At 44.5% G+C, this 288,358-nt stretch overlaps 1 protein-coding gene and 1 long non-coding RNA gene across 5 annotated transcripts; both read left to right on the forward strand.

Moving 5' to 3' along the window:
- Nucleotides 1-31,699: 31,699 nt before the first annotated feature.
- On the forward strand, nucleotides 31,700-44,675 carry LOC123329404. Its single transcript, XR_006544793.2, has 2 exons — nucleotides 31,700-32,216; nucleotides 44,246-44,675. It is a non-coding gene; the product is annotated as an uncharacterized LOC123329404 (long non-coding RNA).
- Nucleotides 44,676-58,167: 13,492 nt separating this feature from the next.
- KHDRBS3 (KH RNA binding domain containing, signal transduction associated 3) lies at nucleotides 58,168-212,963 on the forward strand. Of its 4 annotated transcripts, none has more exons than XR_006545099.2 (11): nucleotides 58,168-58,717; nucleotides 112,742-112,860; nucleotides 131,254-131,370; nucleotides 137,326-137,472; nucleotides 149,439-149,578; nucleotides 161,580-161,775; nucleotides 181,652-181,734; nucleotides 202,095-202,153; nucleotides 203,945-204,094; nucleotides 205,493-205,736; nucleotides 212,708-212,963. XR_006545099.2 is itself a non-coding variant. In XM_044928864.2 (9 exons), the coding sequence occupies exons 1-9, from the start codon at nucleotides 58,630-58,632 to the stop codon at nucleotides 204,034-204,036; spliced, it is 1,041 nt and encodes a 346-aa protein (XP_044784799.1). In that variant the 5' UTR covers nucleotides 58,169-58,629; the 3' UTR covers nucleotides 204,037-204,564. The 4 variants fall into 4 exon arrangements, 2 of the variants coding, with proteins under 2 accessions (XP_044784799.1, XP_044784800.1); XR_006545100.2 differs by having other exon boundaries at nucleotides 205,493-205,548; XM_044928864.2 differs by lacking the exons at nucleotides 205,493-205,736; nucleotides 212,708-212,963 and having other exon boundaries at nucleotides 58,169-58,717; nucleotides 203,945-204,564.
- The last annotated feature ends 75,395 nt before the right edge of the window (nucleotides 212,964-288,358 follow it).

The following is a 288,358-nucleotide window of genomic DNA, read 5'->3' on the forward strand; positions in this document are numbered from 1 at the left end:
TAAACAGGGTGACAATATACAGCCTTGATGAACCTCCTTTTCCTATTTGGAACCAGTCTGTTGTTCCATGTCCAGTTCTAACTGTTGCTTCCTGACCTGCATACAAATTTCTCAAGAGGCAGGTCAGGTGTTCTGGTATTCCCATCTCTTTCAGAATTTTCCACAGTTTATTGTGATCCACACAGTCAAAGGCTTTGGCATAGTCAATAAAGCAGAAATAGATGTTTTTCTCGAACTCTCTTGCTTTTTCCATGATCCAGCAGATGTTGGCAATTTGATGTCTGTTTCCTCTGCCTTTTCTAAAACCAGCTTGAACATCAGGAAGTTCACGGTTCACATATTGCTGAAGCCTGGCTTGGAGAATTTTGAGCATTAGTTTACTAGCGTGTGAGATGAGTGCAATTGTGCGGTAGTTTGAGCATTCTTTGGCATTGCCTTTCTTTGGGATTGGAATGAAAACTGACCTTTTCTAGTCCTGTGGCCGCTGCTGAGTTTTCCAAATCTGCTGGCATATTGAGATTTGGCATATTTCAAATCTGCTGGTCACGTTCTGCTGACAGAATGTGGTCCACTGGAGAAGGGAATGACAAACCACTTCAGTATTCTTGCCTTGAGAACCCCATGAACAGTATGAAAAGGCAAAATGATAGGATACTGAAAGAGAAACTCCCCAGGTCAGTAGGTGCCCAATATGCTACTGGAGATCAGTGGAGAAATAACTCCAGAAAGAATGAAGGGATGGAGCCAAAGCAAAAACAATACCCAGCTGTGGATGTGACTGGTGATAGAAGCAAGGTCTGATGCTGTAAAGAGCAACATTGCATAGGAACCTGGAATGTCAGGTCCATGAATCAAGGCAAATTGGAAGTGGTCAAACAAAAGATGGCAAGAGTGAATGTCGACATCCTAGGAATCAGTGAACTGAAATGGACTGGAATGGGTGAATTTAACTCAGATGACCATTATATCTACTACTGTGGGCAGGAATCCCTCAGAAGAAATGGAATGGCCATCACGGTCAACAAAAGAGTCCAAAATGCAGTACTTGGATGCAATCTCAAAAACGACAGAATGATCTCTGTTCGTTTCCAAGGCAAACCATTCAATATCACAGTAATCCAAGTCTATGCCCCAACCAGTAACGCTGAAGAAGCTGAAGTTGAACAGTTCTATGAAGACCTACAAGACCTTTTAGAACTAACACCCAAAAAAGATGTCCTTTTCATTATAGGGGACTGGAGATGGTAAGAGGGGACACTAAATCACATTTTTGAGGACTCCATCCTAATTTCCTCCCAAAGACCTCCCTCCAAATCCCATCACACTGGGGATAGCACTTCAACATAGGAATTTTAGGGGGAACACAAACATTCAGTCCATTTTACCATTATAGTGGGTGCGAAGTGGAATCTCATTTCCCTAATGGCTGATGATGTTAAGTGTCTTTTCCAAGTTTATTTGCATTTTCATATCTTCTCGAAGAATGATTTAAATCCTTTGCCCATTTTAAATCCCCTATTGTTGAGTTGTCAGAGTTCTTTATGGTTCTGGATATGAGTCCCTCATCAGATATATGATGTGTGTTTTCTTCCTTTCTATGGGTTGTCTTTTTAACCTTCTTGACACTGTCCTTTGCACACAAGTTTTTAATTTTCATGAAGTCTAGTATATCCATTGCTTTAATTTTCTCATTGTCCTTTTGATGTTATCTTAAGAAACCAGGATCACAAAGATTTACACCTGTGTTTTCTTCTAAAAGCTTTATAGCTTTAGCTTTTGCATTTTGACTGATGATTTATTTTGTCTATGATCCATTTTGACTAGTTTGACTGGTTTGAACTTTGACCAGTCAAACAGTCAATCCTAAAGGAAATTAGTCCTGAACATTCATCGAAAGGACTGATGCTGAAGCTGAAACTCCAATACTTTGGCCGCCTGATGTGAAGAACTAATTCATTGGAAAAGACCCCGATGCTGGAAAAGATTGAAGACAGGAGGAAAAGGGGGTGACAGAGGATGAGATGGTTGGATGGCATCACCAACTCAATGGACATGAGTTTGAGCAAGCTCTGGGAGTTGGTGATGGATAGGGAGGCCTGGCATGCTGCAGTCCATAGGGTTACAAAGAGTTGTACATGACTGAGTAATGGAACTGAACTGATGACCATTTTTAGGTAATTTTTATGTCTGGTGTGAGGTAGGGGTCCAAATTCATTCTTTTGTATAAGATAAGAAGTTGTCTCATCACCATTTCTTTTTAGAAGATGTTTTTATCCCATTTAATTGTCTTGGCATTCTTTGCAACAATCAACTAACCATAAATGGATGAGCTTATTTCTGTACTCTCAATTCTGCTCTCTTGATCTGTATGTGGTAATACCACATAGTCTTAATTACTGTAGACTTCTAGTGAGTTTTGAAATTAGGAAGAGTGAGTCCTTCAACTTTCTTCATTTTCAGAATTGTTTGTCTATTATTAGGACTTTGTATTTCCTTGGGAATTTTAGGATCAGCTCATTAACTTCTACTCTACACTATCTTGCTGAGATTTGAAACAATTCTGAGTGTCTTTGAACAAGGATAATTATTCAGGTCAGGACCTGGAGGAAGTATATGACAGGGGATGACTAGAACCTTCAACTTGTTTCAAGACCATCTCTTTCCCTGGCAAAACTACAGAAAGCATGGAGAATCCTAAGTAGGTGACCTGCAGGTAGTTAGGCTACACCAATTATTATTCCCACCCCCCTTTCAAAGCTCTACCCTTTAACAGTCTCCCTTACAGCTAAAAGTGGTGGTGAGAAATGGTGCTGGCCAATAGGATTTTAAGAGAAGAGTGCTGGGGATCTCTGAAGACGTTTTTGTGTTTCTAAAGAAAGAGACATGACCATTTGGAATTGCTTCTGCTCCCTTTTTGTTTCCTTAAGTATGATGTGATGCCTGAAGCTGTGTCAGCCACTTTGCAACCATTGAGTGACAAGCATGAAAATGAAAAGATTGATGATAAAAGAGCCTATATCTCTGATGATTTCTTTGAGCAGCAAACTCTAGAATTCATTTAACTGTGAATTCCAGAGGAAGGATAAGAGGTGGTGTCATAGGTGTTTTCCCCAGTATTCTGCAGTTGCTGGTGCAACAGGAGGATTCAGTGAGTCCTGTAAGTGACACTTTCCACCTCCTACAGCTCTGGTACTTGATTAAAACTCCCTGACTTTCCTGGACATTGAGAGGTAAAGACCTGCCCAAAGTAACTGGGAGTTAGTGGCAGGCCTGGAAACAAAGCCTTTCTCATTAGTCATGACTGTCTTTCCTAAGCTGTATTCTTCTCTGGGTTCTGGCAAGCAGCATCATTCTTAATGTACAGCTACATCCTCCCAAGGTCCCAGAATACTTCACTTCCTTCCAGGAGATGGCAAGACAGTTATGGGGAAGGGAGGAGATAATAAATTCACAGAGCATCCACGTTCAAAGACATCCTCAAGTCCTCCCAACTTGGGCATGTGAGCTGATGAAGCCAACTTTGCAGAGCTCTTTGGCAGCTGCTAAGAAAGCATGTGCATAAGCGATTCCCGGGCAGCAGCTCCTGGGGGGACCCTCCAAAGAAACACTCCTGCGTCGCATGAAAGACACGCACATAGAAGTTCATGGCCACAGGTTTTATATAAGCAAACGCATTGCAAACTCCCCAAATGACCTGCCAAAGGGTCTGTATCGAGGCTGTGTGGTCTTGCAGGGCAGTAGAAGAGCACACAGAAGATAAACCAAATGCACTGATACTCAAATAGGAGCGCAGGCATGGCTCAAAGTGTACTGCAGAGAGAATAAAGCAGGTTACAGAATGACCACAAAGGCTAAGGTGGTGTTCTTTAGCCCGCCCTGGCTGCCGTTAAAAAACGCCATCGGCTGGGTGGCTGAAGCAGCAGAAATGGGTTTTCTGACAGCTCTGGAAGCTGGAGTTCTGAGATCAAGGAGGCAGCACAGTCGGATTCTGGTGCACACTCACCTTCTGGCTTGTAGATGGCCTCCTTCTCGGTGTATCCTCGTGTGCCCTTTCCTGGGCACTAACCCCGTCAGACCAGGGCCCTGCCTCAGGACCTAGTCACCTCCCAAAGGCCCCATCTCCAAACACACCGAGGGTTAGGGCATCAGCATATGAATGTGAGGGAGTTACAAAAAAGCTGGGGCCTTATAAGTGGTGCTAGTGGTAAAGAACCCATCTGCCAATGCAGGAGACACAAGAGACACAGGTTCGATCCCTGGGTTGGGAAGATCCCCTGGAGGAGGGCACAGCAACCCACTCCAGTATTCTTTCCTGGAGAATCCCATGGACAGAGGAGACTGGTGGGCTACAGCCCACAGGGTCACAAAGAGTCAGACACGACTGAAGCGACTTAGCATGCATGTACAAATAATCAGTTCCTAACAACTGCCGAATCCTGGGCCCCTACCTGGCAGGAGGACTCAGACTTGCCGGTCTATAGCCGCCTCGCCCAGCAACCATAGATGAAGCCTTCTCACTCCCAGCTGCGTGCTCTCCCCGACACCATGCAGTCTTCAGAAACCGTCCCCATCCCTTGCCGCCACAACTGATATAAGAACGTGCAGTATTAATGACTTCCCTCCACGGGGCTGCTTGCCCCTCTTCCCTATCCCACTCTGCTTGTCCAGGATATAACTGGGAAGATGTCTTTTCACCCCGACGTCTCTCTCTCTCGTCCCCGGGAAGGAGTCTTTCTTGGTCTCTTAGGTGTGCCTATGAGTCCCTGCACTTTCTCCCAAGAGCTGTTTGCATGTGTATCCATTTAGTCTGCAGATGTTTACTGAGCACCTACTATGTGCCAGATACTATAGCAGTCCTGGAGAATTCAGAAATCAGCTCTAACAGTGTTAAGGGTTTAGAGGGGGATAGATATAAAACCCTTACTGTGTAACAAACAGTGTTCCAAGTTCTTTACTGTAGTGTAATCTTTTAACCCTCACATTATCATCCCCATTTTATAGGTTAAAAGAGAAAAACAGGCAGAGAGGTTTAGATCAACCTCTCAAGGTCATGCAGGTAGCAAATGGCAGAGCCAAGATTCAGTCTTGGGGAGTCTGGCTCCAGAGTTCAGCCATGACAACACATGCATCCTCAGATGCAGACAGACAGACAAGGCACTGTGATGAGCTATGAGACCAAAGCTCAGGAGACTTTGGGAACCCAGAGAAGGAAGCATTCACGGAAGGCCCCCTGGATGACAGAGGATGAGATGGTTGGATGGCATCACTGACTCAATGGACATGAGTTTGAGTAAACTCCAGGAGTTGATGATGGACAGGGAAGTCTGGTGTGCTGCAGTCCATGGGGTCACAAAGAGTCAGACATGACTCAAAGACTGAACTGCCTGGAGGAAGAGACATTTGAACTGAGTCGTGAGGATGACTAGATTTTTTACAAAATTGGACACATGTACTCCAAACAAAGACAGACCCAGGGTGTGGGAGAGTAAGTACATTCAGGTTTGATGAGGCAGGACAAGAAGGATTGAGAGAACATGCAATTGATCCACTTCAAAATCCTTGACAGTTAAAGAAAAATAAGGCAGCATAATATATTTTAGTGGCTGTGGCCATGTTTTGGATCCAAGAAATGCTTGGGCTTAAATCTCGGCCCCAAAGCTTCTTGGCTATATGAACATGGGTCTTCTGATGTCTCATGGCCCCATCTGTAAAATGGGCATAATGATGTTCCTGCCTCACAGAGCTGGGGTGGGAATTATATGAGTTCATAATGAGTTACTGTACGTGAGGTTCTTAGAACAGTGTTTGCATGTGGTGAGTGCTCTTTATCATCATCATCATTTGTTCACTCATTTATTTGGCGTATTTGTTGTGTCCAAGGCCACACAAGGGAGGACACAGTTGTGGAAGGCAAGTCATGAGGCTCACGTTTAGAACAGCCGTCACTAGAAAGAGAACCCAAGGCTAGTGAGGGGAGGGACGTGCTTCCAGCCTGTCACTTGCAAGAACGCGAAACGTCCCCACATGTCCCTTTTTGATGACAGCGAGCAAGGCCACTGCTGAAAGACAAGGACTTCTATTAACCAGGAGCGCAAAGGCACAGGGCATATTAACATTTGACTTTGCAGGAGGAGAGACCAGGGCGCTGAGAGGATCTCAGAGGCAGATCCAACCTCAGAAGACCCTAGGGGGGATCATGGTCAGCAGAGAACTGCTCCACAGTTCTGTCACCCGCTGAAGGGGTAACCCTGGAGTCCCCGGGAGAGACCCTGACACGGGTCGTCTCAGCATTATCCTCTTCGCTATTTTGGACAATCGAGTCCTAACTTACATTCTAGGATATTTTACTGTCAATGGGCACTTACATCTAATAGTTTGTCTGAACCTCACCATATCCATGTGAGTGAGCAGATGCTGGTCTTATTTTTTCTTATTCCAATTTATTTGTAAACTGAGTACCAGTTATGTGACCTGCTTAGTGATGAGCTGGAATCATGATCAAGACTCTCCAACCTTCAGACTAAAAATCTTTTTAGTATAAATACATTGTTTCATCTCTCCAGTTGTTTCCAAAGTACAGACAAAAATCAGGCTGGATGCTGTTCAGCTTAAAGAGAATTCACGGTCCACACCGCTGCTGCTAGCTGGCCGTTTTGCAGCTGCTGCAGCCTGAGCCCCCTGTACTCAGGAAGCTGTGTGGACAGAGGAGCTTGGGTGGAACCCATGGGCTCCCAGGCTTTGGAATTTGATGTGTTAATAAAGTTCCAAGTGAAAGTGAAGTCGCTCAGTCATGTCCGACTCTTCACGACCCCATGGACCACAGCCTACCAGACTCCTCCATCCATGGGATTTTCCAGGCAAGAGTACTGGAGTGGGGTGCCATTGCCTTCTCCGTTAACAGCGGCTAGGCATATTATATTTACTTGGAGCTGGTATACTTGGTGACAGCCTTAGTGCCCTCGGACATGGCATGCTTGGCCAGCTCCCCAGGTAGCAGCAAGCGCACCGCGGTCTGGATCTCCCTGGATGTGATAGTCGAGCGCTTGTTGTAAAGAATATTTTAAAGATGAACTTAGGGTAGCTAATTTTGTGTTTTTCAAAATGAGGACATATATCAAGTATAATTTAGAAAAATATAAATGTATACAACTTAGTAATATTACAGTCTATGACTTCATATTCCATTCTATTAATACATATAACTTAACTATAGTTAATAATGGGAGCTTGCTTGGTGGCTCAATGGTAAAGAATCTGCTTCAAAGCAGGAGTCACAGGAGACGCGGGTTCAATCCCTGGGCCTAGATGATCCCCTGGAGGAGGGCATGGCAACCCACTCCAGTATTCTTGCCTGGAGAATTCCATGGACAGAGGAACCTGGCAGACTGCAGCCCATGGGGTTGACAAAGTCGAACATGACTGAAGCAACTTAGCATGCTCCTATAGTTAATAATATTCTATTGTATATTTGAAAGTTGCTGAGAGTAATCTTAAAAGTTCTCATCACAAGAAAAAAATATATAGTTTTGTGGTGATGGATGTTACCTAGGCTTATTATAGTGATCATTTTGCAGTGTGTACAAATATCAAATCATCCTTTCGTAAGCCTGAAACTAACATCATTTATATGTCAGTTATATCCCAGTAAAGAAATGTAAATATTTCAAACAAACAAAAACAGAAAGTTCTCCTTACCCTTTCCCTCCCCCAAAGACACAGATTCAAACGTATCACTGCATGGTTTTATAGTTCTTTTCTAAGTCCTTAAACACACATAAATCTGTATATGTAGATACAGGAGGTAATAGTAGAAGCATGGTTCTGAAAATTGCTGTTTTCACTTAAAATATTTCTTAGCAATAGTTCCATATAGTGCCTGACTCTTTCTAAATGGATAAACAGATTTTCCTGGACATGCCATGAATTTTTTTAACCACTTCCCTTCTCATGGGCTTTTAGGTCATCTGCCCTTTTCAATGTTAAAAATATATGTCCAGTTAATATTCTAGAATCAACATATTTGTGCCCAGAAATGAATCCTTATTTACAATTTTTTTCAGAGAAGTAGAACTCTTGGGCCAAATTAAATTTTGATCAGATCAGATCAGTCGCTCAGTCGTGTCCGACTCTTTGCGACCCCATGAATCACAGCACGCCAGGCCTCCCTGATCATCACCAACTCCCGGAGTTCACTGAGACTCACATCCATCCAGTCAGTGATGCCATCCAGCCATCTCATCCTCTGTTGTCCCCTTCTCCTCCTGCCCCCAATCCCTCCCAGCATCAGAGTCTTTTCCAATGAGTCAACTCTTCGCATGAGGTGGCCAAAGTACTGGAGTTTCAGCTTTAGCATCAGTCCTTCCAAAGAAATCCCAGGGCTGATCTCCTTCAGAATGGACTGGTTGGATCTCCTTGCAGTCCAAGGGACTCTCAAGAGTCTTCTCCAACACCACACTTCAAAAGCATCAATTCTTCGGTGCTCAGCCTTCTTCACAGTCCAACTCTCACATCCATACACGACCACAGGAAAAACCATAGCCTTGACTAGTCGAAACTTTGTTGGCAAAGTAATGTCTCTGGTTTTGAATATGCTATCTAGGTTGGTCATAACTTTCCTTCCAAGGAGTAAGCGTTTTTTAATTTCATGGCTGCAGTCACCATCTGTAGTGATTTTGGAGCCCAGAAAAATAAAGTCTGACACTGTTTCCACTGTTTCTCCATCTATTTCCCATGAAGTGATGAGACTGGATGCCATGATCTTTGTTTTCTGAATGTTGAGCTTTAAGCCAACTTTTTCACTCTCCTCTTTCACTTTCATCAAGAGGCTTTTTAGTCCCTCTTCACTTTCTGCCATAAGGGTGGTGTCATCTGCATATCTGAGGTTATTGATCTTTCTCCCAGCAATCTTGATTCCAGCTTGTGCTTCTTCCAGTCCAGCGTTTCTCATGATGTACTCTGCATAGAAGTTAAATAAACAGGGTGACAATATACGGCCTTGACGAACCTCCTTTTCCTATTTGGAACCAGTCTGTTGTTCCATGTCCAGTTCTAACTGTTGCTTCCTGACCTGCATACAAATTTCTCAAGAGGCAGATCAGGTGTTCTGGTATTCCCATCTCTTTCAGAATTTTCCACAGTTTATTGTGATCCACACAGTCAAAGGCTTTGGCATAGTCAATAAAGCAGAAATAAACATTTTTCTGGAACTCTCTTGCTTTTTCCATGATCCAGCAGATGTTGGCAATTTGATCTCTGTTTCCTCTGCCTTTTCTAAAACCAGCTTGAACATCAGGAAGTTCACGGTTCACATATTGCTGAAGCCTGGCTTGGAGAATTTTGAGCATTACTTTACTAGCATGTGAGATGAGTGCAATTGTGCAGTAGTTTGAGCATTCTTTGGCATTGCCTTTCTTTGGGATTTGTTTTTAAAATGTCTACCAGTTCATCTTCCATCAACAATGTATGAAAGTGCCCATTTCTACACATCATCCCAGCCCAGGATTTTCAATCTTTAATCTTTGCCAAACCAAGAGATTTACAAAAAAAAAAAAGTTAAGTTTGTTTCATTTGACTGTCTTTAGCAGTTGGAGATGGAGAAGGCAATGGCACCCCACTCCAGTACTCTTGCCTGGAGAATCCCATGGATGGAGGAGACTGGTGGGCTGCAGTCCAGGGGTCACTAAGAATCAGACACAACTGAGCGACTTCACTTTCACTTTTCACTTTCATGCATTGGAGAAGGAAATGGCACCCCACTGCAGTACTCTTGCCTGGAGAATCCCAGGGATGGGGGAGCCTGGTGGGCTATCATCTATGGGGTCACACAGAGTCGGACATGACTGAAGCGACTTAGCAGAGCAGCAACAGCAGTTGGAGAAGTTGAGAACTTTTTCATGTGTTTCTTCTGTGACTTGCCTGTTTTTCTAATGTACTTCTTGGTTTTTTAATGATTAAAAATATTCTTTATATGTTCTAGATGTTGGCAAAAACATTTATAATCATTTATTTCAGTGATATGACTGTCTTCAATTTTATTTTCCATGTAATTTCTCAAACCTCAACTAACTTTTTTCCCTTATTAAGTAACTTTTAGATTTAGAACAGTTTTAAATTAACAGAAAAATTGTGATGATAATACAGAGAATTTCCATATACCCCGCACTTGGTTTTCCCTTTTACTTATATGTCACATTAATGTAGGACGTGTTACAATGAAACCAATATTCTTACATTGTCATTAGCTAAAGTTAATGATATTTTATATAAAGGTGTTTTATTCCTAGTTCCCTAGTTTTTACCTAATGACCTTTTCCCTCCAGGATCCCAAGCAGGACCCCACATTACACTTAGTCATCGTGTGTTCTTGGGCTTCTTGATTGATACTTCCTTGGGTGTTCCTGATTGTTGATGAGTCCTGGTCAGATATTTTGTAGAGTGTCCTTTAACTGAAATTTCTCTGAGAGTTTCCTCATGATTAGATTAGGGTGATGGGCTTTTGAGAGGAAAACCACAGAGGAAAAACGCCATTTTCGTCACATTGCACCAAGGGTATATGCCATCAACACGACTTAGCACCTTTGGTGTTACCGTGGTCACCTGGCGAAGAGTGTTTGTCGCTTTCTCCACTGTTGTTACTTTTTTCTTCCCTTTTCCTTACTGTGCTTTTAAGAGGAAAGTCCCTAAGCACAGCCCACACAAAAGGGCTGTGATCAACCCTCTGGAGGGCAGAGTGTCTACATACATTATTTGGACTTCTTCTGTACTGAAGAATTGTGTGTTCTCCCCCACTTATTTGTTTATTCAACCATTTATTTATATCAGGATGGACCCAGGAATTTTCACTTTATACTTTAGGTTATAATCCAATAAGATTTTGCTTCAAGTGTTCCAGCTTTTGCTATTGAGAGTTGGGAATTCTTTCACCGGGCTCCTACATTCCTTTAATAGATTCCCCTCCATCATTTTATATTTTTTAGCTTCCAAACTATCACAAGGCACATCTTGTGTATTTCATGACCCGGTCATCTATGTATTTCTCTAAGGAATCCTGGTTCCTTTTACTGGAGAATGATATTAGCAACCATGATCTGGCTGGTAGGTGTGATTGTTACCGGAAATGGTATTCCCAGTTTTTTGTACTTTAACCATTTAATGGATGTGTGCATGCGTGCTACGTCTCTTCAGTCATGTCCGACTCTGTGAGACCCTATGGACTACAGCCTGCCGGGTTCCTCTGTCCATGGGATTTTCCAGCAAAAGTATTGGAGTGGGTTGCCATGGCCTCCTCCAGGGCACCACCTGGTACCGGGGTCCAGCCCTGGTTGGATCCAGGGATTCCCTCAGGAGGATGGTGTTGGCGATTAGAATAACAAAGGCTGAGAGATTTTAGAGGCTCATTAATAACTGGTTTACTCGGGAAATCAATAAAGTTCATGACACCGAATTTGCTCTGACTACGGAGGCCGCAGGTGCCCTCTGGAATAGCAGAAGATGCCCCACCTTGGGTGCCTTCTCGAGTGGGTCTTAGAAGCCCAGGCAAATAAGTAGTTGGACCCCCACGCTCCAATTAAATGTCCTGAAGGAAGATCAGAAGAGAAAAGGAGGAAAAGGAAACAAGAAAGAACGACACGGGGAGACCAAGTCTTGAGCAAGGCCCGTAGCTTTATTTTCAAAGGGAGCTTATATACCCTAAGTTGCACATAGAGGATAATAGGGGGTGTGAAATCATGCAAAGTCAGCAGTCTTTGATTCTTATTGAGACCAGGCTTTCTTTTCTGCAAACTTATCGTATACAAATGGTTTAGGTGATTTACATCATCTTCCGGCCAGAAAGCCTGTTGACATTTTATGACTCTGATAAAGGTTTGTCAACCATAAGACTTATTTTCTCTAAGAGTAATTATTTTAAAGTTTGATGCCATCCTCCGAAGGTGTTAGATAAAGTTGCATTCCTAAAGGGCAGAGGTGCAGGGGGTTTACAACAAGGAAAGAATTTATTACCTTAAGGGTCTAAAGTTGTTAGCACCAAGGCCACTACTTATTTTTTCTATGTACCAACTATATTAATTAATACACTTTTAAGGATACAATACAGGGGATGTGGAAACTTGCCAGGAAGCATTGGCTCAACAATGAAATCTACTAGTTCTAATCTGACAATTTCTAACTCCCCAAGAGGCTCTATACTATTTGAATATCTTAAGCTTCCAGTGCCTCTCGCAGTTGGGAGACTGTAAACAATTGTATGCGTAGCTGTAGGAGTCCAGGTAAACCTGTGAGGCAAGTTAGAGAGCCATCTGAGGGGTTTGGATTGAAACACTCCTATTATGCCCAGGAGGCTTATTAACTAGAGCTTTAAGTTGATTTCCTTCAGAGAAAAGGTGGTTGGGGATAGTACCCTGTGACTGTCGGAGGAGTTGGTGAAAGTCATGAAGCAGTAAAACAGACAGACTCTGGTTTTGAGGTAGACGCTCAGGCAGGCCCAGAGGGGCACCCCTCGAGTTCTGGCTTGCCTTGCCCACCAGAACTCTCCCACATGACCTTGTCATGGGTGGGGACTCCCATGCTGGTTCCCAGCAACCTGGGAAACCCAATGGATGTGTAGTAGTCTTTTACTGTTGGTTGGATTTGTGATTCCCTAATAACAAATGATGTCTACCTTTCCATGTTTATTTGCCTTCTGTATATCTTTGGTGAGATATGTTCAGCTTTCTGGTCCATGTTTTAAAATTGTGGTAAAATATATATATAACATGAAATTTACCATTTTAGCCATCATAAGTGTACTTTCATTTTTATTTGTAAACATCATCAAGATCTCCAAAATACTTTTCATCTTCCAAAATGAAAACTCCATACCCATTTAACAATAATTTCCCATACTTTCCATTGAATTGTAGAATAACTTGTAAAGGATGGATTTCTTAATAATACTGGGTTTATCAACCTGAGAACATGGACTCTCTCCATTTATTTAGATCTTTAATTGCATCAGAGTTTTGTGGTTTCCCGTTATTTTGCCGACAAAGGTCCGTCTAGTCAAAGCTTTTGCTTTTCAAGTAATCATGTATGGATGTGAGAGTTAGAGTATAAATAAAGAAAGCTGAGTGCCGAAGAATTGATGTTTTTGTGGTGTTGGAAAAGACTCTTGAGAGTCCCTTGGATTGCAAGGAGGTCAAACCAGTCCATTCTAAAGGAAATCAGTCCTGAATATTCATTGGAAGGACTGATGCTGAAGCTGAAGCTTCAATACTTTGACCATCTGATGCAAAGAACTGATTCGTTGGAAAAGACCCTGGTGCTGGGAAAGATTGAAGGCGAGAGAAGAAGGGGATGACAGAGGATGAGATGATTGGATGGCATCACCGACTCAATGGACATGAGTTTGGGCAAGCTCCAGGAGTTGGTGATGGATAGGAAAGCCTGGGGTTCTGCAGTCCATGGGGTCACATAGAGTCAGACACCACTGAGCTACTGAACAGAACTGAACTGTTGGGGCTTCCCAGCTGGCACTAGTGGTAAAGAACATGTCTGCCAATGCAGGAGATGAAAGAGATGCCGGTTTGAACCCTGGCTCAGAGTGATCCCCTGGAGGAGGAAATTGCAATCCACGCCAGTATTCATGCCTGGAGCATCTCATGGACAGAGGATAATAGTAATTTTCAATTTTCAGTTCCAATTGTTCAATGTTGGTATAAAGGAAAACAATTCACTTTTTATGTTAATCTTGCTATAATCACTTATTATCTCCAGAAATGTTTTGGCTATTCTTTAAAATTTTTGACAGAAGAAACATGTCATCTGTGAACAAAGACAATTTTATTTCTTTCTTCCCAATCTGTATACCTTTTATTTCCTTTTTGTAGTTTCTCTCTGTGTGTGTCTTATTGCACTTCTAAAATGATGCTGAAGAGCGGGTGTCTTTGCCTTGTTCTTAATTTTAGAGGGAAAGCACCTTGGTTCACTCCATTAAGTTTGGTATTAGCTGTTTGTGTGTTATAAATGTTCTTTATCAAGATGGGGAAGTTCTCCTTTCTTTATAGTTTGCTGAGAGTTTTTGTCATGAATGGATATTGTCAAAAGCCCTTCCTATATAAATAGATTTGATCATATGGATTTTCTTGCCTGTTGACAAGGTGATTTGCATCGACTGGTTTTGAAATATAAAATCAGTCTTCTATACCTGGAACAAATTCCACTTGGAATTTGAACATATAATTCTATTTATACATTCTTGAATTTGATTTTGTTGCAAGATTTTTACATCAATATTCATTAGAGATGTTGATCTGTAAACTTGTTTTGTTGTAATTGCTTGAACTGGGTATTAGGGTACTGTTGGCCTCCTCAGAGAATGAGTTAGAAAGTGTTCTCCCTGATTCTATTTTCTGGGAGAAATCAAATAGTATTGGTTTTATTTCTTTGTTAAATATTTGTAGAATTCACCAGTAAAACCATCTAGCCTTGGTGCCATCTTTCTTGGAAGGTTATTAATTATTGGTTAAAACTCTCTAATAGATATGTATATTCAGATGAACTATTTCTCTTTGTATGAGTTTTAGTAGTTTACATCTTTTTAAACAAATTGACCTATTTCATCAATCATCAAAGAAAATTATTTATAATATACCTTTTTATCCTTAATGTACATGAGATCAGTAGTGAGGATATCATTTCTGATACTGTAATTTGTGCCTTTTCTGTCTCTTTTTTCTTGACTAAACAGGGTAGAGGTTTATCAGTTTTTAAAATCTTTTCAAAAAAAAAATAATAAAATCTTTTCAAATAACTGGCTTTTTTCTACTTTTCTTCTGCTTTCAAGTTCGTCAGTTTCCTTTCCTAATTTTATTACTTCTTTTTATTGCTTTAGGCTTATATGGCTCTTTTTCTCTAATTTTATTGATTTTAGACCTTTCTTTTCTAATATATGCATATTGCTATAAATTCATCTTACAGTACTGCTTTTAATATAGCAAATGATTTTTGATTAGTTTTATTTTTAATTTAATTTAGCTCAAAATATTTTTTTAACTGTAAACAATATGATTGTACTTTATTTTAAAATTTTTTAAAGGGCTGTTTTTAAATTTTTTATTTTTGATTAGGAGATCAACCCTGGGATTTCTTTGGAAGGAATGATGCTAAAGCTGAAACTCCAGTACTTTGGCCACCTCATGCGAAGAGTTGACTCATTGGAAAAGACTCCTATGCTGGGAGGGATTGGGGGCAGGAGGAGAAGGGGATGACAGAGGATGAGATGGCTGGATGGCATCACTGACTCAATGGACGTGAGTCTGGGTGAACTCCGGGAGTTCGTGATGGACAGCGAGGCCTGGCATGCTGCGATTCATGGGGTCGCAAAGAGTTGGACATGACTGAGCGACTGAACTGAACTGAACTGATAGCCAATTAACAATGTTATGGTAGTTTCAGGTGAACAGTGAAGGGCCTCAACCATACATATACAGGTATTATAAAAAAATACAAAAAATTTATAATACAAAAGTGTATTATAAAAAAGTATTTTAAAGTTTGTATTATAGGTTGGTAAAGAATCTGCCTGCAGTTCAGGAGAACTGGGTTCAATCCCTGGATCAGGAAATTCCCCTGGAGAAGGAAATGACAACCTACTCCAGAATTCTTGCCTGGAAAATTCCATGGACAGAGGGGCCTTGTGGGCTACAGTCCATGGGGTCGAAAAGAGTTGGACACAACTTAGCAACTAAACTACCACAACAGAATATGAGAGTGGTATCCAATCAAAGGCCAGATAAGAGGTAAGAAGTCAGACCCTGAACACCCCCGTGTGTCATGCTAAAGATTTCAGAGTGTAACTTGGAAGTACTGGAGTAGAAAGCATTCCGCTTATTAGTTTTAAATCTAAACACTGGACTCAATCAGAATGCTTTATGGAGCCATCTAATCAATATGGCTTACAAGAGCCAATCTTCACAATACCTTCTTGTAAGGGAAATATGGAATGCTAGCTAGTCTTTCTTGTAGTACTGAAGCCTAAACAAGGGAATTAAGAGGAGTCTATTCTTTTTGTTTCATATTACACTAGGTTGCCCAGCTGTGCACTAAGAGTACCCCAGAACTTCTTTATATAACATGCATCATAATATTAAACAAATAAATACAATTGCAATTTAATGACTGCCTTTCCCCTCTGAAGGATTGAATGAGTGTGCAATGGGTTTCATGACCTTTCATCCTTAGCATTTCCAATGATTGGGCAAATTCTAACTGCCTATATTAAATCCCTTCCTGCTCAGAACACCTGGGGCAATTTTTCTTTTCCTGAAACAGGAAACCCTGACTCTTTCCATATTTGGTACAGGAATGGATCCAAGAAATAGAACATTTGATGTGGGCTGGATCTGAAGGTACTAAATCTCTCATCTCCAGTGGAAAATTGAATGTTGGAAGTGCATGGCAAATGTTGGCTGTTGGACAAGGCAATGCAAGATGTGCTCGGGGGACTTAGCTGGTTTCTGAGCAAGAATGAAGGGCAACAGAGAGAGTCCAGAAATGTGGAACTTTGAGGATCACTAGAGCTGACTGATTCTAGACTCCAGATGGTAGAAAATAGGAATTAAAAAGACTTTTGTCTAAATAATCAAACAAAGCTTGCAGCAAAGACCAGATTAAAAACGTGGTCTTCCCACTTAACCCTGACAGCTTCATGTACCACAAAGTTGAGAGAAAAGGGTATAGGGATGGGGAAGCTAAGAGATAAAGTAGGTTTGAAAATACACCCAAGAGAGATGCTTGAGTATCATTAGTGGCTCACTGAACCACCTGGAAGCAAAAAGGTCAGACATCTAATAAGGTTTAGGGAGGATTGTATTACCAAGGAAACCATCATTTCAGACTAAAAAAAATCCTCGATGATTTAAACTTAAGACAACTCTTTGCCCACCAACCTACCATAAGCAAAGATCAGGCTCCAGAAACTTACATTCCTCAAGCAGAGCTGCTCCCCAACACACATCATTGTTGTTCAGTTGCTAAGTCGTATCCTACTCTGCGACTCCATGGACTGCAGCACACCAGGCCTCTCTGTCCTTCACTATCTTCTGGAGTTTGCTCAAACTTGTGTCCATTGAGTCAGTGATGCTATCCAATCACCTTATTCTCTGGCTCCTGCTTCTCCTCCTGCCCTCAATATTTCCCAGCATCAAGGTCTTTTCCAATGAGTCAGATCTTTGCATCAGGTGGCCAAAGTAAATACTGGAGCTTCAGCTTTAGCATCAGTGCTTCCAATGAATATTCAGGGTTGATTTCTTTTAGGACTGACTGGTTTTGTCTCCTTGCTGTCCAAGGGACTCTCAAGAGTCTTCTCCAGCCCCATAATTTGAAAGCATTAATTCTTCAGTGTTCAGCCTTCTTTGTAGTCCAACTCTCACATCCATACATGACTACTGGAAAAACCATAGCTTTGACTAGATGGACCTTTGTCAGCAAAGTGATGTCTCTGCTACCATGTGCCTTCTTTCCCCTCCTTTTGTGACTGGGAGACTTTAATGTGGAATTTCTGTTCCTGCTCCACCATCGTACATCAGGAGAAAGAGATAATTTGTAATTGTAGTTTGTAAGTCCCAAGATTCCTAATATGCCTTGTGGTCCTCAAAAGACCTTCTCTCTTTCCTACCTGCAGGTTATAGGTTAATACCAGGGTGATCTTAAGAATCGAGTGCTAAAAATGGCGGTTCGTCCATTAGCCTGAGTCCCTGAATGACCCTGTGGAGCAAAGCCCTCTGTTGACTCACTTCATGGTGATGTCATAGAGACACACCTCTTTAATGTGTTGGGTTGCTCAGAGTATGGAGTTGTTTGTTATAGCATCTGGAGTTAACTACCCTGACTAATACATTGTGTGACTATTTCAAGCTAAAACTCAAAGGAGCAAAAAAATAAAAAGGCCCAGAGCCTAGGTCTCTTGATCCCTAGTCCAGTAAGTTTCCTACTTCTGGAATATGTCTTGTACTGCCTCTAAAATGACAAGTCTCTCCCCCGAGACCCCACCTTTATTCACTAGAATAATGACATGGTCCCATTGTTTTTCCACTGGCTGATCTGGTTGAGGTTAGCAAGCATGATGGAGGCGTCGTCTGCTGACCCAATTTCTCTCCCTCGACTGTGTTGAGGGATTTTATGAAGGTCTGTAACTACACAATCACCCTCCTCCTTTATGAGCTCAGACAACATTTCCCCCCGTTTATTACATTTACTATCCTTGCTTGCCAAGGCACTTTTATGACTGTGGGAACGATTGCCTCACTCTTGAGAAACTCAGGAATATCCCTCAGTGCTTCATATAACTTGTCACAATATTTTTAACAGCAATTCTTCTTGTGTTTTTTCTGTGAGAGCCTCTCCCCTGCATCTCCCCTGATGACACTGTGAGGGGCTAGAGTGCTCTGACAGCGGAATCATCCTTCTTTGCAACAACAGCAGCTATCTCCCGAGGCTCTGCCCAAAGCCGGCTTCTCTATTCTCTTAAATCCACTACCCACGGTCTCTTGGTGAATGTAAAGGCTTGAGGTTAGAGTTTGAAGGTTTAGGGTTTTCTTTGCATGGGTAGAGAAAAGAAACAGACCATCCTGAAATCCAAGCTCAGAGAAGCAAAGGCCAATTTACAGCCTTATACAATACAAAGATTACCAGCGATGAAGACACTAAAAATTTGTTTACAAAGCAATTTCATAGGTAATCCATTTTTACCTGGTACAGATTTTGGGCAAGGGAAGCATTACAATTCAGTCCATGGTCTTTGAGATTCAGGTGTTTTTGGCCACCCTGGGAAGATTCTACCACCCTCATCATCACCCTATTTTTTGTGGATGTATTTCTCTATCTATTGTTCTCCCGTAATATCCTAAGCTTGTATCTCTTGCAATATGTATCTGTTTGGAGAAGAAAACAGCCATTCATCTCTGAATCCTGGACTTTTCAGCGGGTGCCCGGCACACAGCAAGCAAGCAATGTTCATTAATCCAGCACTGATTGAACACCTACTATATGCCAGCAGCTGTCCTAGGCTCTGGTGATACAAGGGTAATGGATACACACAGAGCACCTGATCTCAGGTATAATTCAGTCAGGGAGATAGGAAAGATGGTAAGAAAAAAAGAGGAGAATGCTTGAGAGTGACTGCTGCCCAGGAGACAGTAAGACGGTATGGTCAAAAGGTGATGGGGCTAGGATGAAAACTCCTTGGTCCAGGGGCCTCTTGAAAGGAAGACATGTGAACTGAAACATGAGTAAAGAGATGGAGGGGCCAGGAAAGATCTGGATAAAGAAAAATCCAGGCAGAGGGACAGCCAAGTTTTTGAAGCGTTGTTGTTGTAGTTCAACTGCTCAGTCCTGTCCAACTCTTTGCGACCCTATGGACTGCAGCACGCCAGGTTTCCCTGTCCTTCACCATCTCTGAGTTTTCTCAAGTTCACGTCTATTGAGTCGGTGAGGCTATCCAGCCATCTCATCCTGTCGCCCTCTTCTCCTCCTGCTCTCAGTCTTTCCCAGCATCAGGCTCTTTTCCAATGAGTTGGCTCTTCACATCAGGTGGCCAAAGTATTAGAGCTTCAGCTTCAGCATCAGTCCTTCCAGTGAATATTCAGGGTTGATTTGATGCATTCAGGGAACAAGAAGGACAATGGAATTGCCAGGTGGGAAAGAGTGGAGGGCAGAGCAGCAGTAGGTGAAGTTAGACGGGCAGCCAGGAGGGGCCAGGGTGGAGACTGGGCGGGTTCACTCTGAGACCAACGAGAATTCCTGTAGGGTTCAAGCAGAGAGCATCATGATTTACTCTATTTGGGGGGATAGATCCCTCCAGACTGCTGGGTGGAGGACAGGTGGCAGTCTGAGTGGTGATAGGAAGGAATTTTCTGCTCCCAGCAGGGGCCAAGGGTTTGGACCGCGGCATAGGGGTAGGGCTGGTTGTGCTTTTGAAGGTAGCACTGAAAGGAGCAGTTTACCCGCTGAGGTGGAGATGATCCAACCCCTAAATGCCTGTGACATTGTTAAAGCATCTGTTATGTCCCAGGTGCTTTCCATTTGTTATCTCAGCCCTGCATTCATAAAGCGTGTATGGACCGTCCCATAGGCTAGGCACTAGGAAGAGAAAGCATCTTGTTTTCAATACTTGGGAAGCTCGATGACAGAAACATAAAGCCAGAGTCTCAGACTGGGGACAGAATACAAGTCTAACTCCCATGTCTGGGCGACTTCTATTACACTCAACCATGCTCCCTCCCCAGAGAAGGCAATGGCACCCCACTCCAGTACTCTTGCCTGGAAAACCCCATGGATGGAGGAGCCTGGTAGGCTGCAGTCCATGGGGTCGCTAAGAGTCGGACACGACTGAGAGACTTCACTTTCACTTTTCACTTTCATGCATTGGAGAAGGAAATGGCAACCCACTCCAGTGTTCTTGCCTGGAAAATCCCATGGACGTGCATTGGAGAAGGAAATGGCAACCCACTCCAGTGTTCTTGCCTGGAGAATCCCAGGGACGGGGGAGCCAGGTGGGCTTCTGTCTATGGGGTCGCACAGAGTCAGACACGACTGAAGTGACTTAGCAGCAACAGCAGCAGCAGCATGCTCCCTTCCATGGTTTTCAGGGAGGCAAGAATTCCCAGGGCTTTCTCTCTCCTTCAAAGTAAGAACTACGAATAATAATCATATATGATATTTCTTGAACACTTACTGTGTCCTGGGCTCTGTAATGGACATCGTCTCATTTAACTCCTGACAAACCTGTGAGATAGAGGATAGGACCGAGTCTCAGAGAGCTAATTAGCGTAAATAATAAGAATGGTACAGAATGTTTGCAAGGATTACTAAGTTTAAAGCCAGGCTTTAAGACCCAGTTCTTTCGGGCTCTTCACCACCATGCTTTTCTGTCTCCGGCAGTGCACAAGAAACTTCTGTTTTGTTCTTTACAGTTCATGGATCTTCCTCTGAAGTCACACCGACTTCTGTAGGATTCAGACCGTGGGCCAGTGTGGGCTTATAACCAAATGGCCAGAGACACAAGAAGGTCCCATGCACACGTGATGTCTGCTGAGACCCCCTCCTGTTCAGCCGCTGTGTTTTCTGGAAGGAGAGCAGCAATACAGAATTCACCCTTGTGGGTCAACTCCCAATAAGCACCTCAAAGCCCCTGAAAATATATCCCAGACAGATCTTTTCAGACTGACATAGGAGAACCACCCCCAGAACATTATTGAAAACATTGCCAATAAAAGTGATGAACCACTTTTGCAAGTGACCCAAGACTAAAACTTTTTTTTTCCTTCTTTGCCTCACACGACATCCCCTTCATCTGTCTTATATTGTAATCAGATACAACCTTGATAGAATGAAAGCAGAGGTCACACTGAACAAACTGGCACTTTACGTGCTCTGAAAAAGGCTCCTTTGTAACAGGGAAATTATAGCATTTCTATAGAGGGATTTTTCTTAAAAGGACAGGCTGCTTTGTTCAAATGGTGCTGATTTCAGCGCTCTGAGGAGAGAGCCTTTCAGACTGTCGGCCTCCTGAAATGTGTGGGGTTCCTTTTGTTTGTAGAAACCTGCATATATTACAGGGAATATATTAAAATAGAAATTATAAACCATTTCTAGGCAATGTTTTGATGGCCCAGAGACATCAGGCAAAATGCAAAATGGTCCCCAGTTGACGTTTGGCTTATATATATAGTATCAGATGTCATAGGAGCAGATACAGAATATGGTTCATGGATCTCTGTGGGGCCTGAGTTATATGCTTTGTCCACACACATGTTGCTTCTCTTGGGAGGGGAGCTGATATTTGCAAGCAGTGGTATTTCAGATCATAGTATTCAACTTGCATTTAAAAGGGAAAACAGCAACAAGACAAAACTCTTGAGTCTAGGCGATGTACAAGAATAAAGGAAATATAACTTGGACCCATGTTGCCCTGAAACAGCAGGAACCTGGCCAAACTTGGAAAATAATATTGCAAAGCAGAGTGTGAAAGTCTGAAATGTGTTTGAGCTAAGAAACAAGGGTTTGTGTCAATTGAAATGCCAGGCATGTCATGTCTCAACATGTAACGTTATCAAAAATTAAGCAAAGTGTTTCATTTTCCCGGTGTCGATTTTAACACTTAACAATATTTTTGGCATTGTAATTACTGTTTTCATTCCATTAGGCCTTCTGTGAGCAGGAATGTTTTGTCTACAACTCTAATAATCATTTATACTTTGTAAGAGCAGATGTATCGCTTCATTAAATCTGATTGTTTATAACTAATCATAAAAGTTTTACCAAACCCACTAAACCCCATATTTAGGTTTTAAGTGTTTGTTTCTCACCCCCTTAATTATATCATGAATGAAATCAGTATTGTCATTTTTCATGAAAGAGCTGTATTTGTGGTGGGATGCAATGAGACCTAAATCTTCTCTCCCAGGTAATAAAAAAGGGAATTTCAGTGTGATATTCTTTAATTTCATGCACAATGAATGCTTTTTAATCTAAGTCTGGGCAGGAAAAAGCTGCCTTCCCCACTGGCATCATAAGGCCATTGTAATACTTCCCAAGAAATAGGGTGTGTTTAGTCGCTCAGTCATGTCTGACTCTTTGCAACCCCATGGACTGTAGCCCACCAGGCTCCTCTGTCCATGGGATTCTCCAGGCAAGAATACTGGGATGAGCTGCCATGCCCTCTTCCAGGGGGTCTTCCCAAACCAGGGGTTGAACCCAAGTCTCCCACATTGCAGGTGGATTCTTTGCCAGCTGAGCTACCAGGGAAGCCCAGAACATACTATGTTGCTGCTGCTGCTGCTAAGTCGCTTCAGTTGTGTCCGACTCTGTGCGGCCCCATAGACAGCAGCCCATCAGGCTGCGCCATCCCTGGGATTCTCCAGGCAAGAACACTGGAGTGGGTTGCCATTTCCTTCTCCAATCAATGCATGAAAGTGAAAAGTGAAAGTGAAGTTGCTCACTCGTGTCTGACTCTTCGAGACTACATGGACTGCAGCCTACCAGGCTCCTCCGTCCATGGGATTTTCCAGGCAAGAGTACTGGAATGGGCTGCCATTGCCTTCTCCAGAACATACTATGATAAACCCCCAAAACGAATGCGAAGACAGAAGTTCACAGTGGTCAAGTAACTTCTCCAAAGTTTCATAGCTCCTTGGCAAAGGAGTGGAATTTAGATAGCTATTTAACCAGGGATTCCCTGGTGGCTCAGAGGTTAAAGTGTCTGCCTGCAATGCAGGAGACCTGGGTTTGTTCCCTGGGTCGGGAAGATCCCCTGGAGAAGGAAATGGCAACCCATTCCAGTATTCTTGCCTGGAGAATCCCATGGAGGGAGGATACTGGTAGGCTACAGTCCCTGGGGTTGCAAAGAGTCGGACACGACTGAGCTACTTCACTTTCACTTAACCAGGAGTGGTTCAATCTGGATTTTGTGCAGGAATTCCCTGGAGGGCTTGTTAAGGCAGATTACCAGCCCCACCCTCTGAATTTCTGATTCAGTAGGTTTGGAGTGGTGCCTGGAGGGTCTGCATTTCTAAAAAGCTCCATTGTGATGCTGATATCATGTACCTTCCTTAATTTTCTGTTGTTGTTGTCAGTTGTACAGTCCCTTCCAACTCTTTGCAACCCCATGGACTGCAGAACGCCAGGCCTCCCTATCCATCACCAACTCCTGGAGCTTGCTCAAACTCATGTCCATCAAGTGAGTGATGCCATCCAACCATCTCATCCTCTGTCATCCGCTTCTCCTCCTGCCTTCAGTCTTTCCCAGCATCAGGGTCTTTTCTAATGAGTCAGCTCCTCACATCAGGTGGCCAAAGTGTTTCAGGAAGGGGGACCCTTTCCAAGGCCTAAATGGGGCTCTTTTCTTATACTTGGAAATGTCTGAGGAAACACACGTGCTGACAAAGCAGGAGATTTTATTGGGGAATAGGGTAGAATTTTATTAATAGGAAAGCTATGAACAGACGTCTTGTGTGGCCTACACTATAAATAAGGAAGAAAGAATCAGTCTTAGAGGTAGCAGGATGAACTTGATTTTAGATACAGTAGGAGAGACCTGGCCAAAAGAAAGAAGATCCTGCAAAACATCCATTTCACAACCCAGTCTGGACTCGCAAGACCTGTAAACTTTCATTATGTGAAGCCACTGAGATTCCAGTTTATACGTTACTGTCACAAAGCCTAGCATGCTCTTCTGTTGTTGGTAAATAAAAAATTCTAGCTCCAGTAGGTAAAGAGTCTGCTTGCCAATGCAGGAGACACAGGTTGGATCCCTGGGTTGGAAAGATTACCTGGAGAAGGAGATGGCAACCCATTCCAGTATTCTTGCCTGGGAAATCCCATGGACAGAGGAGGCTGGCAGGCTACGGCCCGTGAGGATTGTGAAAGAGTCAGACACGACTTCATAGTTGATTTAAAGTGTTGTGTTAGTTTCAGGTGTACACAAAGTGATACAGTATTATGTGTGTGTGTGTGTGTGTATATATATATATATATATATATATATATATATATATATATAATGATATTTATATATCATTGCTGCTGCTTAGTTGCTCAGTCATGTCTGACTCTTTGCAACCCACTGGACTGTAGCCTGCCAGCCTCTTCTGTCCATGGGATGTTTTCAAGCAAGAATACTGGAATGGGTTGCTGTTTCCTTCTCCAGGGGATCTTCCCAAGCCAGGGATCGAATCCATGTCTCCTATATTACAGGCAGATTCTCTTACCTGCTGAGTCATGGGGAAGCCCTTGTATATCATTGCATATATTCTTTTTCAGATTCTTTTCCATTAAAGGTTATTAGAAGATACTGAATATAGTTACCTGTGCTATACAGCAAGTCCTTGTTGATCTATTTTGTATATAGTAGTGCGTGTCCATTAATCCAAAACTCCTGATTTATCCCTCCCCACTCCTTGCCCCTTTGGTCTAAGTCTGTGAGTCTATTTCTGGTTTGTAAATAAGTTCATTTGTATCACACTTCTTAGATTCCACATATAAGTGATATCATATGATGTTTATCTTGCTCTGTCTGACTCACTTCATTTAATATGATAATCTCTAGGTCCATCCATGTTGCTTCAAGTGGTATGATTTCATTCTTTTGATGGCTGAGTAATATTCCAGTGTATATATGTACCATACCTTCTTTGTCCATGCATCTGTTGATGGACATTTAGGTTGCTTCCATGTCCTGGTTATTGTAAACAGTGCTGCAATGATCACTGAGGTGCATGTATCTTTTCGAATTAGAGTTTTCTCTGGATATATGCCCAGGTGTGGGACTGTTGGATCATATGGTAGCTCTATTTTTAGTCTTTTTTGAGGAACCTCCATATTGTCTTCCAAAGTGGCCTCACTGATTTACCTTCCCATCAACAAGGTAGGAAGGTTCCTTTTTCTCCACACTCTCTCCACTATTTATTATTGGTAGAATTTTTGATGTTGGCCATTCTGACCAGTGTGAGGTGATACACCATTTAAAGTGTAGCTTTGATCTGAGCCTAGCCCATTCTAACTACCGGATGCTCACTTCTCAGGCTGTCATGAGGACCAAATGATGCTGCCCAGGGTGCTGAGGGCAGTGGCTAGCTTCCTGCCTGTGATCAGTAGACAGTGCACCTCCCTCCCCCAAGCTGCACCCACACCTGAGGGGGTCATCGGCACAGGTGTGAGGAGGCTCACCTCTCACTCCAGGGGCATGTTCTTCCCGCTCACCTCTCTGAATGTCATGACAGCCTGGAAATGGTATAGCGCCTACCTGGGCATATGCAAATACCGCTGCCAGATTTATAGAGAGATGAGAGATGATAATAGAGCTCTCGAGCTAACAAAGGCAGTGCTGGAGTAAAAGGTTGGAGAGCATTTTGATGCAAATGTATGAAGAGGTGTTTTTTTTTCTCCCTGTCAAGTCTTCCTTGGCTGAGATAATAAACAACTCCAGCAGCCTAGTTCTGTCCTGGGCTATTAATCAGATGTGGCATCCAGTGGACAGACAGCCATCCAGGCCCTCCCAGGCCACTGGCTCTGACCCAGGGAGCACCTTGGGGGGAAATGAATTCTTCCTTGTCCCATTTGTTTCCTTCTGGGGTGCCAAGCTGAAGTCCCTTTTGTGCCCCAAACTAGCTGTGTGATCTGGGAGCAGTGTGCTCTGCTCGCGAAGACTTCCTTTCCTCCTCCAATGCACTGAGTGAAGTGGAACAGGGCTGAGTTCTGCACACTTCATGTAGCGACAGCAGAACCGTATGCAGAAACCCAACCTAAAGAGTGCAGAAGTAGAAGCGTTTAGGTTGAAATAGGAACAAGGGCCGAGAAAGACTCCATGGCAACCAGTCCAGCAGCCCCTTTGCTGGGCGGAAGCAGGTTTGAAACCTTCAGGCACAGACCCTCCTGCAGGTCCCTCTGAACTCTGATATCCTGCCTCTTCCCTGTTTCTTTAATGTGAGACTCCCCCCATGGCGGGGCCCTGAGCTGCCTACATTCATGGTTCTGGCTTCCCAACAGCCAGTTTCGTCTCTGGCTTTTCTCAAATCCAAAGATAGGACTCTTTCCTTTGAAGGGACTGGAAAGATATTCTTTAACAACTCAGAATGAGCCTCCGTTCCTAAGGACCCACCTCTCTCCCTCTTCTGCTTTGGAGAAACAAAGATTATAACACGAGCATTGTCCTGTGGTTTTACAGTACTTGTAGTTTACATGTGCGTGCTCAGTCCCTTCAGATGTGTCTGACTCTCTGTGACCCCATGGACCACGGTCCGCCAGGCTCCTCTGTCCATGGGATTCTCCAGGCAAGAATACTGGCGTGGGGGCCATTGCCTTCTCCAGTGATAAAGTATGAAGTGAGTGAAGTGAAGCTGCTCAGTCGTGTCTGACTCTTTGCGACCCCATGGACTGCAGCCCACCAGGCTCCCCTGTCCATGGGATTTTCCAGGCAAGAGTACTGGAGTGGGTTGCCATTGCCTTCTCCATGTAGTTTACACGAGTCACTGTAAAGCCATTATTCAGTCTAAGAATATGGAAAAGGAGGAGAGAAGGTCAGACCACCCTTCTTCCCGTAGAAGAGGGTCCGCAGATACAGCTCAGAGGATGCCCTGGGGGCTCCCTGAAAGGTGGGGATGGAGGCCAGGTCCCGTCACACTAGCCTTTCTCTCCAAAGCTCCCTTGACTGCATCTCTACTTCCTTCCTTCCTGTGGCCAAACATCTAACTTTCCTCTTTCTGAACGTTGCTTTCGGCTGCAAGTCTCCCTGAGCTCCACTTCCATCTTCGCTCTGGTCTCGATGAGGTTATTCCCCACGTCCACAGAAAGCAGCCCAAATCTGGTGCCCTGGCCCCTGGGAGAGTAGGAGACGCCCTCCCCAGATTCATTCTGGGCATCATGTGTGTTGGGTTCTGCTCCCTCTTTACAGGCACAGCCTAAGTCCCAGCGCCCACCCTACCCCCTAGCCCCGCATCTATCCCTCTCGGAGCCCTTCCAGCTCCTGAGGGTCCTTGTAGGAATGCAATATCATCTTCACAACCATGACTTTCATTTCAGCGCAGTTTTTCTCATTTTCCGCCCTGAAATAAGCCTTTGAGAGTATCAGACGCCCTCCTCCAGTTTCATCTGTGACGCCTGCAGGTGGCGCTCTCACCGGGTGGGAGGGAAGGTGAGAAGGTAATGTGCAAGTGCCCTTTAGCCTCAGAGATACGAAATTTATTTATTCTTCTTCTCTTGAAAGGAAAATGGAAACTATGAAACAATAAATTGGCAGGTGAGTACACCAGCCAATTTCACCAGCTGGGTAAAAACAACAGCAGGACTACCAATATGAGCAGTACAGCTTGAACAACACGGGTTTAAGCTATGTGGGTCCACTTTTATACCGAGTTTTATAAAGTCCTTATTGAATTTGTTACAATATTGCTTCTGTTTTAATGCTAATGCTATGGTTTTTTGGCTGCGAGGCATGGGGGATCTTAGCTCCCCACCAGGGAGCAAACCGGCACACCCTACGTTGGAAGGTGAAGTCGTAAGCACTGAATCGCCAGGGAAGTCCTACATGGATTTTTTTTTTCCCCAGTGGTACACTCTCAAGTACTAAAGTGTCCATGGGTGGCTGAATCTGTAGATATGGAGCTGTTGGGCCCAGCAGGCTGATCGTAAGTTACAGGCAAAGTTTAGACTGTTCAGAGAGCTGGCATCCTTAATTCCCACATCATTTGAGAGCCAGCTGTGTATTCTGTGCCAAGAGAATCGTCACTGTTACTTATCTGATCCGCACACCCTGTGAAGCAGGCACCCTCACTGTTCCTGCCTTCTTTCTCCAAAGTAAGGTAGTGGGATCCTGCGTGACAGAAACATGGGTTCCAATTCAGCACTGCCGCTTCTTGGCTTTTCGAACTTGGAAAAATCACTTCGTTCTTCTGAGCCCCAGTCTTCTCTGGGCAGAGGGGATGATCGGGCTTCAAGTCTCAGAGGATAGTTGCAAAGATTAAAGGAGATTTTCATGGTAATGCTTAGCACAATACAGGACATAGTCAATACATGTTGGTACTTCGTTCACAAATTTACTCAATCCTTGACCATTACAGAAAATAAGAAACCTTAGTGACAAGGGTAAAATCCTAAGTTAAATGGAAAGCCCAGCATTTTCTCAGGCCATAATGGATCCCGATTCATTCTTCATTCATTCACTCAACACATGCTTTCGGAGCACCAGCTGTGGGTCAGGGGCTGTGCTAGAAATACAGTGATGAACAAGACGGGCAAGTCCCTTCTTTTACAGAGCTTATATTCTAGAGAGGGGAACTGGTGATAAACAAGTAAACAAACCATGTCAAATGTCTTGAAGTAGATGCAATAGGGGCAATTTTATGTACCTCCATAGACCAATACTGTACACATAAGTGCATGTTTATACATTCACACACGTGCACATACATGACACCCAATACGTATGCACACAGATGACACACAGGCAGGCACCAGTGACATGCAAACTCACAAACCCTCACACACGCTCCTTCACATGTCTGCTTTTTTAATGCTTCCTTTTATACTGTCTCTATGCTACTTAGCCAGGGGAATCCACTGCTTTAGGGAGGGTTAGGACATGGAAAGCAGGAACACTGAGAAGGAGTCCATATGGAACTTTTGATTTCCAAAACAGTCACCCCAAACATAAAGAGACTGGAGGTGTCAGGAAAGGCAAGTTCCCAGCTGAGAAGAGGAGGAAGTGGAATACTCTTCAGAGCAGGAGAAAGCAAAGAGACCTGGAGGGTTCCCACCCAGGCTGCAGATGCTGGCTTTGCCTCTGGGAAACATCTTCCCCATGCAGACTTGTGAGACTTGCAAGAAGATGGTGTGATGCGGAAAAGCTGCACACAGGTGACAGCAGGTGAAACAGTGTCAGGTAGAGCCTCCTGTCCACCTTCTCCCCACGTTCATGGTGAAGGGGAACCGCTAGAACACCAGGAGCAGAGGAAGGTTTGTGAATGGATGGCCCTGAGATGCTTCCCAAACCCATCCTTAGGCAATCTGGAAGTTCTGCTGGGTGAGGGGCTGGTCATGGAGGTCCTGAGTGGATGGTGGACCCACAGAAGATTCCATGGAGAGCGGGTGAAATGGGACGGGTATTTCAATAGCTGAACCACCTGACGCCCCTAAGAACCAGGCAGGATTAGCCATGCCTCAGAGGACGCAAGGACCCACACCGCAGACACAGGACTAGGCCAAACTGGCCACACCACAGTGGAAACATCAGGAACGAAATACACAGAGTCACCGTCTCCCAGTGCTGAGGAAGGTAAACAGCCTCCCCGAGTACCTCGACAGTATCTGGGAAAACGGATGGAGAGAAGAGAGCAACAAAAGAAGGGAAGGATCGTTCTGAGAGAGGTGGACAATTTCGGTCTTAGGGCAGATGGAGCATCTTCCCCAAAGAGACTGTGCTTACCCGGAATAAGCTGTTTTTAGATCAGAAGAGTGTGAGTTTACGTTCCTCCCATCACCCACTACCATTGTTGTCTCCAACAGCCGAATAAGGAGGACTCTAGGGAAGAAGGAGGTTGCCTACAGGGAAAAAATTAAGCTGTTGCTTTTGCATTTCTCATTGGTAGTAATATGTAAATCTCAACTCCATTACATAAACAACAGCAAGAGCGAGAGGATTATGGAAAAGGCAGATTGACGTTCTTAGCTAGTATGGCCAGGGCAGGTCTTACTGAGAAGGTGACCTTTAAGCGATGACCTAAAGGGCAAGAAGAAGCCAGATGCACAAAGAACCTAGATAGAAAGGATTCCTGGCAAAGAGAACAACAAGCAAAATGGCCCCAGGGTGGGAAAAGGCTTGGCATGAGCCAAGAAGATAGAAGGAGGGGACTGACACGGGACTGGAGATGTGAACAAGGAGTACATCATTAAACCTCATTAACTACAGGGGAAAATGTTGAAGGACTTTCAGTAGGGCAATGGTAGGATCCAATTTATGTATTTTTAAAAGATCCCTCTGGTGATGTGTGATTATTATTGTAGAGGAACTTTGAGGAGAGGGCCTTCTGGGAAGCTCTGGACAGAGCTTATGCAAGAGATGATAGTGGCTTTGACTAGGGCAGCAGGAGAGAGGACAGACATGGAGTCCCAGATATCATGGAGGGAAAACTCAGCCAGATTTACTTATGGCTGGTGGATTGGGTGTGAGCTCAGGGAGAGGGAAGACGAGGAACGACTCCTAGGTTTTCGGCTTGAACGGTTGGGTAGAAGCTGTCATCATTTATTGAGATTGCGAACACTGGATGTGGAGACATTAAAAGTATCACAGTAGATTGTTACATGGACAGAGGAGCCTGGCAGACTACGATCATACATACTATATTACAGACCCCGTAGACTGTAGCCCCCCAGCATCCTCTGTCCTGGAATTCTCCAGGCAAGAATACTGGAGTGGGTTGCCATTCCCTTCTCCAAGCGCTCTTCCTGACCCAGGGATTGAACCTGTGTCTCCTGCATTGCAAGCGGATTCTTTACCACTGAGCCACCTGGGAAGCCCGTAAGATTGAAGAAACAGTATAAACTGAGGCCCCAGGTGAGGATGAAGGCTCTCACATCCCAGGGTGATCTTGATGACCTTGATACCCTGAAAAGAACAATGTCTCAAAATAAAATGTCAAGTCTAGATAAAATGTAACATATCAGGTGTCAAGTGATATCCTCAGCCCCTCCTCCAGTCTTACAGGAACCATCAGGATGTCCCGGTTGAATTTTTTTTTTTTTTTTACTCAATTTACCTTTAAAGAAATGCAACTTTTTTTTCTTTTTCACTCCTGGGTCATGTTCATATCCCTTCCTATCCACCGGAACTTTTTTTTTTAACTGCAATGGACAAATCTGAAAAGCTCTCCCTTCCCACTGGAGGCTTTGTTTAAGAATAAGGAGTGAGGGCCCTGCTGAGACCTCCTTCTGTCTCTGTCTTCTTTCCTCTCGCGCAAGCAGCACAGAAAGAGAGAAAGGAAAGTTACACATTAGGAAAGACCTCAAATGCCGAACAGTGAACAGACACACCGAAATCTAAACCAGGGTCAGTGACGTTCTTTCCAAGTTGGGTCCTCGATGGAGGCGAAGTCGGAGGGCGCTGCTTTATGGAAATTTGCTGTGGTCCCTGGGGAGCTGTGGATGTGCTACTGGGTACCACCCCTCCCCGTCAGCCCCTACCTCCTCCCCACAAAAGATTCTTAAAGTAATATAATAAGGCCATAATGGTTTATTTTCCAGTAGTAAGTGAAAACACCTTAAATTCATTAGAGTATTTGTAGGGAAGGGCTTCACAAGTGGTGCTAGTGATAAAGAACCCACCTGTCTATGCAGGAGACAGAAGAGAAGCAGGTTCAATCCCTGTGTTGGGAAGATTCTCTGGAGGAGGAAATGGCAGCCCACTCCAGTATTTTTGCTTGGAGAATTCCATGGACAGAGGAGACTGGCGGCCTACAGTCCACGGGGTCGCAAAGAGTCGGACATGAGTGAAGCAACTTAGCACATTTAGGGCAAAGGGAGATTAGTCTTGGTGGTGGCGGGGCAGGAAGGGTGGCCGGTACACTAATTGCATTTCTTGATTATATTCTCCAGGCCCTAAACGCTGGCAGCTCCCTGCAGAAACATCACAGAGGTCTCAAAAGCGGCTTTGAGGCTTTTCAGAGGCTCCTTGACGATCCTTTGGAGCCCAGGTACCACGGTCACTGAGTTTTGTCCCGGCACCACAGGAACCGGGCCACTGGGAGCCTTTCTTCTACAGAAGGGGAAGGTGGGGCTGGCGGGCGGCAGGGGCCAGGCAGGGGCAGCAGGCGGCCGGGCAGCCACGGGAGCCTCTGGTCGGCGCTGGGCGAGCTGGGTCTGAAGCGCAGAGAGGGCTGCTTGCAAATGAGCTCAGCCCCGCGTGGTGCCTTCACCCGGCAGCCGCTGGCTGCCAGGGACGTTTTGAAGTCAGACAAATATATCTCCCACCGGCCTGGAACGGAGGAGGAAGAGGTGCAGAGACGGAGATGACGAGCACAGAGCCGAAAGCTGCTCCTGCTGGGTTTGGCAAAAGGGAGGGTGGGCAGGGGGAGGGAAGAGCCCACCCCAGGCTTCACAGATGCCGGCAGGGAGCATGACCTGCCTGCTCTCTACGAGGGACCTTGGAGTTAGCTGGTGGGAGGATACTGCTGCCAGGGCCAAAGCCAGAGAGGGCGTCACAGACCCGTCCTCTGCTGCTGAACCAGAGGCGGCCACCTTGCTGAGGCTCTGGAGGAACGCACCCTCCTCCTGCAGCCCTGCCACCATGCTGTCCCCGGCCCCAACCCCTCCCTCTTCCTCAGGTACTGACTATCATGTGGCACCATGACCAGCTTTGAAGGCTGAGCTGCTGGGGAAGAAATGTGGTTTGCCTTATAATTACGAGGAAAGCATCTCATCCAGGTTCAGGAGATGGGGGTCTAGTCTAGTTCCCTGTACTTTAGGCAAGTTTCTCCCCATCTCTGAACCTCAGTCACCCAGCTGTCAAGTGAGGGGATGGACCGGGTGACCCTCAGGTTCTCTTGCCCCTTTCATCTTGCCCTGGCGACGCGATCAGAAATCGGACGTTGGGCTGATGTGTGTGACTCCGTGTGGCTCCTCCCATGCCTCGAGTTGGAGCTGAGTAGTGGTGTTAGTCCCTCAGTCGTGTCTGACTCTCACCCCCTGGACTATAGCCCATCACGCTTCTCTGTCCAAGGGATTCTCCAGGCAAGAATACTAGAGTGGGTAGACATTCCCTTTTCCAGGGGATCTTCCCGACCCAGGGATCTAACCTGGATCTCCTGCATGGCAGGCAGATTCTTCACCGTCTGAGGTGTTGAAGTCAGTTGAAATGCTTAGAGGGGCTCAGCGCTCATGGGAGAGGAGACAGGAAGTAGTCCCCTAGGCACCGAAGGCTCTGGAGACAGAGCTGGATCTGTATTTCCTGTGGCTGTTCAAACAAAGGACCACAAATATATTGGCTGAAAGCAATAACAATGTATTATCTTAGAGTTCTGGAGGGTTGGAAGTTGAGAATGGGTCTCATTGGGCTAAAATCAAGGTGTTGGCAGGGCCGTGCTCCTTCTAGAGGCTCTGAGGGAGAACCTATCTGCCGTTTCCTTGCCCTTCCAGCTTCTAGCTACCGCATTTGTTGGCTTGGAGCAGGTTCTGCCACTTTGGAATCCAGCAGGTAACACTTCCTAGTCTGTCCCTGACCCTGAGGATCCCTCTTGAGCCTCCCTCTTCCACTTGAAAGAACCCTTGAGATAGCATTGGGCCGACCAACATAATCCAGGATAATGTCCTTATTTTAAGGTGTGCTGATTAGCAATCTGAGTTCTGTTTACCATCTTAATGGTAAACACACCTATATTCCCACCTAGGACGTGGACATCTTTGAGAAGCCATCATTTTCCTTCCATGAAATCCACACTCCAGCTCTTAAAAAAAAAAAAAAAAAAAAGCTGTCCAGGCCTGTGGCCTCATCTCTGGCCACTGACCTCATAAGTAGGACGAGGCCTCCCATAACTCCTCCTTTGTCCCTCATGGAGCCCTGCACAATTTATTATAACTACTTGTTCAATAGCTTCCTTCTTAGAGTATGACTTCCATGAGCTGGAAACAGCAGCTGCTTTGTTCAGTCTTTTACTGTAAGCATATAGTGTATTAGTCAGCATTTTATGTGTCAACAAACACCCTCTAAACCTTATATGCAGAGTACATCATGAGGAATGCTGGGCTGGAAGAAGCACAAGCTGGAATCAAGATTGCCGGGAGAAATATCAATAACCTCAGATATGCAGATGATACCACCCTTATGGCAGAAAGTGAAGAGGAGCTAAAAAGCCTCTTGATGAAAGTGAAAGAGGAGAGTGAAAAAGTTGGCTTAAAGCTCAACATTCAGAAAACGAAGAGCATGGCATCTGGTCCCATCACTTCATGGGAAATTTATGGGGAAACAGTGGAAACAGTATCAGACTTTATTTTTTGGGCTCCAAAATCACTGCAGATGGTGACTGCAGCCATGAAATTAAAAGACTCCTTGGAAGAAAAGTTACGACCAACCTAGAAAGCATATTCAAAAGTAGAGACATTACTTTGCCAACAAAGGTTCGTCTAGTCAAGGCTATGGTTTTTCCTGTGGTCATGTATGGATGTGAGAGTTGGACTGTGAAGAAGGCTGAGCGCCGAAGAATTGATGCTTTTGAACTGTGGTGTTGGAGAAGACTCTTGAGAGTCCCTTGGACTGCAAGGAGATCCAACCAGTCCATTCTAAAGGCAATCAGTCCTGGGTGTTCTTTGGAAGGAGTGATGCTGAAGCTGAAACTCCAATACTTTGGCCACCTCATGCGAAGAGTTGACTCATTGGAAAAGACTCTGATGCTGGGAGGGATTGGGGGCAGGAGGAGAAGGGGACGACAGAGGATGAAATGGCTGGATGGCATCACTGACTGGATAGATGTGAGTCTCAGTGAACTCCGGGAGTTGGTGATGGACAGGGAGGCCTGGCATGCTGCAATTCATGGGGTCGCAGAGTCGGACATGACTGAGCAACTGAACTGAACTGAACTGAAACCTCAGTGAGTTGCAATATTTTATTCAATGCTGCAGATTGAATTCAGATCTGTCCCATGTGTTTTCACATTCAAAAACCCAGAGAACAGAAAAAAAAAAAAAAAGGCAGATAATTGACAGCAGTAACACATTTAACTCCACTTAGGACCTGACAAAAATATTACCTGCCAAATAGATGAATAGTTGAGCCTCATCCATAAAAGAGGGAAGAATTGGGAATGACTGAGACAATGCTGTAAATGACCATTTCTTTTCAATTTTTTAACAAGTTTTCCAGGAGGTCTTATCATGTCTTTCTTCAGGTAAAACAACGTCTTGCTAGAATAAGAATTAAATCTGGTTCTCTCCGGCCCTGATGTCTGTGCTAGTCATCTGGTCTATTTTTCCTTGAAGAGTTACTTGGAGGATAAGGCATGGTAAAATGTCTTAAAGGAATGAAGTGTGGTTGACATGAATATGTACTGTGGAAACAATAAGAAGCTGATTTATTAAGCCTTGCGAGTCCTGTTTTATAAACATAAGCCATGCTCATAGAAAGAGCTCACATCCAGGTTTCTCATCCGTTCAGATCCTCTGCGTCTCTCTAGGCCAAGGCTTGACACATAACTGGTGGAAATTGCATTTGCTTTTCACCGTCTACTAGGATATAGGAGACAATGATTCAGTAATCCGGTTGTCTGGTGCCAATTTCATTTGAAATAATTGCTAATAAAATCGAAAAGAAAACTTCAGCAAATCTGAAAACAGATTATGGCAGAACTCAGTGGCACAACGGGCTGATATTAAATATTGTTTCAGTGCTTGTGATCAGACTTCATATTGCATGGAGATGAACACTGGGTCTCGGGGTTTGGATTAAAGCCAGGCAGAGTCAACCGTTCTGACATTCATGGCACTTAAATCCTGACTTGGGAGTTGATGCCTAAAGCATCTTACCTGTCTGCACCTTAAGTTCACAATGATTAAAGATTTGCATTCAAGAAGAACAGCACCCGAAAGTAGAGTAATTCTACTGAATATTCCACGTACAGCCTCACGTTGTCACTCATAAATGGCACATTAGGAAGTAAATATCAGTTCCTTCATATAGCAGAGGAAGGATTTGATTCTTGTTCAAGTGCACACTTGGGGCTTCCCTGGTAGCTCAGCTGATTAAGAATCTGCCTGCAAGGCAGGAGACCCCAGTTCGATTCCTGGGTTGGGAAGATCCACTGGAGAAGGGATAGGCTACCCACTCCAGTAGTCTTGGGCTTCTTTGGTGGCTCAGCTGGTAAAGAATCCACCTGCAGTGCGGGAGACCTGGATTTGATCCATGGGTTGGGAAGATCCCCTGGGGAAGGGAACAGCTACCCACTCTAGTATTCTAGTCTGGAGAATTCCATGGAATGTAGAGTCCATGGGGTGGCCAAGAGTTGGACACAACTGAGCCACTTTCACTTTCAAATTAACACAGAAGTTTAGGGACAGAGCAAGGATTTGAACCTAGAAGGTGTGTCCCAGGGAGTTGATCACTCCAGTGGACCACCCCGCCTCTTAAACTGTCCTAAATAGTGGTCACCATATCATATAATTGAGGGTCAACATCACCCTTGGATAATCCTATTTAGCTTGCTACTCTGATTAGTTTAATTATATTACTGCCACAGTCCACTTCATAAACGCTGCACAGAAAAAGCTGGATGTAATTAAAATAACCAACTATTGATGCGCATCTGCAAAGCTGAGCACAAATTGAATTTTTAAGCAACATATCGTGTTTTATATGCAAAAACATCTCCATTAATTTGTTTGTTCAACAAACATTTATTAGTGCCTTGTTGCTGGCAGGCACGTTACAGGCCCTGGGAACAGAGAGAGCAGTGTAACTCAGCATCTGTTTGGAGAAGCAGAGACTCTGCGGGGGGGAGCTGGACCAGGGAAACCGGCATCAACAGGCGCTCCCCATCCTCCCCTGCCCACCCTGGGCCGTCCTCTCAGCGGGCTCCTTCCCTGCTCTCTGGTCTAGCCAGTCAGTCTGCACTGTCATCTCCGGACAGTGCTCTGTTCTCATCTGTCCTGTGAGGGCCCACTGGCTCTTTGCATGAGGACTTGTTCTCACTCCGTGTAACCCAAATGTCAGTCACGGTCCCCTGCCCCCAAAGACCAGGTGCAAGAGTGTCAGCCACTTTCAGACACTTCCTGGCCCACGGGAATCCACACGCACCTGCATGATTCCCGCTGAGCCCAAGACATTCCCTTCTTTCAGCTTCTGTCTCCTACTTTTTGTGCTGTCCTTATGTACCCTGTGCTGACCCCAGCGTGAAAGCAAGCTCGGGCCCCGTTTCTGCACAACACACATCCACACACGTACTCTACCTATGATAAACTTGTATGAGCTCGGTCAACTTTTCTGAGCATTTGGAAGCTTCAGGAAGGACTTGTATCACACATCGAACAGTTTCCTGCAGACCCGTGTCAGTGAGCAGATAGGTCCCTTCTTTTCTACCCTTAGCCTCATGTTATTTTTTTCTATCCTTAGTCTCATGTTTGTTTGTTTGTTTTTAATCTTCTCTTCGTCTCATGTTCAGCCTCAGTCAGTCCAGAAACGTCTCCCAAACAGTGGCCCCTTGGCCACCTGCCAGGCTTCCCTGGTGGCTCAGCCAGTAAAGAATCCGCCTGCAATGCAGGAAACCTGGGTTCAATCCCTGTGTTGGGAAGACTCCCTGGAGATGGGAACGGCAAACCCATTCCAGTGCTGTTAACTGGAGAATCCCATGGACAGAAGAGCCTGGCGGGCTATAGCCCATGGGGTCAGAGAAGAGTTGGACATGACTGAGCGGCTAACACTTTCACTGGCCACTCGCCTTGCCTGGGAGTGTCCCTGGGGTCGTCTGCCCACAGGGGACAGACTAGGAAAGAGGCCCTGGAGGCCCTGAAAGCAGATGGGTTAGAGGTTGCTTGGGATGGGAATTCTGGAATCTGGTACATCCAGAACACTGTAGAAGGGAGTGTGGAGGATCCCAGTGAAATGTCTCCTTGGTCCCCTGGAAAGTGTGTGGCTGGAGGAGGCTACAGCGGGTCTTCCCAGGGCACAAGAGCCAGGTTGCCTTGGTCTCAGGCAGTTCTGTTACTATCACTGTCTCCATTTTTTATGATAAGAAAACCGAGGTACAGGAAGGTTCAGTAACTTGCCTAAGATCCAGAGCTAGAAGATGTGCCTATGTGGATGCCAGGAGCAGAAGGGCGTGAAGAGCAGAGGGTGGGGGGGGGGGGTAGACGTGGGGAAGAAACAGAGGGCCAGGTCAGGCAGGCACTTGTAGACCTTGTCAGGATTACAGCCTTGATTCTCAGTGAGGTGGGAGCCACAGGAAGTGCACACAACCCACTGTCCACTGGCAAGAGCTCCCCCTGGCTTCAGAGTTCAGAATACACTCTAGGGAGCAAGGGTGAAACCCGGGAGAGTGGAGAGCCACAGTAACTCGCTGAGAGTCTGGAGAAAGGTCATGAGAAGTGGTCCATTCTGGATTTATTTGGAAGGTAAAGGCAACAGGATTTTTTGGTGGATTGGGTGTGGAGCATCCAAGAAAAAAATTTCAGTACAACAGAAAAAGAGGACAAATGGTTGAAATGAAATGGGAACAAACGTAGGAAGCGAAGCTATGGAGGGCAAGTCTCCTACACCCCTTAATAAATACAATTTCTATTTACACGAGGACTGTTTTGGAATTAGAATTGGACTCTGCTTTTTGGTAATGGTTTAAAGTAAGTCATTTGACCTCTTGACCCTCAGTTTCCTCATCTATACAATGGGAATAATAATAACGACCTTGCAAGTTTGTTTTCTGGATCAGCAATAGTCTAGCAAAGTCCCTTGCACAGTACCTGACACATAGGAGATGCTTTGTTTACATCAGTGAAATAAGTGCTTGAATGAGTGAAATACCTGCACACTGAAAATTAAGCAGGGAAGCCCAGAATTATGGACATTTTGTGTTCACTCATTAATTTTTTAGTATGCATTTTAAAACATTGGGGACTCATTCCTCATTCATCCAATAACCCAATCAAAGCTGCACCACTCTGATGGAGGTTGTAAGAAAGTGGAAAAGTAGCTGGTGAGCTTCTTGCCCTGTCTGTCTTTGTGACAAACCAGAAAGACAAGGCAGCTATTCCTGTTTCTCATCCGGTCTTTCAGACAGAGAAGGCAGTTTGTTGGAGTAAATTGTTTAAACCCTTCTTCCTATTTGCATCCAGGGGAGTTTGCAGCTGGCCCAGTTTGTTACCAAGTAATGAGATGGATTAAATGATCCAGTCAAACATAATGATTACTTCCTTGATGGCTAGAGCCCTGTCTTAGTTTTTTTTTTTTTTTTTTTCCTCCTATCCCTCATAGCAGCACACCTGTGTAGGTAGAGCAGGTGCTTAACAAATATGCTGGAGGAATTCTGTTCATTCAGCAGACACGTTGGAAAATAGTGGAGAGTTGTAATAGTCAAGTTACGACTCGAGGCTCTACCCTCCAAGTGGTGGAGGTGAAAAGGCCCTCGCTGACTGTGAACATGCATTGGAAACCTCGTATGTGCCAGAGCCTACAAGACACCTGATTGTGATCTTATCTTACATTCTCCTAGCCATCCAGTGATGCCTTATCATCCCTATTTTAAGGGAGTTAGATGATTTGACCAAAGTTCTACCATTGCTATGAATGGGTCAGGACTTGAAAACAAGTCTGTCCAACACTTTTCATCACACCCTGAAAAGAAAAGCTTTGTTCTCACTTGAATAAATAATTTCTCATAAGCCAGCTGAGCACAGTAGGACAAGATTCGAATTCTGTAATTCGCAGCCGGCCAGTCTCGGCTGAATTCAGCTCAGTAGCTTCACTATTCGAGCAACTAGAGGTGTCAGATGCTGTCCCATGCACTGTGCAGAGGCGAGGAAGACCCCCCTCTGGGGCTGTCTTATGATCTAGGCAAGCGGGTGCCCTGGACTCCTCCTGAGGCGACAGGTGCTATGCTGGCTCCAGGTGGGCAAGGTCTGGGCGAGGGCACTAGGGTGGATTCAGTTTCCATTTCAACCAGAAGCGGTGAAAGGTTTTGATATTTGGGCAGAATGGAGATAAGGGTGGAAAGATGAAGGGTTAGGAGATAGAGAGGAAGAAAGGGAGGAAGGAAGGACAATGTGAGTTACCTCTACCGGGAAAGTCCTGTTCAGTATAAAACAAAGCCTTATGAATGAAACCACCGTGGTGAAATCTCAGAGGACAGTGGGGGAACATGGTATCTGGGGATCTGAGACACATTCCACAGATCACTAAAATGTTCTGATGAGAACTTGGCCTATTTTAAGAATTTCATTGCAATCGAGTACTAAAGAAAAAAAAAAAAGAGAGGTCAGATGCATTAAGGCAAAAAGCACTTTGTATCAGGAAAATAATGGTGTTGATATCCTTTCAACAGATCTTTAAATACAATTTGTCCCTTTGCTTAATTAATTGCAGATTGCAGAGAACTTATTTTGTGGCAAGATTTTGTTCTACAAACACTACTATCTAATGAAGTATAGATTATTTCAGACTATTTCAGAAAAATATTTTCTGCATATACATTCTGATTGCTGCTGCTGCTGCTAAGTCGCTTCAGTCGTGTCCGACTCTGTGCGACCCCAGAGACGGCAGCCCAACAGGCTCCCCCATCCCTGGGATTCTCCAGGCAAGAACACTGGAGTGGGTTGCCATTTCCTTCCCCAATGCATGAAAGTGAAAAGTGAAAGTGAAGTCACTCAGTCGTGTCCAACTCTTCGCGACCCCATGGACTGCAGGCACCAGGCTCCTCAGTCCATGGGATTTTCCAGGCAAGAGTACTGGAGTGGGGTGCCATCGCCTTCTCCAACATTCTGATTACTTATATATTAAAATAAGCAGGGGCTATCTGGTTATATCTTTCCTTTCCCCAGTTTCACCCTTGCGGAACTTCATTCAATTATTTTGTGTCTGTTAACACAAACTTATATTTAGAGTTAAGTTTAAAGAAAAGAGTTTTCAGATATTGTGAGAAAACATTTTTTAAAATGAGCAGGGGATAAAAATAATCCTCTGATGGAATGACTATGATTGTTTTTTGTCAATCGTTTATACTTGGGTCAGAAAAAGTAATCAAAAGGTATCTATTTGTGTGTGGATTGAATCAAATAAGATCACTGACTGCTAGAGGTAGAAAGATCTTAGAAATAACCAGGTCTTATTCCGTGTTTGTGAAAGGCATTTAGGCAAAGGAGGACTGTGACCAGTGGAGAAAGCTCAGGCTGTGGAAAGAGGAGACCTGAGTTTTCCCTCATCTCTGTCCCTGGGCTTCTACAGCAGTCCTGCCCTAGGTCTCTGTCTTCCCAAGTGAAAAACAAGGACAGGGGACAAAGTGGTCTTCCTCTAGCCTGTCACTTCCCTAACCACCTGATTTAAGTGGGTCACCTGACGTTCTTCACTCAGAGCTGCTGCTGCTGCTGCTAAGTCGCTTCAGTCGTGTCCGACTCTGTGCGACCCCATAGACAGAAGCCCACCAGGCTCCCCCGTCCCTGGGATTCTCCAGGCAAGAACACTGGAGTGGGTTGCCATTTCCTTCTCCAACGCACGAAAGTGAAAAGTGAAAGTGAAATCACTCAGTCGTGTCCGACTCTTAGCGACTCCATGGACGACAGCCCACCAGGCTCCTCCATCCATGGGATTTTCCAGGCAAGAGTAATGGAGTGGGGTGCCAGTGCCTTCTCCATCACTCAGAGCATCTCTCACCATTTGTAACTTCCATATTGATGTGTGAGCTTGTTTAATACACGTCTTCCCCAGGGGAGGAGCAGAGACTATAACTCAAGGATGCAGCTGACTCCCCAGTGCTCACAGCATGTGGTACCCAAGAATGTACTGAATGGATAAGTGAATGGAAGATTGAAACACATTCTGACCATCATGCAAGTAGAGACTATAACCTGAATTTCTGGAGTAACAAGCTTTTTTATATTTTTTTAATCTCACATAGATTTCAATTTTATTAAATACATGTGGATTTTTTTTACATAATAAGTTTTCTAGACCTGATATGTAAAAAACTATTAAGTAATTTAATACTCTTTTTCACACTCTTAGCTGCTAAAACACAGAAACTTGATGCTTCTTATAAGCACAGAGAAAAAAGATGTACCCTGTATTTGAAGCCCTCCCCACCTCTACCTCCTTAAAAAATTTCCAGATAATACCTAGAGAATTTTTTTTTCTAAATGCTGCAACTGGTTAAACCATAAGCAGTATCTTTTCCGTTTGTATTTGAAATTGCCACGTCTCAGAACAAATCAACCCAGTATAAGTCTGTTGGATATGAAATGAACACAGATGGCTAACACAGTACATATTAACATGTATTCTTTAGCATTTTTTAACTGATTGCCTGGGAAGACTTGCCACAAACTCAGGGCTACAACAAAAATGTGTCGTTTGTCCATTTATCCATTTCACATGGACTGAGCAGGGAAACAGGACCCTGGTGGGAGACAGATGAGGGTTTGGAGGAGGCTTCCGGGCCACGAGAAAGCCCCTCACTCTGGGGGTCCCGTGGAGGGACACGTCCTCCTGGAAGGGCATGCTATCAGGAGGACTCCTCCAGGGTAGGAGTGAGGATCCAGAGGAGGGAGGGCTGGGAAACAGGACAAGTGATCCATTAGAGTGTAGAACAAGGGCAGGAGGATGTGGCTGTCCCAAGCCTGGAGCACAAACACGAAACTAATCTGTCATGAGCTCACAATCCAAGAGGCCAGTAACAATAGACCATTTCATCATAAAAAGATGAACACTGACGGGGGGAGGTCGGGGTCTGGGATGGGCTCTGAAGTGTGATGGGAAGGCATGGCTATATGTAGGTTGAGGCTCACATCAACAGTTCTGTGGACCACAGAAGGCTTACTACTGTGGACCTCACAGGATAAGATGTGAACATGAAGAGCGATACCTCTCAGGAGGAAAAAGCATCAGCCTTTCGTTCAAGGCCTCCAGCAGCTTAGAAGCTAAATGATCTTTGGCTTCAATTTCATTATCTGTGAAACAGGATTGATAACAGCCTTTGGTAGTTACTCCACAAAAAACTGGGCTTCCCAGGTGGCCCAGTGATAAAGAATCTGCCTGCCAATGCAGGAGATGCAAGAGACGTGGGTTCAATCCCTGGGTTGGGAAGATCCCCTGGAGGAGGGCATGGCAACCCACTCCAGTGTTCTTGCCTGGAGAATCCCATGGACAGAGGAGCCTGGCAGGCTACAGTCCACGGGGTCACACAGAGTCAGATACGACTGAAGCAACTTAGCACACGTGCCGACAGAGTGAGTGTTCCTACCCCTGCGTTTGCCACTGTGATGACTCTGGACTTGCTCTGTGGTGAAGAGGATGGACCCAGGGTTGCAGTTAGATTGGCTTGGCTTTGAAGCCTGAGTGCCTGCTTGTGTGAATGATCCCAAGGTAGCAGTTGTTCGTTTTGGGAAGATGCTTAGCACCGGGGAGTGGAGGCAACCTAGCGTTTATTAAATGGCCTGTTATGCATAAGCTCTTGGCTTGGTGACTGACACGAGTTCTTATTTAAAATCTACCACACTGGGGACTTCCCTGGTGGTTCAGTGGCTGAGACTGTACACGCCCAATGCAGGGGGGCCGGGTTCAATCCCTGGTCAGGGAACTAGATTCCACATGCCGCAACTAAAGATTCCGTATGCCACAGCTAACACCCAGTTCAGTTCAATTTAGTCGCTCGGTCATGTCCGACTCTTTGTGACCCTATGGACTGCAGCATGCCAGGATTGACCATCCTACACCAACTCTCAGAGCTTGCTCAAACTCATCCATCAAGTCAGTGATGCCATCCAACTGTCTCATCCTCTGTTGTCCCCTTCTCCTCCTGCCTTCCATCTTTCCCAGCATCAGGGTCTTTCCCAATGAGTCAGTTCTTTGCGTCAGGTGGTCAAAGTATTGGAGCTTCTGTACAGCCAATTAAATAAATAAATACCCAGTACAGCCAAAATAAAACACCCAGTACAGCCAAATAAATAAATATTTTTTAAAAAATCTACCATGCTGACATTATCTTCTTCATCACTATGACTTCTCTTTATCACTGACATTGTAATTTCCATTTTGCAGATGAGAAGACTGAGCCTCAGGGAAATAGTCAGGGTCTCCTGAGGACACACAGCTGGAGAGTCGCAGGGAAGGCACTCGAACTAGACCCGGGCGTCTAGGAGGCCCATGCTGGTCCTGCCTCGGCTGATTCTCCAGGCTGACTCCTTCACATCCTGACAGTTACCTCTTCAGAGGGGCCTTCCCCAGCCATTCCTCCTGCATAAGTCCCTGGCATTCTTTGTCACTGCTCCAGCCCTTCTCCCTTCAGAGAACTGATCACAATCTGCAATTCTACGTTCCGCTCTTCACAAAATAATATGAAGCCATCACTTATTGAAGAAATATTATTCTGATATGATTTCAAGCACTTCTCCTGTATTATCTCATTACCTCTCATATCGGTCTCATGAAGTCAGCACTTAGCCATCGACGTACTCTATTTTACTTCTTTCCATAACAGGGTTATAAAAGGTGACATTAATATTTTCATTGTACAGATAATAGAATTGGCACACAGGGAGGCTGAGTAACTTACTCAAGGTCATAGAGCTGATAAGGAGCACGTATGTCTCCTCCACTAGACTCTACGCTTTGTGAGGGCAGGGACTCTGTTCCAAAAGCTGAAGCAGTAACTAACACATAATATGCACTCACCAAACACTGAATCAATACAGAGATGAATGCTAAGGGAAAAAAGAACATAGCTGAGCTATTAAGTGTGCTCAGAAATAGCTGCTTTACCTCTGACCACACTATTGAGTCTGGGCACTGACTTCAGTGCTCTAGTCTGGGGATTAGTATGTGAGTGAATATGTGTGTGCGTGTGTGTCCATTGCATGTGCAAGTGTGTGCATGTCCGTGCCTATGTGTGTATGCAAGTGTGTGTGTATTCCGGTGCATGTGTGGTAGGCGGATGGATCAAGGTGTGGAAGGTTGAATCTGCGCTCTGAAAGAGGAACGGGGACTTGACCCTACATTACCTCAGCTGCCCCCAGTGGAGAGAAGCCAGCCCCAGAAATGTCACTGGGATCCAGGTGCAAAGAGAAGGAAAGGGCATGGCAGCCAATGGGTTCATAGTCAAAGTGAGAGCAATGTTAAACTTTGATGCTACAAGCAAAATGGAGCCACTGTAGGTTATGGTGCACCCATTCCATTCATTCCAGGTTTGAGTCTCCAAACTTTAAGTCTGTTCAGCTAGAGTGGGAAAAGACTGGCAAAGCAGGCTGAATAAAGGATCTGGTCCTTCATCTAAACCAAGAGCAAAGGAGACCACTGGTAGGTTTTCCGCAAAGAAGAGATGACTAGACTTGCATTCTTAGGGATCAGTCTGGGTGCAGCACAGTCAACAGGCAAGAGGGAGGCCAGAAGCTAGGAGAAGACTAGAGAGGGGAGGGGAGGGAACTCTGGGTTTACTTAGGAGGGAAAATCCACAGGAATTGCTGGCAGTCACTGTGGGGGCTGGAGGAGAGGGTGGTGGCCTCCAGGTTTCTGGAATAATGGAGCAGCCACTCGATGAGATGGAGAACACAGATAGAGAACAGATCTGGGAGGCTGGGGGAGGAGGAATAAAGTTAAAGCCTTCTCTCAGAGGAAGACAAAAGTGGCAGATGCAACAACAATCCTTTAATCAGACTCGCTTGTTGTAAGGGCTCTTAGGCTAATCTGAGGGGCCTCTTATAAGAACAAACTTAACATCTTGGAGAAACTATTCATTGGCTACAACGACTGCTCCCCACGCAGCCTCAGATTCCCAGCTAATTGTAAAGACCTATTTAGGAGCAACTTCACCAGCACTGAGCATCTGCTTGGACTTTATTTCAAGTAAATCGTCCTCATGTCATTAAAGCTTAATAGCTTCTTCAGTGTTATTTCTTTGGAGGATAATGTTCCATTCCTCCCCATATTTCAGGAAATCCAGAAGATATATCATCAGTGAAAGAAGCAAATAATGTGTTTTTTTTCCTTTTTCCACTTTATACAGTCTGTTTGATTATGCACTTATGATAACAGTTACCATTTACTGAGCCCCTACTGTGTGCCAGGCATTTTGTGTGCATAATATTAATCAATTCAAATATTTCTGTAAAGTAGGTATTTACAGTTGAGGAAACTGAGGCTTAGAAAAGATGTTAGTGGTCTTGACTCTGAAATTCAGAATAAAAGACCCTTTAATGATAAAAAGAAAGAAAAGAGACAAAAAAAATTAAGTCATTTGCTAAAGGTTATCACACATCAGGGAGCTGAAAAGTTGGATTCCAAGAGCTGTGTTCTCACTACCGTGCCTCTGAGGTATCAGCCTTTCTTTCATCCAAAGCAATAACAGCAGAACCAGAGCCTTCTTCAGATTAGCACATGTAAGAAGCATTATTGTGTGTTGCTCAGTTAAAAAAAAAAAAAAGAGAAATCCTGCTGTACACGTGGTTTCAAATTTGTTAACACTTAATTAGCTGATGCCATCTGTGAAATTCAGTCTCTTAAACTAGTTCTCTCCCAGACTTTCTCATTGTTTATAGATACAAAAGGTAAAAGGAAACCACTTCCATTAACTAACTATTGTGTGCTTGAAGGAATATTGGACATAGGAATTAACATTCCCATTTTACAGATGAGAAAGCAGAGGCTCAGAGAAAGATGAAATAGTGTGACCAAGTCATATAAACAAGCCAGTAAGGGAAGAAGGAAGAATCTCATTTCCCATCTGCAAAATGAGTTGTTGGTGATCGGAAAGCATCTGGCAGTGCTTTTTGTTCACAAGATGAAAAACCAAAGAGTTCTCAGACTATGGAATGCCAGAGTGGATCTCAGTGACTTCTATCAATAAATGGACCTCTTAATTTTGCGGACTTAAGCATTTTCTCTTTTCCCCTGAACAAACCCAGTTTTGATTTGCTCTTAGTTCCCAAGAGAGAACAGTGCCTCAGATCTGTACAGATCACAAAGGAAATCAATTGGTTAAAATTTGTTTACAGAACTGAGATTATTCTATTTACTCAAGAAGCCGTTATAAAGCACATATTATGTACCTGGCCCTGTTCTAAGCACTTTCAAATATTGACTAATTTCATAACAATCCATTGCTGTAGACACTATTGTAATCACCTTTCTACAAGTGAGGAAACTCAGGCACAGAGATTTTAAGTAACCAGCTCAGGATCACACAGCTAGAGAAAAGCTGACTCATTCAATTATGCTGTTAACCACTATACTGAGCAGCCCTGTACTTGAACTAGGCTCAGATGTTTCTTGGGCAGAAGCAGAGAGCAGTGGATTCTGCACTGACTTTGCTTTTCCTGAAGAACAGGGAGCTACCCCTCATGAATCATGACATGTACTTTGTTCCTGCTCAGATGCTCAGAACACTTGCCTCTGTACTACCTGCCCTAATGGGTGAAGGAAGAGTCCCCAGAGGGCACTGTCCGAGCTCTTGGTGCTGATCATGTAGGAACACCGCAGAAGGGAGTTCAGTGTGTATTAAGCACACCGTCTTTGTCTCAGAGCTTTACCTATAACAGAGTGTTGATGATAGAGTGACACGTTGTTCTAATCACTTTTCATGTAATAGCTCATTTAATTCTCACAACAACCTTATACAGTGGGGACAGGTTTCCTTTGTTTTGCAGATGAGAGATCTGAGAAGCTAAATTTGAGTAGCTAGTCTAAGGACAGAGTTTTAAATGGCAGAATTGGGACTTGAATCCAGTCATTCCATTTCCAGAACCTGCACTCTCAGCCACCGTGCCTTTGGGTTTCACATAGTAGTAAAGGCAAAGGAAACTCATGTCATTTCATCTAATGTTCCTAACTAGCCAGCGAGACAACTGCTTTTTCTCCCATGATATGGACTAGACAGCATGGTTCAGAGGGGCCCTTTAGCTTGCACTAGGTCACTGGCTGGTGAGTGGGAGAAATGTGCCATATAATTCTGGGTCAGTGACTCTAAAACATTAATACTGTGATGCCTCTCTGCCTCTGGACTCTCAACAGAAGCCAAGTGTTCACATAACCTGACTACCAAACACCCCGAGCAGAAAAAGAGCATTAACCAGAGTGCAAATCCAGCAAGTCAGCTCCGGATACTTGAGGTGAAATCTTTTACTATAGCACGCTGCAGCGTGGTTGGGTCATCCTCATCTCGTCCCTCTGCATAACATTCTCTACCCCTTTTGACACTGTTTTCTGCCCTGGGAGGCTGATATCTAGGGACTGCATCAGCTGGGCTTCCTTGGGGTCTGGCTTCAGTTTGGACTTCGCTGATGGGATGCGCCTGCAGGAGATGAGGGTGCAGAAGAAAGAGGTCAAGGTGTATGGTCCCCTGGCTCCTTCCAGATCACGTCACTGTTTGGCAGGGATTGGGCTCTGTCTACCGCCCTGGCTCCCACTGCAAGTCTTCCTACTTCCACGGTTCTTGCAGGTTCTGCCCTCTTGCCTCCTCAGGCACAAATTGGCAAGGTTACCCAGACTACTTATCTCCTCCTTCATCGTATCCCTTTGCCCTACACACGCCTTGTAAAGAGTCCCTTTATGGAGTTCTCTTCAATGACTCCTTCTGAGAGTACCCTTTGCTTCTTGCCCGGCTTCTAACCAATATATAAAATAATAGAGCAGACAAAAGGAAACACAAAACTCACTCTAGGATAATAAGAGAAAACTCAGAATAATAATTTATCGAGCACTTTCTGTGTGGTAGGGGCTGAGCTAAGCATTTTGAACACATTAGCTCATTTCATGCTCTCAATTGGACTATTAAGTGGCCCTGTTGTTGTCCCCATTTTAGGATGAAAGGGAGGCTTAGATGTTCAGTGACCCTCCAAGAACAAACAAGGTCACCACCTGGGCGACACTGAGGTTGATAGTGCATCTTTCCCAGCTCAGTGATGAGCCAGGCTGTAGTCAGGAGGCCCGGGGGATAGGAGGTCAGCTTCCCAAGAAAGATCGCCAAGCTGCAGCTGAACTCATAGAAACATCTTTGCTGTCCGTGAGAAGGACCCTCCTCAGGAAGCGCTCTTGCTTTCCATAATGTGACCCGCCCTGTTGCTTAAGGCAGTTTTCCATCCAATACTCACTTGAGCTGAAGCACGAGTCTTGCCCTCACAAAGGAATTGTTTTCTGCCCACGCCACCCTTCATTCTGCCCGCCTAGGGAAGCAGCCAGTCCACCTGCCTTCCTTGCTCTATAAATTCTGATTCCCTGGAACTCACCCAACTGTTTTCTAAGATGTGATGCAGTAAGAGAATTTCTGATTTGTTCAGCAAGGAAAAAAAAAAAAAAAAACTCTCTCATTTTATTTCTTTAAGGATTCTTTGAGAATCAAAGGCTGGGGGCATGAGTAATGATAATTGCAGGTGCCACTTATGAGAGAGGCTGTCTTTTGCCTCCCAATATCCATCGTCCTCTATTCCAAGGAACCCCTTTGGTTGAAGGTACCAATGTGCCCAGGTAAAATGCTACATTTATCAGCTCTGCCTTGTACAAACAAGGGTGTCTGTGTGTGATGCAGTTTGGTTAATGACACTTGAGCAAAAGCCATTAGATGGGACTTCCAAGAAAGCCCAACAGCTGAGCAGACTGGACAGGTGATGGTCATCTTCCCTTTAACCTTCACTCCTCTCCTTTTTCCTGCCTGGAGTGAGGTCAGATGCCCACGGTGGGCAGCTGCCCACCTGCCCATCTGCCCATCCTGCCCTGCTAAGGTAGGCGGGGCAGAAAGGAGGAAGGAGCCTGGCTCACCAATGACTTTCTGCACCCACTGCACCAGCCTCAGGCAGCCTATTTGGGGCTTCATGTGGGGCGGGACCAGGGCACATCTCTGGTTAAGCAGTTGGCAGCTGTGTTTTCTGTTGCATGCCCCCGAGTTCCTTCCTCTGATCTGCAATGCCGATACCATGGCTACTATTCACACGTGGCTAACAAGCATGTGAATTAAGGCTAGCATTATGAAGAACCAGTGTTATTTAATTTTAATTAATTGAATTTGAATTTTAAAATGGAAGCCGTGTAAAATATGTTCCCATTAAGTACAACTTTATAGTTTCAGAAGGACCACATTTTACTTCAACTGTTGAAAATTTTGTTTCTGGATTGAGATGTGCTGTGGGTGCAGATATATACCAGATTTCATAGTAGATAACTTTTTTTAATGTAAACTGTTTCATTTATAGGGCTTCCCTGGTGGTTCGGTAGTAAAGAATCCGCCTGCCAATGCAGAAGATGTGGGTTGGATTCCTGGGTTGGGAAGGTCCCCTGGAGAAGGAAATGGTAACCCACTCGAGTATTCTTGCCTGGGATATCCCTTGGACAGAGGAGCCTGGCAGGCTACAGTCCATGGGGTCACAAAAGAGGTGGACATGACTTAGGGACTAAACAACGATGACAACAACAATAATCTCATTAATATTTTAAAATTATTGTTTATATGTTGAGCTACTATTCTGGATATGTATGATTAAACCATCTTATGAAAATAAATTCCGCCTGTTCTCTTTTCACTTTGCTAATGTGGCTGCCAGGAAATGTGCAAGTGTGCCTATGGCTCGTGTTATATTTCTGCTCTATGGCTATTCCACCCATTCCAAACCCACTGAGTGCCAGCTCTGTGCTGAGCACTTCACGGACATTTATTTCAAGGAGATCTTAAGGAACTCTCTGTGAGGAGAGGTATTACCTTTGTTTCATAGGCGGGGCAAGAGGGGTTGGAAGAGGCTGCTTTGCTTTGAGCACCCACGCCTCTGTTTGGTTCTTCAGCCAGTGGCTCCAACCGTTACCTGCTCAAAGCTTAACTTACCAGGCACACAGATCACTGTGGTTTCTACATCTAAGTTGCTGCAGCTTCACAGACCTGTTACCAGTGCATGTGGCTAAGAAGACCAGGAGAAAATTACCAGGATGAGATTCGACAGAGGAAGCTGGGACTTCTCTGTGTACCAGCTGCCATCTGAGGCTGGATCAAATCCATCAAGATGTCCTGGGTACACCTGGGCTTCCCAGGTGGTACTAGTGGTAAAGATCCTACCTGCTAATGCAGGAGACAGAAGAGACGGGGGTTCGATCCCTGGGTTGGGAAGATCCCCTGGTGGAGGGGGCACAGCGACCCACTCCATATTCTTGTCTGGAGAATCCCAAGGATGGGGGAGCCATAGGATCACAAAGAGTCAGACATGCCTGAAATCACCTGGCATGCAAAGCACGCACGCACCTGGCACCCTACTTCCCTCCACTATCAGGAGGAAGCAATGAATGCCGAGGTGTTCTACATCACCTGGGATAAACCCGAACAGGGTAGCAGTGAGCGCTGAGGTTTGTGGGAAGGCTAGTGTCGTGATACACAGAAGCCAAGGGACAAAACCACAGAGACACTTAGGAAGTTGTCCACAGGGCACTGTGTCCACTGACAAAAGTTCACAGTTGTTTTGAGAAGACACGTTTTCTCACGGAATTCAGTGTCGTGACTATACAACTCCATACACAACTCCATAAAGTTCTTCCACAGCCATTTTTTGATAAGATTCTCTCTCCATTTTTTTTTAACTACAGAAAAACACAAACACAAGCTGGCATGTTTATATGAGACCTGGATGTGTTTACTTTTGCAGCGGACTCTAAAAATGTCATCACCCCCTTGGCAGCTGTTTGGACATGAAGGGTACCTTGACACTTCCAAAAGTATTTTGCTTTGTGGCTATTCTGCCAAACTCAGACATGTGCAGTTTTATTGCGAAGTATTCTGCTAATGTGGATGGAGTTGTTTGGTGTGTATCTCTATGCATCCTGACAAGAAAGAGTGGGTAAGGAGATGGACATTGATCTTTTTACTACTGTGGCAATAAGGTTTTACATTTCGACAGCGCCTTTCAAATCATGGCATCTTATAAAGCACCAGAGGCTGTGATAAGTTGATGCATGGTTGAAATACAGCAAGTGCCTTGGCAGTCCAGCATCACATATTACCTCTTTGGTCCCCGAAGCAGAGGATGGAGGGCTGCTGTTGCATAGAGAAAAACGATAAAACACATTTCTGTGATGGTTATACCGGGGAACTTTTCCGAGTACTTTTCAGGGCTTTCTCTGCAAATCTTTATTGTTCTCACTGGATCTCAGTAAAACAGGAAGAGAACAGCTGCTATTAGTGACCCTTTTACACGCGCAGAAATAGAGACAGAGAAAGATTTGGATTTTGAAAAGATTACCAAGTCAGGCAGTGATGGGGTCAACTGCAGGGTCCTTGTCCCTTCTTCTCCCTGGCTCCTCTGTTCCCACCTGACTGTGCCACAGGGCAGCCAACTGACCCTGGGTATGTCAATTCTTATTTTCCATTACTCTTTCCTTGAGTGTTTATCTTAGAGCAAGGCTGAACACAGAGAAATGTCTCTCCTTTAAGCTTTCCTTATTCTCTTGTACTCTATCCTACTATGTGTCTTTTACTTTCTCTTCATTTCTTTCCCGTTGATCTCTTCCTGTCTTCATTTTCTCCCTCTCTCCCTCCACCCTCTCCTTTTCTTTACCCTCTACGTTTTTCACTCTCACCTAAGATCATACTCTACTCTCCCATTTTCTGGGAACGAGTTGAAACCCTGTGTGAGGTTCCCTTTTGGAGGAGACTAGGTCCAGGCGGTGCTAGTGGTAAAGAACACGCCTGCCAATGCAGGAGATGTGTGTTCCATCCCTGGGTTGGGAAGATCCTCTGGAGGAGGAAATAGCTACCCACTTCAGTATTCTTGCTGGGAGAATGCCATGGACAGAGGAACCTGGCGGACTATAGTCTATGGGGTCACACAGAGTCAGGCAGGACTGAGCCTCTGAGCACAGCACAGGTCCAAGCCAGGGCCTTTTCAATCAGGTTCAACTAATTTGGGGAGGAGGGGAAGGGGGGAGGCTGTGCTTTCACATGTAGCCACTAGGGGGTGCCTGTGCAATGTCTGTGGTTTTATTCGCTCTGGGAAGAAAGCAGCAGAATGGCTTCTTTCCTGGAGAAAGAAGCAAGTGGGCTAGAGTAGCAAGGAGCAAGAGAAGGAAACAGACATAGGGAACATGGATGCAGAGATAGAACAGGAGTCTTCAGGAATTGGAGTGACTGGGCTGAAATGTTTGATTCCATTCATCCTTAGACATGGCTGGAGGGTGGGTGGGGGGTGTGTGTGTGTGTTCAACTCTCACTTCATACCTTGGGGTCACTTCAGTGCTTGGAGCAACTGTTTCCTGATCTCTACAAACTAGTGACTTGTGAGCCTGCTGATCTCTGTGGTTCCTTCCAGTTGTATTTCTGGGTCTTGAATGCAGGCTGTTTGGAAGGTGAGTGGAATAAAACAGGAGAGAGGCACTCACAGACTAGCCAGTCCTCGGTGGAGGCATGCCTGATTTATGGATGGGCTGTGAACTCTGCGAAGCCTCCCAACTTTGAAGAGTGTCTCCGTGTCCTGCTCCACGTGTGCTGAGCCTTTCCAGTCATTCTCAAGGTTTGAAAATGCATTTCCCTCTGTAACTCACTGGGGTTGGGGATCACGGTGAACATGTGTGGTGTCTGTCTCCTTGACACATAAATGACTGATTTCTAGGTAAGGCTGTGCCATCTTTTGGTGCTTGTCCTACATGACAAACTCATTTATCTCTAGTAGCTGGGAAGCAATGCTCTTGGGGGACTGCATTTCAGGAGAAATGGACTTGAACGAGCATTGAGTGCTTGCTGTGAACTGACCACCTGGCTGGGCACTCGGGCTGTGAAGCTGAGCAGGCTCCGAGGACAGTGTGTGGCCAAGGGGGTCCATCAGTGACTGGGGCCCGACCATGAACACAGACAGCACTGGTGGAGTGGAGAGCAGGGAGAGTCCAAACACCATCCGTGCCAAGGACAGGCTTTATGCTTCAGTTTAAACCCTGCAGAATCCTGGAAGGTTGGTATTTCCTCTACCTGTGCTCAGAGACATCAAGTCATTGACTGAGGATCACACAGCTAGTAAGTAGGAGAGCTGGGGGCCAAATCAAGGTCTCTCTGGCCCTCTGGCCAGTCAGATTTGGACACCACGCCCAGGGTACTGCCGGGTCTCAGGGAAACCGGGATAGGATGCACCTTTTTAAAACAAAAGGAACAGGAAGCTTGTAGTGTGAGCAGTAACTCAGCAGGAACATGACAATGACCTCAGAGACACTCTTCACACTCATTAGCCCCTGATGACATGGGGTGTTGATATAGCCGTGTCTGACCCACTGCAGTTGGTATCTTTCTCCAGATGTGGGCATGGCGGTGGTGGGAGTGATTGGGTGGGGCGTCGGCCTTGTGGTGGTCGGCTGTGCCAGGGGGGACTTGCTCTGGGGCAGTGCAGTTCCTGAAATGGCCTAGTGACACCTGATCAGCCTCACCTGAGGCTGATTGGGAAAGTGCCCTTCTGTCTCTGATACTGAGACATTGTTTCCAGACGTGTGACTGTGCGTTTCTTAACACATCTTAGGGTCTCCGGTACAGGGCAGACACACGCCTTGTGGATGGAGTAAGTGGCCCCGAGCCTCCGGCCGACGTGGCTCTGGAGAAGTCTATTGTGCACAGCCTGTCCTTTGTTCCCAGAACTGTGCATGCACCAAGCCTGTGCTCGGCAAGTCCTGGTGTGTGCCTGAAGAGATCTCTGTCTGCCCTGGAGTTGTTAGACCTTGTGAGCACTAGCACTACCCACAGCTGCTTGAGGGAAAACCATGACCTTTCCCAAGGCCTGATTTTCTCACCTTCAAAGGGATCGGGAGAATTGGTACCTGAAGGGTGGCCATCTCAGGAAGACCAGCAGAGTCTGCAGGAGGCGTGGAGGTGCCCCACGGTCAATGGCCTGGCCAGGCTGGTGGGTGGGGATAATTTCCTGAGCATCTCACAGAGACATTCATCCCCTTCCTCCCTGGAGGACCCCACAGGGATACTCTACGTGCCGGGCACCTGCCCTCTTGGATGGCTCTGAGAGAAGGAGGGTCTGGAGCAGAAGATTCAGTGCCTTTGCTCTCGGCTTCCCGGCATACAGCCCTCCTCCCCAGCTGCTGGTGAGACTTGTCTGCCAACTGTTTGGATGCAGGAGGGGAGGAGCTGGTCTCCAGTGTCCCAGGCTACTGCCTGCGAGGGCAGGACAGGGAAGGAAGGAGAGGAGGCTTAGAGGTCCCATGGGCCTGGGACCGCTCTCTGACATCAGTGGCACTTAAGCAGGTATTAAACTGCTCTGGGCCTCAGTGTCCTCAACTGTAAGTGCTAATGAATAGTATCTTCCCTACAGGGTGTTGAAGGAACAGAAAATAGTGGGTACAAAGACCCTGGCATCCCACCTGGCACAAAGCAAATACTCAATAAAAAGAGCAGTTACTCCATGGCTGGAGTGTCACGGGGGCAGAAGGTCTGAATGGAAAGGAGGGTCTTAGACCAAGTGGTGAGGGGAGCAGCTGAACACTGGCCCCTACTCCTCCCCTGGGATTGTGTGTGTGTGTGTGTGTGTGTGTGTGTGTGTGTGTGTGCACATGCTAAGTCGTTCCTGACTTTGCGACCCTATGGACTGTAGCCCGCCAGGCTCCTCTGTCCATGGGATTCTCCAGGCAAGAATACTGGGGTGGGCTGCCATTTCCTACCCTGGGGATCTCCCTGACCCAGGGATCAACCCTGCATCTCCTCCATTGGCAGGTGAATTCTAGACTCTCTCCTTCTCCCTTCCTCCCTTGAAAAGTGGCTGCCAGGCTCACACCCTAGAAAGCAAAGTCTGTGATAAAGGCATGGAAGTCAGAGGTCTGTGCATTCCACTCTAATTTTAAAGGAGAAAACATTTCCCCTTAAATCCTTCCAACTTGCCCTCAAGGACTGCTGGCATAAGCCCAGTTTTGAAGAGGTGAACTCTGAAACTCAGAAAGGTTATTTAGCTGAGGATGCACAGCGGTCAGAGAGGAGCTGGGACTGCAGAGTGTCTGACCGGCCACACTCTGGACCCCAGGTCAGAAACAGTGGTCCCAGGCCTTTCACTTGGTATGCTGGGGCGATGTAAGTGCCCCCAGGAGCTACAGTTGAAGGGAAGGAGAGGCTCAGAAGACCCAGGAAACAGCAATCCAGGGGTGAAAACCCAACAAAGAACTGCTAAGCACTGGCTACGTGTGCTGGACACTTTATGTGGATTTCCTTAAGAGGTGATACATTTTATCTTCATGACACTCTTAGGAAATAGGCTCTATTATCATTCCCACTTTACAGATGAGGAAGCTGAGGCACAGAGAGGTGACGTATCTAGCCCAAGATAGCACAGCTAGTGAGCAACTGGGCCATGATTCTAAATGCAGGCTCTCTGGTCCCAGAGGCTACATTACTGAACTGTCTCATCTGACAACCTCTTGCAAGTTTAGACCAAAGAGAGACATGAAGAAGATTCTTACTGGGACTCTGGAATGGCACCTCGCCAGCAGTCAGTTTCATCTAGGGGTGGAGCTTGAGAATGAAGGAAGTTCAAACTTCGGGCTGGGACTTTGGGCAGCTTGGAGCTCCCTGATTCCCACCCCAAGCATCTCTGGGTATAGTGCAGTGCTCAGTCACTAAATCGTGTCCCACCTGATGCTTTGCGATCCCACGGACTGAAGCCCGCAAGGCTCCTCTGTCCATGGGATTTCCCAGGCAAGAATACTGGAGTGGGTTGTCATTTCTTTCTCCAAGGCATCGTCCCAACCCAGGAATCGAACCCTGAATCTCCTGCCTTGGCAGGTGGATTCTTACTCCCATGCCATCAGGGAGGCCCCCCTTGGGTGTCGAGTCACCTCTATTTGCGTCAAGAGTACAGGCAGCTGCCTGGGAGCCTGGAGGGAAGACCCGCTCCCAGAGGAATGGTATGTCTATGGCTTATTCCTTCATCGCACATTTCTGGTGCCCCTACACCCGTCCTAGGCCACTAGGTGCTGGGGACCCTTCCTCATAAAAGAAAGCTCTAGCCCTGTCCGTGAGGTGCTCATGGTCTGGGGAAAACAGAATCAGAGTTCTCCGTGAGCGAGGCCTGACCAGTTCTGATGGGGCACAGAACAGGTACCACTTTGCTGGGGAAGTCCTAGAAGGCTGTCCAAGAACAGGGACGTAGAGGCCCGGACTTGAGGTGGGATATGGTGGGGCAAAGGCAGGACAGACTTTCCGGCCCCGCCACTGACTCTACCTGGGATATCTGAAAACGGTCCGATGGAGGATTTGTCGAGGGGGGTGGCGGGGCGTAAATGAAAGGAGGACGGCAGCACCCACGTGCGTCCAGGGGACTGCGCCCCAGAGGGGACGGGCTGGGGCGCAGCTCCCTGCCCCGCCTCCGGACTCGGCGGATTTCTGCGTGAAGAGAATGACAACCCGGCAGCTAGCCGGGATGACAAAGCCGACCTGAAGGGCACGCGCTTTTATGTAATCGACCTCGGTTCCGAGGGTCTCGCGGGTTGGAGCTGAGCGCAAGAGGCACCCACCGAGACAGGACGGCTGGGCACCCACGTTATTTCCTAGCAAACAGGAGCGGGGGAGGCAAAGCGAGCTAAGTTATGGAAGTCCAGGGAGCTTGAGAGCAGGGCAGCCCGCCCCGCCGCCCTTTCCCAGAGCCCGCGGCGGCGAGCCCGGGCGCTCCTCCGCGTCCTTCTCCGCCCGGTCCCTGAGCCGAGCGCGCAGCCCTCCTCCGGGGATCGCTGGCTGGGTGACCTTGGGCGAGCCGCTTGACCTCTCTGGGCGCAGTTGCTCGGGCTCTGCGTCTCGGCCCGCCGTGACCGAGCCGCGCGGCGCTCCGCGCACGCCTCCCCGGGAGCTGCGGACGGGCGCGGCGCCGGCGGGAGGCCCCCGGGACGCCCCTCCCAGGCCCGGCCGCGCAGCCGGGAGCAGCCCCACCAGGCGGCGCGCCGCAGCTGGCGGCGGGCGGCAGGGCGCGGGGCTCAGCGCGCAGGCGCGGCGGGCGGGGCGGGGCCGGGCGCGGCGGGCGGGGCCAGGCCCTCGGCTCCGCGGCTCAGAGAGCGCGGGGCGGCGCGCGGCGTGCGGGTCGCTGCTGAGCTCCGCTCTGGTGCCGGCTGGCGGGGCTCGCCGGGGACTGTGTCCAGTTCGCGGAGCGCGCCGCCGGCTCGGCCGGAGGGCCGCCTGATCGCTCCGGCCCGTGGCGGGAGCGCGGGGCCCGCGTCTGGGAGGCGGCGGCCGCCAGCGCGGGGCCGTCGGCGGCCAACCCCCGGGGACCGGGGCTGCGCGGCCGGTTCCCGCCCCGCGCCGCCGCCGCCGCCACCGCCTCCGTCGCCGCCGCCGCCCCAGGGCCGACCGATCGGCTTGGCTCCGCCGCGCCCCGCGCAGCCCCGCCGCGGCGTCCGGCCCGGGTTCCGCGCCGCTGGGGCGCGGGCGGGGTCGGGGGTTGCGGGGCCGCCGCCGCCGCCCGCCCGCCTGGAGTCCGCGTCCCGGGCCCGGGCGGCCGGCGAGCATGGAGGAGAAGTACCTGCCGGAGCTGATGGCGGAGAAGGACTCCCTGGACCCCTCCTTCACGCACGCCCTGCGGCTGGTGAACCAAGGTGAGGGCGCGCGCCGGCCGGCTGGCCGGCCGACCGACCGACCGACCGTTAACGGTCGCCCACTGCCGTTGGGGACCCGGGAGCGGCGGCGGGCTGGGGGGAGGGGCGGGGGGCTGGAGACTGGGGGGCGTCGGGCCCGGGGGCGAGGCGCAGGTGTTGGGAGTTGCGGAGCCGTGGGGGCGGGCTGGCCGTCGACCTCGGGGCGACCGGAGGGGACCCAGGTCGCGATCTGGGGGAGCTGATTCGGGTGGGGATGTGGGACACCTAGGGGAAGCCGGAGTGTTGTGTGCGCGTTGTGGGGAGACGCGGGAAGGAAGGCAGGCTGGGCGTTTGGATGAGACTTGAAGGCAATCTGTGGGGGACTCGAGGGTACCCCAGGGAAACTTGCGGGTGGGGGACCGCGAACATCTGGGGGCTTCGTTGGGGCGGGGGTTGAATGAGCTCATTGGAGCGGAGAATGGGGCGGTGGGGGACTCTAGGGGACTAGTTGCGTTTGGTTAGTCTAGGGAGCTGGAGAAAGAACTCGAGGAAAATGGAAGGATTCGAGGGGATCGGAAGCAGAAGAGGTGAAGGGAACAGGTGCTTGGATTGTTGGTGAAGTTTGAGGACCTCGGAGGAGGTTTGGGGTCAGAACCCCTGGCACTTTGGAGGAGCAGGGCCCGCCGTCCCGGTTCCCTCTTCATCCCTCTCTCTCTCTTTCTCTCGCGGGTCCGGGCTCTCGCCGCCCTCCCCGGGGGTGGGCAGCTCACACCTAGCCTTGCAGGCCGGCCCTTGGAGAGTCATCGGGGGGCGGGAAGAGACCCACGCAGGAGAGTCCGCTTCTTGACTTGCCTGTCCTCTGTGGGAGGCTCTGTGTGGGTCACCCTCATTGGGGGCCGGCTCGGGGTTGAGAACACTGGCCAAGGAGCCTTTGCTGCTTATGCCATTTCAGCACGCCTCCGGCCAGCTCAGGGCGTGAGCCGCCCCGGGAAGTACCGGACGCAGGTTGCAGGGGCGTACGGAGGCGTGCCCGCCCAGGACGGCGTTCCCTGGCTTGTTCCTTCTCCAGCTTCCCGAGTAATCTGCCGGGATGGACGGTAAATGAAGCCCGCCTTCCCCAGAGCGGTGTCCTTCATCCCTCCCTGGATCTGGGATGCGTGTTTCAGATAAAGATGGGTTTGGGAGCCGCTGGTATCAGATCTGTTACCTTTTGCACGAATCACTGTGCCTTGAGGGTCTGTGGTTCCCGACTCAGCCGGGTCTGCTGATCTTCATGCTGGCCCTGGCTTTTTAATTGTTGAAAGTGAAAGATGAGGCAGACATATTCTATTTGTATACAGGTGTCTATATTTTACAACAGCGACCTCCGGTATTTGCCTATTGCAACCCGTTCTTCCTAGTAGGGTGTGTGTGTGGTCGAGTGAGGGTCTTGGTGGAGGGACTGACTGTCTGCAAGAATTTAAGCTTGATATTTAATTTGTTGAACAGAGATGGGTTCACTGAGCTTTCCCATTTTAATTGTAGGCTTATTTTTATTTAATAAAACGGGCTTGTGAAAAAGTAATGGCTATGCGTTACAGAAAGCGAATTTTAAGTTTTATTGCCATGCTCTTGTGAACAGTTCTACAGTTGGGTTTGTACTCTTCTCTCTTTGTGATTTACATATATCTTTTGTTGCCTGCTGGGCTGTCATCTCTATGAAAGAAATTTCTTTGTACGTTGTGTGAGATCATTGGCATTAGAAATATTCTGGATTGTGGAATGAAGTGTATTTTTCTGAATAAAGAAGCTGAGTCAAAGTTAGGTTGTATTCAATTAAAGAAGCAGTTTAACAAAAGTGTAGTAAGTTATCTTATTTTGAAAGTCAGAACTAATTTTCTGTGCCAGGTTGCTGTGGCATTCATTCTGCTAATACATTTCAGAATTCTTTTGGTTTCTTTGTTTTTACCTGTGGTAATAGCTTTCAGTTATTTGAAACAGATCTTGGGCAATGTTGCCATTTAGTGTTTTTTTTTTTTTTTTACGGTGTTAAACCTGATTACCTTGCTTTTTCATTAAGAATGTAATTCTTGCAAGAGGTACATTTCTCACATTGAACAGTTAGGCAAGTAACTTATTCAGATGTTCTTACTACTGTTAATTTTGATTTCTTCAGACTGAAATGTTTTCCCCTTAAATCACAGGCTGATATCTGGAATGCAAAGCTCTATCATTTAAAATATTAATTATGCTGTTACATAACTCCAGAATTACAAGTGGCATTTCTGAAACACGGTGTCTTAAATCTGAATCGATTATTATGAAGCTTTGATTTTAAATCTGATAATCATCTTGTGATTGACTACCAAGAGCATTTTTATTCTTTTTTAATCTGTATTTTTGACTATTTCCCTCTAAAGGGAGACATCTGTTTTTCAGATGAATCTTGATACTAGGATGGGTATTCAGGCACTACCTTGTACATGGTAATGGGTCACACCTTTATTTTATTACGGAGTGGCCTGTGATAAGTAGACTTGACGGTTAACATCAGCAGATGCTGTCAGTGCCTCTGCATAGTGTTCTGAAGTTTCCCCGGTTCTTTGAGGCATGGCTGTCTACTTGTGTTCTCACTCTCAAGCCCCAGTGAGGCAGACGTTGATGTCTCTGTTTTTCAGGGGAGGCAGCTGGTAGGTGACTGAGATAGGTGAATCTGAACTCAGATCTTTGGTCTCATAAGGCCATTGTTCTCCATACTCAGACTTTCTCCAAAAGATGGCACTGAAACACTTCACAGATGGGAATTTAAAACCCTGCCAAAGTCAATAGAACTAATATGCTTGTTTCCTGTTGACTTCCTGTTGATTTTCTAAAAACGTTTGTTTCTGTGCTTGTCTAGTGGTCTTCTTTGAAGAAACAAGCTTTCATGGTAGATATTTCCTACAGGATTCTAGTGCTCAGGTCAAGAGGCATTTTTGAATTAAAGCCCTTTGGGGACCAGTATATGATTTTAGTAATCAACACACTGTGATAGTGTTGATAAATGGGGTGTGTTCATTTTTTAAAAATTTGGCATTTGTAGACACTGATAGCTGAATTACCTTTTTTTCCTAATTATATTCAAGTAAGAACTTGAGCTGGAATCACAAGATATATGCTTCTATGCTAACGTAGGTTGGCTTTTACACTTTTTCCAGGCTTATTCTTCCTAGTGGGCATTAGTTCTTGGCTTTTATTGCAATTCCTCAGGATAAATTTTCCTTCCTCTCACCCCCTCAAATATTGAATGCTCTTGTTTCTCTGCCAGAAATAACGTGTGATGTTTACTTGATGTTAAAACTGAATCAAATAAGATAAACTTTTTTTAAATCCCCACCTCCATTGCCTGTAGAGTGAGTTGACATTGGAGTTTCTTGCCAAGGAGGTTAATTGGAGATGAAAGTTGCATTCTGTGTTTTATATTATATTTGCTACTAGGGGATGTGCTGACTCTTACTAAAAACATCTTCAGAAATGTCTTACACATTATAATTTAATCCAGTTCTCTGGTCTTGCATTGGATGGTTTTCAGTCCAAGCCAAGTAACCATTAAATAAGATTACATAACCCTGTATTTTTAATTACCTGATATAATATATGGATTGGTGGCTGGTTCACTGCCAAGTTATATTTAGTGGTTGGTTACAAGAGGAAGTGGAGCAGAGGATTCCAGGTTATGGTGGTCTGTTAGTGTCCAGTGGAGAAGGAAATGGCAACCCACTCCAGTATTCTTGCCTAGAGAATCTGACGGGCAGAGAAGCCTGGTGGGCTACCATCCATAGGGTCGCACAGAGTTGGACACAACTGAAGCGACTTAGCATGCACGCATGCGTTAATGTCCAGATAAATTTCTTTGTTGGTGTTTCAAAGTAAGTGTTTTTCGTATTACATCAGTTTCTCTTAATAATGAGATTCTTAGCATTACTTAGTATGTGGGATAAACATATATGAAGGAAGGATCATTATTTTGCCTTATGTGCTTCTCTTTGTACAACAAAGCTCGATGGCTTAAGAGTTTCACTTTGGGGGACCCTTTCTGGAAATTGTTTTGGTTGCTTGTGTGTTGTCAAGCGTGTAAAGTAGGAGAAGAATGAGAGTGAAGGTTGCAGAATTCCATTTAGCTGTGGTGCCTTCATGCCATAGTGTGCACTTCTCTGCTTCATCCAGGGAAGAGTGTGGTTATTTAGTTTCTAATAGTTTTTCTTAGGCTTATCAGGTTTTGCTTTTTGTAAGAAAATGGATGCAATGACTCACATATTTATTCTTTGACTCACATATTTAGATAAATCATTTTCTGTAGTGTTATGACTCAGAAGGATCCAGTGATTGTCAGTTATGGTGCTTTGGTATCCAGACATTAGTAGCAGGTTTATTGAGAACCTACCTCGAAGGGTGTTTTTGCTGGTCCTGGACCGAGAGAGGGAAAAATTTCAGCCTCTACTCCTGAGGAATATCTGCTCTCTTCTGCATCAGATTGAGAGTGGGCTTTAAGTGTTTAGATGCCCTCTCCTTTCCAGAGGAATGTCTTATTGGCCGTCAACTATCCTTTTGAACTATTTTGTGACAAGGTGGTTTAGATTTAACTCTCGTTCTAGAAACATTTACCAGGTACTTCTCCACACTCAGCCATGTCTATAAACTTAATACTGGGAACAGCCTGAAATGTAGAGACTTCTAGCCCAGTATGTCACTTATAGAAACGGAGATTCCAACAGTGACTTACCCAGAGCGACATACTGACAGAATGTCCGAGGGGATGTTCAAGCTTTGTTGTTTTCCACATCACACGGACCTTTGGACGTATGAAGGGTCAAACTGTGATGATACAGGTAGTTAATGACAGAAGGGGGATTAAAACTCTGACCTTTATGTGCAGTTTGTTCTTTTCTCTCTAGCTTGTGCTGGAATTGAAAGATGAGTTATGTAGCATCCATTGTTACATTGATACTTTATCCTCCAAGTTTCTGCTGTAGATATCTTGTCTGACCACTTCCCTCCCTCCATGGGCTAGAGTGCCTGTTTCTGGTCCTGAAGCAGGTGGTGCCTAACTCTCTGATGGGGTGATAGTCATCACAGTGTAGTATTTGGATCTCTGTCTTCCCTGGAGAGTGTGAGCTGTTCGGGAGGTAAGGCTTGGTCTTACCTATCTTTGTGTCTTCAGAATCTCATATAGTTCTTGGTCTGTAGCCAGTCTTCATTTCAGTGTTGTCTTAATTCTCATAAAGGTAGAAGAATCAAAGTATTTGGAATTTGGCAGTCCTTAATGCCTTTGCTTTTTACCACTTTAGAGACCTGACTGAGTTAGGGGTAGGAGGAAGTCCCCAACAGGTGTGCAGGCAGACACGGGAGGGGGTTCTAAGTGAATCTCAGTGTTGAACAAGCAGGAGAGCATCCCAGGGCTCACTCCATGGGGTGGGCTGTAGGGGTCCTTCTCAGGAGGTGAGGAGATCTTATCAGATCTGCTTGGAATCTGATGATTATTTACTTTTATTCTTTCTTGAGGAACTTATTAGGCAGTGCACTCTAACATTGTTAGCTCTCCTTGCCTAAACTAATGAGATTTCTCATAACAGATTTAAACCAGAAGTTGGGTGACCCACGTCGCTTGCTGAATAAGCCTTACCTGAAGGAGTTAATCTTCACTCTCAGATGCCACACAGACCCTCAAAGCCCAGGAGTAGTGGTGGTTGCGGATGGAACGCCAGCAGCAGTTTGGATGTCACCAGACCCTTTGCTTGTCATCATTCCCCCTGAGTGGAGATAGAATGGCTTATGTGTTTTACCAAGAAACAGAAGTAGAGTGTTGGTAGCTTTGGGATAATGATCACAATAAAAGCTGCCAAATGGAGGGCCTCTGTGCCTGGTGCTTCCTGTGCATTATCTCCGGTCCCCACAAGATCTTAGAAGGTAGCTGATTTTATCCCCTGCCTGTGTCGTTTGTTTTTTCAGATGAGGCATCTGAGGCTCTAAAGGGTGCACAGTCCTCAGGCTGAACTTCTAAATCAAGCCATCTTGTGTTTTGATAAGATACTTTAAGAAGAGACTCAAAGACAGAACCCAACATTGTTGTTTGATTACAGTGAAAGCCAGTTAGGAAGTTCCCTTTGTGATGATGAATTTTTAAAAGAGGTTTCCCAGAATGTATTTTACCAAAAAGGCAAGCTCCCTTTTTTCCTATGTTCTCCAGCAGTACTTTTCAGTCTTTAGTAAGCATGCAAGGTAAGGAGTTTTACTTATGTATATTCCAGTAATCACAGATAAAGTAGGAAACCTTTCTGTACTGAAATAAGTCAATTCTTGATGAAGCTGTCTCTCTTAGAGACAGAGCTCTTCGTGTTTAAATACTATCGCAGAGACAGTTGGTGTGATATCAGGGATTTAGAGGCAGTTTATGGTATGTTTTAAAAATTCCCCATCTTTTAAAAATAGGCTCATAAAAGAAAAAAAAATATCAAGAATATACAAGAACATAGTCTCACAGATAATGGTTTTGGCTCTGTGAAGGAAGTGGGGTATGTTTGAATATACTTGATTGCAATTGTTAATAATACTAGTTACTGTTTATCAAGAACCATTTTTGGGTTAGATTCTTTATGTACATGATTTCATTTAATTTTTTAAACAGTCTTGAAAGAGTAAATCATTTTACCTTATACTGTAGACGAGGAAGCTGAGGGCAGGGAGGTTAAATAATTTGCATAATGTCAGACAGCTAATAAGTGGTAAGCCAGGATTCAGATCTTTATCTGCCCCCTGGAGAGTGCTGTGCACTCCAGCAGAGGAGGGGGCTTTCCTTGTGGCTGGGCTTTCCTGTTGACTTTCCTGGGAGAACCTCGGCCATGCAGCTCTTAAAGGGAGCTGCCTGGCACTGGCCTGGTGCTCTGTGAGGAGGCTGACTATACAGCCGGCAGGCAGCGCAGCGACCGTGCGGGGTAGTAGCTGTGTGACCACAAGAGGCGTGGAAGGTCTGGCGGATGCCTTTACATGGGAAACGGTGCTACTTCACAGGGAAGAGCTGCCAAAGGAGTCACGTGATTCTGGCAGGTGACGACTTTCTAGTCTGACCCTGTACCAGTTCCTTAGCTTCCCGGAGCCGCAGTTTTCATCTGTAACATTGGAGGCCTTTACCTCCTGTGTGGGGTGGCCATTTTAGATGGGGTCTAAGTACCATGTCCTGAACAAGCATTACCTGCTCATTTCACAGAATTGCCCGAGACAGGTGTGTGTGTACAGGCATCACTTTCCAGACATAAAGTATATAGTAATAACTCAATGCATAAATCATCCAGTCTCCTTCCTCAGGGTAATTTTATGTTATTAAAATGATTTTAGTTTTCCAATCCTGGAGATACTGAAGGGGAAACTCATTCTTTGGGAAGCCTCTTTCATTAATATCATGTACAAAATTAGCAGCAGCTCTGACTGGTTTTTATTATGCTAGTCAAGATGCAGCACCTGAAGCTTCCATTAACAAATGAGGCTTCCATAAACAGATTTATGACTGCACATCTTAAAACATGTCTGGACACTCAGCAGCCGCTCTCCACAGGCACAGGGTACCTTGCTCTGAATTGGTAAGCTGTAAATTTCCATAATTTTTTGCATTTCCATAATTTTTCACCAATCAGCCCCTGCTGCTATTTTAAGAACTTTAAAAGGTGTTCTTGGCATATTATTGATGTTCTTCCTTGGTGCGATAAAGAGTTGTGCATGTGTGAGAGCACCCTTTTTGATGTGATTACACTTGGGGTCACTGTTGGTTCACGCGCCCATGGAGAAATTGTAATGTAGGGGAGAGGGGACGGTTTCCTTCCCGTCATTTTCCCTTGTTCTCCGGCTGCTTCAGTTACTTGGCGCCCCGTGCCCTGCTCTTCTTCCACTAGATGGCGCTCCGTATAGCCCAGTCACCCTCTGCATCCGCACAGGGGGCTTCATCTGAGCCAGTGTTAGTCTTGATCCATCATCAAGCTTGCGTTGCTTTGGTATTCATGTACTGATATTAATCTTCCACATTGCTGATGTTTTAAGAGGCATACTCTCTAGCCAGCATTTTCAGAAAATCAAGATGAGCTTTGTTTTGTGCCTGCGGTGTGCCTGGCATTGCTGCACGGTTCTTTGTCATCATTACCCCCTTTGGTCCTGGTGGCCGCCTCGGGAAGTAGTTTTGTTGTTGTCATTCTACAGGTAAAGAAATGGAGGCTAGGGAGCCATATAACTTGTTCAGGGTCATGCAGCTAACTTACAAAAACAGTTTTTGGAGGAGAGTTTTGGGGTAGTCTGGCTTACGGCTGTTGGACATGCGCTCTGTTGATTTTGTTGGGGAGAACTGTAGTGCTGACGGTGATCTGCACTGGCATGTAGAAGTCAAATCCGTTGTGTGAGGAAGCAAACAGTGGTAGCCGAAGCTTTGTCAGCTGGTGTGGAAACTGCTGCTTCCTTTTGCTTCTTTTGTCTCCTAACTCGTGCGGGCCCAAGGGCTAGATCAGTACCAGGTACAAAGCCATGGGGAACTTTGAACAAAGCTCTGATTCTGCTTTCAGTAATTTTAGCTGAAATATTAGATCGAGTCCATAGGAATTGAAAAATTTGTACTGAAGTTTCTTTAACTCCATTCATTTATTTAATATTTGTTGAGTATCTGCCCTTCTGAACTGAACTGTTTGTTCTGGGCCAGTTACTTCTCTGAGTCTCTGTTCCCTTGTCTGCACATTGGCAGTAATGCCTGCCTTGTAGGTCATTGGGGCGAAATGACAATGATTTTGTATTTTTAAAATTTTGTTAAAATTTTTTTAATATATAGGATATAGGTATATTTTTATACCCAATATGAGATAATTATGCATTTATGTTTATCTTCATTTTACATTATTTTTCTATCTGAATTTCATGCATCAGGTCATGGTCACCAACTGGTGTAGTGGGTTGTCTGCCAGTCATCTTTTAGGGCTGGCTGGCTGCTGGCACCTTGTGCCACCCCGTCCCTTTCTTCTGGTTGCATGGGCCCAGCAAACACAAACAGAAGCTTAGAAAAATCTCTCTCACTTTTTGTTTGCTTCATTATGCAAACCGCAGCTAACTAAAGATGATACTGAAGTAAGATTCATATGAGTGGAGAAGCACACATGGTTAAGGACACAATTTTAATTCAGACAGACCTGAGTTCACATCTTAGCTCTGCCACTTCTCTGCGTTGTGACTGTAGATGTGTGAACCTCTCTCAGCCTCAGTTTCCATGATGAAGAAATGGGCATGAACAGTTAATAAAGCCTCTGAAGTTTTTGTGGGATTTCAGTGAGGTGTGTGAAGAGCTCTGTCATGTCTGGCATCTAATAAGTGCAGAATAAATGGTTGCTGTTGCAGTCCTCCTCCTCTTCACCACCCTCCTCCTCCTCACCCTCCTCCTCCTCACCCTCCTCCTCACCCTCCTCCTCCTCACCCTCACCTCCTCACCACCCTCCTCCTCCTCACCCTCCTCCTCCTCACCCTCCTCCTCCTCCTCACCCCCTCTTCCTCCTCCTCACCCCCCTCCTCCTCCTCACCAACCTCCTCCTCACCACCCTCCTCCTCCTCACCGCCCTCCTCCTCCTCCTCCTCACCGCCCTCCTCCTCCTCACCACCCTCCTCCTCCTCACCACCCTCCTCCTCCTCACCACCCTCCTCCTCCTCACCACCCTCCTCCTCCTTACCACCCTCCTCCTCACCCTCCTCCTCCTCACCCTCCTCCTCCTTACCCTCCTCCTCCTCACCACCCTCCTCCTCACCCTCCTTCTCCTTACCCTCCTCCTCCTCACCACCCTCCTCCTCACCCCTCACCCCCCTCCTCCTTACCACCCTCTTCCTCCTCATCACCCTCCTCCTCACCCCCCTACTCCTCCTCACCACTCTTCTCCTCCTCACCCTCCTCCTCACCACCCTCTTCTTCCTCACCAACCACCTCCTCCTCACCACCCTCCTCCTCTCCACCGTCCTCCTCCTCGCCATCCTTTTCCTCACCACTCTCCTCCTCACCATCCTCCTCGCCACCCTCCTCCTCCTCACCACCCTCATCACCACCCTCCTCCTCCTCACCACCCTCCTCCTCCTCTCCACCCTCCTCCTCCTCACCACCCTCCTCCTCCTCACCACCCTCCTCCTCAGCATCCTCCTCTTCATCACCACCACTATCATATTTTAATCAAAGAATCAGTAATCCAATGGGGGAGATAAACATGTAGGGGGAACAATTTTAAGAATGTGTTAAGTGCTGTAGAAGAAGACGACATAGGGGCTTTAGGGGATCAGAATGACCTCTCTCATCTCAGGACCAAGCTAGGCTTCCTGGCAGAGGCTTTCTCAGAGAGGATTAGCTGGATGCAGAAATTGGAGGAAAGGACTTGTCAGGGATAGGTAAATTTTCTGACTCCTCCAGGTTATTAATTCCTGTTTCTATGTTTCCATAACATCTTCACATTCCTGCTTGTCATTGTGTGTTGTGGTTATCTGTCTTCTTTCGTCTCCCCCTCCCATTTTCCTTCCTGGCATTACAATTTTTATTTGAAAACAACTTTAAACTTACAGAGAATTAAAAGAATAGTGCTAAAACCCCCTGTATACCTGTTCGTCTGGATTCACCAGTTGTTTACATTTTCCCATATTTGGCTTTGCCATTCTGTCCATTTTCATAACTCATTTGAGAGTAAGGGGTGTGTGTGTGTGATCTATCTTTACTCCTAATATCTAAGTACCTTTGTATTTTTTGAGATTAAGGGCTGTCTCTGACATAACTGTACTTACCAGTTAACAGTGATGATAGAAGTTAGTCATAGTTTTGGTATTTTTATTATATAACTTATAGTCCATGTGCTACTCTCGCCAGTTGTTCCAGTTTTGTCTTTTATAGGATCAGGAGCAAGACCATACATTGCATTTAGCTGTCAAGCATTTTAGTCTCTTAATTTGGAACAGCTCCTCTGTCTTTGCCTTTCATGGCATGCATATTTGAATACTGCGCAGGCTGGGTTTCGTAGAGACCTCTCAGTGTGGCGTATCTGCTTCTCTACATTTAGATTCATGTTGTGCACTCTGTTCACACTGTTAAAGCCAGTGGGGGTGATGGAATTCCAGCTGAGCTATTTCAAATCCTAAAAGATGATGCTGTGAAAGTGCTGCATTCAATATGCCAGCAAATTTGGAAAACTCAGCAGTGGCCACAGGACGGGAAAAGTTTTCATTCCAATCCCAAAGAACGGCAATGCCAAAGAATGTTCAAACTACTGCATAATTGCACTCATCTCACACACTAGCAAAGTAATGCTCAAAGTTCTCCAGGCCAGGCTTCAACAGTACATGAACTGAGAGCTTTCAGATGTTCAAGTTGGATTTAGAAAAGTCAGAGGAACCAGAGATCAAATTGCCAACATCCGTTGGGTCATTGAAAAAGCAAGAGAATTTCAGAAAAACATGTACTTCTGCTTTATTGACTACACAAAAGCCTTTGACTCTGTGGATCACAACAGACTGTGTAAAATTCTTCAAGAGATGGGAATACCAGACCACCTTACCTGCCTTCTGAGAAATCTGTATGCAGGTCCATATGGAACAACAGACTGGTTCCAAATTGGGAAAGGAGTATGTCAAGGCTGATATCATCACCCTGCTTATTTAACTTGTGTACAGAATACATCATGGGAAATGGCAGGCTGGATGAAGCACAAGCTGGAATCAACATTGCCCAGAGAAACCGCAGATATGCAGATGACACCATCCTTATGGCAGAAAGTGAAGAACTTAAGAGTCTCTTGATGAAAGTGAAAGAGTAGAGTGAAAAAGTTGGCTTAAAACTCAACATTCAAAAAACTAAGATCATCATGGCATCCAGTCCCATCACTTCATGGCAAATAGATGGGAAAACAGTGGAAACAGTGAGAGACTATTTTCTTGGGCTCCAAAATCACTGCAGATAGTGACTGCAGCCATGAAATTAAAAGATGCTTGCTCTTTGTAAGAAAAGCTATGACCAACCTAGACAGCATATTAAAAATAGAGACATTACTTTGCTGACAAAGGTCCATTTAGTCAAAGCTGTGGTTTTCCAGTAGTCACGTATGAATGTGAAATTTGGACCATAAAGAAGACTGAGGATGAAGAATTGATGCTTTTGAACTGTGTTATTGGAAAAGACTCTTGAGAGTCCCTTAGAGACTCTGCAAGGAGTCAAGAGTCCCTGCAAGGAGATCAAACCAGTCAGTTCTAAATGAAATCAGTCCTGAATATTCATTGGAAGGACAATGCTAAAGCTGAAACTCCAGTCAATACTTTGGCCACCTGATATTAAGAACTGGCTCCTTAGAAAAGACCCTGATGCTGGGAAAGATTGAAGGCAGGAGGAGAAGGGGACAACAGAAGATGAGATGGTTGGATGGCATCACCAACTTGATGGACATCAGTTTGAGCAAGTTCTGGGAGTTGGTGATGGACAGGGAGACCTGGCGTGCTTCAGTCCATGGGGTCGCAAAGAGTCAGACATGACTGAGCAACTGAACTGTGCACTCTTGGCAGGAGTTCCACCAAGGTGATGGTGTGTCCTCCTCAATACATCACAGCAGGAGGCACACAGTTTCATTGTCACTTTATCCTGTTGTTATTGATGAGGCTAAGTTTTGTTCACTTGATGTAGGTGGTGCTGGTTTTGTCCCCTGTAAAGTTTCCATTTTCCTTTTGTAATTAATTAGCACTTTTGTAGGGTGATGCTTTGAAACTGTGTAAATACTCCTTATTAAACTCTCCCTCACAAATTTTAGTACCCATTAATGTTTCTTACATGAATTAATTATCACTGTGATGGTTGTAAAATGGTAATTTTTTCACTCCGACATTCTGTCTGCATGTGTATTGGTTGACATTCTGCTGAAAGGGAACATTTTTCTTTTTTTCTTTCCTTCTTTCATCTTCCCTACCTCTTGCCTGCCCTCCATCAGCTATCTGTACACATTCAATTGGTTGTAGTCCTTCACCATTACTGTATAAAGTGAGAATGTTAATCGCTAAGTCGTGTCTGACTCTTTGCAACCGCACAGACTGTAGCCCGCTAGACTCCTCTGTCTGTAGGATTTTCTAGACAAGAAGACTGGAGTGGGTTGCTCTTTCTTTCTTCAGGGAATATTCCCGACCCAGCGATGGAACCCACGTCTTCTGCGTTGGCTGGCACAACCGTTTCTCTCAAATCCATAAAAAAGTGGTCTTAAAGTTCTGTGTCTCAGAGCACTTCATGGTTCTGTGGGGAGCCCTGGTCTGGTGAGAAAGTGGGAGACAGCTGTCTCCTTCCCCCTGGGCTTCTGTCCTCAGGTCCTGAGGTGGCTCCATAGGACTTTGATTTGCTCAATGGATTTTACTTTGTGTTGTGGTTTTGAGCGTGAAAAGTACTCTTGAGGAAGTTATGCCTTGGTGGTGACTCTGAGTCAGAGGCAGCTCTCCCGGCCCCTCACTGAGTGAGTGTGCTGGTTCCGCCGGTCAGAGCCCAGGGGGACAGAGCTGCTGCCCACTCGTGTGGTCCGCAGTGAGGTTGGAGGGCGGGCAGCAATGGAGGCCGTGCCACTCAGTGCAGCGCATGGGTCGTGTGCTCTCTATCTCCTTGTCCTCTGTCAGGGCTTTGCTCCTGAAATGCTAGATGGGAGCAGTGCCCTCGTTGATAGTGAACTCTCTGGGCTGAAGGCTCTTCATGTCTGAAATGAGCATCAGGGGGTCTGTGTCCCGCAGTCAGTGCCCTGTGCCCCGGAGGCCGCTGGCCGCAGAGCGTGGTCCTTGTTCCCGTCTCGTGGGGCCCAGTGGGGAGACAGGCCGCGGCCCAGCCCCGTCCCTGCCCTTACCCGCTCTGAGCTTTGGTCTAGAAACCGCCTGGGGTCCTGCCTGCTGGTCTTTGTGGTCCTGGGCCCCATGTTACTTGCAACCAAGGATGTGGAACAGAAGTGTTGGGAGCGTTGGGAGCCAGCATCTGCCAGGTGGGGCGCTGTCTGCTCCTCATGCTGAGGACTTTCAGAGCCTTGGGAAACCCCTGCCGGCTGCTGGGGAGCACCCTCAGGAGGAGGCCGGGAGGTGTGAGTTTCTCCCTGGTGTCTCCGCTGGGCTGGAGGGTGTCCACTTCTTGCTCAGGAAGGGTGGCACGCTCAGGCTGGGCTCAGGGCTGGGAGTCCTTCATCCTGCTTAAAGGGTTCTCAGCCCAGTGGGGAAGCAGCCAAATTAAAAGACATTTATATTGCAGGGTGTTGAGTGCTGTAATAAAGACCGCGCACGGGGTCTTCCCAGGGACCAGGGCAGCGGGAAGGCCTGGGGTGAGGCCTGGTATTGGGGAGACACGCGGCAGCCTTTCCTGCTCCAGCCGCTTCCTGCTGGTACAGCAAGGCCTGGCTGCCTGTGAGGTCCCTCTCCTCCTCCACCCTCTCCTCTTCGGTGTTCCCCCCAGGCCCCAGTACAGCCCCGCCTCTTCTCAGCCATGCCTGCCTTTGTCATACTCTGGATTAGAATGCTTTGTTGGGAGCTGTTTCTCCCATGGGCATCCCAGCTTCCTACAGACAGAAAATCTGCCTTCTTGGCTTGGCTTCCTTCTCCAGTGCTGAGCACAGGGCCCAGGAGACGGTTGGTGCCCAGAAAGTGTCTGTACGATGACTGGTCAGCTGGGCTCAGGGTCGTGGATTCATGATTTCAGGATGCCTTGGTAAAGGAAAATGGAGAAAGGCTGTTCTTTGGCTTGAGTTTCTGGCTGCTGCTTTTGAGGGGAGAAGCTCCCTCTCTCCGGCAGCTGGGACCGTAGGTGCACTGGCAGCGTGCGCTCGAGCCTTGAGTCTGGGACTCAGACCTGTGGGCCGCCTCCCTGGGCTGTTTAGGGATTTCTGGATCTGGGCACATCCCTTCACCTCCCTAAACACCAGCGCTTTAGTTTGTTGAGACAGTCGTGACACTACCCACGTCCCAGACTTCCTGTGAGGTTTCGGTGACAAGACACTGAGACTCAGGCTTCTGAGCTGCTGCTGCTAAGTTGCTTCAGTCGTGGCCAACTCTGTGTGACCCCATAGACGGCAGCCCACCAGGCTCCCCCGTCCCTGGGATTCTCCAAGCAAGAACACTGGAGTGGGTTGCCATTTCCTTCTCCAATGCATGAAAGTGAAAAGTGAAAGTGAAGTAGCTCGGTCGTGTCCTACTCTTAGCGAGCCCATGGACTGCAGCCTACCAGGCTCTCCCATCCCTGGGATTCTCCAGGCAAGAACCCTGGAGTGGGTTGCCATTTCCTTCCCCAATGCATGAAAGTGAAAAGTGAAAGCGAAGTAGCTCAGTCGTGTCCTACTCTTAGCGAGCCCATGGACTGCAGCCTACCAGGCTCTCCCGTCCCTGGGATTCTCCAGGCAAGAACCCTGGAGTGGGTTGCCATTTCCTTCCCCAATGCATGAAAGTGAAAAGTGAAACTGAAGTAGCTCGGTCGTGTCCTACTCTTAGCGAGCCCATGGACTGCAGCCTACCAGGCTCTCCCATCCCTGGGATTCTCCAGGCAAGAACCCTGGAGTGGGTTGCCATTTCCTTCCCCAATGCATGAAAGTGAAAAGTGAAAGCGAAGTAGCTCAGTCGTGTCCTACTCTTAGCGAGCCCATGGACTGCAGCCTACCAGGCTCTCCCGTCCCTGGGATTCTCCAGGCAAGAACACTGGAGTGGGTTGCCATTTCCTTCTCCAAAGCATGAAAGTGAAAAGTGAAAGTGAAGTCGCTCAGTCGTGTCCGACCCTCAGTGACCCCGTGGACTGCAGCCCACCAGGCTTCTCCGTCCATGGGATTTTCCAGGCAAGAGTACTGGAGTGGGGTGCCATTGCCTTCTCCAAGGCTTCTGAGCCCCGAGGCTTTATTCCCTGATGAATTGCAAGTGCCCAGAACAGTGCCTGCCACCCAGCGGGCCCTCGGTGTCTGTTGAGTGAATGACAGGGGAAAGCAGTTTCTTTCATCAGTCAGTCTGAAATATAAGGTAAAAGCAGCAGTGTGTTAAGAAGTGAGGCTAGAGGGGTAGGCAGGCACTAGAGCATGCAAGGCTCCGAATGGCTGAGGAGTGTGAATACATTTTAAGGTTCTGGAGCACAGCTGAAGCATCAGTGCGGGACAATGTCATGGTCAGCTATGCATTTTAGAAAGTATTTGCTGAGCAGTGCAGGTTGAAAAGCTTTTGAATTATGTGAGTTCAGAGCTACAGGTGGTATTTCTAGATGTTGGCTTTCATAAAAATGCGTTGCCTTGCATTTGAAGCCACAGAGGATGATGAGATCCTCTGGGAGGTGATATCCCCCAGGGAGAGGGTGCCTGTGCAGGGTCGAAGGAGGAAAGGGCAGAGGACGGAATCAGTGCAGCCATGTCAACAGGAGGCTTGGGCAAAGGAGAAGAAACCTGCCATTCTTTCCTGTTCTTAAGGTGAGTAGCTTCATAAAGGCCACGTGATTCCATCAGTGTAAATTACACTTTAAAATGTTTATTTTAAAAGCCTTTTTTATGTGTGATGTATTTCAAATAGAAATCTTAAAATTTGTCGCTACTGGTGATTCTGAAGCCAAGTAGGGTCTCTGTAGGCTTCGCGAACCCTAAGTGATAGAATGTGGAGGAGCCTCAGGAAACGTGGGCGAGGTCAGTATGTCAGAGGCTTGTCTGTCTGCCGCGCTGGCTCCTGACCACACATCTTCTGGATTGACTCGGGGTTGGTTTACACTTTCCAGGAGACTTTAAAGGCTATGCTTTGCGGCTTCTGGTTCTCACCAGCAAATACAGGTAGACATCACTGCTCTCTGAGATTGTTGCGTTGCTACATTCGCAGGTGGTGGTGGCTCTCGGATTCCACCCCGAGTGTGAGTCCTGCTGGCTGACCAAGGTTCCCCAGGCCTCAGGGCTCCCTGGGGACTTAGGCTGGGTAGCAGACAGCCTTCCAAGCAGCCTTCCAGGCTCTGATCATAGTGAAAGAACTCTGGCCACAGAACTTGGGCATGTGACCCTTTGGCAGGCAATTGTTTTGGCCCCGGCACCTTTCACTTAGGACTCAGGCAGGAGCAGACGAGCTTCTGCTCTCTTTGGCTCACGTCGTTCTTATCTGGGCTTCTGCATGGTTGGCAAGAGCCTCGGCCAAGATGGGTAGCTCTGTGGGGCTTTCTTACTGCCGCAGCTACATGGTAAAGTGGGCCCCAAAAGGAGAGTGGGAGGAGAAAAGCCCAGAGAAGTCCCCCTTTTCAGAGGATGGTTTTTAGCTTCATTTCCCAGCCCCCTGAGGCCCCGTCTTCCTGTGCTGTGTCCCAGGTGGGGTGACAGGGGTCCCAGAGCCTCACTTGAGCCTCGGTTCTTTCCACTGGTAATGCTGTTACAGGCTTTGGAGAGGACAGCATGGATCCTTGGTGTCGCCAAGACATTGGGTATGTCACTGACATACCTGACGTTTTGTTTTTCAGTTCCTTTGCCTTCAGACTATAGTAAGAATTAGTAAAGTGTCAGTTCATGTTTCAGATTTCATTTCATTTTAAAGCTGTCAGTACTCGGTTAACCTTAAAACAACAACAGCAACAACAACAAAAAAACCCTTACCCAGTATAATTTTGCCTTCTCTTTGAAAATTTCAGTAGCAAACTTTTCTAAGTACCTTCAATTGGTTTTCTTATTTGAAGAGAAGATATTGGTCTCTACCGTTACCACATATACATAAAAAGTATTTTTTCTGGTTAAACAAAATCACAATATTTAGTATAGGTTTTAAACCATAAATTTTCCCTTGAAACTTACCATGTAGTGCTCTTGAATCTAGCCCAATCCCCAAGGGAAATGCATACTATGTCTTGCTTTTGTTTTGTTCAGTCGCTCAGTTGTGTTTGACTCTTTGCGACCCCATGGTCTGCAGCATGCCAGGCTTCCCTCTCCTTCACCATCTCCTGGAGTTTGCTCAGACTCATGTCCATTGAGTCAGTGATGCCATCCAACCATCTCATCCTCTGTCATCCCCTTCTCCTGCCCTCAATCTTTCCCAGCATCAGGGTCTTTTCCAATGAGTCAGAGCTCGCATCAGGTGGCCAAAGTATTGGAGTTTTGGCTTCAACATCAGTCCTTCCAGTGAGTTTTCAGGACTGACTTCCTTTAGGATTGACTGATTTGATCTTGTCTTACTTAGGTTTTCAGTTTATTTATTTGGCTGCACCAGACTTCAGTTGTGGCACATGGGCTTTTTCAGTTGGGGCGTGTGCGATCTAGTTCCTTGACCAGGGATTGAATCTGGGTCCTCTGCATTGGGAGTGCAGAGTATTAACCACTGGACACCAGGGAAGTTCTTTGCTTAGTTTGATAAAGACTCCACTCACTTTGACTCTTTCTTTTAACCTTAGGTTCTTCTTTGCTGTACATTGTATCTTAATTATATTATTTTACATTGTTGGGCCAGAATGTTAACAAGTCCATTTATATTTCAGTATCTTCTAAGTTCTTTTATGGCAGGGGCCAGGAATCAAGCCCTGTTAGGATCACGCATTCAATACAGATCAGTTGGAAGTGATTTTCTTAAGTCATGGTTTTAACATGAGGTGCATCTATCTGTAGAGAGAAAACAAAAACAATCTGCTTTTTCCTTTTTCACTTTTCTGATTCATATGTCACTCCAGTACTCTTGCCTGGAAAATCCCACAGACAAGGAGCCTGGTAGGCTACAGCCCACGGGGTCTCAAAGAGTTGGACACGACTGGGCAATGACACTTTACAGTAAAATTGAAAAACTGGACAAGAGAGTGCGTTAGTTTTGTGTGTCTGCTGGGACACATGGCTGCACATTTGTTTGCTTTGTTATCTTATAGTTCTGAAGGTGACATGTTTGGAATGGGTCTCTGGGCTGGAGTCAGGGTATCAGCACTGCCTCTTCTGCGGCTCTCTCTCTCCTGCTTTCCTCATCTGTCTTTAAGATCCTGATTATATTTGGCTCACCTGGATAATGCAGGATAATCTCCCCATTTTAAGGTCAGCTGATCAGGAACCTTAGTTTTCTCTGCAACCACTAATCCTCCTTTGCCTGCAACTTAAATTCTCTGGTTCTGGAAATCAGGATGTGGGCATCTTTGAGGGAGGGGGCACTATTTTGTCAACCACTAGAGGGATTGGAGAGGCAGCAGAGACTGATGTTTATCAAGTACTGAGTGAGTATAGCTTCAACACGGTTTTAGGGATTTTCATGTATTAGGACATTATCTCAAATTATACATCAGGGGTTTTAGAGATGTTAAAATAACTTATTTGTGTCATGTAATTATTAATAATAATGAGGTATTTTGTTGAGTTCTTGCTAAGTGTCATATACTGTGTCAGGAGATTTACAGAGCATATTTTTCTCAATTCTGAGTACAGCCCTCTGAGATGAATCGGAGATGAATGGAATAAATTTCACTTTATACATGAGAAAATAGGCTTCCATGGAACTGTGATTGGCTCAGTATTACATAGCAAGCTTGAACTGAAGCCTGTGGACTTTGTCAGTCTGATTCCCAAGCTCATATTCTTTCTGTTAAATTACTCCTCAGTTACCATTCCTCCCATCTATTTTCCATATTGTTTCATATATATAATTTAATCTTTGCAGCAGCCTTCTACAGATAAATGGGCTTCCCTGGTGGCTCAGACAGTAAAGAATCTGCCTGTGATGCAGGAGACTGGGGTTCAGTGCCTGGGTCAGGAAGATGGCCTTCTCTTAATATCCCTATTTTATATATAATGAAACTGAGCCTGAGAAAGAGTAAAGCCAAGCTCTGTTTTGACTAAAAATCTGTGCCCTTTTTTGATGCCATGAAAGGTGTATCTTGTTTGCAGGTTTTTGTTTCAGTCATACATATTCAACATGATCACTTGAAATAATTTCATAAAATATGAGAAAAATATAGAGAGAAAATAACTAAAAATAATTGATGCAATAGTAATTAAATAAAGAATGCCCAAAGAGCACAAGGTTATATGTCAAAAGTAGGGCTGAAAAGTGCTTGGTTTATACTGGCCCTGATGCTCAGTGGCATGAAGTAAAAATAAACTAGGACTTGATTCAGAAATTTGTTTCAACTAATGTTTGTGGTAGTCTGAGCAGTGGCCCCCAAATATGGCCATATCCTAATTTTCAGAGCTTGTGAATGCTGCCTTAAATGGCAAAAGGGACTTTGTAGATATGATTGAGTTAAAGACCTTGAGGTGGAGGAGATATCCCTGGTCATCTGGGTGGGCCCAGTATGATCAGTGCTGGTCCTTACAAGAAGAGTGTGGAGGAGGAGTCAGAGTTAGAAGACAGTGTAAACAGACTGGGGTGGTGTGGCTGCAGCCTGGAGTACTGGCAGCCTCTAGAATATGGGAGGGACAAGGAAAAGGGTTCTCCCTTGGAGTCTCCAGAGGAAATGCTGCCTGCATGTGCCCATTTTAGACTCTGACTTTCACTACCATTATTATAAACAAGAAGCCACTAAGCTGGTGACAATTTGTTACAGTGGCAATACGAAACTAATATAATTTCCTTAAATAATTATGAACTGCTTAACAAAAGAACAGTTGGGGACTTCAATACGTTTTTTAAATAGTGGATGCAAAACTAGGCAGAAAATTGGTAAGGAGATAGAAGACGTGAACACCACCACTGTATGCTGACTAGACTTAGAAAACATTTGTAGAACATGCAGGAACTATCAGATTTTTCTCAAGTGCACCTGGAATATTCTCTAGGACAGACCATATGCTAGTCCATAAAACCAGCCTCAGCATATTTTAAAGAATGTAAATCATGTAGAGGACTCAGCATTCAATATGCCAGCAAATTTGGAAAACTCAGCAGTGGCCACAGGACTGGAAAAGGTCAGTTTTCATTCCAATCTCAAAGAAAGGCAATGCCAAAGAATATTTAAACTACTGCACAATTGCACTCATCTCACATGCTAGCAAAGTAATGCTCAAAATTCTCCAAGCCAGGCTTCAACGGTACATGATCCTAGAACTTTCAGATTTCAAGTTGGATTTAGAAAAGGCAGAGAAACCAGAGATCAAATTGCCAACATCCATTGGGTCATCGAAAAAGCAAGAGAATTTCAGAAAAACATGTACTTCTGCTTTATTGACTACACAAAAGCCTTTGACTGTGTGGATCACAACAGACTGTGGAAAATTCTTCAAGAGATGGAAATACCAGACCACCTTACCTGCTTCCTGAGTAATCTGTATGCAGGTCAAGAAGCAACAGTTAGAGCCAGACATGGAACAATGGACTGGTTCCAAATTGGAAAAGGAGTATGTCAAGGCTGTATATTGTCACTCTGCTTATTTAACTTACATGCAGAGTACATCATGGGAAATCCCGGGCTGGATAAAGCACAAGCTAGAATCAAGATTGCTGGGAGAAATATCAATAACTTCAGATATGCAGATAATACCACCCTTATGACAGGAAGCAAAGAAGAGCTAAGGAGTCTCTTGATGAAAGTGAAAGAGGAGAGTGAAAAAGGTGGCTTAAAACTCAACATTCAGAAAACTAAGATCATGGCATCTGATCCTATCACTTCATGGCATGTAGATGGGTAAACAGTGGAAAGAGTGACAGACTTTATTTTCTTGGGCTCCAAAATCACTACAGATAGTGACTTCAGCCATGAAATTAAAAGATGCTTGCTCTTTGGAAGAAAAGCTATGACCAACCTAGACAGCATATTAAAAATAGAGACATTACTTTGCTGACAAAGATTATGGCATCTGGTCCCATCACTTCATGGGAAATAGATGGGAAACAGTGGAAACAGTGACAGACTTTATTTTGGGGGGCTCCAAAACCACTGCAGATGGTGACTGCAGCCATGAAATTAAAAGATGCTTACTCCTTGGAAGGAAAGTTATGACCAACCTAGGCAGCATATTAAAAAGCAGAGACATTACTTTGCCAACAAAGGTCCATCTAGTCGAAGCTATGAGAGTTGGAGTATAAAGAAAGCTGAGTGCTGAAGAATTGATGCTTTTGAACTGTGGTGTTGAAGAAGACTCTTGAGAGTCCCTTGGACTGCAAGGAGATCCAACCAGTCCATCCTAAAGGAAATCAGTCCTGAATATGCACTGGAAGGACTGATGCTGAAGCTGAAATGCCAATACTTTGGCCAGCTGATGTGAAGAACTGACTCATTGGAAAAGACCCTGATGCTGGGAAAGACTGAAGGCAGAAGGAGAAGGGGACGACAGAGGATGAGCTGGTTGGTTGGCATCTGAAGGCAGAAGGAGAAGGGGACGACAGAGGATGAGCTGGTTGGTTGGCATCACCAACTGAATGGACATGAGTTTGAGCAAGCTCTGGGAGTTGGTGATGGACAGGGAAGCCTGGCATGCAGCAATCCATGGGGTTGCCAAGAGTCAGACAGGACTGAGCGATTGAACTTAGAGTATGTTCTCTAACACAGTGAAATGAGATTGGAAATTAATAGCAGACAGAAATGTGAGGAATTCACAGATATCTGGAAATTAACAGACTGACTCCTAAATAACCAGTGAGCTACATAAGAAATCACAAGGGAAATTCGGAAGTATTTTGAGATGAATGAAAATAAGAATACAGCCATTTCAAAATTTATGGGATGCAGCTAAAGCAGTACTTAGAAGCAAACATTTGGCTGTAAATACTTAATATTAAAAATGAAGATAAATCTCAAATCAGTTACCTAAGCTTCTATCTTAAGACATTGGGGAAAGAAGAGCAAATTAAATCTAAAAGGGGCAGAATGAAGGAAGTAATACAGATTAGAATGGAAGTTAATGAAAAAGGGAATAGAAAAACAACAGAGGAAATAAACCAAAAATTGGTTCTTTGAAAAGATCAACAAAATTGATAAAATTTAGCTACATTGACTGAAAGAAAGGAAGAAGACTGATGACAAAAATCGGGAATGAAAAAGATACGTAACTACGGATTATAGAGAAATGAAAAGGATTATGTCTGCATTAGTCACTCAGTTATGTTCAACTCTTTGTGACCCCATGGACTGCAGCCCACCAGGCTCCTCTGTCCATGGAGTTCTCCTGGAAAGAATATTGGAGTGGGTTGCTGTTCCCTTCCCCAAGAGATCTTCCCAACCCCAGGGATCGAACTCGGGTCTCAAGGGAATACTTATACATAACTATGGACTTTACAGAAATGAAAAGGATTGTAAAGGAATACTTTGAACACTTCTTGCTCATAAATTAAGTGTCTTAGAGGAAATGGACAGATACCTTGAAAGGCACAAATTACCGTAGTGACTGAATAAATAGAAAATCTGAATGGAATGGTAAAGAGACAGAATTGGTTGAAAACAAACTTTCTTTATTAATAAGAAAAGCCCAGGCATAGATGGCTTCACTGGTGAATCCTACCAAACATTTAAGAAATAATTAGTACTCATTCTTCATAGTTCAGTTCAGTTCTGTTGCTCGATCATGTCCGACTCTTTGTGACCCCATGGACCACAGCATGCCATGCTTCCCTGTCCCTCACCAACTCCCGGAGCCTGCTCAGACTCAATGTCTGTTGAGTTGGTGATGCCATGGAAAGTTCGATCAGGGTCTTTTCTAAGGAGCCAGTTCTTCATATCAGGTGGCCAAAGTATTGCAGTTTCAGCTTCAGCATCAGTCTTTCCAATGAATATTCAGGACTGATTTCCTTTAAGATGGACTGGTTGGATCTCCTTGCAGTCCAGGGGACTCTCAAGAGTCTTCTCCAACACCACAGTTCAAAGGTATCAATTCTTCATCACTCAGCTTTCTTTATAGTCCAACTCTCACATCCATACGTGACTACTGGAAAAGCCATAGCTTTGACTAGAAGGACCTTTGTTGGCAAAGTAATGTCTCAGCTTTTTAATATGCTGTCTAGATTGGTCATAACTTTTCTTCCAAGGAGCAGCGTCTTTTACTTTCATGACTGCAGTCACCACCTGCAGTGATTTGGAGCCCCCCAAAACAAAGTCGGCCACTGTTTTCACTGTTTCCCCATCTATTTGCCCATGATGTGATGGGACCAGATGCCATGACCTTAGTTTTCTTAATGTTGAGTTTTAAGCCAACTCATTCTTCACAAACTATTCCAAAATTTAGAAGAGGAAGGAATATTTCCCAGTTCATTGTTTTGAGTCCAGTATCACCCTGATTCCAAAAAAAATCACAAGAAAACTACAGACCATTAGATTCATTAGTATCTCTAATGAATATAGATGCAGAAATCCACAGTGAAATACTAGCAAACAAGATCCAGGCCACGTGTAAGAAGGATATACCACGATCCCATAGGATCATACACAATCATAATCCGGAAATGCAAGGTTGGTTTAGTATCTGAGAATCAATTAATTTCCGATACTATGCCAATAGAATAAAGGGCAGAAACCACATAATTACTTCAACAGACACAGTAAAAGTATTTGATAGATTTTGAAACCCTTTCAGTGATAAAAATGTTCAACAGATTAGGAGTGTTCCCAAAGTCTGATAAAGTACACTCTATGAAAAACCCACAGGTAATACTTAATTATGAAAGACTTTTTGCCCTAGATCAGGAACAAGCAACGACGTCAGCTTTCACCTCTTCAATTCACCATTGTTCTGGAGGTATTAGCTGGGACAGTTGGGCAAGAAAATGAGATAAAAAGCACCCAGATTGGGAAGGAATAAGTACAATTAACATGATCTCATATATAGAAAATCACAAGGAGTCCACTAAAAATCTGTTAAAACTAGCAAATGAGTTCCTCTTTCCCTTCCCTCTGTATTTAAGTTAAAAACTGAGTATTTCTTGTGATGGTACATGTAGTGTGCACTTTACTGGGTTATAAATCCCATGAGGCCAGGGCTCGTGTCTGTTCTGTAGACCGCTGTGCCTGGCACCTGCCCTTGCGCCTTGTGCATGGAAAGTGCTCTTTACACACTTGATAAATGAATGCCTGTTACGGGCAAAAAGAAGTGTAAAAAATAAAAACAGTTGCACTCCCCACAAAGTAGTCATTTGGAGATTGTCATTGTTAGTATTTTAGACAGTTGAAATTGTGATAATTTCATATTTTTAGCTTAATATCTGTCATCATCATTTTCTTAGATCATCAGAATACTGGGAATACTGTTTTTCATGGCTCTGTACTCTGTTTTATGTATGTCATCCATTACTTAGCTGATTCCTCACTAATGAACATTTCCAGCTTTTTAAATTAATTGTTAATTCTGACTTGTCTGTTCTGTGTCCTTACATTCTGTACATTTCTGCCCTTACCTGGATCACTGCAAGAGCCTGAATTTGTTTCCTTACCACTAGTGTTCTCCTCTTTTTCAAGATTTGCATTTTAAAAGAAGCAATGCAAAATGCAAATAATTTTACACTGCAAATCTAAAGAAGTCCTGCTTTTGTTTAAAATTTTCACTTGTGCATCGTATCCGCCGGATAAGTGGTGTCCTCGGGGTCTTCCTCAGGGTGGTGGTCCCTGCCCTGCTGGCCTCCCAGTCTCTGTTTGTCGCTCCCCTCTTTGATCCTGAGGTTACAGTTGTGCTCAGTTTCTTGTCTGACTCATGACAGCCAATTGTTCTTCTCCGTGAGAACTTGCATTTGCTCTTCTGTTCTGCTTTGTGTAACACAAACGCCCTTCTCCCTCTTATGTGCTTAATCCATTTATCTTTAGGGATTCAGCTCAAGTGTTACCACCCGGAACAAACCAGTTTGCTGCCCACTCTGAATTTTGGATTGGGTGCCATCCTCTGTTCTTTTCTGATCTCTTAGGCACTAGGACTCAGCACTGTGCATAGCTCAGTCACAGTCTTTATCACTCTGGATCTTCATCTCCTTACTTACGTCTCCTTTTACAGAGTGAGCTCCTTGAAGGTGGGGCTGTGTCCACTGTACCTGGAACACAGGTACTCAGCTTGGTTATTTAGGGAGATGCCAAGTAGAAAGTGTTACTTGGCAGGCTCCCAGCCTGGCACCTTTTATGGGTAATTGGTAACGGGAGCATAATGTACTAAACTAGAAAGCCAGCTGTTTGGCTGTTTGGTTCTCCATTTCCCATTCTGCTGTGTGGTTATGTTTCAGATGTTGTTCCTTGATGCTGTAGACGGGCAGAGAGCTTTCTTTGACACTCAGCATAATGATCAAAGCAGGAAGAGGCCCACTGCCGGAATTAGTGTTTTTTCCGAGTTTGGAGACACCCTTGAAGAAGTGCTTTTGTCTGATCTCCTTATGGTTTTTCAAACTTAAAAACAAAGGTGTTATAATGTCATTGAGTGTTACATTAATAGATAAGTTCATGGATGATGGACTCATGGCTGAAGTTGTCGATAGGACAGAGAGAAAAATAATTAGCCATGATGTGTATAGTATTTGGATTTCCATCTGATAAAACTCACAGAATTACAAAGCATTTCACAGTGCTGCCCTGGGATATAGAAAATGCTTACTTTTGTAAGGGTTAATCCTTGAGAAAAGGGTGGTAGAGCTGAACTGTTGGTTACCAGACCAGTTTGTGGAAGATATTTTTCTACCAGTTATATGCCCATTGTTCTTATACCTCCATGGTCCCAAATGGACCTGGAGCCATTTTTTTTTTTTTTTTCTTTTTCTCCCTTACTGTTTCTTTCTCTAAGTTTTTGGTCCAGAGTTTGTGTGTTAGGATGGGTGGGAAGAGGCCCTAGGGCCTGAGAAGAGCTTGCCCTTTGAGATTCTGATTTCACTGTTTGAATAGGGAGTCTGGCAGAGTACATGGCAGGTGGGCTCTGGGCCATCTGTTAGCCAGGAGGACGTGGGCAGGTACATTCCCTGCAGCAGTGCCCTCCTAGGCGAGGGGGTGACACCATGCAGCCAGCTGAGTGGATGGGGAGGTGTGTGTGTGTGTGAAGGTCAGAGAGGTAAAGGAAACATTTGTACCTGACACAGAGCCGATGCCCAGCCAGTGTTCATAACTTTCTTTTTCATAAGGATTTCCCCATCAGAACATCTGGAGAAGAACTCAGTGCATTAGATAGTAGGTTTTGCTTTGTTACTGTTCTTGTGCTTATTTCTGGGAACAGTAGTAGCATTTTTTCTTCTCCGTAACATTCCTAGACATTGAGTCTCTTTCCTTCCTTTCTTTCTCTGTTTCCTAACTCTGTAACCCCGTCCAATAAAAAGAAAGGTCAAGACTCAGATAGGTTTTCCCTACTGAAATGTTATATTTACTAGTCAAATCCCCTTTCCACCTGGCTCATGTTTGAAAGTTGCTGATTATATTTTAAATGTGGTACAATGGTCAGACCTATCTGAAAACGTCGTCTGCTCAAACCAGTAATTACTGTATTATACTTGCATTGTGGCACAGCACCAAACCCGAAGACGGAGGGTTGTGGCGAGGAGCGCGCACGGCTGCCGCTAGTGCGTGCGCTGTGGTCTCGCTGCCCACAGTGGCTCGCCGTGTGGTCATTGCCGCGGTCAGTGCCGCGTTGTCATGGTGGCGGCAGGCGGGAGTCAGGGCAGTCTCTGTACTTCAGAATCTCTGTAACTAAGAGTATAAGGTATGTGAATCGGATTCCTACTCTGAATATAGACGATTGTGTGCTGGGCACAGAGCCAGCAGCAAGTAATTTAACCCTTCAGTACCTGAATTTCCAGAATAAATTGTGGAAACTAAATACACTACCTCCAAGGCCTGTTGCGAAGATCTGCTAACATACATAAAGCATTCATTACATGGTGGGTGGGAACATTCAATTAATGTCAGCTGCTGTATTAAGGTTTTTATTATTATTATTATTTTACAATTTGTATTTGTCAAAGCGTTGTGCTAACTGCTGGGGAGGTGGCAACGAATAAGAAAGAAGGAGCCGCATCTGCCAGACTGCGGTGGGATAAACTGCACAAATAGGGAGAGGTCCCCACCTCAGTGCCTTTTCTTCGGAGCATCCCTCTCCGTCTGGCAGGTGATACGTTTACTGTCCATCTCCCTCCTAGAGTGTAAACTCCATGCACACAGCATGTGGTCTGCTTGCTACTGTGTCCCCAGTGCCTGTCAGGGTGGCTGGCACGTCGGCATTCAGTGAGAGAGGTGGACGGATGAATGCTGATGGTACCCTGGGGGTGCTGATAGGAAAGCGGTGCATTAGCCTGAATGGGATGAGGAGAGCTACACAGATGATGCTCTTTACCCTTGAAGGGCGACCCAGCGCCAGCTATCTCCCGGTGGAGAAAGGATTGCAGCCAGAGAAGCCGAGGTTTTGAGGCGGGAGGTCTGGCACGTCAGTGGGAGGAATGGCTGCCACTTGTTGTCACATCAGATGCTCTGATGGTCAGCTTGCATGGAGATAATAGGAATTCATTTTCTGACTGGTTATTTAGTCTTCGGTACCGAGAGTTTAGTTCTCGTCTAAACTCTTGTTTTGTTTATTGTAGGAAATTATTTGTTTTATGCGAGATTTCGTATGGTAGCTTCATCTTTTTGGGTGAAGTTAATCCCTTGAATATTAGCTGTTCCTTGGTGATGTGAAGCACAAGCAGAACTAAATATGATGGTAAAGGTAGTAGTAATGACGATGGTGGCCTTTGTGGGTCACTTTACGGCTCTCTTACAAAGATTTTCATGTGTTGCTTCACTAAGCCTCTTAATAGCTTGATGAGGTAAGTAGGATTGAGTAGCATCCTTGATCTGTATAGTTTCTTCATTTGCTTAGGCCTTCGAAATATATCCTCCTGTTCCTGCCAAAGACCTTAGCTTCTGAGTGCTCTATGTTGTTTTTGCTTGACTTTTGCGGTCCTGGACCAGGGATCCAGGGGTGTAGAGAGCAGCGTGTCCAAGAAGCTTGGCCTGTGTGCTCCATTGGATCCCCCGTTAGCTTTCCAGGGGTGACATGCGCACAGTCCCAAGGCTCTCCGGCACATTGCCAGCCTGTGGGCCTCCCGTGGGAGAAGCAAGCAATGTGACTTGCTTGCTTGTGGTTGATGGACCCAAGTCCCTCTCCAGTACTGCTTATGATCCTTTATTTTGCTCTCTGGAGCATCATCCCTTCCACAGAAGCCAAGCTTTACGAGAGCAGAGGCATTTGGATGGGTGAACAGTAAGTGGGTGGTGGCCTCATTTTGTCTGCCAGAGTCCACTTCCCTACCACTTGTCCGAGCTTCTGTTGGTGGGTCAAGGGGAGATTGGGGAAGTTTAGACTCCTCCAGAAATTAGAGATTTGTTAGTAGTCAGAGTGGATGTGGTCTCCATTGTCTAAGTGACCAGACTGAAGCTCAGGGAGGTTCAGTAGCTTGCCTTGAGTTATATTGTAGTCAAGTGGCAGGAAGTGCTCAAGCCCAGGTCCCTCCAAAGCAACTTGAACAGCTTTCTCAGCTCCATTGAAAAGGAATGTAATAGTTGTTTATATATAACCTGTGCATATTTAGGTATGTGTGTCTTGTGCTTTGTCTCCCAGGTGTTCCCAGTATATGAGCACAATTTGAATAATAACAGTTGACAGTTTACTTCTGTAGCAAAACCCATTCTTATATGGTATATATTCATTTATAACTTGGCATGCTTAACTGTGACAGAAATTGATTTGCAGAAATACTGTAATCAGATCTGATCAAACATGAATAATATCACACAAAAATACTCATTTCCAAAAGCATCTCTGATGAAAGACACCATTTTGATTCTGCTCTTTTATTTTCTCTCTTTTTCTAAAAGAGGCCAGTTCGAGCTCATCTGTTTGGAAAAAAATGATTTTTCTTTTCTGTCTGGTATTTTAACATTGAACATCAAGTGTGTGCTCTCTCAGTCGTGTCCCAGTCTTTGTGGCCCCATGGACTGTAGCCCACCAGGCTTCTCTGCTCTTGGGATTTCCCAGGAAGAATACTGGAACATGGGTAGCTGTGTCCTCCTCCAGGGGATCTTCCTGACCCAGGGATCCAACCCAGGTCTCCTGCGTTGGCAAGCATGTTCTTTACCACTAGTGCAACCCGGGAAGCCCCGACCTTTCTTTAGACCTATGTAAAATACATTTCCTTTCTATAATCTTTGTTTCTCTTTTGTTTTTCTCAACATTTTAAATTAAATATTTTCACATAATATCTTGAGTATATGCATCATTTAATGTCATTTGTCAGTGGTGGTTAATATGTTTAACATTAACATGTAAGGTCCAGCAAGGCGTGTGATGTGTCTCTGGTCACTGTTGATGTCGGAGCACACAGTGGGCTTCAGAGACTTGTGGAATAAATGACGTGTGTTGTAGCTACAGAAGCACTTTACCATTTCCTGGTTACAGAGTGCTTATCATAGTCTTAATCCCTCCAGATGCATTGGAAGGGCCCCGTGTATCTGGGAAAGACCGGGGTTCTTCCTTGGAGGAGAGAAACCACGGATCTATATCTACATGTGGAGGGAGCAGGCCTTCTCATCCAAGGCCAGCAGCTGTTTTGACCCTGCCTCCAGCTGTGAATAAGGACACGCCTGTCCAGTGTCCCTTTCTTTTGACAAAAGTTGTCTACAGTTTGGTTTTGTAACTTTAGACCTTAAGAAGTAGACTGCTCTTTGTTCAGTGCAGTGTTCTGTTCAAGAAATGGTACCTGGAGGGAAAGACCTGCCCTTCTTCCCTGTATACCTGCATGGATGTTGCTGATGTAACAGCAACAAGAGCTTTTATTTAAAGAAGAGCCTTTATTTAAACCCTCCATGGATGCTGGTAATGTAGAGCCTTCCTTTGAACCCTGTGACCTCAGACAAATGACTTCCTGCTCTGTGTCCTCCTCTTTAAAGTGGCGAGATGATGGTGCAGAGTAAGATCAACTGGAAGACATGAGAGACTCTTCAGTTTGTAAACGGTCAATGTAACACAAAGGCAGAATGCCATCACTGGTATTGTTAGAGTTATTGAAACACAGGTGTGGCTTGCAGCATTTTTTATATCATTATGTTTGAAAAGATTAATAATATGAAAGTGAGTGAGTAATACAAGGCACTGTGTAGTCAGGTGTTACGAGGAAAGCCAAGGAGCAGACTGAGGTACATTGTTTAGAAAAGGACCTGTTACCAGGGATTGACATTCTGAACTTCACCGTCTGCCAGTGTTAGTCATGAATGATAGAGAACTGTTCTTTATTTTTTTATTGGATTTTTAAAAAGCCAATTTAAAATTTTTTATTGGCTTTTTAAAAGGTATTATTGCTTAATAATACTTTTAGGTTTAAATACAGATTATTAAAATAGGCAGTGACAAAAATAGCATTGAAAAATGGTGACTAGCATTTGGCCCTATATAAAATCTAATATTTATATCATTGGTACACATACTTATTATGACTGATGTTTTAGAACCAAATAATTATTTTATTTTTTTTAATAATTATTTTAAAATTAATTAAAAAATTTTCTCAGTTTTAATTTGTGCATGCATGTTCATTTGCTCACTCCTGTTGGACTCTGTGACTCTGTGCACTGTATAGCCTGCCAGGTTCCTCTGTCCACAGGATTCTCCAGGCAGGAATACTGTAGTGGTAGCCATTTCCTTCTCCAGAGGATCTTCCCGACCCAGGGATCAAACCCATGTCTCCATCTCTGCAAGAATATGGTAAATATTGATGGATTATATAACGCATAAATAAAAAACTCTCTGACATTCTTAAAAATTTGTATGAGTCCAAGTCAAAAGGGATCCTAAGACTAAAGAGATGGAAAGCTCCCGGGTTTTTGAGACCATGGTTCACACCTACAGTAATGCTTTGTACTTTTGCCAGAAGATGTAGAAAAGTTTGTTCCGTGAATAAATTAAGTTTTTTGACCAATAACTATTAACATGTTGTTTGATGTTGTTCTGCTTGCCAATTTAGTAACTGCTTATTCTATAAACTGCTATTCTAATGTAATAAAGTATGTTTTAAATTTTTTTGCATATTTGAGAATTTCGATAACAGGAAAAATCACTAATTTTTTAAAGGATATGTTGTAAAATCTACTGTATGCTTTCTCCACCCGCAGTCACCAATTTATGAATCTATGAATTAAGTTTATTTAATAGGTAAAGGCTTATTTATGTTGCCTTTTTCTTCTTGAGTGATCTTTGGTAGTTTTGTGTCTTATAAGGAAATTGTCCATTTCATCTGAAGTATCGAATTTATTGATATAGAACTGTTGGGTTACATTTCTTTATTCTTTTAATAATGGTAGGATCTGTGGTGATGTCACTCTTATTGCTGGTGTTAGTAGTATATCTTCACTCTTTTTCTCACTCTGGCTAGGGGCTTATCAATTTTACTGAGCTTTTAAAAGAAGTAGATTTTGGTTTTATTTATTTTTTTTTCCTCTTCAATTGTACATTTGTAATTTCATTGATACCTGCTCTTTAGGGTTAGTATGTGATAACAATCAGAAAGGTGGTGGTGTCTCCTCGCTGAATTTGTGTTGATAAACAGCAATTAAACTCCATTTTCTTCATGGTGTTTGTGGGTCCTTTGTGAGTTCCATATTTTCCCTTATCATATTATACTCTGATTTGGGCCAGCTGGCTCAGAGGGTAAAGAATTTGTCTGCGGTACAGGAGACCTGGGTTCGATCCCTGGGTCAGGAAGATCCCCTGGAGAAGGGAATGGCTACCCTCCAGTATTCTTGCCTGGAGAATCCCATGGACAGAGGAGCCTGGGGGCGTTCATTGAGTTCATGGGGTCGCAAAGAATCAGACACAACTGAGCAACTAACACTTTCAATTTTCCATTGCAAGTCTGTTTATTCTACCAGGGTTGAATTCCGTGTGGTCAGGGGCTGTTTTATAATGCCCTGTTTCCTGGATGGAGCCCAGGCCTGGCACCTGGGCAGTCACTGTAGCTGGATGAATGGGTGCGAATGTCAGAAGGAGGGCAGTGTGTGAAAAAGCCTATTTTTTGCCTCCAGGAAGAAGATTAGAGAATTTGGGGAATGAGTCACTGTGAGGTAGACGTAGTTGTTACTTGTGTTTTAAGTGTAGATGTATGGTATTTTTAATATTTTAGAATGTATGGTTTAAGCAAATACTCCTTTTGAAATGTGCATATATGCTGTGAAGAACTGTGGCTCAGCTGGTAAAGAATCTGCCTGCAATTCAGGAGACCCTGGTTCAATTCCTGGGTCAGGAAGATCCCCTGGAGAAGGGAAAGGCTACCCATTCCAGTATTCTGGCCTGGAGAATTCCGTGGACTGTGTAGTCCATGGGGTTACAAAGAGTCGGACACAACTGAGTGACCTTCACTCACTTCACTGGGGAGAGTAGACTCTGTGGATATGCTCAGGGCCAGGGTGGGGAAAGCTGGCATTGTACCCCCAGCTGAGGGCCATGCTTAGCCATTGATCTCTATTAGCAGAAATTGGAAAACTGCAGGGAAATTGAAAGGTCAGACTGAAAAAGAAAAAATGCTCGTGAAGAAGATAGACTAAGGAATTGAAGGAAACTCTTCAGAAGTATTTAAAGCACACATACCACGGTTTTAAAAAAAGTAAACGTTGGCCATGTTGAAGTTGGAGAAGGCCGGTTAATACTGAGGAAAGTGACTGCCTGGTGATATTCCTCAACTTAACGTCTGCACACCCTGGTCAATGTGTCTGTTCTCTGTGGCTGTGTCATCAGCCACCCCAGCCTTAAAGTGGTCCAGAGCAGTGTGTTGTGTGAGTGCCTGGGCCCCGCTGAGCAGTTCTTGTGTGGCGGCAGGTGGGAGGCTGGGGCTGCAGTCACCTGAAGCCTGGGCGCCCAGGAGGCCCCGCAGCTGGCAGGGCAGCCCTTGGTGCTGGGACCTCAGCCGAGAGCTTAGCCCGAGCTGTGGGCCGTCTAGCTGGCTTATAGCCTCGTCATGCACGCCAGAGGCTTCTTAGAGCTCCGGACAGCAGTTCCCAAAGGGAGGGAGAGCACCTCAAGAGGCCGAGCAGGACCTGCAGTGCTTCCTAAGAAGTCCTGGGTGCCACTTCCACTGCATTCTGTTGGCTGAGTCAGAGGAGTGAGCCCAGATTCAAGACGAATGAATTTGGCTCACATCTCTCCAAGGGAGGAGTAGCAGAGAAATCGCCACTGTCTGCCACTGTCTGCGTTATTTGAACTGTGATGAGCACAGGCGGTTCCAGTAGGACATGCTGCTCTCTCATGCACAGCAGCTCGGTCCAGGTAGGACTTGCCTACTTCGCTCCCACACTTGGCTGTCAGTGCCCTTTGGGGGCTTCATAAAGCCCACTGTGCTGCCTCCAGTGATGTGGCAGAGGTGCCCCCATGTCCTGGTGGTAGGGGTATATGGGTGTTTCTGAGAAGAGGGTATCTCAAGACCTTAGAAGCATGCCTCCTGCCTGCCTTTTCCTCCTACTTATTGCTCCATTTTATTGGTTGTTTTGAAGGCTTCCAGGTTTTTAAACAATTCCTTTCTGTATGATTCAGCCTTGCTGCCTTTAGTATAAGCGCTTGTCTTGTGGTCTATTACTATATAGGAAGCTGCACATCTGGAGGCTCTTTTCTTGGGCTGGGAGAGGGAATGAAAGAAACAAGACTTGTAAAGTTATTAGGCCAAGTCTGTACAAATGAAGTGACCCACTGGAAGAAGTTGATGTTTTAATGTAAATGCCTATGAAAGCAGCATTTACTAACATCTGCTATCGGATACTGTATTAGTAGGTGATTTTTTCCCCTCAAATAGTAGGTGTTCCTTTATACACTGAACTTACTTTTACTCAATAGTCATGAAAAGTAGGTAGTATTTTCTCCATCTTTTAAAATGAGTAAAGTTGTAACCAAGTGAAAAAGTAACTTATCTGAGGTCACAAGGCTAGAAATTGGCCGTTTGTTTTGTACTATCCTGTGCAACTTCTCAAAAATATATTATTATTCTGTTAGTAATCAGGTCACTGTCAGATGATTAACATGTGATAGTAAGTCCTCCGAATCACCAGGTGCAGTGAAACTATCTTCTTTATGCTATGCTGTGTTTGTGGTTTGATTCTTAGACTCATGTGTTCATTGAAGCATATTTCATGGCTCTGTATGAAGGGAATGAATTGGCTTCAAGATGTTCACAAACTCAAAGATGAGAAGACCCTGATTATGTTCTGTCTGTATTGCATTGCTTTGAGACATTGAAACCACAGTACATAAAACACACTTTCTTTGGGAATTTTGGGGGGTTGGTAAAGAGAGCTGTTATTCATTAAGAAACATCTCAGCAGCCATTTCCTAAGTGGTCCATCTGCCCTACTGAAGTTGCTTATCCCCGGCAGACTATCCATCTAGGATGGCCAGTAAGATCTTGTAACAGCCAGATCTGAGCATGTAATTCTTGTACTGAAACCTCTCAACAAGTCTTAGCTTGCCTGTCCACCTCTGACCCTGCGATGGACTCCGTCAGGCTTTGGGGCTTGTCTTTCACAGTCTGTGCATCCTGTACCTGAGGACTCATCACCCTTTGCTGTAATTATCTCCCTGATGCCTGCCTTTGCTGCTCTGCGACGTTTCGTGATCACCTTTCTCTGTCTGTCTTGTTTCTGGAAGAACTCTGCAGCCGGCAGAGTCCCTGGCATGCAAAAGACGTTTCATACTTAGGTGAATGAAAATTATGTTGAAGGAGTAAGTAAGGGTTATACTTGTTTGCTTCTTCTGTTGTTTGTTTTGGATATAAGTACACTTGTTAATCATTTAGTCATCTTAAATATATTGAGCATTTACCCTGAGGTGTAGAGGATAAGGAAGAGGAAAGACAGACATTAATCTGCCCCCAGGCACATGGTCTGGAGCTCGGAGAAGATGAGGTGCCGCTGTCACAGCGAGGGCTCCTGCACACCTGTCTCCTTCCATGCTGGACACCTCTGGGCGTTTGAAAGGAGCCTCATCATCATACGCTTGGGGTAGATCCATTTCCCAATGCTTCTGTTCACTGTGCTTTCTTTTTAGAATCTACTTGGTTTTCCTATTTCTCTTACCCTATAACCACAGGTCAGTTTTGATGCCTGTTCTAGTGGGCGGGCACTCAACCGTGCAGGCAAAGGAGTTGGAAGAAAGCAAAGAGCTTTGTGGATGAGAGAGGTTGATGTTTACAGTGTCTTTTTGGGAGGAAAGGGTGTTACCTTAGATGTGCCTAAATGAAATATAATAGCAGTATAAATAAGTAATTAACATAAATATCTACTGCCTGTTCGACTTGTTTATATTTGTTTTCTGTTTTGTTACTATTCTGCATATTAAGGCATCATGATCTATGCTGTGCCTGGTCATGTCTGACTCTTGTGACTCCATGGACTGTAGCCCGCCAGACTCCTCTGTCCATGGGATTCTCCAGGCAAGGATACCGGGTTGCCATGCCCTTCTCCAGGGGATCTTCCTGACCAGGGATCTAACCCAGGTCTCCCTCATTGCAGGCAGAGTCTTCACCATCTGAGCCACCAGGAAAGCCCGTCATGACCTACATGTTGCGAATTAAAAGACAGTGTCAAAGATTAAGTAATTTGACCAAAGTTGTGTGGGTTTCTGTGTTGGAGATAAAATTAAGTCCCCTTCTTCTTATTGTTAAATCAGTATTTCTACTGATCTACTTTCATGCTATTAAAATTTCCAAATACTTGGCTGTATGTGTGTATGTTTCTTTATCTATACAAAAAGGAAATTGCTGCTCTTATCTGTAACTTTGATTTCATTATGATTTCCTATTTCTAAAGATACAAAATTTGAGATACAGGCTATAGCCAGCAGGTCATACTTTTGTTAGTGTGTAGTATCTATACATCTTAGATTTTAAAAATTATTAATTTTTACTCTAGGAACACATCACAGTGCCTTAAACTCATTTATCTTACTTACATTCTCTTGCTGAGTTTTTAACCTTGCCTGGAGGGAGGAGATTTACTCTGGATTTTATTTGATCAAAGAGGCTTTTTATATTAGATGGCAAGGAAAAAATATTCTTTAAATAGTTTCCTTTTATTTTTTTTCTCCTCCCCTCCTAGAGTTCTTATCCCCTTCATGCTGCCACAAGGTTAAAATGAAAAAGAAATGCTACACTTAAACTTTATCTTTGTATAGTTCTATGATAGAATTAAAACTATCACTTGATGGATTTTTTAAGTACAAAATCATATTCTCATACTTAATGCTACTACATGTCTCTAAATGCACCGTTGACTCTGGAAAATCACTGCAGTTGCTCAGAAAGGTGAGACTTAACCCGAGAAACACAGACGAAAAGATTTCAAGAAGAGATGGAAGTTTAGGCAGAAGTAGAGCTCTGGTGATCGGGAAGAAATGCAACTGTGAGGTATTTATAAGGCAGGCAGGATCTGGTAGTAGTTTGACTAAAACCTTTTTTTTTTTTTTTTTAATGGGTTACACGAAAAGAAGTAATCTTGAAGCACTTACAATGTGGAGGAGATTTTGCTTTCCACTATGTCACTCAGAGTCCTTTGTTTTCAAAGAATGGAAACTGACCCAGGCTGACCAACAAAACTTGAATTTGTCAGAGGGTTTGAGGGATAGGGTTGATAGACGATTAGAGAAGCAGATATTGAAATGGGAAGGAGAAAGACCACTCAGAAGAGGAATTGTCTGAAAAGGAAGCAGAAGTCCACCCCATCTTCTTCTCAGAAGGCAGTTAGTTACCTGTCGTTGACCTGGGCTGGGCTGGGCTGGACTGGGAAGAGGTAGACAGCTTGGAAAATAATTCCTAGAAGAAATGGAATAAAATTCTGAGAACTTTTAATAGTTTGGTCAAAGTCGTTTAATAGTTCATGGCAAAATCAACAGGGAACTCACGTCTTACAGTTACATTGCTTTATTCATTTTGTACTTGTCATGTGTGAGGCACTGTCCTGAGTGCTGAAATTCAGCCATGATTAAGACAGATGTAAACCACTCCAGTACTCTTGCCTAGAAAATTCCATGGATGGAGGAGCCTGGTGGGCTGCAGTCCACGACTGAGTGACTTCACCTTCACTTTCAAACAGTATGGTAGATGCTGCCAGGTAGCAGGGGGTGAATGCATTGGAAAGGTGAGTAAAATGATCATCCAGAAGTTAGTGGCAGCTTGTATTAAGTGTATCACACTGTATCATATGTGGATGCAATCTCTAGTACTTTCACTTACCAGTTCCATAGACAAGATAAGACCCTCCTTTGTTTTTCTGCCTCCCTCGAAGAAAACAGTGTATTTAAAAGTGCCAGAAATGTTTGTCTGTGCTTCAGGAGGCTCTCAGTAAATGCTGACTCCCATCTCTGGCTGAGCAGACATTTTATTAAAAAAAAAGAAAAGCCAATAATGGCACTGGCTTAATTCTGAGCTCCCCCCCCCTACCTTTTTTCTTTTTTTGTAATTTTTTCTTTCTTAGAATTTAGGGTCTTTGTTATATGCAGCTGGTGACTTATGAGAATACAGAAAGTTTTGATGCCTTGGCATTCAGACTTTTGTAAGTCCACATAAAATATCAGTCACTGTTCTTATCATTGTTGGTTCTTGTTTCAGGCACAGTTTTTTTTTTAATATATAATTTCTGTGACTTGTAAAAATCATTTCTTTAAGAAACAAATGTAGCAATTGAGGAAGAAGCTTAAAAGGTATAAAGAGTGTTTAAGAGATCTGATTGCATTTGAAGGAAGTAGGTAGGCATGAATTCAATAGATTTAAGCTAGAAGTAGACTAGAGGAAAAGAAATATGAAGTCACAGGTTTTTACCCATCTTTCAGTAAGATTTATATCTGCTTTACTAGTTGGAGTTAATCATGTTTACCAAAGGTATATAAAGCTTGTCATTTGTGTTCTTTCTGTTTTGTAGAAAAGTTGTAATGTAGAGGTTTTTGGTTCTTTCATAGATGTTATATAACAGAATTTTTTTTTAATGTCTTAATTTTTAGTCTCAGAGTAAAATGACTCTACAGGAAGGCCTTGTGGGTGCTGTTGTGTAGTAATTCTCATGTTTTTCAGTCTTCAGCCTACAGCCTTATATTTAACATATAATGTGTGAGTTTTTTCACTGAAATTCATACCAGCACATTTTGCACTTTTTGCATGAAGTATTGAAGTTTTAAAATTTGCTTCACTCTTTTGATGAAGGCAGTTACAGAGGCCTGTAGAGGGTCTCAAGATTCACTTTTTCTTTATCATGTTTTATCGTTTCTGTGCAGCCTTTACGTGGCATCTTTGTTTATGAAAGTCGCACAAACAGCTATGGACACTGAGTCATCAGTTTCAATGGAATGGCCCTGGGGCGTTGCCGTACAATGCAGTTTCTCTCTTTCTGAACCCTCAATCTCTTCCGCTCCTGCCCTGTATCAGTGCCTCTTCCAGTCCTGACGTAACGCAACTGCTCACTCAGTGTAGCATCAGAAGTCCTTCCCAGTCTGTCTCCAGTCTCTCCACCTTCTCAGATGTGTCACTAGACACTCCCACCGTCCTGCGGCTTCTCCTGCTTGGATGGACCCCCACCCCCACGCCCCACCGCCCCTGCACAGGAAGCTCCTGGGGCCCTTGCTCTGATTCTTCTGGTATTTGCATAACTCTTTCTGGTTGTGAATTTTTTTTCCCCCATGGTCTCATTTCATTTCCACCTCAACTAAGGGAGGAGGTAAGAGTTTCAGAGAGGATAAATAGCTCACCTAAAGACCTTCCGACTGACTTCTTGTTCAGCGTGCCCCTAATTTGGTAAGCAGTGCCCAGACCCTGTCCAGGGGCGGCAGACCACAACCGATCAGCTTTCTCACTACAAGAGAATCTAGACGACTGTGACTCTGATCTCTTCTGATGATCTTTGTTTTCGTTATATTAATATTTAAATATTCATTACAGTTTTATTAGCCCTCTCTTCATATATGCCTTTGTATGCATTAATGTACAGAAGTCTGGAGTATGCAGGAGGTTGGAATCTGCTGTGCATGTGTTGAGACAGAGTGCCTGAGGTGTACCATGAATCCCTGCGACCCTTCGTGGGTGTCAGTGTCCCTAACTGATGGCCCGGGGCTGAGAGCCCTGTGACTTGCTGATTTTTTTCCCAGTGTCAATTGTAAGTGCTGGTCTGTGATTTGAACCCTTGTTTTTATCACTTAAAGTCTCACTAAATTAAGCTCTTTTCTCCCCATATTATCATTAATTTATACTCTCTCAATGCAGATATCAAAAAGCTAGACAGTTGTGCTTGTCTGGAGGCTGTGGGTTAGTGGGCTGCTCTGGGAGGGCCATGAGCGAAAACGGTGACAGAATAACACAATTAAGTAGTCACTTAGGGCTATTTTTGAACTTTCCTCTAAGCAACTTAATTTTATATTCATTTTATACTCATGTTTTGGCTTCGTTTGTTCCTGAGCTTGAGATCATGGAATTTAAAGGACTTGGCTGGTTGTAGCATTTGTATGTAATACCTGGAATAGTTTCTTTGTCAAAGGCATAATTAACAATATGATTTGTATGTCTACTGCCTTCTGGTATTCACAACACAGTTTGTAAACTTAATTAGTTCTTGGAATAGCAAATGTTTTGCAGATGATAAACACTTCTCCTCTGAATAGTGTGTTGAATGGTTATATATTCATAGACATTTACTCTGGGCTTCTCAGATTAGGACGTTGATAGGTATGCATCACGAGGTAAACATCACCTGCCGAATAGTCCTGGGTTGTATTGTCTTCCTGTGCTTTTCACAGGGGAAATCAGAGATGTAGCTCAGATAATTCAGCCTCCAGGATATTCATTATGGTTCCATTGTATAGAGACCATCTCTGCTAATGTCATTATGGGGATGCCGGTTTCCCAGACTCTGATGGTGATGGTTATGGTATATGTGGAGGTGGAGTGGGGAATAACAGGCCCACCTGCAGTTCTTCAGTTACACAGCAGCCCCCACCCCCGAGACAGAGGAAGCAAGCAAGAAAGCGCTCTCAGCAGGTGAAGAGATGCTGCCAGGAAGCCTTCTTACCATTCATAAATCACTGGTCTGAAGATGTTTATTTGGGCTTCCAAGTGATACTGAACTAGAAGCATCGAATTAGAAGATGCTGATACCATTAGATTAGTGACTTCTGGCCCCCAGAGTTGGGGCTGGGTCACACAAATGTGGGTTCTGCTGTTTTTACAGATGAAGAGAGGAGGGCTCAGTGAAGCTAGTGACTCGCCAGAGGTCCACTAGTGGTCAAGCTGGGACTGCCCCCCGAGCCTGTGTCCTCGTGCCACTTCACTGTCCTTCACTCACCACTTTGTGGCCGATGGAGGCCTAGCATGGCACCTGGCACAGAGTCCTGAGATGTCCAGCATTGTCCTCTGTATTTTTGGGAACTCACCAAGGTGGTGTGTCCGTAAGGAGAGCAGAAATCATAGCAGGCGTTGTAACAAAGGAGATCTGATAGAAAGGATTGGTTAGGGGTACTCGATGACTGAAAAAGCAAATGAGGGATACTGAAGGGACACAGAAATAGTAACACAGGCTCTGTCTTGAGCCAGAACCACCAGGGCTGGAGGAACAAAGGGAAGACATTTGGGAGGAAATGCTCCGTGGAGCTGGGACCAAGACCCGTTAAGTCCAGTGACTCAGGCCTCAGAGCAGGGGGTCCTGGCCTGCTGACCTGGTACAAAGACTGGGGCTGGGGTGTGTGTGTGAAAAATGAGTCATTGCCAGAATTTTGGAAACTATTCTGTACGCTGCCAGGAACTGGAGCAAAATGGAAGGGACAGCACCCTGCTCTGGCCTCCCTGATGTAGAACCTAGTGGGAGCCCCAGGCAGCAGAGAAGCAGGGCTTGCGAGTTCCCTGTCCAACATTCTTGATGGGTGTGTATGGAGCTGAGAGATGGTGCTTAGTAACTGGCAGAGATGGTTTGTTTAGGAAAATGAAAGGCAGATAGATGACTTTTGTTTTGCTTAATTCAGACGTTGGGTATTCTTAAAGGTTCATCAAATCTTACTGTGCTTTTCCATGAAGAATATCATCATTCACTCTCATTCACTAAACAAATATTTTTTGAATGCATGTTATATTCACGATGCAGACCTCAGTACTGGGCATGTGATGATTAATAACACAGTTTTGTGTTTATGAGAGCTAGTCAGTGAGACAAATGATAGGGACGTATGCAAATCTCAGGCTTGAAAGGAACCTTCAAGTTTAGCTTGCCGTCAGGTGATTGAATCCTTTCTATAACGTTCCTGTCAGGCGGGTCCAGCCTGCTGGTCAGGCCTCTATGGATGAACTTAAAATTCCTTCAAGATAGCCATCTTTAGATTCCATCTTTGGAAAATGTTATTTTTAAAATCTTCATCTCTAAAATGAATGGTAGCTCCTTTTTCTCTTTCAATATTAATGCTATGTCACTGGCCTTAATCCTGACCAAATCTAATCCCTCTTTTGCATGACATACAGAAATAATTGTATGTGAGTCAGTGATTCTCTCCTCAGTCCTTTACCCTTCAGGGTGGCCATTTCAGTTATTTCAGTTGGTTTTGTTTTTGTCTTGAATGGAACTTTTCAACTTGGTTTTCATTATTTTCTCTCTTACAGAGCCCCTTTAGACATCTTTTCTCCTCAATCTTTCTCTCGTCCCCCTTCCCTGATGAAATGGTGATACCTAATATTAATTGTATATCTGATTATGGACTGTGACCCGTTGGTGAGCCAATCACCATTGTTGCTTGAAAACTGGTAAATTCTTGAAAATCTAGGGAACACTTCTCTGGATTCCTGGCCATGTTATTAGTCTCTGTGTTCTCATCTTAGTTTGTTACTCATTCATAGAATAGATCAATAAATTATCTGACCTCTGTGTTTAAGAGAAGAGAATAGCGGGCAGTCAGATATCAACCTGAGATACTTGTCGTTAGTTTTAGCTAGAGTAATGCTCTGTGTTTGTCCTTTGATTCTGTCTCATTTGTCCATGTGGTGCAGTTTCGTGACGTTAAAAGTTAGCTGTATATTTAGCCTTAAAATAGATGAGTCAGTTGTTAGTAGATTTGACAAGTGGAACCCACTAGAATACATGATTGCTTAACCAGGTACTTGATGGTTGAAGGACAAACAGAGGAATGCTGTTGACGGACCTTAGTGTAGTTATTTTTCTATAAGTTCCTAAATGATTTTAATGTACAGCTTGGTCTCAAATGTGAAGATCTGTACCTAACTTGACAAATCCCTTTGAGAAAACCTCCAGTGGGAATGTCCTCTGTGAAGAGACAGCATCTGACTCATAAGGAGAAGGAAAATAAAATACGACTGGAGAATGACCTAGTACGGATAACACACCCTGACTTGAAATCGATGTGGGAAGGCGTCCTCGTTTTCAGCACTTGCAGGTGTCTGTAGACGTTGCCTGTCCTCGGCGCCTGTGGCTGTTAGTGTGCACTGCTGGGCTGTTTGCCAGTGTCGTAACTTTCCATGATGACTAAATATGAGGGACAAAAAATGTTCCTTTTGTAATTGTATTTTGTTTTTAAAAAGTGTTTTATGCTTGTTTGGCAGTTTCTAGGTACCTTAGAACAACATTGAGTTATGAGGGAAATATAATATTTGAGGCACCTTGTATGTTTTAAACTCATATTAAGCTGCATTTTTTTTTCTTTTTTAGTGATGTTCATTATTCTAGCATAGCTCTCATGATTTTGTCAATATGGCTTCAAACATCATCAGAGTTGATGTTCCTGGGGATCTGATTGCAATTCTGATCATGCTATTTATTTTTAGAATTACTTTTATAAAAGTGAACCTGTAAATAATTGTTATATGAAAACATGATTTAATGTCTTAAGGATTATTTCCCTCTGATTATTCTCTCTGCTGCATAAAGAGGACCAGTTATGATTCTGAAACTAACCTAAAAATGTATAGCCAAAGCATGATTGTATCCTGCTTTGAATTTATTTTGCACAGTCTGTCGCACCTACAGAGTTTGTATTATTGTACATTTAACCAATAGAAAATATTCATTGGTAATCTTATTAGATATGAAAGTAATAGAGAGCAAAATGCTTGTATTATATGGTTGTTATAGAATATCATTAGTATAGTCATATTTCTATCTCAAAGTGTGATAATGCCAGCGGGATAAATGAGAAAGACATTGAATCTTCACACAAAGGAAATGGGTTTTATAATGAGTGCAGTTTGAACAGAACTAATCTCTTTCTTGGATCATTACTTCACCTAATCATAAAACCTTTTTTTAATTCAAATCCTTGCAGGGTTCTAATTGGTGACCTCTGGAGCCTGATAATTGTTTAAGATAGCTGGTCTTTTGCAGTATACTTAATGATGTTTGCAATTAAAAGTGAGAAATGTGGTTTAACCCTTAGGCAGGTGTAACTAAAAAGTAGATTTTCCTTTTTTTCCCAATCTTTAGTAGTTATTCCCATTCCTCTTCCCAATAGTTATTGACTTGAGTCATTATTAACTTGAATTAACCTAATGTATTGTTGTCTTCACTTAGTCTGGGGGTTTACTGAATCTTCATTTGACAAATGTGTTGGGATATATTAGGAGTAATCCTGGATCATTTGGAAGAGCCAAGGGATTGGTCTATTTGGGATGGCCAGAACGCCTAGCTTCTTTTTTCTCTGTCATTTGGGTTCATTTTTCTGCCTTTTTTGGGTGATTTAAGTAGAAACTGAGACATTTCTTTGCACCCGGTTTCAATAAAAACTTATTTCAGAACTTTTCTTACTACCAGATGAAAGTGAGTGAATAGAAATTAGCCGATATTAACTTAGGGCTGATAAAACCATGGGCCCCCGAGCCCTGAGTGATTACTTTCTCCACACTGTGTGTAGAAGCATGCTGGAATTGATACGGGCTGTTACACTTTCATGTCTTGATCTTCTCTGTTGCTTCTGTTGTGTTTCTCACTCAGTAAACAGTGGACATTCAATGAGTACAGTTGACTGACTCCTGTAAAATTCTGTTCATATGTTGGAGGTGGAATTTAATCTGTTATCTGTTGGTTTAGGAGGTTTTGAAGTGTCAGCAAAAATCGATCAGTCGATCTAAAATTTTATTTGAGCTAAATTGTGGATTATAATCTGAGAATAGCCTCTTGGAAAGCTCTGGGAACTGTTCTGCCTGTTAGAGGCCAGAGCATAGTTGTATACGTTTTTGAGACAGAGGGCTACGTATTAAATGATGTATTATTGACAGTTTACACAGTCCAGATCTAAGCTTACAAAGCAGGTAGTGGGCCATGGGTCAGTGTGGCCCTTTACAAGATTAAGAAGGAAGGTTATCTTTTTGAGGAGTTGTCTTGTGGAAGCTAGAATGTTGCTTTTACGGCTGAGCGGGTATTTCTGCCGGAGGGAGGTTTGGTGGATGCACGGTGCAGGTGCACACTGCACAGAAGGGGGGCAGAGGGGGCCAAAGGGCAGAGAAAAATCTTTATGTTTACATTTTTCTTATCTTGCCACAAAATATGAGTTTTATTTCACAGAAGCCAGTTGTGTGGTAATTCGGAGAAGAGGCAACTCCTTTGAGAGTCCGACAGTCCTGCAATCAAACTTCAGGTCTGCCACGTCCTAGGTACTAGGGGATGTTCATTCCTGTCCCAGCATGCTGAGAATTGTGTGGGCTTCATGTGCAGAGCCTCCAGCATGGTGTCTGGAAATAGTAATTGTGCAAATTGTTAGATTCCTTCTACGAGTTTTAGGGGACATTTCATCTCTGATTTTCATCCCTTGATCTTTATTGTTTTAAAATGATTTAAACAAAAAAACACATTACACTTAGAAGTTTATTTTGAAAATTGTTAGACTTTAGTACCCAAATCCAGTAACTTCCTCATTTCTGAAGGTCGTTGAGTGTTTCCCCTTGTTTAGATGATAAATTTGCATTTCACTGGCGCATCCAGTGATCATCATGTCTTATCTTTGTATTTTTCTTTTTTCTGCCATGATGCCTTTTGTTTGGTGAATGATTGCACTATATTTAAGGGAAAGATAAGAGGTCAGTACCATGGAAGCATTTTTTCTCTTGAAAATAATTTGATAAAATATGTAATGATAATTCGGAGTAGCACTCAGAATTTTTTAGTTATCTGCATTTTAATTTCTAGAATCATATAGGTTTCACAAATTCTTGAAATCCATTCTACAATGAGATACATGTAAATCAGTTACCACAATTTAAGCTTTGTATTAAGTAGACAATAATAACCTGTATTTGCATTATGTGTTACAGTTTTCAGATCACTTTGATAAGCATCATGTCTTTTGATACTTGAAATAACTTTGTTAATTTCCCTCAAAACTAAATAATAAGCCAAATAATTTTTTCTCAAAGTCAAGATCCCTTTACTTCAGTAATACCAAGAAACTGGAGGCTTTAGGTCAGAATACACTAGCATTGGAATCCTAGATCTGGGTTTGCTGTGGAATCTTAGCCACATCACTAGATATCTGTTAAGTAGCTGTTTCTTTTCTGTAAAATTATTACCGATATTCTGCTACATTGTTACAAGGATTAAATACCTGGACAGGACTGTCAGTAAATAAATTCCAGCTATCAGTGTTATTGTTATATTTTTGTTAATTACCTGTGATGGGTAGAATTACAACCAACTCTTGAATAATGTGGGTTTGGTCTGTGCAGGTCCACTTATATGCAGAGTTTTTAAAAATAGAAAATATGGTTGAATCCACAGATGCTGAACCATGGATACAGAGGAACCATGGGTATGGAGGGCCAACCATAAGCTATACCCGGAGTTTTGGACTGGGTGGAGGATCAGCGCCCTTGACCCCCTCCTTGTTTAGGGGTCAGCTGTCTTTTCTCCCTCTCCTGCCCCCCTCCCCCAAGTCAGTCTTCTTCCTTCCTGGAGGAATTTCCTTGTGTGTGTGCTTTAATCTTATGCAGTGTGTATATATTTAAGAATACTTTGTGAGAGAGGGAGAGGGTGGGAAGATTTGGGAGAATGGCATTGAAACATGTAAAATATCAAGTATGGAACGAGTTGCCAGTCCAGGTTCGATGCAAGGTACTGGATGCTTGGGGCTGGTGCACTGGGATGACCCAGAGGGATGGAATGGGGAGGGAGGAGGGAGGAGGGTTCAGGATGGGGAACACATGTATACCTGTGGTGGATTCATTTTGATATTTGGCAAAACTAATACAGTTATGTAAAGTTTAAAAATAAAATAAAATTAAAAAAAAAAAGAATACTTTGTGTACAAATACTAGCTCTGTCTTTGTAAGTTTACTTCCAAGCATTTTAATATTTAGAGTATTGACTATTTTTTGCTCCCTGGATGGCTTATTTTTGTTTATTTGTGATGAGCTCATTCGTTCTTATTAGAGAGTGATATGCATCTCTATTCTGCTGTGCCATTTATTTCTTGTTTATGGAAGATTATTTGCAAGATCTTGAGCTGTTTGAATCAATCTCGTCTGGGCAGGTTTTAGTGTATTCAATTCTGGTTTGGGTCTAATAGGTGTTCTGTTAGGTTTGGATTGCTTAAATAAAATAATTCCTTTGTGAAAACATCTGTCATGTTGGAGGTTAAAAGATATCTTTTTAGACCAACAGCCACAGTAATGTTTTAGTAATCTGTCAGATAGAATTTACATTGGCTTTGAACACTATATATATTTTAAGATCATTTTAAATCCTCCAGCTAGGTTCTTATATTACTTTGAAATAGATTTCTGAATGTTGAGCATGTAGGTATTATCATTCTGTTTATACGGACTTCATGTTTCCTTATAGATCCAGGCTAAGCCCTGTCCTTTAATAAGTTTGTACAGAGTTAAGGTCCTTGGGCAAGGGGGCTGGGGGGAGGGTTTGACCATATTACTGTTCACCCTAGAACTATTGTGCAGGCTAACATATTATTTACTCTTTCCTGAACCTTTGGTGAACGTTTATTAAATAACTTTTAAACAGCTAATGAGATAGGCTTTCAAGTTAACTAAACTTTAGTGTGAATCCCTCTAAAGAGATTATGAACTGTCCAGCCCTTGGCAAGCTTCTTACCCATTGGAATCCTCAGGGTCTTATTCTGTAAAGCGAAGGGGATCTATCATAGATAGGTGCATTAGAATAAAGAGAGACTTCACATCAAATGCACAGCCCTTAACTTGGTGAATCCTTGCAAACAAAGTCATAACAATTATTATTTACCTAGTACTGTTATAATAAGTGATCTCTGAAATGAGCTTCCCTGATAACTCAATTGGTAAAGAATCTGCCTGCAATGCTGGAGACCCTGGTTCGATTCCTTTGATTCCTGAAGAAGGACTAGGTTATCCACTCCGGTATTCTTGGGCTTGCCTTATGGCTCAACTGGTAAAGAATCTGCCTGCAATGTAGGAGACTTGGGTTGGGAAGGTCCCCTGGAGAAAGGAAAGGCAACCCACTTCAGTATTCTGGCCTGGAGAATTCCATGGACTCTATAGTCCGTAGGATAGCAAAGAGTCGGACATGACTGAGGGACTTTCACTTTCAAAATGGTTTTCATTACTTTTCAGTACTTTGCTGTGTAATGTTTTATGTGATCAGCACAAATGGGAACTTCTGTATGTACAGGAGGCATCAGATGCTCTGTTTAAAGCTTCCTTCAGTTTAGCCAAGGTGGGGACTGGATTGCTGCCTCTTGTCCCACCTCCTTTGCTCTGTGCCTGGGGGCTGAGGGATGCGTCAGCAGACACTCTTACCTCTGGCTTCTGCTTGGGTTGGTCCCTCCCTGCGGAGCCACCAGAGGCAGATCTGCAGAAGGAAGCGAGGTCCCAGTGTGTGCGCTTTAGCTTCCTCCCTGTTAGGTCAGCACAGGCTGGCTGCTTCCCTCGGAGGACATTATAACCCTTGCCAGGCTGCCCTCCACACAGTCTCCTTTCTTCCTTGCCCCTTCCTGCTTCCCAGCTTTGGGGCAGCCATACTTCCTTCCTAATCTCAGAGTACCACACCATTCGTTGTTGCTATTGTTTTAGGATATTCACATCTTTATACATAGGTCCTTAATTAAATTCTCTACAGATTATCTACTTTGAATGCCATCTGTTTATTCATGGAATACAGTTCCTTGGATCATTCACCCAGGAAAGAACAGAGGCTCTGGGAATAAACAGCGTTGCAGGGTATCAGGGTTTCTAACTCACAGTTTCTGATCTTAAAGGATGGATTCCATGTGGGCTCAGCACAGGAATTCATTGGTTCATTAGTGCATTCTCTCATGGACTTGTTTTGTAAAGAATATTTGTTTCCTTTATAGAAGCACTATGTACCATAGGCTTTACTGGGTTGTTAGCTACACAAAATATTCTAAGGACCTGTTGATAGACTGGGTTGGGAAAGTGTCTCCACCTTGGAGACCTGAGGTTTGAGTCATGGTATGTTCCTTGCTAATTGTATGACTTTTAGAAATATATTTTCTAATTTTCCTTATGTGCAAAATGTGAACAATGCTTTAACCTTCCCAATATATTGTCAGGATCATAAAAGGAGTTAAGGGTGGGTGGCCGGTGGGGGGGGGGGGGGGACTGATAGTCTGTTGAAGACAGACTTTAAATAGGAAGTTATATCTGTGGTGAAAATGCTACTTTGTTTTGGTTAAGTAGTCTGGGAATTCAAAAAGAGCCTCTCTAGGAAGTGGAATGTAGCAGAGGCACCAAAGAGAAGGCTGTTGTAGGGGGAAAGTCCTCAGAGATGTTCCTGTCTTGGGAGACAAGTGCAGAAGCTCTAGCCTCAGTGAGCAGGTGCTTCAGAAGCCAAGAAGGGCTGGTTGCTAGAGTGGAGAGGAGCGCAAGGCAGGCGCCTCTGGTTTACCCTGGTGGGGTGTCCCGAGGGCTTGATGCCTCCTCTGATGGCTCTCCCTCCACTTCAAATAGAAATCAGCCCTTCTAGTTCTGCCCTCCCTGGTTGTTCGTGGGACAGACTGTCTTATCTTCCAGCTGTGATGTCATCTGCCCTCTCTCCCCACATTGCATCCATTCCATTTCTGCTCAGGTCGACCTTTCCAGGAGGGCATCTCTCCTCAGTGGATTGCTTTCCGCATCCCCCTGTTGTTACTGAACCCTTAGGATCTGATCTGGGCAGATGTTTAGAACCCGGCCTGCCTTTTCATGCCTTTGTCCTCCTTTCTTCTCTGTGTTGGCCACGGAGAACTGCCCCTGTTGTCACCCTGCTTCTTTCTGCAGCGACCCAGGCTGTGGGGTGAGGAAATTGAGTTCATGTCTCGGCTTGTTCACTAACTGGCTCTGTGGTGACAGGATTCTGTCACCACTACTTGTGTGACTCGTTCCCTTTTGTACTGTTAAAGGAGAAAAGGAAACCAAAAAAAGTAAATCTCCATGTGTCAGCTGTTCAGTCAGATGAGGGAAGGGGAACTGGTGTAACCCAGGGTTCCTTCACTTCACTGAAGCACTCATCAGCTCTTTGCTTAGCAGCCTCCGTTCCTTATCCTCTAGGAACTCAGCTCACGTTCACTAGCTTTTTGGACACTATTCCAGGCTCCGGAGCCGTCAGCCCCTCTTCTCAGCCCTGTGCACACTGCGCTTGTCTGTGTGGCCCCACAGACTGTGTGTCCTGTCCCCAGCACCCCGTGCACTTGCTCCGTGTGTCAGAATTCAGTCAGTGTTGTGGACAGACGCCTGATTGGGGTGGATCCCTGTTCCTCTCACCCTCACCACGTGAACCCCACTGCATTTGCATTCTCAAAGTGAAATACTGTACATGTAGTTTCCAGAAACGCGTGTGTTACTTCAAGTGAGACGAGCAGCCCAGGTATATCCTTATCACAGCTTCAGTGAAAGAGTATTTTAGTGAAGGATTTAAATGAATGATCAAAGGAGAGTCAAACTCTGGATTTTCAGCCAAGATGCAAAATAGAAACATGATCATCCCTGTATACATTCATATTTTATTCTGTTTTGGTATTTTAAAAAAATTCTACAAAAGTATTTAAAATTTTAAATTTATGCAAATTTAAAGGGTAAAATATTCATGATTCAAACTTTTCAAACAGTGTAAAAGAGAAATATAGTGAGAAGTCTCTATTCCTGTTTCTTATCCATTGCATTTCTCCCTTGACAATCAGTTACTCGTTTCTTATATGTAAGAATGGAGCTCTTTTCTGTGGATATACAAGTGAATATGAACATATAGTCTTACATTGCTTTACACTGTGACTTGTGTTTGTGTGTCTATGTGTACAAACAGTGTATTTGGTGGAGACTTTTTCTCATCAGAACATGAGTTTTCCTGATGTTGTTAAGTAACTTATGTTGTCTCACTGGCTGTGCCCTTGATTATGTAACCAAGCTCTTAATTCTAGATATTTAGATGATTTCCAGTGTTCTACTATTAAACACAGTGCTTTAAATGGATAAATTTGTGTATCATATTTTATATCTATCCACATATATCTTTAGGGTAAATTTGTAAAAATGGAGTTGCTGGGACAAAGGAAAATGTCAGTTTTGATGTGCTTGATTCTGTGAGAGAATTTAAGCAGTTTTAATGAAAATTTACATTACCAAATTTTTTTATATTGAAAATTTAGCTTATTTAATTCAAAGAGTATTTGGCTGTGTCTTAAAGGATTCGTGGATTTTAGCATATTTGGTAGGGTAAGTGGTCATTGCTTAGGAAGCTGCATACCGAACCAAGACAGAAACAGAAAAAAAAAAAAAAAAGCCAAAAAAGTCATAACTGACACTAGCTTTCCCAGTTGACAGAAATTTGGTGTCCATGGTTTGAAAACATAGCATTTTAATCCTCTACATCATCTAAAACCTAATCACACTTTTGTTTATTATTTCTGAGCTGGGAGATGGCATTGGTACATTAAACTGTATGTAACGAATGTAATCTGGGGATTAGTGAAAGTCAAATCCCCTATGTGTTCGACCTTGAGCATGTGGCTGGATTTTCTGTGGTTTGCCTTCATATGCTTCAATTTACTGAAAGGTTAAAGCCACCTTGGTAGCTATCCAGTCCCTTCCTGACCTAGGGAAGCCCAGGAGGGTGGTAGTATGAGTTTGAGTGTTTGAAACTCCCATTTACGGACAATTTCAAGATTTCATAAGTCATCTTGTTGCTTCCCATTATTTTGCATTGTACTTTATTGGACATCCTGAACACATAAACCTACTTACGATCTTCAGTCAAGTAGAAAATGCCAAACTGTTGATTGAACGGCGCCTAAAAAAATGGAAGTTTGGCCAGTTCTGAATTTTACCACTGGGAGCCACGGGGACCTGAGAAAAGTAGAAGAGCTGAGGTGTAAACCAGACCTGCGTGACGCCCGTGACAGGGGCAGGGCTGTTTCAGGTGCCGTGTGGCATGTGAGGTCTAGCACACCTACATGCTTCAACATGGCATCAGGCCTTACATTTTTTTTCTAAAATCTTAAACAGTGAAGTATTTCAGCATATTTCAAAGCTTACTTAAGGTAGCAACAAGGTATTTTAGCAAGATAAGATTTGTAAAGTTGACTATCTGGAGAGGAAAGTAGTTACTTTTCTTTTAATTTTTATTTCCCTCTTAAAAATCGTAGGGATATCTCAAACTTTAATATATAGTAAAATGCATAAGTCTTTGTGATTTTTTAACTTTAACTTTAACCTAACATGACTTTCCATGTTGCTTCAAATGATAAACATCACTGATACAAGGAGTAACATTTTGAAGGCTGATTAAGGAATTAAATATTAAATTGTGCCTATCAGTGCTCAACAATTATTAAAAAGCCTTTGTTATATAAAAAGAAAATAGGTAGTTAAATCTATTTTGACTGATGTATTATACATTAAAACTTCTGTTTTCTAGGAAGTTTTAGTGAACCTAATTTTGTTAAATCTTCTAACTCGCTAAAGGTATTCTCAATTATAGCATTAATGGACAAATAAAAATAAAATGTAGAAATTATTTTCCTGTACTAATTAAAGCTGAACTCATGAATTGTTGTACTCGATGGAGCAAATGTCATGTGACTTATTGCTTTTTACTGAGGAAAACCAAACTAATTTAGATCATATCCACCATTAGTTTTACAATTTTCAAATATATTTTGTGTCTGCATGCACAGACACTCTTATTTATGGAAAATAAGAGTATATAACATGGTATATTATTACCTCTGGAGTATGGATATAGGAGAAACTTTCTTTTAATTGTAAATTTTATTTATAGAAAAATGTCAAAATTAAAAGTACTCTCGAAAGGTTTTTTCCAACAACAATGGCAAGAATTATCTACATAAATGTTTATATTTCACATACTTCTGTTCAATGCATCTTGTTCCCATGCAGATTCTATATAGAATGATCAGTTTTACAGAAGCAAAGCGTAATATAATACAAGAAAGCAAACAAAATAATCAATGTATTTGGAGATTTAGTAATTATCTTTATTCTTAGAAGCTTTGCTCAGAAGCTGCAGGCCTGAGCTGGGAATGATAATAGAATTGTGCATGAAGTACTTTGTGAGTGCCGTGGTGGGAGTGACTGATGCTGCTGCCCCATCAAGGAAAGTGCCAGTTGCATAACAAGTAGTATTTAATATGGTTGACTCTTGAAGGCGATGTGTGAAATGGAAATCATCAAAATACGTCACCAGTAGAGAAAAGAGCACTAACAAAGCCACGAGCTTGTGGTTGGGCTCATCACCTGTGAGGTGGGAAGATTTTGTTGGGGAGGTGACTGTCACAAGGCTGTCTAGGGCTTTTAATGCCCCCTTAGAGAATCCTTCTTGGTGGGAACCACCTTGGAGACCCAGGCAGGGCTGGTAGAACGGACTTTCAGTACTTGGTAATGCTAAACCGAGAATGCTTTCTGGCTTTTCTTTGCTGTTTAATCAGCCTTTTTTGAGAATTCCAGAGGACCTCAAAGAGTCTGTTTTAGTGTTTGTAGCTAGTGTATTGTTCCCTTCCATGAGCTTGGGTCGTTGAGACTTGACTTTGGAGCACATGTATGTGTGTACATGTGTGTGTTTCCCCACTTACTGGTGAAGAATCATCAGTAAAACGGGAACACGTCATTACCTGAGCAAGCTGTAGGCATCTGAAGTCCACATTCTGTATTTGGTTTCTTGCCACCATAGAGCTAAGAAGGACCCCCAGTCTCTGAAGTTCCGAGTCTGACACTTCCTGGTTTTCTGTTTTTCCTCCACAGAAATAGAGAAGTTTCAAAAAGGAGAAGGCAAGGATGAAGAAAAGTACATTGATGTGGTGATTAATAAGAACATGAAGCTGGGACAGAAAGTGTTAATTCCTGTAAAACAGTTTCCTAAGGTAAGACAGGTGCGCACAGCTGGCGTGTTAATCTTTATCACAAGGGAGCGCTTGTTTAATTTACATTCTGTTTAGTGTCTTCTTGAGATGTTTTCCCTTTGCAGAATATCCCAACATGCATACTTTTAAAATTAATTAAAAACTTAGTGATTCTATCCTTTTTGTTTGACTTTGGTGTGTGCGTTATGAAGCCTTAAAAATTATTCTTCTGAGTTATATTTCAGACTTCAGACAGATGGTTCAACTTTTTCCTGTTGTAGTTTTTCATTTGTAAGATAAGTTTGGTGGATAAGAATTAAATAAAATTATCCACGTTAAATGCTTTGCATCGGGCTTGGCACATAAATATTCAAAAAATTCTCTAATTATCTATTCTAGAAAGAAGTTTGATTTTTATGACATTGAGCACAATTACAATAAGTACTTTTAAATCCTATCTAATTATAAAATCTTGATCATCTTAGATTTGGCCTAAATTGATGCTTTTTTCTCTGCTTTCTTTTTTCTTTATATGTCTTTGTACATGATTTATGCATACTGTTGTATACATTAGTAGTTAATTTCTTTTGATTGCAGAACAATAATCCATTACCTGAATATACTACAGTTTATCCATTGCCTGGGTAGTTTTCAGTTTTGAGTTATAATTAAATTGCTGTGAACATTTCATACAAGTCATTCTGTGACCATATGTTTTCATTTATTTTTAGTAAATACTTAAGATTTAAATTGCTGTGGATTTAGTTTTATAATAAATTGCCATAATTTTTTCCTCCTAAGTGGTTGTATTTGTGACATTTCTAGAATAACACATGCAAAGTTATGGTTATTCCATATCTAAACTCTTATTTGATATTGTCAATCTCTTTAATTTCAGCTATTCTGATAGGGTATTGGTATTTTCATGTGGTATTAATTTGTATTTCCCTGATGATTAATTATCTGGTGTGCATTTATTGGTCATTTATATATCTTCAAATTTGAAGTTTCTTTTGAGATCTTTTTCTGCCCTCTGGGCTGTGTGTCTTCTTATCATTGAGTCATAGGAGCTTTTTTAAAGACATATTTCCTGGATCATATCTTTTGGTGGATATGTTTTGTGAATATTTGACTCAGTATGAAGCTTGCCTATTATTTTCTAAATGGAGTTTTGGGATACATTTTTAATTTTGATGACATGTAATGGATCAAGTTTTTTTTTATGATTTTACCTTCTGTCAACTAAGAAATTTTTGCCAACCTCAAGGAAATGTTAGAATCCTTTATAAGTTTATTTTTTCCATTTCCTCTAAAAGCTTTAACATTATAGGTTTTACTTTTATGTCTGTGATACATCTCAAATTAGTTTTTGTGTACAGTATGAGATAGACAGTCAGTTCATTTTTTCTTCATATGGATATCTAGTTTTTTCAATGGTATTTGTTGAAAGATATTTTCCTCCCACTGATTGTGTTGGTACCTGTGTTGGAAATTGGGTGACTGTGTTAAGTGAGGATCTATTTCTATACTTTCTGATTTGTTTCATTGATCTATTTATGGATCATTATGCCAGTACCATACAGTCTTCATCATTGCAGCTTTTTATAGTAAGACGTGAAGTTAGGTAATACAGTCCCTTCAGCTTTGTCCTTTTCCAGGATTGTTTGGATGTATATCCTTTGCAACTCTATATAAATTTAAGAATTAGTTTTGCAGAACATTCTGCTGGGATTATGATGCAGTTGCATTGATTCTGATGATCCATTTAGGGAGCTCTGACATCTTAATAATATTCAGTCTTCCCTTCCTTGAATACGATGTATCTTTCAATTTAATTTCCATCACTTTTAAGGGAAAGGTCTTGTCTTATTAAACTTACTTCTAAAAGTATTTTATGTCTTTTGAACACTTGTAAAATGAATATTTTGAAATATTCTCTTCCAATTTTTTGCCTCTAATAGAAACTTTTGTATATTGATCTTGTATTCTGCTACCTTGCTAAAATTCACTTGTTCTCGTAATTGTTTTATAGAATTTTCAGAATATGCTATGTACATAATCATTATCTGCATAAACAGTTTACTTCTTTCTTTCCAATTTTTATGTTTATTGTTACCTTGTATTATTATTTTGGCTAGTATCCCTAGTATAATGCTTGAATACAAGTGGTGAGATTAGGCATTTTTCTCTTGTTCACATCAATGTGGAAAACATTCATTATTTTACCAGTAAGCGTGGTAACAGCTATGGGAATTTGAAGTTTTATTCTACTTTAGCTTTGTTGACTATTTGATTCTGACTGGATGCTGACTTTTGTTGAATATCCTTTCTGCATCTACTGAAATGAGCACAGGATTTTTCTCCTTTGTACTGTTAATATAGTGTTAATAAATTAAACCAATTTTGCATTTCTGAATTAAAGTCTACTTAATGATATATTATCCTTTTTATACATTGTTGTATTCAAATGCTTCTGTATTCCTGAGTGATAGTGGCCTATAACCTATATACACTTATATAAAATATTATATAAATTTATGTAAATATATATGTATACATAAATATATATTTATAATAAAAAGTACACATAGACTGATATGTATATATATAGAATTATATAGTGAGTGAAGAAGTGTCCCCTCCTTTTTCCCTCTAAAGAGTATATGTCATTTTGGTGCTGTATTTTCTTTATTATTAGAATTTACTAGTGAAGCTATCTGGGCCTGCAGTTTGGTGGTATGAAAATGTTTCAAATATATATGTTTATATATGAATCAAATATCATATACGTTTGGATTGTATACTGTAACATTGTACTACACTGTGGAAACTGGATTCTGTTCTCTTTCTTGGAGGAAGGTTGATATTTTTGGATTCAGACTGCAGACTGTTGGATGGGAATGCAGAACTTAGTTTACCTCTTAGTTGGACTTTTACATTTATCTTTGTCATACATGATTGGCAGATTTTATACACAAAAAGTGGGCTCCCCAAGTCTAACCGTCATTTCTAGCATTCCTCCCGTTGATTTCAGCACTGTGTTTGCCTCAAACTCTGCTACTCAGCTAAAAAGCTCTACAATCAGTAAATTCACCCAGGCCATTCCCTTCCTCCAAGTCTTGCCTCCCTTCTATAAAATCCCTTTGATTTTGAGCATTCTATAGACGTTAGATGGTTGCTTTTTGTATTTTGTTCCACATTTAAGAGTTTATAGTTGTTTACCTACAGACAGCCTATTAGGAACTTAATTAGCTCTACTTGCAAAAACTGAGGATATACATTTTAGTAAACAGAAAGCTGTTATGAACATTTTATAGACATACTAATTACTAAGCAAAGCATGGCTTATGGAAACTTTCATAAATTGATTTTCCAGGCTTGATGTGCACTGCATCCGCCATATGCAGTAGGAGGAAAGGTGCAGAGACTCTGTCCCCACCTCTAAAGAGTTCATAGTCTAGCAGATGCTTAATCTGAAGTTAACACTCTGCTGTGTATAAGTAATTATGTGACAGAAAGTGTTTGAGCTAAGTATATGGAATAAACCTCTAATGTTGTGTTTCAGTGTCAGCTTTGAGGAGAATAGGGGAAGACAGATTATAATTGCTGTGTCTCACAGAGACCAGAGTCCATTTCAAGTCCTTATAATGTCTGAAGTAGGCTGCTTGAAAATCTGCTTTCAGAATGCAGAAAAGGATGTTTCTGCTTAGCAAATTGAGCATTTGAATCTCAAGCCAGCCTTGTGTAGAGGCTAATATAGCACTCACATCAGTTCTAAGAAAAAACTTTGATGCTGGTATCAGTTAATAGGCTGAACTGGAGGAAGCCGGCAGTACTCGCCCCTCTCGAGTAGCAGCGGGCGGGCAGCTTGGTGTGGGATTGAGGGCACAATACCTGTTCAGAGAAACTCCATCTAATGCGATTCCATTAACTGAATAATTTCTCTTCTCTTAATGAACCTATTCAACTCTCGTTCAATGGCACAGCATTGGACATGAGTCCTCAAGTGTTCAAACCCAAAGTACATTTGCTCTCTTGAGTATGTGTTCAAGATTGTAATGTATGAAACTCAAACACTGTTTCATGATTTTTTTTTTTTTTAAGACTTTAAGCTGTAGAAATTCTCCTCCATATTACTTGTGGGTAAACTCTAACTCTTGGTTCTGGACAGTGACTAGATGTAAGAATTAATCTAAGTGCCAAATCTCCATTGGAACAAGGCATACTATCTATGAGGACCTTGAATGCCTTGTGGTTTAGGTTTTACATTGATTTTTTTTTTTTAATAAACTGTTTCTTCATCATTGAACCCATCTATCTATTCATATACATAACATTTATGGAGGGTCTTCTCTGAATCAGGAATTGTGCCTGGAAAACAAACTGATTAAAATTTGCTTTTTTGCACAAGAAGTTCTAAGTTTTGTGAGGCATAGAGATGAATCACCTAATGAGTATAATACAGTGTGAGGAGCTCAATGTTGGGATGCTCTGGAAGGATACAGGATCATGTGACAGTCTCAGAAGCCTTCCCTAAGGCTGTGAAGGAGCTGGCAGGGGAGGGGTCAGAAGTGAGACCGGGAGATGGAGGGGTGGCCATGACAGAGGGACACAGGCACAGGGTGTTTGAGACACCATCAGCCCCGTCCTTGACCAAGCCGCATAATTGCAAAATGATGTGCAGGTTTCCATTAAGGATTTATAAATAAAGTGAAACGGGAGCTGTGTACAGGGACTGCCCCCATCACTGTATATATTAGTATAATATATACTAATATATAGGGTTGGCCAGTGGGGACCGCTTTAGAGTCTGAGGTGGCTCTCCAGGTGTTTAATTGTTTTAAACTTTATCAGGAGTCGGAACGCCATGTGTAAAGTCTTAAAAAACTTGTTGTATAAAATTAAGCTGTATCTTATCTCTATATATCATTATACATACATGCTCTACTGCTATGGTAAGATTGTCTTTATTTTGTGCTCAGTTGCTCAGTTGTGAGTTGTGTCTGACTCTTTGCAGGCTCTTCTTGTCCATGGAATTTTTCAGGCAAGAATACTGGAGTATGTTGCCATTTCCATCATACTGTAAAATAAAAAAGGAGAAGGAACATGTAAAACAAGATAAAATTCTAGTTGAACATTTATTTTAAAAAAATAACTTAAATCTTAAGAGCAATTATTTTCTGGAGGGTAGGCTTCTATGCTATTTTCTACTTTGAAAATGAAAGTGTTAGTCACTCAGTCCTGTCTGACTCTTTGCAACCCCATGGACTGTATAGCCCGCCAGGCTCCTCTGTCCGTGGGATTCCCCAGGCATGAACACTGGAGTGGATTGCCATTTCCTCCTCCAGGGGATCTTCCAGACCCAGGGATCGAACCCAGGTTCCCTACATTACAGGCAGATTCTTTACCATCTGAGCCACAAGGGAAGCCCTTGTTTAGAAGTTTTCTACTTTACATAGGGCTCCCTGATTAACTCAGTTGGTAAAGAATCTGCCTGCAATGCAGGAGACCCTGGTTCAATTTCTGGGTTGGGAAGATCCACTGGAGAAGGGGTAAGCTACCTACTCCAGTATCCTTGGGCTCCCCTTGTGGCTCAGCTGGCAATGTGGGAGACCTGGGTTCGATCCCTGGGTTGGGAAGATCCCCTGGAGAAGGGAAAGGCTGTCTACTCCAATATTCTGGCCTGGAGAATTCCATCGAGTCCATGGGGTCATAAGAGTTGGATACCACTAAATGACTTTCACTTTCACTTTACATATTACTATACTATAATGTTTTAATAATAACTTGGTGTCACTTTTATAATTAGGTTAAAAAACACATTCCCATTTGGGGGGAAAAACATGCCCCAGATTGTTAATTTAGGAGATACCTGTGTACTATTACTGTGATTTTTAAGATTTACTGTAGTGATTTAAACTCTACAGGTTTAAATGAAATTTATTAATTTTCTTAATTTGATCATTGTTTAATCTCTTAAAGCATTCTAATGCTTACATATATTTTCAGTAACTTTATATTAATATGGGTTCTTACATTAAATCTTTTCCTATTATATGCATATTTTAATTTGATATATTTACTATCTCACAGAAGTTCTTCAGTTAAGAGTCTTTGAGGGAGAAGAGAAAAGTGTATATAAAAGCATGTTTCCTCTGGAGTTTGAAATAAAGCTCAGGAAACTTCCTTTGCTAAGGTTTGTTTTTCCCTTATAGTGAACTGCAGATAATTAAAAATCCGCTACTGGAATCTGCTACTGGTGGAAGACTATTTCATAGAAATCATCTTGTCTTTAAATTTTTCGTAGAGTAGTAAATATTGGACAGTCATATTGGTGTGTTAAAAGTTGCCTTTTCTGCGATAAGGCAACGATCATTGCCCCTTGTAGCATTCATTAAATCTTGGGGCCCTGTGGGGAAGCGGAAGGGCCGCTCTGGAGCAGAGAGCCTTATTAGGAAGACCTGTGGCCCACAGGCCTCTGCTTCACTGAGCGTAGGGCCCCTTCCAGGCCAGCCCCTCCCATCCTGACCGCCTGCATCTCACAGTGGGCTGGAGGGAGGTGCGCTTGTAAGGAGAGACGAGTCTCTTCCCAGGCTCCTTTTGTTCTTTCCTCAGAGGTCTTCTCTGGGCCCTTGAGGTCTTGTGATACTCACCCCTGTGTCATGAGAATTGGAAAGTTGATATTTGTGAATATGATAGCTTTCAAAAAATATTGTGAAGGAATTTCAAATCTTATGCTATGACTTTCCCCTTATTCTCTTTTAAAATGCTTGATTATTGATCCAGAAAGTAGCCCCTTAGCTTTAGAATTATTAAGTAGAGTTCAGAAACAGCCACACATATATAGGGGCTCATGAAAGAATTTATTCATTTTTTTTTTTAGAGGTTTATTGTTTTTATTATGGGCTTCCCTGGTAGCTTAGACAGTAAAGAATCTGAGTCAAATGAGTAATTAAAAACTTTGGTTGTATATAGCAACCGCCCCTCCCCCGCAATCTCATTACATTTAAAATCTAGAAATGCTACCATTATATGTGCTTTGGTCACAGTGTAGTACATTAAGAAATTGAAGTCTGTAATGGATACTTCCTGTGTCAGTCTTTTTTTTTTTTTCCCTATCACTGCTTCCTTTTGAGAGGTGATAGAGAATAGGTCTTTTAAGTGTATTGCTGAGCCAAAAGGTAAAACAATTTTAGTGCTTAGCAGTGTATTACTGGCTTAGGTGTCTTAAATATTATTGTACTGTTTATTTTGGCCCTGGGCCCCGTGAAGCCCTTCAGGTTGAATCAACTGAAAATTGCGTAGCTGTACTGTTGGACACAGGAAGTATAAACAGAGCTTAACCCGTCTCTTCACGGATTTCCCCCCACCCCCACAGGAGTAAAATGGCAGAAATTCAGTAGATGGCCCAAAGAATGAACTTTTATGAAAACAAGGGATTGACATACAATTACAGGAAGCCAGGGGCACTTAGTATATATCCCGAGACGGTGGCAGAGGAAATCAGGCAGCTGTGGCAGTCAGCCCTCGTGGTGAGGCCCTGGCTCTGCCACGTGGGCCTGTTTGACACCAGGGCCGGCACAGCTGTTCCTCTGTCTCACCCTCTCTCCTTCTGTCCTCTCCCTCTCTCCCTCTCTCTCATCAGGCTAAACGCCTACCACACCACCTCCACCTCGCTCTCCTGCGGACTTCTTATATTTACTTCTTATATCTTATCTTGTATGTGTCCGTAAGTGAACTTCATACTCTTCTGGGCAAACCTGGACCTTTCCCTGTGCTCCTTTGTCAGTGAATGACAGACAGCACACGTATCTAAGAGCCCATGCCTAAAACTAGCACATCATTTTTGTCTATTAATTTCTTCTTCGTTTACCTTTCCCAGTCGATTCTTGAAATGCAATAACACGCATTTTGTTATTTCTACTTATAAATTATTTCTCACTCTCTGGATTACATTGCCACTCCTTAACTTAGACCATTGTCATCCCTCACCAGTCCTTTGTAATATCCTCTTATCCATTTTCAAATCCTCCATCCCATTCTCCACATTTGAAGCCAGACAATACAGTCTGAGATTTTCTGGGTTAACAGTTTCAAACTTAACGTATAAATGGGCTTCATTGCTTTTGTTAGTTGTTTTATTGTCCACCCATCCCCACACCCCCACCCAAAGAATATAATTCAGCTTTGATCATACAGAGATTAAAAAGCACGTAAGTGGATGATTTCAGATGCTGTATCACTTGCATGTGTCTCTGCATGTGTGATTTTCCCTGTATCATCTCCTGAAGAAGTTACTTGTATATTTTGCTTGACTAATTTTCAGAGTTGTTGATGTCTAAATAAGTAGGGCTGTTTACCATTAAAGTAGATGCTGTATTAAAATTACAATCAATGGTGTAGTACCAGATAATCTCAACCACTACCGATAATGCTTAGTGATTTGTGGTTGGCAAAGTAATAAATCTAAATAATAGTATTTATATAGATCTAATGTGTTGCAGTGATTTCTGCAGCAAAGAAAATCAATACAAACTATGTTGACCAGCGCCATTTGATTTGGGGCAAAATAAACTTTAATTGCACAAGTGTTTATTGAGAAATCATTATGCAGGAAAGATGATGAATCAAATAAGGGTCCTGATTACTCTCCAGGGATTTACAGTTGAACAGCAGAAACAGAGTAAATTTATTCCAAATGATAGAGAGTAAAGACCATACTAACATAAGAGAGGTAGATGGACACTGTAAGAACTTAAAAGAGTGAGGGAAAATTATTTCTGGAGAAAGAATTACAGGTGGAATTAAATGTAGTCCCTAAGCCTTTGACTGTGTGGATCATGATAAACTGGAAAATTCTGAAAGAGATGGGAATACCAGACCACCTGACCTGCCTCTTGAGAAGCAACAGTTAGAACCGGACATGGCACAACAGACTGGTTCCAAATAGGAAAAGGAGTACGTCAAGGCTGTATATTGTCACCCTGCTTATTTAACTTCTATGCAGAGTACATCATGAGAAGCGCTGGACTGGAAGAAGCACAAGCTGGAATCAAGATTGCTAGGAGAAGTATCAATAACCTCAGATATGCAGATGACACCACCCTTATGGCAGATAGTGAAGAGGAACTAAAAAGCCTCTTGATGAAAGTGAAAGAGGAGAGTGAAAAAGTTGGCTTAAAGCTCAACATTCAGAAAACGAAGAGCATGGCATCTGGTCCCATCACTTCATGGGAAATAGATGGGGAAACAGTGTCAGACTTTATTTTTCTGGGCTCCAAAATCACTGCAGATGGTGACTGCAGCCATGAAATTAAAAGACACTTACTCCTTGGAAGGGAAGTTATGACCAACCTAGATAGCATATTCAAAAGCAGAGACATTACTTTGCCAACAAAGGTTCGTCTAGTCAAGGCTATGGTTTTTCCAGTGGTCATGTATGGATGTGAGAGTTGGACTGTGAAGAAGGCTGAGCGCTGAAGAATTGATGCTTTTGAACTGTGGTGTTGGAGAAGACTCTTGAGAGTCCCTTGGACTGCAAGGAGATCCAACCAGCCCATTCTAAAAGAGATCAGTCCTGGGTGTTCTTTGGAAGGAATGATGCTAAAGCTGAAACTCCAATACTTTGGCCACCTTATGCGAAGAGTTGACTCATTGGAAAAGACTGTGATTCTGGGAGGGATTGAGGGCAGGAGGAAAAGGGGACGACGGAGGATGAGATGGCTGGATGGCATCACCAACTCGATGGACCTGAGTTTGAGTGAACTCCGGGAGTTGGTGATGGACAGGGAGGCCTGGTGTGCTGCAGTTCATGGGGTTGCAAAGAGTCGGACACGACTGAGCGGCTGAACTGAACTGAACTGAACTGAAGTATAACTTCAGGATGTTAACAAGCAGAGATGAGAGGGAAGCGCAGAGTTAACTGTGGAGCCAGAATTATTTAATTATGGGATGTAGACTGTGGCAGTCGTTGGTGATGACTAGCATGGAAAACCTTTGGTACTGTACTTGTGCATTAGACTATATAGCCTAGGGAGCCCTGGAAGATTTATGAGAGATATAAATAAGCAAGTAGAATGTATAGTCAGAAGTATTCTGCATTATAAAACATCTTACCTTGTTTTTAAACTCAACATTTAAGAATGATTAATTTAAACTCAAGTTGGAAATTGAACTTCCACATAAAAGTGATTGTTATTTTTAGAGGTGATTATCAGAATCATGAAAATTATTGTCAGTAATCCAGAGCTTGATTCAATAACTAAGTATCCTGAGAAACAAGTGTTTGGTTACCAAAGAGGCTGCTCTGTTTCATGCGAATGAAACAGTCCACAGTCTGTTGTTAGGTTTACCACTGTTTGGAGTTTTACATTTATGACATTGACTTAATTCAAATGAGATCAGTATTCTGAATACCAACTAGAAGATGGGTTTGTTTATTTATTGTGAAGTGAAGTGAAGTGAAGTGAAGTCGCTCAGTCGTTTCCGACTCTTTGCGACCTCATGGACTGTACCCTACCAGGCTCCTCTGTCCATGGAATTTTCCAGGCAATAGTACTGGAGTGGGGTGCCATTTCCTTCTCTAGGGGATCTTCCCGACCCAGGGATTGAATCCGGGTCTCCCACGTTGTAGACAGACGCTTTACCATCTGAGCCACCAGGGAAGTCCTTATTTATTGTGTTAGTGGCTAAATTATTGGAACCTAAAATGGCTGGTAAAGCTAATGAAAATAGTGAGCTGGTCTTTTGTTTGAAGAGAAGATAGGTTAAAACAAACCTCATTTATTGTCTTTTGATTCTTGCCATTGGACAGTAATTAGGTGAATGTGGAGATGATGAACCAAATGTTGTTTCTTGACAATTTAATTCTTCTCCCCAGTAAGTCTGGAGAGAGGATGTGGGGTGGTGTTTTCTAGAGAGGGATATTGAGTCCAGCCTTACATATGGGTGCTAGAAAAACATGCTAGAATATCTGTTGTAATATATGTAGCCTATAATTTCTGCATCTCAGGCCTTACTTTTATTAACTTCTCATGTGTTAATCTTTACAGTTTTAGGAGGAGGGAAGCATGATCTCCTGTTTACATATGAAAAACTAAAGAACAGAGAAGTTAAGTAACTTGCTAAATGTTACGCGGTTAGTAAGTCACAGGCATTTGAACTGAAGAAATCTGGCTCCAGAGTCCATGGTCTTGTTCAAGAAATTAAGCTTTATTTATTACACAGGTTCAGGCTAGTACTGTTACCTGGCTCATGTGAGCGCCAGGCAGTGAGACAGGATCCCGGCATGAAGAGGGAGTTCTCCATGGCAGGCGCTCCCGCCAGGCTTTAGTCACTCACTTGCTCTCAGTGGTTGGGGCACATAGCTGCTAGATATGTCTGGTTATGGGCGCTTGGATTGCGTCTCCTAGTTAACTTACCTTTCAGTACACCAAGATTGTCGCCAAAGAATCTGCAACTTCAGGGCCACTGGAGATGCAGTTGAAGCGGCCAGGAAGACAGTGGAGCTGCTCACCCCCTGTTCCCGTGCAGGCTTAGACTGGACAGGGCAGGCAGCTCCATCCCGCTGGGGGTAAGGAGAGTCTTCTTGATTTGGGACTGGTTTTCTGTATCTGGTATGTTAATGACGAATCTCTTGACATAAGTAAATATTGAAATATTAACCAATGGTAGGCCAGGTGTAGAATTTTAAAATAAATAAAGATATACATAAACATAGCATCAGCTTCCCAGGTGGCAAAGTTGGTAAAGAATCCTCTCGCCAGTGCAGGAGACAAAAGAGACGCGAGTTTGATGCTGGGGTTGGAAAGATCCCCTGGAGAAGGAAATGGCAACCCACTCCAGTATTCTTCCTGGGAAATCCCATGGACAGAGGAGCCTGGTGGGCTGCAGTCCAGGGGTTTGCAAAGAGTTGAACATTACTGAGCGTGTACACGCGCACATGCGCAGACATATATATGCACACACACATTCATTTTATATAAATAGTAAACATAGTGTACGAGCCAGGAGTACTTCTTGACAGCCTAACCTGAGATCTGGATCACTTGCCATTGCAATCTGTAGGGAACACTGGGTCTGCCTTCACCCCGGCCTGCGCCTGTGGACCTGCTCGCTCGCCTCCTTCCTCTCTCACTTGTTCTTAGCTCTTCAATAAATTTTACACTCCTGTCCAACATTTTTAAAGTTTTTAAAAATTATATCCTCTCATTTCTCACATCCAACTTTAGACCTGCCTCTATGGAAATAAATTACATTGTCTATCTCTTACAGTAACTATTTTACAGTCTTTCTTAGATGTCTTTCTAAGGATTTTAAATAAACATTTAGACTTTATAAGATGCTCAATTACCAGACGTTGTTGGGCAGTTAGGGCCAGTATACCAGAAATACGCCTCCATCTGTGCCTATGTGGTACAGTCTAGGGTCCGTTTTAATTAAACCTTGGGTAGGGATTGGTGCATTTTGGACATTAACTTGGCTGGCACTCAGGACTCACTGTCAGTGTGTGAAATGCTGCCTGCCTGTCGGGAGCCCATGCTGTTCTTTGCTAAGGCTGAGGTACACAGGGGAGTCAGTCAGGGACTCTGCCTTCAGATTGGCACCTCCCTCCCCTCTTAAGAAAAGGAAGGTAGGAAGTAATCACTGGGCCTGGAAAAAGACTGTGAGGTTTGAGACTGTAAAAGCCTCCCTTTTTGATAAATGACTGCTTTGTGGTTTTTGTTTGTGGGAGAGCGCCCCCCAGTGGCTGCTCCTCACATTCATACCCTGTGTGTGCTGTTCCTTTGAGTCTGGCCTGACCTTGCAGCTCCCTTAACTGACAAGAAGTGTACTTCCAGGCCCACGCTTTAAGGAAGCCTGAGAGCTTCTGCTTTTCTGATCTTAGAAGACACATGCCATGCCAAGGTCCTGTCACCCCAAGGCCACCATGGGACGTGGGCGCTCAGGGACACGACTGAGTGACTAAGCACGTGTTTATAAATAAACCAGGGCTTCCCTGAAGGCTCGAACGGCAAAGAATCTGCCTGCAGTGCAGGGGAAACCCAGATTCTATCCCTTGGGGGGCGGCGGTCTCCTGGGGGAGGGAATGGCAGCCTACTGCAGTGTTCTTGCCTGGAGAATCCCGTGGACAGCAGAGCCTGGTAGGCTATAGCCCATGGGGTCTCAAAGAGTCAGGCATGACTGAAGCGACTTACACACACATAATGTCTATTGAGAACGAAGACCAGGATTGAGATATGGAGAAGATTTCAGAGTTGAGTAAGACACATTTCTCTTGCAGGGAATACAGCCTGAAAGAAATGTCTCAAACTACAGTTTGGTGAGTGGGACAAGAGAAAGCAGGAGGTGAGAGAGCGTGTGGACTGTGGGTGTCAGGGAAGCAGCCTCGGGCCTGTCAGCCTGCTGATCTTGGAAAGGGCTGGCAGTGCCTGCATTTGTGTGTTGTGTTTGTTCTTTACAAGGAAAAGCTGAAACCACCCAGAGTGACTGGATTTTAAACACCAATTAAAGCCCAGGTTCCTGCCCAGACGGATGACTCTGCCTCTTACTTTCCCGCCCTAGCCGCTCTGCTTCAGGAGGCTGGCTGCCTTCCTGTTTCAGAGAAGCTCCTTAGTGGCTGAGGGCTTGTGCATTTGCTATTCACAGCGCAGGAACTTCTCTGCTGCAGACCCTTGCCTAAGACATAACCAAGCTGATGGTCACAGGCCCGCCTGGCCTGACGTTGCTCCGCCCTCTGTGATACCCATGCTGTCTGTCCTTGCCTTCTGTCCACCTCAGTAGAGCTTAGCAGTAATGAACAGACGTTGTGTCTGCACGTCTGCTTCTCTTGTCGTCTGGCTCTTCTGTTCTCCACCCAGCACCTGGAACAAGATTGAGTATCGCCAGCGTGTAGCAGTAACGACGCTTCCTGTGGGCTTGACACTGATCTCAGGACAGGCTTTGTTGATTTTGTCAGTATTTTAAAAAACAAAGCAAAAAAAACCCACAAAAAACAAAGCAAAGCGGGTTTTGTTGCCCTTCTTCCTGCAGATTCAGGCTTTTGTTTAGGAGGAGAGAGAGGGTCCGGGCTCTGAGGTTTCAGCAGAGGCTGCTCCCCACCCCACCCCAGCCCCCAGCCAGGGAAGGTACTCTCAGGGGTCTTCCCTCATCTTCCCTGTGCACACTTGGGGGTTAGGGGGTGATGGTGTTGGATTCCTGCAGAAAAATCCTTTGAGAGGGTGTCAACTCTCCGGCATCCTGAGAAGCTGATGCTTGAGTCTTGTCTCGCCCTGCAGGTGTTTGCACACTCTCCAGATGTGTGGTTGGAGTTTGCCTGGACACTTCAGCATTAGCTGGTATTCTCTTCTGTTTTCTTGTTGTTTTAAGGGTGAGAGTGACGTTCTTTACAGCACTATATCTGAGCTGCACTGGGTAGTTCTTGGAACACGGTAATTTTGAGAAACTGAAATGAATTCAGAGGGCTAAAGTCAGAGACAGGAGAGTGGGGAGGCTGGGGAGGCGAGCACTCAGAGACAGGAGAGTGGGGAGGCGGGGGAGGCGGGCACGAGAGTGCTGGGCTGTGCACAGCAGCCCCAGGCTGTGAGGAGTTTCCTGTAAGGGCAGCCAGACCTTTTGTTTTAAACAGACATACAGCAGGGTCACAGAAAGCTGTTAAGACCTCCCTGTGATTGAAGGAGATAGAAATGGATACAGAGATGGAGTTCTGCTGTGGGCGAGGTGAGGGATGATGATGGCTCGGACTAGTGATTGAGCTGGGACTGCAGGGAAGTAGGCAGGTTTCAGAGAGATCTCGGAGGTGACATTGCTACCATTAGTTGACTCGCTGGACATTGATTAAATGCCCTCTCTGCAAAGGTGTTGGAACAGTGACTCCAAAAGGCCTCCTTGCTGCCCTCATGGAATGACTGTTAGGTTTCTGGCTCCTGCATGGATGGTAGTGCCATTTTCTGGGAAAAATAATGTGTTTGACGCTACATTGGCAGGGATTACAAGTTCAGTTTTAGTGTTGAGTTAGAGGTCAATAAAGCATCCCTTTGTTAGACTAATCAACTTTTTGGTGAGCACCCAATTAAGGGAAACCTTTTAATGGAGACAGTGACATGTTCTTGAGTCTTAGTTGTTTATGAAATGACAGCTTCACTATTAATTGTTCCCCATGAAACAGTGTCATGTCACAAATATAGTTTGGATCAATTAAAGTTAGTCCTTCCTTGATCTTTACTGAGGAAGAACATAATTATTGGATCTTATAGGTTGTGTGGTAAAACTCAGATATACTCTGTGCTGGTTTACCATCTTTATAATCATTTGAAAAGTTTATATTTACAGTTGTAACATTTGTAATATGATAGTATATTTGTCATATAATAATTGGCATCTGGGGAAAAATCATTGATCTTGGATGTAACACTTTCACCTTGTATTCAGATCTGTGCACAAATGGAATTGTTAATAAAAATAAAGACTAATGTGTACGAGGGTCTTACTGTCTGTCTTACCAGTACAGTCATCAAGTAGAAAATAGAACCTGGCTTCTGGAAGGACAGACTTTATTTGGGAGGATTTCTAGAAGCTCAGGGAAGGGCTGAAGTGACAGAGAGCGTGCTGAGCCCAAGGCCTGCAGGTGTCCCAGAGGTCAGACCTTGGACGGAGAGTGGATGAGGCCAGGAAGGTGAGGGACGAGGGACGTTGGCAGAGTGGGGAGGGGTGGGCAGAAGGGACAGATGCCTGAATGCGTCTTACCCGAGGCTGGTCCCTGGGAGCACAGGGCCTGTAAGAGGAGTGCTGGAATCTCATGGTTTGATGTATTGTCAAGTGACTTGAGTGAATCATGTTCCATGGACTTCCGTTGCCTCAGTGTGAAATTCGGTATTTGCGCTGGATGCTTTGTAAGGTTCCCTTAAGTTTATTTGGGAGATATTTAACTATTACAGACGTGATGTAAATGTGGCTGTTTGAACACTCATTTTTATGCTCTCCTTGAAAACTGCAAAAATGAATATAAATGAATGAAAACAGCACAGACCTATGAAGGTAAGAATGGGCGTGTGAGGCAACTTTAGTTAAACGATGTTAGTAAAATTTGGTGGTTGCAAAATAAATGGATAAGTGGTGATGATTTAGGATACCAGAGAAAGCAGAATCCTGAGCTTGCAGGGGAGGAGAAAGCAACCAAAAAGATGCTTATTAGTGTGGAAAACCTCCAGAAGACTCGGGAATTGTAGATAGCAGTTACTGTGGAGCTACATTGACGGGGTAGAACTGACAAGAGAGCACGTGGTGGAAAGTCTCTGCGTGGAGGTTATCAGACCCCTGGATGCTCTTCCCGGCTGAGCAAACCTGGCATCCGCCCTTCTCACCCTTGCAGGGGATGGGAGACTTCCTGCGAGTCTGAGCGAGAGACGCTTTGGCTCTGGGACCCAGATGGACGGGGCTCAGGGCTGCCGGGAGGTGCGCACTGAAGATGAGGAAGCACCCCTTTAAGTAGAGGTGTTTGTGCTTCATAGCGAGATTCTCCATGTTCCTCCTCCTGGGAAATTAGGGAGTTCCTATTCAGGGAAATGCCTAGCACAAAAGAAGAGAAATGCGGACATTGATGTTTGAGTAGCTTTGGGTGATAAAACCGGGCTGCTGTGTCGCAGTGAATTGTTACACGCGGTTGTCAGATTGCACACATGTACAAAAGCAGAAAGTCCAGTTAGTGTTTTAGCTTCAATTTAAACATTTTAAAAACAAAAAGCAGAGGGTGACCAGTCATGTGAGGAAAAGCTATAATGTAGCAGGAAATAAATTCTCAAAATGTAAAGGGTAAGAGGCATCAGTGAAAGACACACATGTGTTCCTAGAAGCTCCCCAGTGTGGGCGTGGGGCACCTAGTGCCATTACAGCCTCAGGAAGATAAGGACGCACATCACTTCCATGAAGTATTTTTAAAATGCCATAAAGAAGGAACCAGAGTAAGAAAATACTGTTGGTCGTTAAAGCATTTGATGGCAGAAATGAAAAAAAACAGTGGATGTGTAGGAAATATAATTAAATCTCCCTGAAAGTAAAACAGAGAGATGAAGGAAGGAGGAGGAGTAAGAGAAACTTAAACCCTAATCAGGAGGTCCAGTGTCCAAATAGGAGAATTTCCAGAAAGATAAAGCAGAGAAAATGGGGAACAAGAATAAGGTCGAGTGGGTTGAGACATTGATTTCTTTCCCCCACTTTGTAGTATTATTTGATATTTTGAACTCTGTACATTTCACCTCTATAGTTTTTAAGTAACTTACTTAAATTTTAAAAAGCAAAAAGTAATTACATGTAAAGGTTAAAAATAGAGAATTTAGTTTTTGTTAAAGACCAATAAGATGGAAAGTGGGCAAGGAAAAAAATACCATTTTGATTTTTTTTAAAGTACGTATTTCAGGAAAATTGCTTCAATTACCATAGAGACATTAGAAATGATTTTGTCTTAAAAAACAGCAACTGCACAGCAGTGGTGTAACTCCTGGAATGTGGCTGATTCCAAAGCTGCAACTCCGTGAGTCTGTAATCAACAATCTTGCCAAAGACATGTTTCTCTCTTGGTAAATAGGGCTGATTTTCTATTTGAAAGCACACAGGATTCTTAATTACCATAAGGCTTTTAAAAGTTATGTAAAATTCCTAACAATAATTAGTTCATTCAGTTGTATCTATTGTCTATTATGTGCCGTGCATTATTTTAAATTATTTATTTGTGTGGACCCATTTAATCCTCAGAATAGCCCTGTGAGGGGAGGTCCTGTTGCCATTTATGATTCCCATTTCACAGATGAGGGTACCAGGGCCTGGTCACCCTGAACCAGGGTCTCTCAGCAGAAAAATGGGATAGCCAGGTTTTACAGTCCTCAGTCTTTAGTATTCCTGATTAATTCACTGCTACTCCGCTTGTTAAGGAGAGCCCTAGGCACCTAGGCTGACTGGATGGGTGGACACCCAGACCAAGCACTCAGTGCTGAGTAACGAAGGGGGAAGGACGCAGGCACTTCGTGGTGCCCCTTCAGAGCACCTTACAAGACACCTGGGACTGTTTCCCCCAGCCTGCTCGTGGTTGGTACTGAATGGGTGTTGAAATTGTCAGGATGGCAACTGAGGAATTCTGGGAATTAACTTCATTTACAGTTATAGGAAATACACTCACCACTGGAGTGACTTGCTAGGAAGAAATACATGTTTTTTTAAATTATATATTTTTTAGCCCTATTTTATGCAGTTTGTGGGAAACGTTATAGGGTGATGCTACAGCAGGAACTTAAATTATTTGTCATTAATCAATGATGTGCAGCATACTGCAGTACCACTGCAGTGTCTCCTGAAATTCACAAAATAAATTGCTTTCTTCAGATATGAATATTACAAATTGTGTTTTTTTTTTATTTTTCCTAGTTCAACTTTGTGGGAAAACTTTTGGGGCCACGTGGAAATTCTCTGAAGCGTTTACAAGAAGAAACCTTGACAAAAATGTCCATCCTTGGAAAAGGCTCCATGAGAGACAAGGCGAAGGTAAAGCTTATTGTAAACAATGGCTCCTGGTTTAAGAGTTATATAATGTACTTTCAGATCAGCCACGGTATGAATACGTATTACATAAAAGCTAACTAGGGTCCCAAGTGAAATTATATGAAAATGCTACATATGGTAATATATTTGTGACACTATTCAGAAAGTTGGGTCACTCAGGCCAGTTTCAGAATATATAGTATCTTAAACCAAAATCTGTGACTATTACTTTAATTTATGGAGTAAAATAGTAGACACAATACCTTCTAGAAAGTGCAGTTTTATTGAAATTATCATGAAGAGAAAAGTTATCTAAAGTCTCAGCATCACTATTTGCATTTTAGATTAATTTCTTCGGGTCTTTTTTCTATGCCTGTGTTTCATATTGTTGAGTTTTTAAAGTATATGCTTTTGTGTGCTCTTTTTGCCCTTCTTTTGTTACCCCATGCATTTTTTATCAAGTTAAAATTGATCATAAATGTTTTGTTAATTGCTTCCTAACCTGACACATAGTTGTTCTACTTGGATGTATTCACATGACTGCCTCTTTTCTTAATAAACTAAAATTACTGAATTATTTTTATTGATCACTTTCTTAAATACAACAATTCTAAACGAAATGTTCACATTTCATAATGTGGTATCACTTATGTTGTCCTATTATTATTTTGTTGTTCTCTCATTATTAAAAGATTTATATTATTGAGAATGAAATCCGCTTTCAGTGATCACTTTCCATGAAATGCTGAACAATTATTGTGTCAGACAAAAAGCATGTTTAAACAAAATTCAGCCTCCTTACAAAAAAGTCCGTCTAAACAGTAGCTTTTATAATTTAAAAAAAAGCCACCATGTTTATTTAAAAGCCACTGTGAGTCAGGTACTCTGTGCACCATCTTACATGTATTATTACTTCATGTTATCCTTGGAAAAATGATGACAGATACATAGTATTTTTCTTATTTTATGTCAGAAAAGTGAGATTCAGAGAACCTAAATCTATTATCCAGGTTTATTAGTGGAGTTTATATTACTTTATTAAAACATGGCTACATATCGCAGTCATATGAGATACTGTTTAAAAATAGAGTCCCATGCCCCAGCCTGTTTCGGTAGAACCTCAAAATGAACTTTCAATAGGTGTTTAAGGGATTCTGATGCACGCCAGGTCAGCTGAACTGCTCACGAAGCATCACTGTCGACAAAAGATGTTCCTCTGATTCCCTGACTCACCTGTTCTGGCAGGAGGAGAACATGGAACCATATATGGGTCAGTTGGTCAGAAACTGTGTGTGTCTTACTGGGAAGTATCCCATCTTTGCTGATGTCTTACTTAAGTTTTCAGGAAGGCCATCTGGTAATGAAGACCATGATATGACCAGTGAAACCCATCAACTTTGTGCTGCTTATTTGTTATTAAGGGCCTTCCTTGTTGAGAAGCAATGTTTTGTGCCAGTGATCAGGGAGTCCACAGATGGTTTTACAGGAAGAAGGAAGCAGGGGAGGCAAGTCCTCAGCCATTGTACGTCCAAAGAGCAAGTGCCTGGCTGGGTATAATCAGAGGGATCCTAAACCGTGTCAGCTCACTAACCACACTTGGTGGTCCTCCCAGATCTTGCGGCCATTTTAAGGGCTGGTGATTGTTCTCTGCTGTTGGCATGTTAGACAGGCAGCAGTGACAGGAGCCAGGAATCCTTTTTGAGGGCAGTCCATGTGGTGCAGTCACGTTCATGAGTAGCACTGAGGGGTCTGGGAGTGAGGTGCTTTGACATCTGTTGTAGTGGGTCCCTTGGGCTACCTGGTCACAGAGGCCATGCTCTGCATCGCGTGGGACTCCCTGTTATTACACACTTGGGCCTCTTACCCAGACCAGGTATCACCCCTTCACAAATCTTCTCCTTTCTGTGTCCTTGCATACATCAGTCAGTGGGTCAGTATGGGGATTCTTCAAATGCTGATAGTTTACATCCCATCAAGGCACCTAGGAGCTGAGAACGTAGCATAGTCTACTGAGCCCACTGGTAGGGGACCAGCACCAGAAGCACTTTATCTCTTGATCCCATAAACCCCAGTCTCATTGGTGGCCTTCAGCAGAGCAGCATTTGCTCAGAATTGAGTCTGTTCATCCTCAAACTGTATGAGTATTTCTCCTTTTCAGCGTATGCTTATTATAGTAAAAGGTCCCAGATCCTTGTTGAAAAGGCTGGGAGTAAATGTTTAGTACACACACACCAGGAGTCCTACAGCTGCTGTCCTCATGCAACCTTCTCCTCTAGATTTAGCTCAGCTCTTTTATTTTCTGCATCCCCGGGGCGGGCAGGGATCCAATCTTGGGCCAGGAGGTGATAAAGGGTAGTAGAAGGAAAGCATGAGAATTGTCATCTCCTTTTAAGCAGCTTCCTTGGCTGTTTGAGACAGGCTTTTGCCAGTGTAGAAGGCTCAGTGGGACTTAGTGTTTGTACTCAGAGTTACTCGAATCCTTCCAGATGTTGCCCATCCAGCTCTCAGGGTTTCATGGTCCTCCAGACACTGTCCCTAGTCCCCCATAGGGATGGCTGGCAGTCTGCTGGTCATTCAGCTGTACATGCCCAAGCTCTGCCTGGTCTGTTGGCTCCAGCAGCCTGTGACCACAGCAGGGAAACCTTCTAGGATACTTCTGCTCTTTGGGCCTTGAACTGATCATGTCAAGTCCTGAGTCTGCCATTTCCGTCTTTGAACTCTTTAATGCAGTAGAAAGAGCCCATTTCACCCTACCCTGCCCACCTCGTCTCCTTCTCACCCATCATACTGTGCCATGTGGTCCATGGCGTACACCTTCAGAAGCATCTCCCTGACAGTAACCACAGGGATTGTTTCAGCGACAGATGTGTCCCATCTGCCAGGTAGTAGTCAGAGCCTCACTGCCTAACTTCAGTTTATCCTTTTTATTGATTTTTAGTTTACAGAAGTCCTCCATTAATAATGTTTATTTCTAAAGACATTTCCATTCCCTAGTATTACAATCTCATCCTTTTAGATTTTCCTAGTGTTCATCATTTAAGTTCTAATGTGAACATAATTCATTTTCTTCTTGTACTTGCTGTATTGATAAAATTGTAGGATTCATTACTGACATGTATCAACTGGTTATGTAGCATAATAATCTCTAAAATGCTATGGTCTCTTGAGCCTTCACTTTGTGCCAGACATGCTGAATATTTTGTCCACATCATCTGTGTTATAGGATAATACAATAATTAATACTATCATTATGTTATAATAGTTATCATTACTATATTTATCATTTGAGTGCTTGTTTTATGCTAAGCATAATTCTAAAGACTTCTGATGTCTTTCGAATGACTCTAACACCTTTATTACTAATAACTCCTAATGACTATTATGATGGCTACTTTATTACTATAACAACCCTTTGAGCAGTAGGTACTACATTATTATTATTCATTTTAAAATCACCTCTTCAAGATAAAGATTAAATAGCCTGACCAGTTGTTGATTTGGGGTTTAAATGCAGAACTCAATAAAGTCTGTGTTCTTCCCTAAACGGAGCATTGCCTCTCATCATTAACCCAAGAAGAAACCCAGCAATAACTGCTCACTCTGTGGAGTTGCAGGACAGCTGTGGTTATGACCAGAAAGCCTCCCAGTTCCAGCTTCAGTTTGTAATAGAAATGAAAATGTTTGCCTGTGAATCAACAATTATAATCTCATTAAAAGCATTAGCTTGGTGCCATTATTAGAAAAAGATAAGAAATGTTTACTTCAGTAGTTCATGTTTTCAAAGATGAACTACCGGGCATAGAATCCCAATTTTTAAGACCTCAACTTTGAAAGTCAGAGTGTCAGATCAAATAATGAAAATATTCTGATTAGGACAAGAACTAGTCCACCATTGGCATAAAGAATAGTCCTTTTCACACTTGACAGATTTTGAAGGAAATGCATACGTAGCTTATATTTGCTCTCCCTTCCAATAATTTTTTTCTTTTCTTTCATTCTCTGGTCCACTTTCCATAAATGTGAAGGAAACTAGCATTTCCCGAGTACCTGCCACACGCAAGGAAGCGTCCTGGGCACTATGTACACCATCTCCTCTGCCAGCCTTTACCCAAGCTGCCTTTTTAGTCATCTCAGCGGGCCTGCACTCATATACATTGCCAGAGTTTATCAGTCATGTCTGACTCTGTGACCCCGTGGACTGTAGCCTGCCATGCTCCTCTGTCCAAGGGATGTCCCAGGCAAGAAAGCTGGAGTGGGTTGCCATTCCCTTCTGCAGGGGATCTTCCCGAACCAGGGATCAAACCTGGGTCTCCTGCATTGCAGGCAGACACTTTACCGTCTGAGCACCAGGGTATTCATATACATACAGTGGTTTAGTGGTGGTGGTTTAGTTGCTAAGTCATGTCTGACTTTTGTGACCCCATGGACTGTAGCCTGTCAGGCTCCTCTGTCCGTGGGATTCTTCAGGCAAGAATACTGGAGTGGGTTGCTATTCCTTTTCCAGGGCATCTTCCTGACCCAGGAATCGAACCCAGGTCTCCTGCATTGCAGGCAAATGATTTACCAGCTGAGCTATGAGGGAAGCCCTGACACCAAGTTGATTTTGCAAATTAAGTGTTGGATTACATATAATCTGTTCAGACTCACACCCACATTGACCAGCATGGCTAAAATTCAGGTCTGTCTGGCTCTAGGTCCCCTGCCCTTTTCATGCTCTGTATTTTGATTGCATTTCTTCATGAGAATTCAAATTAGTTAACTAACAAAAGTTGAAGCCTTAGATCCAGGTTGTGTGTACCTCTTTGGCCTCTTGGTTAATGCCACGACCAGCAGGTGGTGTTGCCAGGAATCCCTAGGCTCTCTCTCTTACAGGGTAGGTTTTTTGGAGCGGCTTGCAGGGATTCCTGCCTTTTGGAAATCTCTCCGGTTGTAGGTTCCTGCTAATCTTTGTGTGTCTGTCTGATCTTAATGTTGAGAACAAAGACTGTTAGAAGAATCTGATTCTGTAATTGTTGCTCTAATGAAGGCTTGTTGAAAAAGCTCATGGAGCAAAGTTAGTGATCTGAGTCCTTTATGATCTGAGTGCCCCACCCCCCCACCTGTTTTCTTCCCCTGAATTTCATTGTATCAACCAAATTTTTTTTAATGTTTCTCATAATTAAATAAAATCATAAAAATTTTTTCATTTATTTTATTCACAGTTTTCTTTTCAGATGAGTATAGGGCCTGGCATGTGGAAATATTTTTTGAATGAATATATGAATGAGCAAATGAACATAAAAATGAATAACATTTACCTACTCATTCAGAAATATTCATTAAGCATCTACTATCAACCAAGCGCTTTTCTAGACAAAGAAGCATGCAGTAAAACAAGACAACCATGGGTTCTGCTCCATGGCAACCACTTTAAGTGAGAGATTAGAAAACGGACCAACAGTAAAGTATTTTAGATAGCGGTAAATGCACAGCATAACCAGCGCAGACGCAGGCCTGGTTGGGTGGCCAGTTTGAAGAACACAGAAGAGTTCTCTGCGGTGCCTGGGGCGGGGGTGAGCCAGCAAGGCCGGGGCGGGGGTATGGGGGTTGGTGAAGAGAGTCAGAAGAGCACAGAGGAGTGCTCTGCGGTGCCTGGGCGGGGTGAGCCAGCAAGGCCGGGGAGTGGGGGCGGTGAAGAGAGTCAGCCGGCACGCGTGGCCTTGGCTAGACAGCAGGAGGACTCCTGGGCCAGAGGCAGGACTTGAGGCTTCCTCCCATGCAGCAGGAAGCCTGTGGAGTCTCCATAAAGGCCCTGGGAATGCCAGAATCATGTATATATTTTAAATGTACTTCCTCGGGTGGTATTTGCTGCTGAGTGAATCTTTAGGACCACCATGTGTGAAATAAACTTGGTAGTTTTTATTTTCTTTTTCTTTTCTTACAATGACACCCTTTTAAACATGAGTTTTCTTTCTTCAGGAAGAAGAGTTGAGGAAAAGTGGAGAAGCAAAGTACTTCCATCTCAATGATGATCTCCATGTTCTCATTGAAGTTTTTGCACCCCCAGCAGAAGCCTACGCCCGGATGGGACATGCTCTGGAAGAAATCAAAAAGTTCCTCATTCCAGTTAGTACAGTGTTTCTTGATAATTAATTGGTACTTGAAAGTCCCCCCTTTGTTTTAAATCCTGGATAATTCTTATCAGTAATTGTTATTTGCATAGTGCTTGATCTGCCAAAGTGTCCCTGTGAATTACTTGGCATCATTCCTTCTTTTTCTGTGAGGCTAGGGATTTTGAAAGAGATAAGGCAATACAGATCAGGTGACCCAGCAAGAAAGGTGAAGAGCAATCAGTGGTGTGTGTTTTGGGTCGCAGGTCCTAGGCCTTTTTGTGACACTGAATTCACCTCACAGGTTCATTGCTATGCAGCATGAGCTCGTTGGTGCCGGCCACGAGCCGGGCGCTGTGCTTGGAGCTGGCGTGAGATGAGTGCAGCCCCGGTGTCGAGGCTCTGTGGTTTTAGGGAAGGGATGGATGCAGACGATTTTTTTGTAGCATGATTAGGGTGATGGACATGAGCAGACGAGCACAGAGAGGAAGGGTGCTGTGCAGACATTTATGTTTTGTTAACAATGGGTGGTCTTTTTAATCCTTTTCAGACACCTTGATGTTGCTGAGAATGTGATAATTTTAAAGAGAATATATCCCTGTTTCCACTACAAGATTAATGTAGGCCTTCTGTATAATTTGCATGTTCTAGATTTAAAAAACAAAAACTTGGACCTGTCTAGATTAAAAAAAATAGAAATCGAACCTCTTCAGACAGTTTACTGTAGAGAAACTGTCGCCTCCGCCAACAGCTGTCTGGGGTCAGATCGTGCTCAGCAGATGCAGTAGATTGACTTGCATACTGCAGCCTGTGTCATGATTACATTATCTGTGAGGAAACTGTCATATTTATAGGAAAGCATGTTATAAATCATGACTGCCTTAGAAAAACCAGGGCACAAGATTGGATTAAGTACTTTAATTTGGGAACTTAATATAGTTAACTTTTTATTGGTTCCGTCAAGCCAGTTAAGATGATCCTATTATTCATTTAGTTTAAAAACAAAGTTTTTGAGTGCTTTCTATTTGATAGACACATGTAAACCAATAAATGACATAGCCCCTGCCCTTATGGGGCTTATGTAATGGGAGAGACAGGTTAGAATCAGATATTGATATAAATGACTTTAAAATTGCAACTCTGACAAGAGGAAGGAGGGGTTTACTCCCTTCCTGGTCCTTCACTGTGGACTGGGGAGTGCCGGCTTAGCCAAGCAGGAGAGACTGTTTCCAGAGGCGGCAGCGGCAGACCTCCACCCTGTCTCTTTCCACTCTTCCACCAAGGCATAGGTTCCAACTTCTTTCCCCTTGAACCTGAGCAGGCCAGAAGACTCTTTTGCCTAACCCAAAGTCACAAAGAATTTCTGTTGTGTTTTCTTCTTAACATTTTATGGTATTAACTCTCTGATTTATGTCTGTGATCCACTCAAAGTTAATTTTTGTGTATGGCATTAGATTTAGCATCTAAATTTATCTTTTTCTATGTAGGTATCCAGTAGTCCCAGCACCATATACTAAAAAGACAATTCTACTCCTGTTGGATTCTCGGCACCAGTATTGAAAATTAACTGCATATAAATGTATGAATTTATTTCAGGATTCTCAGTTCTGTTCAATTGATTAATATACCTGTCCTTATGCCTGGACCATGCTCTTAATTACTTCAGCCTTAGAGCAGATTTTGAAATCCAGGTTGTGTAAGTTCTGCAACTGTGTTCTTCTTTTTCAGTTGTTTTGTCTTTTCTGGCTGCTTTGCACTTTTATGTTTCTTTTACATTTAGCTTGTGGATTTCTACCAAAAAAATTTTTTTTCTTAGGGTTTTGATACAATAGAACCTGAAGATCACTTTGGGGATAATTTCCATCTTAACAGTATTACATCTTCCTGTCCATGAACTTGAAATGTCTCTCTGTTTTTTAAAAGATACTTACAATTTTTTCTCAGCTGCGTTTTATTATAGTTTTCAGGATCCAAGTCTTGCATTTCTTTTGTTAAATTTGTTTGTAAGTATTATATACTTCTCGATGTCAAAGTGAATGGAACTGTTTTTCTAAATTTCATTTTCAGATGGTTGCTGGTGTATAGAAATGGAGCTGATCTTATTTGACCTTGCTGGGTGTGTGTGCTAGTTTCAGAGTGTGGATGCCCACAAGGACATGTGATCTGTGAATAAAGAAGCTTTACTTCCTTTCCTATCTGATGCTTTCATTTTTTATTAATCTTATTGTCTTCTTTATTGCACTAACTAGAACTTTTTCAATGCTTTGTTGAATAGACGTGAAGATAGAAATCTTTTTCTTGTTTTCAGTCTTTTACTACTAAGTGTGATATTAGCTGTAGGGTCTTTTTTATTGCGACCCTTTCTCATGTTGAAGTTCTATTTCTAGTTGTTAAGAGCCTTTTTGGCTTTGGTTTTGTTTTATCACAAATGGGTATTAGATTGTGCCAGCGGGTTTTTTTTGTCCATTGAGATGATCATGTGTTTTTTCTCCTTTATTTTGTTAATCCTAGTGTGTTGCATAGTTGATTTTCAGATGTCAAGCCAACCGTGCAGTCCAAGGTTAAATCCTACTTGGTTTTAGGATTTAACCAACTTGATATATAGTCCTTTTTATATGTTGCTGGGTTTGGCTTATTAATAGTTTAAGGATTTTTACATCTATAATTGTGGGTGATATTGGTTTGTAGTACAGTATTTATATAGACAGTAACACACACATTTATTACTTTTGGTGCTGTGTTCTTTATACAGATAGAATTGCCATATGATATGATGTTGCTTCTTTTCAGCCTGAAGGACTTCCTTTAGTCTTTTTTGTAACATAGGTCTGCTAGTAAAATTGTTCTTTTTTTCTCCAAATGTCTTTATTTCACCGATATCCTAAAGTTTAGTTTACAAGCATACTTTTTTTTATTGCACTTCATTTTACTATGCCTCAGAGATACTATGTTTTTTACAGATTAAAGGTTTGTGACAACCCTGTGTCAGGCAAGTCTGTTGGCATCATTTATCCAATAACATTTGTTTACTTCATGTCTCTGTGTCACATTTTGGTAATTCTTACAGTATCTCAAACTTTTTAAAAAATTAATTTTGTGTTTGTTATGGTGATCTGTGATCAGTGATCTCTATTACTACTATTACTACTGGGACTCACTGGAGGCTCAAATAATGATTAGCAGTTTTTAGCAATAAAATATTTTTTAATTAAGGTAGGTACATTTTTTTTTTAGACACAATGCTATTGCATGCTAATAGACTATAGTACAGTGTTAGACATAACTTTTCTAGGCATTGAGAAGCTAAAAATTTTGTATGACTTGCTTTATTGCAATATTAGCTTTATTGCAGTGGTCTGGAATCAAACCCACAATATCTCTGAATTATACGTGTATATATTTTTTGGTTGGTGGTTCGGAGAAGGCAATGGCACCCCACACCAGTACTCTTGCCTAGAAAATCCCATGGAAGGAGGAGCCTGGTGGGCTGCAGTCCATGGGGTCGCTAAGTTGAATACGACTGAGCGACTTTGCTTTCACTTTTCGCTTTCATGCATTGGAGAAGGAAACGGCAACCCACTCCAGTGTTCTTGCCTGGAGGATCCCAGGGACGGGGGAGTCTGGTGGGCTGCCGTCTATGGGGTCGCACAGAGTCAGACATGACTGAAGTGACTTAGCAATAGCAATAGCAATATTTTTTGGTTGGTGGTTAGGTAGTAAAAGACCATTCATCTATTTTATAACCTCCTCTATTTTTGATGAAAAGAATCATTAATTATTTTGTTCTGTACATGATCTGTTGTTTTTTTCTTGCTGCTACTCAGACTTTCTCTTTGATTTTCAACAATTTGACTTTGCTGTACGTGCTTATCTTTCTTGTTCATTAAGCTTTTGTGGATATGTGGGTTTATGTCTTTCTTCAGACGTGGGTAGTTTTCAGCCGTTGTTTCTTTAGATTTTTTTCCCACCTTACTCTTCCTCCCTTACCCCCTCAACCTCTGGATTCCCATCATGTGTATGTTGGTACATTTGATGGTGCCCCAGAGATATCTCAGACTCATTTTCCTTCGTCTGCTTTTCTCTGTTTTTCAGAGTGAACACTTTTAGTTGACTTACCTTCAAGTTCACTGATTCATTCTTGTGCCATCTCAAATCTTTTGATGAACTCCTCTAAGTAACTTTCAGTTCAGTTCAGTTGCTCAGTTGTGTCTGACTCTTTGCGACCCTGTGAATCACAGCATACCAGGCCTCCCTGTCCATCACAACTCCTGGAGTTCACTCAAACTAATGTCCATCGAGTTGGTGATGCCATCCAGCCATCTCGTCCTCTGTCGTCCCCTTCTTCTCCTGCCCCCAATCCCTCCCAGCATCACAGTCTTTTCCAATGAGTCAACTCTTCGCATGAGGTGGCCAAAGTATTGGAGTTTTAGCTTTAGCATCATTCCTTCCAAAGAACACCCAGGACTGATGTCTTTTAGAATGGGCTGGTTGGATCTCCTTGCAGTCCAAGGGACTCTCAAGAGTCTTCTTCAACACCACAGTTCAAAAGCATCAATTCTTCGGCACTCAGTTTCGCCACAGTCCAACTCTCACATCCATACATGACCACTGGAAAAACCATAGCCTTGACTAGACGGACCTTTGTTGGCAAAGTAATGTCTCTGCTTTTGAAAATGCTATTTAGGTTGGTCATAACTTTCCTTCCAAGGAGTAAGTGTCTTTTAATTTCATGGCTGCAGTCACTGTCTGCAGTGATTTTGCTGCTGCTGCTAAGCTGCTAAGTTGCTTCAGTCATGTCCGACCCTGTGCGACCCCATAGATGGCAGCCCACCAGGCTCCCCCGTCCCTGGGATTCTCCAGGCAAGAACACTGGAGTGGGTTGCCATTTCCTTCTCCAATGCATGAAAGTGAAAAGTGAAAGTGAAGTCACTCAGTCATATCTGACTTTCAGTGACCCCATGGACTGCAGCCTACCAGGCTCCTCCATCCATGGGATTTTCCAGGCAAGAGTACTGGAGTGGGGTACCATTGCCTTCTCCGGCAGTGATTTTGGAACCCCAAAAAATAAAATCTGACACTGTTTCCACTGTTTCCCCATCTATTTCCCATGAAGTGATGGGACCAGATGCCATGATCTTCGTTTTCTGAATGTTGAGCTTTAAGCCAACTTTTTCACTCTCTTTCACTTTCATCAAGAGGCTTTTTAGTTGCTCTTCACTTTCTGCCATAAGGGTGGTATCATCTGCATATCTGAGGTTATAGTTATTTGGGGTTTTTAAAAATCTTTTTTTGCTAGTCCAGATTTGGGTCCTCTCCTGGGAAGTTTCTTCCTGCCCTGGGTATGGGTGACATTTTCCTTTGTTTGCACGTCTCTTAGGTTATTGGTGAGAACACCACGTTTTAGGTGTTTGCGATGAATCTGATTCCCATTCATTTTTTCCCAGAGGGTTGTTGTTGCAGGTTTTTTCTTTTCCTTTCTTTAACAATTTAATTGGACCGAAACTGCAATCTGTCTCCTTCATGGTCTAAAGTTTTGTTCATTTTTTTTTTTCTCAATATTATTCTTAAGCCTGGCCTTCTAGGAGTTTTCTCTGGGTTAGCATTGCTGAGAGATCGACCAGTGAGTTGTCAGAGGTTGTACTCAAAACCTGTATCTTTTAGGGCTTTTACCCTCTGCTGATGGAACTGGCTGTCACTGGGGAGTACAGTCAGGTTCCCGTGTGTCCCAGCTTTTACTTTCTGCCAGGAGTCCTTGTATCCCCTTTGCGTGGACACACACTGTCAGGCAGAGAGCTATCAAAGCTCTCCATGGCTGGTAACCTTCTGGCTAATCTGCCAATCTTTCTGTTTGTTGCTTGCGCCACCCCAAACCTGATTATTAGCCTTGCTGACTGGTCTTCTCTGGTCGTTCACTACCAGTTGCTACTGATATTGACAGTGCTGCTGGGCCTGAAGCTTCTTCGTTCGTTCTTTGAAGCTGAGTGAACCTCCTCCTTCCGGTTCTTGTGGTTTACCATCCTAGTGGAACTCATGCGTCATCTGGGCTGGGAGGAGGGATGGAAGCATCCCCAGACAAAACCACCACAGGCTCCCCCCGTTCTTACCTGAGACTTAGCAGTTTTTCACAAACAGATTTATTTTATTTTCCATTTATTGTATCCCTTCAATAAGTTTCCAGAGTCCTAAAATTGTTTTTAACTATTCAGTCAGCTTTTATTGTTGTTTTTTATGGAAGAGCTTTGATAAACTCCTCAGTTACCCTGCAAGTCCAGTACTCTTTTGTAACCTTTAATTGTTTTTAATAGGTTGTTTTGTACTTTTGTCCATATAAGCATATGCAAAGTTTTGCTTCATTCTTTTTAATGTCTGCATAATATTTTATATGCATGTTTCAGAATTTAATTAGTCTTCAAATAATGAACATTTATTTTTTATAGATTATAATTCAAACACTGATCCCAGGATTAACCTTGAACGTAAATATTAGCATATTTTGGCAAACATATCTGAAGAGTACATTTCTGGCAAAGAACCCACTGAATCTTTAATAAATTACTTTTAATGATTTTATTGAAAAACTTTTTCTGATTCTCCAGGCTAACACATTTAAATAGATTCTAAATTTACCGGCTAAAGAAATCCCATTTACACATATTTAATTAGAATTCTAATCCATTTTCTGCTCTTCACAATTGATGACAGTGTTGGTGTTAGTGTTATGATAGTTTCACTTTTCAGATGGGGAGTTGAAGTGATAATTTAGTAATGACTAGTTTAAAATGTAAAATTGTAAAAATAATTTAGTCTGTAAGCTGCCACCTATGACTTGGTTTCTCTACTGATTTAAAAACATTATTTCAAAGACCAATAAAATTGTAACTACAGTGTGTATATCAATAGTGTCTTGTGTGACATCAGAAGAAAGTTATGTCATGTCTAAAGAACTTGTCAAAAATTACATAGCTGCTCTGCAGTTGGTTAAATTCAGGCTAAACCTCAGATGTGATTGACTTAGATTCCATTTTTTTGTTTGTTTTCCCTCCTAACTACATTATCTACTTTAAAATTTACTTTCACACAGATGATGTTTAAAATAAGCTTTTAATTCTACTTTTTGTGGCACCATTGTAAATTACCTAACTTTACTTAGAGCAAAGCTTTTGCTTATTTTTTTTTTTAATTTTTAATGTATTTCTAATGGGGCCTCAGTTATGTTCTTTTTCCCTGAATCTGTTTTTAACCACATAAAATTTTGTGTCCTGCTTTCTAACACTTCTTAGTAGGGCCAATACGTAGCATTTACATAGCACATTTTATTTAGAATGTGCTTTAGAAATAATTTATTAATCACACATTTTTAGTAAAATGGCAAGGAACATGTTGATAGGCTTATTTTAAAGAAGTTGAAATAACTATAGATTCACATGACTTCTGAGGTCATGATAGCCCAGATAAGTTAGAGAACCTGTATTTGCAGTAAAATCTAGACTCAGACCTTAGCCTTCCTTGCTAATGGTAATGACTTGAATTTTTCTTCATTTACCTTTCTTCCTCTTACTCTGCAGGTGTTAGCTGGTTATGATGTGAACTTCATTTTTGATTGGTGTCCATATTATTTTCTTACTTCACAGTGCTTTCTCCTACAAGTTGTTTTTTGCACTCTACTTTTGAAAAGTAAGGAAGAGAGCATTTGTTTTTTAGTGACTCAGTCATGTCCAACTCTTTGTGACCCCATGGACACGCCAGGGTTCCCTGTCCTTCATCATCTCCCAGAACTTGCTCAAACTTATGTCCATTGAGTTGGTGATGCCATCCAACCATCTTATCCTCTGCCGTCCCCTCCTCCTCCTGGCTTCACTCTTTCCCAGCATCAGGGTCTTTTCCAGTGAGTTAGCTCTTCACATCAGGTGGCCAAAGTATTGGAGCTTCAGCTTCAGCATTTTATATTTTAATTTGAAATAATTCAGGATACTGTCTCATCTGAGTCTTTTATTCATACTCAGATTTGCTTTGTTTCTTCTATCATCAAATCCTTCCTTCCTTCTTCAGACTGTAGTCCTTCTCTCTTCCTCTTTGTAGCAAACAACTGGGAGAAACTGGCTCCTTTACTGTATGTGGGACTTGTTCCCATTCATTCTTCATTCTACCTGAATGAATTCTAGCTCACTCACTGTTCACCAAAATGATTATGAAGTCAGTACTGCCTCTGTAGTTAGTGAATCCCACAGAGTCAGTGCCTGGCTTCTTATTGATGTGAATGCAACACTGACTTGCTGTGGCTTTTGTAGCGTGATCACCTACCTGTCCCTCTCGGGCTCTCACCACACCTTCCTGTCTTCTTTGTGAGGTCCTCCCACTTCTGCATGTTGGTGTTCAGAGAGGTGTCTTCAGCCCTTCTCTCGCTCTGTGATGGTTTCCACACAGCCCTGCCTGCTGCTGATGCTGTCTACAGATGGATTCTCGTGAGAGGTCCCCACAGCCACCTGCAAGCTCAGCTGTTCTTTAGGAGCACTCAGCAAAGAGAAAATGAGCCAGCTGGGAAAACCAGGCCCAGGCTTCCTGCTGTCCCTTCCCAGTGGACTTTCGCAGGACTCGTTGATTCTCCCAGCAACACCATGTGACGACACTGGACTGTTCATTCAAACCAGGGAGGCTCCCCTGAACCTTGGGTCCAGGGTTTTTATTGCAGATGAGTCACAAAGGTCTGCAGTGCCCCTGACAAATGCTCAGAGGCCAGCACCAGAATCCCCCTTTCTGAGCCACAACAGACATTCCCCATTGGTCATGTTCCTGAGACAGATTTATCTGGCCAAGTGGGTACAGCCTGACCTCAGGCCTCAGGCACATGGAAGCAGTCTTAATAGGCAGAACCCACGACAGATTCAGAGGTTCTCTGCCAAGAGCCCACCATGGGCCAGCCCTGACGACACACCCTACTCTGTAATGTGGGGGCCTGTGTAACTCTTCCTTGCCCACTTCTGTATCCCTCTCTTTGACTTATAAGTTTTCATTTCCTCTATCTGATTGCTATAGAACATCTCAATTTTTATATACTATACACCATTTCAGACTCAACCTGCACAAAATATCTAATATATTACCATATCTAATAAAATTAAGTATTATAAATAACTCCATGTCTAAATCTCTTCCCACTCTTCCTGCCACATCTATCCCTATTCCAGGTCATCTTTACCACATCCTGGCATTACTTAACTACTTCCACCTAATGTTTCTGCCTCCAGTAGGTTTTTTTCCCCCCCTTTTATTATCTTTTTTGAGATATAAATCACACAGCATAAAATCTCATATAAAATATATGATTCAGTGGTTTTTAGTGTATTCCATAGTGCTGCAACATCAACATAATCTAAGTTAGAACATTTGTAGTTTTTGTGGCAAAAAATAGAGGGCCCACTTTATTTTTTTGATGTGGATATTCAGTTGTTGCAGCACCATTTGTTGGAGACTATTGGAGAATCAACTGACTGTACTTGATATCTTTGCTCTCAGTTTTATTTCATTGATCTTTATGTATTATTTAAGTCAGTATCATACTGTTTCGATTACTGTAGCTTTACTGTAGTTTTTGAAATCAGAGCATACAGTCCTCCAACTTTGTTCTTCCTTTAGATAGTTCTGGCTATCCTAGATTCTTTGGATTTCCATGTAAATTTTAGGATCAGCTTGTCTATTGCTGCAAGAGGCCAGCTGGAATTTTAATAGGGATTTCCTTGAGTCTGTAGATCATTTGTGTATGTTGCAGGGGAAGGGGGGGAGGTAGTTATTGTCATAAAAACAACGGTGAGTCCTCCTATCTATGAACATGAGGTATCTTTCCTTTTACTTAGAGTTTTTAAAATGTATTCCAATATTACTTTGTACTTTTCAGTATACAGATCTTACCTTTATTTTGTTAATTTACTTCTAAGTATGCTATTCTTTTTGATGCTACTCTAAATGGAATCTTTTTTTTTTTATTCTTGTAATGCTCATTGTTAGTATAAAGAAATACAACTGATTTTTGTATGTTAATCTTGTATCCTGCAACTATACTAAACTCTTTTATTGGCTCTCATGTTTTTGTGGATTCTTTGTGTTTTTCTGTATATAGGATTATGCCATCTGTAAACAGAAATTATTTTGTTTCTTCTCTTCCAATCTGAATACCATTAATCAAAAGTGGCAGAAATATATATCCTGTCTTGTTCCTGGACTTAGGCTGACATTTTCAGTCTTTTACCATTAAATATGGTATTAGCTATGGGTTTTCTTAGTTTGTTGGGTATTTCTATAATGAAAGTATGTTGGATTCTTCTGTCAAATTTTTTCTTGGTATATTAAAAGTACTAAGTGATTTTTGTCCTTTATTCTATTATTATGGTATTATGTTAATGCTTTTCACATGGGTTAAACCAAGCTTGCAATCCTGGTATAAGTTCTGCTCAGTTCTTGTGTATATTTCCTTTTTCTATTGTTCATGCTAGTGGATTTGACTTCTTAACACTTTTTCAAGAGCTGTTGCATCTGTATTCCTAAGAACACTCTTTTGCAGATTTCTTGTAATGTCTTTGGTTTTGGTATCAGGGCAACAATACTTACTTCATAGAATCAGTGAGGAGATGTCTCCTCCTTTTTAGTTTTTGGAAGTTTGTGAAGGATCACATTAATTCTTTTTTAATTGTTTGTGGGGTTCTCCAATGAAGCCCCACAGACTTAGGCTTTTATTTGCAGGACTTAAAAAAAATTTTTTTAGTACTAATTTAGTGTTTTTACTTGTTACTAACTGTTGATATTTTCTATTTCTTCTCCGTCAGTTTTGATGGTTTGTGTCTTTCTTGGAATTTGTCCTTGTCGTCTAAGTTATCTAACTTGTGGGCACACAGTTGTTCATAGCATTTTCAAAATATAAACCTGAATATGCAGCTCCCTTTCTTAAAGTAAATAATTTTTAGTACCATAATTTCCAGACATTTGATGTCATATTTAAAATGACTTAAATCTTTACTTGATTTGGTTTCAGCTTTCCTTTCCACTTTGAAGACCACTCCTCCACTCCAGACTGTCTCTTGTAGTTTAGCCATATAGCACTTCTTTCAGTTCCCTGGACACACTTTTACTCTGGATTTTAAAATATACTTTTCCCTCTGTCTAGAATACTTTACAGCATCCCTTCTGGTAACTGGTTCACTCACCCTTAGATGACATTTCTTGTAGAGAATCTACTCTTAACTGTCCATGGTTGAGTTAGATGGCCTTCCTTTTTGATCATATAGACCTGAACTTTCTTTTGATTGTAAAACAGACCACACTTGTGTTTATTACGTGTTTTTCTTGACAATTATTGAATGGTATTGGGGATATTATTAAGGAAAGGAGAGAAATCAAGGATAACTCCCAAAGTTTCTGAGTTGACTATTTTGAAAATAATGTAAGAGCAGGTTTTCAAGAACAAGATGATGTATTCAGTTTTGGAAATGCTGAATTTTGCGACTTGAACAATATCCAGATGGATACGTACAAAGAAAGTGTGTGCATGCCCTGCTTAGTTTCAGTAAAGCTGCCATGTTGCCTCTTTGTCTTCCTCCTTTCCCCTGTCAGACTGAGTCCTTGGCTGCAGGAACCATGCGTGCTCCCCTGGGTTTTGTTAGTTGGCACATCATTTATGCTTAGTAACTACAAGTTGACTGAGTTGTAAATAGTAATATCCATATATCAGTTACATGATATTTTAATTTTATTATAAATATTTCATTTGGAGAGTATGCCCAAGAGAAGGAGTTATGGCTGACCATAGAAAATTTTAGTTTAGGGGGAAAATTCTGTTTGGGTTTTTCTCTTTACAACAGTTCATTCATATATTTTCATTTCAACAGACTCAAATCTTATTTTATCTTTTTAAACTATTTTCATACACTTTTTCTATTAAAAATTGTTTGCTTCTTGTCATAAATGCTTTGCTCTCTTCTGTTTTTTGTGTAGGACTATAATGATGAAATCAGGCAGGCACAGCTCCAGGAATTAACATATTTGAATGGTGGTTCCGAAAATGCCGATGTCCCAGTGGTTCGAGGGAAACCTACCTTACGTACAAGAGGTGTACCAACCCCAGCAATAACCAGGTAGGTGTGATTAATTGACTTGCCTTGTTGTTAGAATGTGGTGTCATGGCAACAGTTTTCCTGTTTTCTTTACTAACAGGTAAGCAGGTCTACCAGTGTGTTGGTACAAAGCCTGCGGGAATGCTTTCAGGTAATATGGTATCATATTAAGAGAATTCATTTGGACTGCAGTATTCTTGGGTTTAATCCCTGGATCAGGAAGATCCCTGGATGGAGGAAATGGCAACCCACTTCAGTGGAAAAAATCCCATGAACATAGGAAAAATTGGGACTCATATAAACATTGGAAAATTCCCATGAACATAGGAACCTGGTGGGCTAAAGTCTGTGGGGTTACGAAAAGTCAGACACAACTGAGCATGCACATTCCTGGGCTTAAATATGACCTGTACCACTTACTAGCTAATGAATGATAAGTTTATTTAATCACTCTCATGTTATTAATCCCTTAATTCTTTAAAATGTAAGCAATAGCTTTGATGCACAAATGGACGTCATGGAAGCTTGTGCTTCCTTTTGAGTGCAGATGGTATCAAGCTAGTTCAGTGCCACATCTCCAGTGGTGAGCAGTGTCAGGTACCAGGTAAATGCCCCCATGCCTGTTCTCGTTTTATTTCATGTAGCTGCTCTGTGGTATCTGATACTCCGGATCTCGTCCAGGCACACTGAAATTTTATTTTTGTCTCAAAATAATGATTCATGACCCCTTTAAACATGAAAAATGTTTTAATGAATTACAAGTCAGTTGAAGCAAACTGTAGATTAAGATATGACTCTCAAACCTATTTGAGCATTATTTTTAATTTTTTAATTTTTGCCCTCGAAAGAACCCCATGGAAATTAGTCACACAGATTTTCTTTTTTTACTAGTGACTACATGTATTTTTTCAGGTAGTTTTGCATGAAATAATTTTAAATAGGCTTATTCCATATAACCAAGTGCATTTGGAGGAATAACAAGTCAGTTCCCCTGGGGGGTGTTGCGGATCAGCACACTGTCAGAGCAGTTACATACAGGTGTTATTGCAGTGTAGAATAAACACAGACCTGGGCACAGTACCAGGTGGGTTTTCTCTATAAAACAGGCTAATAATAGGATTGCTGCAGATGATATAATGAAATAATTTATGTAGCTGTTCAATAAATGGTAAATCTCTTTCATTTCCATTTCTCCTAATGTTAAATAATTTACTTGAAATCATAAAAAATTACATATTTGCTGTATTAGTTTCCTATGGCTGTTGCAGTCAATTACTACCAATTTGATGGCTTTAAGAAATAGAAAGTGGTCACAGCTCTGGAGGCTAGATGTCTGCAGTCAGCTGAAGGAGGCCACAGCCTGGGTGTTGACAGCGTTCCCCCTGGAGGTGGTAGCAGGAATCCTTTTCTGGACCCTGCCAGCTTCTGGGCCTGTGGGCGGTCCTCGCCTTCAGTCCATATCTGCTCTCTCTCCTTCGCCTTGTCTTGCTCAGCGCCATTGGCCCGCCTTCCCTAGGGGAGCGCGTGCCTGTATTTAGAGCCCGCCTGGAGTGTCACACCCGCCAAAGCCCATTTTACCCCTTGGATGGAGAGCACAGGGCGCGGGCAGGGCCTCGCTCTAGGGGGTGCTCTGTCCCCAGATCAGACCTCTCATTGTACTGTCTGGTTGTCATGTTTTCAGTTACGTAGAAAATGCTACCTTGTGAACAGGCAGGGAGGCAGAAACTTTCTGTTTGGGGAGTGTAATGTATAGAGAAACCCCTCCATCCACCCAGATGAAAAAAAAAAATATTCTTGATGACAACATATGCATTGCTTACCATTTTAAGCTTTTCCGTTGCCTTGGTGGTTGATATTCTTGGATAGAATTGCTGTTCAGTTCATAGGTCAGAGCCTGTGGTTTAGTGTGTGGAGTCGTGGCTGGCTGTGCTGACTGAACCCCTTCATGAGGGTACTTCAGGACTCTGCTTCCTCCCTCCATGTGACCCCATGGTACCACATCTTCCAGACGCTCTTGTTAAACAGGATTAAATTCATGTTCCTCTAAGAGGCATACAGCGCCCTTCTGTACTGTTCTTAAGACCTGTCTCCCAACTGGTCTTTATTCATTACTGTGCCGTGTTCCCTGTGTTGAGCACCTAGCCCCACCCCTGGGTGGATGTGTGTGCTCCCCGCTTCCAGACCTTTGTTCACATTGTTCCTGCATCTGCAGTCCTCTCTCTGCCGCTCAGCTGTTCAAATCCTACTTGTCTGTGCAGCCAACTTACTTCCACAGGCGCTTGCAGCGCGCCCACTGCTGGCAGCACTTCCTGAGCGCATCGCAGAGCTTGACTCGGTCACGCCTCACCACAGCCCTGTGAGGCGGCTGCTGCTCTGCTCGTCACCACGTCGCGAATGAGGACAGCGGGCAGGGGACCCGGGGGGAGGCGGGCAGTCTGGTTCCGGAAACCTGCCTCTCCCTCTCTTTGAGCCTCCCCTTCAGTTTTCATTCAGAATCTTGTTTTTTTCTTCCACCCATTCTTCCCTTGCCATTTTTCCATAGACATTTCATTCTGTCACTTTTGTTATATTTTAATTACAGCACGATTAATACAAACTATGGTGAAAAGTTTGTATTTTTACTACTTTTCCTCATCAGATCATATGGTAACTTTCTGTAAGTTAATATTCATCTAACAGAATAAAAGTTAATTGATACAGAAAGTATTATGGTAGAAAATTACAAAAATCCTAAGAGTGAGATTGATTAATACACAAAAAGGTGCATGTTGTTTTGTAAGGTTGGCAAAATTGGTCTTCAGATTATGCTTTGTCCTTTCTAGTGGCCAGAGCTGAGGAAAATACAGTTATAGAATTCATGATGTCTAAATGGCTAAAAACAGTCATAAAATGAAAGACAAATGTACTTACTGCATCCTCACACTTTAGTCCTGGGACTGTTGGAAGCTCCTTGGTGGATCTTCACCACACCGAACACCTTGGAAGTCTTTTTGATTTTCGCTCTAAAATTATCCATAAATCTACTTTTCTTTGATCCTCTTTCTCATTCTGCATTCCGGCCAGACTGGTCTCCTTTCTGTTCCTCAAACAGGCCATCCCAGTCTCTCTCCATGTCCCTGGCCTTCCTTCGTCCTCCCCCGAAGGCCTGTCTGCAGTCGCCTGCCCGCCCCTCAGCACCTTGCTCTCAGTACACCCAGGCACCTTTCCGAGAAGCCTTTGCCGTCTCCTTGTTTGAAAGGGCCGCCGTGTAGCCCAGGAGCCAGTCCACACACCCTTCTTGGTTATGTAACAGCATTTATCAAACTGAATTTACCTTTATGACTTGTTCACATTTTCATTGGTGACTCCTTCAGTTCAGTTCAGTCGCTCAGTTGTATCCGACTCTTTGCGACCCCATGAATCGCAGCACGCCAGGCCTCCCTGTCCATCACCAACTCCCGGAGTTCACTGAGACTCACGTCCATCGAGTCCATGATGCCATCCAGCCATCTCATCCTCTGTCGTTCCCTTCTCCTCCTGCCCCCAATCCCTCAGAGCATCAGAGTCTTTTCCAATGAGTCAACTCTTCGCATGAGGTGGCCAAAGTACTGGAGTTTCAGCTTCAGCATCATTCCCTCCAAAGAAATCCCAGGGCTGATCTCCTTCAGAATGGACTGGTTGGATCTCCTTGCAGTCCAAGGGACCCTCAAGAGTCTTCTCCAACACCACAGTTCAAAAGCATCAATTTGTCGGCGCTCAGCCTTCTTCACAGTCCAACTCTCACATCCATACATGACCCTTAAAGGACCTTGTGTCTCTAATACATGGCATATAGGACTCAGGAAATAAATGTTGAGTGAATTCAGTACGTTTGTGAATTCCTTAGACTCTTCTGATGGAGTGTTGACATTTACAGTATTGTTAGTGTAGTTCTTGTCTGCCACGTGCCTGATTTACTGTGGGAGTCGCCTGTTGGGACTGGTCACGCGGATGGCACCACTGGGGAATGTCTCAGTGGAACAGGTCATTCCTGGAATCTTCTTGCATGTTCCCCACTGTTCTCACTTTAGGATACATTTCTGCTAAAAGATGTAAATGATCTAAAATTAAATCCTGCCATAGGGAGTAATATGTACTTTAATAAAACCTTTTCATTCAGTTTCAGATGAGGACTAAACTCACGCCTTTCTTACTAGGAGATAAGCAGGTTGCCTTTTTTCCAGTCTACCCTGTGCCGACTGTGATGCGTCACTTCAGTCCTTGCAAGGACCCCAGCAGAGGAGTGTCAGGGAAAGTAGGATTGACGCCACTCCAGGCAAACTTTTGTTTAGTTTTATGTTTTTCTCCATAGGGTTTCTACCCCTTGTTTTGCTGCTGCCTGGATGGTCTGGGCAAGACAGATCTGAGCCCTCAAGGATGCTCCCTTCCTTCCACTCTGCAGAACAGCCAGCTGGTTCTGTGTACCTTTTCCACTGGCCTTGTCTCTGACCCCTCTGCCTCTTCCCCCGAGTAGCAGGCAGTGTTCTCTCCTTGCATTTGTTACCAGAGACAGCAGGGGAAAAAAGTGAATACAGCCTGTCTCTCTAGGTAGTAAATACACATTCTCCAGTGTTGGGTGCTACATGTGGTGGGTTTGTTTCAACTTAGGACATGAGGCTGACCTTATCAACTCAAGACCTTTTATCAAATGGGGGAAATTTCAGCTACGGTTTCTTCACATATTTTGCCTCCCCCTTCTCTCTTCTCTTCTTGGATGGCAATCTCAGGTTAGATCTTCAGACTGCACTTGCCAGCCTTTGTGCCTAGTGCAGGACCCTGCAGCACACTCGCAGGCTGCCATGGAGAGTTTAAACTGTCATGGGGCCACCTCAGAGATCTGCAGCTTCCAGACGCTGAGTGAACTGTCAGCGTAAGGTGATCATTTGTCGTCTTAACATTAGATCATGCCCCACTGATATTAATGATATTGTGTTTTTATATGGCTGGCACGTCAGCAGCTGCTGATAAATTCTAGCCACAGTCGCGTTGACTAGTGGGCACCACATAACTTCTCAACCATGGGATCAGACGGGACGTGGTCACCCTCATTTTCGCATCAACACTAACCTTCACGTGGTACCTATTCTCTTTTTAAAATGGATTATGAATAATATCATAGATACTGAAGATTGTTTTAATGAGAGAAAATGATATATTTTTCTCCACAGTAGGTGAAGTTATGAGAAATGTTATTGGGAAAACTGAATAGTTAATATATGGGCCATAAATATTTCACCAGCATATGATATGATTTACATTAATCTACCAATCTATATTAAAAAGTCCTTTTTTATTATTAAGGAAAGGCTGGAAATAGGAAAAATGATCTATTTCCTTTTCTACTAAATTATAAGTTTCCAATTGGGAAAAAACCTGTTAATTTGGGATGGTATATAAATTGTTTGATTCCCTCCTGGATTTGCCTTCTGAGGACCTTGTACCACCTGACCTATCAGAACTGTCTCACCCCTTCCTTCCAACTGTGTCTACTGTCCGTGCCCTTGAAACCCAGGCAGGGATCAGGACACACGTGCTCCTCGCTGCAGAGGCTGGAGGACTTTCCCTGGAAATGAGCTTCTCTGCTTGTCTTGCCGTAAGCCCAGAACTATCCCTCCATCCTCAACATGCACTGTCTTTCCTCCCTCGTGCTCTCTGAGTTAGTACAGCCATACTAGAGTGGATTAAGGAGAGACAGGAGAAAAGCCTGTAAAATCGCCTTAGTAGGTTTGGGGAAGACACTAACTGAGGCAAATAACATGGCAAACAATGAGAAAACTTACAACTAGAACTTGTCTTGTAAATGCCAGCTTGGAACGGAGCACGGTTCTCCTGGTCACAGCACCAGAGCATCCTGGCTCTTCAAAAGTTTAATCAATTTTTTTCCTTTTTGAACGTGAAGTCAGTTTCTGCTGTTAGGTCATTTAATGTCACACATTTCCTGAGCTCTTTCTGTGACAGGACGTGAAGTTACACAGATGGTGACCGAGTCATTGTCCGGCCGTTCAGGGAGAGTAAGAGGAAAGTCAGAGAAGTGAGTAGTGATGGCAGACTGGCTGAAAAGAGGACGAGGAGTATGAAGAAGAGTGAAGTGAAAGAGAAATGAAAATGGGGAGCGTGAGCACTCACACATTCAGGAGAGCGAAGTCATCCCACACAGAGGGGCCAGGGCTTGAAAGCAGGAAAGTGGCGCCATATGCCTGGAATTGGAGTGTGGCTGCAGGAGAATCAGAGTCACCCAGGCCCCTCCTAGTGGGTGGTCTCAGGGGACTTCCCTCACTAAGCCTAGTTTCTTCATCAGTGAAACGGGGACAGAACATGGAGCACACAGTAATCCAAATCCTACTTAATTTTTTTAACTGTCCCATTGAAGCTTAGACTATGGCACAGTTCCTTTTCTGATTACTCAGAATGACCCCTCACTAAAAATTGAAGCCTGGTGGGCTGCTGTCTATGGGGTCGCACAGAGTCGGACACGACTGAAGTGACTTAGCAGCAGCAGCACAGATACTTCTTACAGTTTCTCCTCCGTCATCAGTTGAGCAGAGAGTTTTCTTGTCCCTATATGGTCAAGCTGGGTCCACAGATTATTGTTTATGTGTGCAGAGAGCATGTCCTTAGGATCACTAGCTTACTGAGCTCACGCGCAGGATGTGGGGCTCATGCCACCATTGTTTCATAATTTGGGGACATGTCTCATGTTTTTTTCATGGTTTTGTTGCTCAGCAAGCCTGCTTGGTTTTGTGGTTAAGCAAACCTGCTTTCTTGGGAAATCGTTAACTTACAGGAGTCTCCCATATTTTTTCTATGGATACTTACAATCACCTAGGGGGATTAACTGTTGAACCCCTGTTTTGTCCCTTCACTCTGTCCCTATCAGATGAATCACAGGGGAAAGAAGAGAGATAGCCAGCAGGTTTCATAACAGGTCTGTAAGCTTTGGATCCAAGCCACACACAGCAGCACTTGAGAGCTTGCTGGACATACAGTCTCAGTCCCAGACTAGACCTCCTGATATCGACGCTGCCCTGAGACCAGGCCCGGGTGCTGTGGGTGCTGAAGTAAAGTGTGAGAGGAGAAGCGGGCCCAGCCCCACGTGCCAGGATCTGCAGAGGTGCTCCGGGTGAGAGCTGCCCCAGTCCTCTCTTCAGAACGTCAGTCTCCCTCGCCCTGGCGGTTTCTTATGTTTAGTCTGAGGGATTGAGACCTTAGGCTGCATTTACCTTTCCCTTCTGTCTGGCCTCTCATTCCCTTCTCAACCTCTGGCAAGAAAAAAAATCTCAATGATTATACTTGACTCTTAGAAGCACACACCATCAGAGATGAAGAAAAGCTGTCACACGTGTCAGGGATTCTGTGGGAAAGTAAAGCACCCCTCAGGTCATTACTGCATCAAGGCTGATCCCCGGATGGATCTCAGAGAGGGCTTTTCTTACTGTGACACCGGCTAGACCTTGAGTAGATCCACAGGCCCCTGCTATGATCAGCTAAAGGCCCTTCTCTTCCTGAGGCCCAGGCCTCACGCAGCTAATAATGCTGGAGCTGGCTTGAGCTAATTCACCAAATTCATTGTTTTGTTCTGTACTTTTGCTTCTCATAAAATATATAGACAAAAGCCAAACACTGTGATATACGTTTGTACCCTTATTCTACCACACTGCATTACTGCTGCTAAATGTATAGAAGGTCCGTAAGCATGCTGCTGCCGAACGTGTAAGATGAGACCTAGTGCAAGCTGTACCTTCTGCCGTCTCTCTCCTCACTCTTTGGTCCGCAGCCAGAAGCACAGTATTAAGGACAGAGTGCACATAGTGATCGCCACTTACTGAGTGCCTGTTTTTCTTGGGCACTTACTTGATATAGTTGTAACCCTCACAACTATTCTACGAGAGCTGGATCTTAATTACTGGATCAGTGGATGGGAAACCCAGGCTCAGCAACCCAGTGATGACAGGACTAGGTCTGAGTTTTGAGGCTGAGTGTGTTGGAACCCAAAGCACGGGCTTTTTCATTATATCCTAAAACGTCTTACTAACATATAAACTAAATAATTAGTTCCTAATGGATCAATAACTTTTTGTATTCATTCAAAGCACGGTTCCCAGGGAAAAAAACTTGTTTCGATTATTTTCATATCTGACCTGCAAAACCAGAAATCAAGGTCACTGTGCTGAAAAATGCAAACACACAGAAGCATTACAATCACACACATTTGTCAGCTTATGAAACCGTGTACTCAGATGGGTTAGGTTTCTGCTTTTCCATTATCCCTGTTCTGAGCAGTGCAGCACCCAGTCCTGTCTATTTGAAGCAACTTTTCAAGTAAACAATTAGCGAGTTCCCATTGATTATCATTTTGAATCTCATCTCACAGACGCATTTTCTGCACTCACCCCATGTCGTCAATCCTGCCAATTAGCTCTGCCCTGAGCTTGATCTGCAGCGTTGGGTGAGCGTACACGGCAGTGCAGCGGGATGTGCATGCTGGCCGTGCCTCCGTCAAGACTTCCCTCGCCAAGAGCCTCATACAGCACTAAGGCTGTTCTGCTTCACACCCTTCCTATGGGGTTTCAGACTCAGAGAGATGAATCTTCAAAGTGTCTTTTGTAGTAAGGGTCCTGCGCTACATGCATCACATGACTCGTCTGAAACTCTGTAACGGGTTCTTTAGTGTAATTCCTATACCCAGTGGGCACATAACCTAACAGTGTTGATGCTGATGGGAAAGAATTGTGAGGTTCTTAAATATAAATTTATGTTTTCAATTTAAAAGACTTGAATTTATACAGTCAAAAATATTGAATATTTTGTGATTGATATAGTGCCTTGGATGACAGGGATGGGATATGAGATAAAGAAGCAGGAGCCTTAATTAGTTTGATTATACAAGGAATGACTGACATAACACAAATGAGTCAGATGTACCAGAAGTAGAAACTATTCTCTAATTACATTGAAGATTTTTTTAGATAGATAATGGAGATAAAAAGATGAGTAAGACTAAAGATATGATGTCTGTCAATACAGTTCAGAGACATCGAAATTTGTTCAAGTTGTTTTGAGTAGGAAGTGTGCTAAATACTGTGTGTGCCCTGTGCCATTTTCCCTTCCCCATAACACCAAGAAGAGAGTGCTCACAGCTGAGGAAACTGTCCTGGGAAGTTCAGACCCTTGATGAATTTGAATGTTAACTGGAGGGCAGAGTTGTATAACCACAGTCAGGAATGGCATTCAGATCTGAATCCAGCGTCCTCATTCTTGACCACCAATTTTACTGCACCAATTTTTATGGCCTAGTATTTAAATATATATATATATATATCTAACTTACAATGCTTGAAAAATGGATAACACAAGTTCCCTAAAGGTGAAAGTCATATATTTTGCTTTTTTTTTATGATTTTGACAGTTTTGAGGACTACCAATCAGGTTCTTTGTAAAATGTTCCTTGTTTGGGATTTGTCTAATATTTTTCAGATTAGCCTAGGCTTATTAGTTTGGGGAACAAAAACCACAGGGTAAATAGCTACTTTTATTATATCATATCATGGAAACATACTGTTTGCATGGCTTATCACTGTTAGCCACTTAGCAAGTTTCAGTTACTCATTGCAGTTTACAGGAAAGCTGTTGACTTATGACCTTTGTATTCCAAGACCATATTTCATGTGCTTGTTAGTTCTGGTTTACTGTTTGCTTGTATGGTTGCTTTTTTTTATCTTGATCTGGTTGGTTCTTTGGAAACTTTTACAGAGAAATGATGTCACCTGCAAACAAAGTTTTGTTTCTTCCTCCACAATCTTGAAAGTTTTATTTCCTTTTTGTGCCTCATTGAGTTAGGTAGGACTTCTAGTACAATAGGAATGGTAAGGCTGGACATCCATGCCTTCTTCCTAATCTTAAGGGGAAGCATTCAGTCTCTCACCATTTGATGTGTCATTAGTTATAGGTTTTTTGTAGGTATTCTTTTTTAACTTGAGTGAATGTATCTCCATTTGGTGAGATTTTTTAAATCATGAATGACCTTGTATTTCATTGAATGCTGCTTCTTCTTTATATGATCTTAAGATTTTTCTTCGTAAGCCTTCTTGGTGTGATGGATGGATCACATTGATTCTCATTAATGTTGAAGCAACCTTCGATGAAAGTAACTCAGTTGTGTCCAGCTTTTTGCAACCCCATGGACTATACAGTCCATGGAATTCTCCAGGCCAGAACACTGAAGTGGGTAGCCATTCCCTCCTCCAGGGGATCTTCGCAACCCAGGGATTGAACCCAGGTCTCCTGCATTGCAGGCAGTTTCTTTACCAGCTGAGCTACCAGTTGAAGCAGGCTTGCTTACTTAGAATAAATCTTACTTTATTTTCGAGGATTTTTGCATCTTTGTTCATGGGAGATACTGATTTATAAGTTTTTATTTCCATTTTATAATATCTTTAATGTCTTTTATTTCTCTTTGGACCACAGATCTCTTCCTAGGGAGGTCAGAGACCACCTAGCCCAGCCCTGTCACCCTTCTCAGCCTCTCTGTCTCCCAACACCTTGGCCAGTCGTGACTCCCACAGGTGGACTTAGAAAAGAATATCTTGGGAGACACCTCCTGTGATAGGTCCCCATGAGGGCTCAAGGCCAAGTTGGGGCCGGCCACCTCCATCGTCCCTGGTGGCTCAGGCCAGGCCCAGCCTGTAATGCAGAAGTAATTTTCAGGAGGCATTTCCAAGGACCAGCCGCAGGGAATGTGTTGGGAGAAGTTCCCTCTGATTTTACTTCCTGGTAGAGAATGTGGAAGACTGATATAATTTCTTCTCAATATTTGATAGGTTTCGCCAGTGAATCATCTGGATCTGATGCTTTCTTTTTTGAAAGATTATTATCAATTAAATTCTTTAATAAACGTAAGATTATTTAGTTCTCTTCTTGGTCATTTGTGTATTTCAAGGAATTAGTCCAGTTCATCTAAGTTAACAAATATGTGGGCCTAGAGTTGTTCATAATCTTCCTGTTTTTATCTTTAATGTCCTTGAGGTCACTGGTGTGACCCTCTCTTTCATTTCTGATATTGTTGTTTTTCCTTGTTTAGCCTGTCTAGAGGTTTATTAATTTTATTGATCCTTTCAAAGAGCCAGCTTTTGGTTTCATTAATTTTCTCTGTTGTTTGTGGAATTTGCATTTTCAGCTGTGTATTTACTATCCCAATCAAACTAAAGAAGGAGAGAACTGGTGTACAGGCAGCCACATCAGCTGCTCGGTTCTTCTTGTTTGCAGGACGTTGTCCACAGGAGGTAGGCCTGGCTGGGCCTGTATTTTCCGGTGGAGTCAAATATCTGTCCTCATTTCTTCATAGGACTTGCACGCTCGCTCAGGTTTTAGCTGCCTCCTTCCTTCTTCTCTTGACTTGAAGTCTCATATTTTATGTTAGAAATACATGAATATGTTGCATTCTGCTTCAGAAAATATGTTTATTTCACTTAAGAACTATGCTTTCCATCCTATCTAGTAGATATGTTATTTGAGAAAGTCCATTTTATTCCCTCTCTCATGGAATCTGGTGTGTATTTTGGTCCTGGGTTTGCCGTCTGTGTGTTCTCAGATAGCCTTAAGATCCCTGTGGAGCTCTGTTTTCTTGTCCACAGACAAGCCATAAGGCGCATGTCGCAGTGTTGGAGTGAGGACTGGCTGAGACTCTGGTGGGGTGTGATGGTCCCAGGGGATGCAGCCTCCCCAGATGTCAGCTTCCTGTTCTGGGTCCCAAACAGAAACCGACGCTGGGGCTTCTTTGATGTTACCATGTTTATTTTCACTGGACTAGGTGCCTGAATGGTTGAAGTTCCTTTCTTTAGGTAGACAATCTGTTCCTGACTTGCTTTAGTGTTTTCTTTGCATATAGTGTCCTTATTTCTTTTTACAGATTTATGGAACATTGATTTTCATGAGGTATTAGTACATGTGAACACTGGAATGCTGGAGAACACCATGCAAATTGCTAATGTGACCCTCTTGCTTGCAGGGGCAGGGGAGGAGTCTCAGCCCGGCCTGTGGGAGTCGGGGTACCACGGGGGACACCAGCTTCCAGGGGCGTCCTCTCCACCCGAGGGCCAGTGAGTCGTGGAAGAGGACTGCTCACTCCCAGAGCACGAGGAGTGCCCCCAACTGGGTACAGACCTCCACCGCCGCCCCCGACGCAGGAGACCTATGGAGACTATGTAAGTGAAGGTGCTCTTATGGTCTATGATGCAGTATCAGGCGTGGTGACCAGTATCCCTCACCCTGCTTAAATTGAGCTCTTTAGCATTTACTGAGTGCTAAATAAGTACTTGGTATCAGAGACACAGAAAATGTGAAAGAAATAACCTCCTTTGTCAAATAACTATGAAGGTGAATTTTGGTGGTGGAGAGGCTCAAGACTAGGACCAAGGAGACATGCTGTCAGGCCGTCACACAGGCGTGTGACATGGTGGTCATCCACTACAGGTTGCCTCTGAGTGACTCAGTCATTTAAAAAAGAATTGCCTGCCTATAACAAGCTGTTTTTACCCTTAAGTGTTTCCTCTTAGACTCTGCTACTGAATATGGATTTTTAGTGGAAATTCTTTTTCAGTGAAGAAAATAAAATTTCCTAGTTTTTTTTAATTAATGCAAATCAGTTTTTCCATTTATCATTCAGTAATTCTTTGATACGGTCCACAGACTTACTTAACATAAGAGAAAGAAAATACATCCATGGAAAATGGGCAGCAGGGGGTGGGAGCAGTGGATTCTTTAACAAGAATACAGAACCCCTGGGATTCTTTCTATGACTTTCTATTTTAACATAAAGGAGGAAAATAGGTACTGGATAGATGTGTCATATTAGTCATTAAAGTGTTAATATTAAAGGAAGAGTATATCAACTGTTGTAAAGAAAGGGCAGCAGTGCCAGTCCTGCAGTGCCCAGAGCCCTAGGTTTCATGTTCCCCTTAATGGAGGTCTCCTGCTTGGCGCTCAGCACCTCTTTGCACAGTTTCTGGAAGTCTGACGTAATCCCTGGGCCACAGACAACTTCTTCCATGTCATCTGCAGCCACTGGAAAGACCTGAGCCCTTGTCCTGGTCATCCTGAACTTCTGGTAATTCCTTAAGTGTGCTAAGTCCTCTTAGGCTTCCAGAGCTCTGCTCGTGCAGTAGTCTCTGCCTCAAGAGCTCCTGTCTATCCTCTGAGCGTTTCCTGTCTGCCCTTGCAGACTCGGGTCAGCTCTTATGGAGCCTACCTGCTAGGTGTCCCCATAGCCTCCCGGCTGGACTGGGTGCTGGGGGTCAGGGACGAGAGCTTTGCCCCCTCACACTCAGCAGAGAGGGCACACCGGGAGCTCAGTGAAGTATATTTTACACATAAATCCCAATATGGACAGTTTCACCACTTGGCTATTCAGCTGGGGAAGGACAGGTCTCTGTCTTGTCTCTGTGTTCCTTACAGTTGGACGTGGTCCTGTTTACTAGTCTTCTTACCAAACTGGCAGTTGGGCCTCAGACTCATCCACAAGGGTTGAGTCTTGTGAGGGTGGCAGAGACTGTTGTGAAAGGAAGCAAATGTCGTGAAATTCCTTTGAGGTAGCCTCGTGTCTTCTCTTTTCCACCTCAGCTTCCCTGGAGTTCTCATAGGCTTGGCTGCTGTAGACGTGCTAGGTGGCGGCTTCATCATCATCAGGCCGGTGTGTGGATCCTGGCCGCCCTGTGCCATAAGCATGGGATGAGTCGGGAAAGGACTTAGCTTTGTTGGCTTCACAATCTGCCTGTTTCAGAAAGACCTGGTGCCTTCTTTGCATACATTAATTCATCTTTCTACTCAACGAGATGGATCAAATTCCTATAGTGTGAACCAGACGTGCGTGTTCTGTGTCTCAGTGTTTACTCTAATGGGTCTTGAGTGAAATTACATGAATACAAGTAGAAATTTCTTGAAAGTTTAAAGTTTAGGGGAGCAAAAGGAAGAGAAATTCAAGGCACTTGGTTTTCTAAGCTTAACTCTGCCATTTATTGATAAATGATGAGAAAAGCACTAAAACAATTGATTTGCAAGATATCCTCTTAATAACCCCTGTTCCCATCCACTGCAACGGGGGGGTATAGTGGCTTCCCCAGAGGAACCCGCTTGTCTTTTCAGGAGCCGACGAGGGTGGAGGCTCTGAAGGAGGATGGAGCCTTTATCGGGTGAGCCCACACTCATGCCTGGCTCTCCCCAGACACTCAGTGTAATTCCTGAGCCTGCATTTCCCACCCAGGGCCTGCCTCATGCAGCCTGACCACAGCGTGGCCTTCAGAGAGCAGAGGGCTACAATGGTGGTCCTGAATATAATTGGCCATTGGTCTTAGCCTTTTGAGATTCTAAAGGTTACTCACACTGGCTGCTTAGCTTTGCAGCATGGAAAAGGGAAAAGTATTTTGTTTGTTTGTTTGCTGATTTCTAGAATTTTCGATCAGGTGGGTATACTACAGAATATCCAACTTAGAAAAGCTGGATTCTGTAACCTCCCAAGTGGTTATTCATTCTTGTGACAAGTGGGAAAGTTGAAAGTGGTCTCCTTAGAATATACTAAAATAATTACTCCATTGATGGAATAATAATAAATTAGACTCTAAATCCCATGAGAGTAGAGCCCCCCCTCCCCCGCCCCAACACACACACACCCTGTTCACACCTTTGTATTCTCAGTTCAGTTCAGTCAGTCAGTCGTGACTGGGTCACTCTTTGTGACCCCATGGACTGTAGCACACCAGGCTTCCCTGTCCTTCACTGTCTTCCAGAGCTTGCTCAGACTCATGCCCATAGAGTCAGTGATGCCATCCAACCATCTCATCCTCTGTTGTCCCCTTCTCCTCCTGCCTTCAACCTTTCCCTGCATCAGGATCTTTTCCGGTGAGTCCGTTCTTTGCATTAGGTGGCCAAAGTATTGGAGTTTCAGTTTCAGCATCAGAATATCATTTATATTCTCAACACCTAGTATGATGGCCAGCACATAGTTAGTCCTTAGTTAATATCAATATTCACAAGACTGAGTTTTTTTTTTTTAATTGCCAACTGTGGAGGACCCACCCCAAACTCCTCCTGTGTGCTATGTTGATTTTCATCACTTAGCAGTTTACATCTAACTTGTTAGCAGCGTTGTGCAGTCTTCACTTAGTATATGTCTGTTTCTCAGACAATAGTAGACTTTTCAGGAAAAGCACCATGTATCTTCCTCAGTCTGTAGTCTCACTGGCACATTGTAAGCTCTTAGTGAGTGTTTACTGGACTAGACAACCCTGCACAGAGACCTGGTAAGTTTTCCTAATGAAGGTTGCCATTGATCTTTTCCAAGCCAATTGCTCTAATCATCCCACAGGAAGAGTATGATAGCTGGCATTTGGGAAAAGATCATCCCTTCATCATTCTCGTCTTCTAGAGTTAGGAGGGCAATTGCAGATTACAGAGGTTGAAGGCTGATTCTGTTTAACTCCCGAAAATCACAGAATCACGTATTATAAATCTGATCTGAGTGTAAGAATGAACTTTCAAGAAGGATGTAACATTTAATGAGAAACTGCTCTCCATGAGGTACCATCTTACATGTTGTGCCATCTTGTTCTCACAGCCACTCAGAGGTATTGTGGTCCTGTTGTGAGAACTTAAGGTGTGGGGAGTTGTGTCTTTTCCCAAGTCACAGGGTGGAGAGAGGGCGCAGACGGGGATCCACGACTCAGGGCCTGTGTTCTGTCTTGAGCAGCCAGTGCTGGATTGAGACCAGGCTGTACGAGCTGGCAGGGTCAGGTCCGCTCATCTTTCAGGAAAGTGCCACAGGCCCCGCACACTGCTCCCCTCGGAGGTGCACTGAGGGAGATCAGGTCACTTCTGTGGTCCCTCCAGTGTAATCATTCTCTGGTTATAAGCTGCCTTAAGTAGGGCAACGGAAACTGAAGACCATTAAGACGGATGGGATGGGGTTAGGACTTAAAAAAAAAATAAGGCATTATCATATGTATTGGCAAAAAATTGAACCAGCATTTTCACTTTAGGAATTTCTGAGCATCTGTATCTCTAAAAAAGGCTTGTCATTCCTTTAGAACTCAAAAATGTAATTTTTAATGATTTACTTGAAATATGTTTGTGGTAACAAATCTTTTTGTATAAAACTTGCTGGTTATATCTGACCCATTTGGTTTATTTATTTTAATTTTCATTTAACATTTAGTGTCTAAGGCCATTATTTCCAGAATAAAAGATGCAAAGAAGTCCTATCAGTTGCCTATTTAAACAAAGAAGAGATGAAACCTGTTCTTTTAATCCTGCCACAACTGGTGCTTTTTTTGAGAAACTATATTTCAGTCCTTAGAATACTCAGTGTTCTTCAGATTATGTGTACTAAAATGAAGGTATTCCAGTGCAGTTTTAGGCCCAAGAAAAACTCAATTTATGATATATGTTAAAATTATTTTTATTAAATAATTACCCATTATAAAAGTGGGCATAATAGCATGCGCATTATAAAAGTGTTTCCTTGTAGCCCAAGCAAGAAAGCCTGATAATGTAAAAGTATTTTCTTGTTGAAATGTGCCTATTGAAATTCGACTGATTTTTCTCAAAGTGAGTTGGTGAAGATATTTGATTATAATGTCATCTGAGCCAACTGTTCTTCATCGGAGTCACCGTCACAAATATTCCCTGAGCATGTGTCGTTGAGAAGAACCTCTGTTAGCAAATAAATCTGATGGTGAGAACAGTATTATCACTAAGGCATGTAGAACTCATAGTGGCCATGTGAATAGCAGAGGTTAACCATCTCCGTGAACACTGGTCTTCTAAGAATAACTCAAAGGATGCAGTGCAATTCAACATAGTTAGTTTTTTTCCAAAAAGGAAGAAAATGAGTAATGGATGTGTTTTCAACCATTTGAATATAAATTGGGGCTTTCTGCTCCACTTTTAACTTAGTAAAATCAGATGTAATTATAGTAACTTCTCATCTCTTTTTTGAGGACAAGAAGCATCTTTTTCCCAAAATGACATTGATTCATTATTTATGTCCAAAGAATTAAATAACCAACAAATAATTAGTATAACCCAGAATCTATTCAATGAGAACACTTTAACAATTCAAAATGTTGGTGTCATTATGCAAAAGGACATGTTTGATGCTTCCTGGCAGAGTCCAATTTACATATGAATCTCTAAAGCGAAATCCATTTTGATGAATTGTTTTAGGCTCCACATACAAAGAAAGCACAAAGTACAGAGGGCCCTCCATATCTACAGGTTTGGCATCTGTGTGCTCAACCAACTACTAATGGAAAAAAAAATTTTTTTATTCCAGAAATTTTTTAAATTGAAGTAAAACTTGAATTTGCCACATGCAGGCAATACATTGCATTAGGTATTATAAATAATCCAGAGATGATTTAAGGTACAAGGGTGGGGTGGGTAGATGTACAGATACTGTACCATCTTATATAGGAGCTTGAGCACCTGTGGGTTTTGGATCTGAGGGGGTCCTGGAACCAGCCCCTCGTGGCTGCTGAGGGCTGACTGTTCCCCAGACACTCGGTGTGGTTGCTTTATTTACTGTCTCTGAAGTCTTGTGCATTTCCATCCTGTCACCTGACAATTGCGGGTTAGTAGCCACCCCTCTGACTCTCTATAATAGAGTCCCTTCCTGTTCCTCCCCACAGCACCCACAGCTTGGTGGAGGCTGAGGTGCAGCCCCCAGGGCTCAGGGTGAGGGAACCCAGCGCCCAGGATCGCATGCATCCGTCTTCGTTCCCTGCGTTCACACAGTAGACACGGCTCACTTCCCCATGAGGAACTGAGCTCCAGGTCACCTTCATCACAGCCACTTCAGGGGAGACGCCGGTCCTCCTGCATCTCAGGAAGCATTCTCGCCACCTCCCGCGTCCAGCTCGTGCTGTGATGACGTCCTCTCAAAGAGCCCGCACATTTCACACCTAGCAGTTAGCTGTTTGTATGTTTTCTCATGTCTGACTTCTCACAAACCTTAAATCTGTGTTATTCTTGTTCCTACCACCTCACATATAGTGCTCCCTCAGTAAACGCTGGTTGTTGAGATGGATGGACAGATGGACAGACAGATGATTGTCATTGCCTCAGCTTTGCTTGTGGTCCTGCCCTCCCCCTGGGTCCTTCCCTTAAATAATGTGTTTCTCATATTACTTCTAGTCTATACTTTCTGGCATCTAAAGCCTGATTGATAGTACTGCTCAGCCATTCCTGGAGCATGAGAACTAGTTTAGAAATTTAGGAGGATAAAGTTGAGATTCTTCTGAGTGGTGTCTGAAGACTTTCTCAACAGCATCATTGAACCCCCTGCCCTTCCCACATTATCATTTTAGGCCCATAGATCCCTGCATTGCAGTTCCTTAAACATAGCAGGACTTGAAGTGTGTGGCTTTGTACACGCTCTTGGTTACCTTCGAATGCCTTTTCTTGTTCTGTCCCTACCAGTTCTTGTTACTGTTTAATTTTCAGTCTTGAAGCCTTCCTGGTCCTCATCAGGCACAGGAAGCAGCATCCTGGGTGCCCTGAAACCTGCCTCAGAGGCAACTTACTTGTCTTTGTCCCCCATAGACTGGATTTCTTTAGGGAAGAACTACATCATTTTTTAAAACGTTAGTGTGCCCAGAGACTATCACGAGGCCTGACATTTTGGAGCTACTAAATAAACATATGAGAACGACTTTTACCAAGGCCAGCTAACTGTCATTCCATGTGTCATGCACGCTGTTAACATACGTCATGAAATAAAGCCAATTGTAGCATTCAGTGAACTAATAAATATGAAAGAGAATGCAGTTTAATTAAAAGAATATTATTCTGAGATGTAAAATACTCAGTTTCTAATTCTCCTTATTGTCTACATCACTATTTTTGTGTAAACTAACCTTCTTAGTTTCTTCATCTGCAAAATGCAGGTGATGGTATTTTACCTGTAAATCAGCAGGATGGACCGGATGCTGTTCTAACCTCTTTTCCAACTTTAAAATTCTATTAATTGATTGTTTTCTGAAACTGACTTGCTTTCCACTGTCACCCTAAACATGTTCTTTTAATAAGAAACTGTATTTTCATCAAATGGAAATCTTGATACTGAAAAGAGGGTCACAGAATAAGCAAAGCAAGCATTCTAATGAGAGAAATAAACTAAAGGTGAGTGGCTATGAATCTTTCGAATTCTGAAACAAACTTTAAAAAGTAATTTTAAAAATGAAGATCTTTTTTCAAATGCAAGCTCACCTCTCAAGATATATAAACTAAAGTTGTCTTAGAAATTTTAATCATATAATTTTTTCCCTCATTTCATTATGATTGTGTCAGCCATCTATTCATAAGTATTTACCGTTCACTAACATCCCTTGCTATCTTAATGTTGCGTGATCAGTCTAAGCTTTTGAGCCTGAGCTGATGGGTTAATCACCTTTAAACATATGTACGGTGGAGCGTTCTCGATGAAGGTGTATGAGTTCATCAGACTATGAAAGCTCTTTCAGGTACTTAATATGCTCTGATTACGCAGCTGTATGATGTTTACTGAACAGAATGTGGAATTGTCCTCAAACCACCCCATCTGGCATGGCAGCGCCAGCTTGAGCACGGTGCAGGGTGGCTGGCACACGAAGGGATTTGCGTGTATGAAAGGAGGAGACGTAGGCTCCTCGAAGCTGCAGGGGTGTAGGGAGTAGCAGAGCCAGGTCCGTCTGACCATAGCACCCGGCCCTCTTTCCTGCAGACCCTCTGGTCAGGCCCTCTCCATGGACAATTCGATGTGCGGTGGGGCACGCTGCTGCCCCAGTACCCACAGCGCTGCCAAGTGGAGTCCTCGCCCGGACAGCAGGAAGGAAAGGCATCCTGGCCTGCACTGTGCCAGGACAGGCACCTGTCCCATGGCCTGTGGGCTGGAAAAGGGGTGAACTGAGAGTCAATCCCAGGTTCCCTAACCCGGAGCCTGAAGCTTTTATTCCCAGTATTGTAACTTCTGTAATGTTTGACCTATCAAGAAGGAGAAAGCAAATGAGGAAGGAGCAGAAGCAGCAGAGCTGGCGGCCCAGTCGGGACTGCGTGTCAGCGCCTCCCTAGCCAGGGGCCGGCCCAGCCGATGGCCTGCCCTACTGACTGCAGAAGCTCCCGAGCCTTCTAGATGCTTTTGTGTGAGCTCATCAACTTCAGCCTTCAGGTCAGAAGTTACTGCTTTAATTTATTGTATGTTTAGAAGGACAGTACCTGAAGCAGATGGTTTTACTTGGAAACCATCAGAGAAGTATAGAATAGTACTCTTCTGTCTTCTAGTATTTTTCTGATTCAGTAACGACAGAAAAACAGTACCCTTCAACTTCTAGAAGTTGATGGAAGAAAAGGAAGCTGCCATTTGTTGGGTATTTACAGAACATGTTAGTATGCTGGGCACTGTACCCTATATCATCTTATTTAGTCCTCACTTCATCCCCATGAAGTGATCTCCAGGCAGTTTAGAGAAGATAGCTAATTTTTCCCAAATCACACTTCTAGTTAGTAATAAAACCCACATGCCCTTACTTCCTCACAAGCACGTTTCTCAGCTCTTTGCATGGATCTATCATATCCGGGAAACACCACCATGAGTTAACACTTCCTAGTGGCATGCCACTGGTCAGGGCAGAGCTGGAATGTAAAGCCAGGCAGTCTGGCTTGAGAGCCGCACTCTTAGCCAAGACTCAGTGCTTCCTGGACAAGCCAGTTCCATCTAATTTAAAACTCTGTATTTGCAAACAGAGAAATTATGAAATGAATGGGAAATTATTTCATCACTTCAGATATAAGGGTTGTTATATAAGACTTATTAGAGCAAGCGGTCTATGACTGAGTAAGTTACTGGTGTCACTAGTTCTTCTGCAACTAGTATTTCCTCATGGGGCTTCTGACGTTGGTCAACCTAACCCAGATTTGAAGTGTCATAGAGACAGTTTGAATGGGAGAAACCTGAACTTTGTGTTGTATGTGCAGGCCGCCTTTTCTGCCTGTTCCCTCGATCAGGCTCACTAAAGCTATAGAAGAAGAAACTTGTCTGCAGAAAACACTACATAGACAGTGCCTTTGTCTGTAAAATGGCACCACAGGGAACACTGGTTCTCCATCTGCCCGAAGAATAAACCCTTCTGAAGTTTAGTCAACGAGGAACATCAGTGAAAGCCTTTAGGGAAAAACCAAATATATCTTTAAAATGTACATGTCATTCTTTAATATAGCTTTTGTTTAAAGACTCAGTGAAGGCACATTCCTCATTCTTCTGAGAGCTCACCTGAAGTTTTAATTATGTGACTCGTCTGGGAGTTTGAGTACAATGAGAGTTGTACTGACGCAAATCTTCCTGTTGCAGTGACTGCTGGTATAATTTTTTGACAGTTAACTAATCTCTAAACTGCTTCAATTATCTTGTTTTCCATAGCAAAAAATTTAATTAAAACAGTACAGATTGTGGAAAGGTTATTTATGAAAATGCATTTTAAATGTGAATTGAAAAGCCTAGGGACACATTTTTATTTTAGATAAAAAGATGAAGGTTCTATAATTTTTTTATCTCCATTTTACCAGAAGCAAGAGTAAGTGCAGTGTGCAATTTACTTGAAATGTCTATCAGGTGCTTCACAAGTCTGTCTCTTTCCTAAACTGCTTGAAAAGTTGACCTATTTTAGAAATGCAATACTTTAGGAAATAATTTCAGATTTTAAACTTATGAATATGAAGGGATTTTGTTTTCCTTCTTCCTTTAAGCAAAAACAACCCCAGAAAAGTGCTTTGTTCATGGAGCAGAGGACTCTGAAATGACAGTGTCTCTGAGGCCTGGAAAGCAGATCCTGCCTCCCTAATGAGGAGGGTTATCTGAGCGAGCATGATGGCTGCGTCCTAGTCCTCAGGTGGGTCAGTCCTGAGGCACTAGATTAGTCCTCTGTTACAATGGATTTCCTACAGGAACCTGCCATCTTAGTGTTATTGTTTTCTTGGGCCTTTAATCAGCTTGCGTAGAGCTCAGTCCTGCCTGCAAGTAGATGCTAGTCTACAGAGGACCCGTTGAAGCCTCCCACAATCCCCTGCGTGCCAGGGGCTCCCTCTCTATTGTTTGGATCCATGTGTGTACATCCTAGTTAGGGTATCACCTTGGAGTGGTATGGTCACTCCTTTACTTGTCAGTTTTCCCATTATTTTAAGCTGATGATAGGGCCATGCCTTTTTTTTTTTTTTTTTTAATTTTAATTTTATTTTATTTTTAAACTTTACATAACTGTATTAGTTTTGCCAAATATCAAAATGAATCCGCCACAGGTATACATGTGTTCCCCATCCTGAACCCTCCTCCCTCCTCCCTCCCCATTCCATCCCTCTGGGTCGTCCCAGTGCACCAGCCCCAAGCATCCAGTATCGTGCATCAAACCTGGACTGGCAACTTGTTTCATACATGATATTTTACATGTTTCAATGCCATTCTCCCAAATCTTCCCACCCTCTCCCTCTCTCACAGAGTCCATAAGACTGTTCTATACATCAGTGTCTCTTTTGCTGTCTCGTACACAGGGTTATTGTTACCATCTTTCTGAATTCCATATATATGCGTTAGTATACTGTATTGGTGTTTTTCTTTCTGGCTTACTTCACTCTGTATAAAACTATAAAACTCCTAGAGGAGAACATAGGCAAAACACTCTCTGACATACATCACAGCAGGATCCTCTATGACCCACCTCCCAGAATATTGGAAATAAAAGCAAAAATAAACAAATGGGACCTAATTAACCTTAAAAGCTTCTGCACATCAAAGGAAACTATTAGCAAGGTGAAAAGACAGCCTTCAGAATGGGAGAAGATAATAGCAAATGAAGCAACTGACAAACAACTAATCTCGAGAATATACAAGCAACTCCTGTAGCTCAACTCCAGAAAAATAAATGACCCAATCAAAAAATGGGCCAAAGAACTAAATAGACATTTCTCCAAAGAAGACATACAGATGGCTAACAAACACATGAAAAGATGCTCAACATCACTCATTATCAGAGAAATGCAAATCAAAACCACTATGAGGTACCATTTCACACCAGTCAGAATGGCTGTGATCCAAAAGTCTACAAGTAATAAATGCTGGAGAGGGTGTGGAGAAAAGGGAACCCTCTTACACTGTTGGTGGGAATGCAAACTAGTACAGCCACTATGGAGAACAGTGTGGAGATTCCTTAAAAAACTGGAAATAGAACTGCCTTATGATCCAGCAATCCCACTGCTGGGCATACACACTGAGGAAACCAGAAGGGAAAGAGACACGTGTACCCCACTGTTCATCGCAGCACTGTTTATAATAGCCAGGACATGGAAGCAACCTAGATGTCCATCAGCAGATGAATGGATAAGAAAGCTGTGTTACATATACACAATGGAGTATTATTCAGCCATTAAAAAGAATACATTTGAATCAGTTCTAATGAGGGCCATGCCTTTTAATCCACAGAGCCCCTCATCAAGTGAGTAATCAGTGTTTGATTTCTTGACATGGGAACAAAGCACAGTGACTCTTCAGGATAAGAACACCTGCAGTTGACTTATATGAGTATTTAGGGGGACATCTAGAGATATCCTCATAGTGCGACATTATCTGGGGGAGTTCATCAGGGTACAGGGTCTGACCCTCAGTATACAGTCAGGCAGTGTATCACAGTGGTTAAAAGCAAGGTTGGGAACCACTGACTATTTTCAATTCCTTGCTGTGCCTTTAATTGCTGTGTGACCTTAAGCAAGTTGCTTAACTACTTTATACTTCAATTCCTAATCTGTAAGTGGAAATATTAGTGCTTATCACATAGGACTGTTAGGAACTATTCAATGCTATTCACACCCACCAGGAAGATTAAAGTTAAAACAATCAAGTGTTAACTGGAATGGGGTACTGTAGGAATTCTTACCCACTGCTGTGGGAATGTCAGTCCATACAACTATGTTGGAAAAGGGTTTGGTGGTTTGGTACCACACGTTAAAGCTAAAAACAGGCCTTCTTCCCAAGGCACAGCGGCTCTGCTCTGGGAACCACAGAAGAGACTCATAAGGCTTATGTAAGAGGTGTGTAGGCAAAACTGAAGAAGCATTTACAACTAGGGTGGATAAGGATGTGATAGTACAGCCATGTAGGCAAGCTTTCAGGCCGCAAGAAGGAACCAGTGGTTGCTGCCTGCAGCACGATGGATGGATCTCATGAGCATGAAGCTGATTGAAAGAAACAGGCACAGAGGGGTTGCCACTCTGATTCCATCTTTATGAAGCTCAAGAGCAAGTAAACCTCACCAGCGGTGTTGAAAGTCGGGATGGCGTTCCTTCTGGCAGGAGGTAGTAACTGAGGATGAGCCCAAGGGGAGCGTCCGGGGGCCGAGATGGTCCCTTTCTTGATCTGTGTGCTGATTACACAGCTGTGCTCACTGAGCTGTGCACCTGGGGTGTGTGCCTTCGCATGGCTTACATTATGCATGAATAAAAAGTTGAAAACATGATCAGTTTGTGTATTAAAAACATTGTACTAGACAGACGAGATACTCTCGTTTATAACAGAACAGCACGTCTTTCATCAAGCAGATTTGTTCAAGCTGAACAAACCTCGAGCTCATCTGGTCCCTCTACTATTAGACTAGATGATAATCTGAAGGTTTCTGGGTGAGTCTACAAACTGAGCAAGGAGTAATCGTAATACTAACCTTATGAAATTCTGACAGGGATGTTTTCATTGTGGAGCAACCTCTGCATCATGAATCAGGCGTACGTCTTGGTGGGTCAGGAGCCCTTTCCCCTTCCAGCATGGGATTGGAGGCGCCTGGGGCCTCTCTCCTGGCCAGTCATGCCACGCCCTGTGGAAGAATGAGAGAACTCATGTAAACCCTTCCCTACCAGTCAGTCACCATTCAGGAAGTGTTTACTGAAGTCTTTCTTGCACCAGGCCCTGGGGACACTAGTAGACAAGGTGGGTGAAGCCCCTGTTCTCAGGGAGACTGCATTTCTAGTGGACGATATAGGTAATAATCAAATACATTGGATATTTGATAGGAATTGGGGTTCCTCATCTGAATAGCAGAACATAGAAAATGATGTGCATGATTATTTTCTTAGCTTTGTGGAGGTGGTACCAACAACCGCTGCTCTGGAGAGAAGTGAGCCCACTTCATACACAGTGGGCACCGTGGGCACCGGACTTCACGCTCTGGTAGAACCCTGGTTGAGAAAGGCTGTGAGGGCATCTCCCAGTTCCTGCAGAGTTAGCTGAGAAGCTGAATTGAGCCTCAGAAGAAATCCAGAGTTTGAGAGGGTTAAGTAGTTGGAGTCCACGGCCCCCCAGGTTTGGGTGTAGGAGGCTGATAAATCCCCTCAACTTTGAATGGGAACCCAGAAAAGCTGTCCTCCCAGAGGAAGGCTGCTTGTCGTCATGGCCCTGTGTGGGGTGCGGTGAAGCTGGACTGCGCCTCCTCCTGTCCTGCACAAAGAGCAAGTGTAATTCTCTCTAGAAAAACACAACAGTGTGGGCCTTCAGGTATTTCTCTAGTTCTTCATATATAATTGCAATTAATCAAAAATTATAGGCACGCAAGATGAGGAACCAGTAAAAACAGACCAAAATAGATTCATAAAGCAGACACAAACTTTATGTTCTTTATAATCAGGGAATTGAAAAGATAAAATTGATGATTTAAGCAGAGAATTGGAAAATATAGAAAACAGATACTCTAGAATTGAAAAATATAAAGAATAATGAAATGGTTTTAGTTCCAGGTTTGACACAGATAAGGGAAGAAATAGTGTATTGGAAGTTAAATCAGTGAAATAGATAAAAACCTGGACAGCCCTGACACGCACGAGGCACCAGAGCCTCCGGTGGCACCTCACTTGAAGCGGCAAAGGCCGCCCGAGACATGGCCCCTGCGCCTCCCTCCCTGGCTCGCCCACGGTGACCTTTCCGTCTGCCCTTCCTTCTGCGGGCAGTACCAGTAGCACCACCAGCAAAATCGAAATCCACATAAGCGGCTTCTCACTTCCTTCGCATTTGTAGTCTTTTCTGTGAGGACTCCTGGCACCTCTCCGAGATCCCCAGCATCCCCGCTCTCTCCCTGTGTCCCTGAGGACTGAGGTGTATTATGTTCCCCTCTGGAATGGAAGCTGCCTGAGGACAGAGGTGCTTGTTTTATTCTGTTTGTTCAATACAGTCTCCCCAAGGGCTCAGAGCAGTAGGCATTCAACAGATGTCAGCCTCCTGGGGAAAATGGAAAAACCGACATAAAAATCCTTACCAGAGGTACATAATGTGGGCTTAATAAAATTGAGTTACCCCCTTTTCTCATCTTTGTGGGATATTTGGTTTAATTTTCTATTTACAGTTTTCTCTTTCCTTTGTGGAATTTCTGAGTTAACCTCTTTGTTATTTTCTGTATTATATTACATTGTATTCCTTGTCAAATCTAAATAAATCTAGCTCTATCTCAGTGAGAGACAAACAGAGGAGCGAAGACATTCTATGAATAATTGATGGAGACCTGTTTTTAAAAGCTGTGGCCAGATGTGGATAGAATTACAACTACTCTTGGTCAGCCACTCTTTTATTTAAAAATCACAGTAGTAGTTAATACTCGTATTTGCAGAATGAAGATGTAGACATCACAGTTTAGACAATATTTTAAGAATGTATCACATTCACCAAAAGAAAGCTACCTGGTTGGTAGCTCTGATGTTTCTCTGGCCTAATAGCTTGAGAGTGTTAACAGGAATTAGTCGTCAGTAAACTGGAACCAGGTTTATTGGGCCAGAGCTGTGCCAGACAGCCTTCATGTATATTTCTTGGGTTAGTTTCTCCCACAACCACTGGAAACAGCCAGAGGATGAATTAAGATTGCAAAATTGAGGTGGAAGGAGGGCAGGTGATGGCCTAAAGCCACACAGCCAGATCAGAGGCAGAGCTGGGATCGAAACACAGGCGTCAGACTCCAGGGACTGTGATGAGGGGCTTGGGTGAGTCTAGAAGCTGCGTAAGTATTCCTCACAGCCATAGATCAACACGTGGGGATGCAGCTTGATTGTTGAATTAATGATGTCTTATTTAAATGATTATAGGGGACAGATTCTTATTTAGAGTTGTTATTAAAATTGTGATTTTTCTCCTTAATTATAAAATAACTTGGCTATGTGATGTATTCACGGTCATTGGTGATACTCAACAAGGATATTACTATTATTCAGAACTTCAGCAAAAATGAATTTTTCAAAAGACTATTCTTAGCTAATGTGTATTTGATAAACTCAAAATAATCATAAGCCTAAATTTAAATAATCTTTTAACACTGTTTTATATGAAAACTTTGTACATTTTGAAATGACCAGGTTTCACCCTAATTATAGTGGTGTATAGTTAGCATAATTGTCTCCTTTTAAAAGGACCCAAAACCTAAACATTATTTTTAAATCACTTTTGTAAATTCTCTGTTTAAAATGGTTTTTCCCATCTTAAATTTTATGCTTGATTTTACTTGTGACAGAAATAGAATTAAATAGGTCATGCTGTTTCCTTTATCCTAGAACATCTTTTCTCTTCAAAGCAAGATTTCTTGGTATTGGGTCATATGTCTGTGGTTTTCAGGTTAGGAATGGCAGATGAAGGATCTTTACCTGTGTTAGAACATGTTTTGCCTACTGTGACCCCCCTGACGCCTACCAAGTGTCCAGGTCACCCTGTCAGCTCCATTTAGACATCTTCCTTATCAAAGATGAAAGTGCAGGAGTGGATCTTGACAAATAAGTCTCTTGAATGCTGCAAGAATGTTTATCAATATACTTTTATTTCTTGTCCATCTTTGTTTACTTTTTTTAAAAAAAAATTATTTACTAGGTTTTCTGGGTCTGTGTTGCTGCTCTTGGGCTTTCTCTAGTTGCTTTCTCTAGTCAGGACTCCTCTCTGGTTGTGGCGTGCGGGCTTCTCCTTGCGGTCGCTTCTCTTGTGTGGAACACAGGCTCCAGGGCCCATGGGCTCAGTGGTTACAACTTTGAGCTCCTTCCTCGTTTCAACCATTTGTTGATCCTTCGCTGGCTGACCGCTCCGCTGGTTCTCAGCCAATGATCTCATCGCTCTCTTGCAATAAAATAGCAGGTATCAACGAGAATCCACTCCACTCCCTCCCAGAAGCCACATTTATCCATGTTCACACTCATTTTTCTTCCTTTTGTCGGTTACAATCTGCTTCATGCTTTCCCTGTATTTTTCAAGTCCTGTCCATTGAACAAATAATGCTTGTAATGGAAGAGGCTACACCACCATGGACAAATCCAGCTGTGAAATCATGAAAGAAATCTTGTGAGAGTTGCATTTTTAATCTTTTTAAATCGTCAATGTTTAATACAGAAGTCAATTATTCAATGACCTAAACAATTTGAAAATTCAAATAAACTAACACTGTATTAGGGCTTCCCTGGTGGGTCAGATAGTAAAGAATCAGCCTACAATGTGGAAGACCCAGGTTCAGTCCCTGGGTCGAGTAGGTCCCCTGATGAAGGGAATGGCAACCCACTCTAGTATTCTTGCCTGGAGAATCCCATGGATGGAGGAGCCTGGCAGGCTATAGTCCATGGGGCTGGAAAGAATCAGACATGACTGAGCGACTGACACACACACACAGCCTTGTATTAATACAATCTCAGAATAATTGAGCAAGGAATGAATGACATAATTAAGTTTAAAATAGTCTGTTTACATTTCAGTTAAGAAAATTCTAGTCATTTACAGGAGTTTAAAGAATCTTGATTCTTTAAATAAGCATAGGATTCTGCATGGTTGAAGCCATATTCTTTTAGAGCTGCTAACGGATTACTGAAGCAGCAGTAAGCTCTACATTTTGCCAAACCACACGTTCAAGGCAGTGACCTAGTTGCACGTCCAGCCCTCCAGATTGATTCCTCCTGCATGCCCACAGCATTTCCAGAGAGATTCCTGAGGTGCAAAATCTAAACCCACACCCTGTACCTTGGCCACACATGGTCTGTATATGGGCATCTCAGGCTCATTGCTCCCTGCCTGCATTTGCAGCACAGCATGCTCCCCTGACCCTGGATGAGAAGGGGTCTTATGACTGTACCTCCATTGTTTTGCACCTGCTGTTCATTCTGCCTGATTTTTAATAAATCTTCCCAGCTGCTTTTGCTTTTCTCTGCTTTCATCACTCTGGGACACTTTATTCCCCTCTGCCTTTTGGGTTGTTCTGTGCTACCCCGATGCTTCCCTTTGCCACAACAGCTGGCATGTTGCCTGATGATTCTCTCTTTAGTCACCTGTCACCTCTGCCAGAGTCCTCACTAGACCAGGACACACCTTTCCCTCTGGTGTCCAGCAGGAGTGCCAGCCACAGGGTAGGGGCCAAAGGGAGGAGGTAGTGTTGTTGGATTGTTTTTGGGTTTTGATTTTTTTTTATGTAGTAAAAATTACTTTTTTTGTTATTAAGAATGATAGTTGCTTTCTTAATTTCTGAATTTATTAATTCACCAGAATTGTAATATCTCATTTTGCTACTTAAAACTAAAATCATCTCAATTTTTGTTTTGTATTGTTGTTTGTTTGAATCTTATGATATGTTTCTCCTCCTTGCATTGGTCACTGGAAGAGCATAGCTATATTAGCAACTGACTTTTAGCTACTGCAGGAGACATTGTGGCTTTCCAGTATGTTCCCAGGATATTTTTGACTTTTATTCTTCCTCTGCCATTATTTAATGAGTATTCCTTTTATATTTATCTGTTTTCAAAATCCTGAACACATACCTCTTCAATAAATACTCAGTTTCTCCTTTGTGAATAAACATTAAAAAATCTCAGGTGATCATGTACAAATTGTATAAGCCTACTCCTACAAAGACAGTGTCATCCCTATGAATTAATATTTGTCTCACACAATTAAATGCATTATAATTTAACTTGCTATTTAGATAGTTTTGCTTTTCTAAATTAACTTGAGTTATGGTATTTAGATGCTTCTTCAAAGAGAATAACCACCGTCATCATTTAAAAATCTTGTCTAAAATCAGTGACAATAAAACACAGAAGCCCATCTGTCTCCAGATCTTTTCTCTTACCCCTTGACCACATTTCTCCACTCCAAGAGATCTGTGGTAATCATTAAATTAATTATCACTGATAATACTTATGTTCTAAAAATAGTTAGATTATATCCTGGCTCTTTTAAATGTTAACTAAATATCAGTAAATGCAGAGTCACTGTAATTGATTACCCCCAGAAACTCAGAAGTCAGTTGTAGAGCAGGATTCACACTTCCATGCATATAAATGTCATTGAGCAGCAATTTGATCTTACAGAATGATCATTTCTCTGGATGTTTTTCACTTCCAAAATAGCTTTGAAATAACCATCGTGTACTTGTTGTCACATCTGCGCAGTGTCCTCAGAATGTCCCTGTAGAACCAGGAGGATGGCTTTAGCTCTTGTTGCACTGTCTTTCTGTTGTTAAGCTATGACCGTTCTTCATCAGTTCATCTATTCTGATGCTCGACCATTATCAGATGTATGATTTGCAAATATTTTCTCCCACACTGTGGATTGTCTTTTCACTTTCTTCCTAATGTCGTTTGACAGAGAAGTTTTTAATTTTGATGGAGTCTGCATTTTTGTCTGCATTTTTTGGTTATTTTGCTTTTGTTAGCCTGTCTAAGAAACTAATAACTAAGATGACAAAGACTGACTGCTCTTGAACCTCGCTAGTGAAATTTTCATTTGAATTATACTTTGCACTTCAGGAATTTCTTTGGACTTATTTCTGTACTAGTATTCTCTGTTTTGGTGAGGCATTGTTCTCATCCCTTCTTTAGTTTTTTCCATGCAGTCTATCTTTTAGTTCCTTGAATTCACCTCAGATAACTGATCTGTGTCCAGCAAGTGCACTGTCTTGTTTCTGCAGGGACAGTTTCTATTGACTACTTTTTCCCTTGTTTACGGACTGTACTTTTGCATTTCTCTGTACATTGCATATTGTCATTTGTTTAAAACTAGATGTTTAATAAATAATATTTCCATGTGGAAATCAAATTCTCCGCATTTTGGGCTGGGACTTTACTTTTCCAAACGTACATTGTGAAGTCGGTATTTATCCTGCATTGCCAGGGAAGTGTCTTCTCTGTTAACATGGTGCTCAGCTGATGACTGGACAGACGTTTTATCAAATGGTTAGAAACTAAGTCCCTCATCTTTGCCAAGAGCTTGTGAGTACATGTTGGAGTATCTCTTCAACACTCAGCCAGTCAGTTTACAACTAACTCTGGCTTAGCCTTGACTTTCCTTCTTACGCTGAACCTCAAGGTCAGCCAGAGAGCACTCAGGACCTTCTCAGGTCTGTCCTGGGCAGCTATATAACACGGTACCTAACTCCAGAACTATGTCAGAGCCTTGCAAAGCCCCAGTGGATCTCGCATTCCTCTACTTTTCCTTGTAGCCTGTTGTTCGCACCAGTTTTCCTCCACACCTCAAGCGGCTGAGATCATAAACAGTTGCCCCTAGTTATTTTCTCAGAGATCCTCAGGGAGAAGGCCTTGTGCACTGGATGAGCTCCAAGTCCTCTGGGAATGGGGTTTGGAAGGCACTCCACCCTGCCTGCCCCCTCCAGTGGCCTCAGGCCTGCTGCTTTCCTGCCTGATTGATTTGGGCTCCTACAGAGCCGGGGTCAGGGATGGGAACAGAACAGGTTAAAACATCAGAGCTCACCGTTCTTTCCAAGATGCAGCCAATTTTTAAAAATAAATGCTCCCTAGATCTCTGTGAGCCTGTGGTTAATTTCCAGAGTTCTAAAAATATTCATTCTGACAGTTTTTGCCAGTTTCTCTTTGCTTTTTCAGAGGGAATTTTTGGAGGTTCTTACTCTATCATTTTCACTGATATGAAAATTTTATATTTTTCTTTACATTATAATTAGATATAGAGTTCAATGGTAGCTGAATTAATAAAGATTCAGTGAAAGCAGAATGCTTCTTTCTTTCCAGAAACTTCTCTGAACTTTTTGTCCTTCTGTTGCATTTTAGGACTATGATGATGGATATGGCACTGCTTATGATGAACAGAGTTATGATTCCTATGATAACAGCTATAGCGCCCCAACCCAAAGGTAAGTGTCACTCTTCCTGAACAGACCCCACAGCAGACGCTTGTGCTGTCCACATTTTATACCCTCTGGGAACAGGATGACGATTGGCCAGTGAGGATGATCTGACTTGGCCTTTGTTTTGTTTTAAGCGGAGAAACTCTGTCTGTCCTACCAACTAGCATGTATTACACTCAAATTTACTGTAGTGCTAAAGCAATGCGTCTTGGAAAGTACAATTTGAAACTTTTATTTTCTCTAAAAATTTAGCTTAAGCGTTCAGTATATTCTAAGGAAGAACAGTGTGTGCCAGGTCTGTGGCTCTCGAGTCCAGAGGCTCCAGAGTATCTTAGAAACGTGTGACTTTCCTGCTTCATCAGTGCAGGGGATGGGAGTGACGGAAGTTTTGTTCAGTGTTCATAAATCATTTCTGCTTCTTAGCAACAGTGCTCTTGTTTTCTAACAACTTCAGATTTCTGTTTGTGGAAAATGAGTTAGTTTCTGATTCGTTTTCTGAAGAAGTGTTCACTTAGAAATGAGTGTTATCGGGGGAAACACAGCTTTATAGTCATGGCATAGTATACTTTGATGTTCATTAGTATATGAAATCTGTGTGTTCTGTTCAGAATCTTTTCCTAAATCCTGAGAAGCATCTTGCTTTATGCTTAAAACTCTAAGTGGAAGACAAAGATAGACATACACAAGCCAAAATGCTGGCTGTATCAAGCATAAATTTCAATAAATATGGACTGCATGGGTTTTTTGATGAAGCATAAATTCACTCCTGAAGTCATGTGGGGCAAGGCAAGCTTTGAGCAGATCGGCATTTGGGTCCTGAGGTGGGCAGGGATATACTTTCTTCTCCTTTTGTCCATGCCAGGTTTTTCTCTAGTATAGTGTGTCACAAGTAAGTAGCCTTCAAGCTTTGGCTCCCAGCTGGTCCTCTTTCCAGAAAGCCTTGGGCATGCTGTTTGTGTCCGTGAAGGTCTGGGCACACCTGGAGTGACTTGCACACAGTCAACAGCAGACAAGACTCTGTGTTTCCTCTCAGTGTCCAGCAGTTTTATGTTCCCATTATACAGATGAAGAAAAGCACAGAGCGTAAGTTTAAGTAATTAGTCAAGAATCATACATGGAGTACAACCCTTTACTCACACATCTCGTTTAATCTGAACGGCAGCACAGGAGTTAACACGTCTGTCATATGGATGATGAAACCGAGGTTCAGAGAAGTAAATAGCTAATGCAGAGTGTGAAGCAGACTTGGAGAGCTTGAACTCTGCCCGTATTAAACTGTGATAACATAGTAATATGATTGATCACAGGCGTTCATTCCTGTGGTCATTTATTCAGCCAGTATGTATTATTAAATGTCCACTACATGTTTTAAATGTAGGCACTGTGCTCAATGTTGGATTACAAAGACTGTTGAGATAGAGGCCCTCTCCTTGGAAAGTTCACAGGCTAGAATGAAATACAAATATTTAAAAGGAATGTAAAATGGTAACCACATGAGAGTTTGAGAGAAAATAGTGCTAAGACAATGCTGGAGTCTGGTTGGGAACACGGGGGGCATTTCACTGAGAAAGTGAAGGGCTAGTAGGGGCCATGAAGGTGCGCACACCAGAGGACATTGCCCAAAGCCAAGCACGGAGCGTGTTGTCTGGGCTCCATGGTGTGACGCACGGGAGAGAAGAGGTGGGAGGGGGGTGACCGCATCCTCCCAGGCTTGGGACGCAGGCTCCAGACCATCAGCAGCACTAGGGAGATGCGACGAGGTTCCGGCTAGGGAGCGGTGTGTTCACACTTGGGTTTGGAGAATTAACCAGAAGGCCGTGTAGAGGCCAGGTTGGCAGATGGTGAGCCTGGAGGCATAGACCAGTTAGATGGCACCTTATAAATTATAAGCCCTTTAAACATCAAGGAAGACTCACTTAAAAGGAACATCTTACCGATAGCCCAGCCACCTTCTTGGTCATGATCTTTTCAGTGCTACAACTCATCTTACCTGAAGGACTGCAGAGAACTGTGTGAGAATTGCACGTTCTGGCAAATGCAGAAATCGCTGTTGGTCAGGTACTCTGAATATTCATTTAATCCTCATAACCTATGAAATAGGCATCAGTCCTTTTAAAGAAAGAAGACTGGTTTATAAAAATCAGGTAAACTTGCCTAAGATCATGCATCTTACAAGCTAAGGGGCCTGACTTTGCACCTCGGTCTGTCTGTCTTCCTCTTCAGCAATTTCTGTGAATCATGACGAAGCAGCTACATTACGGAATAGGATGAAGAAGTGTTTCCAGGAGCTGTGTTAGTTTGCTAGAGTTACCATAACAAAATGCCACAGACTGTTTTAAACAGCAGATGCTTATTTTCTCGGGGCCACAGAGGCTGGAAGTCTGAGCTCAGGGTGTTGGCAGGTCTGGTCTCTTCTGAGGCTCCCTCCTTGACGTGCGGCTGGCGCTGTTGTGCTGGTCCTCACACGATGCCTTCTCTGTGGGCACGTGCCCCTGCCGCCTCCTTGTACCCAGATTTCCTCTCTTACAGTGACACCTGTCAGATTGACTGAGGGCCCATGGAAGGCCTCCTTCGACTTCATCACCTCTTTAAAGGTCCTGTGTCTAAACACACATTATAGGTACTGGGGTAGGGCTTCGATTTATGATTCTGGGTGGACAGGTCAGTTCATAATACGCACATATTGTAACATTGGCTTAAGTACAACACTGTATGTCTCAGAATTAGAAATCTAGTCTGAGCCAGTTAGAGCAAATTCTGAAATCATCCCCCAAATCGAGTAGTGGGTGCTGGCCTGTGAATCGCCATCACTCTCACTGTCAGCGCTGAATGCTGGCCGTGTGCTTGGCATACTGGACTGTGGGCTTCACAGACTCTCTGCTCAGTGCGCCCTGAAATACTGCAGAATTCAAGTCTAAGCATGTCATTCCCTGCATGCAGGTTCAGAGACGTTAACTCACCTGTCTTAACTCACAGGGCTGAGCAGTGGTAGATCCACATTGGCCCCATGCATTCTGTTTTGTACTCTGCTCCATCATCTTTCAACTTGCTTTTTGTCACGGTTTTGATTTCAGTTGCTTAAACTGATTCATGTTCATATTTCCCGTCACTCAGTTATGTCCAACTCCTTTGTGACCCCGTGGACTATAGGTCCACCAGACTCCTCTGTCCGTGGGATTATCCCAGCAAGAATACTGGAGTGGGGTGCAATTTCCTCCTCCAGGGGATCTTCCTGACCCAGGGATCGAAGATTGAACCCAGGTCTGCTGTGTCTCCCACATTGGCAGGAGGATTCTTCATTTTCATCAAACCTAAGAATTTCATTTATCTTCATGCTAATGTTTCAGGCTAAAACTAGATATCTTACACTTCATGTGCTGTAATCATTTTATCACATTTTTGTTGCAGGAAAAAAGTTTCTCTCAGGAGGTTTACAAATTAGGAATTTTCTCTTATCAATTTTCAAATACCTTGTATGAAAATTAGAGTACAAATAAGAGTCCCTCCAGAGTTCTAAAAAATTCAACATGGTTCAGCTGTATTTCCCATCAGTGTTTGTAATGGCCTTGTACTGCAGTGTAAAACAAGCGTTGTTTACCTGACTTCACACGCTTAATGAGCAACAAGCTGTCACGTATCTGTGAAGAGAAATATGAACTGTTCTTTACAATATTGGAATTATTCTAATATACATCACCACAAAAATAGTTACTGAGTCATTCCTATGGGCGCACAGCTCTGGAGTAGCTGTGAGGAGTAAAGGAGCAGATGATAAATGGCCTCAGAGCTCAACCTGCACCTGCCCTGGCGTGACCGGAGCCTTCTCAACTAAGTGGGATTAGTTTTCATTTGATGTCTTATTTATGATTCTAACAACAGTCACAATTTTACAGCATGATGACTGTAGTTAATATAGTATTGAGTTTGGGGAATTTGCTAAGAGAGTAAATTTCAGGTGCTCTCATCACAGACCAAAAGGTAACTACGTTAGGAGATCTGTTAGTTATCTTGACTGTATTCAAATTTCAGAATATTTTAGTCTGTGTTTCTGAATATTTGTAAATTCTCTAAGAAATATTTGATTCCTCTAATTATCAATTATTAAAAAAGTAGAACAAAAAGGGTTTCCAAAAAGTGCTAATAACCCCCTGAGCCTAAGTGGATGACTGCGTAGTAACAGTTTTATTTTCTGGCAGGTTTAATGTTGACATACTAATTTCCCATAGTAGTTTGTGGTTTGACGGTACTTTCAAGTACTTATTTCATTTCATCCTCCACAATCTCTGTGATTTTCCTGAAAATGCTTAGAAACTGAAAAAAGAAATTAGAAATAAGAGCTGCTAGTTTGGGAGAATCTATTAAGTCTTGCACTCAGCTGTCTATGTCCTTTAAATGCATTACCTCCAGTTTTCACAATGGCCCTACCTGCTGAGTTTTTCCATGTATAGAAGTTGAAGATGTGATGTTTAGCAACTTTCCCAAGAATATGCTCCTGAAGTACTTAAGCTTAGGTTTTTGTCTGTCTCTGAAAACCATTATCCAGCTAAGAAAAAATTTTAGAATACAAAATTATTGACTTGTTTTTATGACAAAACAACACCTAAGCGCTTTTATCCAAATAGGCAGAGTAATGGAGGCTGTCAGGAAGCTCCATGTACTCTAGCTGTGTTTTCAGACGCCAGTTGCAAGGAGAGCAATGAGCCAGAAGTTAATGCTGCTGTCTGCCCTGCTCTCTAGTTTGCCATTGCTTCTCTTGCTTCTCTTGGCAGCTTTAGCATTATATGTGCAGTAATGTCGTCTCAGGAGCTGACTTGAGAGGTGTGAATATAATTTGCGATTTTCACCTTGGAAATGATGACCTATTGTTCAACTTAGGATGTAGCATTTCAACATCAGTAAAATCACTGTCTATTGGAAGATAGCGCTGTGTTGTTTCAGGGTTGGTTGTTTTGGACTTTTAAAAACAGTAATGGTTTGGCCTGGATTAACCACACCTTGCAGAATTTTTGTGAAATATGCTTTCACCTAGCCCAGGGTTTTAACTGCTTGCTGCATGAGTGCTGAAAGAATCTCTTTAGCACACAAACTAAGCAGTATAGCGATTGACAACAAACTTCTCACACAGTAATGTGCGGACATTGACCAAGTGACAGACACACCAACCCAGTTTATACAGTAAAGCTGTAAATATATTCTCAGTCAAGGACCCTGCGGTAAGAAAAAGGAGGGAAGGTTATAGTAAAAATGAAGCTACAACCTAAAAGGGAAAAGGAACAGTCTAAGGGCAAAGTTTTAACATGTACTAGTATGGCTGTTAATTATGTGCGTTGACCTCTAACGCAGTATTGGTTGTCTCAGGGTGAATGTGTTTGTGAACCCATGCATGTATCCCCTCTGATCTTAATTTTAACTTTAAAAGTTAGATATTCTCACCCCCTTTTCTTGAGAAAATTGAGACACAAGGAGAGGTTTAGTAAGTGGCCCGAGTCACTTGCTCAGTGATAATGCTGATCTCAGTCCATTTTCTTTCTATCATAGTGTTTCTCAAAGAAGCGCACTTACCACTGGTGTTTCACAGCATGGTTTCAGGTGGTTTTATGGGCAGACGCTTTTAGTTTTAATGATTAGATTTTAGTTATTGGGAAAGTAGAATTGCCATATCAACCACATGATTTTATGAATAGTATTCAAAAGCAGAGACATTACTTTGCTAACAAAGGTCTGTCTAGTCAAGGCTGTGGTTTTTCCTGTGGTCATGTATGGATGTGAGAGTTGGACTGTGAAGAAGGCTGAGCGCCGAAGAATTGATGCTTTTGAACTGTGGTGTTGGAGAAGACTCTTGAGAGTCCCTTGGACTGCAAGGAGATCCAGCCAGTCCATTCTGAAGGAGAACAGCCTTGGGATTTCTCTGGAAGGGATGATGCTAAAGCTGAAACTCCAGTACTTTGGCCACCTCATGCGAAGAGTTGACTCATTGGAAAAGACTGTGATGCTGGGAGGGATTGGGGGCAGGAGGAGAAGGGGACGACAGAGGATGAGATGGCTGGATGGCATCACTGACTCGATGGATGTGAGTCTGAGTGAACTCTGGGAGTTGGTGATGGACAGGGAGGCCTGGCGTGCTGCGATTCATGGAGTCGCAAAGAGTCAGACATGACTGAGCGACTGATCTGATCTGATTGCTAAAAATTATAGTAAAGTTACTTAAGTTAAAATAAAACCTATAATACAGAGAATAATATTAAGTCAGTCACAGGATGAGTGGCAGACGTAGATGGCAGACATCCTGAAAGTGGTCCATGAAGGGCTGATGCTGGGCAGATACTGCCCATAGCACTTTTTTTTTCAAGATTCATTAACACATTTTCAAGGAGTACTTATCAAGTATTAGCTAGTACATTAAATGCTCTCATGTCTATCATTTTATTTAATTCCCAAGAACATCTGTAAGATTGTTAGTTTTACAAAGGAAACTAATGTTCTGAGAACTTGAGCTTGACCAAAGTCACAAAACTATGAATAGCAGTCAGGCCTCATATCCAGTTCTCTTTACAATCAAGCCTACATTCTTTGCTTAACCTGAAAGCAGCTAAGGGAAAAAAAAAGTCCCTACGTATGTAGAAAATGCCAGAACTGTGAAGTGGCCGCGTGGAGTCCTCACGCGTGAGCGCCACGGCAGCGTGGAAGCAGCAGCAGGGCGCAGGCGTGCCAACGGCAGTAAGTCAAGCGCCGCCCTCAGTGCAGTCTTTCACGTTCTCGAGAACACGCGAGATTTATCACTGAGGGCCGTGGGATAATGGTGGCGTGTGGAAGCAGAGTCCACCGGGGAGATGTACTACATCATCTGGATTTAGCACTGCCATCTGCTTAATAGCATCGAGAAGACGACAGCGGTGCTTATGACCAACCACTCAGAGCAGTGACAGATGCTGCTGGGCGGGAGCGTGCCCGGAAGAAGTTTCCTCACCACAGTGCAGATTCTAAACAGCAGGTTTGTTGGTTATCATGCCACCAGCTTTACATCTTCACCTACCGGATTTTAAGGTCTGTAGATAAAGATCTACTTGGTGAATCTCCTATATTTTCTTTCCCCATGTTTTATATGTTCTTAAAATGGGTTTTATTAGTTTTAGAATAATTTTTCTAATAAATTCTGCCCTCTTTTTAATGAAAGAAGATGATAGCCCTTTTTGTATTTCTTGACTCTTAAAATGAGTCACATGGTTTTGTTAAACAGACTGAAGGGCTCTGAAACCACTCAGGCCTTGATTTGAATCCACTGTGTCACTTCCTCAGCTGTAGGTTTATGGCCAAGCTACTTCTTCAAGTCTTCATTTTTCATTTGTAAAATGATGGCAAGAATATTTGACTTGTGAGATTGTGATTAAATGAGATAGCAAAAGCAGTGTACGGAGCAGAAGTTTAGTAAACTTGCAAAGATGACATGTACTGGGAGCTGTTCTCAGCACTGTTCTCAGCACTTTTTAGCCTTATAAGTAGGTTATTACTGTTATCCCATTTCATAGATGAGGAAATTGAGGCCCAGAGATTATAGAACTTCCCTGTGGTTGTTGCAGATTGAGTGCTGGGCTGGCACTGAGCCCTCTGCTGCACTGTCTCTGGGTGACTTGTCCTCATCAGTTTAGTTGTCCAATCTAGAAGCTTGTGCAGCCTTTTCCTGAGGAGAACTGCAGTCAATGAAATCTCAACAAAGAAACAAAATCATCCATCCCATTTTGATTCCCCGTTTGTGAAACAAAAACTTATGGATAGCCTCATGTAATTTAGCTTGTCTAGAGTCCTAAGATGTTTGGAAGCATAGACTTGAGGTCACAGCTTGAAGTTACTTGTGAAGAATGATTTACAGTAGAGAACATCAGTGCGTGAATTTTTCAGAATCTAGTCAAACCTCATTTACTGGGCTTACAGCTTTAGAAGCAGAAGTAATTCACACACCATGCGGGTTGTGTTTTCCCTTTTATTTGACATCATGAAGGGATGTGTTCTTCTGAAATTATGAGTGTCCGTCGGATCCTTCCAAGTGTTTGTAACCTTTGACTCAGTGTTTACACAATAAGTGCCTAAACTTAGTGTACAGCGAGTGTTCAACAGTGTAAGGGCTTCCCTGGTGGCTCAGACGGTAAAGAATATGTCTGCAATGCAGGAGACTCAGGTTCGATCCCTGGGTCAGGAAGATTCCCCTGGGTAGGGAATGCCAACCCACTCCAGTATTCTTGCCTGGCTAATTACATGGACAGAGGAGCCTGGTGGGCTACAGTCTCTGGGGTCACAAGAGTTGGATAGGACTAACACTTAACACAGTGTAACACTTAACACAATGTAACACTTAACACAGTGTAAATATATTTAACTATTTAAAAAGAATAAGCAGTTTCTGGCAAAGTTCAGGGAAAGAAATACATTTTAGCTATAGAAAAAAAGGTATGCATGTCAACTTGGCCAAAGTAATGTAGATAAACCAGCACCTCAGTTGAGGCAGAATCGAGATTTGTTTAGTGGGGTGAAGGGGAGGAGTCTGTCACAGCTCTGCAGCTGTCTGACAGTGAAGCTGGGGTCACGTCGTGCCCCTGTGCTTCAGCTTGCTCATCTGCATGATGGACGTGACGGTTGCAGTGACCACCTCTTAGGCTGTTGTCATGTCAAATGAGTTGATACACGGAAAGCACCTGGCGCTTTGTGAATGGTCTCACTAGCTATTATTAAAATTCTATAATTTTTTTAAAATCTAAAAGCCATAGGGCTAAGTGTCCTAGACTCAGGATTTTTGAATTTTAGAAAATGGTATTTTGCATGCTACATGTTCTACAACTCTTTGGGGTGGGGGGCATCTATTTGTGGTTCTCCAGGACAGTGATTGCCCATTGGATTATGTGAAGTTATGATCAAGGAAAATGTGATTACCAAGGGGGATGGAAAGCATGTATGGCAAATTGAAGAACAAGGGGATTTGAAGGGGGATGTATTCAGCCTTGGCAGTTTGTAGTCCTACCAAGTATGGTTCGTGCCAGCAATTTATTTTTAAATAGTATAGTTTGAAGGATTAATACAGGACTTTCCCATCTATTAGCAGCCATTGCATTGAGAGGACCTCTCTTGATCTGGCCCTGATTTTTCTCTAACCTCATGTCAAGTCACCCACTCACCCAATCTAACCTTATATTGAATTGTTCAGTCATGATTCGTTTATAATTTGCTCAGTCACAGATGAAATAGATCTCAAAGCATACATTATATGAATAAACTTAATTTTGTCAAATTCTTCATGGCTCCTTCAGTAATTTTCTTTACTTACAGTTTTTAAAGACATTGTGGTTATTTGGCATGTTTCTGTAAAAATTGACTGTAGTGTTTTTAGACTTTTCTGCAATGGTGCAAACAGGATAATTTCCTTTTCTTTACATTTTAGTCCTTGCCAGATGGGTTGCCTCAGAGCAGAGGTTCCTTGACTGAGTTATTACCTCATCCAGCAGGCTTTCTTGATAAACTCTCTGCCTCTGACATCCCCTTTTGCATTCACAGAGTACTCAGCCAGCCTTGTGTGTTTCTGGAATATGGCATGCTTGCCTCTGGTCACCATTCATACCTGCTGGACTTGAGAATCTCTCTCCTGTTTATACAGAGATGCCCTTGGTGGCAGAAACCCTTTTCTATTTGTCCTTTAATCCGCAGTACCTAGTGTAGTACCAACCGGGAAAGGGACCTCTGTGGGTTTTTCATTTCAGTTGGTAACATTCAAGAATTCCACATCTGTTCTACAAATACCTTTATTGGAAACATGGTAAGAAGTCTGGTACATCTGAATGTCTAATGTGGAACTGCAGGTAGCCTTCCCTCAACTTGGGCTAAATGGAAGAGTCCTTTATACAGCCTTTAAAAAAAAAAAGGAGATTCCCAAGCCAATCTCTTGTTTCTTATTTTTAATCTGAGTTTTGAGATAGCACAGCTATCTGAAACTTTTAAAATACAGCTAATTTTTATGAGCAGCCGAGGTTGAAAACTGCTTTTCTTGTCTAGTAAGCACTATGAGAATAAGATATTATATGTTCAGAGCTTTTCAGAGTGCCTTGCAGATACTTGCTAAGTAAATATTTATTTCCTAAAGAAATAAATTATTAGCGTGTCTTTCATTCATTCATTCAGCAAACAACTAATGAGTACCTACTCTGTGCCAGCAACTATCCCAGGTGCTTCATAAGTACCAGTGAACAAAAAGGGATAAGGAACGTGCCCAATAGAGTTTAAGTTCTAGTGGTGGTCACGTTTAGCTAGTGGCCTTCCTGTTTAGCTTCTGTGAGAAGATGATTTAAGACTTGAAGGAGGTAAAAGTTTGCCTAAGGATGTATCTATGGGAACACAGTGATCTGTGCAAAAATCCTCAAATAAGAGGGAGTGTGTCTTATGGATTCTGAAATCCTTAAAGTTACAGTTGTCTTCCATTCATATTTAAATTTCAAGTTCTCCTAATAGAAAACTTGAGATTTCCCTTTGGAATAAGGTATCTTTGAAGTTTGGAACAAAATGTTTTGCTTTTCAAGAATGTGTTGTAAGAACTTTTTCCTATTTAAAATTAATCCCAGTATGATTAAAGGAGCTTGCAGACTTAAAATTATGAAGTTACAGGAGAAGTTACTGTGGTCTGTACACCCTTATATCTTGACCTGTAACAACTTTGGTAGAAAATCAATACAGCAACCAACAGCCTGACAGAGGTAGAGAAATGTCCTTTATAAATGTAAATCTTACTTATCTCACTCTGTTTTTTTCCCTAAACATCCAGCATTCAATTATGAATAAAAATTATACAATAAGAAAACACAACCCGGAGTCAAGAGACAAAATAGTCAAGAGAAACAGAGAGCCCAGATACTACAGTTGTCAGACAGTGTCTTAAAATTGATACGTTCCAGATGCTAAACGATATTGTGTGAAAGGTGGACAGTATGTATGAACAGATAGGATAGGAATGTAGCCAATGAAAACTCTTCAAAAGAGCCAAATGGAAATGCTAGAATTGAAAAATTACAATGTCAGGGATGAATAATTATTTCAGTGGGCTTATTAACAGATTGTACACTATAGAGGAAATAGTAAGAGAACTTGAAGACAAATTATAAAAAAGTATTCAAACATGAAAAGAGAAAGATGAAGAGTAGAAGGAACATTGGGTATGAAATCTGCAAGATGATGTAAAACAGGCTAATGTTATCAGAATTGCAGAATGAGATGAGAGAAAGTGTGAGGTAGAAGAAGTACTTGAAGAAATAATGACAAACATTTCTAAAATTAACACAAAATACCATCACACAGATCTGCAAAGTGCAGAGAAACCCTCAGCAGGATAAATATGAATATAAACACATCAAGGTGTAATGTATACCAGTTGCTAAAAAACAGAGAAAAGATTGAGAACAACTAAAGGAAAAGGACATAAATATAATCAGAATATATGATCTTTTACATCAGGTATTCTGAAGTTAGCATTATGTTTTTGAGGTTCATCCACATTATAGCTTTGATCAGTATTTCTTTCCTTTTTATTACTGAATGGTTTTCCATTTATGATTCTACCGTGTCTTGTTTATACATTAACTAGGTGATAGATACAGGGTTTGTTTTCACTTCTTGGCATTATGAATAATGCTGCATTGAACATTTTATGTGCAGATCTTTGTGTGGACTTGCATTTTAGCTTCCTTTAGACATTTAGGAGTAGAATTGCTGGGTCAAATATTAATTATATGTTTAACTTTTTAAGAAACTGCCAAAGTGTTTTTCAAAGTACATTAATTCCTACTTAAGGATAATTTTAACCAAAATGTTCAAGACCTCTGTACTGACAACTATTAGTAAAATATTGCTTTACAGAAAGTAATGAAGAGCCCAATAGCACTTATCTTCCTTAAAGTTAGGAAATTGCAGAGAACTGTTCAAATAGATGGAAACTATTAGTTGTTATTGGTATTTTTGGTGGATTTGTTGTCATTAAAGGTACATTCCTCACTCTAGCAAATAAGCAGAAATAGCTTGTGTAACATCAGTAAGACTCTAGGAAAAATATTGCTCATTCAGAAGGAACCTCTACCTCAATAGTACTCATAACAGCTGTCCTTGAATAAGAGCTAAGTTTATGTATGTAACACACTATCTTCTTTGAACCTCACAGCAATATTATGAAAGATTTATTTTAAAAACTCTTTTATAGATAAAATTGAGTTAACGTTGCCCAAGCTTACACCTTGGTGGCTCAGTGGTAAAGAATCTGCCTGTAATGGTAGGAGATGCAGGTTCAATCCCTGGGTCAGACAGATCCCCTTGAGGAAGAAATGACAACCCACTCCAGTATTCTTGCCTGGGAAATATCATAGACAGGGAAGCCTGGTGGTCTACAGTCCAGGGAATCGCAAAGAATCAGACACAACTGAGCATACACAAGCTTACACACAGAGTAAACGCTGGAGCCTAGATTCTGATAATGTGTGTGACTGTTCTTAAGTGTTAATTCTGTACTGTCTTCCAAAACGATGATGTTAAGACAGGAAGCCTGCTGATAAGTGACTGTGAGCGTGTAAGGCAGGTTTAGCCTGGCGTACACACGCAGCGCCAGCATCAGTGCGTGTCTCTGTGAAACTCACTCCCTGAGTGTCCTGAGGCCTCCGTGCAGGCGTGCCTCGAGTGTGTGGGAGGAGGAGAGAGGCACAGTGAGCTGAAGAGATGCTCATGAACAAAACTCTTTCCTTTTTACTCTTTTGTTTTTCTTGGAATATAATCAGAATTCATCGTTTCTAAAAGATTATGTAGAACCATCTGCAGTCTTTTAAGAAACTTTTGATAGGAGTAGCGTAGACTGCTGCAGATGGAGAAGAGTACTGACCATGCTGTTGAAATAAGCATGAATGGATGTCCTTGCAGCAGAGAAAAATAGAGACACGTGGCGTCCCTCACGTCAGGATGCCTGCACCGTATTGTAGGACTGGGATAAGCTCCGAATCAACCCCACGTTCCACCAAATCAGGGTCATTCCCTCACATGAGAATGGATGTTAGCAGCTTCCAACCCCAGGGACCGCTCTGTGGTGTCTGAGCAGCCAGGCGCGGCCTTGTTCGCCCCGTCCTCCTCGCCCGTGCCCTGTGCCCTTAGGCTCGGCTTGCTCTCAGGGCAGCGGTCATAGTCCAGCTGCCAGGCTGGGCTTCAGGCAGGGAGAAAGAAGAGGAGGAAGGCCCTGCCACCTGGGCGGGTCCACCTGCTCTTAGGAAGGCCCTGGAAGCTTCACTCCCGGAAGTTCACTCCTGTCTCATCAGTATCCTCCCTGTAGAAGTGGCCAAGAAATGGAGATTAATGGCTGGGTACGTTACCACTAGCATCTCACCCTCAGTCTCACAAGGCGTCTTCTGCTAAGAAGGACAGAGAGAGTGCACACTGAATAGGCAACAGCTGCCCACTGGCTCTTCCCTTTTAACATGAGTATTAGTTATTTTTATTTTTTTTGATTTGTTTTCCTTTTCCTGAAATATTATGTACCTATAGCGAAGGGCATAAATTCACACCTGTCTGAAGCGTCCAGTTGAGTGACTGTTTTTCAGTGTACACACCGTGTAAGCAGGAGATGGATTCCAGCGCCCAGGCAAGAAGTTTTCCAGCTGCTGCTTTCAACCGTGGGTGTCTTAGGTCATCATCTCTTTCTGGCTCCCTGAATTGTGTTGTCTTTTGAAAAAGAGCCCAAACATACTTCCACTGTGCTGCGAGTGTGGTGACTGGTCGTCCGATTAGATGGTGGAGAGAGGCCCCAGGAGCCAGGGGAACTAGACTTGCACCCTGACCCCCCGCCCGCACGGTGGCCGCACAGCTCTAGAGAAGGCGCTCTGTGGCTGAGCCGCCACTGTCCTGTCACCAGGGCAAACTGCATGTTGTTGTTCTCCTTTCTGTCTGGCTCTTCTCGTAGGTGTCAGTTTAGACCTTCCTCCTTCCAGGAGGCACTCCCAGTTACCCCAGAACTGGTCCAGGTGCCCCACCCTGAGTTCCATCAGAACTCTGGGCTTCTGGGAATCACAGCCCTCCACCGGTCTATTTACAGTTGTCTGCCTTGCACACTAGACCAGACGTGCTTTATCACAAAGTCCGGAACTTGTTCACTGTTGCATCCTGGTGCCCAGCACATGATAGGTGTTCCAGAAATATCTGTGGAACAGATGCTGGGAACAGGTGACATCTGAGCTTCAGAAATTCCTACCAAGAGCACCTTTCTCAAGAGAGAACATAACAAGTGAGAGTCTCTCTCTTACATGGTAGGAAAATGTTGTTTTTAACCTAAATTTATAAAATAGAGATCCAGATTGCGAGTTTGTTTTAAATATGAGAGAAAGTTTGTGCAGAATGCATGGCTCCTAATTGGTGTTTGATAATGTATGATGGATGCTGTTTGATAGTATCTATCATTAGTGTTAGATCTTGTTTGCATGTCTCTGCCCAGTAGCCTGTACCCGATCCTAGTAGTTGATGTGTGTGTGTGCATGCGTGCACGCACTCAGTCACTCAGTAGTGTCTGACTTTGCGACCCCATGGACTGTAGCTCTGCCAGGCTTCTCTGTCCATGGAATTCTCCAGGCAAGGACACTGGAGTGGGTTGCCATTTCCTCCTCCAGGGGATCTTCCCGACCCAGGGATCAAAACCGTGTCTTTTGCATCTCTTGTGTTGGCAGGTGGGTTCTTTACCGCTCTGCCACCTGGGAAGCCATAGTAGTTGACATAGGTCCTTAAAATTAGGTTTACCAGTAACCCCCGAGGCGTGTGCTTCCTTCCTTCCTGCCCTGTGTGATTTGCCTTCCTGAGCAGTCTGTCACAGGAGGAGGTGCTCTCGAGCTCTGTGGGAAGCAGAGCCAGAGAGAAAGGTTTCTGAGAGTCTCGTGAGAGATGAAGGTTAACATGGAACTTTCTGTCAGGCCTGTTCGAGGGTGTTACTGTGACAGGTTAGTCAGACTGTATTTCTGGAAGTCTTTGGAAGTGGAGAGGGAATCATTCTCTGAGATCATTAAGGCCGACTCCTTGCCTTGATCAGTCAAGTACGAGTAAGTTCCTGCACTTTACGGTGAGGTCAGATTGAGACGTTTCACACTAGAGGTGGAGGATCGCTGTAAGTGGCAAACCTTTTGTTTCTGATTCTCTGACAGACCTACATTAACATTTAAAATCTGTTTGTTTGACAAAGTAATTGTTTCATCTGAAATGAGGCTTGGCAAACTTCGTTACAACAATACGGTTAAGGCTGATCACTGCTCTTTATTTGGTTTAGAGGAAGTGTCCAGCCAGTGAGAGGGGCTCTGTGTGTGAGCTCACTGCATCGTGGCCCCGCTGTCGCCCTGTCAGAGGACACCGCTGGGGCCCTCACCCTGAGCGGCAAACGCCGTCCATTCATTCCTGCCAGTGCTCCTGTTGAGCACCTCTTGTGTTTCAGACACTGGTAGAAGCTACCCCTCAAAAAGATGATTCTTCCTGTTGAAGATCACACCACTTTCCAATGGAAAAACAGGTTCAGAACTAAGTGCAGCCTTACTCCACAGCCTGAGCTCTCTGTCTGCTTGCGTGTGTCCCTGGAGGGATCACGTGGCATCTCTGGGTTTTGAGTACCTTTCACACGACGAGGATGGCAGACTTATGTCTCCTGTTCAGACCACTCCCCCAGCCTCTTGATTTCTCTTTCCAGCTGCTCTGGGAGGTCCGAGAGGCCTATGCAACCTAGCCTGTCCCAGGCCAAACTCCTGACGGCTCCCTGCCCAGAGCTCCTTCTGCTTCCACTTCCCCATCTCAGGTGATGGCAAACTTCATTATGGGGACGTTTCTCCCAGGGGCCACCTTACTCAGGATAAAAACAAGAAACCAAGCCTCTCCATGGTCTGCATGACTCCCCTCTGCCTTCCTGGGTCCCTCTGCTCCCACTATACTGCCCTCCTGTTGCGCTGGACCCGAGTGCACCTCTGTGGGACCCAGGCTGCATCCCCTCAGGGGGCGTCCACTCTGTGTGACCAGCTGTGTCACATCTCCTGCCCTGTCACACAGCAGACCTGTGAACTGACCACCAAATCCAGCAGGTTAAAGTTCATTGGCCCCCTTGCCAAGGGATGAAAATGTAACAGCAGTAGTTGGATGATTGCAATGTGCTGCAAAGGAGGGTCAGCATGTTACTAGAGGACGGGAGTGAAACTGGAGAGGGGAAGCCATGGTCAGGGGGTGGAGTACATGAAACTGACGCAAGGCGGGATAGAGGGGGTTATTGATATGACAGGAACTAAGATGTGACCTGGGAGCTGATGGCCAAAGGAGAGTAGAGGCAAGATCAGTGGACAAGAGTGGTCCAGGGAGTCAGGAGACCAACGTGTTTGAAGGATTATCTGCCTGCATACAGAAAAGAGCAAGACTTAGGGCAGAGATGCCATTGAGAGATTGAAAGCTGGGTGTTTGTGCAGAGGAGAGGAACGTAATAGGCTACAGGTGGCAATGGCAGGGGCGGTTGGTGAAGAGAATACTCACCTTCCTGTTGTCCCAGGGGCACATGGGCCATGGGGGATAAGGGAGAGGAGAGGGCCACTGAGGGAGAGGTGGCATTAGAGGAGAATCGAGTTTCACTGAGGAAGAAGGTAAGGGAGCATCTAAAGAGGAGGTGGAGGATGCGCGATGAGCCATGACTTCCGGAGGGCACAGAGAGAATTGGGACAGAGATGGGGACAGATGGGGACGGGCAGAGCTCTACAAGTGCTGGAGATAAAGAGTAACTAGTGATCTAGAGTTCCCTGAGCTGGACATGACCAGCCAAGGGCCTGATGAGATGAGTCCCAGCGACTTTTCGGTCAAAATTCGTGTAGAGGCTTGACGAGGTAGACACCAGACAGATTCATGTCAGGAGTTCCTTCTTAGTCCCATTCGTGGCGACAGGGTGGTCTGGGAGCTGGCTTTTGCCCCCTTTTGAAAGCCTGCCGTGCCCTGGGGGCACGTGTCTGGGAGCTGGCTTTTGCCCCTTTTTGAACGCCTGCCGTGCCCTGGGGGCACGTGGGCTTGGTCCCGGTGCTGCTGTGTGCGCCGTGACCCCTGTGTTTCCTCCCAGTGCTGGGCCTGTTTCTTGACTCTGGTTGATGGATCGAGAACCTCCGGGAAAGCCAGGAATTACACTGAGCCTTTGGACTTCCTTCTACTCCTGATGCAGGGTAGGACGTGAAGGATGGAGCAGGCCTGGGAGACACGGCCCTAGTGCCAGGAGAGGAGCTTGCTCTGGACCACTTGAGGGAGGGACTTCTATTGACCCCTTCTGATGGAGAAAAGGCATAGTCAATCTACCATGTTTTCTTGCTTATTATTAATACTGTAAGTTGTATTCATAAATGAAGAAAATTTTAGAGTCTTCCCCCTTTGCCTTATGTTGGGTTTTTAGTTTATCCTTGGGAAATAGGACACATCTTGGGTTAATAGACATTGGAGGTACACGAAATGAAATGCTGCAAAAGCAATTCAGATGGAACTGACAGGTACGAGAATGGGGCTCAGCTGCTCCCAGCTTCTTGGCTTGATGACAGTCTTGAAATAAATAATCAGAAACTGAGAGAAATGATAAAATATGTCAGTTTAAAGTTTCCAGTTGTCAAAACTAAGATTGTCTTATCACCAAACCATCGCCTGACCAAATTATGTTTCCTTTTATCCTCCCGTTCATTGGGAAACATTCTTCACCCTGTTTTTTTTTTTTTTTTTAATGCTGATCTGTGTGAGAGCACTTCCAGGTGGATTTCCAGTCCACCCTGATGCTCATTAATGCTCACTTCATTTAATCAAGGGGACTTTGTTTAGTCAGAAGGCAGTTGTTTTTCTCCTGTTTATTGGTCTCAGTACCTGTCACTGACAGTTCCAAGTTAAACAGTGGACCTGTCTCAGTAAAGGGAATTCTATTCAGTTTTATGAAGAGGTCACTCTCATTGTTTTCTGTGCAGCAAAGATGAGATATTAAAGAACATTACAACTTTGTCTAAGGAGCCATTATATTGTAACTTCTGACATTTGGAAAGAAGACTGAGGTTCACTCAGTGTTCTTCAATTTAGTGCTGAGTTTCTAAGAAACAGTAGCCAATTTATTTTCAACAAAAGGAGAAATTATGTTGACTGCTGTGTCCAGATGCTGTGCGTGAGGCACTGAGAACGTTAGGGCTTCCCAGGGTCTGGGGACATCTAGTGTGGTGGGATTTGGCAGGCAGAGGGGCACTCGGACTCAGCAGGTAGGTGGACAACTGCCCCAAGACTGTCCGTGCTGGGAGGCCCGGGTTTAGACTCAGGTGTCTTGACCCGTGTTGGACAGTGGCATTTTATCAAAAATATCCCTTCTGAATGTCTGTCTACAAGGTGAGGAAAGGGTTCTTCTTTAATAGCATTCTCATATTTAAAACTGTTGAACTTTAAGAGATAGGGAGGCCATATATTTTTGTTGTTGCTTGTTTTTGCTAGACTTTTTCCTTCTTGAATATGAATGTCTCTCTGTTCCTCACTCAGCTAGCCCCTCTTCTCTTCTTGCCGTAAATGTACGTATACCAGGATGGAAAACTAGGGCTCCAGAATGGGAGAGGAGGCCCTGGAGAGCAGAGAGTACTGAGGCGGTTGCAGTTCACCATGGCCCGCTGGCAGCGGGTTCCTGCAGACCCCTGAGACAGCACGTGGTCCCTTGGGACACGTGCCGGTGGACAGAGGGCTCAGGTTGTGGAGGAAAGGCGCGCTTAGTCTTGCACCTGTTCTTCCATTTGGAAGTAGTGTGACCTTGGACAGGCAGCGTAACGTTTTTGAGTTGCAGCTTCTACAAGTGGCATTTGGGCTAACGACCGGGTAGGAGGTGCTTGGGAGCAAAGAACAAGAGGAACCATTCTGGCAGAGGAGAGCAGAGGTGAAGACCTGTCCCCACAGGCATGACACAAGCCCGTGGCTCCCATCCCCATCCCCTCTCACAGGGCCCGCCGTCCTGTGCTGTCGTCCAAGGAGTTGATGGTTAGTTAGTCTCTGGTGAAGTTCCCCTGGGCTTGTGAAATGAAACGTAGGAGGAGAACCAGGTGTGGACTTAACTGGATGTGTCCCCTCTGCTGTCTGTGTGATGTTAGGCTGGTGCCCCAGCTGCTCTGCTCTACAGCACCCTTACCTGTAAAACGGGCATGAGAGCTCTGCCACCTCCAGGGGAGGCAACGGCTGCTTCGGGGCCTTGGGGCTGGCACAGGGCATGCCCCCAGCATGGGCTTTATTATTCACTCCGTGCTTCCTTGGGTGCTAAGCAGCTCAGCTGGATCGTTTTCCATTCTGATTAGAACTTTTGTACTTGATTGCATCAAGTTGGAATAATGAGAATGTTTATTCCAGGACAATCCAAGATAACAAATTCAGGGTGATTGTTTCCCTACAAAATTAAGAGGACTGGGAAAGGGGAAGCCAGGAAGAGTGGGTGGAAGCCCTTCCTCAGACAGCCAGAGTAGTGTGAGAAACTGATTGTGTGGGCCATAGTCCCGTCATCCAGATATCCCCAGAGTCGTTCCTGTAAAGGTTATGCCCTGTTCACACATGTCGTGTGTGTGAGTGGCCTGTTTTGCATCATCTAGAAAATGGCCGTGGTGACAGATCACTCCCTCCCTGGGTCTCAGGGACGTCACGTGTCAGAATACAGGACACCTGCGCACGTGCCTCCGTCCCCACAGGCTTGGCCAGGGCGGGCGATGGGACCCAGGGGCCTTTCCCACCCGCCATACTCAGCCCCTGCTGAATGGCCACCCCTGATGGTAATGGCGTGGTGCTGGGGGGTTAAACATGTCACCCCGTAACCGTGTTGCTTTATTGTAAAGCCCAGTGTCTGGGCCTCGCACAGCATTGAGCTGTCTGGTCTGTAGGGCTGTGCCTTCTGTGAACTCGGTGTCGGTAGGAAAGAAGCCGTGGCTGCCCTTCCTCCTGCACACACATCCCCCCGACCCTACCCTGATCCCTTGCACGATCCCAGCCTGGGTCCACTGCATACCCGTGCCCTCTCAGACCACGATTCCTCCCAGAAGAGACCGCGTACTCCTCAGGCGCTGTCAGCGCTCTCCACGCGGACAGGCTGATCGTGGTGGTTCAGTGTCAGACACGGTTGTTGTGAATTCAAGTCAGGGACCACAGGAGGGGCCGATGATAGTCCTAATAAGATGGCCCTTCTCCGTGGGAACTCTGTTCAGCTTTCAGCCCTGCTTTTAGTAGTTATCTTTAAGTTTAGACACTTCATCAAGTATGATTTAAACTCACAGCCACATCAGTTTGCCCTAACTGTGTTTTTGTCTCTCTCTGCTTGTGTGTTTTGTTTCATGCAGCGGTGCTGATTACTATGATTATGGACATGGACTCAGTGAAGAAACGTATGATTCCTATGGTGAGTAAACGGCGGAGTGGAACCAAAAATAGAAAGGTCAGAGAAACACCTTAAAGCACTTAACTAGGGAGATTCATACAGAATTTTAGACCACAGCTGCCTCTCAGTTCATCTGTGCTTATCTAGCTATTTTCAGAAGCTCTCTAAGGTTTAAACTTAATATTTAAAGGGGACTAAAGACTTGCAGAAAATTGCAGGCATTGATTCTGAACTTAGATTTTCTGTTTGGGTTGATTGCAATGTGCTGATTTTCTCACTTACTTGAATAGTTTGCCAAACTGCAGACACTTGATAGAATGAGTCTCTCTGAAGTGTCTTTGCTTCTTGACAGTAAAGAAAAATGAAGCAGTTGAGACTACAGCTCTCAACTGCTGTAGTGGTGATTCCACCACAGCCATCTTTATATTTTAATTTATTCCCAATCTCAGTTCCTCTAAAAACATTACAGTGGGAGTCATTCACTAAAGGCTACAGAAGCGCCAGGCAAGGGAGGAGATGGATGGCTGTCTCAGGCTTACAGAGAGACAGTGAAACCCCACTGAGTCCAGTGGGAGCCGCCCAAGGTGCTGGGGAATCCACGTCCAGAGTCTCAATATGCAGAAGGACGACAGGTTTAATTAAAAGAATTGGCTGCAGCAACTTAATGATACTGAGAACCTCCTTTGCTGCCGGGCGCAGAGATCAGAGAACACAAAGCTTCAATCAGTTGCAAAACTCTGATGAATGCCTCATGCCCAGTGCAAGTGAATCAGGATTCTCGTTAATGGATGTTATGACATTTCTCTGAACATAACTGAAAAACCATTTTCCAGTGTTCCTTTTGAAGTGCATTTTGTTATATCACCTGCCGCAAGCCTTGATGACTGCACCTTGGATTTTTTTTGTCGTTATTCGTAACAAACACTTAAGAGACATACCTTGTTTTGTTGAATGCTGTCTACTTAAATTGATGCAAGTTAGCTTGAGGGAATGATGTTGATTGCATGTTTGTATCAAAGAAGAGGTCATTTTAAGTGGTTTTCTTCACAGCTTTTTAAAATAGGTCTCCGTGGACACATGGCTTTTAAATCACTGTGTGCTGCGGCATAGATGTTAACTGTTTGTTGTCAAAGACCTTCAAGTAACTCACTGACAGCCCTGAGCTGGGGTGAACCAGGGTCCTCTGTTGGAAATCCATCGTTCCGTGTGGATTTAGTATGAGGATGAGTGCAATTTGACGTTATGTCATGAGATTATTTCCTATCCAGGAAGTATTTTGGAAACATAATCTCTCCTCAGTACAGCTTTCCTTCCTTCTTTACATGAAGGACCCGTAAGAACAAAGCCACATTTCCCAAACTGCCCATTGCCATTTTGCACTCCAGTTTTTTTCTCCTTTTGCCTTCACAGATTTTTATCTGTGTTTTCTTTGTCTTTGAAGAAGAAATCCCAAGTGACCCTTTTCCCATGCATAGATGTCTTCACATTTAGCAAGAGGCAGCTCAATTTGCTGCTAGAGTGTGTGAGCTTTTATTAAATGAGTGACCAAAAGGAAGTTCTTGCAAACTTGGCTGTCATTTAAGATACAAGGATCATGTCTTCCCAGGCTGGTAGGTTTTGCTAGTAAGATGAACATCTTCCATTGTGTTTGTAATTGTTTAAAAGTTAATTCTCTCAGGTTTTTTAGTACCTTGGGGATTTATATCTTCAGTATGACATCTACCATGGGTTCAGGGCTAAGTTAGATTCTGAGGAATGAAGCCATGGGCTCTCTGGTGTTGATCTAACTGTGCTTCATCTGACTGACTTTAGGGCAAGAGGAGTGGACTAACTCGAGACACAAGGCCCCCTCGGCGAGGACCGCGAAGGGCGTCTACAGGGACCAGCCATACGGCAGATACTGATTGTGCTGTCTGCTGTTGTGACATAGCCAGTCTCCACCAGTCCTGTATACTGTTCAAAGTAATTTTTTTCTACGAACAATCCCTTTTTAAATAAATCAAAATGCTTAAAATCTGAATGGATGGAATTTAAAACTACTTTGTTGAAACATCAACCTGGGCAGAAAAAAAAAAAAAAGACATGTAAAATTTTGTTATTTCCAGTCTGTATATGAAAAATAGGTCATCAAAAGGAAAAAAAAATAACTTTGATTAACTAGTGTTAAACAAAAAAGATAGGTTTACTAAATATGTTAATCCATCCTTTTAACATAAGCCTCACCTTTCATTTTAAAGGTTTCCATAGAAATTTAGTTATTTTATCTTTCAGCCATATGCTATTTTTTTTTTCTCTTGCCAACATGCGTAAAAAGGGAAGCCAATTACAAGTGCAAATAATGTGGTATTCTTTTGTAACTCAAGTCTTGAAATGTTCTGTAGTGTTAAGCAAAGTCTCCTCTTGCTTGATACTAAATAAACTTTTGAAAGAAATTTTGTGTGTGTGAGCTAACAATTTCATGTCTCTCTTATTTAAAAAGGCCTTCATAAATAGTCGTAAACAGGGAAAAGATTCATTTAACAATGCTTGTCAAAAAAGGGTCACACTAAACATTGTACAATTTATTTAAAACATGGTTTAAAACTAAATGTACCATTATATACTCACCGTAGATTTAAATGCTGTTTAAAGAGTCCAAATGGTGTCCAGCTGCTTGAATGGCACGTTAAAACTACGCAAAACCTAATCTTGTTTAAAAACTGGTTTTAAAATAACTACTGATTTTCTGAAAAAGATGTGATCAGTTTTCATCTTGTTGAGCGTTTTTTCACTAGTGCAACTTTGGATTTTTTATGAGAATTTTGGTACCTTAATGAACACCTCGCTCCATGCTGGAAGCAATAAGCACAAAGCTTTTAAAGACTTTCTGACTTGACTAATTGAGGTCGCACTCGACAAGGCTGAGGATGTGTAACCCTTAAACGGTCTTCATTTTCAAAGGTAAATAAATCAAATAAGATTTTAATCTCACTTAATTTATCTTAATATAACTAATAAAACCAGGGAGGTTACAACTTAGCAAGTTTCATTATCCATTTTAGAAAGGGTTTAAGATCACCTAAATTCTCATTTTAAAAAGTTTAATTTGTTTTAGTAATCTAAAAAGCCTTAGTTTAGTCAGTTTAATTGGGGCCAATTATACCCTGTTAAACAAATGTAAAACCTCATAACTAGTTGTTTGTAATACATTATTTGGTTAGTAATTGAGGGCACTTCTTAAAACTGACAAATATTTAATAAAGTTTTTCTTTAATCATTTGGCCTAAGTTTTTTTAAAACTGTAGATTGTGTAAAATGTTTAATTTTTATTTCCTGAGGGACTTCCTTCTCTTTGAGTAAAAAGGTCTTTTCTTTTGTTAGGAATGTCAGCCACCTTGGAAAGTGAAAGGAAGGCGGCGTCAGTCCAGCGGACACAGGTGAGTGTCCTTGTTCCGGTTCTTTGATGTGCTTGGAGGATGAAGACGGCCTCATGCTCTTCCGCGCGCTTCCCGCTACCAACTAGTGACATAGCGGCAGTGGCAGATTCCCTCCCGGAATGTAAGCCAGTCAGACCCCGTCAGGCCTGCACAGGCCGCGGAGCCAGGAGGCTCGGCCCCCGCAGTGTGTAAGTAACTCCGTTACCTCCTCAGCAAAAATGTAACAGGCTGGTTGGTAGCACGAAAAAATTTTTCCAAGTTTCAAGTGGAAAAAAAGCAGTTTCCCAAACCTATTGATAACTGTGATGATCCCCCACTTTTTTTTCAAAGGCTGTATATATTCTCTCTGTATATATTCATAATACGACCGACACAGATGTGCTGGAAATTTTGGACAATAATTACCGTAGGCTTGTGAAAGTACGATTTTTGCACGTGTGTCCTTTTCTACTTTGAGTTTTGCAAAACAAAATTTCGCTTTTAAGAAGGTAGATATTGCAAAGTATTTTATAAAATTGTTTCATAAAATTCAAACAATAGGGATCATGAAAGAAAGATATCATTAATCTGAGACCATTAATCCGGTCTCACTTTTCAGTTACTCTTGTTTTTTCCTAAACCGTCAGGAATGCTGCATGGGCCCTGACATCCCAGAGAATCTGACTTGTAAGAGAGTGTGTGAGCCTGCCCGTCGCCGGGTGACGTGGTCTGGCTTCAGCTGTCAGCACAATGGGGACATTCCTCGTCTCCTGCAGTTGTTCTGAGCGTTAAGCAAGGCAGTGTTCAGAGTGTTTTGAAGGCTGGCAGGTGATACCATAATGTAGAGTTTCATTATTGAAGTTGAATACACATGTTTCATATACATGGGAAATATGAGCACTTTTTTTTCTCCTTAATCACCAAAATTAGCCAATTACTCTTAGGAAGAAAATAGTTCTCTTCACTCATAAATCAAAATAAGTGTTTGGGGTTCTATTTTGTTTGGTGCCTCTTTTCTTGTACAGAAAGGGAATGTGAATAACACATTTTTTCAATTTATGATCTTACATTGAAATTTTTTCACTATTTTCTTTAGTAAGTTTTTGTTGTTGTTTTTAGGAATTGGCATCTTGAATAGTAAGTGTAGGCTTCTTTAATCAGAAATTATGGACAGATTCCTGGAAGGTAAATTAGTAGATAGTCTTCAGAGCTCGTTCTCAGAAACTGTTCAATTTTATGTTTATTTTCATTTTCTTAAAGAAACCATAGCTCCATTAGACTATGAAAGGGGGTTGTGATGCAGAAAGGTCAGGAGCCACCAGGATGCTCTTGGATGGTTCTGCTTGGCTTTCCATGGGCTTCCCTTACTCAGCAAATCCTCTACTGAGCCTCATTCCTCCCTGTCTCAACAGCCAAGACTTGTAGACAGCAGCCTGGTCCTGCCCTGTCCCTCCGTGCACACCGCATCCTTCCCAAGTTATCCTCGGGGCCTCCCGGCTTGCGGTTCATTTACTGAGTTCTCCCGCACACACACCTGAGGCACAAGGGGCGCTGTGGTCTGTAGGACGTGGACCTTACACTCAAGTATAGTATAGTTCAGGATGGATGGAGGTGGTGGCCTGACCCACCAGCACTTCCCGTCGCTGGGCCTTTGTGCCTGGAAGCCGTGCCTGCCCATCCTTCCATGATGTCTTCACCAGTTCAACCACAGTCTGCCGTGCTCTCTGAAATAGCATGCTTTTACACTTCCTCATTTTAGTATTGATACCATGTGACTTAGATTGGTTAGAAGTTGCCAACCAACTTGTAACCCGTGCTGAATCACTTTCATTGAATCCTCACAACAGTAAGAAGGTGACTGTCATCTCCATTTTACTGAGGAAGATGTTTACGCTTCAGGCAATAGATCCCTGTGTAGGCTCCCAGCCCGGAGGCTGCAGTCAGTTGCACAGCATCCACTATAATCTAGGGTCTCCGCTCCCAGCTATGCTGTTAGGCTGTCCGCTCTCTGGGCTGGCACTCACTCCCCCTGTGCTGAAGGCTCCTTGAGGACAGGGGCTGGCTTCTATCTTACCTTGTATTCCTAAAGTAGCCCCACAACATGGAGTGTTGGCAGACCCTGTGACTGATAACCCTCCCCCTGCCCCAGATTCCTTCCTGGAGAGATTCTTTGGCTGTAATTAGGTTCTGAACCTTCCTTTGTTCAAGATATTCCAAGTTGAATCAGTGTTGGTGTTCATGCAGACGCATTGGCTGAGCGTCTGCTGTGCTGCGGACAGTGGCGACGCGGTGATGATGGACGCAGCTGCCTGCTGGGGAGACGGGCAAGGAAGGTGCTAGCAGGGCTGAGACAGGTATAGCGCGTGGGAGAGAGATGTGGACGCCAGGTGGGGTGGTGGAGGCGGAGGGTACCAGCAGGGGTTTCAGGACCCAGTAGAAGATGACCACATAGGGAAGGTCTTCTTGGAAGCAGTCTCACCCAGCTCTGTCATCCTCCGGCTTCGTGACTTAACCTCTCTGAACTTGAGTCTAAGCTGCAGTTTCCCCATCTGTAAAATGGACACAATAGTGATACCTACCTCAGTTTGCTGTGAAGATTGGAAGCCTGCCTGCCACAAACCTAGGTATTTGCTCTTGTTTACTGCTTTATGCAAATATTTGGATTATAAGAAAGCACAGTTATCTAGGAAACTAGTTATATTGGATTATTAGAGAAACCAATAGATGATGTTGTCTATGTAGACAAGGGACACATAATGAAGGATCTTGCAGGTCCTGCTAAGAAGCGCAAACACGACAGCCCGTGTCGAAATGTAATCTCTTCACCCTAGAACCTGCCCTACTGCACGCCCCAGGCAGACATGGCGCCTTTTTCAGTCTCTGTTCCAGCAAGAACTTTGTACAGACCTCTTTGCACTGGTTATTGATCTGATAGTCAGATGGTGAGAGCCTTAAAAAAGAGGGGCCTAGTGTTTCCATCCTCTTGCTGCATCTCTTAGCACAGTGTGTGACAATTTAAGCATCTAGCAAGTCAGTGACTATGAAAGAGTGATATTGTCAGCGTGATCCATGTGATTCCTGACAGGCAGTACTAGGAATGGTTGGGTGTAGTAGCAGAGACCTGAAACAGGAAGAAAGCAATCACTCACATAAATTGAATTACAATTCAGGCAGTCTAATTTAAAATTAGACAGTGACTCTGATGATTTGGAGAAAAAATTACAATGTAGTCAAAAATCTAATAAGTTAAGCCACTTTCTAGGTTATAGGTGATAAGTATAAATAGTAGTTTGTTATTCTGTATGCAAATCATATCTATTTATGCTAGGCCAGTTCAGTCGTGTCCGACTCTGTGCGACCCCATGGACTGTAGCCCTCCATGCTCCTCTGTCCATGGGATTCTCCAGGCAAGAGTACTGGAGTGGGTTGCCATGCCTTCCTCCAGGGGATATTTCAGACCCAGGGATTGAACCTGCATCTCTTAGGGTTAATCTGAATTGGCAGGTGGGTTCTTTACCACTAGCACCACCTGAGAAGCCCATCTACTATTTATAGTGATGTACTAGTTGTATTGATTGGTATTGACATTGTAGGAATAGAAAGGAAAATAAATCCATCATTATATTTAAAAGAACAAAATCTTATGCTTGAGTCTGTTTCCATCTTTGAGAAAGATTGTAGGACATTTTAAAATCTGACTTGCATCCTCCCCTCATCCTACCTAATCGGGACTGATTCTGGAGGGGCTTGTTACTCCACACACCTAGTTGTCTTGCTGTGACCGGCACCGCCTGCTGTCACTGTCCTGTCTCAGTGCGAGTCCTTCCAGGGCTCCCAGCGCGGGCGCCGCCTGCCTGCCTCTGCTCTCCCTCTGCTGCAGCCTCGCGGGCACATATACCGTCAGGGTGCTGTGCAGCCTGTGCCGTTCTCTGCCCCAGATCACTTGTCCTCACCCTTCTCCCCAGCGCTTGCTACAGCCAGCCCGCACCAGTCTGTCCAGCTTTGGAGTGAGACTGACACACCTCCTCACTCCGGAAGTCTTCCTTGACCCAGTGTCTCCACATGTGCCCTGGGAGCAGAATCCCCCCGGAGGGCCCTGAGGGCTCTTAACCTGCAGCACGGGGTCCCGTCCTCTCAAGCCCCGGCCCATCCTGGGTGTGAGCGCCCTCAGTGCAGGCACCGTGTCTCCATGCAGCTGTCATTTACCTGGTGAGTGAAATGAGCCAGGTGGCATCGTGTCTCTGAGTGCAGGACTGTGCCGTAGGACTTAATCTGCCTCATCGGGTCAAGTTAGAGTCATTCTTCTATTGGAAGAGAATTTACCGGGTTGCTAAATGTAGTCATTCACATATACACGTATGTAAAAGCTCACCTGACCTCCATGGCAAGATCCGTGCCCTTCCTCACCTGCCCATGTCCGCTCCCTAACACAGTTCTAGCGCCTAACAGGCTCTTGACCGAGGGGCTGGAATAAGTGAGCAGACGCCTCGGGAAGGCAGGGCTGATCTCCGCTCACTGGGTATGTGTTTGTCTTTCTCACCGACAGCACCACTTCAGGTTCTGTGCACATGGAACCGCGCCTCATCCGACTTTGCATCCAGACCCCAGCGTGCTCCCTGGCATGACAGTGCTCATGGAGGAGCTGGTGCCTGACTGAGTCAGTGAGCAAATGGCTCTGTGGTTTTAAAATACTGACCCTAAGCACCCCTCACTGTTAGTTTGTCAGTGGAAATGAGATCATTTACTTCTGAAACCACTGGCTTTTTCCCTAGGAAAGGTGAAGTTAGAAAACAAAACTACGCCCTTTGTTTAGTAGGTAATACACGTGCTTGGTACAAAATCTAAAACTTTGAGGAAGTATACAATGGAAAGTTGGTCTTAATTCCCACCCCTGCCCTGAAACACCCAGAAACAGCTCTTGGTCTTGGTTTTTTGTGTGTTTTTCAGAGATAGAAAAACATACGCTTTGCTTCTGCACAGATTATTACTGTTTTTACATACAGAACAGTACACTGTTGTCTGCCTCCCTTGTTTCACTTTAGAGTATATCTGTGAGTTCATTTTCTATCATTTTAAATTATAAAGGTATGCTTTTCTTTTTATTGGCTGAATAATATTTATATGAATGCATCATAATTTAAACAACTGTTGGCAGACAAGTCATTTTGCTTCCAGTGTTTTGTACTCATTAGAGAGAGTGCTAGACAGTGTAGCCTTTCATCTCTGTTCTTGTGTTTGTTCGTACACATCTGTAGAATAAGTTTCTAAAATAGATTTATTGAGTCATTACATTTTCCTATAGTTATTACTGTATTGCTCCCCATAGAGGTAATCGTGTATCTTAATATGCTTTTCTGAAGGAAATTTAAACTCCCAGTGTTCTTCTGTCCATTACTGTATACAGCTGTTAGCACCTACACACGCAAACTCCTCTCGGCAAAGCGGGTTCACAGTTGTTGTTCCCACGTGCACGTGGTGGGGCCGGACCCCGTGGGAATGAGCGAAGCCAGCTCTGGGCTCTCGGCTGTGTCTTGCAGCGATCGCCGAGGATCCACGGTGAAGAGGGTGATGGATTGCGCTCCCTCAGGCTCCTGTAGGTCTCCTCTCATTCCTGGGACCTCCTTTCATGAGCTGATGGAGTCTGAGGCCAGCCCGCCCCGGGCCCTGCGCTCAGCCCTGGATGCACCAGGGGAAGGGGCCACCTCTGCTCTCGAGGGGCCCACGGCCTCTCCGCAGAAACCAGCCCCCAGCTGGCCCCTCTGTCCACCCTGCCTTTGCCCAGCTCCCCGCTTCCTCTCCTCTTTGCTGGCTGTCCAGAGCCTGCCAGTTCCTCAAGAGCTTCTCTCCCTCCTGCCCCCCAAAAACCCTTTTTCCTCTTCACTCTGGGAGCACTGGCTGACAGCACCCAAGGGGCGAACCCCTGATTCTGATCTACTGATTGATGTGTGGGTGGTCCTGCACCCCCTGGGAGTCCTCAAGGGTCAGGAGCAAGTCTGTCGTGTATAAGGAGAGCACAGTCATCCAGCCATTGAGGAAAAGTGCATTGATTAAACAGTACCCTAATTAACACTCGGGCTTCCCTGGTGGCACAGTGGTGAATTCGTCTGCCAATGCAGGAGACATGGGTTCGATCCCTGGGTTGAGAAGATCCCCTGGAATAGGAAATGGCAACCCACTCCAGTATTCTAGCCTGGGAAATCCCATGGACAGAGGAGCCTGGCAGGCTACAGTCCAGGGGGTCGCAAAGAGTTGGACATGACTGAGCACACACGCATATTAGCTGTTTCCCTTTTTAAAGTAAACAGCCTGGTTCGTCCCACAGAACACGGGTGCTGTGTGCGGTCCTGGCAGGTGAGGTGAAGGCCAAGGGGGTGCAGAGACCTAGGTCACATGCGCTGGTCGAGGAAGGACAAGGAGGGAAAGGCTCCACAGAGGAGGAGAAGAGAAACCCAAAGAGGGTTTGAAAGATAAGTTGAAATCTTGAAGCAGACGGAAAAGGAGGGCGTGTCAGAGGTGACAGGCTGCTGCAGGTCTGCGAGGCAGGGAGGGGCCTCACGGCTCTGGGGCAAGTACGAAGTTGCTGGAATGTGAGGTGTGGCACCCATGGGTGCGGACAGGAGGGTGGGCGGCCAGGTCACAGGGAACCCGGAGACCCCGGGACGGGCGTCTGTGACCGGAGCTGTGGAGTAAGCGAGGCGATGGCCGCGTCTCCACTGTGATTGGATTCAGCTCTCTTCCCTTCTGATTGCCGCTTGGGTTTTGAAACAGCAATTTTGTTGTAGTTAACACATCAAAATGTATTATTTGGTGTTAATAAAATACATCTGAAAGCCAAGTTTCAGGTGACAAGTGTGTATCCATAGGAAGTCACTGCACATTTTAATATTGAAAGTTCCATGTGGAAAAAAGCATGGCCATTCTGAAAGCAGACCCATAAATGTCATAACGGATGGCATTTTGATGATCATCATACTATTTAAATCATTCATCTGCCTACTGAACACGAAGATTTTATGTCCTTAATTTCTATAATTCTATTTTGCCTTGTTTTCCATAAGTATTCTCATTTCTATTAAATTTCAGCTCGCCTGCTTCCTCTGCCTAAATCCTGTGTTGCCACCAGAGTATAAATATTTGTTTCTTGATGTATACAAATATTTTTCATTTTCCTCTCTTTCAGGAACTTTCCTTCCAATTATGGACTGCTTAAGAATAGTCAACTCACCAACGTGCCTAGTCAGTAAATGAATTCACTTGAGAACTTGAAAATCATCTTTTTTTTGCAGTTTTGTGTTTCATGAAATGTTTTATAAAATGGTATGCTTTCTGATTTGAAAAGTCTGTTAAAAAAAAAAAAAGGGAAAGAAAATCAATCTTTGTCCCCTAACAGAAAACAAATGATTTGTGTATTACTTAATAAAGGCTGCCCATTTCAATCGCTTCTACTTTAATATAAACCTAGAAAAACAAAGGCTTGTTATTTCAGCCCAGCTCTGAACTCTGCACACTTGAGAACCATATGTGGCTGCACCTCACTGCAGGAAGTAAAGACTCAGCACAAATTCCAGATTTGAAAATGATTTCTCCATCTCAGTTATGGACCAATAAATACAAATATGTTGTGCCCAAAGCATTCCGCCACATGAAAGGTTACTTATAAAAAGGCTTCTGCAGGAAGCAGGGTGGCGCTGCCAGGATGGAAACCCAGCTTTCATGCCTCCATAATCTGTCACGAAACAGAAAGGTCGCCATCCCCACGGACAGTAGCAGTCAGCTCCTGCTCTTTTCATCATTGGCTAGTGCTTTGTGATTTTAATTCAGTAACTCCCCCCACCCCTCGACCCCAGGAGGAGGTGTTTCATTCTTTCTGTTAGAAGCTCACACAACAGGCTTCCTAGTCTTGGAGCTTCGAAAACGATCCTGCGCATTGTGAAATTGTCACTGTCTTACCTCAAAGTCACCTTTCCTCAAGGCATTCACTGTTTACAGGGGTGTGGTGTGGGGAGCATTGTGTTGGGAGCACAGAACAGCTTCTGATAGGTTCGTTTTTCCTTGCGCTCTTCTGCTCCTGAAGTTCACATTTCTGTGTCTGTCACGTATGCATTTCTTCATCTCAGAAGGGCAAAGAATAATACCTGCGTCCCAGGGCACCGGGTGCCCCTCAGAGCAGAGCCTCCAAGCACCTGTCTGTGCGGAATTAATTCTAAACAAGGAGGAACATTAGGACCTGAGCTGGATTGTCCTGTGTTCCCACACTTTGACTCCCCTTTGGCCTGCAGCCTCTTCTACTGAGTCAGTGACGCAGTCACGAAGCTGCAAGTGGAATCCCAGGCACTGGAACTTTTCGACTCATCTCCTGTCCCCTTCTCCCGATCCCCCTCTTGCTGCCTTAACCGTGGCCTCCTCTCCGCTGCCTGGGCACTGAATTCCCAGCAAACACATTGGCGGAGAATCTCCTACTTGCTGGGCATGGCCCTGTGTGTGAGAGCACAGGTCAGACCAGGGGCCTCGTACCTTTCACATCCTAATGGGAGGAGCCAGACCATCAGCAGCAAACTGAAGGATGCCAGGAGGGTCAGAGCGGGGCGGCAGTGACGGGAGGGGGTCAGACCCGGCTGGGCCACGGGGAGCATGAGGACGCCTCTGTCGGGACCTAGAAGAGTCAGCAATGCGCTGCACTGAGGCCCTCGCAGGGGCCACAGGCACCCCACAGAGGCAGTGTCCATGTAGGGGGACGGACGAGGGGCAGGGGCCAGGGCCAGGCCTGGAGGGCTGCCCGGAGCTGTTCTTCAGGGGAGGAGAGGGATGTGATCCCTGTATTTCAGCAGGATAACTGGCAACCACATTGAGGCAGTCATGGGGCCACGTGGGGTCCCGTTAGCAAGCCCGCAGTGGAGGTCAGAGGGAGGCCTGCATGCAGGTCCTGAGGACTGTCCACATGTGAGACGCGCTCAGGAAGCAGGGCCACAGGCTGGATGTGAAATGGGCACGGACCCCGGCCTCATCTGCTGCCCTGGAGTCACAGCCTTCTCGGGCCCTGCAGGACCCGCTTCCCCCGAGATGACCGTTCCCCAGCTCAGCCTCTGGGCCAGACCCCCTACATTCATAGGCTCTCTGAATGTAGCTCCTCCTCGAGGGGGAGGACGTGTGAGGGGGGTGGTCAGCAGGGAACAACTGGACTAAAGTCTTTAGATTTGAAACTCGGCTTTTCTTCAGCTAAGCTGGTTTTGGTCCATCTCAGCTAGGGTGCCTCCTTGACGCATCTGTCTTCTTGGCAGCTTCCAAGCGTGGCAGGCTGAGAGCCATTCTAGTGTTTGATTTTTAAAGGCTCTGAGTGACTTCCTGTGGTTTTAAAAATAACCACTGATGGCTTTTTCAGCACATACTTAACTGTATTCAACCCTTAGAGCTGGCTTTTTGAAGGGATGCCTTCGTGGAGTTGTCAACAACACGGCCACCACACCGGAGAAGTTCTGCTTTCTGATTTCAGACGGTCCTGGCTTCCGTAGGACAAAAATCTTCTGCACAGTGACCCAGCCCTGATACTTTTGTGTTGCTTGATGGAAAACTCTGGCAAAAAGATGCTTCTGTGCAGAAGCTAAGAGCTCTGCATCTGTGTTCCTGCTCCGGGGTGACTTTTAGAGCCCCTCCCCAGGCCGCCCACCTAACTGCCTTTAGACGCACCTTCCCGGGCAGCCTGTCCCAGATGGCTGGTTGTCCTTGCTCTGCCCTCCCCCTAGAGGCTCTTCCTCCGGGTGGTCCCTCATTTGGGCTCCAGAAGGTGACCTGGCACAGGGCAGCCTCCGGCGGCACAGCACACCCCCGGCAGCTGATGCCTGGGTGCTCCAGTTATCTACTGTGGTGTAACCGACCATCCCAGGACTCAGCAGCTTAAGAGGCACACGCCGCGTGTATCCTGAGAGGGGGGCCTGGTGCTCTTGCTGGCTCAGAGTCTCTCACGAGGGTGCAAACCATCAGCAGGGGCTGTGGTCCCTTGAGGCCGTGGAACACACGCACCAACTCACTCATGGCCCTGTCCCCGGGCCCCTCCACTGGCTGCCCGGGGTCCTCACATCAGAGCAGCCAGCCTCCCCCGGAGCCAGCACCCCAGGAGGGAGAGTCTCTGAGCGAGGCAGCCACAGATGCTGCCCTGCATTCAGAAGTCACACAGCCACTTCCTCCTGCCCGTGGTCTGCCCCAGCAGCCCCAGGGCAGCGTGGGGGTGACTGCTTAGGGTCGGGAGCTCCAGGAGGCCAGGCCCCGGGCCACCTGGCAGCTGACTCCCACCGGGCAAGCTCCCCGGCACCTCTGTGCCTCAGTGTCCCCCCCCACAGAACAGGGGTGCTGGCTCCCTCAAGGGAATTGTCAGGAGGAGGTCGACACGTGCTGCGCTCCCCCATATTATCCGTGAATTCCACGGACGTGCAGAAGTCTCCCATGGAGACTGTGCGCACTACCCCTCCCATTTCCGCCACTTGAAGACCCTCAGCTTTCATCTCCATGGCAGTGAGCTCCTGAGGGCAGGATGGGGACTTACCCCCTCCCCAGCATGCCCACACTCACCCCAGCAGGCGCCCTCTGCAGCCCCCTGGGTGGGAGTTCCAGGCTCCCCTTAACTCTCGCGGCCCCGAGGCAGGCTCGGCCTCTGCTGTCCATTGCCCCTCCATCTCCCTGCTGCCGGTTCCATCCAGAGGCCCTGGCCTGCCCCCGTCCCCCCCCACCCCAAAGATGCAGGCTGCTGGCTGAGCCGGTCTCAACCCATCTAACCAGATGGGAGCAAGAGGCTGCCCCACCCAGTGACTCTTAACCCATTGGTCCCAGCAGTGGACCACTGGCTTCAAGACAGAAGCGCCTGGCTCCACGGGTGTCACATTAACCCCTGACATCCTGTCACCCCTAAGCCCTGGCTTCTGCGTCAAAGCCAGGCTCACACTTCCCAGTTCTTCTCACCCCCCCCATCAGCTGGGCGATGTGAAAGAGCTCTGACCCTCGGTTCCTTCAGCGCTGAGATCCCCATCTCCACTGGGGATGAAGATGGAGGTGGAGATTCTCCATCTCCACCACCCCCATGGGGTCCTGACCGGTGGGGCCGTGGGCTGACAGAGCACCCGCATTGCAGAGGGGGCAGGAGCTGGGTGGGGGCAGGAGCTGGGAGGGGACACACCCACCCGCAGGTGGGCTGGGAGATCACACACGGTTTCTAAACACCAGAGCGCCCTCAGATCGCTAGTCTAGCCTCATGTGGTGTTCCTGCCTAACGATGCAGGACCAAATCCCTAGACAAAGTGCTATGCTGTGCTCATCCCCCTCCCAAGGCCAGACCCCCGGGGAGGCTGCCGCTGCCGGCAGCTGTCTTGGGGAAATCAATGTCAACACCCAAAGTGAATTATAACAAAACGGTGCAGACAGAGGGGATTGGATCTGCTTCCCTTTGTGGGTGGGAAATTCATGATTTCCCAAGATGTCAAAAGCTGGTGCAGAGGCAAGATCCTAAACCTTCCAAAGAGGGATGTGAAGGGCAAGTGCACCTGGGCAGCTGAGTCCAGGACCACCTTGGGCTCCCGTGGCGGCTGCTGTGTGCAGCTATAGGGGAAGCTCCAAGTCCGAGAAAGTCCCAGGAGTGTGGGCCCTGCGTGGGCCTCGCCACCTGGATTCTCTGGATTGAGGGGGATTCAAGCTCCATAAGGGAAACCACACACGATGTTCCTAACGACAACACATGGCTGATCACTCATGCTAAGACTGCAGACTTAATCGAGGCGAGCTGCTCCTCCTCTGTATTATCATTACTGTCGCTCAGTCGTGTCCGACTCTTGGCGACCCCATGGACTGCAACACGCCAGGCTCCCCTCACCTTCACCATCTCCTGAAGTACTGAGTTTGCTCAAACTTATATCCATTGAGTCAGTGATGCCATCCAACCACCTCATCCTCTGTCACCCTCTTCTTCTCCTGCCCTTAATCTTGCCCAGCATCAGGGTCTTTTTTAATGGGCAGGCTCTTTGCATCAGGTGACCAAAGTATTGGAGCTTCAGCTTCAGCATCCATCCTTCCAGTGAATATTCAGGGTTGATTTCCTTTAGAGTGGACTGGTTTGATTCTGCTGTCCAAGGGACTCTCAAGAGCCTTCCCCATCATCACAGTCCAAAAGCATACCTCACTTAACTTCATCTTAAACCAAACAGTGCAGCCATATCACAGAATATTTACTTCCCTAGATATTTTTTCCCCACACATCTATTATATGAAATAATTAAAGTCATGCTACAGATACCTTAGAAAAACTTTCACATTAAATATCAAGCACTGTGCGTATTTTCTCTGCTTCTGCCTTGCCAACAAAATGCTTCCTTTGTCCCAGATGCTGTTTCAGCTTATTGTCATCTGTTACGAAGTAACTGCACACAATTATCTAGATTTCTGACTGCATGATAAGCAGAGGACCTACAACCCCAGCCTGCCTTCTGCGTGCCCCGGGTCTGCAGGGGCGTGGAGCCAGGGCACTAGTCTGCCCCAGTTCACACGCTATTACCTCCCATCCGGCCTGCTGCAGGCCTTTGCTGTTTGCATCCAATGTCCATGGCTCCAACAATAAGATTTTGTCCCGTACCCTCCACTGTGTGGTACGAGGGAATCAGTTTAGCTGGAAAAAACAGTCCTCTCGCTGTGTTACAATAGGAAAGTTAGTTGCACCCTTCAGCAAAGCATACTCCTTAAGCCTGTCTCCGGAGTCACTGTGAGCTCAACAGGGCCAGGATGTCTAAGGGAGCAGTGCCTCATCCAGGTTCCTGGTGGGTCAGGGAGAGGGGACCCCCAAGCAGATGGACCCCAGCCCAGGAGACTGTCAGTGACGTCCTCCACCTCCCGTCAGCTAGAGCAACCCCTGCAGGTGAGAAAGGAGGGGCCCTGCCATGCTGGCCACAAGTGACAGGAGAAATGCCCCCACCTGTGTAATTCCATAGTGCTCAGTCATGTCTGACTGTAGCCCGCCTGGCTCCTGTGTCCATGGCTGTGTGGGTTGCCATTCCCTCCCCCAGGGGATCTTCCTGACCCAGGGATCAAACCCACATCTCCTGGATTGGCAGGCGGATTCTTCACCACTGAGCCACCTGGGAAGCCCCCACCTGAGCTGGAGCCTCCTCACGTCCAGCCAGTCTGACACTCGGGGGCTTCTCTCAACCAGGCACGTTCACCCTTCCCTACTTGGCTGTGCTGCCCACCGCCTCCGGGGAGGCAGGAGCTGGGGGTCTCAGGCCCCTCTTCGCCCTTGCTGATGCCCAAGGCTCCTGTCTGCTTTCCTTCTCAACAGGCACCAGAGACCACCCCCTTCTGTCCTGCAGAGCTGGCCTCTTGATCCACTGTGGAAGGGCTCCACGGGGCCCAGGCAGGCGCTGTCGGTACACTAGGGGGTGGGGCTATGGTGGGGGTGGTCTGGGGGCCCAGGCGGGGGTGGTAATCCCAAGCAAAGAGGCACATCAGGGTCCCCATCTCAGCCTCCCGGGCAGGCTTCCCAGGATCGGGAGGGCAGACAGAGGCCGACACTTCCCGGGGTCTCCTTTGATGCCAGTGTACGTGGTACACATGGTGTGATGGACAAACCGCCAGAGATGGACCTGCCACCCAGCTAGCCCTCAGCTCCACCACCCACTGGGCCTCGAAGCCTTGGGTCCCTCCGGGGACAAATGGGCTAGAGCACTGGCCTCGCGGGGGTTGTAGAAAGAATCCAAGGGAAAGCAGGTCCCGTGGGAGCAGGCTCCATGGCTGAGCCAGGACGGTGGAGCAGGGAGGGGCTGGAGGAGCCCAGATGGGTGGGGAGGACCTCGCCGAGCGCCTGCAGCTCCGGGGGATCACAGGAGAGCGGGCACTTGGCGGCGGCGCGGTAATGACTTTCTATTTTTAGGCGGCAGCACAGCGCTGCTTGTGACCTGCTTTGTAAATAGATGCTTCACAGAAGAGATGGGCCATGCTGGGGGGAGGCTGACGGGCACCGGGAGGGGCGGCGGGGCCCAGCCTCCCCCTGCCTCCAAGATGAAAACTCGACCTTGAGGGAAAAGCTTCGAGAAAAGCAGTGAGCGGGGAGAGGACTGAGTGGTTCCCTGGACCTCACCCCTTTCTCTGATGAGGCCCCTCTGATGGCATTCGCTGAGTAAATTGGTTTGCTCAGTTTTATCAGAACTGTGCTAAATGCAGCCAAAAAGGTAGGAAAGAGGGGTCAGCAGGTCACAGTCAGCCCAGAATGATGAAAACAGGGTCAGACCAAGATCCAGGAAGGATGGACTTCATCTCGTGGCCACTTTCTGAGTTGAGGGCTGCCCTGGGCCCCTGGGACAGCGGCATGTAGGGTCCCCCAGGACCCTCATGGTGATCCTGAGCACTGACCTGTGTCCCCACTCCTTGGAGATCTGCCTCCGCCTAGACCCGAGATCTCGTCAGGCCAGAGTACATCTGGGTTGGGCCGTACGCCCCAGCCCCAGCATCCGGCTCTCCCTGAGGACAAGTGACCGGCACACAGGGCCACCTGTGCTGACATGCTCAAGCCTTCTCTGCACATGTTCCCCTGTGGGGATCAGTGGGATGAAACCCAGGAAGGCAAAGCCACACCTGGAGGTGGGGGGACTCTCTGGACCCCAACGTGGGCCTAAACCAACTTCTCGCAGGCAGGCACTAGAGGGGCAAGAGAAGCCAGGCCTTCTGTGTTTGGGTTGGTCTCTCTGAATCTGTCTGATTCTGGGCTTCCCTGATGGCTCAGTGGGTAAAGAATCTGCCTGCAATGCAGGAGACATGGGGGATGTGGGTTCAATCCCTAGATCAGGAAGATCCCCTGGAGGAGGAAATGGCAACCCACTCCAGTATTCTTGCCTAGAGAATCCCCAGTGGGCTACAGCACCTGCTAAGCTCTGAATCCGTGTTCAGCAGGGCAGGCTGGGAGGCCTTCCCCACGGCCCTGTGCTGCTCTGGGTTCCAGGAAAGGTCTGGGGCACTGACTCCGTCCTCCAAGCTTCAGCCACCTCTTGTGGGAAACAGAGGTGTCCCTACGGAGGTGTCCCTGCAGACCTGTCCACATCCAGTGGCACAGGACACAGTGTGAGCAGCCTCTGGAAGCTGAAGTCTGGGGTTCTCCAGACCAGTCTGCGTCCAGTCCGAGCCATGCCATGGGCTTGGAGGGGACAGGGAAGCTGTGGGGCTGTGCCCCCGCCCCCCGCATGGACAAGCAGTCCCAGCAGCCCCTCCTCCTGCCTTCCCTTCTCTCTCTGGTTCCCCTTCCTCCCATTTCAGTAACAAGTCACAGCGCCTCTGCGGGCTCGGGACTCCCAGCACAAACCCTACAGAAGCAGACCCTGTCGGGGGCCGTCCCTGCAGCCACTGGAGGTCACGGAGGCCTGTGTGGAGAGTCCCTCCCCCGTGGATGGCCTCCACCTCCAGCATGGAGGCTTCTTGGCCTCACGAGGGGCCCATGAGCTGATGCCCCCAGGAGAAATCCTCAGTCTCAAGGGGGCGGGGACGCAGGGGACGCACCGGTGGGTGTCACTGTGTTCCTTGCCTTCAAGTATGGAACTGGGAGGCGGGGTTTACCCGGGTTCCCAGAGGGGCCTGGGTGAGATGAGCCTTGGGTGCCCCCCCAGCGGTGACCTCTCGCTAACGCACCTCCCTTGGCCTTTCCCACCTCCCACATAAACTGTTTGTACCCAAGTCCTTATCTCAGGGTTGGACTTGGGGGAACGCAAGCTACGGTAGACAGAATGATGTCCCCCAATACGTCCATGCCTCCATCCCCCAGAACATATGAATACGTTACCATCGATGACAGAACGAGCTCTCTGGGCGTGATTAAGCTAAGCACCTTGAGGTGGGGGGAAGATGCTGGATTCTCCAGGGGCACCCACCGTCATCACAAGCGTCCTTATAAGAGGGAGACAAGAAGGTCAAAGTCAGAGAGAGGAGACATGAGAGCGGATCCAGAGGGTGGAGCCATGTGCTTTGAGGGTGAGCACAGGGCCGTGGGCCAAGGAACGCAGCTTCTAGCCTCTAGAAGCTAGAAAAGGCAAGAGAGGAGTGTCCTCTGGCGGGAGCTGCCAAGAACCCTCTTGGACCTTGGTTTTAGCCCAGTGAGACCCAAATTGTTTGAACTTCTAACCACAGAAGTTTCAGATGATAAATTTGTGTTCAAAGTGAAAGTCACTCAGTCATGTCCGACTCTTTGCAAGCCCATGGACTATATAGTCCATGGACTTCTCCAGGCCAGAATACTGGAGTGGGTAGCGTTTCCCTTCTCCGGGGATCTTCCCAACCCAGGGGTCGAACCCAGGTCTCCTGCACTGCAGGTGGATTCTTTACCAGCTGAGTCATAAGGGAAGCCCTTGTGGCTATATTAAGTTTAATTAAATTTATATTATACATTTGTGCTATATTAATAAGCCAATAAGGGAAGCCTGACGTGCTACCGTCCATGGAGTCCCAAAGAGTCAGACACAACTGAGCAACTGAACTGAAACTGAAGCCAATAAGTCGGTGGCAATTCGTTAGGGCGGCGATAGGAAACTAACACACCAAGACAGGGGCTTCCCAGGCGGCACTAATGATAAAGAACCCTCCTGCCAATGCAGGAGTCCTTAGAGACACTGGTTCAATCCCTGGGTTGGGACGATCCCCTGGATAAGGGCATAGCAACCCACTCCAGTATTCTTGCTTGGAGAGTCCCATGGACAGAGGAGCGTGGAGGGCTACAGTCCACAGGGTCACAAAAAGCCAGACACAACTGAAGCCATAGCATGCATGCACACTAAGACAACTCAGGTGGCCTTAAATGGGATAAAAAAAAAAAAATGCTTAGGTTTTGGAGTGAGGCCCATTGGCCTTGACGTTCCTGGCTCCACTAATGAGAAGGGAGGCCATCAGTGACTTAGGCCCTCTTCCCTAATTCTGAATTTCTGAGGTTTCTAAGGTTGCTTCAGAGAAAACTCAGCAGAAGGTGAGTGGTAGGGAGAAGCCAGAACGATTTATTTTTCACTTCTCTTAAATGCTAACAACACTTTACAATCTGTGAGGAGCAGACACACCATCTTATTGCCCCTTGGGAGAAATGCCTTGCTCGTACTCTTTGTTAATTGGATACATAGAAGTTGGTGGACTTTATTCATTTCTATGCACCAACGTTTGTGTCTTGTCTCTCTCCCCATGGCAGAATTTGAGGATGGTTTTCTGCAAGGTGGGCGTGCTGTACAGAAGGATAAAAGGAACAGATGAGGAAATGTGGGGCCCAGCACTTTGCCTACATGGAGATGGGACAGGCACTCTGGATTCCCTCACTTAACACCAGTTTTTGAGATTTGTACCAGGACATTTTGTTCCAGGGTCAGAAAAACCCAAAACAAGCTGGCTTTCAGCTAAAGATGAATTGATTTAAACAAGCAGAAAATTCTGAAGATAGAGCAAGCTTGTCTCTTAGATCTGGTCCTGGACTGGCTACGACTCAGGTCCTGTGATGCTCCGAGTCCTTCCAGGTGAGACCCAGGCCATCCTCATCCAGCAAAAGCTCTGCCATCCACTCCGATTGGGCCATCGTGGGTCATGTGTTGCCAGCCCCCAACCAATCACTGCAGCTGGGGAATGAAGAATCTGATTGGCTCAGCCCTGGGTCTGGCTGATTTGAGGGCAATGTTGGGGTCTGGATGTCATTAAAGGGGAGCTTCTGGGGGCATCCATCGACATGGGTTGGTGGGGGTTAGAGCCAACAGGGAAGGCTCAGATTTCTGAGCAAGGCAGGGTTTGCACTGGTCCAGGGGACCATGGGCAGGGAGAAAGGAGAGCGTGGTGGGTGGAAGCCGGGGAGAAGCCGCTTTGGCATTTTTCTTCATATCACATCCTTTCCCAAACTGGACCATGCCCATCTCAGAGTCAAGAAATGCAGTGCCTTTAGGCTAGGGCGGTCAGATTTAGCAAATAGAAATACAGGATGCCTGGTTCAGTTTCAGATAAGACTAAGTACAAGCAAGTTCTTTGCAATATTTGAGCATATTTTACCCTCGAAATATTATTTACCTGAGATGCAGATTTAACTGCTCTATATTTCATCTGGAAACACTAGAGGCTCACCTCTCCATTTGTTCTGAAGCATGCTCACACCCTTCAGAGAGAGATGAGGTTAGCTCTCTGTGCATGCAGGCAGCATCCACACCCAGATCATCCTTGGGAGGAGATTCTCCGGTATCAGCAGGATGAGGACCCTGTCAGCAGTTCGGTGCCAAACAAGGCAGTTTCCCCGGAGGAAGGGAGGCCTGTTTCGTGTTGAAACTCTCATCACCCTCCTTGAATTCCCTCCAGAAGGGATTAGCTCCCCGAGATTTCTCAGCTGGGGCCTCGTCTGTGAGAAAACTGTACATGCTGGGATCTTCTGTCTTTTCATCCATCTCCAGGCAGGACCAGGGGGAGGCGAAGATCTCAGGGAATACGCCATCACCGTAAAACCAAAGCTTCCCACTAAACCCGGCCTCGGCTCTCTCCTCGCCTCTGTGACTCTATACCTGATCTTTCTTCCTCGGTAGAACTTGATCAGCCCTGTCTGGAAGCCAGACACTGAGCTGGGAGCTTTCCTTACCTTGGCCTGGTTAATCCTGAGGATTCCAGGAATTAAGTACAATCCTTTCCATCCGCTTTTCATCATTCTGTGAAGAAGCTGAGGACCCAGAGTTGGCGAGTGGGGGAGCCCAGTTCTGCACACAGGCCCTGGACCTCAGGGACCCCCATGGTTCCACCCTCCCTGGTATGTGATGCCCTGAGGGGTGGGAGAGAGGGACAGGCTGGGACCACCTGCCCTGCTGGGCGCCCCTCACCGAGGCCTGGCTGTGTATTCAGGGCAGGATGGAGCCTCGTGGCCCGCTCTCCCTGCCGCCCCAGCTCCAGTCCCGGGCTATGAAGACACGTGGGCTTGATTACGCAACGGCTGAGCCCCAACCCATCACCTTCCCCACATCTTTCAGGAAGCCTCACACCTTTTAAGAAGAGTGGACTGGGTGTCATGCAGTGTTTTTCTGATTAGAAAGAATAGGCAGGGCTGTAGGATCGATCCAGGAGGCCCGGAGTCTGGCTCTTTTCTGGGATGAGGGCAGGATGAGCAGACTGTAACGATGAAGGATGAGCCTGGGCTGGGCACGGGGCTGAGGGCAGGTCCAGGGTGCAGCTGCTCTCGCTGGCTCAGCGACTCCCTGGCTGTGAGTTCCCCACATGGCATCTGGTACTCGAGGGCCATCCAAAGAGAGGAAGTAGAACTTGGACTCCAAAGGACTGGGAGGGGGTGGGGGAAGCAGGGAGCGGTGGCCTCCTGAATACTCCTAGACCGGCCACTGGCAGATGACGGTCAGGCACAGGGGTGGTCCAAAGTGGTCCCCGGGTGAGAGAGAAGCCTCGGGTCCTGGGACACAGCAGCAGGTGTCCCTGCCAGTGGGTCTCTATTCTCTGCAGACCCACCTCTGCCCTGTGCCCAGGTGTGCCAGCTGCCTTGTGCCTGCAGCCCTGCCCTGAGCTTATCTGGCCAATTCCACCTGCCCTCCAGGAGCAGGGAGCCTGTCCTGACCCTGAAACTCTCTGCTCCTCTTTCCAGGCAGCAATTCTTGCAGCTGGCTCTGTTAACAGCTCATAGTACCGGTGAGGGGCAACAGAGTCACAGTGCGTGTCAAAGGTTATCTGGTGCTAGGTGGTTCGGACAGGCTTCAGGCCCGGCAGCCAGCCCTAAGCACTGGCCCTTGGCCCTGCCCAGCCACCCCGGGTTTCAGGCGGGGCCGCCTGCTGACAGAGGCTCTTTTGCACCCGTGTGGAGGCGAGCCCCGGTCACACCACTCTAATGACACGGGCTCCTCTGTTTCTGCTTCTCCCGTCTCTGGGAGCCCCTCTGCAGACAGGACTGGGTCTCAAGCCTCCTTGTTTCCTGAGTGCCAAACAGGGCCTTGGTTGATGTTCACTGTTGCCCAGGGCAGGTTGCTGGGATCTGAGCCCCCCTACCCCAGGGGGCGGGGGTGGATTGGGCTGGCTCCTGGGTCCACTTCACAGAGTTCTCCGCCCACTGTGGGTACCATGGGGTGGCTCCTGGCCAGGCCCAAGGGAGAACATGATGTCCTTTCTGATCCCAGAGTCCGAGTTTCAGTGGATCCCAGAGGCTCACCAAGCATCCTTGGCAGCTGCGATCTTGCTGGAGCATTGTTAAGTCCTGGGAAATTCACCATCCCCTGCTTCTGCCCGAGTGTGGGCCTGGCTGACATTCAGCGGGTACTTGTGCTTTAAGCGTTTGGGTCCATAGGAACTTCCTAAGTCACTTGGCTGAGATGAGTTTTCAGCTCTTGAAGACTCAGACTCACACGGAACCATTCAAATCAAGCCCCAGCTGTTAGTCCCTCCAGACTGGGAGACACTGCCTTGTGTGCATGGGGCAGACTGGAGGCCCAGCGAGCCTACTACCCTTTCTGGGGTGTGGCTCCAGCAAGATACCTGTGTCCATGCCTTCTTCAACTACAAGAACAACCATGCGTGGCAGATACCATCATCCTCCGTTAGCAGATGAAGACAGGCTCAGAGAGGTTAAGTGACCTACAGGGGGGTCACACGGCCAGTAAAGGACAGAACTGGGATGCCAGCCACTTCAGCCACCTTCAAGCCAGCTGCCCTTCTCCACACAAACCCTCACGTGAAATTCCCATTTCCACCCATCAAGAGAGTCTTGGAATGGGGGCTTCCTTTGAGGTCCTGTCTCTGAGAATCATCTGCAGGAGAAGCAGGGCGGTGGGTCAGGATTGGAAATGTGTTTGAAGCACAGCCTCCAGCAGAAGGTGGGCATTCCCCCAACGCAAAGCTTGTTAATGCTGTCGTGTGCATGCGACGTTCATCCTGGGCCCTTGGGGGTGTCCTATCCCCTCTCTGGATGCCTGTTTCCTCATCAGAAAGCACATGGGGCTCTACCATACACACTTCCCTTCTAGCCCTGACAGTCGATGGTTCTATCTGTCAAGCAGTGCTTGATCGGCCCTCTACCTACGAAAGGCCGTAGTGGAATTCTGATCTAGTCATTGCAGAGAAATCAACATCACAGTCATGGAGCCTCCTTACAGAGCAAACCATCCTTCAGGGAAACAGTCTTCATTCATTGTTTGCAAATCGAGCCCACAGACAAAATGTCCAAAGCCCCCAGACAATTAACACTTTTGAGAACGGAGGTGGACAAACAGTGGCCTGTCCACCAAATCCAGTGGACAACCTGTTGTTGTAAATAAAGTGCAGTGGGCACGCAGCCACACCCATTTCCTGCTTTCCGCAGCTGCTTTTGAGCCACAAGTTGGAGACTAAAGCTGTCCTTTCCGCATGTTGATTTAAAAAATGGGGTAATAACAATGATGATTTCACAGGTTAATTTTGCCAATGGGATTTTTTAAATGGTTTGGTAGCTTGAAATTGGCATTTGTAGGAATGTTTACACCATGTAAGTTGGCAAATGCTATAAATGCAGTGCACTTTTAAAAGTTGGATTGCTAGCACACTATAGGGTCCAGTGTGTACGAAGTCTCAAGCAACACCTGTGCAACATCCATCCAGGATGAGGGAGTGAGTGAATGGATGGGTGGATGAATGAATGGATGGATGAGGGAGTGAGTGAATGGATGGGTGGATGAGTGAATGGATGGATGAGGGAGTGAGTGAATGGGTGGGTGGATGAGTGAATGGATGGATGAGGGAGTGAGTGAATGGGTGGGTGGATGAGTGAATGGATGGATGAGGGAGTGAGTGAATGGATGGGTGGATGAATGAATGGATGGATGAGGGAGTGCGTGAATGGGTGGGTGGATGAGTGAATGGATGGATGAGGGAGTGAGTGAACGGATGGGTGGATGAGTGAATGGATGGATGAGGGAGTGAGTGAATGGATGGGTGGATGAGTGAATGGATGGATGAGGGAGTGAGTGAATGGATGGGTGGATGAGTGAATGGATGGACATTGTGACAACAGAGCTATGAAGAGGCAAGTCAGCAGAGGGACCAGTGCTGCCTGGTAGCTCTAATAATAATGAGAATGGATGTCATTTATTAAACCTTTCAAGTAATATTTTACATGAGCACTATACATGATTTAGCAAGTCTCTTAAGTAGTTCATATCTTCATAGTTTATGGATGTAAGCACAGGGGATCAAGCAAAATTCCTATTTATTGCACACTTGCAAGAGGCAAGATTCAACCTAAGGCAGCCCAAGCCCAGTGGTGGCTGAAGCCCAGGCCTTAGAAGACTCGTGGCTACAACTCCTGCCTGTAGGACCCAGGTCGATGGGCCCATCCCTTCTGCCCAGAGATCACCATTATTGTGTGTGTGTCTGTATGAGTGTGTGTGTGTCTGTATGACTGTGTGTGTGTGTGTGTGTATTCTCTTCTCGCCATATAGTTTTTATAACTTGTTTTTATATCCTCAAACTTTTTCATTTACATAAACGTAATAATACTGGACATATTCTTCTGTGACTTTCACTCAGATGTTCATTTGTGATTCCTCTGTGTTGTGTTCACACTATCATTCTCTCTTCTGGACATTCAATTGTATGAATAAATCCTAATGTGTTTATTAAAAAAATAAATGTAGCCTTGGCTTCCATAATCTGAGGCAGAGCTTTCTTGGGGGCCTAGGGAGAGCAACTCTGGGAATCAGTATTTGGGTCAGAATTCGGGAGACAGTTTCTTTGCTAAATGTTGCTCAAAGTCATCACATCTCAGAGGCATGATGGACATTTTAGTTGCCCAGGTAGAAATGAAAAAAAGAAGATAGAAAAGCCAACCTGAATCTCTGAAGTACCAGAAAGACCAGGAGTGGAGGCCTGACCTGTGCTTCCTTTGTCTCCTGTGTTTGTACTGTGAAGTCTGCCCTCAGATCTGGCCCTGCCCCGTAGGAACTTCATGTCTAAGACAGATCAACTCATGTGACGGTGCCCCCGATGAACTCAGCATCTTCTGTTCAGAACTCTGTCTTGGAGGATGTTAGAAGCCTGCGCGCTCAGAGCTCACAGAGGTTTAACAGCACCCAGCTGGAAGAGGCAAGGCTGCCCCTGAGGAATCCCACAGCGAATTCATTGGGACCCCTCCCCCTGCCCTTTCCTACACTATTCTCACCATTCCATTCCGTTCTGTTTGCCGCACACGTTTTGATTGTCCAAGAATGCGCTGGCTCCCCACCCAGGCTGACGGCCGAGGCTGCAAAGCTGTCCTCTGAGAGCTCTGGTTACTCTTCGCTGTTGGAAATTTACTTTGGAGCTGGAGGGGCTGCTGTGGAGTCCCGCTTGCTTATGTCAGCAATGGTTTCAATACATCATCGTTAGACTGAGTGACTCTTGGAGGGAGGGAGAGGGGAGGGAGAAACCCATCAAATGCTGGTTGTCAGTAAATGTCAGCAAAGAGGTGCATCAGCAGAAAGAGCCAGGGCACACAGGGGAGCTTTCTTGCTTTGCCTTGTTTTGAATTTCCAAGCTTTGCCATCTCAATCCCACTGTTAGTTCTGGACATCCTGTATGTGGCAACTGAGAGAAGAGAAAGTCAATGCTTGATCAGCCTGTTTCTTTTTTTTTTATTGGCTTGTGACTCTTTTCTAAAATTAATTTTTATTAATTTAAAATTTATTGGAATGTAGCTGCTTTACACTGCTGTGTTAGTTTCTGCTGTACAGTAAAGTGAATCAGCCACACATGCACACGTATATCCCCTCTTTTCTGGATTTCCTTCCCATTAAGTCACTATAGAACACTGAGTAGAGGTCCCTGTGCTATCCAGGAGGTTCTCTTTAGTTACCTGTTTTATACATAGTAGTGTATATATGCGGAGAAGGCAATGGCACCCCACTCCAGTACTCTTGCCTGGAAAATCCCATGGACAGAGGAGTCTGGTAGGCTGCTGTCCATGGGATTGCTAAGAAGCAGACACGACTGAGCGACTTCACTTTCACTTTTCACTTTCATGCATTGGAGAAGGAAATGGCAACCCACTCCAGTGTTCTTGCCTGGAGAATCCCAGGGACGGGGGAGCCTGGTGGGCTGCCGTCTATGGGGTCGCACAGAGTTGGACGCGACTGAAGCGACTTAGCAGCAGCAGCAGTGTATATATGGGGCTTCCCAGGCAGTGCTGGTGGTAAAGAATCCACCTGCCAGTCCTGGAGAAGAAGAGTTGCAGGTTTGATCTCAGGGTTGGGAAGGTCCCCTGAAGTAAGAAAAGACAACCCACTCCAGTATTCTTGATTGGAGAATCCCGTGGACAGAAGAGTCTGTTGGCCTAAAGTCCATGGGGTCGCAAAGAGTCAGACACAGCTGAGCCACTAAGCACAGAGCACAGTGTGTATATGTCAATTTAAGTATCCCAGTTCTACCCATACGTATGTGCTCTTCCTTTTTAAAATTTATAAGTGCACAAAAGGAGAGGAAAAAAAAAAAAAACAGAAAACAGGGTAAGATTTCTGATTTGAGCACTGGGCAAATGCTGGGGGAAATGGAGAAAATTCCCAGTCCTGGTTTATTGCTCACCTCCCCTGTCTCTTGCAGGCTGAACAGGTATAACCTCCCTAGAAAACCCCCTGCCACTGCCCGGCCTCTGAATGCCCATGGCCCTGCCCCCTTGTCCTGTGGCAGAAAAGAGCAAACATCAGGTTTGGGGCCCAAGCCTTTGCATTGCTCCCCAGCCCATGGGGAAGCTCAATATACTGAATGCACCCTTTTCATGGTCACCTTTCTATTTTTCAGTAGTTTCCACTTTCTATCAAAAACAGTAATTCAATGAATATTTTCTCTTGGTTTCTTAGGTCATTGATATACTTTCTTCTACAGAAGCCCATCTTCCTTGTGATACATCCCAGGCAGGGCTGAAGACCAGAAAGTGCCTGGAAAATCCACGTAGGATAAATGAGTGAATGAAAAAGTGAATGCTGTTGAAAGATTGCTGTTTTGTACAAAATTTACTTAGATTTGCTTACTCAGTTATTTGCTCACTGTTTCTTCTGAGGGACTTTCCACCTTTAGGGGTCTTTTTTCTTTGCCTGAAAGGCTTCCTTCAGAATGTCCTTCAGTAAAGGGGCTGCTGGTCATAAATGCTCTTGGTCTGTACTTGTCTAAAAAATGCCTTGTGTATTCCATTTTTATAGTTTTTTTTTTTTCTGAATATACAGTTTTAGGTTGACAAATGTTTTCTCTCAGGACTTTACTGATATTATTTTCTGTCCTTTGGATTTCACTGTTGCTAGAGAAGTCAGCTCTCAGTTTGTGGTGGTTCATTGGAGGAAATCGGGCTTCTGTCTCTGGAAGCTTTTAGCATCTTCTTTGTTTTCAGTGTTCTTCACTTTCAGTCTGGGTGTAGGTGGAGCTTCCTGAACCCTGACCTGTCTTTCATCATTTCTCGAAAATCAGATTTTTCTCTTCAAAATTTCCTCTTCCTCATTTTCACATTCTGGAAATTTGATCATAAGATCATACCCCTTTTCATATGAGTCTCCTTGTTTTTTTTTTTTTTTTTTTAATCTTTCTTTTACATTTTTCAGCTTGGTCTCTTTATGCCTCATTTAGAGGATATTTCTTCAGAATTACCTTTCTGTTCACGAATTCTCCATCTATAGCCACTCTGCAATTTGACCTGCTGAGTTCTAACTTTCAATGATTATTTTTTTCAATTTAGAGAAGCATCACTTTTTAGATCTGCCTGCCAATTTTACATCTCATGTAAAATGAGTAGTTTCTTTTTTTCCTTTAAACATTAAGTGAATAAATTACATTATCCCTAATCATTTGTGGTCTGGTTCCACATTCACAATGTTTTAAGTGTTTCTGAGATATTTTTTCCCTTACATTGTGAACTTGTGTTCCTGGTGCATTTACCTGTAGGAATTCTTCCCGGACTGGCTGCTGCTGTGTAGACACAGGCTTTTGCGAGGCAGGAGTGGGTGCTGGGGCCAAGGGGCCACAGGAGGGCTGGACGGCCATGGACAAGAGGCCTCACCTGGGTCTCAGGAGCCACAGAGAGGAATCCAGAGAGAAGTCCAGCTCCCTCCCACCTCCGCATTGTCCACTGGGGCTGGGGAACAGAGGTGATGCAAGGACTGCGTGTAGGACTTCACAGTGGGAGTTAGGTGTTTATGGGCTTCCCAGGTGGCACTCGTGGGAAGAACCCACCTGCCAGTGCAGGAGACAAGAGACATGGGTTCAATTCCTGGGTCGGGAAGATCTCCTGGAGCAGGGTATGGCAACCCATTCCAGTATTCTTGCAGGGAGAATCCCATGGACAGAGGAGCCTGGCAGGTACAGTCCATAGGATCGCAAAGAGTCAGACATGACTGAAGCGGGTTAGCACACCCGCACGGAGGGTGTTTGTGGGTGTGGGGGGGATTGGGGAAGGGATACGTGGAAGGGTGTCAGAGGGCCACCCCCGGGGGTGGACAAGCTGGAGCTGGTGGGAGACGCAGGACGCTGAGCCCATCCAGACTCTGGACCCAGATCACAGAAGGGGAGCGGGTAGGGGTCCCAGGAAACAGCCTCGCTGTGATAACTGCTGACCCCTGGGGCTCCCTGCCAAGTGCCTAGGGCAGCAGTGGGGAAGGGGGTGTCCTCAGGCCTTAAAGGTCAGAGCCAGCAGTCAGGAGATAAGGCCACCAGAAGCCTGAGGGAAAGCAGGGACCGCTGGAGCCGTGGGACAGTACAGGCCTGTCGGCTGAAGAAGCACAGCCTCTGGCTCCTGCCGCCCTCTTAACCATGCACACAGCTTCCCTCTTCTCTGGCGACATCTGTAATTAGGGGCCGCATGGGGTTGTGGAGACCGAGCCTCAGACAGGAGCCCTGTGCCAAGCACCCAGCCCCGCTCCACCAGCCCCGCGTCCCCCAGTTGCTGGATTCCTTTCCATTTGCTGCAAATTAGCTTCCTTTACATGGAGGATTCTGTTCAATTCCAGCCTCCGATCTTCATGTCTACAGCCTCCATCACCAAAGGCAGATGAAGTGTCGTTGCAGCTGGAAATTCCTGGGGAACAGCTCCAAATTCCTGGGTCCAGACAGCCTCCCAGCCTTATAAGAGGGAGTGGGCTTGGAGATGGAGCTGGGGTGGGGATGGGCGGTTTCCAGAGGAACTGTGTGGGTGGCTGGGTGGGGGGTGTCCTGGCATAGAATCCCACTGTCCATCACTAAGCTCAGGGGACATCGGCTGGGGGCTCATGAGAGGTAGGAAGTAGGGGCCAGGTTGCTCAGAGAGAAAGACAGAGGCAGAGACATGAAAAAAGACACACAGAAAGCCCAAGTCTAGCCTGGAGAAGCCAAACCTGTTATGAGTCCAAAGAGCAAGTGCAAGGTCAGACCCAGGAGACACACAGGTTGGGAGCTGAGTGTGGGCACAGGGTGGGGGGTGGGGGGCTGCCTTGTGCTGGGCTGGGAGAGCCCCTTGTGTTGCAGGCTGGTCCTGGGTGGTCTGACTCAGACTGTATTGTTTGCAGCAAGCCTGGAGCGGCAGGATCACTGACTTGTCCCGGAGAAATCTGGAAAGGCTTCCTGGAGGAGGCAAGACTTCTTTTAAGACTTGAGTCACTTTACCTTCTTCTCTGCACTCACTGGTTCCCATTTTCTTTCCACATCACCTCTTAAAAGGTAAGAAGATAGAGGTGTATAATGTGGCCACAGCAGTGGGTGCCAGCCCTCACTGAGCTCTCACTGTGATAGTTAGCTTATGTAGGATCTAACACACTTTTACGACCTTAGGACATTTGTATTGTTAAACCCATTTTGTAGAAGAGGAGACTGGGGCTCAGATAGAACAAGAACTTACCCAGGGCTCTACCGCCAGTGAATGCTGTGACCACTCGAAAACCTGACCCCCAAGCTCAGACTTGATGAGTCTGCTGCTGACTGGGGGTGGAGACAGGACAAATACTTCTCTGTAACTGTATAGATCACTTTCTTGGAAACAGACTTTGCTTTTCCCTCCTGGCACTAGCGAACTCTGCAATTATTGCTACAGGTAGTGATGTTGTTTCTGAACCCTTGTCAAGAAGATCAATTGGCCAATCTCCATAGTTCCAGCTCTCTGTGAACTTCAATCATTTGGCAATTATCGAGTCTTTCAGCCCAGTAATTATTTTCCTTGCTGTACTCTTTAATTTCTCCTGTTCCCCTGGTGAACTTGTATGAGGAGGGGATGAGGTGGCCCACAGTAATATTAAATTCTGCATCTCAGGAGAGATGAATGGAACCACGGCCGAGCTCTCAGTGCTGAGGGCTCCCTGCTGAGAAGGGAGGGCCGGCCAGGGGATGTCACAGGCCCCCGGGGATTGGGTGGGTGTGTGGGACGTCCCAGATCCGAGTCTCTCCCTAACTTTGATGGCCTTGACACCTTTGAAAGTGTCAGGTCAGTTCTCTTGTCAGTAGCCCTCACTTCAGGCTGAAGAGCCCTCTAGGCTGGGTGCAGGCCAGGCCCCTTTGGCAGGAATATCACAGAAGGGATGCTGTGCTCATGGCTTCCACTTGTCCCATCAATTTGAACGTTTGGGTTAGTAGATGGGACGCCCAGAGCTTCTCCATTGTAACTGACTTCCCCTTTCAAGTGATCTGTATTTTGTGAGGGGATTACATTCAAAATACGTAAATAGCCATTTATCCAGAAGGCTTGATTCCTTTGGGAAGAGAAGGGCAATACGAAAGCCAAGATCTGGGGGAGAGGCGAGCTTGGTGTGGCTGCCACCAGGCACTCTCATCGAACATTTAAATCTACGTTTATTTCTTTATCTGTCTGTGCTGAGAACCATGAGTTAATTCTGATACGTCCAATTCCTATCCAGACCCAGAGGGTTTATTCTAGCTTTCACTCCTTCTGTATTTATAAGTCCAATGGTGAGAAGTCTGACTTCTAGCCTCCTCAATATACCTGTTTACTTGTCAACATCCCTCCTGTACCTGGAATCTCCTCTGTCCCTTTCCGCCACCTCCCCACCACAGATGTCCTCCTCTTCCTGCTTGGGCTCTGACTTCTCCCACGGGCTGCCCCACTATGAGGCTGCCCTCCTCACCCAGTTTGTTCTCGTCCACCCCACGCTGGCCATCCCCCTGCCTGGGTGCCCTCCTCACCCCGCGTGGGCTCTGACACCTCACACAGGGCTCCCCACTCACATGTGCAGGTTGTCCTGCGCACACTGAGTTTTGATCATTTCTTTGTGTATTTGTCTTCCCCAGAGGTCAGCAACTCCTTCAAGCTTGCAGTGTGTCCAGTTCTTCCTTAAGTACTGTTGTTTATTCCAGTGCCAGGTACACAGAAGGTGCTCAATACATGCCTGTTGGCTGTTCCCCAGAGGATGCGTTGGATAGGAACAGGGGGAAACCCCAGGGCCCCCGAGTGGCCCCGTAATGATGCCATTGCCACCTTCCACCCCGACTTTTAGTCCCCGAGTTCCTTCTGCAAACGGAAATGTGGGCTCTCTCAGATGTGGTATTTTTGATGTCCTCATGTATAAATGCATTAAAAAGAGAGCTTCTTTTCATACTCCATCTACTTTCTTGTCAGTCTCAGCTTCATTTCCAATTCCCTACTCCAATGTCCTCATTTCCTCCTTGATGGAGTATTTGATTCCATCCCAGCTGACTCGCTACTGAAGGCAAGCTCTTCCAGGCTGGGTTTTCTTCTTTTCCCTTTTCAATCCTAGAAGCAGCTGGGGAACCTGGATAGGGTTCAGTGAAGGTGGGATCCAGAGCCTGGGATCCGGATCAGAGCCTGGGTCAGAGCTTTCAGACCCCACACCTCATCCTGCCCGACCTGGTTTGGGGCTAACTGTGGATACTTTAAAAGAAAACTCAGAGGTGGATGAACCTAGAGCCTGTTACACAGAATGAAGTAAGTCAGAAAGAGAAAAACAAATATCGTGTATTAACGCATATATATGGAATCCAGAAAAATGGTACTGATGAACCTACTTGCAGGGCAGGAATAGAGACGCAGACGTGGAGAAGGGACTTGTGGACACGGTGGGGGAAGGAGAGGGTGGGACGAATTGATAGAGTATCGTTGAAACATATCCATTACCATATGTAATAGAGATCTCTAGTGGGAGGCTGCACAGGGAGCTCAACCTGGTGCTCTGTGATGACCGAGAGGGATAGGATGGAGGGTGGGGTGGGAGGGAGGGAGGTTCAAGAGGGAGGGGACATATGTTACGTTTACGATTGACTCACATTGTTGGATGGCAGAAACCAACACATTGTAAAGCAATTATCCTCCATTCAAAACTAACATCAAAAAAAAAAAAAAAGAAAAAGAAAACGCAGGCGCTGGATGAAGGGTTACTGAGTGCTACGTCCAGTGGCCATTGTCTCCGCTGATACACCCATGTGCTTTCTGGAGAGAAACCATCACTATCGACTTGGCTATTTTCCACGTTTGCCGTGATATCTAGATCGCTGGGGCTGCCATTCTTTCATGTATAGACACAGCCTCCTTTTACAGACCAGGAGACAGCTTAGGGATGCTGTCAAAGACCTGGGTCCTTGCCTTCTCTCTACTCTGTCTCCTCAGTGTGTTTTGAAGTCCCCTGTGTCACAGGATGTCTGACCTCCTCACATAACCAAATAAAAATCAGGATTAGAAAAGAAAGAGCTGAGGCTTTCTTCTTGAGCATCTGTGTCTGATCAGCAGGAACCATTCCTTTAGAAGCCACAAGTTTTCTGTCTACTCTCATTGGCTGGTGTCAATCACATGACCGCTCTTAGCTGCAGCAGACTCGGAGAACGTGAGGACGGGTCTTTTCAGCCTCTCGCGTTGGGAGGGAGGTTTTGCTGGTCAAGGAGGAGGGAGAGAAGGGTGTTTTGGGGGGCAAGCAGCTTCCTGTGTTCAGTGCGTGCTGACCAGCCCCACCTCCACTCATCGAGGGAAGGACTCTCCAAGGAAGTAGGCTTGAGGGGCTGCTAGCTGGGGCTGGATGGAGAGCAGTCCTCTCTTCCCTAGAGCAGGAACCACAGAGTTGTCTCCCCAGGGCCGAGGGCATGCTCTGGCATGCAGTAGGTGCTCAATAAGTGTTCATGAAATGAATAAGACTGGTGGAAACGACAGCTATCTAGGGGAAACCCTTTTAACATTAAACAGTGCTAGGAAAATGCCCTTTGAAACGGACTTTGTTTTAGGGAGAAATTTGCCATAAGGTCCAGTTCAGACAACCAGACCAAGGGACTAGCTGGGCATTTGGACTTTATCCAATCTTCCCTGGAGCCCATGAGAATAGGGAATTGGGAGGGGGCAGTTTGCAGGGAAAGAGTGGGAGGGGCTTCCCACTTCAGAGCATGAGGATGTGTGTCAGCCTTGGGGATCTGGGTCTAATTTATGTGATGTGGTGGGAAATGTACAAGCTCGGGTTCACATTTGGCTCGTCATCTACCTGTGCAACCCTGGAAAACACACCTACCTTCTCTGATCATAGTGCTCATCCAAACATGGGGAGAGTAACAGCCTGCCTTTCCCAGCTATTTCAGAATTTATAGGCGAGAGCTCTAGAAAGTTCATGGTGATTATTCAATAAATGTTAATGACAATAATAATAAGGAATAATACTTCAAGTTATTATTGTTCTTAAAAGCCAACTTGCATTTAATATGTGTTCAATAAATTATTCTGGATGGTTTAATTCCCTTTTGATATTCAGAAACACAAGAATGTCCCGACTACAGACAAAAGGCTCACTCAATAAACTCCGTGTGTTGAAGTGTCAACAAGAGCAGAGAAAAGGCATTTTTTTTTTTTTTTTGCCTCACGATTTTATGATCTCATCATCTGCTCTGGTTTTCAGATGGGAAAATGTGATTGTCAATTAAGAATCTGAAAAAGAGTTCCCTTTATTAAACACACACACACAACACAAGCACCATATTTCATGCTGTATCGGAGCTGCTGCCGGCTAGCTGAAATTTACCGCCTCGTGTCCCAGCAGAGAGAATTTGCAGCTGGATTAATGCCCCTTTCTCTGGTAGTAAATCAATTTCATACATGTGGCCATATTTTCACCCAACTGACAGGCAGCAATGGCTGCTATTTTGGCGTCACTTTAGGAAAACCTGGGATAACTCCCAAGGCACTTGGAGCCTCCTCCATGAATTGTGTAGAATCACAATATTTTCTTGGGGAAAGGCACTTACTTTTTCTTTTTTTAACCTTTCTTTGTTTATTTTTGACTGTGCTGGGTCTTCAGTGCTGTGCAGTCTTTCTCCGGCTGCAGCGAGCAGGGGCTCCTCTCTAGTTGCGGTGCGTGCACTTCTCATCGCAGTGGCTTCTCTTGTTACGGGGCACGGGCTCTAGGCACGTGGGCTTCCGTAGCTGCGGCAGGGCTCAGTAGGTGCAGTGCATGGGCTTAGTTGACGGCATGTGGGATCTTCCCAGATCAGGGATCGAACCTGGGTCTCCACACTGGCAGGCAGACTCTTAACCACTGGACCAGCTTGGAAGTCCCAGAGAGACATGTGAGGAAGTTGAGCCGGGTCACTCCAAAGATGGGAAAACTGAGGGTGGGGTCCCATTAAGTGCACTTCATCTCTCCATCCCACCAGTTCCTGATTGTGGTCTCAGAAGACACATAGACCATCCAGAGAGCCTCCTGGGACCACCTTCCTCCTTGTGTCCACATGCTGGGAGCTCTGGACCACTCCTGGCCTCATACACATGCTTCCTCTGCCCGGCCTGCCTTCATACCCTTAGAGGCATTTTCTGGGTTAGTTCCCTGTTGTTTGCCCTCATCACCCAGAAGTCTCAGGCAAGGCACTCACATGGGTGTAATTAATCATTGCGTAATCAGTCACTTCCTGTTCAACGTCTGCCCTTCCCATTAGCGTCTTCCTTATGGAGATGCTAACTCCCTGAGGAGGGGCACCTCAGATCCTTTACCCTGAACCCAGAACACCAGCACATCTTTGTGGAAGGAGTGAATGAAGGATGGCCGAATGAGGGAATGAAAGGGCCAGACACGAGGACTCAGGATCTGGCGGTGGTACGTAGCTCACTGAGTTTGGAGTGGAAGGTTCCAGGGGCGGTGGAGGGAGGGGAGTTGCAGAGGAGAGGCAGCTGGGAGGGCTAAGAACACGGTGCCTTTCAGGGTCACCTGTCCTTTGATGCCAGGGTGAGGTGGCATGGTCGGGGTGTGATCCTTGGCTGGTTCTGAGCTTTCATGAGAAGCTTTGGTCCTCTCAATTCCCTCTCTCCCTTTGCTCTGGGAACCCCCTCTCCAGTGCCTCCTGCTGCACAGACGGCTGCCTCCCGTATCAGCGGGCAGAAGGAGCAGGCCTAGCTGTGCCCGTAGTAGTAGTGCTAGTCGCTCAGTCGTGTCCGACTCTTTGCGACCCCGTGGCCTGTAGCCCCCCAGGCTCCTCTGTCCATGGGATTCCCCAGGCAAGCATACTGGAGTGGGTTGCCATTTGCTTCTCCAGGGGATCATCTCAACCCAGGAATTGAACTCGGGTCTCTTATATTGCTAGCAGATTCTTTACCATCTGAACCGCTAGGGAAGTCAGGCACTGCGCTAAAGTTCTCACTTATTTGGGGGAAACCCTTAAACAGCTCCTCGGGAGGAGAAACAGTTGCATTTCTTTACTGATGGGGAAGGTGGCCTCCAAGAGATTATATAACTTTCCCAGGGTCCTCTATTTGCCCACTCTATAAATATTTGTGGAGCATCTACTAGGTACCAGACTGTTTGAATTGTTGATGGCACCCACAATATGCCACTTTTGGAGACGGAGGAGATGCAGAGGAACAGGCTGGGTTGTGTCATGTCTGAGTCATGTCACAACACCCAAGGGGGTGTTAACTGTGCCTTGGGACACAGGGGTCACCCAGCAGAGCCACAAGGGCAGCCTGAGTGGAGGCCGGCTCTTCTTGGCCTGATGAGGCCCTTTGGAATCGTACTCGGCTACAGGGGAGACAAGAGAGGAAAAAAAAAAACAAACCCTCAGGCAGGTCTGGCTCAATCTGAAAATAAATAACAAGTTTCCTAAGGGGTAAAAGGCAAGACTTTACACCATGGAAAATAAAAGATCTCAGTCTAATTTGGTATCCTCCTGACCGCTATGGTAACAGCCTCCTCAGCAAGTCAGTGACCACACTGTCCGTCCAACTTGAAGAGTTTTCGGTTCTCGTTTCAGAAAATGAAGGTGCCTCGGGCTCCCTGAGTTGGGTGTGGGGAGCTGGGGCTGTTTCTATCGACCTCTCTGTGCCTTAATGGCCCGGCATTGATCGGAGCTATCGACCTCTAGGTTTCAAATAACTGACACGGTTTCCAATGGATCCAGATAATTAAGACTTCTCAAACGGCGACTAATAATTTGCAATGCAGTGTGGGCAACCCACGCTGGTGGGCATGAAAGCAAAAGCCGGTCCTGTTGGTCACCTGATCTTTGCTAATGGAGCCTTAGAAAAATCATTTCATCCTCTGACCGATCTTTCCCAAGTTACCCAGTGACCTAAGGGAGCGATTTTTGTTTATCAGAAAATGCCTGGGGCTGGTTCACAAATTCATCCCTTGGTCACTCACAGGGGTCAGGCCGTGGAACTCCCACAGGCTGTATTGTAAGAGGTCTTTCCGCTTTGCGCCCCTCCCTTCTGTAAGGCATCCTTCACTCAACCATTAGGATCTTCCTGGGGCCTTAATTCCCCTGCTTTCACATCTCCATTGTGTTCAGAACAAATTAAAATCCAGACTCCTCTGGAGACTGATCCTCACTCTTTGCACCCTCCCCCCATTCTACCTCCACACCCCTGCCCAGACCTACGTGGACGCAGTGAGTTGTACATCTTTATACTTTGAGTTTGGCCGTGTGAATTTCTTTAGCCGAAGGATGCTAGTGAGTGTGCCCTGAATGCCTGATTGAAACCTGCTTGTGTGGTTGGACTTGCCTCTTGAGGTTGTGATCTGCTTAGAACAGCATGCCCTGCTGGTCCAGGAGAAGAGGCCCATGGGGCAGCCAAGCCCAGGGTAGATCAGCTAAACCAATGGCACTGCAGACCACGCTGCAGGACCATGCAGGGTGAGAAGATGCTTGTTGCTGTCAGCCACCGAGTTTAGGGAGTCCTTGTTACACAGCACTGTTAGGGCAGTAGCTGAGAGGTAATGACCCTATGGGGCTTCCCAGGTGGCTCAGTAGTAAAGAATCTGCCTGTCAAGCAGGAGACAAAGGTTTAATTCCTGAGTCAGGAAGATCCCCTAGAGAAGAAATGGCAACCCACTCCAGTGTTCCTGCCTGGAAAATCCCCTGGTGGGCTATAGTCTGTGGGGTTACAAAGAGTTACAAAGAGTGTTATTGTTACACATATCCCATAACAACAGTACTTATTGAGCTCTAGCTGTGTTTCTGTTAATGTTCGAATGCTTTTAAATCAATTTTCTCATTTAACCATCATTACCCTTGCTTGGTTTTTAGGTGAGGAAGCTGAGGCTAGGTGAGGTTAAGGGGTTTACCTGTAGCGAGTGGCCACTAAGGGGAGGGAAGGACCGTGCCTTTTGACTCCTGGCTGAGCATCCCTCCTTGTAAGTATACAGCAGGGACTGGCCTGGCCCACTTGCTGGGACAGAATCTTTCCAGTAGATGCTGTTGCTCACCGGCTAGAACAGGGTAGAACCAGGATTTGAGCTGGTTTCTTTTATTTCAAAACCTTTGTCTCCTGCTTGGGAGGCAGATTCTTTACCACTGAGTCACTTGGGAAGCCCGGGATGCTGGGCTACTTGCCCCCAGAAGTGATGGAGGGGGGGACACACCATGAGAAGTTGGATCCACATGTGGTGTACTGGGGTGCTGTGCTTTTTCAGCTGGAGGGAAATCTGCCCTTTGAGAGCACCTCCCATGTAAGACCTACAGACACATCCCTCAAGGTGGGCGTAAGGTTTCCTCCACCAATACCTGTGGGGTTGAGACCTGATTTCCAGGCTTCTCAGATGCCAGCCCTCGAGTGGCTGCCCTTGGTCCAGGCTTTGGAGCACCCATGGGTCAGGGCCCACTCTCTGAGCGTGCTGTCCCGATCTGCTCAAATGGCTTCCTGAGCCTTGTCCACCCCTATTCCTTGGTGATTGCTCACAAAGCAGTCTCTGCTATCTCATGTCTCATTTTGTATCTCTGTCTGGTATCTGGTATTTCATCTATCTCATTTTGTAAAAAAAAAAAAAAAAAAGTTGCCTCTTCCTCAAGCCTTCTCACTGCCCTCTGCTGAGATATCAAACTGTGATAACCAAAATGGCATCTCTAGAGCCTCGAGTCCTGCAGTGTACAACCTATGCAGCTGTGTACAGCAGCTCTGACCCTGATGAGCTGCAGTGATTTAGAGCTTCGTCAACTTCACCCATAAAGTGCGGTTTTATAGTCCCGAGAGAAATTGTTTAAGTATGAACAGATTCATTATTGCTGTTATTTCAATTCTGATAAAAATGATTAGATGCTGATGAAGACACCAGTATTTGTAGAAGATTTATGCTTTTCCCATGGGGTTCCTTCCAAATTTTCTAATTATTTGGTACAGTTACAAAGGAATCGTTATCTCCATTTTACAGGCCAGAATATCGACCCACACATTATCTCATGGACTTAGGATAAGGCAACCAGGAAAACCAGAAGCTCCATCCCAACTCCCAGAGTTCTCAGCCTCTCACCACCCCACATCTGCCCTCCTGAAGCTGTGCGGATGGCGGCGGTGGTGGGGACCGTGGTGGTGGTGATAAGAGTTCTTGCTCAGAATTTGCTTCTGTTGGAAGGCACATTAAGTTGCCTTCTGCCATTGTTCCAGATTTATTGTTTTAATTTGTTTTGGCGTTTTCCACACAGGAGCCACATATTCCTTTGTCCTACCTCAGTTTCAACCTGCCTGTAGGGTGTAAAAAATATATATATTTTATATTTCACCCACAACAGTTTCCTTCTCTGGTGACCAATGCTAAGAAAATTATTTACTTCGGGCTTGTGGGTCAGCAGACTGTGAAGCCACCGGTATCTGTAGTACTTATGTGTTTACAGATAAACAAACACACAGACGTGAGACTAGACCACCGAAGACCCCTGGAATTCTGACGGGCTTTTCCACCAACAGGAAGAACAGAGAAGAGACACGGAAACCAGCGCTGGGCACAGAGGGAGGGAACTGGGCAGCAGAGCTAATGTTGAAGGACTTCTGTGAATATGGGGCGTGGGGGTGCTTCAGACTGACGGACCAGCACAGACAAAGGCTGGATGGCAGAAGCTTTTCTGGAGACTCACTCTTCAGGGAACATTAAAACAGATTAAGAGAGACTAAGGGCTTCCCTGATGGCTCAGTGGTAAAGAATCCACCTGCCAATGCAGGAGATGGGGGTTCGATCCCTGGGTCAGGAAGATCGCCTGGAGGAGGAAATGGTAACCTGCTCCAGTTTTCTTGCCTGGGAAATCCTATGGACAGAGGAGCCTGGCAGGCTACACATTCCCCGGGGTCACAGAGTCAGATATGACTGAATGACTAAAGACCCTCCACTGCCACTTGGTCCATCCGCTCCTGCCCGCTCAGTCCATCCGCTCCTGCCCACTTGGTCCATCTGCTCCTGCGTGCTCCACAAGGTGCTCGGAGGCCCTGACAGGGGGAAGCACGTGGTGCTGGGACCTGTGGACAGTGAGTGGGAGCTGGGAGTCAGCGTCTGGTTGTGTTTGCTGAATCCACGAGATCTCAGCCCTGCTGGCGTTTGACTTGCTGGAGCTAGTTTGCTTGGGGAGGAGGAGGGGATGGGGGGTCTTTGCACAGAGGCCTGGGGTGGGGTTCAAGATGGTACCAAGGTCTCTCTTCCCTGCTGTGGTTCAGGGCTGAGTCCTGCAGGATGGGAGATGCCCTGGTCTTTCTTCAGACCCCAAAGGAGCCTGGAGCTGGGCTGGAAGGCCACCAGCCTGGATGGAGGGGCAGGAGAGGCTGTATGGCTGGGTTCTGCTCTCACATCAGTAGCAGGGCCTGGTTCAACCTTGGAAGTCTTTGCCAGCAGAGAAGAGATGTGACCCAGAGTGTTGGGGGCAGAGTGTTGGCTCCTGAGCTCTCGTGCGGCACTCCTGTAGCCCCCAATGAAACAGGGAGCTGTGGGGCCAACGAGCGGAATTTAATACTAGAGGATCCAGCTGCCTCATCACCCCCTCCCCTTGACTGAGGCCCCTGAAACCAGTCAGAAATGAGTGACAAACTGGAGCCTCAGGGCTCTGGCCCTTTGGTGGATGTATTCATTTCCCAGGGCAGATGTAGCAAGTGAGCGCCTTAGAACCACAGACACTCATTCTCGCAGTCCCGGAGGCCAGCGGTCTGAGACCAAGGTGCCCGCAGGCTTGATTCCCTTCTGGAGGCCCTGAGGCTCAGGCCAGCCTCTCCCTGGCTTCTGGGGGCCGCTGCCAAGCCTTGGTGCTCTTGGCCTGTGGACACATCACTGCCATCGCTGCCTCCAGCTTCACGTGGGCTCCCTCTCTGCCTCACATCTCCCTGTCCTTTGTCTTCTAAGGATCGGTCTTTGACTTTTGGGCCCACCTTCAAGCCAGGATATGCTGTGTATTGAGCTCCGTTGCTTTAGTCTTGTCTGACTCTTTGAGACCCCATGGACTATAGCCTGCCAGGCTCCTCTGTCCATGGGATTTCCTAGGCAAGAAGACTGAAGTGGGTTGCCATGCCCTCCTCCCTAAAGCCATAAATCCAGGATGATCTCATCTCAAAAAGCTTCCACAAAGACCCTATTTTCAAGTAAGATGAATGCACAGGTAGGGAGTTGGGCCTTGGTCCTACCTCTCTGGGGACAGTTCAACCCACTGATGTGGGGGTCATCATGAAGATGCCCTCTCCCCTCCCTCTCCTTCCTCCCCTGACATACCCCCCTCCAGAATCTCCTCTGGATGGCCCCCTCTCTCCAGCAGCACCCCAGTGTGTGCTCAGCTACTTCAGTTGTGTCCGACTCTTTGCGACCCTGTGGGCTGTAGCCCGCCAGGCTCCTCTGTCCATGGAATTCTCCGGGCAAGAATATTGGAGTGGGTTGCCACGTGCCCCCCTCCAGGGGATCTTCTGGGGATTGAACTCATGTCTTCTGGGTCTTCTGCATCACAGGCAGATTCTTGACCACCGAGCCACTGGGGAAGCTCAGCACCACTGCAGGTCTGACCCTCATTCTCCCTTCAATACTTCTTTTGGGGTCTTCCTGTGTGAGTCTCCACTGGGAAAGACATCCCATTAATCTGGTAGCCACAGCACAGCATGCTGGGTTCTTTTTGGGGTTTAGGGGATGAGAGACCATCGGTGGGCCAGGCCAGGAAGGTTGAGATCAGAATCCATTACCTCCCTGTAATTCTCGTGCTCTGAGGAAAGGCTTTTCTCTGGGAGTGAGTTTTCCCAGAAAAGATTTTTTAAACAGCCTAAAAGCTCTTCTCAAAAATAAATAAATAAATAAAAATAACCACACCTAAAAACAGAAGGTTTCCCTTTAGACATCTTGACTCCTAGCAAAGGAAAAAAAAAAGACAAAGTAGTGTAAACCAAGAAAGAAGCATTTAAGAGAGTGGATCCTAACTGCTGGATTTGGGGGGTCAGGGCATGTCTGGTGGGGGGCCTGGAGATTTCACTCCCCTGTTTTTGTCTGGACTGGTTTGAATTTTCTCCTTTAATTCTTTAAAGGAAGAGTATTATTAACTTTAGGGTCTAGACACTGTGCCACTAGCTTTGGGCAAGTTGCAGTGGTCCCTCCGGGCCCCAGTCTCCTCTTCCAGAAGACAGGTGTAGTAACACTCGCTCTGCAGCATGGTCTGGAGAGTAAATAAAATTGCACAAGGGTCCAGCTCAGTGCCTGGCACATAAGATGGGCTCTTTTGTATTTATTGCAACCTCTTAACTTCATGAGCACTTGATGAAACAGATATGGGCCCCTTTTCCAAAGATTTGAACACCTCTCACAAACTTTATGTCACTGGTCCAAACTCCCCCAGCAAGGCAGGATCTAGTCCAGTCCCTGATCGCCTTAAGCTGGTCCTCTCCTCCATCCCCTTTTCCATCTACCCTCCTTTTCTTCAGCTGTTTCCTTTCTCTGAAAAATCAGGTTTATGCTTGGGATTGAAGTAGAGATGGGACAGAGGTGGTGTCAGGCAGAAAGTGCTGGATTTTGAGTCAGGAGAGTCAGGAACCTGGAGTCCGAGTCCACACTCTGTGCAGAGTGAGACCCGGGCAGTGCCCCCCTGTCTGGCCCTTTTTCCTTCCTTGTGACAGGACCACCCACCCCGGCCGCCTCTCGGGCAGCAGGGAGGTCGTGCAGGCTGCCACAGGTGAGGTGGCAGGCCTTGGAGCTGCCCATCTCACTTCAAATCCAGGTGGCATCAGTACCTCTTGCCCACGGCCAGTTAGCTGGAAAAAGCTCCCATCTGCTGACTGTTGTCCAGATCCTCCCCCTGACTCAGCATTCTAGGTTTTCTAGAAAGGGGCTGTTATCAATTTTTCTCGTCTGTTTCCTTTACCCACCCCAATATCAAGGATGGTTGTTTAGTTGCTCAGTCGTGTCCGACTCTGTGACCCCATGGACTGTAGCCCGCCAGGCTCCTCTCTTCATGGGATTTCCCAGGCAAGAGTACTGGAGTGGGTTGCCATTTCCTCCTCCAGGGGATCTTCCCCACCCAGGGATGGAACCCGTGTCTCCTGCATTGGCAGGCAGATTGCAGATTCTTTACCACTGAGCCACCAGGGAAGCCATTATCAATGACAGGTGTAAGGTTTTTTTTTTTTTTTTCCCCCATTTATTGTTCCTAAAAGGAGAGCATTCCCCAGAAAAGATGCAGTCCTTTATGCTGCTGGATCTTCGAAAGGGCTGTTCCCTCTGCCTGGAGCACCGTTCCCCCATATCTCACGGAAGGCCTGGCCCTTCAGACTGTAGCTCAGGTCTCTTTCCTCTGCACCCTTGGGCTGCCTCAGGCATCCAGGCGTCTTCCAAGCTCTGTGCTGGGCACTTTCATTTTCTGCCCACATGGGGCTCACCACGCCCACCCCCCACCCCACACCTGTCCCTGCAGTGGACAGGCTCCGTCAGAGGGGCCCACTGCCACGTGGCCAGCAGAGTGAAGGAGGGCAGTGTCTCCAAGCCGTCACCGCTCCAGGCAGCCCGGAGAACCAGCCCCAGGGGCTCAGAAACACAAATCAAATGTGTCTCCTTCAAATTAAGCCCACATTCCGGTCTAGTGGGGGTAGAGCTATTTCTTAGCCAATAAATATTAATAAGAAAAATAAACCAATCTTTTAGGCTTCTTCCCCTCAGCTGCCACCCCAGGGTCATAAATTATGTACTGCCTGTGTCTGTTTTGACAATTGTGATAAAGTGAGCTTCAGATTCGGAAAGCGTTTTTCTGGAAAGACTGCAGCATTGAATGTTTTCCATACGATTGTCCCTCCTTCCCACCCCCAACCATTTTCCATCTTGGAGGAGGATTTGACTGCAGATTTTCTACTCTAGGGTTTTGTTACCATGTTTTTGCAAAACAATGGTTAAAAAAAAAAATGACCCGTATCACAAGATCTTAGAAATTCTCCTGGCAGTGGGGAAATGGGCTGTGAGCACCCCCATCTAACAGCCCTTGTGCGTGGACTTCATCCTTCAGGGCCAGTTCCCTTGTCCAAACACCAGTTCCCCCCAACAAAATCCAGCTTCTTCTTGAGAGCCCCGGGTGAGGCTCTGGTTTCTTTCTGCCTCTCCTGGCTTTTCCCTTCACTCCTGTAGACACTTGGAGTCAGGACTAAGAGAGGAATTGCCGGGGACCAGCCCCGGCTGATCCAGGGTATTCGAAGGAGAGACGGCTAGGCGAGGGTCAGGGAATAACTGCTTAATTACACTTTAATTAAGGATACAAAGAGTAATAGAATAAGGATAGCTCAGTGAGGAAATTCAGTGGAGAAAAGAAGCTGAGTGGCTTGGTTTACGCGGAAAATCAATATAACCCGTGACACCAGGTTAGCTCTGACCACGGAGGCCGCAGGCGCCCTCTCGAATAGCGGAAGGTGCCCCACCTTAGACACCTTCTCGAGTGGGTCTTAGAAGCCCAGGCAAATAAATGGTCGCAGAGGACATCCGCGCTCCAGATGGACGCTCAGCTGGAATTTGGGAGAGAGAGTGACATGGGGAGACCAAGTTTCAGTGAACAAGGCCCGCACTTTATTTTCCAAAGTAGTTTTTATACCTTAAGGTATGCATAGAGGATAATGGGGGAAGGGGTAGAGTCATGCAGCAAGCCAGGCTTTCTTCCTGCAAACTTATCATATGCAAAAGTTCAGGTGATTGACATCATCTTCTGGCCCGGAGGCCTGTTAACATTTTAAGAAACTTATCTTTCTCTAAAGGTGATTATTCCAAAGTCAGGTGCCAGCCTTCCAAAAAGCATTGAACAAAGCTGCATTTTACATTTCTATACACCCATTATATCAATCAATACACTGCCAAGGACACAGTAGGAGTATGGAGACTTAGCAGCAAACATTGGCCCAACAAGTGAAAAACCCTTCACCAATACATTTTCTAATCAATCTTTTAACTACTCAAAGGAATCTGTGTTTAGGCAGTTTAGAACATCTCCTGCCTCTCACAGTTGGGAGGCTCTGAACAATCACATGTGGCCGGAAAAACCTATTCAGGCAGGCTAGAGGATTTCCAAAGGAGTTTGTAGGTTAAACACTGTCACATCCAAGAATTATTAACTGGAGCTGTAAGCTAACTCTTTTTTCAGAGAGAGGTAGTGGGGGACAGCCCCCCGTAAAGTCAGAGGTGTAGGTGAAAGCACAAAGCAGAAAGTAGGCAGACTCTGGTTTTGGGGCTAGATGCTCGAGAATTTCCAGGGGGACTCCTGAGGCTCGATCCCGCCTTTGCGTATGCCGAGCCTCCTTCCTCATGACCTTTGTCATGGGCGGAGTGCCTCACGAGTGCCTCACGCTGGCTCCCGGCAGTGATAGAATTCCAGTTGAGCTATTACAGATCCTCACTCAATATGCAATATGCCGGCTCCCAGCAAGGAATCTTCTCATCTCCCCTGCTTTCCATCTAGAATGGTCTCCAGTCTTGCTTTTCCCGCGGGTCCCACCCAGCCTGGTTTCAGCCCCCAGCTCAGCAAGCCAAAACGTTGAGACGCCAAGGTTTGCAGCCAATGAGAGGGTTGTTTTCAGGAGGAAGACAAGAGAAGAGATGCAAAGACAAACCTCAGAAATAAACCTCTAAGGCAGGGGTTGGGCTATTTATGGGATGAAGACTAAAGCAGCGGGGTGGTCCCAGCGTGGGGAGGTTTGGTGGGTGGGGGGCGGCGATTGGAAAAAATGCGGTGATGGCGATCCTCGTTCGGCGGAGGCTTATCCAAGCTACGGGCATCCACGAGGTCAAAACAGGACAGGAGCAGAGGGTGGAGTTCTCGGCCCTCTGACGTCAAAGGTCACTCAGCGGACACCCGCGCATGCCCAGTTGGAAGGTGGGTGATTCCCATCCAATCTGAAGGAGTTCTGCTCCAACTGGATGAAGCTGATCCAAGTTTCTGGAAGACAGCAACTCAGGTGAGCACCTTCTTGTTTAGGCTACGTGCGGCTTGGCGGGCGCGCATCTTTTGTAGACGATTTTGATTCGGAAAGGCAGGGGAGATGGATTTGACTAATGGTTCTCCAGGCATCACCATCACCACCCCTAGGTGTCAGGCGCCTTTCCTATCTCTATCCTCAGCGCTGCCCTCCCCGCTTGCCTCTCATCCCGGCTCTCCTGGGCTTCCTTTGCGGCTGTTGTTCAATCGCTAAGCTGTATCTCTTTTGTGACCCTATGGACTGTAGCCCGCCAGGCCCCTCTTGTCCATGGGATTTCCCACGCAAGAATATTGTAGTGGGTTCCCATTTCCTTCTTCAGGGGATCTTATAGACCCAGGGATTGAACCAGCGTCTCCTGCATTGGCAGGTGGATTCTATACCCCTGAGCCACGGAGGAAGCCCCAGCTTCCTTTAGCCATCACTGAGCTGTTACCTGCTACCTGTATGAGCAAAGTGCACAAGCCCAAGCTGTACCTCCAGTGACTTTTTCCATATGTCTACACCTGTGGAACCTTAGATTGAGATGTAGATTGCCAGCAGGCCAGCAGCTCCCTTGAGCCCTCTTGGTGGTAACCAAAGGCTACATTATCCTAATCACTTCTATCAAGGTTACTTTCACCTGTTCTTGAATTTCGAAATGAATCATAAAGAATATATATTTTTGTATCTAGCTTTTCTGTTTGTTTTCTTCTCATTATTATGGCCGTGAGATAAATCCTATTCACTGTGTTAGAAAGTAGATTTTTTCATGAAGAGGAAAGGTTCCACTGTCTTTGTTCTTTTGAGTTGCTTTAATGATATGACATGCTGTAGTCCTGTGTGGCTTGTAGACAACAGGAATGTATTTCTCACAATTCTGGGGACTGGGAAGTCCAAGGTCAAGGTTGCAGCAGTTCAATGTCTTGTGAAGTGCAGTTTCCTGGTGCATAGCTGTCTTTTTGTGTTTTTGCTGTGACCTCACTATGGGGTCACACAGAGTCGGACGTGACTGAAGCAACTTAGCAGCAGCAGCATGTGATGGAAGGGGCAAGGTGTTTCTTTTATAAATAGTACTGATACCATTCATGAAGGTTTCACTCTCATTTCCTAATCACCCCTTCGATGACCCCCACCTCCTAATATGATCACATTGGGGTATATTTTCCAACATATGCATTTTGGAGTGACACAAGCATTCAGTCTGTAGCATCTTCTAAGGAAGAAAATTTATATATACTGCATGATTTATCCTTTCTACTTCTAATGGACATTTAGTAGGGATAATTTCCAGATTCTTTTAAAATTATGAATAATTCTATAAACATCCTTGCACCTATTTTTTGGTGGAAAAAAGTTTTAGTTTATCTTAGAGACAAAGCCCAGAGTAGAGTTTCCAGGTCATACAATATGTATATTTAGCTTTAGTTGATTTGCCAAATAGTTGTCTAATGTGGTTGAACCAGCTTACATTCCCACCAGCCATGTAGGAGGGTTGAAGCTATTCCATATCTTCATCAACACTCTGTTATTGCATTTAGGCTTGTGTATGTGTACACTTGAGTGCACATGTGTGTGTTTGGTCCATTAAAAAATTGAGTTATCAGCCTTTGTGTTGTAGGAATTATATATTTTGGATATGGGTCTATTTTCATATATATATGTGACAAGTATCTTTTCTCTGGTCCACGGCTTGTTTTATCACTCTCTTAACAGTATCTTTTGATGAACAGAAGTTCTTCACTTTAATGAAGTCCAATGTATCAATCTATTTTTTTTTATGGCTAGTGCTTTTTGGGTGACATATTTGAGAAATCTTTACCCAAAGGTCATGAAGATATAGGAGAAGGCAGTGGCACCCCACTCCAGTGCTCTTGCCTGGAGAATCCCATGGACGGAGGAGCCTGGTAGGCTGCAGTCCATGGGGTCGCTAAGAGTCGGACATGACTGAGCGACTTCACTTTCACTTCTCACTTTCATGCATTGGAGAAGGAAAAGGCAAACCCACTCTAGTGTTCTTGCCTGGAGAATCCCAGGGACGGGCGAGCCTGCTGGGGTGCCGTCTATGGGGTTGCACAGAGTCAGACACGACTGAAGCAGCTTAGCAGCAGCTACAGCAGCATGAAGATATTCTCTTATGTTTTATTCTAGAAGCTTCACTGTGTCACATTTAGGTTTATGAACCATGTCAAATTTGTATGTACTTTGCAAGGTTCACCTTGACTTTTGAATGGCATCTTGCTTGGTACTCACCCCAGTTTCTGGTTATGAATTAGCATACTTTTTTGTATAGTCACAGTCATCTATTCAAAAGTCAGGTCTGATCACCTGACCTTTCTGCTTAAACCCATTTTGTGTTTCTTTGATGGTAAAGTCTAAAGTCCTTAGCATGGACTCAGAATCAGACTCAGGATCAGACACATACTTACCTTTCTAGCTTCATTGCCTATTAAGCAATTAGTGGATATCATACTCCAGCCACAAAAAATCTGAGTATCTACTTTATGTGTTGAATTGTGTCCTAAAAAAGAAATAACTATTGACGTTCTAAGCCTCAGCTCAAAATGTGGCCTTACTCCAGGGCAGAAGGTAAGCAGTTCATCATGGTGGTCTTTCTCACATCTGCACATCCAAGATGGCTCCTGGTTCAGACTGCTAACACTGAGTAACAAGTGACCCCAAAAGTAGTGACTTAAGATGATCATTTACTATAATCTCTCTAGGTCCTGTGGGGTTGCAGGTCTTCGCTGGATGGTTCTTGCTTGGTCTTCCATATAGTTCAAGTCGATGGCAGCCATGGGTGGAGTCATTTGAAGACTTGTCTGGGCTAGACAACCAAGGTGATGTCTTCACCAGTGTCTGGTGCCTTGGTTGGGTGGATAGAATTCCTGGGAGCTGGCTGGGTCTCTCTTCATTTAGCTGCTCTTGGATGGCTTGGGCTTCCTCACATCATGTCAGTGTTAAGGTTATCATGCTGCTCAGTGGAATCTGATTTCCTTGAGAATGAATGTACCAGGAGGTCAAGGAGGAAGTTGCAAGTGTTCTTCTGAACCCAGCCTGAGAAGTCATGTAGTATCACTGCCTCCATGTTCTAGTCGATAAAGCATAAGGACCAGCCTAGGTTCAAGGGGCAAAGATTATGCAAGAGTGTGAAGCCTGGGAGACATGGCTCATAAGGAGACTAGTTATGATAGCTCCTTTGTGTATCCACCTTAGCAGTGGACAGATTATCTTTTGTCCCTGGAAGGCTCTAATATGAGTCAGGAAAGGGCATTTATTAGACCAGTCATTTATTTTGCAATCAACTTCCTTTACATAAAGCATGCCCAGTTTTGACATCCAGATTAAAAAAGGGCATAAATGAGCCTAAAGAATGGCCTAAAGTTCCACCTTCAAATAATCTAATCTATGCAGAAAATGGAATATCTCCTAGAGAGTACCTGGGAACTTTAGGTTACGAAGCACCAGAATAGATGATCTCATTTTAATCTCATGGTAATACTTAGTATTTTCAATGGATCTCATTCAAACAACCATGTCATGGAACTAAGATGTATTATACACATTTGATAGAAGAATAGATAGATTTGTCGGAGAAGCATACCAATCTCCTGAAGGGAATAGCTCTTCTGTGGCTGAGCTGAGGTTCAAATCTAGACAGTGTGATTCAAAATCCACTTGTAGGTTTGACTAGAGTAGATTTCTTTTGACAGCAGGTTGGTGTCATACGTAACATTGCTTCCCCTCCGTGTCCACAGACATCACTAATCAATCATGGTGCCTATCCTGTTGAATTTAGCACTGTCTCATCATTATTCTCAATCCAGCCCTCTACCAATAACTTGAAGCCCAAGATAACTTCTGTTTGCCATCCTGGTTTCTATGTGTTGCCTGTCTGGGGGCTGAACAAGGCCCTGTAGGTATCTTGGGTTATATTTTGGTGGTTCTTTCCATATTGGGAAGATTGTTTCTTCTGTGATTTCATTTATTTTTAAACATAAGGAATATTCTCTGTTTACTTGATTCTAAGATGCACACCTCCCCCGCCTCCTATTCACTTGAACATTTTTGACTTGGCATGTATCTTGTGGTGCTCTTTGTATGCACTCTGTGGTGCTATTTCCTTTCTGTGAACCACATCTATTAAGTTGATATTACATTGTTCAGTGGACAGCATTTTGGAGCTGAAGAATATGTATCTATTCATTCATACTCTGTGCAAGACTGGGTACTGGGCAGTTAGCCCACATCAGTGAACACAGTCCAGACTCAGTGCTTGAGGATGGAGTTCCTCAGCTTTGGTACGAGTGACATTTGGGGAAAGACAATTCTTCTTTTAATGACAGATTGTGAGAGACTGTCCTGCGCACTGTAGATTGTTTAGCAGGCTACCTGGTCCACACAGGTTAGATGCCAGGAGGATCCCCACCCCAGCTGGGACAATCAAAATGTCCCTAGGCATTGCCAGATGTCCCTTACTGTGGGCAAACACCCCTCATTGAGAACCAGAGCTCTAGAAGGTAGAGGTTGTTAAATCTTCTGTTTCCAGTCACTCATTCATCAAGTGGAGATTTACCCAAATTGAATCTGGGTAAATTTTCTTTTATCATGTGCCTTAAGAATTGAGGGGGCTTCCCTAGTGGCTCAGATGGTAAAGTATCTCCCTGCAATGTGGGAGACCTGGGTTTGATCCCTGGGTTGGGAAGATCCCCTGAAGAAGGGAATGGCAACCCACTCCAGTATTCTTGCCTGGAGAATCCCGTGGATGGGGGAGCCTGGCGGGCTATAGTCCATGGGGTCAAAGTTGGACACAACTGAACCAGTGAGCACAAAACTTTGGGAATTAGATAATAACCATTATTTTTAGGGTACATTCTATGTGCTATATGCCTACGAGGCTTTTTGCATATCCTTAGCTCACTGAGTCGGAGAAGGCAATGGCACCCCACTGCAGCACTCTTGCCTGGAAAATCCTATGGACGGAGGAGCCTGGTAGGCTGCAGTCCATGGGGTCTCTGGGAGTCGGATAAGACTGAGTGACTTCACTTTCACTTTTCACTTTCATGCATTGGAGAAGGAAATGGCAACCCACTCCAGTGTTCTTGCCTGGAGAATCCCAGGAACGGGGGAGCCTGGTGGGCTGCCGTCTATGGGGTTGCACAGAGTCGGACACGACTGAAGCGACTTAGCAGCAGCAGCAGCAGCAGCTCACTGAGTCCTGAAGATGAGTTAGTAGTGTGGGCTCTGGCACCACCTGTCTGGGGTTAACTCACTGCTAGCTGTGCGATCTCATGCATGGGGTCTGAATCCTCTCTCTGCCTTGCTTTCTCCATCTATAAAATGGGACTACTAATAGTTGATGTTATAAGAATTAAATGGTTAAAGTGTTAGAAATATTTAGAACAATGCAGGACAAATGAGAAGTACTCATAAGCCATAGTTTTAATTCTTCAACTCAATGATGTAGGTGCTATTGTCTCTATTTTTCAAATGAGGAGACTGAGTTGGAGGTTAAGCAGTCCGAGTTCACACAGCTGGGAGAGTGGCAGAGCTGAGGTTCAGAAACTGTTATACATGATTTCAACGCGGATGGAAGAGCTCTGGGAGCGTGCCCACGGCTGTCCTCCTGGGGGTCCAGTGCACCCGCCACTTTCCGGCCGCAGCGTTTGCAGGCAGCTGGAGGCTGAGGCTCGCCTGCGCTGCCCAACTCGGTCAGGTCACCAGGGGTCACGGCTTAGAACATTCAGGGCTGCCCTGTGAAACAAGATAATGGGAAAGCACCATGGACTGTGAACAAAGTAAGTGAGAAGCACGCAGGGAGAAACGTGGAAACTAAGAGATGAGAACCAATATAGAGTACACCGGCACTGTGCTTACCGGCTTACCGGCCGCCACGGTTAGTGTTTCTTATTCTTTGTGCCCTCTGAGCCTCCCTCTTGGGTGTTTGGCCGGTCCTGGCCTGTCCACTGGCTGTGGCTACTTCCTCAGGGTGTGCTGTGTGTGTGGCTCACAGGGTCTTCTCTCTCACCTGGATGAAGATGCACCTCCCTGGACTGTGTACCAGATAGTACTAAATCATAGTAACTGAGTATCCTTATTTGCTGAGAGGCCAGCTGAAGGCTGGTCCTGCTGGAAGAAACCTTGTTGTTCAGGCTTGCTCTCTGCAAAGTCTGTGGCCAAACACAGAGCCTTGATATTTCCAGATAAGCATTTGTGTTGGGAGGAAATAGTGCAGCAAAACCCCACTTTCTGTGTGTTCCCAATGCTTACTTGACCTTACTGTACAAGTGTTTATTAAGTATCAGGAACCAGGCACTGTGCTCAGCATTGAGAAAAGAAGGATAACTAACTATGGATGACTCAGACCTTCCAAGACATTTAAAATATGGTTGAAAGAGAGAGCTACATAGGAGAATAGTTCGCTAAAAATCATGTTAAGAATTATTACAGCTTATTGAGCATCGATTGCTAGTCCTGTCGTGTAGGTTTTTAGGATTGCTATCAATTTCAGGAAGAACTGTATCCAATGTCTTCCTTAGATGGGGTGTAACATATAAAGGCATTGTAAGTTTCCTTGTGTAACTAAATACTAAATCATCTTTGAATGACTGATTGATTAGGTAGCTTGTCAATGATTTCCTCCTGTCATAGTTTGTTTTGAGTTTTGTAGAACCTTGATTAATGTGAGTGTTTTATTTCAGAGCAGCCAGACATTTGAATACCTTCCCAACTTATTCAGATGATCAAATCCTTTAGATTGATCAAAATATCAAACAATCTAGTGGATAACCACATTGGGAGTTGGTGATGGACAGGGAGGCCTGGCATGCTGCGATTCATGGGGTCACAAAGAGTCAGACTGGACTGAGCGACTGAACTGAACTGAAACATTGTATTTGTTATAATTCACTCCTAAATGTCAGGTTGATTTCTATCACATTCTTTCCTTCATTTTTTCATTTTATTTTCATTAATTTTTAATTGCATTTCCTCTCATTTCCTTAACAAATAAAGATGATAAAAGAAGGTACTCTTCCTAAACATCATTTCAGGTGCCTGTATTTCTTATGTTTTATTGAAACATTCCAAAATGCCTTTTCAAATTGCATTGGAAATGGTGTATTGAAGCTTTATCAACTTTTGAATACTTTTTTTTTTTAACATTTTTTTTGTGCTCAGGTTTGTCTTCTGAATCTTGAAAAATGTATGTCGGAGTCCTTTTAATGTCTTTATGTCCATGTGCAAGACTAGAATAGCTTTATAACAGCCAGGCCATTTTATCACCCTTAACATCTTTAAAGAAAAATCCAAGTTGGTTTGTGTGGATAAAATAACACATCTACAATTCAAACCTGAAAAGAAAACATTTAATGTAGCAGAATACCAAAGCTATCAACAACCTCAGTACCATGGAGGCAGCTTTCTCTTCAATAGGTTTAAGGCAGTGAGATGCTCAATGCACACATTGTGCTATTTTCAAATGTTTTAAAAGCACACGTAGAGTCCTTTGTTCTCCTTAGTAGCCGTGTTTTCATGTGACTGACCATGAATAAGATTCAAGGGCTGGCTACAGTGGCCTCAAACTTGTTTCACTTGGTTGAATGAAGTCATAGGTTGTTGGCAAAAAATTTAAAATATTTCATAGGGTTTTTATTAGAAGACCAACACATAACACCAGTCACATCTCAGTGCTGGTTACATCCAAGTGTGTGTGTGCTAAGTTGCTTCAGTTGTGTCTGCCTCTGTAGCCTGTCCGGCTCCTCTGGCCATGGGAGTCTCCAGGTGAGAACACTGGAGTGGGTGGACAAGCCCTCCTCCAGGGGATCTTCCCGACCCAGGGATTGAGCCTATGTTTCTTACAACTCCTGCGCTGGCAGGCGGGTTCTTTACCACTAGCACCATCTGGGAAGCCCACATCCCAAGTGGAACCTACAAATAATGAAGTAGTATTTAGGGGATGGTTTATTTGATTTATCTCTCTTTTCCCCACCTGGATGTTATTAATTAATTATAATTGCAGTTGTATTGATTTATTACGTTGTATGTTTCATCTGTACAGCATTATATTTCTAGCATGTTTTCACCACCAAAAATTTAGTGTCAACCTCTCACCATTTGGTTTACCCATACGGCCCTCCCCCAACCCCTCCCCTTCTGGTAACCACTATGCCTTTTGTATCTAAGGCTTTATCTTTGGTTTGATTTGTTCACTTATTTTTTTCCCACTCATATGTGAAATATAAAAATGAAAAATGAAAAAAGCACAACATTGACTCCCTCTCTTAATGGACCGTGATGTATGACCAACAAGACAAGGGCACGCTCACAGGACAGGGTGACCTTCATGTCAGCTTTGTCACTTGTACAACTTGTGTCTTATTTCACTTTTATTTTCTTCTCCCTTCTAATTTTCTCTTTGGAGGTGTCCTGATTTTCACACTTTTGTTATTTTTTCCGTTGTCATTTTATTTTTATCCTTTGGTTACTAGGATTCTTTTCTTCATCTTTCTGACTCTGTCCATCAGAATTTTTAATTTCTGTTGTGATATAATAATAGAGTTTTTGACATAAAGATTCTGCCCATCTTGGCTTGTTTAATTTTTTTTTACTTCTACTAAGATATTTTCCATCACATTTTCATTTTGCTTTGATCAATACTTCTTAAAATGTATAAAATTAATCTGAAATTAAAGCATACACAAGAGGAATTCAAATGCTTTTAAAAATTGCCTCTTACTTTGTACTGAGCTACTTAATAGTGTAATCCAATTATTCTTTCTGCGACATCCAGTAGCAGACATACTGATGAACGTGTAGGGAAGCGTCACTTGTTTCCCCAGGCTGCTCTGCTGTGTCACTGACAGTTTTGTCTTCTCTTTCATCTAGAACCAGCAGACTTCCTCAGGACGAGATGTATTGGATGTGGTAGACACAATCCAATATGTTAGGATGCACAAAACACACAACTTCTCATACAGACAGATTTGTTCTGGTTGTTATTCTGTTTCTGGTTCTGATTCTGGTTTCTACATTACACACACAAGAATTTTGATAAATTCTATTTTGTACAATTCCCATCACAAAAGAAAAACAGGTAGAGTACATTTATAATTATAACTACTCTGATTTTGGGCATATTGCTGATGGAGAGAACTTCTGTTTTGACTTGAGAAGGAGAAACAAACTTAGTTGAAGACTGGAAATATCTTCAGCTCTTGGAACCTTCTGGCTTCTGGCTGTATACTTTTCAAACCTTGTTTCTTTCCCACCAGCCACATAGATCCAGTTCCAGGGACTAGAGGATGGATTCCTTCCAGGTCACACTCTGCATCTTCAGCTGTGTGGGGTAATTGGCACAGTGAAGATTTCTGAGAGCTATTCCCCTACCAGGATGGTTAGCAATAACTCAACTATAAATGGCAGCACAACAAATCAAATAAATGTATCTCAACAAATCCCCACTAAGTACATCCCCAGCTAACGTCTCTTTAGCCAGTCCTCCAAAGTACTTGGGGTAATTGATCTCAGCAAAATGACACAAGGCAAAATCAGCAAAGGAAAAAGATACTCAGGGAAAATTCAGAGGGAACCAGGGGCAAAGGTCCAAAAATCCTTTCCTGTGGTGTCACACAAGCTGTGCCTATATCCTCCAGCAATGAATTATGCCATACATGATAATGTGTGCATGCTTAGTTGCCTGGTCATGTATGACTCATTGTGACCCCATGGACTGTAGCCCGCCAGGATCCTCTGTCCATGGGATTTCCTAGGCAAGAATACTGGAGTGGGTTTTCATTACCTCCTTGAGGGGACCTTCCCGACCCAGGGATTGAACCTGAGTCTCCTGCATTGGCAGGCAGATTTTTTACTACCACTGTACCACCTGGGAAGTCATATGCATGATAATAGAAAATCCTAAATAAAATTTTAAGAAACCATTCAGCAAAACATTAAAAAAAAATCACAGCGTGACTATATGGCATTTATTCCAGTAATCAAGAGTGGTATGCTATAAGGCAATATGTTTAATTCACATATTGACATATCTAATGAAAACAACTTAAAATAATCATCGTAGATGCTGAGCAACGCTCATATAATTATTAGAATTTTAATTATTATTTTAGCAAGTTGACAAAAATCAGAAGCCAGTGTTTTCACCTTGATAATTATAAAAATGCTTCATGGACCCTGTATGCCCCCTTATTTCTGTAGCATTTCCTTTGACTTGTAATTCAGAAGAAACGTCAGATATAGTCCTAATTCTTCTTCATGGGGTTATTTCAAGCTTAAAGTCATCGATGGAATGGACAACTGGGAGACAAAAATAAAGAAGTGAATTCCTAGGTAAAGACTGAAGTGACAAGTCTGGGATGAAATGTTTAAAATTGGAGTAATTGCCACAAAGAACCCTGGAGTGTGTTCAGCTCAGTTTTATCAGTTCTTCCTTGCATGGTCTGTTGATATGCTTTAAAGATATTCTGTGTTTTATCATGGTCATGGGGCTGCATGTTATTTTGAGAAATAAGAAAAAGAAATGGTAGGTGCAGCCTCATGCTTTTTTTGCACAAAAGCAAGAATGCACTTTACATTTTTCAGTGATGTTTTATGAGCAATTGCCTATCCATTGATTTGTGAACTTATTTTTACCAAATGAACCACTCAAAATGGACACTACAGTTCAGAAGAACACAGACGGACTAGAACATTAAAGAATATATATGTATTTATTCATTTGGGAAGCAGACTTTCAAAAAATTGTAAAATCATAACTTCCCAAAGTTCTTAATACCCCAATCCTCTACTTATTTTTTTCCCCCAAGTTTCACAGACAGTCAGCCTCAAGCTGGCAGGGCGGTTTATCACCACTGAACTTTGCCACCTGGCTTAATTCCCCTTTCGGCTCGACTTGGTAATAATATCCGCCTAATAGAATCCCATCTCCAGAATTTCTGGTCATCCTTGCATTGCACAATGGATGGAGCTAATCATGTTTCAAAGAGACTAAATATTGCAGTGACATAAAAAGCTTCATTATGCCTTGGTTAGGAATATTAAACATCTGTGACCTGGGAGAGGAGAAAGGCAGAGATTAAGTTTGATGTTTGAGTGAAAACTAGGTGATAAAAACAATTAGGGCATTAATGGAGGAAGGTTCTGGGCTTTTTAGCACCACTGACCTTCCCAAGCCCATCGCTTCTCTTGGCATTGTCTCTTTGATTGCCAAGTTTTCTGAGAGGAGAAAAGGATACTTTAAGGGATTGGATGGAAATTCACTGAATTTCTTCAGTGGAGCAGAGCTGCCGCTCCACCCCATTTCCTGGGGGAGCAGGTTGTGTCTCTGCAAGCTCCTTCCTGATCAGGGAGCCTCTGGACCATCAGGACCCACATCTGTACTGCTTGGTATTGTGACCACAGTAGAGACTGAATGATTAGGCTGGCTTTTAACCCCCATGAGTGCATGCGTTGGCTTCCCTGTTGGCTTAGTAGTGAAAAATGTGCCTGCTAATGCAGGAGATCCGGATTCGATCTCTGGGCCAGGAACATTCCCTAGAGGAGGAAATGACTACTCACTCCAGTGTTCTTGCCTGGGAAATCCCATGGATAGAGGAGCCTGGTGGGCTACAGTCCATGGGGTCACAAAAGAGTCAGACACGACTTAGTGTCTAAACAGCAGCAGCAGCAGTTGCATGCATTTGCAGGCCAGGTTTCGGGGGTGGAGGAAAGAACAGATGTGAAAGTTGGACAGAGCTGCTGTCCATTCTTCTCCACCCCTGGCTGTCTGTACGAACTTCTGCAAGCAGCTTAACCTTGGATCTCCATTTCCTCATCTGTAAGAGGGACGTAACGACAGCAAATGTGAGATAAATGGGACACGTAAATGAAGCACCTTGAAATAGCACTGGGCACAGTGGTGCCCTTCCTTCCTTGCTTTCCAGATTCCTCTGAAGACTACTTTCTACATGCGGATACTTCTTTACTTATTCATTTTCCTTGCTGTGTTTATGCAGTACTGACTGTGGGCCAGATACTGGGCTACGTGAGATTCAAAGGTCAGTAAAATACGTATTTTCTTCAGTAGGTTCAAGTTAAGTTAATCAGAGAATGGAGAGAATAGGAGTAAGTTCATAACTTTGATCTGAAGATGAATCACTTAATTTTGTTCTCTGTTCTTGCTTCAAATGTCTATAAGAGGATCAGACCTTCAAGGAATACCCATTATCACCTAAGCACGTAGTAAGTGTTTTAAATGTATTGTTTGTTTCCACTTTTAGGTATTATTTTTGATTATATAACAAGATTCATTATGATTAAAGTACTATAAAAGTGAAATTTAGGATATATTTGAAAACACAAATAATGGCCTAAAATTTTTCTTGCAAGAACTGCTGAAAGATATCCATTGTTAGCAGTTGGGTGTTTAACTCTATAGAACTTTCTGAGATTTTCTTTCTATAATTACATACATACCTTTGTATAAGTTTATGCATGTGCATATATGTTAGAAAATGCAAAATTTTGAAAGCAATATTGGAATCACATATCACGGGTTTAGGGCTTTCTGGGGATTCAGTACAAAAAATTTGCCTGCCAGTGTAGAGGATGCAAGAGACGTGGGTTCGATCCCTCAGTTAAGAAGATCCCCTGGAGGAGGAAAGGGCAACCCACTCCAGTATTATTCCTTGACTTGCGTTTTGCTGCTCCAAACCAAACTGGCTTCTTTATCAAGCAAAGAAGGGGCTAGAATTTGGATGCCCAGTTAGCACAGCATGTTTCCCGCTGGTGCCCCTCCGGGTGGGTTAGTAAAAAGACTTTCCATCGTCTAAAGTTTAGTCCGCCCGCTCATTGCTGTCCTCTCCTCTCACCTCCTTGTCTTCGTAAGTTTTCATTGAATACATTGAACTGAGGTGGATGAACCTAGAGCCTGTTACAGACTGAAGTCAGAAGTATCATACAGTAATGCATATATATGGAATCTAGAAAGGTGGTACTGACGAACCTATTTGCAGGGTGGGAATCGAGACGTAGACATAAGGCTGGACTTGTGGACAAAACAGGGGAAGGAGTGGGTGGGATGAATTGAGAGAGCAGCGTTGACACGTATACACCATCATGTTTAAAATAGACAGCTGGTGGGAAGAAGTCGTGGAGCACAGGGAACTCTGCCCAGGGCTCTGTGATGACCTAGTGGGTGGGATGGGGGTGGGAGGCAGGCTCAGGAGGGAGGGGATACATGTATCCTTATGGCTGATGCACGTTGTTGTACAGCAGAAACCAGCACAGCATTGTAAAGCAACCATACTCCAACTAAAAACCGAGAGAGAAAAAATTCCCTGCCATTCTTGCAGGGTTTCAGGAAGTGGCTGCTTTTGACTGCAAGGCCCGAATATATTCCAGACTTGTTCTGGGTCATCAAAGCACTACTTCTGCCCCCAGTTTTTTCTTTTTTAATTGGAGTATAATTGCTTTACAATGTTGTGTTAGTTTGTGCTGTACGACAACAGTGAATCAGCCATCAGTATACATATAGCCCCTCTGTCCTTCATTTTTAACAACACATTTTTCCAGACACGACTTTACACATTCCCTGGGGGCCGGAAGGCTCCCTGCTCACCTCTCTGTCCCTCCCAGAGCCTGGCTCACCGCAGGAGCAGAGAACACAGGTGCTGAATCTAGCCACTCTCGGGGAGACAAAACCTTACATCTTATTCAGATCCTCCAGGTGACAGCTTCCACCAGTGTCTTCTCGTTTCTGCCTCTGCAGAACTGAAAAATGGCAAATCCTATTTTTCAAGAGAAAGCAAGGAAAGTAATAGAAGCTCCTGGGGGCAGGGTTTCACAGTCCAGAGCCAGGCCGTGGGGTATGTTTAGTTCGAGCTTCTGAGGCAGCAGAGTGGATTCTTGGCTGCAGGGAATCAAGGGGAGGGCAGTGGGGTGGGCAGGAGGCGGCATGGCTCTGTATCCCAGGAGCTCCTGGAGCTGCAAAAGCAGCTGGTTCTCCATTGGCAGGAGGAAGGAGCAGTGTATCAGAATCTCAGACTCATCTGAACAGTCCAGCAACCAGCTGTGTTGCTGTTCAGTCCCTCAGTCTTATCTGACTCTTCGGGACCCCGTGGACTGCAGCATACCAGGCTTCCCTGTCCTTCTCCGTATCCCAGAGTTTGCTCAAACTCATGTCCATCAAGTCGGTGATGCCATCCAACCATGGTGATGCCAAACAACTCTGTTGTCCCCTTCACCTCCTGCCTTCAATCTTTCCCAGCATCAGGGTCTTTTCCAATGAGTCGGTTCTTCGCATCACAGGCCAAAGTATTGGAGCTTCACCTTCAGCATCAGTCCTTCCAGTGAAAGTTCACACGTGCAGGGCAACAAAGGGCAAAACAGGGCCATGTCTCAGGGCTCTGCAGGGGACTCCTTACCTGGATTCATCCATTCTGGGGGCTCGGAATCTTGACTTAATCCTTTAGACCATAGCATTTTTGCACCTTGTTTTATGTCCCTGGATATGTTCCAGTGCCTCCTGGTTTATAAGTCTATGGGAACTTGAATAGACTTTGTATCCTACTGTTGTGTGAACAATTGTGTAAATCTTAGTTTTGTTGATTTGATTCATAGTGCCTTTCAGATCTACTATATCCTTCTACTTCTCTGTATATTCATTCTATTAATATAGAAGAGTTTGATATTGAAACTCCAGCTAGAAATTTCAATTTATCTATTAATACTAAAAAATAATTGTAATATACAGTGGAACTATATGTAACCTTATTCGGTATTTTCCAGGACTTCTGTAAATGTGTTATCATACTTTCATAATTAAAAAAATCCTGTAGTATCCGCCCAAACCAGCCCCCATATCAGTTCAGTTCAGTCACTCAGTCATGTCTGACTCTTTGTGACCCCATGGACTGTAGCATGCCAGGCTTTCCTGTCCATCACCACCTTCCAGAGCTAACTCAAACTCATGTCCATTGAGTTGGTGATGCCATCTAACCATCTCATCCTCTTTCATCCCCTTCTCCTGCCTTCAGTCTTTCCCAGCATCAGGGTCTTTTCCAGTGAGTCAGTTCTTCGCATCAGGTGGCCAAAGTATTGGAGTTTCAGCTTCAGCATCAGTCCTTCCAATGAATATTCAGGACTGATTTCCTTTAGGATTGACTGATTGGATCTCCTTGCAGTCCAAAGGACTCTCAAGAGTCTTCTCCAACACCACAGTTCAAAAGCATCAATTCTTTGGTGCTCAGCTTTCTTTATAGTCCAATTCTAACATCCATACATGACTACCAGAAAAACCACAGCCTTGACTAGACGGACCTTTGTTGGCAAAGTAATGTCTCTGCTTTTTAGTATGCTGTCTAGGTTGGTCCTAGCTTTTCTTCCAAGGAGTAAGCATCTTTTAATTTCATGGCTGCAGTCATCATCTTCAGTGATTTTGGAGACCCCCCCAAAATAAAGTCAGCCACTGTTTCCACTGTTTCTCCATCTATTTGCCATGAAGTGATGGGAGCAGATGCCATGATCTTAGTTTTCTGAATATTGAGTTTTAAGCCAACTTTTTCACTCTCCTCTTTCACTTTCATCAAGAGGCTTTTTAGTCCTTCTTTGCTGTCTGCCCTCAGGGTGGTGTCATCTGTATATTAGAGGTAATTGATATTTCTCCCGGCAGTCTTAATTCCAGCTTGTGCTTCATCCAGCCCGGTATTTCTCATACAGCCTTGATGTATTCCTTTCCCAATTTGGAACCAGTTTGTTGTTCCATGTCCAGTTCTAACTGTTGTTTCCTGACCTGAATACAGATTTCTCAGGAGGCAAGTCAGGTGGCCTTGTATTCCCATCTCTTTAAGAATTTTCCACAGTTTGTTGTGATCCACATAGTCAAAGGCTTTGGCATAGTCAGTAAAGCAGAAACAGATGTTTTCCTGGAGCTCTCAATGTAGGAGACATAAAATACCTGCCAGTGTAGGAGACAGATAAGACCTGGGCTTGATCCCTGGGTCAGAAAGATCTCCTGGAAGAGGGCATGGCAACCACTCCAATATTTTTGCCTGGAGAATGTCATGGACAGAGGAGCCTGGGGGGCTATAGTCCATGGAGTTGCATAGAGTCGGACACGATCAGGTGATCTAGCACACATAAAATCTATTGCACATGTCTGACGACTGAAGTGACCTACCATGCATAAAATCTATTGCACATAGATGTCCATGAGTCTACCACCTCAATCAGCAATGTGAAGACATTCGCCACTTCCCAAGCATCTTCCTGCCCCTTGGAGTTCTTCTTCATCACCTCCCCCTCCACCAGTAATCACAGATCTGCTTCTCGTCACTGCACACTGAATACACTGTAATAACTGATTTAAACAGCTGACGGGAAGATCTAGTAAGCATATCCATGCTGCTTGGTGGACAGTTTCTATTGGTTGTTTTCTTTCCTGGGTATGAGACACTTTTCTTTGGAGGTGCAATAATTTTTGTTAAAAGCTATCCATTTTATTTTATTTTAAACTTTTTATTTCATGTTGGAGTAGAGCCGATGAACAGCGTGATAGTTTCAGGTGGACAGCACAGAGACTCAGCTATACATACACATGTATCCGTTCTCCCTCAAACTCCCCTCCCATCCAGGTTACCACATAACATTGAGCAGAGTTCCACGTTCCACGTGTACATATTCTTTGCTATTGGATGGCTCAAATATTTTGCCCATTTTTAATTCAGTTACTCATTTTTTATTGTTGTGTTTTAAGTATTCTTCTTATATTTTGAATAACAGTCCTTTTTCAGATATGTTTTTGGCAAATATTTTCTCTGAGTCTGGCTTGTTTTCTCATCCTCTTGACCACTGATTGTTTTTGACAAATACCCTGGGGATAGAACTTTTCTCATTATATGAGCTCTGATTCAGGTCAAATAATGGGGCTTTTCCAGGGGGTTGCTGGACAAGAGAAATCGTGCAATGTGATGGGGGTGGGACTGCCGAAGAGCCCCAGACCCTCAGTGTCTGCGAGGCTGCTTGTCTGCCCAGCTGTCAAGACTGCTCAGCTGGTTTTCAAGGTCCCTATGGAGCAGAGAAGAAAGGATGGAAATAGAGCAAGTTAAAATCTCACAAAATTCCCGATTCTTCCCAAGATTCAGCTGTTTTTTTTCTTGAGTAAATGCTCCTTGGATTATTATAAGAAATTTGTTAATTTAAAGAATTTTGAAACCTATGATTTGACCTTTTTTTTTTTTTTTTGCCAGTGCTCTTGTTGGCTTTGTGGAAGAGGACATCTTCAGAGGTTCTTTCTCTGCTCTTCTGGAAATCTACCCTTATTGGTTCTTTTCTACATAATGGTCGATATGAACATTTTCCAAACTGTGTGTGATGTTAAAAGATGCTTCATACAGCAAGGACTCTACTCTCAAAAAATTTGGGGAAATATAATATGTAAGCAGATTTTAAAAAAAATCTGTGTTTTTTCTCTTTTCCACCTTTGGTTTCAGCACAGCCTCGGTACACAGTTCCGTGCCTGGGGCCCGACCTTCAGCCCGTACAGTAGAGCGCTGTGCTTCTCCTCTGTGGTTTGGTCCCATGGTCGCCACCACGCTGCCCCAGGTCCCTTGTCCTGTGTGAAGGTCACCAGGCGTGTAAGAGGGTTAGTGCTTACGGCATCAACCCTCAGCAATAGAGGATCGGAGGTGGTGGTTAAACACTGGCTTCCTGAATTTGGATGGAAAACTCTGAGGGCATTTCCCACCATCCCTTGTAGGGGGCCCTCCGGAGGCCAACCCCCAGGTAACTGTAGTGGGAACCACTTCCATAATGTAACATTTATCACCTTTGCCTCCATCCAAATCTTACTTTTCTGTCTACCCCAATTCCTATGGTCACCTTTCTAACTCTTTGTGCAAATCTATGTCTCAGACTTTGCCTGTGGGGACATCCAAATGAAGACACATGGTTTCAGAAAAGCTAAATAGTTCCTCTTAATTACAGTTCTCAGAGAGTTTTTATCTACTATTTCACGTTATCATTATCTCAGAGAAGGTTATGGTATGCTTTTAGTCGTTGAACCTTTTTTAGATTTATCATCTTGAGGGCGTGTGCCCCCACAGAATATGAACATGCTTTTGGAAGTGTTGGTTTAATGTAAACAAGCATGTATCCAAGCTTAGGATATCCTTTTAGATGTCAGTTCGTGTGAGGTGAGAATCATCCAGCATTAAAGGCATACTGGCTTCCCAGGATGGGAACAAAGTCCTCTGAGTGTGCCTGAGTGCTCAGTCGAGTCTGACTCTTTGTGGCCCCATGGACTGTAGCTGCCAGGCTCTTCTGTCCATGGGGATTCTCCAGGCAAGAATGTTGGAGTGGGTTGCCATGCCCTCCTCCAGGGGATCTTCCCAACCCAGGGATTGAACCCAGGTCTCCCTCATTTCAGGAGGATTCTTTACTGTCAGAGCCACCAGAGAAGCCCGAGCCCCATGCTGTACTGCATTATCTAATAGTAACAGAATCAGAGGATTAGAAGTGCAGAGGAAAGGAACATCAGTCCTCAAAGGACATGTATCGTTAACTACTCCCCTGGATGAATTAGCCAAATGTGCTGTGTGTTAGTTGCTCAGTCATGTCCAACTCTTTGTGACCTCATGGACTATAGCTCGCCAGGCTCCTCTGTCCATGGGCTTTTCCAGGCGAGAATACTGGAATGGGTTGCCATTTCCTACTCCAGAGGATCTTCCCAACTCAGGGATCAAACTCCCACTTCCTGTGTCTCCTGCATTGGCAGGCAGACTCTTTACCACTGCGACACCTGGGAAGTCCTTGTGCTCAGGTAATTCTTAAATATAGCAATTTGGCCATTTAAACTTGATATGCATCTATTATGGTCCATATCCATTACTGAGTGACTGAACTGAACTGAACTGATGGTCCACATGTGTTTGCTTCAGTCAGTTCAGTTCAGTCGCTCAGTCATGTCCGACTCTTTGTCCGACTCAGTTGTGTCCACTCCAGGCTTCCCTGTCCATCACCAACTCCTGGAGCTTGCTCAAACTCATGCCCATCGAGTCGGTGATGCCATCGAACCATCTCATCCTCTGTTGTCCCCTTCTCCTCCTGTCTTCAATCTTTCTTAGCATCAGGGTTTTTTCCCAATGAGTCAGTTCTTTCCATCAGGTGGCCGAAGTATTGGAGTTTCAGCTTCAGCATCAGTCCTTCCAATGAGTATCCAGGACTGATTTCCTTTAGAATTGACTGGTTTGATCTCCTTGCTGTCCAAGGGACTCTCAAGAATTTTCTCCAAGAGGGAGTCTGTGTTTGCTATTTCACAGTGGAATATTTCATGATGCATCAGAGGCAGTAAAAAAAAAAAAAAAGATCAAAATGATCACAGTTGGGCAAAAATAGCATCACACAATATTGCACACACTTTATAATATTGAAGCTCACACAACAAGCCAAGGAGTCACAATTGGCAAGGCTCAACCTGATATAGAAATGGTAGAACTCTCAGTGAGACACAGTTAATACTTCATATTTTGTTTGATTTCTCATTGGATGAAACATTTATGATGTCACTTCTACAACAAAACAATGTGATTGTCATTTAGCTGATTTTGTCTGTTGGCTCTATTAAAATGTTCCATGTTTTATCACTTAGAATATTCAATTTCTGGGACATTAGAATTATGGTGTAATTCTGGCTCAGACGCAGGGGGTATTAGGGATGTAGTGACAACTTCTAGTCAACATTTCATGGTTTAGGGTACCCCTCCTCCCTCTACTCCCAAGTGATTAGAAGAGTCTAGTGATTTTCAGCAGTTGAGGACCTTCCTGGAATTTTCCATATTGGCAGTAGATGAGAAGTTTTCTCTTTTGAATCAAGGGCAGTAAACATGGAGGCGTGGGGCTGGTGGTGGCTGTTTTGACTACCGCATGGAGAAAACATGACTATAATTAGAAAATAAAGCCAGTCACCAAAGGGAAGCAGGGATGGGCATGAGTGGACAGAAAGGGAGCTATGGTCATTCCTGAACCCTTATCCAGGGCTGTGCCTGAAGGCAGCTTTGTCCCAGGGCTTGCCAGTGCCATGAGTCAATAAATTCTCTTCATTGCAACTTGCTGAGCTCATTGGTCTTAGAATCCTGTCACTTGTGGCCAAACTTCTTGACTTAGTGCCTGATAAATGTCTGTGCTTGGTTCTGACTTCCTGCCCACCCCACCTCCCATCCTCTGCCGCTTATAATGGAGAAGGTGTTTGCTATGGAGTCAGGTAGACCCGGGTTTATAATCCGGTTTCATCAAGTGTTATTGTCACTGACAGTTTGTGAGAGAAGTATGACAGTGTGAGAGCAAAATGCCTGTTCTGGGCCGATTGCATCTGGGGTTCAAATCCTGGATGTGTCCCTGTTAATCTTTGTGCTATAGGGTAAATTTCATAAACTCTTTGAGCTACATTTCCTCATTGTCGTGTGTGAATTATACCTCTTAACTTTTGTTGTTACTTTGATGATCAGAAATGATTTGCTTTGCAAGTTTGATAAATAATTGCCACACATTTTGAATACCTCGTTAGTTTTTCTTATTCCATAAAAGCAGTCTCCTGATAAAAATGAGACAACATTCAACCTCCAAATCTTCTTTCCCAGATGAATGGAAGTCTGGCAAAGTAAGGTTACAGGACAAAATGTTTCGAATACGTGATTCTGATTCTATTTTTCTCTGGAGACAAAAGGACTACATAGGGAATGTTTGTTCATTGACCTGTAAATTTATGATCCTAGTAAAGGAGATAAATATTTGTTTTGTGGGGCAATGGTATTTTTCCTTCTAAAATAACAGAGGGGAGAGAAAAAAAATCTTTCTACGTCCTTTTCATCCCCACATTCTGTTGCTAATCCTCCACAGTATTGAAATCAGTATTGAAATAATTACTTATTAAGAGAGGGATACGAGGTTGCTTGTGCATGAACTGTATGTCAGTATTTTACATTCCATTTTTCTTTTAAGTCATCCTTGAACAGCCCTGGGAGGTGCCTGGAAGCCACCTTGCAGCTGGAGCTGGCTTAGGAGTTCCTTCCTCCTGCAAGGTCTCTTCAGCGCCCTCTGTTGGCAAGTTCACAATGGGGGAAAAAATAGTTAAAAGAGCTCAGCTCCGCCCCCTCCTTTTTTTTTTTTTTTTTTTTCAGAATTGGTACTGAAGAATTAATTTGCACTCAAGAGGCAATCAATTGATAGCAGACACACTTATAAACCATCATAGAAGGCATTCAGTAAGGGAGAATAATTAGTACCAAGAGAAAGACACCCAAGGAGAATTTACTTTTAGAAGAAAATGTAAGTTGGGTAGAAAAAGGCTTTCAATGCTATTTTGATTTAGCAACATAAAATTCAAAATTTTGAAAGTAAGTACATTTTACTTATAATGATTCAGTTATGTTATAATTGAAATTATGACCACTGTTCCTGTGACTTAGTTCTCTCATCTGAAAAAAAGAAAAAGGTTAAAATAATGAAACTTCCTTCTCAGGGTGGTGAGAAACTTAATGGCATATTACACATAATTGATTTAGAACAGTACCTGGTATATGTTAAACAGTCAATAAACATTAGCTACTATTTTTAATTTTTAGAATGAGCAAAATTATCAAATCTTCATTTTGCTTTTCAAAATCTTATTATCATAAACATATTCAGTAATTTCATTGAATAGATATTTATTAATTACCTGCATGGATTCCTCTGTGTATTTTAGATCAGTGATGAAGACAGGAAAAATCTCTAGAGCTAATGTTCTAGCATGGACTGTATAAGTGCTAGTAACCTTATAAGATGTGTCTTGTCTTTCCTCTCTACCTTTTGAATAAAGAGAAGATCTACAACAGAAGTCGGTAAACCATAGCCAGTTGTCCATAACTGACTTACTGCTTTTTAAAAACATGTTCATTTACTTATTTGTTTATTTATTTGGCTGAACTGGGTCTTAGTTGTGGCATGTGAGATCTAGTTTTCCAACCACGAATCAAATCCAGGCTCCCTGAATTGGGAGTGTGGAATCTTAGCCACTGGACGACCACAGAAGTCCCCCGCTGCTTATTTTTGTAAATTTCGTTTTGCTGGAACACAGCCAAATACATTCATTTATGCATTGTCTATGGCCATGCTTATGCTACAATGGCAGAGTTAAATAGTTGTGACAGAGACCAGGTGACCTGCAAGCTGAAAAGATTTACTATCTAGTTTTTACAGGAAAAGTTTGCCAACCTCTGGTCTTAGGAGACATGTATGGAAACAGATTGGAGGAGGACTTCCTTCCCATCCCATCTCACCCCTGGCCTCTCACCTTAGACTACCTCTTGAGTGAGAAACATACTTGTGTTCATGTAAAGCTCCTGAGAATCTTGAGGTTGTTTGTTATAATAGTTCAGTTCAGTTCAGTTCAGTTGCTCAGTCAGGTCCGACTCTTTGCAACCCCATGAATCGCAGCACGCCAGGCCTCCCTGTCCATCACCAACTCCCAGAGTTCACTCAGACTCACATCTATTGAGTTGGTGATGCCATCCAGCCATCTCATCCTCTGTCGTTCCCTTCTCCTCCTGCCCCCAATCCCTCCCAGCATCAGAGTCCTTTCCAATGAGTCAACTCTTCGCATGAGGTTACAATAGTTAGCCTATCTTTATGGATTTAAAGTGTCTCACTTTCTAAGTGATTTGCCAGTTTTAACAAGGAAAGTGAAAGTGAAAGTTGCTCAGTCATGTCCGACTCTTTGTGAGCCCACAAGACTATACAGTCCATGGAATTCTCCAGGCCAGAATAATGGAGTGGGAAGCCTTTCACTTCTCCAGGGGATCTTCCCAACCCAGGGATCAAACCCAGGTCTCCTGCATTGCAGGTGGATTCTTTACCAGCTGAGCTACCAGGGAAACCCAAGAATACTGGAGTGGGTAGCCTGTCTCTTCTCCAGGGGAATCTTCCTGACCCAGGAATCAAACCAGGGTCTCCTGCCTTGCAGGCGGATTCTTTACCAGCTGAGCTACCAGGGAATCCCAATTTTAACAATGGCTACTTTTAACTCTACAGTATTCATATAAATCTCTTGTGAACTGCCCGTTGAGTTTGCAGATTTCCTCTTATTTTTTTCAAGTGATGTATAGTTGATATACAATATTGTATTGGCTTCCGGTGTATAGCAAAAGTGATTTAGTTATGCATACACATGTCTATTCTGTTTCAGATTCCTTTCCATTTTAGGTTATTACAAGATATTTAATGTAGTTACCTGTGCTATACAGTAAACCCTTGTTTTTTAGCTACAGATTTTATCCTTTTGCTTGACAACTGTCTCTGTTATTAATAGATCATCGTTTGTCAGTGGGTATCCTATTCTTTTGAGTAGTTCCCTAACATCACTTTTTTTAAGCTCACAGAATTCTGTATCTTTGTAAGAATTACAATTTAATTTTGCAAACAGTTTCCTTTTGAGATGCCTGCCAGGCATGGGATAATCAACAAGAACCCAGAGCTGATGGTAGGAATAGAGCCGCGTGTTGTGACAAGAACTGTTTTCTTTTAAACAGTTGATAATGATTATTTCTGTAAGATCGTTGGGCTTCTCTATTCAGCTTTGTAACTGTGGAGAATAGCTATCAAGTTCTCAGAGGAGGCTCTGTCTTGTCTGAGTATGAAGGTCAATGGGAAGGTCGAGAGGAGGGAGCAGGGGATTTCTGCTGGGAGAGCTGAGGAATGATGGACTGAGCACAAGGCATGTGGCCTGGGGGTTAGAGCGTGAACATGAGTGTCCCGGGGAGGGGTGGGGTCGGGTACGGGTGGGTGTATGTAGCAGATGTCACTGATGTGCGCCTGGGCAAGTACTTCTAAGACATAGGATAGATCGTAGAAGCATTAAGTGCATACACGGGCATGGCCATGAGTTAGGGGGGTGAGGGAAGAGCAGCAAGGTTGCAAAGGGCTTGAGTGATCTTCAGTGAGTTTTATTGACTTTTTTTTTTTTTTTTTTTAAGCAGTGGGCTACTGGTTTTCAGGAGTTGGTGAAGGACAGGGAAGCCTGGTGTGCTGCAGTCTATGGGGTTGCAAAGAGTGAGACACGACTGAGCCACTGAACTGAACTGAACTGGTTTTAAACTGCAAACCTGTCATTTCAGAGTCCGTATCTCTGCTCTGTCCTCCATTTTTCTCCCCCTAAGAAGTTATTCATAGGCTAAGGGATTTCCAAGACTCCGTAGATCCCACCGCTGCGGCAAAGGACAGGATGCCAGAGGGCTTTGAAACGGAGGAGTGGCCTGAGGATGTCTGGGTGTCAGCAAGACCATGCCGGTGTCGTGAGGCTGGACTGTAGGGAGGAGCAGGGAGCCTTCAGGAGAACTGCGTCCATGTTTGCTGGAACTGCATTCACAGCTGAGAAAGATACAGCTCCCTTGTAAACATATGTGGGTTGAAAAAAGGCCACAGCCGTTTTAGGAGTAGGTGGAACCCCTGTTGTGTATCTCATATGAAGAGCAAGAGCCCTGCGTCCCTGTTGGCTAATTATCAAGATCATCAAAATGAAAGTGCAAGGGAGTCTTGGGGTCCTCATTTAGAGGTAGGAGCATTTGGTTGAAAGGAGGAATGTCTGCCCCCTTGGTGGGAGAATAAATATCTGAGCTGACTATTGGCTGTAAAGAGTAGAGTATGAGCACAGCAATGGCCTTGCCAGTTCAACCAGCTTCTAGGAACTAGGCAAAGCTCAAGGCTGAACAAACCAGGAGCTCAGTATCCTACATGACTGTCTGTACAAAAACTGTTAACATGTTGACTTCTTCACTGTTGAGACATACCAATTTCAGACTCATACAGCCTGAGACTCCAGTCAAGATAAAGTATAGAAGAAATGAAATGGAAGCACTAACCATTGACATATCCATTTGAGACTAGCTAGACTATTCTTGGCTTCCCGGGTGCCTAAGTGGTAAAGAACCTGTCTGCAAATGCAAGAGACACAGGTTCAATCCCTGGGTTGGGAAGATCCCCTGGAGCAGGAAGTGACAACCCACTCCAGTATTCTTGCCTGGAGAATCCCATAGACAGAGGAGCCAGGCAGGCTATGGTCCATGCGGTCACAAATTTTCGGACATGACTTAGTGACTGAGCACATATACTGCTATTATTTCATTAGCTGCCATTTATTTAGCTCTCACTAAGGACCTGGTGTTTTGCTTATGCTGCCTTTAGCTCTTACAGGTGCCCTGCTTGGTTTAATTGGTTCAGTCCCCAGACATTCTCCAAGCTTTGGTTCACATGCCACTTTCTCCATGAAGCTTTCCGTGACCACACTTCTCTTCTTCTCCCTCAGTAGCTACTTTTTAGTCCCTGCTTCTAAAGACTTTCTCTAAGCATCTCTCATCACACTTATCACTTTGCTTAAGATTTCTGTGTATATTATTCTGTTACTACTTCTTCTTTGAGACTTTGTTGATAGAAGAATCTATGTTTAACTCATCCTTTCTTTTTTTTTTTAATGTATTTATTTGGCCACACAGGGTGTTAGTTGCTGCTTGAGGAATCTTCCATCTTCATTGCAGCATATGAGATCTAATTCCCTGGCCAGGCATCAAACCCAGCTTCTGCATTGGAAGCACAGAGTCTTAGCCACTGGACTACCAGGGAAGTGCTTACCTCATCCTTTCTTTATCTGCATTCTTTTTGAAACACCTATTATATATTTTTTTTTTCAAGGAAATTGATGAGTACTGGAAGTACAAAGTGAATAAGGCCTGGTGTCTTTGTGGAGTTAGTTTCCATTATTATGGAAGAAGGGCTTCCCTGGTGGCTCAAACGGTAAAGCTGACATGTATACATAATTTCTGTGTGCACAGACTGATCTCAGGTGGTTTGGGCTGGACATGGTAGGACAAGGTGGTAAATAGGCAAAGGTTTGATGATATTACGGTCAATGCCATGTTTGTGTTTGGGCTGCAGGTTGCACTTTGGATGGCATATAGTGTAGGTAGGGGGAGTGATGGGCAATGAGTCTGGAAAGGTAGTTTGAAAGTCATGGGTTATGCGGCACAGTACAGGTCCTCAAATATCTGTTGACTGTCTTGCTGTCACTCACAACACAGCATCTCTTTTGAAGCCCTTTGATACCTCCTGTGTGATATTTCAACTCCACACTGTGTGGAGTGTAGGGAGAGAATAAGAAAATAAGGTTTAGAAGACCTGGGTCTGGGATTTGACTTTTGAGTCCTCTTTTGGCCTCTTCTGCTTTGTTCCAACCCAAAAAATCTCCTTGAAGTCAGCGAAAAGTTGGGTTCTTGGCACGACATTAAGTTCAGGCCCTTAGACATTCTATTTTTAATAGACAGGCATGACTGAGTTTTTTTGTAAATGAAAAGAATCAATAAGGCTTTGATATGAAGACTTTGCTTTTCATTTTTTCCTTTTTTTTGGTTAGGAGTGAAAGTCACTCTGTACCAAAGAAAAATGATGTCCACAGATGAAATATGTTTTCCCTGATGTTTTTTGATCAACTCAATGCATACCAAGTGCTTTCAAGGACTCAGGATCCTGCTGAAGCTGGGGCAGGACTGTGAAAACTGAATTTGTACATCTCTTGGCCTTTTTGGTGGACTCTGATCATTTTAACATGTCTATTGAAAGTTAACATTTTCAAGGTTTATTAAATTCAGAAATAGAGCTCACCAGATAAATGGAGACTCTCATCTGGAGGGCACGAACTCTTTCCCCAGTCCTGGTCCCTGCCAATTATTACACATATTTGGTGCCAACCCTGATTCATCATGTCACTTCTTGAAAAACTTTGATAACTTTCCATTGTCGGCAGGACAAAACCTAGATTACTTCATGTGTGGCTTCATCGCTAAGTCGTGTCCAACTCTTTGCAACCCATGGACTGTAGCCCTACAGGCTCCTCTGTCCATGGGATTCTCCAGGCAAGAATATTGGAGTGGGTTGCCATTTCCTCATTCAGGGGATGTTCCCAACCCAGGGATCAAACCCGAGTTTCTTCTGTCTCCTGCATTGGCAGGCAGATTCTTTACGACTAGCATCACCTGGGAAGCTAAGACTGCTTAAGTCGAAGGAGGCTGAAAGACTTCACTGCCATAATGAGGTAAGAATTGACTCTAGTCATTATTAAAAATGTCCAGGGAATTTGTTGTTTTATTTTTCGAAGAGACATTGAAATCAACATGTAAGGACAGATTGGTTTAGTGGAAATCATCCTGTGTTAGCCACAAAGACAGGGATTTTGTGTGAGTTTTGTATGGTCAGTGTATGTTGAGTGAGTGAATGAACTATTTTTATTTTTACTTATTTATTGACCATACCATGTGGCTTGTGGGATCTCAGTTTCCCAACCAGGATTTGAACCTGGGCCATGACAGTGAAAGCCTGGAATCCTAACCACCAGTTAAGTGGTTAGGGCCACCAATGAACTCCCTGAATGGACTGTTTTTAAACTGGAATTCACAAGTCTGGGAATCATGTTTATTTCCATCACTAATTTATTATAGTATTTATTATCACCTTGACTAAGTGGAATAAAGTTCTAGGATGACAGTTTTCTCTTTAGTAAAATGAGATGGTCAGACACCATATGATTCTAATTCTTAGACTCTATGAAATAATGGGTGATACTGTATTAATAAAACTTACAAATATTGGATCTGAAAAGCTCAGAAATCATACTTGATTATTTAGAATAACTCCTTTGAATAGGCTGATGACTTGAGGATACTTCCAATGAACTCCAAGAAAAGATTATCCAACTTCCAGCTTAAGGGGAGAGGGTGTAAATTCTCCCCATTCAGAAGGGTTTTATTCTGTCAAGGAAAGGCAGTTCTTATATTTTCAAATTTCTTTCCACCAACGTCTTCTCTTCAGCCTCTTCATATGTTTAAGTCTCTGCATCGTTAGTATTTCTAATGTTTATTTATTTACTTGGCTCCTCTGGCACGTGGAATCTTCCATCTTAATTGTCACATGTGGGAGGTGGAATCTAGTTCCCTGACCAGGGATTGAACCCAGGCCCCCTGTGTTGGGAGCACAGAGTCTTAGCCTCTGCATCTCTAAAACAGATGATTTATATAAGCCCACGTTTCTTCTACTTACCCCTCTTTCGCGTGTCTGTCTCTATCAGCCGTTCTTTTCTCGTCCTCACCTAATGTGCCCTGTACAACCTGGGATGTTCAGACTCTGGCCCTCACTGCTCCACTGCCATGGCGTATCCCAAGGGCTCCAACACGGGCTTCCTTGGTAATTCCAATGGACCCTTCTAGACTTCTTCCTGGCAATCATTAGTGTTATGATGAAACCTTTTTTCTAAAATGAAAGTTTGGAAGACACAAAGCTTAAAGTCATTTTCATTCCTGGACCTGGGTGAGTGGACTTGGGAAGGCAAGGGAATGGGATGAGAAGAGTCATAGGTCAAGTAAATGGTCATGTACTTACTCATGGGTTAGGTGATGGATGCTCTTTACCTATTAGGTAGGTAGGATTTTATCTAAATCCTATGAAATAATAGAAGGCATGGGTCATAGGTATGGGGCTTCCCTGGTTGCTCAGATGGTAAAGCATCTGTCTGCAATGAGGGAGGCCTGGGTTCGATCCCTGGGTCAGGAAGATCCTCTGGAGAAGGAAATGGCAACCCACCCCAGTACTCTTGCCTGGAAAATTCCATGGATGGAGGAGCCTGGTGGGCTACAGTCCGTGGGGTTGCAAAGAGTTGGATGTGACTGAGCGACTTCACTTCACTGGGCCATGGATGATCACGTTTCTTGAGCCAAGAATTATGACTTTTGTGTGCTTTAGTTCCATAAAGTAAACAACACAAGACTAAAATTTTGATTTACATCTTCCTGTAACCTCCATGACAGTGTGTTTTATTTTCTCCTGATTCACATAAGGATAGTGCTACAATTTAGAAGGGGGTAAGGAATCACAATAATATGTGGGGTATTTCAGAAGGAAAACATCTATTCCTTCCTTCCTTCGTCTTCCTCCTCCTCCCTTTATTCTCCTCTTCCTTCCTCTTCTTCTCTCTCTTTTATCTATCTATCCACCCATCCATCAAGCCAACAGATGCCATTCTGCCTGTTACTCCAATGGATTTGGAACTGTTTCTAAACTGCCACACCTGTGTCTTTGCAGTCCCCAGAGTCTTGCCTTTGTGGTAGCTACAGAAGTGTCTGTTATACACCAAGTATGGAGATTTAACCGTTTTCTCTCTAAATAGGGCATTAGGAATGATGTTGTTCATCCCACATATTTCACAGATGAGAAAACTGAGGTCCAGACAATGTCATGAACCTACTTGTGCTTGCCTAAGGAATTAAGGGCAGCTCTTGAAAGGGCTTCCCTGGGGGCTCAGTGGTAAAGGGTCCACCTGCCAAGGCAGGAGACACAGGCTCTGTCCCTGGGTTGGGAAGATCCCCTGGAGAAGGAAATGGTAACCCACTCTGGTATCTTTTCCTGGGAAATCCCATGCCCGGAGAAGCCTGGTGGGCTACGTGGCATTACAAAAAGGTAGATACGACTGAGTGACTAAACCGCCACAGCAGCTTGGAAGCAGCGTTCACTTCTGTAGCCCAGCAATTTTCCAACATGGATGCACACTGTACTCTCATAAGGAGCTTTTAAAACACACTTGTGCTGGGGCCTCTCTGCCAGGTAATATGATTTCATTGGTCTGGAGTGGGACTTGAGGACGTGTTTTTAATGAGTGTCCCAGGTGACTCAGCTGTATGCAGCTACTGACTCTGTGTCCCACGTTTTCCCTGCTAGGCTCCCGTGGGTTGGATTATCCACGGATGTAACTCACATTCAGGGTAGTGTTGTTTCAGGCTCTGATGTGAGTCCCCAGCGTGGAGTCACCCCAGCTTCCTGTGACAGGGCAGGAACCTGGGAGGTGATGGGTTCCTGAAGGTCCAGGCAGAAAAGAGTGGATTTGACAGATCCAAGACGAGAAGCTGGATTCTCTGTTGCACATCAGAGTGTTTTGAAGAACGTAACTCACTCCTGACCTTTATGCTGTGCTCTGGTTAATTTAAAAAGAGAAATTCTTCATAAATCTTCTGTGCTGCCATTAAGTGAACTTCCTGTGATGAGAAACTCTAAAGATTCTACTGCTTCGAGAATAAACCAAGTCAGGTTCCCCCCTCCCTCCCTCCCTCCCTCGTTCCGTTCCTTTCTTCCATCCATCCATCCTTACAACCTCGTTGTTGTTTAGCCAATAAGTCATATCCAGCTCTTTACAACCCCATGGACTGTAGCCCACCAGGCTCCTCTGTCCCTGGGATTTCCATTCCTTCCAGTGTTTCATCAATCAGCCATTAATTGAGTGCCTAGTATATATTGGCATGTTTCTCAGATACAAACAGTGGTTACTGAAGAGAGCAGTGGCTACAGAGAGCTGAAAAAAAAAAGCATAGTTCTTACCTCCAGAAGCTCTTGAACTTGAGTAAATCGGGAGCACTTCTGTGGGAATGTCTTTCCAGAGAACACAGAAGTGGTCGGGCAGCCTGGGCCTGATTTCAAAGTGGGTCTTTATTTATGTATTCGCATAATCATATATTTTTGTAAAATGCACACAGGACTTTTCTGTACTATTCTTAAAGTAATTTCTCAAATCGTATAAGCTTTTGGTTTGGCAAAGTGTCAACCCTGCCTGTTCCCAGGCTTCCTGTTCCCACGGGCACTTGAATATCCCCTGCGCACACTCTGCTGCAGGAGGCCCTCTGACAGGTGATACAGACACTGGGGCGCACACACTGCTGGGTTGGTGGGGCCAGAGAAGACAGGCTGGGGAATTTTTCTTACTGTGTTCCCATCTTGGGAACCACCACATCACTTAGTATTTGGAGTATTCTGGGAAGTAAAGACACCTAGGCAGTTTTGTTAAAACCTGAGTCTCTGAATTTACTTCATCCACATTCAAGAAAACATTTTTATTTTTCCTTTTGGCATGAAACTGTGGAAAATTCTTAAAGAGATGGAAATGCCTGACCTGCCTCCTGAGAAACCTGTATGCAGGTCAAGAAGCAACAGTTAGAACCAGGCATGGAACAACAGGCTGGTTCCAAATTGGGAATACAGTATGTCAAGGCTGTGTATTGCCACCCTGCTTATTTAACTTACACGCAGAGTATATCATGAGAAATGTTGGGCTGGATGAAGCACAAGCTGCAATCAAGATTGCCAGGAGAAATATCAGTAACCTCAGCTACGCAGATGATACCACACTAATGGCTGAAAGCAAAGAGGAACCAAAGAGCCTCTTGATGAAGGTGAATGAGGAGAGTGAAAAAGCTGGCTTAAAACTCAGCATTCAGAAAACTAAGATCATGGCTTCCAGTCTCATTGGCTGCTGCTGCTGCTGCTAAGTTGCTTCAGTCGTGTCCAACTCTGTGTGACCCCATAGGCGGCAGCCCATCAGGCTCCACCATCCCTGGGATTCTCCAGGCAAGAACACTGGAGTGGGTTGCCATTTCCTTCTCTAAGGCATGAAAGTGAAAAGTGAAAGTGAAGTTGCTCAGTCATGTCTGACTCTTAGCGACCCCCCGGACTGCAGCCTACCAGGCTCCTCCACGAGAGACTTTATTTTCTTGGTGTCCAAAAATCACCGCAGACAGTGACTGCAGCCATGAACTTAAAAGACTTGCTCCTTGGAAGAAAAACTATGACAAACCTAGATAGCATATTAAAAAGCAAAGGCATCATTTTGTTGATAAAGGTCTATGTAGTCAAAGTTATGGTTTTTCTAGCAGTTGTATACGGATGTGAGAGCTGTACCATGAAGAAGGCTAAGTGCTGAAGAATTGATGCTTTTGAACTGTGGTGTTGGAAAAGACTCTTGGGAATCCCTTGGACTGCAAGGAGATCAAACCAGTCAATCCTAGAGGAAATCAGTCCTGAATATTCATTGGAAAGACTGATGCTGAAGCTGAAGTTCCAATACTTTGGCCACCTGATGTGAAGAACTGACTCATTGGAAAAGACCCTGATGCTGGGAAAGATTGAGGGCAGGAGAAGAAGATGATAGAGGATGAGATGGTTGGATGATATCATTGATTCAACGGACATGAGTTTGAGCAAACTCCAGGAGATAGTGAAGGACAGGAAAGCCTGGTGTGCTATAATCCATGGAGTTGCAAAGAGTTCAACACGACTGAGTGACTGAACAACAAAAAAGTGTTTCTTTATTTGGCCACGTTGGTTCTTAGTTGTGTCATGGGGGATCTTGTAGCTGGGGCATGTGGATATGGTTCCCTGACCAGGGATCGAACCTGGACCCCCTGCACTGGGAACTTGAGTCTTAGCCCCTGGGGAAGCCCCTAGAGCACATTTTAAAGTGCCTCTTCATCTCCTTCTGTATCCATGATGCACAGAATAAATATTTATCTTTTAACAAACACAGAATTTCCCCTCCCCCTATTTTTGGTGCACTCAGCCGTACTAATGGAAAGAAGAAATTTGACAAGGGCCCGCCGCTTGAAAGAAGTAAACAGAGTACAAAACAGCACACGTGCAGGTACTTGGTGCTGAATTTGAAATCACTCAGGGGCCCCTTCGCCCCAGTTTCCAGAGAGGTTAAAACCATTTGCCGAAAGGGGCAGAGCTGGGACCAGAAAGCAAGTCTCCCGTGGCCTGGATGTGGGCTCCTCTCTAGCCTTCCACGCTGGGACTATTGAGTCGGCGGGAAATTAAACCCCAGCTGCTCTCAGGCATGTCCTCGCACGGTTAAATCCACAGTTCCGCGGAGACTCCTGCTACCTGGGTCGTTCTACCCTGAATAATGTCTAATTATATATTTCCATGGTTACTCTCAGAGATCATAATGAGTCCCACAGCCCCGAAAACATCACAAGGACTTTAGGAAGCCTGTCGGAGAGAGTGCAAAACAAAACCACACAATTACCATATTCAAGTAAATAATCAGAGGCGAAATTGGCTACAGAGGCACATTATCTCTCACTAATTATCATCCTAAATGATGAGAGACTCAGAATGGATGGTCCTCTCCCCACCCCTGTGCTGTTCCTCTTCCCAAGTCCAGTAACTAAGGGCCTAATTATTTGCACTTAATAATTCAGGCCCATCTCCTTGGCATGGCTTCCACGCGCTGCTGTAAATGGGGGCCACACTTCTCACAAAAAGTGCAGTTGTTAAAAATAAAACCCTCGATTTCCCTACCTCCCCTTCCCACTCTGCAGCATGAAGAATGGCTATAATTAAGACCAGCCTGATTAGCAGTCAGATCTCAGAGTCTGTCCCTCCCCAGGCCCGGCAAAGGTACCCCTCTGCCTTGAGGTCTGGAGTGGACATCACATCAGAGCAGCCAGATCAGACCGCACTGCAGGCTCAGCGGGACTTTATTGCCACATCCCCTGTCATGTATTTGCAAAGGGGGTTCATCAGGTACGAAGGGGGTTCCATGTACTAAGTACTTCCTCAAGTGTAAGATAGCCTTCTCACAAGATTCTGAGTTGCTGGTGTGTCCGTACTAACCCACGTCAGTGGTGTCCAACTCTTTGCAACCCTATGGACTATAACCCACCAGGCTCCTCTGTCCATGGGATTTTCCAGGCAAGCATACTGGAGTGGGTTTCCCTCCTCCAGGGTATCTCCCTGACCCAGGGATTGAACCACATTTCTCATGTTTCCTACCACTAGCACCACCTGGGAAGCCCTGAGTTGCTCATATTTACACACAAATAAAAAAATGGTTTGTTTCACTTGGTCACTGATTCTGGGTCTTGCTTATTAATAAATGGCTACCCACTCCAGTATTCTTGCCATGGGAAGTCCCATGGACAGAGGAGCCTGGCAGGACTACAGTTCATGGGGTTGTAAGGAGTTGGACATGACTTAGTGTCTAAACAACAACACAAGAGTACAGAGTCTCAAATCATTGCGTCACTGCATTGGCAAGGATCTTTGTGATCCCTCTCACAGGTCCAGAGATAGTGTCTACAGATAAAACTTCACGGTGCCCCCAACTCAAAGGTCTCATCGACTCAATCATCGTATTTTAGTTGTACAAACCGAAAGTTGACAGACATATTGAAATATTCAATCCGTCACATTATGATCTCGTATTCCTTGATCATTGAGAAAGACAAATTGTGTCCGAGGCATGTAAAAGGATGATTCTGCCATTCGGAACACAGCCTGACTCTCTTCTTCTTGGTGACTTATAATATTGGATATGCTCTAAGATTCTCAAATGGTAGAGAAAAAAAAAAAGGATAACTTTGGTTTTAACTTTGATAAATAAAACCTAAGCTCTTTCTGAGGTATTTGTTGTTGAGTCATTCAGTCGTGTCTGACTCTTTTGTGACCCCATGGACTGTAGCCCTCCAGGCTGCTCTGTCCATGGGATTTCCCAGGCAAGAATACTGGAGTGGGTTGTCATTTCCTTCTCCAGGGGATCTTCCCTACCCAGGGATTGAACCTGCGTCTCTTGAATGGCAGGTGGATTCTTTACCACTGAGCCACCTGAGAAGCTCTGAGGTATGGGAAACAGTAAAAGAAAATGTCTTCCAGCACAAATTCTTTTTAATAAATATAAAACTGACAAAAAAAAATATAGCACAGGGTCTGGCAATGACACTTAAAAATGTTTACAGTGTTACATTTTATGCTATGTCAAAATTTTTAACGTCTATTTCATCACAGTAAAAAGGAAATAAAGCATGGTTTCTCTCATAAAAAAATAGAGCACGAGGTTAGCCTGTGTCATGGGGTGAGCATCTTGCCAGGAAGTGGCTTCACAGAGACACATCCAAAATAAAATCTCCATTCCAAGAGCTCACAACCAATCAGGGGAGATGGATTGAAAAGCAATCAGGGTGTGGTGAGATCACGGCTGTAAGAACCAAGCAGCTTCTGCTGTGGGCCAGATAAGGGTAACATTCATGAACACAGCAGAATAAATGTGCTTTCCTAGATCCACCTGTGGCCTTCGCAGGGAAAAGACACAATTGTGATCAGTGAATACTCATGGGGGGATGAACCATGAGACACCAAGGATTCTCAAGGCATTTCACATTCCATCCTGCATCTCAGCCACTTTCTCCATGTCCATCTTTGGGCACTTCCTGATCTCCACATTTCCCTAATGTGATGAACCTTCATGCTTCTGCCCTTGGTTCTTCCACTGACATCTCCCTGTTCCTAGCCTATGTCTGGAAATCTGACCCATCTTCTGAGGCCTGTGGGAGGCAGCATGGTTGTCACCAAAGGGACAGAGATTTTTGAGATGAGTCCTGGCTTCAGCATTGGCTCTGCCAGTGACCTGCTGTGGGCACATTGTTTATTCCCCACCTCCCCAGCTCAGCTTTCTCGTGGATGAAGACAGGAATCCTGATCCCCACTTCAAAGAGCTGTTGAGGGATTAAATGTAGGGGACTCACAGGATGAGGTGCATGTTGGGTTCTTCATACTTGCTACTCCCTTACCCCTGCCTTTGTGGAATCAAGTCTCACAAATTAGATTAAGGAAACCTACCTGCAGCTCCACTGCTACCAACAAGAAGATATTAACCATCTCCTGTTGTCCTAAGCCCCAAGTCAGCAGCTGCCCAAAGGCAGGATAATGGACCTGGGAGTCCATTAAGGTGCTGACCGTCCAGGTGTGGAGATAAGACCCATCACATACGTGAAACAAACCAGCCTGGAATTGTGTTATAGTGTTCACCTGAGTGCTTCCTAGGTGGCTCAGTGGTAAAGAATCTGCCTGCTGGTACAGGAGATGCAGGAGACTTGGGCTCAATCCCTGGGTCAAGAAGATGTCCTGGAGAAGGAAAAGGCAAAGCACTTCAATATTCTTGGTTGGGAAATCTCATGGAGAGAGGAGTCTAGGGGGCTGCAGTCCATGGGGTCACAAAGAGTCGGATATGGCTTAGCAACTGAGCGTACATGCACATTTGCCTGAGCAGCTTGGGAGCAGAGGAATTAATTTTTGAATGTCCAGAGACTAGTGTGGTGCCTTGTACTGAATGAAAGCATGAATGATGGAATTGAATGAATAAATGGATACTCAGTATTTTGGCAGCCTGCACAACTAGTCCAAAGTATGTGCTTAGTAAATGATGATTACATGTTGGAATTAGTGAAGGAATAGTTTACATTACATCTACCAGGCAGTTTATTATTTAAAGGGATGTGCAGTCCAGGGGGTCGCTAAGAGTCGGACACGACTGAGCAACTTCACTTTCACCTTTCACTTTCATGCATTGGAGAAGGAAATGACAACCCACTCCAGTGTTCTTGCCTGGAGAATCCCAGGGATGGGGGAGCCTGGTGGGCTGCCGTCTATGGGGTCGCACAGAGTCAGACACGACTGAAGCGACTTAGCAGCAGCAGCAGCAGCCGGATATTTGGGACCAGATAGAACTGGGTTTTGTCTTAGATCTGACCACCAGTTACTCTCTGTATGATCTTCAGGAAGCCAGATATTGATAACAACCCCAAGACTTGGAAAAGCAGAGGTCATAAAAGGACAGCTCTCTCTCTCTGTCTCTTTCTCTGTGTGTGTGTGTGTGTGTCTGTGTGTGTGTATGTGTGCTTGCATGCTCAGTTGCTCAGTTGTGTCCAACTCTTTGTGACCCTATGGACTGTGGCTGGCCTGGCATCTCTGTCCATGGGATTCTTCAGGCAAGAATACTAGATTGGGTTGCCATTTCCTCCTCCAGGGGATCTTCCTGACCTAGGGATCGAACCTGAGTCTCTCACATTGGCAGGCAGATTCTTTACCATTGCTTCACCTGGGAAGCCCTTCTCTCCTCTATCTGCATATAAATAACTCAGAATGGGTTTCTGGTATGCCACAGTCCCTTCTGTCCATATCGTTGTATTCTCCACCTGTAGCTTAGACGCTTAAGTCAATTCATGTGGCCTTCATGGAGGAGGCCATGCTTGAATTGGGTTTCAGAGGATGAGTAGGAGTTGAAAGTGAAAGTGAAAGTGGCTCAGTCCTGTCCGACTCTTTGCAACCCCATGGACTCTATAGTCCATGGAATTCTCCAGGCCAGAATACCGAAAGGGTGGCCTTTCCCTTCTCCAAGGGCTCTTTCCAACCCAGGTATCGAACCCAGGTCTTCCGCCTTGCAGACGGATTCTTTACCAGCTGAGCCACAAGGGAAGCCCGGGTAGGAGTTGACTAGAAGGTAATAGGGGAGAGGGAACTATGGTTCAGAAGCCCTGGCTCATTCAAGAAGTATGTGTGCTGATAAAATGAAGGTTGAGCTGGTGTTGGGAGGATGGGTTGAAGACACAGGGATAGTTGGTGATGCGGGCAGAGATGTCAGTGAAGCTGGAGCATGAATGGTCTTATAAGATGCTCTAGGAGGCCCTGATTCAGATCAGAGAAAATAAAATTATTTAATGACACCTTGTTGTGTTCCAGGCAGTGTCCTTGTCACCAGGCAATGATGGATGAGGAAAACGCAGTCTCCACAGTCCCACAGGTAACAGACAGACAGGAACAGAGGCTTTCAGCGTAACTCAGTGGACGGTAACTCGCCAGAAAGGTAAGTCTGGGCACCTGGAAAGTGCAGTAAATTCTCAGCACTAAACTGTGATGTAGCACAGTTATAATCACCACCTCACAGATGGAGAAACCAAGCTTTGCTGGACTCCCAAGCTTGTTCCATTGCACAAAAGATGGCAGACACCATGCCAGCAACAATGGCTGTGTTTCAAGCTGGGCTTTGAGAGAGGAATCTATCTTATTGGCTTCAAGGCCACAGAGAGAGCTTCAAATTCGCCCCTCCAATCACCCAAGCCATTGGGGAAGGGGGCGAGGGGGGTGTCCTGGGCGGTGTCCTGCAGCGCCCAGACCTGGGTACCTTTCTACCTTCCATTTCCCTCTGCCCCCTGACATGCTGCCAAGCAGTTGCCTAGCAACCTCTCCAGCCAGACTGAGCATCCCGGCATAAATTGCTGTTCTGCACCAGGAGAGATTTCTCCCTCCCATCTCTCCTGCGTTTTAAGCAAAGAGACATCCTAAAATAGGGCATTTTTTTCCTCTTCTTTTTTTTTTTTTTTGACAGACAACTTCTGTGTAAATGTTGAAATCTGTGTTGTCTGTCAGGAGCAGTCAATCTGAAAACTTTGGTGAAGAGAATATATTTAGTAACGGGTGACAAAGAGAGGAAGACATTGAGATGTCAATTATTCTGGTGAGTTAATGCCAAAGCTGGGTATTTAAATCAAGTGGTTGAGGGAAATGAAAAGGGGAAAGAGATGGGCCCAGTGCAGATCCGTGTGTTTTAAATGGCGCTGAGATGGTTTTGCTGAACCCCGTCTGTCGCTAAGGACGTCTGAGGTGTTCTAACCACGTGTCTCCATTCATTTGCTCTTCCTCTCGTGTCTTTAAGATGTGGCAGAACAGACTATGAGAGCCCACTTTCCATATTGCCTGTGTAGTGAGTTAAACAGTGCTCCCCCCCCCCCGCCCCAAAAGATCCACCTAAGACTTTGTTGTTCAGTTGCTCAGTCATGTCTGAATCTTTGTGACCCCATGGACTGCAGCACGCCAGGCTTCCCTGTCCTTCACCATTGCTCAAACTCTTGTCCATTGAGTTGGTGATGCCATCCAACCATCTCAACCTCTGTCATCCCCTTCTCCTCCTGCCTTCAATCTTTCCCAGCGTCAGGGTCTTTTCCAATGAGTCAATGCTAAGCCCTAGCCTCCCAGTAACTGTGACTGTGATCTTATTTGAAAAAAAAGGTCTTTGCAAATGTCATTAAGTTAGGAATCTGGAGATAAGAGCTTTCTAGGTTTAGGGTGACCCAAAGTCCAGTGACTGGATCCCAGGAGGTGCTAGAGGTAGAGAATCTATGTGCCAATGCAGGAGATGCAAGAGACTCCGGTTTGATCCCTGGTTTGGGAAGATCCCTTGGACTGGGGATGGAAACCCACTCCAGTATTCTTGCCTGGGAAACCCTGTGGACAGAGGAGCCTGGCGGGCTACAGTGCAGAGTCGCCATGAGTTGGACACTACTGAATGGGCATTCGTGCAAAGTCCAGTGACGTGGTATGTAACATGAGAAAGGTAGAGGGAAGTTTGGGATGTAGAGACACAATGGAGAGAGACCAGGAGGAGAGTGGAGGCAGTGACTAGAGATGTGTGTGTGTGCAGGGCCTGAAATGCCGAGAATCGCCAGGAGCCGCCAGAAACCAGGAGATTGTTATGGCATGAGATGGTGTATTTAATGTCATATTGATTTAGGCTATGGACTTCCTGAGTATCTGGTTAAACATCAAGAAAGCTGAGCACAGAATTGATGCTTTTGAACTGTG

Source organism: Bubalus bubalis, chromosome 15 (genome assembly GCF_019923935.1).
Source record: "Bubalus bubalis isolate 160015118507 breed Murrah chromosome 15, NDDB_SH_1, whole genome shotgun sequence".
NCBI lineage: Eukaryota > Metazoa > Chordata > Mammalia > Artiodactyla > Bovidae > Bubalus > Bubalus bubalis.

Bases quoted from the DNA above. Each gene is read 5' to 3' on its own strand.
- KHDRBS3 (XM_044928864.2), top strand. From the start codon at position 58,630: ATGGAGGAGAAGTACCTGCCGGAGCTGATGGCGGAGAAGGACTCCCTG. The intron at 112,861-131,253 runs GTAAGACAGGTG...TATTTTTCCTAG, and splicing joins CTGTAAAACAGTTTCCTAAG to TTCAACTTTGTGGGAAAACT. The intron at 131,371-137,325 runs GTAAAGCTTATT...TTCTTTCTTCAG, and splicing joins CCATGAGAGACAAGGCGAAG to GAAGAAGAGTTGAGGAAAAG.